Here is a 264985-nt window from a genome sequence, read left to right as displayed (position 1 = left end):
ATGGGTGCATGTCTGCACCTCCCGCATCATTCCTAACTCTAAACATAACCCTGATCCTTCCTCGCCTCCCCTTAGCTGCCCCCCACTTGAATTCAAATAGAGTATATGTAACTGGCTTGTCCAACCCTCCCTCTAATGCAGTGTTTCTCAACCTCAGCAACTTTAAGATGTGTGGACTTCAACTCTCAGATTTCCCTAGCCAGCATGGCTGGCTAGGAAATTCTGGAAGTTGAAGTCCACACATCTTAAAGTAGCTGAGGTCGAGAAACATTGCTCTGATGTTTCCAGTGCCTTCCTTTCCCTTCCTCCTCTTAGCTGCCTTTTCCAACAGCCTTTCACACTATCTCCATCCTGAAACCTGTGTTTCCAAGGATTATATGCTGCACTGGAATTCCAGGCTGCCTCGACTGAACAAATGTGTTCTGGTCTGAATGCAGGACACCCAAAAGTGCATGGAATTGTTTGTGCACACAATATTTTGAACGTTCCTAGAGAAGAATTGCTAGCAAATGCAATCTTTGAAAATATCACTGGTATTTTGAAATCTAGTAGGGTTTTTTTATACCTATTCTCAGAAAAGCAGGGAAGAGGACAGAGAATTAAGACAGAATTGTGGAGGAAGGAAATGAACCACTGAGGATTCCTGGAACAAAATGATGTTCCAGGAATCAGTCCCAGAACCTGGGAGAATTAACTCAGCAGGGTTCGAAGAACTGCCCTTCTCCCCACAGGAAGGAATTTTTTTTACATGTCAAGATCTTCGATTCCACAAATGAGGGGAAAAATGATTTTTTTGTGGCATGGAAAGAACCAGGAAAAAGATCAGTATTGAGGTTAACAGCATTTACTTGGATGATCCATTTTGTGATAGCTGGGCATTCTGGTGGCTTCAGTCCACTCATGCTGAAAAGGCCCTGTCATGATCAAACATAGGAATAGGCCTTAGACTTCCAAATTAAACTCTTATCAGCAGTGAGATAGTTCCACTGTACCTTCGGTTCTCCCAAGGCTGCTGTGATTTGGGGATCAGCAATAGAAGATAAGCATGTTTTTGGCAGAAGTATAAAGAGTAGAATCCACCTTAACTGCTTCTTTTTAACAACCCAGCTGAAGCCATTAGTGCCCAGCTGAGTAAATATTTTCTGAGAACATTCCTATTTTTTGTTTTTGGTGTGTGATAATTCCTTTGGTTTGAACATATCCCTAGGAGCTGATTTTTTTGAAATTGTTACAATTTTATTTCTCTTTGGCTAAATTTATGATTAAATTAGGTATTCCTGATTTATAATTTATGATTAAATTATGTACATTACTGTATACAATTATGTACAAAATTATTTTTGTGATACCCCTTGTCAAAATGTCACTGATGTGGACCAGTTCTAGATTATTTGGATATTGTTGCTCTGGAATAGCTATTATGAGAGAAAATGAGAAGAAAGGCATCCATTTGTTTTTGTTTTAAACCCAAGCAACCAGACCTTAAATCAAAGAGAATACAGAATGTTGGGATTTATCATTTAAGAAGCAATTATATTTATCCCTAATTGGTCTTATGTTTAGTGTGATATTTACAGTACCATATTTTCCTGTTGATAGTATTCTGTCCCAAACTCTGCATATATCTAGTGCTTTTAACCTATCTTCCCGTGCCTAGCTATTGTCCCATTCATTTTAATGGCTGCAACCATTCACAGCACAGCCACTCTAAATGCTGAAATCCTCCAGCACTGGAACCATTTGAACCCTCCATCGGAAAATGCAACCTCTGGGCATCAACCAGTTGAAAACTGATTTTTTAACCAGTCGTGATTCTCTCATCATTTATCATCATCCCTTCAATCAGTATCTGTTTTGAGCTAAAAGGATATCCATTTCTACTGTAATGCGAGTTAATCCCCTTCACCTTGTCTTTGCTATGAAATAATACACTTATTCTGGGTGAATTTTACTGAGTTAAGCTGCCTGTTAATGGGAATTCAGAAGCATTCTTATGAGAGGTGGAGCAATGGCATACTACCATACTATTTTTTAAATCAAGTTAAATCAACTGAATCACCTCTCTATTAATATATTAGTTTCCGAACTCTTTCACAAATGTTATTGTTAACCAATGCATTTGATGCCACGTCTTTGGATTGTAGTTCTCAGCAGGCCTATCCATGCTGTTTCTATGCCTAATCCATGCTCCAGGACTGGATAATATTTGGACTTGAATTGGTAGATCAAAGGTTCCTTGGATTTTCTCTGTGAGGAGTGACGATAGGACCTGGGCTTGGAGGGAGAAAAGTAAAGCCAGAGGCTCTACAGGGCATCTGTTTGTTCTGTTGGGTAAAAAAGAGAAGACAAACACTGCAGAACAAGCCAATAAGCTTTACCATGGAGCTGCTTCTGTCCCATGGAACCTGTTATGCTTTAGCCACATGCTTAGCTTCAGAATCTACACTTAAAAAAAAACAAAAAACACCAGAATTAGAATTGTATTTTCAGTGCCAAAGCTAATAGTCAGTGTTTCCATTATAAACTCAAATTTGAGGTTATATTTATGTGAAACAGTTATTTCTGAGAAGAACCACAGAATGAGTCCCAGTTCTGCATTCCCCACTCCAGTCTTTAGTAAAATGGGCTTTCACTCTCTTCAGTAATTTCTTGGATTACACCCACATATTCATACACACAGTATATGTACATACAATGCACACCAACATGGCTGCACTTAATAAAAAATATACAAGATACACATGTATGTGTGTGTGTTTGCACTTGTATATGATACTTGTCTCAAATATTACACATTTTTCAGTACTTCTTTTTACTTCATGCTGGCATCTGTCTCAGATTGCCCAGGTATTCAGATGCCCTCAGGAAAAGGATGCTGCTTTGTCTTGGCAGCCCAAACTCAGTCAAGCATTTTTCCTCCTTTGTTTGGAAACCCTACTATTGATATCTCCAAAGTTGAGTCTGGCCTGCTTAATTATTCACCTGTCTACTCTGAGCATGACATCTTTCAGGCTAAGCATAATAAATGCTGACTCTTTTCTTTCTTAGGACTATCATCTGGTATGCAGAAATCTGGAAGACCACCAGATGGCTAAAAAGATGTTGCTGTCCAGTGGAAGTCTAGCCATGGAAGCCCTATCTTTTCGAGAAAGGCTTTTTGGTCTCCATGAGAAAGATTTCTTTAGACCCAAAAGAGGTTTCCCCACCATTCCCATCTAGACCCATAACTGTTGTTTACTCCATGGACCAAATCTGGAGCTTTTTATCCTAAGAGGCACTAAGGCCACAGAGGTAAAATTCAGGGAAGACTTCTCAAAGGCTACAGTGCATAGGTATATTACATTAGTGAGCCTTCCATAGTCCCAGTCAAGGAAGGAAGGAAAAGAACTTCAGAATTGTGCATCTTGTGCTCATTTCCTTTAAAAATGTTTAATTTGCAATCCAGACAGAAGGCCCAAATGCCTACCAGTTTCTCATTCCATTGATCTCCAATTAGGACAGGTACTTTGAACATTGTCTCCCCTTTATTTCTTTAGAGGAATTGGGAGCCACTACATGTATTAACTCTAGTCCTCTTGAAATGTGTGTGTTCTTCCTATCCTCCTTCTCCTTTTAATTTGCATAGATAGAATAAAACTAGTAATTTCAACCTTTCTATTAACATCAATGAGAAGAATTCAAGACCATTGCTATTTTTAACATTTGTTTCCTTGATTGCCTCCTATGCAATATCAACATTTTATTTAGAATAGGTGTTCAAATTCACACTGAGGTATCACACTCTGCATTGAGTTACTGTTACTTTGCAATACCTAAAATAGAATCTGCTTGTGCAGGTAGTCCTCGCTTAACAACCAGAATAGGGACTGGAAAATTGGTTGTTAAGTGGGGCGGTTAAGCGAGTCACCACGTCACCGGACCCAATTTTACGACCATTTTTATAATGGTCATTAAGCAAATCCAGCTTCCCCAATGGAATTTGCTTAATAACTGCAGTGATTCATTTAATGACCTTCATAAAAAAGGTCACAAATCATGATCACATAACTCTGGGGTGGTGTGACGGTGTGCAATGGTCGGAAGTGCAAGTACAGGTCATAAAGCACTTTTTCCAAGGCCGTTGTAACTTCAAACCATCATTAAATGAATGGTTGTTAACTGAGGACTACCTGTAATTCTTTTTTTCCCATTCTCTACTTCTCTTCTTTCTTTTCCTATGACTGTTTTCCCCCATTAATGCTACCTAACAGCAGAAGGCAGCCCTTCACAATTTCCTTTTTTCATCCAACTCTTATTTAAAAACCTGTTATCCACTTTTGTCAATTCCCAAATCTCATGCTTCCCTAATTTGCCTGCTGACATTCTTTCAGAAACCAACTCTGCTTCTATTCTGGTGACTTCAGGTGGGCTAAAGTCAAGAATCATTTAAATCTATACCAGTCAAACCTCAATTTTAGAAACTCTCTTTTTCCTTTTAGAATGTTTGTATTGCTAAAGCCTCATTTAGCCAGTGCTTTGCTTTTTATTTTACATTTGTAGTTGGATTGTCAACCTCTCCAACTAAAATAATTAGAATTGTTGCAATTCCCTAAAGAAATCACTTGAATGTTTTGATATGGCATGTTTTTATCTTGTCAGTAAAAAATTCTTTAAAGATGTAACCTTATACGTTACAAGGTTAGTTTACTGTAGCACATTTACATCAGTATTTAAAGAACTCTTGTGGCTATGTATTAGGAAGGGGTTTCAGTTTCAAACTATATTTTAGAACATACATGACAACAATATGGTCACAAAAACAATTAGGTCTAGCTTACCTTTTATCATAATGCGTTTGAGATTCTGGCATTCTCTTTTTAAGAGTCCAAAAATGCATCAGCAGCAACATTTATTTCAGACTATTTCCAGTACAACATAATATAAATTATAAAAAAATATTGTATTTTTTATTTAGAGTTGGGCAGCATATGAGTTTAATAAATTACTATTTTCCTAATTTCAGAAGAAAAACATTGGATATTTGCTAAATGTTCCTCTAAATTAGGATTTGAATTTTGTTGAAATGTATTCAGTTAACAGGAAGGGACCATAACTGTTTTTTAGATTATATAGACTGAGTTTTAAAGGGAAAATGACATTTAAATTCTAATATTTTTTTTCAACCTTCTGTAAATTTGCAAGTACTATTCAAGAATAAGGATACACATCCATACCCATACAAGACTTACATGCATATTGTACATCCTTTGTTGGATTTGGAAGTGCTATATCCATAAGCTTGTCAAATGCATTGTAACAACCCTGACATTTGTATGTATTTGGGAGGAGAACTGCGGTGCTCCCTACCTGTTAGCCCCAAAAATGTCAGAAGACCTTAAACAGGAAAAATAGACTCACTACCCAGAATGTATTCCGTGGAAGATATGTTGAAATGAATGGAAATCTCAAAAGACGTATACACAATGGCAGCTAGTGCTTGGTGAACATAAATTATTACTCAGAGCTTTCTCAACAAGGATTACAGAATCCTTATCTATTTGTTGTGTGCAGTGTTGGGATTGAAGAAGAAAGAAAGTACTTAATAATGGCCAACAGATACTTTCTTCTAATAGGACATAAAGAGCTGGCCCTTAATGGTAGAGGTAGAATGGCCCTAAGCCATATTTCAGTCAACACATGTGTCTGATCCTTATTCTCATCATCTAAGTGCAAAATTAATTTTTTTCAAAACAGGAAGCACAGTATTAATAATTTGGATATACTCTATTAAAAGGGGAGAGAGTTATGGGAGTTCATTCAAACCCAATCAGTTAAGATTTTCTTAATTTCTTTAAAAAATCTGATGGCTCAAAAAATCATGCATTAAAGTATATAAAGAAGGATGGACATTCCTTACACTGAATGCAGTGGTTCTTATCCTGTGTTACCATTATGTATTTACTGAGAAAATCTTAGCAAGTAAGTCACAGCTTTCAACCCTTGAACTTTTCTAAACCAGCCAGATCCCTAAGGGAGTTCAGGAGTTTTTATAGATAGATACTTGTTTTCTCATGAGAATTTTGTTGGCGTTCAGAGACTCAGAATTGAAATCAAAAGAGATTTATGGGGCTACAGTGAAACTATCATATCTTTCCAATACTTTTATGAATTTATAGAATGAAGCATGTATCGTACTGTGGAGTCCAGCTAGAGCTTGATTTGCAAAGATTCCAGCTGCACACACAGTTCTGAGCAGCAAGTTTCAGTGAACTTAGTACAAATGATTTCTGGGTAAATTGAGACTTTTTCATGATGGTGTGTAGAGAATATATGAGAAGAAAAACATACATTAAATAGGTGGGAAAAGTTGCTCAATCTGTCAAACGTTCCTTTGTTTTCAACAGCAGGAAAAAAATGTACTTATCCCAAACACATTAATTCCTTTGGATATTAATCTGACATTCCCATTTTGCAATTCAGTTTAAATGTGGAAATCTGCTTGCATTTTGAGAGATGCTTGGTGTCTTTCCTGTCATGTAATTCAGCTGGAATTTTGCCGAAACCAAATACCATACTCCAAACTAGCAAGTTACAACGGAAGTGGTTAAAGGCAAAAACCTTCTTCTGGAGATGGTCCAACTTTCTGATTCTATTATATTCCTGAGATTATAGTAATGATCTAAATGTAGAAAGGAAAATAATTCCCATCCATTAATTTCTTACATATAATCCTTACATGTAATTTAAATTTGCCAAATCTTCCTTCCTAACATTCTAAAACTCTTACCTGTTTTAAACCAAGATCTGACTGAAAATAGCTGAAAGGATAATCAAAGAGCTTCATTTAATGACAACCTGTATCAAACTATTAACTGAACCTCCACCTGGATGTGGTGACAGTGTGTCACTTTTGAAATAGTGAAGGAAAAGTTCCCATCAGCCTAGAGCCCCTTTATTAATGCAAAATGTCTAGGATCTCTATCAGGAGAGTGATCTTCTGTCTTTCAAAATATTAACCATGTTTGTTGTGGTGGTGGGAATAAGAGCAAGCAGAATTAGGACCACAATGTGCAAGAGTTTTAACCTTTCAGATCAACTGCTGTATTCATTAATGTCAGCCAATAGCTCCCTAACTTTCCTTTTTATGCTCCTTGAGATCTCTCTGACTCTGCCCCATTATTAAAAGAGCTGCTCCCAAAGTTAGGTAATAATGGAAAATTACAGCTTTGTCCATGTGGGTGAGGTATCTTTTGCCCCCTTTACAGCATCTTGACGCATGCTAGGACTCTACAAAATATGTTATATATAATCCTTTGGTGCCCAACATTTGCCCATCCCAGCCTATGAAGACATCATTTTAATATCACCAGCAATATTCTAGAGCAGGGGTTCCTAAACACTTTGCCATTTTCCCTTTAGTGTAATCTTAATGTACACACCTCCCCTAAGAATCCAAACATCAGAATGAACAGAAATGAACAGTGAAAACAATAAAATTGGGAAAAGTGGATTTATTGTAACAATGTACAACTAAAAGGTCCTTCACACTTCCCCTGAACTCTGCTGCACCTTCCCAAGGAAAGTACACCTCACAGTTTGGAAAACCCTGGTCTAGAGTTCACAGGGATGCATCGGTTTGTTAGAAAGAGCACCTCCTCCTGAAGCTAGGTTAGTAAGCTCGACGTAATAACTTGTAGAGCCATATGTAATAATACTGGGCTCGGCTTAAATAAAAGGTGATGCCTTCTTTCAGTCAAAGGCTTAAATACTCAGCCTCAGAATACAACTATCACAATTTCAATTCTCCTCTCATCCAATCTCTTAAATTTACCAGTGTTGACTTCATTCTAATATTGCTCTGATTCATTGTTGGCTTATCCATGCTTTGTTCGATGGGCAACTATTAGATAGATTCACTGATAGTGCTAAGCCACAGGTCATGAATTACAAGCCAGGATGTCTAGGTTCACCCAACGCACAATGCCAGAACCAAGCAAACCATGCTGAGGCTCAACATGCTGTATGAACCCACTCATCTGATGTATGTCTATAAACTTTTCAGTCTATTTTTACAGCTTTTAGGAATAAGAAGTTGAGCTTGGCTCATACGAAAGCCCCTCTTGTCTGCCTCTCTGGAGAGAATTTTCAAAGATCAAAGGTGGCTGTAGGAGGGGATGGGAAATTTTTCTTCCATGAACCTCAAGTTAATCTTAACATCCAAGTGTTAGTGTTTTAATAATAACAAAGGAAGCTTATATTTGCTGGCTGCGAACTTTGTCAACTTCTACAGAACACATACAGCCCAGCAACTAAGTACCAATTTCCACTTATATTTGCTTGGACAGTGCCAGAAGAAATTGGCCCTTGGATTTTAAGCATAAAGCAAGGAACCTTTCTGCCCTCAGAAGGATTCTGTTGCAACGTTTTCCCCTGCTTTCGCCAACACTGATGCATGCATTCCTCCAGTGTCTAATCTGTGGCCATCTTTAGTGCATTGAAGAAAGGGGAGACAATAGATTCTAAAACATTAATTTTCCAACTGAATTGGTGGAAGCAGTTAAGCCTTACCACCATTTGAAGGTTATCTTCTAGCAGTTTGCGTAGAAATCCTTGTACTGGTCTAAGACTATAATAAACTGTCTGGCTGACTAGCTTAGAGATCTTTCCATTATTGACTAAACTAATTAGGGATTTGAAGCTGGGCTTTGTCCATTTAAGGGCAAACACTCAAACTATAATTATTATATTTGTTTGTATATTTTAAAACATACATTTACTAAAACTTGTGATAATGTTTTTATTTTAATAACTTTTTATCTTTTTTATATGCCTGTTTTTATTATTTTAATTGTTGTACGCTGTGTGTCAGATGGCTATATAAATGTGATAGATAGATAGATAGATAGATAGATAGATAGATAGATAGATAGATAGATAGATAGATAGATAGATAGATCAACTACCATGGATAGTTTTCATTGAATCAGTGGAGGCACTTCATACATTCTTTGGCAACCATGTATAAGATCTAGGAGGTGACACAAAGGAGGGATTTTCCAGGTTTTTCAGGGCATGGAACCTGTTAGTTAAAAAGAAAATGTCCTGGAACTCCTGCTGCCTGCCTTACAAACACACAGAGTGATGAGTCATGATGGGCACAAATGGCCCCTGGAGGAATGGGCTTTGGAATGTCCACTGGCAAGCCTGCCTGTTCCACTCCTTCTTTCTTTCCTCCTAGTGTTTTTCCCACATGTTCAGGGTCTGCTTTTTTTTTTTTTTTTTTTGATCAAATAAATGTTTATCTGTTGGTTGCGACAGGAATTGACTGACTGGCTTGTCGCCTGAGCCCGACATTGTGGGCTGAGAGAGAGTGACTGGCGCAAAGTCACCCAGCCAGCTTTCATGCCTAAGGCAGGACAAGAACTCACCGTCTCCTGGCTTCTAGCCTGAAGGCTTAACCACTAGCCCAAACTTTCCACTCTACCTTATAAAAATGGCTAGGGATTCTCCTGGCTGACTCTGAGTGAACTTTTTTACCTGCAGTCTCTCGGGGAACCCCAGGATTCTGCAGAACAGAACTTGAAAAATCTTAGCAATGCGGTGTCTGCACAACAGTATCCAGCATACCATGCAAGAATCAGTTTTAGAAGTGGAGTACGTCACTGAACTGGATGAATGTATGAGTAGGGCAAAAGGGAAAAAAAAAATAACTCTATGTTGTTTAGTTTTAACTCTTTTTGAGAGAAGATTTGCCAGGGAAATTACTCAGCATTGTGATGACTTTACTGGGTGATTTTGCCATGTATGAGATGGGATGATAATTCAAGATTTCCATTTGCATTTCTGTGCCTAGAGACCCTCATAAAACACAATCTGTATCTCAGTGAGACAGGATATCTGTAGAACACATTTTAAAACAGATAACTAGCTTCTGCTGATGGTTTGTTGATACAAACCATGTCATTTATTTACCGGAGATATCTGCTATGGCAGCCAGGGATGGGAATGATTATTTGCATTCTGGATCTGTGGCCATATTTTTCTGCAACTTGCAGGTTCTCATTAGCAAACAGCACTTGGGGAGGAGTGTGTGAGATGCTGGATGCTAAGGGCCATGCACAGGTGGGCTTTGGCCCTGCCGCATCCATTTCCTATCTTCTGTTGTTGAGTTGTTCAACTTTACTTAAGTTTCACACTACATTACAGGCTTTGCTGATCAGGGATGGAACCAACGCCTTTTGGTATCACAGTGCCTTTTGATTCTCAAATATTCTATTAGTTAAATTCATTTGTTTTACAATATAATTCCAGCATTGTTTTGAATTTAAGCCAAAGCCATATCTTTTTTTCCCCCTGAAGTGTCATGGGGCAGCGTGGATTTATCTCTAGATGGAGACAAATAGATTTGAACAATCTTCTGTACAACTGATAAACTCAGTCCATCGTATGTACCCCAGGGCTGTGACCACTTAACCTGCTTTTGCTTAGCTGCAAAGCTAAGGGCTGTATTTGCCCAACATGCTCAGCTTGATTACTTTTAACCTTGGTTAGTTTTTTGGGCTTTAACATGTTGTACAAATGCACCCTGATTAATTCATATATTACAACTCTGTTCTACAGTTCTTGCAAACAATCTACATATGTCTCAATAATATTCTTTAATTTTCTTAAATTGTATTTTTTGGTATTTTTAGAATCATCCAAAGTACATTTCAATACTGACAATAATGTAGGACTTTTGGATGCTGCTAATACATCTGGATCTACTGGTGTAATCAGCACTCCTTCAGGGTATTTAACATGTATGTGAAACCTTTGATGAACATCATCCAGCTTTTTCACCAATATCTGATTGATACACAGTGGGACTACCATATCTGAACTACAAACATCTGGGCAACCACTAGGTGGCAGCAAAGTACCATTTTCCTGGCCTCTAGTAGCCAGGTTTTTTGTAGTCTAGATACAGGAGCCCCAGTATACAGCTCCATCTCTATTTTCCACCTATTAATCCTAGCGAGGTTGAAGAAGGTCTAAATAAGCTGTTTGAGGTACCTGGGGATGGGTGAGAGCAAACAACCTGAAGTTTAATCTAAAAAGAAAGATTAAAGTATTGGAAGAGTGGAGATGTATTGACTTGGATAAGGAGTGTTAATTGGCACTTCCCTTGAAGCACCAGGAGTTCAGTTTGGAAATCAACTTGCTGTTATCTTACAATGACAAATTTGCATCCGCAAAATGTGGGAGATAGAGACTGTTAAAAGTGAGTCCAAATATAATGAAAAATCACATTAAATTATGATGGGGATGTTCTTAAATGAACTAATACAGAGTGGGAGATAAGAACCACGGAATGTCCTCAAACCCTGCTGTATGTTTGGAAAACCGAGCTAAAGTTAGGGGAGAAAGTAGGATCAGAAAAACGTATTCCTCATTCGATACTTTACCTCAATTCTCTCTAGCTTGAACAGCTGATCAAATATTGCATTGTTCAAATCTTGATATCTAATCTTGATTCTGGCATAGTACACAACACAATGATGAAAAATTTTACTTCTGTGAAATTTATAACACCTGAAATTATAAAATGTGTGAATTGCAGGAAATGGGAGAATCAACATAAGAAAAATCAACACTTCTTTTAAGTAAAAAAAAGAAAAAGATCACAGGCTTGGGAGAAATCAACTGTTCCTCTGATACTCTGCTCTCATCCAGTTAAATTGCACAGAGCAGAAATAATTTTAAGGGTACAAACATCATATGGCTACCATTATAAGCATAAATAAATTGTTTGCATCATTAAGCGCAGGGACTGTTACTTTCTATATAGTGCAGATGATGGAGGCCCTGGATTTTGCAAAAAGTAAATACAGTATATACATTTTAATATCTTTTTTGTTTGGTTCATTGCTTATATGCAGAGTAAGTTGAAAACTTGTTTGAAAGCACCTCCGTATCCCACACCTCAATGTTTGTAGGAATAATAACAGGCATGTTTACTACCTCTTTTCTGTTTCCTGCTCCTTTAGGCTGCAATTTATCAGGTACAGGTTTTATGGCATAGCTTTTCTGCAAACAAAACAAAACAAAAAAAACCCAACCTGAGCCTCCTAATCAAAATGCTCTTGATATTTCTTCAAACATTTGACACCTACCAGTTCATATTCTTACTTAAAGAACTGGTCTCCCACACTAGAATTGTTCACGTGAACATTTCCAGTTGGTTAGCTGCTGGGGGTGCGGTGGCAACTTGGAAATTTGGCAAGTGTACTAGGAAGGAAATTAAAATGTTTACCATTTTTCCTTTAATGGGCTGGCACTACCATCCTTTAATGACCAAGGGGCACTAAGTAATGTTTCTAGTAAGTAACTAAAATCTGAACAGAGATTCTAAAATGTTCATCCAACCATTTCCATCTATGGAAATGTTAACTCTTAGTAATATAAAACCCAATGATGCGTGAATAGAGTGGCTGTCAAATTATCCCAGACACAGAAGTATAAAAAGAAATAAGTAAAACACAATTATAATGCAGATGTCGTGAGAATGCAGCCTTCTTCCCACCTACCTCCACGGTTTTGGTCTGGCCAAGTCTTGAGTTCCCTGGAGCTGGACCACAACCCAATATTGGTTCAAGCCATCACAAGAAGCAGCATCTCTAGGCTCAATCCTCAGATGAAAGCCGATGCTGCAGTTTCCTTCTCGTGTGTCGCTTGAGCCCTGTGGTTTATGCTGCTCTTCCTCCCATGCGAAAGGTGGCCCAGAAGCATATTCCAATCCTTGCCTATCCTTTTAACAGGATATTGAATATCTTCCTGTTCACCTCTTGATCCAAGAACTCTTGTCTGGTTTTTAACAGACAAACAGGAAATGAGAAATAAGCCCACTTTGGAGCCATTCAAAGAGGAGAAACTGGATTTCAGCTTCATGGAAACCTGGTTCTTGTTTTGATTAGAATCTAGACATTCACCAGCTCAAACCACATTAGATTAGTACCTGCAGGAGGCAAAGCCAGCCAGATGAAATTGACCAAACATCCCAAGGTCTGACTTATTGGAACCAAAGTTCCCCTGAACTTTCCTCTGAGAAAAAACAGGGTTCTTACCACTGAGACGTGAAACTCCAGGGTAACAAACTGAGTGAGGCTTGTCCAATAAAACATGACCCAAATTCACTTGCTCCGAAATAAAATGCAAGTAGGAAGCAAGGCCAGATTGCCTATGACCCTTGAGTTCTTTTTCAGGAGCACTTTTACCAAACTGAGTTTGTATTCAGAATGTGGAAAACTTGCTGTGGTGTTTGTATCAGCTGGTAATGCTAATAAATGTAACTCCATTTTGTGCTGCTCAATTACTCCCATAATTCTGAGAGTGTAAGATATAGCTTTAGCTAACTTATTTCGATATAAATCATAAAGTAGTAAATTCATCATGAGATGTATTTGTGTATACATTTCATTTGCCTTTTGCATAGAGAACACCTAAAATATGTGCTATAGTTTCTTTTATTATGTTTCTAAAAAATGCGTTTAGATATCCATGACCATAATAATTCTCATGTTTGACAATGGTCTTTGAGTTACTATTATTTATGGAAAATTAAATTATTGCAAACCCTTGCAATATGCTATGAGTAGTCACAGCAGTTCCTAAAACATTCAGAAGACAGCAAATGGTTCCATATATCCAGATTCATAACACCCATGTTGGCTCTTCAACAAAGCTGTATTTTAGCCCCAGGGTCAAATCCCCCCTATTAGTATTTTATTGATTGATTATTGGATTTCTACTCCCCATTTCTATCCCCTTGGCAAACAAGGTGGCTTTCAACAGTAAAGAGGCAAAAACTAAACCAACATAGATACAATTAAAATTGAGATTAAAATCAAACATTAAAATAAAGTAATAAAATGAAGTACTTAACCTTAGCTGTGGATAGCATCACAATTGATACTGGTTCACACATACAGTTTCCTTGCACCTATTCATTTATTCTTAGACACAAATAATAATGCCAGTAACATATTAATATAATCCCCTATTGACATCAACTAAAGAGGGGAGGGGAGGGGTGGGGACTTCGGCAAATTTGGAATCTCATGGGAATATTACCCCAAACAGTTGCAATCCACACCAGAATATTGTCCATTTATCCTGTTGACCGTCCTGATTGCTCACTGCTATCCTGTCTGGCTAACCAAATGGGGCGGGTGGCAAATATGTGGAGGCTAATGAATAATCCCGCCTATGATCAGGCACCTTGCCCATAAAGTAAAGAGATCTTCACAAAAAAGGAGAGGAGAAAGCCTACGAAGCTTTTACTTCTGTGATGCTGCAGCAGCTCAGGAGAAAGATGGACTGTTTTCTGAGATGCCAAATGGTGGACTCACGTGATTTAAACCATGGTCTAGGGATGAGATGGGGGTCAACGGTGGACGTAAAGTTGGGCTGCCAGGGTGTTCAGGTGCTGCTGTAAATTGCCAGTGAGGAAAGGCTCTACGTCTGACCACAGTAGACATTTCAGAGCTCTTGAACTCATTCAGAGAAGTAGCACTCTCTTGAAATTAGCCAAATGAGCTGGGTGCTCAGCTCAAGTTATTTCTGGGATTATTTCACAAACATCCTTCTTAAAAAGCAATTACAAATAGAGACATTCCCCTTCCTCTTTCCCTCTTCCCTTTATGAACATTATCTGGACTGAGCTGTCAGGAAAAAGTGAGTTATGCAGCCAAATAAGTAAATATGAAATATGAAATGAAGTGTCAGAGACAAGATAAGGCAACGCAGATTAAGCAGGGGGTTGTGTTCTATTAAAGGGTACAGTAAGTACATTTATTCTTATACAAGCCATCTATTTATGGAAGGATCATCTTACTGAAGCTCTTTTCTGCAGTATAGGTCAACTGTTAAGATAGCACAGCCTTTCCCCAAACACATTTTGCTAGATTTAGCACCCAGAGGTCTGTTTCATGACAGGAATGACTCCAGAACTTCATATTACACATTTTGCTAGATTTAGCACCCAGAGGTCTGTTTCATGACAGGAATGACTCCAGAACTTCATATTCCTTTTTCTTTTGATATCAGTGTATCTGTTCCAAGCACAGTTATGACTGCAGTGCTGAGCACAAATCAAGCAGCTTCACCATGGCCATCACTAGGAGCATTTAAATCCAAAGATTTGGGAATCACATATCAATCTAAAACATGTATCACCAAAGAAAACAGGCTCACGTTCTAATCTCAGGAGGGAGGATGTTCCAGAGGGCAGGTGCCATAGCAGAAAAGGCACGTCTCTGGAGCCCATTGCAGCCCATCCAGGCCCCTAAAACCTGCAGGCACTGAGATAGGACATCCACGGCATCACTCAGACAGCCCGGGGAGGAGATATAAAGCTGGGTATCATCAGCATATTGATGATACCTCACCCCGAACTGTCGGATCACCTCACCCAGCGGCCTCATGTACATGTTAAATAAGAGGGGCGAGAGAACCGAGCCTGTGGCACCCCACACAGTAGGGGCTGTGGACTGGACCTCTCCCTTCCTACCAACACCAACTGGAACTGACCCCGGAGGAAGGAGAGAACCAGCACAACACAGTGCCACCCACCCCCAGCTCCTGAAGCTGGTCTAGAAGGATAGCATGATCGATGGTATTGAAGGCCGCCGAGAGGGCAAGAAGAGCAAGGATGGAAGCACTGCCCCATCCCGCTCCCACCAGAGGTCATCCAAAAGCACGATCAATGCCATCTCAGCCACATATCCTGGCCTGAATCCTGACTGAAAGGGGTCCAGATAATCCACTTTATCCAGAGCCCTTTGAAGCTGCTGTGTGACCACTTTCTCAACAACCTTCCCTAAAAAGGAGAGGTTGGAGACTGGACAAAAACTATCCAGATTAGTTGGGTCAAGTGATGGCCCCTTGAGGAGGGGGTACACTACTGCCTCCTTAAGAGCCGGAGGGACCACCCCCTCCCTCAAAGATGAATTAACCACCACCCAGACCCAATTACGTGTCCTCTCCCGGGCAGCCTTGACCATCCAGGAGGGGCATGGATCTAACACAGAAGTGACCAAACTAACAACTACAAGAACCCTGTCCACTTCCTCAGGTTCAACGGGCTCAAACTCCTCCCAGATAACCATCCAAGACTCAGCCCCCTCACTGGCCGTGCATCGAGGCTGGAATTCAGTGCAGAGCAGATGCAAGCGACTTTACCTGCCAGATGCTCAGTGCATTCCTCACAACGGCTCTGAAGGTAGACCCCCGAATTACTCCCTCCAAAGAGGGTCTGGGTCACCTAAAACAGGGCCGCTGGGTGGCTATCTGCAGATGCAATAAGGGCGGAGAAATAATTACCTTTTGCCATCCTTACTGCCATGAGGTAGGTTCTAATTGCGGCTCTAGCTCGTATTCGATTGTCTTTGCTTCCTGTCTTCCACCAGCACTGCTCTAGGCATCTCTTAGCCCTCTTAAGCTTCTTCAGCTCTTCCATATACCACGGAGAGCTACGGGAACCATGGGCATGGAGAGGCCACTCAGGTGCAATCCCATCCAAAGCTGTGGCTGCTCTCTTGTTCCATGCGGCCACCAAGGCTTCAGTCAGACTGTGCAGCAGACTTCCCGGAACAACCCCAAGCTCCCTCTGAAACCCAGTTAGGTCCATCAGTCGCCTGGGATGGGCTGATCTAATAGGCCCCTCCTCCCTGTGGTGGAGGGTGGTGCCAGAGAACTGGAGGCTCACCAGGCAGTGATCTGACCATAACGAGAGAAAACAATACCTCCCCCAATTTCAGAACACACTGCCACTGCTCTGACAGAAAAACCAGGTCAGGCAAATGACCACTATTATGCGTCAGGCCCTGGATGACTTGGGACAGGCCCATGGCTATCATGCTGGCCATAAACTCCCGGGCTATCTCTGACCCTGACCCCAAGGAAGGTAAGTTGAAATCCCCCAAGACCATAAGTCTGGGGAACTCCACTGCCAACCCATCTACGAAGTCAAGGAGCTCAGGCAGGGAGGTTGCTACGCAGCAGGGAGGCTGGTACAGTAGCGTCAGTCCCAACTGATCCCTCTTAGAGCCCAATTTAACAAATAGGGTCTCGCACCCAGCAATCTCAGGAGTAGCACCCCTGAATGCCTCCCAAGTATCTTGGATAACCCCACTATACCCCCCTACCCGGGGGTCTATTTATATCCTGCCTGCTGTTCAAGGGGGTATACATACATGCTCTCCTTCCCATTTTCCCCACAACAACAATGCTGTGAGGTAGACTGGGCTGAGAGTGACCAGCTTAAGTCACTCAGTGAGCTTCCATGCCCAAGAGAGGACTTCAACCTGGGTCTCTGCTCCACCAGGTCACCCTGGTTCTTCATGCATGAATAATGAGAAGGGACAATATTTAATCTGGTGACACTTGGAGCATCTCTGTGTTTTTTTAAATATTTCTCAAATTTTGTCCTGAAGAATGAGCCATTAGAGGCTTGAGAGACTGATACAAAGTGTATTCCAAATGATCTCTTTTTCTGCTGTCTTTTCGATGAAACATCTGTTAAAGAGTGGCGACAGGGGTCAATAAAACAGAAGCAAAAACAAAATCCCAAAGACCTTATTTTACTAATTTTATTATATTTCTCCTTTGCTGTGTTCATGATACTTGGTGGACTCCAAGAATATTTTTTCAGCACACCCCCAAATGGTGTAAACAGAAGAGGTCTATGGTTGGTTCACATGGCCACATTCCATTCATCTAACGAAGAACAACTAGCTATACCAGCGTAAACGCCTCCAAAATATCAAATCTGATCCTGTTTCCTCATGCTATTTTAAATTATGGTATTCCACTCTCTTCTTCATTACATCCTTTCCATCCTTCAAGCGGCTTTTTCTTAAAGTTGCTAGATTTCTATCTTATACACAGGCAGCTGTGCATATAGAGGTGAAACATTTTCTACACATTACCCTTGCTGGCTATTTGTCCCTAGGATAAAGATGCAATCATGATTTCTCCATAAGAACAGCTCAATATAAAATAAATTTCAAATACAAGATGTTCTTGTAGTTACCAAATATCCTCATGCTCAAAGGCTACTAATTATCCTATGGGAATGTATGCATGTAAAAAGACATGTGCAATTTATATGCGACTTATAAAAAGTGAAATATTTCCCAGAGCACTTTTATTTCAGGCACAACTTAGAACTGGGTTTAGATGATAAAGTTCTCAAACGTTTTTTTTGCTACACTGACTGGTTGCAAAAGTTAAAATTCACATACTCTTAACCGAGGTTAATCTCCACATTCCCAGATATCCGTGGATTGAAATAATTGTTTTTGAGGTACCTGCTTATCAAATGCTGCAAGTTACTAGTTAATGGAGTTGTTGCTATAAAATAAACCTGTTGATTTTCAAAGGCAAACATTTAACGTAGTTTGAAATACAAAAAGCCAGACTTTAATTATAAAGAATATTGCCAAGGTTGAGGAATTTAACTTGATATTGTGAACATACTGAAACTACGGTGAAGGATGTCTTTTGCCAGTGAAACAAGTGAATGTATTACATACTTCCCACATTCCATCTGTCTCACTGAAAGAGTTTCAAAGAAAGGGAGTGGGAGTATTGCCATCCCAGAAGTGAGAAACGAGGAGGAGGAGGATCTCTCGCTCTCTCTCTTTCTCTAGTAATAACCCAGAGGACTTACTCAGATAGGCATCAGGTTAGTCCCACATGTTGTAACAACTTATTGGTTCTCTTAATTTAATTGTGTAACAGCCAGCATTTAACTGCCCTGTCTTCTTTGAAGACCAAAGGAGGTCAATGAAATAAGATCACTCAAGAAGGTTAACATTTACTGCTACCTTTCTAACCTGGACACTCCACTATCTGCACAAAACTTTCTAAGAGATTTTGAAGTCATCCTCAGAGAAACCTTTTAATGCTTTTTAGAACAATTCTGAGCACATATTTTGCTACCCAAGGGTGGGCGGGGGGAACCACCCCAAAGATATTTATACTTTTGGTGGGGGGGCATCATAGCCAAAGAAATCTGGTTTAAGAACACTGCAATAAATCATGGAATCTGCCACAATGTGTTGATTTTAGTTTTAACTGATAGCTAACAAAAAAAGGGGGGGGCAATTGGCACTGAAAAGAAAAAAAAGTTTGTAAATAACATTTGAAGTGTAAATGAATATAGAGTTCATTATATATATCACACAGTTCACAGAAAATATTAGAACTCAAGCTGCATAGACTACTGGAAACTTAATTCATATCGTTAACAAGGATTTTTTGGCTTTTAGTTAGAAATGCACATTTGCAGGTAATAAAATGGGAGATCCCAAAGGTGTTTAAAGTGTTGTTTGTGTGGAGTTATTCTTTTCTTACTAGTGGGAATAAAATGATTTATTCAATTCAACACATGTCATAACATTGGCTCCAAAAATGTTCAATCCAGGATTTAAAAAAAAAATCTCTTCTCAATAGAGTTTGCTATTCACCTTAGTGCCACATAACACAACCCAGTCTTCCTCCATCCAATGCCTTCCACATGTGGTCCGGCTTCTGCTTCCAGCATCTTATCATGGTCTTGTTCTATGGTTGCTGTTTCAGCCATCATAATTTTGTATGGTTTCAATGTTTATAATTTGGGTTTTATTGTTTTATTTTATCCAATTTGGGGACTTTTAACAGAAAATAGACTAAATGTGTGTGTGCATGCACAGATGTGTAAGAAAGAGAAAACGTTTCAGTGTGCTATATAACTTTGGTTTCCTGAAAGCCAGCTGAGTAAGGGTTGTTAAATATAATTGCTATCTTTATTCCTTTTCAGTTTCTTTTCTACATTCACCTAAAATTAGAGCAACTAAGAGTTGTTTCTTTTATGTTTTATGAACACCTAAATACCTTAGCAAAAGGAGGGGGGTTTTGGCAAGTAGAATGAAGAAAAAGTTGAACAGTTCTTTCATTTTCCCTCATTACTGCAGGAATACATCAATCAAGAAAACGCATGCCTTAGAAGAACAAGTTGCTATGTCCTTCAGCTATTTCTGATAGGCAGCTATTCAGGCATTTCCAGCATGATCAGATAATACCAGATAACAACAATCTAACTAACTTTAAAAATGACAGTGCTCCAAACCCCTTGGAGGACCATTCCAGTTCCCTGGGACATAAAGGCAGGGTTCACGTATCACACTGAGCCATAATGCAATTTGGTCTCAGCTTAGTGTTGTTCTGCAAATTCAGCTGTTGTAATTTCCTGACAAAACATTTGAGCTGGATGTTTTCTTTTAGTTTAACTAAAAAAAATCCCTGTTCCCAGGGATAAAAAAAAAGAGCTCCATTTCTTTGCAACGTTATTCCACCATCTTCTGCATGCTCATCATCTCATGGTAATAAGTCTTTTTATTTACTACATTTCCTTTCCTTCTCATCTTCTTTTATTATTCTCCTCCATCATGGGTGGATATATAACATTCATTTCCTGGGATAACCATGCATGAATCTACTGAAGTGGACCGCACACCACAAAGTTTATATTGAAATAACTATATTTGTCTTTCAGATGCCCCAAGTCTTTAGAGAACATGCATTCATAATTCTTATCTTTGCTCTTTCCTCAACAATCCCCTAACTACCAAAACTCACCTGATCAGCCATTGGCATTTTCAGCATGAGCCTACTTCATAAAAATAATGTTTTTTGATCTACTGCCTCTTGCCCTTACTTATATCTGAATAAAACTTCACTTCACACAAATTACAAGTCTACAAGTTAGAAGTTATTTTGATTACGCTGAATGTATTTCTTTATTAAATTTTTCAACAGAAGATACCTGGACTGATATATTGGCTTGGCTTTATAGTTTCTGAATTTGTCTTGCTTTTGTGCCTAACTTGCCATTCATACCTCTAGGGTTAAGGAGTATGATCGTGAAGTGTTATGAGAATATGTCTCATATAGTTCTGTAGTACTGGAGCCATTCGACCAGCAAGAAACCAGATGTGACAATAAAGGGTGATGCCAAAATTATATTTTAACTGAAAAAGGGTTGTATACATGTGTAATTACTACAATACACTCCCCCCGCCCCAATATCTTTACTAGCATCTCATCAGTCATTCTAGGAATGGCTAATATGATTTTCTGTTCTGTCCCCAAACAAGTTGGCATTCAAGCTAGCACTGCACCAAACATGTCTCAATCATCATACATTTGCATACAAGAGTACAAAAGGTCAGTTATATGACCTACAGATTCTTGTCCATAAGCATGTCGACTAGAAAGAGTGCAGGGAAATTATTTGGAGGGAAGAACAATATGGGAAGACAAGGTTCTTGGAAATAAAGATTATTACATATGTATCCTAACTTTCTTCTCCTAGGCCAGTAACAGAAATGTGTCCAAATGGATAGTGTATTATACACCACTATTTTAATAATTTAACCTTATTTTGAAGCTGAAGCCTCTGTTTCCTGACATAGTAGGTCAACCAAAGACTCAACAGCCTTCTTAGGCATCAACACAGATGATTTTGCTGTACTGAACAAAAATGAAGAGATTCTAAATCACATTGGAACTCTTACCTACCTTTTATCTAATATAGGGTTCTTAGCTTTCCAAGGACTGGACACACCACAGTGTAGCAAATCTGTACACAATGCTTTGTTACAGCGCACACCTTCCCCAACAACAAACTATTGCTCTCCACCCTTCTAAGGCTTGCAAGGTGATGTTGCCATGCAAATATGTCTTTAATGCTCAGTCTTTTAATACTTAGTTCAAGCAAAAGTCTATAAAGTGTATAAAATCTATATAAATATATAAAGTCTATGAAGTCTGTAAAGTGGCATACAACCTTTTCCTCCTTCCAAGAGTTCTTACACTAGCTGAGATGAGGTGTTGCCTCAGTGTGGTGGTTTCTCTTTTAGTTGCTACTGAGTTCCCGGCAAAGCTTCAACCAGGACTCCCAGCAGGAAATGTTGCTCACCACTGCTGAGTGCTGAAGAATTGATGCCTTTGAACTGTGGTGCTGGAGAAGACTCTTAAGAGTCCCCTGGACTGCTAGGAGGTCAAACCAGTCAATCTTAAAGGAAATCAACCCTGACTGCTCATTGGAAGGATTGATAATGAAGCTTATGCTCAGATACTTTGGTCACCTAATGCGAAGAGAGGACTCTTTGGAAAAGACCCCGATGCTGGGAAAGACTGAAGGCAAAAGGAGAAGAGGACGGCAGAGGATGAGATGGTTAGATAGCATCACCGAAGCGATGAGCATGAAACTGAGCAAACTCAGGGAGGTAGTAAAGGACAGGAAGACCTGGCGCAATATGGTTCATGGGGTCACGAAGAGCCGGACACGACTTAACAACTGAACAACAACACTGCTTGGGGTCCTGCCAGTTGAATGATAGTCCTCTTGCCTGCTAGTAATAGCTGCCAATCTTCAGACGTCGCCTCTGCTTCCCTGTCTATATGCCATTTGCTTGTCACTTTTCCTCCTACACACACCTTTCCCTGCTCTGTCTTGGGTGGGGTGAGGCTGCTTCTGGACATCAGCCCATCCTTGATAACACCAGGGTGTGGCTCAATTATCACAAGCAGCTGGAATGCAGGCTTGGATACTTGTGAGTAAAGTTTGAGTTAAAGAAATGAGGGAAATGGGGTGAGAAGCGTTTCTGCCTGGCTGCAGCTACTTTCCCCAAGCACAAGCAGCAACCCCAACTTCACTCCTTACAATGACCACGGGTGAGTAAACAGCTTCAGTAATATTCTTCAGCTGTCTTCAGAAATAATAACCAAAAAAAGAAATTACAGGTGTGAATATCCAGGGCTTGCAAAAAAGCAATTCCCTTCCCCCCCTACATCAGCCTTTGCCTACCTGTGCACTCTCCAGATATGACTTCAACTCCAGAATTCTCAGCAGCAGGAATTCTGGTTTGGAACTGAAGTCTGACCATTTGGAGAGGGCACAGGTTAAAGAAGACTGAAACATTATTTGAGTCTGGTGTGTGCATGAAAGGAAAATTGTCTTCAAGGCTCAACCAGCTTCAATCATTTGAAATAATTTACACTGTTAAGCTATTTCAGTTGCCTTATACAGACTGAAATTTTTTCTTATATTTAAGTAAGTCATAATGCAGTTTATGAATTATTTGAGAAGAAAAAGCGGATTTTGTCTTGATTCACAAACATTCTAATATTCTTTAATGTATTCTGACTACATTGCAGCAGTTCAGTGTCAAACTGGTCTTAACAACTAAATTTTTATCTAGCCCACTATTAAAATCTTTTCAGTTTTACAATTTAAAGTGCTTTATTTAAGAAGCCAAAATATGAACTGCAAGGTTTCTACAGGTGCTACCAGAATGCATAAAGTCCAGGCATGTATTAAAAAGGAAAAAAAAAAATGAAGACCTTACATTCTTTGAAATTCAAGTGCCTATTAAGTGATTTGCTTTAAAGCCAAACCTCAGATTCCAACTGCTGTCTTAGAGTTTAGAATTATTTTGGAGCTGAACAATGCTACAAACTCTAGTATTATTTTTCTGTGATGAGCACTAACAATACCAAACCATATCCTGGCCAAGTACTCTATTAGAAATTTAATCCTATCTTGCTAAATTTCCCCTGCAGCCTCACTTGACTGTGCTGGAAGTTAAGTGTGCATAGCCGACTTTGTGCAAATAGCTTTAAAACTGTGAAGTCCTTGGGGTTCTCTGTGCTTGTTTTCGTGCAGACGTTTTGTTACCTGACTAGGTAACATCTCCAGTGCTAGAAGTGGGGTTTGCTCTGTTTATATACAGTATCTTGCCCTGTCAGTGTTGATGGGGGTGTTGTTTTCTCCTTAGTAGTTCCTAAATTAAGCTGTTGTTTACTGCTTGATTGAGTTGGTAGTTCCTTGATTAGGGTATTGATTGTTTACTGCTTGTTTGTCTGGTGTTAATCTTGATGTTAATCCCTCATCTGGGTGTTGATCGTTGGCGAGGTGGTGTTCTGTATTTTTGTTTCCTTTTTATTGTCTTTGAACAGTGTATAAATGTTTATTTCTATGTGCCTATTGATGACTGACTTGTCTGAATACCAAGCTTCCAGGAATTCCCTCATGTCTAAGATGCTGAGAGTTTCCCAGTTGCAACTATGGTTGAGTCTGTCCATATGTTGGAGATTAAGGAGTTTTCAGCATGTCCTCTGACTGCTAGTTGGTGTTCACAGATGCGCTCTGATAGCCTTCTGTCTACATACTGGCTGTTCTGGTCTTTTTGTTTCCTTTTTATTGTCTCTTTTGAATAGTGTGTAGATGTTGTTTATCTCCATGTGCCTGTTGATGGCTGACTTGTCTGAATACCAAGCTACTAGGTATTCATAATACAAGGTACTATGCACAGAGAGCCTGCAGAAATCTGATCGAATCCAAGGCCATGGCTGCCTTCTCATTCCAGGTGACAACCAGGGCCTCAGTCAAAACATGCATCAGAGCCTCAGGAACAACCCTGAGTTCCTTCTGAAACCAAACAGCATCCACCAGATGTCTGGGTTTCTTTCTTCATGTTGGCAGTGAGTGGCTGCTGAGAACTCCAGAGACTAATAGAGAGTGAACTGACCATGGCAGAGGACAGATGTTAATATAAGCGAGTATGTGTAGCTCAGGGTTGAACTGTGGAGTCCTTGGAGTCCTCTGAGCTTGGTTGTTTTCTTGCAAACATTTCGTTACCTGGGTGGGTAACATCTTCAGTGCTAGAATGGAATGGGGTTTGCTCTCTGTTTATATACTGTGGCATGCCCTGCCAGTGTGGGTGGGGGTGTGGGCTTTATTTCTTCCCTCTGGTAGTTCCTTTATTAGGGTATTGTTTACTGCTTGATTGTATGTCTGGTGATAATCTTGGTGTTGTTCTCTGCTTATCTGGGTGATGACTGCTAGTGAGGAGATGTTCTGGTCTTTTGTTTTCCTTTCTCCTGCCTATCTGTCCTACATAGTGGTTGTTACAGTCCTTACACTGTATGTTGTAGATGACTGGGTCTTTTGGTTTACTTAAGAAAAAGTACAATACATCACTCTAAATATTCTAAATTTCCTTCCAGAAAATTTGTTAAAATTTGTTAATAGATTTTTCCATTAACCTGAGAACAAAAAGGCAAACAATGAAGGGGATGAAAATCATTGTCTAAAGAATTATAAATACATTATATAACTTTAAGAGAAATATAAAGAAGAACCAGTTCTTATTTACATACAGAGGCAAAATATGTTTAATATTATAAAAAACCTAAACCTAGTCATTTTAGATCGTATCAGACAAAGATTTGACAAAGACATATTTTATATTTTGGCAAGAACATATGGATATTCCTCATTACCATAAAATGTAGTTTTGATTGCACAGCAGCACTGCTCACTTCAGTTCACACCCATTTCACAAATAACATTTTCCACCTCTAACTGTTGTTTCACAACAGGTATATTAGCAAGCAGGAGTGTATGTTTTTCTCCTTAACATGAAGAGATCTGTGTAGGCAGGTCATTGTACATGAAGCAGCCTGGAGCTAACCAGGAACTTGGAATATCCATGGATTTTTATGGCACCAGTTGTCTAATAGTTTAGCTGAAGTGTTCTGGAAATTTGGCAAAGGTAATTTATAACTGAATGAGCTTCAATTAGTGCATTATCTATCGATTTTGAGTATGTATTTACTCATGTACAAATACAAGATATTTTAAAAAAAGTAACAACTACACTTTATGGGTAAAATTAAAAGTTTCTACCAATAACACTGAAGTTAACTAGCCATATAACAGAATCAAAATTTCATTCATTTATTAAACTCATTTTTTCATAAAGAGTTTTTTTGCCTACATTTACAGGCTGTCCTTGAGCAACTATTTTTCAAAACTTAAAAAAAAAAATCTAGATTAAAATAGAAAAGAAAGTGTCAGTAGGAATTAGTTTGGTTTGTAGTTTATGATATAACAGCCTTTGCAATAAACTAAAAAGCAGCAAGACCTTGTCAGAAGTATATTCATCTAAAATAATACTAGAAAATCCATTCCCTGCTCCATTTAAACTAGTATAAACACATACCATTTAAGTTATATGTAGGCACATATATGTTCATGGAAGAAAAATGTGCTAAGCCTTGGTTATCTCCTGGTTGTTCTCCAAAATCAGAAATATAATTTACCTTTTTCTCATAACCACAACAAAATTAGATTACCAGACTCTGTTGATACAATATTCAATTGGTAAGACTGTAAAATTTTAATACAAATTCACGAAAGAATTTGATGAGACGGGCAAAGCAGGACAGAAATGCCACTAACTGTTAGTGCAGAGTTTTTATGCTTTAATACTGACCCACAGACAGCCTAATAAACCCCCATATATCCATGTTTTCATATAAAGTTTCCTTCCGAATTCTGTCAGTAGCATGCTGACGGTCAGGCCACTTAAAAATAATACGGATTGCAATGTTTTCTGAGGACTTAGTTTGGAATGAACACTTTTCCCAGGGAACTTGTTTCTTCTTTTAGAATCTTTTGCATCATAAAATTCTATTAGCAATCTAGGAACAAAGAAAAGATTTAAACATGAGATTTATTTATCATATACTTTTGGTTAGAAGCTTTTATAAAATTCTCTCATTTTCTCTCACAATTTATCACAAAAGCTTTCCTCCAAGAACCATGACTTTTGGCCTCAACTTCTTTCACATATTCTGGACAGAACTATTTAATTGTCTGCAAGTAGCACAAATTTCATTACAGTATGTAAGTTAGCCACACTTCTGTTCAGGGCTGTACAAAGCATTAAAGGTGTTTTACAAAGCAACTTAGCACATACGAAGCTTTCTGAAATGTTCAAGCAGTCACAACCCTTGGAAGCTTGTGTGGCTGTTTTAAGGAATATTGCCAGCTGCCTTAATAGCTGATTTTCTGGCAGTTCCAATGGAAGTCTTTTGAAGCAGCCGCATGAGTCTTGCAAAGGATGCGGCTGCTTTAATCTTCAAAGAGAGTGCTTTGTTCACACTGATGTGCTTTGTGAAGCACCAATTCTGAATGCTCTGCATAGCTTTATTTTCCCAAGTGCAAATGACTATAGCTTTAGCTAAGCTATACATTCTGGGTGCATTTCTGTAACACATAAACCCAGGTTTGTGGGATAAGCCACCACTGGCTGAATATACATAGCATTCAAAGCCAAAATCAATCAAGCTACCTTATGGCTTGCCGTGAAGGGTAAGCCTGCTATTGAATCATTATTGATATGAATACCCTTTATTCTCAGGCAAAAACAATGGGTCCAGTTTTAATCTTCTTTTATAGATGTGGATATACTGATTAAAATTGGAGCCTTGTTTTTGCCTGAGAATAAAGGATATTCATATCAATACTGATTCACAGTTATAGTCACAAGTACCACTACATTAGATTGAGTGATATTTCCCACTCTCATAGCTACTAATCTTTTTACCACCTTATTCTACTTTCCACATTAAAATCTTCCCATGCACAATATAGCATATAACTCACCATAACTCGTAAAATGTTAAGCAGGAAACATTTGATTTATTATTAGTGCAAGTAAGAAAGATAGTTGGTCTTTATTTCTTCAAAAAAATATCAAATGCTCCAGATGCAGAGCCAGGCCTTTTACAACTTACTTGTCCTTGACTTCAAAACGTTCATGAAGCCATCTTCTCAGAAACATTTGTTCTTCTGGAATGTCTTTTAGCTCAATTCGATCAATACGAATATGAATTCTTGGGCACTCCTTACAAAGAAAGTCTAAAATCCAGAAGAACATTATAAATACTCCTGTCATATGACTAATTCCAGTTATTTATAAAATAGAGGCAAACTTATTTATTTAACAATCTTTAAAAACTGATCCATGTTTCAAGTCTGGATTTTTAAACTGTGATTTTAAATTGCTTTGTAAGCCATCCTAGCAAACCTTTTGTTCCAAAAAGCTTCATATACTTGTTTCAAGATAAATTTTAAAAATTGAATAGTAAGATCTATGACTTTTTCAGAGATATGTTTAAAGATATTAATTGCTAATATTTTATGTTACACATTGAAAATATATAGGAAAATAAAACTCTTCACATCCCCATATGCCTCTTTACAATATTGCAAATGCTTTACAGGCCCGATTGAATGATAATGACAATAAAGATTCCTGCTTTAATTTAGTTTGGGTGGAGAAAAAGAACAAAAAGAATATTTCCTTCCTTTTATATGAAATATTATAGTTTTTCTTTGAAAGATACAAAAGAACATAACAACTTTTTTACAGTTTCTCTATTAAGTGGAAGTGTTACTTTCATAAGATGTGTAAGAGCTATTGAAGTATGCATGTATATTTTTCTCTTATTCTATTTTTCTGCAGCATGCTCTTACATCTCTAATCAAAAAAGCATTTCAGATACTTTAAAAGTACAAGGAACAACTTATAGTTCTGTAGAGAATTGTGGAAATGATACAGATAAGCTTAAGATTTTGGGTTCATACACACAACTCTTCTTGAACCAACTGTGAAAGTCACCATCCTGAGTGATAGGGCAGAAAGGAACTTGGTAAGTCTCATTCATTCATATTACAGTCAAAGTTACTTATTTTTAAAAGTGGGATGTAAAAAGCTTGAATACTCAGGGGCAAAATATTTCCCTTGTTTTTAAATTTGATATTCTACATACACAACTGATACAATCAATACGACAATACTTTTCTCCCATATGTTTGATAAATTATACTGTCTTCCAGTATTACTCTGAGATTTGTAGAGAATATGAATGGTTAACATACACCTAGCCGTATTTCTGCTAAATACAAGCAGGTGAGGAAACTCTAAGACTAGAAAACTCAACTCTGGCCTGCCTAAAGTATCTGGAATCATTTGACAGGTGCAAGGAACTGCTTTCGTCTGGGAATTCTGGAAAAAAAAACACATTATATTGGATTACAGCCTCAACCCTGTTTATGCCTTCATTGTAGCAAGAAAGCAAACAGGAGAGTTCGTCTCAAGAAGCCATGGCTCCTCTACTACTTTCTTTTTCACTGTGGAATCAACTATGACAGAAATCAGCACTTTCTTCTCCATGTTATGATGCTCTTGGCCTCAGCATTACTAATTAATCCAGTTCTTCAGGGTTCTTACCAGAATGGTCAACTTAAGAGTTCCAAGAAACTATTTTAATCATACAGTTCATCTCAGGGAGACCAATTCATTTTCTACAGACACAATGTCACTGTAACCACTACAGCTTACCAGTGGATAGGAACAATTTATGGCATTTGTTTTTGTGAAGAAACAGCTGGACTTTATCCTCAGAGCTACAAAGGTTGTATAGTCCCATGACCCTTAATTTCTCATTGGTTCAACTCCCCCAAGGTTTGTGCAATTATGCTACAAAACTAAACCTCACTGTAGCAATTCATTAAGTACAAATTACATCCAATTTTAGGGATAACACCTAGAAATGCCAGAATTTGATGGGTTGCTTAATTTTTCCAAATTTGCCAGAAGGCCATTCTTGGAAGCAGAAATAAAACAAAATCCTTCTCCACAAAGAACATGATAAGAACCATATACTACCTCAAACTTTTCATTAGATGCTGGCTTTCTAACTGTGAACCAGATATTGTTTGCAATGCACGAAGGGGACACTGATGGGAACAAAAATCCTGAAAGGAACTCTTTCTAGTATACTTTTCAGTCATATGAAATTTAAAAAAAAAATAGAACTCAAACATCAGCAAGCATCTGTATTTGCTTGCAGAAGCACCATAATGAGACAGGAAATGAAAAATTCAGACAATTTAAAATAAATTAAGTAACAAAGACACCGAAGTTTCTTGATTTAAGGAGAGGCATTATAGCTAGGAATTTTGGAAATGAATCTTAATTCTAAAAATGGGCTGGAGGCCTAAGGAGGAAAGCCTAGACCAAAAGCCAAGACCTCTTCAGGTTCAGGCAGAAGTAGCTGAAAACAGGATCCTGCCAGGTCCCCACCACCACCAGATGAACATACAAAATAATTCATGGAAATCACACATTTGGGTTTTTTTAATAATTACTATATTATCAAACACAATAGGAATCTACTCCCCACTTTTTCCTCTAATGTCAATGCCTGCCAGCATGCACTACAACAGTGATGTATAACATTAGGTATTTAGGGGGGACTTGTTCCAAGGTTAAAGGTTAAATACTTTGAGTAGGCATAAATATGACCTGGCTAGAATTCTGCCTGTAACAAAAATGGTATCCTGAGCACCTCGAGACAAGAGAGAACGAACTGGGAGATCTGCATAGTTATTCAGATATCCCAGATATTTAAAAGCTGGAGCTAGTAATATGTTGTCCATGGGTATCAATGGAAACCCATTACAGATTCCTTGCCTCCTGGGGAAAGGAGCACAAAGATAGGAAACAGAAGGAAGAGAGGAAAAAAAATTAGAAAAGGTCAGGAACTCTACCACAGAAAGAGCATGGAAGCATCAGCTAGGGACAGGCAAATAATAATAATGATAATGACAATTTATTAAACTTGTATGCTGCCAGACTCTCAGTGACCTTGAGTAGCTCACAACAATCAAAGAAATTACAATAATAGCAGCCAGAATAGATAGATCTTGGGGCAGGGGGTGTTTTCCCCCACCAAGATTGGAGACCTGCTGTAAATAGGACAATAACTGAAAATATGCCACTTCCAGACTGAGGTAAATAATAATCATATTAATCATAATTTATTAAATGTATTTGCCCAACCCCTAGCAACTCTGGCTAGATAGATAGATAGATAGATAGATAGATAGATAGATAGATAGGGCTCAGACGAATGCATCAGATTTTATTTTTTACCTGGATATACTGGTACGAAATGAAAGAGTTTCTGTCTTGTTTCAAATAAAATCCGTAAATTCTATTCTCAGAAAATGCACCTATTTTTACAGTTTATTTTTAAGATTAAGATTAAAAAAAAATCCAAAAAGAAACAGTAACAAATTTTCTCAACTTTAAAAAGTTAAATGCAAAGTGATCCTTGTTTCCTTAACAGTAAATCTGTGCCAAAGCCTTATTTCCTAAAAACCGTAGACATGAATACATGTTCTATTTTTTAAAAAAACCATTATTAATAAAAAGGAGAAAACAGGGTAGCAGTGCTATCCTAAGAGTGTATTTATAAGTAAACTAAATAGCATTTTTTGTGGGAAAAACTGCATGCATACATAAATAATATGCACACAACCCACTACTTCATTACACAGAAGAAAATACAGCAATTACTAGTAAAAGGGTTGGAGAGAATTCCTATGTATCTTACTTAATTCCCTATCTTGTTTAGTTACTCTTCCCGAAACAAGGGGACACTCTCTTGCAATTATCTGATATCTTTATTCTGTACAAATTTCTCCATGGTTTCGGAGCTGCCCAATTATTAAGGATAAATATGGGTGTCCTTAATGTAAGAGGCATGAACATGGAAAAGTTCAACACAGTGAAATATGACATGAATGGATTACACATTGACATCTTAGGTATCAGCAAACTGAAATGGATAGGAATTGAACACTTTCAGTCAGGAGATCATATTGTTTACTACTCAGGACATGAAAACAAAGAAAGAAGAGCAGCGCTTTCATAGGAAGGATAAAGCAAGAACAATACTTGGCTACAATGCAATCAATGATTACATCAAGTAGATTTCAATAATGAGATTATTTTGATTATTCCAGTTTATGCCCAACCACTGATTCATGAGTTTTATGGTCACATTAAAGTTGAAATTGAAAGAACATGCAAGCAAGATGTGCTGCTTATGGTTGGAGACTAGAATGCCAATGTTAGAAATATTAAGTAGGAAAATGTAGTTAGATTGTATAGGCCTAATGCCAATGTTAGAAATATTAAGTAGAAAAATGTAGTTAGACTGTATAGGAAACCAAAAAGGCTTGGAGGAAGAAACATCAATAATGTGTGCTGTGCTGATGACACTACTCTGAGTGCTGAAAATGAAAATGATCTACAAGCTCTAGTAATGAAATCAAGCAACCTAGTGACAAAATGGGAGTATGATTACATATAAAGATCAAACTAATGAAAATAGGTATAGCAATGAGGGTTGGAATTAAAAATGAAGACAGTGAATGGGGGACAGCTTTTGGCTTTTTGGATTGACTATCAATAGTAAAGGAAGCAGCAGTAAAGAAATATGCCATGGACAAGTACTTGATTAAATAGCAATGAAGGCCTTGGAAAATACATTCAGATGTCACGATATGTTTATACCCACAAAGATCAGAATTGTGCACACAATGGTTTTCTCTGTGATACTCTATGGAAGTGAAAGTTGGACTCTGAAGGAGCAGGATAGAAACAGGATTGATGCTTTTGATATTTGATGGTGGAAAAGAGTCCTGAGAATACTATGAATGGCCCAGAAAATAAACAAATGGATCACAGAACAAATCTCACTCAAGGCACAAATGACCAGGTCATTTAATAAAGAACAAAGAACTCCCCCCCACCCAGTTTAAAATCCAGTGCAGCAACAAATCATGTTAAATGCTAGCTTATCTGCACAAATGCACAAATAGAAAGACAACTGAAATGGAATCACTTACAGCAACGATGGGTGCATGGTTCAAAGACTTGGAGAATATCTACCTATGTGGTTGCTTAATGCTGACATTGACCCGTTGGCACATAATCAATCAATGTGTGTGCCTGCTCTGTGTGGGGTGAAATCTTCTATTTTCACTTTTATTTCTGTCCTTCCCCTCCTCAAATCCATTAGAAACATTTTTGGGCTCACATATGGTGATTCTTGTTATGATATAAGAGGTAAGACCTCATTCTTGCCCTTTTAGGAGAGAAAGATTATGGAACTCACAGGTTATGCCTGCCTGAACAAGCTACAAAGTAAAGTAAGTTGCTGTCCTTAATATATCTATATGTTAAAAAAATATAGATATAACCATATAATTAAAATATAAAAACATATTAAAAAAAAACCAAAGAGCTCCCCCCTAGTTTAAAGTCCAGTGTAGCAACAAATCATGTTAAATGCTAGCTTATCTACACAAATACATTTGCCGGCCAGTAGAAAGACAACCGAAATGGAAGCAAGCCATTAATTAAAAACTAAGAAGTCAAGCAAAAAGCTGTGCCCAACTGCATATCATTTGGGATCCAGAAAAAAGTTCATCTTGAATGTTTTGGAAACTCCATGAAGGATACAAATTTTTCCCAGCTTGACTCAGGTAAGAGGAGGTTTTGTAAAAGTAATTAAGTAATACCTACTCACCTGTCATGGATGGTGCTACCTTCCTTTGTCCTTTATGGTCCACAGTACCTTCATATGCCACTGTAACATCATAAATTGCATCTATGTAGCTCTTCATGGAATCAACAGCAACATGAGTGGCCTTCACCCGTGGAGTAAGAACGTGTTTTAATACTGAGAGTCCTAACCAAGAGGAAAGGTATAGGGAAAAGGATTTAGCAGGTTGCACAGGAAAAATGATAACATCTCTACATCCTTCAGGTGACAGCTGTAAAGTCAGTCATCAATTCCTGCTTTTCCCTAGACCCAAACTAATGTTTTTATTTTTCTTTTTTAACCCTGAAGGAGAATTATCACATGTCTGCCCAGCATCAATGATCAATTCGGTGAATCTTGGGGCATATTCTAAAGTGCCAGATCTGCTAAATCTCCAAGACACACATTTAATTTGCAAAGAAGACACCCAAACTTTCTCTGCTCACTGAAGAGAAAGATCTGTTGTGGCAAAAATATTCTTCAGTAACTTACTATCACATTATGGAACACAAAATATACATCCAAAGAGTCCAAATATGAACATGTTAAATAAGTGACATGTGAATGAAACGTCATTACAAATCTACATCTATATTTATATTATGTATTATTATGTATTTTGTACATATTACTAATATCTGTAAAGTGTCTAGAAATCTATTTTGGACTGAGGTAGTGGATAAATTGCATAAGCAAAAATAAATAATTTTATGTAGCCAATCCCGTAGCATCACTAACATCACATTATTAAATCTTTTCTTTGTGGGGTCCTTCAGGGCTCTACTCTCTTTCTGCTCCTTTTAATATCAACATAAAACTGCTGGATGAGGTCATCTGCTGGTCAACCAATATGCTGATAATACCCAGTTATACATCTCTTAGGCCAATCAAATGATACCAAGATTCTTCCTCAGGGTCTGAAAGCTTGCGTGTGTGTGTGGGGTATCTGGATGGGGAAGAACAGGCTTCAGATGAGCGTAAGCAAGACCAAATGGCTGTGGGCTTTAGGGTCACCTGGCTCTGGAGATTTTCCACCTTTAGTTCTGGAAGGGGTTGCACTCTCTCAGATATAAATGGTGGACAATTTGGGGGGGGGGTCTCTTGGACAGTGGGCTCCTGCTGGAAGGGCAGGTAGCAGCAGTGTCAGGGAGGGCCTTTGCACAAATCCATCTTGGGCATCAATTTTAATACTTGATACCCATGCTGGTGGATGACCTTGCTCAGCAGCTTCACATAGAGATGAAATAGGAAGGACAAGAGTGTCAAGCCCTGTAGCATCCCACAGTGAAGGGTTCAGGACATGACCATCACTGACTGGAACCTCTCCTTCATGAAGGAGGAGAAATCACTGTAAAACAGTGACTCCCAACCCTCAGAGGAGGTCCAATAAGGCGCCATGGGTCAACGGTATCAGGATCAGGATAACTGCACTACCCCTATCATAAGCTGGGGCTTTAAAAAACATCTTTGGGAAGAGTGGAGATTCTACTACCCCCAAAATCCTGGCTCTAACAGCTTAGTATTTGCCACATGACACTACATTTCAAGAAAACCACTTGTAATCTATTTCCTTCCACTTCATCTTCAGAAGTGTTTTTTAGCAGAAAAGTGGGAGAAAAATATTTTAAATAAATGGAATTCTGTCACGCTTGTCTTTTCATCTCAGTCACCTTGTTTTCCTTACTTTCCTTATCAGCATATGACTGACTATCTGCAATGACTTTTGGTAGCTCTGGATTGTAAACTGCTCCTTCTGGAAAAATCACAAGGTACATCTGTGGAATTACACACACACACACACACACACATATATATATATGTACAAACAGTTTTATTAAGTTAAACAATTTACCATTAAGACTGAGAACTGAATGACAAGTAAGTTGTAAGACTGAGCTTCCATGAGGTTGCTCCAGTCAAAAGTCTCTTTTTCTTCCAGCCCTGCATAACACAATTGTGCTCCTATCAGTTCTCACAAGTGTAATTTGTAAATAATGCAGAGCTAAGCCAGAGTTACTGCATTAAAGCAAAACTCAGTTCATTTAACATCACCTTTTCATCAATTGTGAATTATTTGGACAATAAGATCAATGTATCAAAACTCCTTTTTTCCCTTTAATTTGCATTCTTATTCTCCTTGCTGGTAAAAAAAATACAACTATGCATCAGTCATTACCTTAACTTTTCATGAATATAAACTTGCATTAATGTTTTGCCACTACTGTTGCTTAGGGTTGTTTAAAAGGGGTATATATCACCCTTAAACAGAATTCTCAAAATGTTTAAAAGAATGAGTTTCTTCAGTTTTAAATATCTTAATCAAAATGTTTCCTGTATAGTATATATAATATATACTGTAAAGTATACATTAACTCTATATGTCAGTCGCAAAGTGACATATAAAGCTGCACTGAACATTCTATGGATCATGGTAGAAACGTAAAGAAACCATTCTGAAAGAAGTCCATGCAGCGTTATCAATCCTTGTTTATTTCTACCAATAATACAGAATTAACTCCTCCAAGATCTAGATGGTCCTGACTCCATTGGCCTTTCGCAAGGCATTAAAAGACCTGGATGCTTCCACAGGTGGTTTGGATTGGAAGATTAAGTGACTCCTGCTGGCTGGTGGTTTGGTTGTTGTCTCCATGACCAAAATAGATTTTTTTTTTTTACCCCGGCACGGGGTATATATTTTCTTTTTATATTGTTTATAAATTGCGTTGCATTGCTTTGGTTTTAATTTTTTGTAAGGCACCCAGTCACTATGGGAGATGGGTAGCTATGGAAATTGTTCAAATAAATAAAAGTACATAAATAAAAGCTATTTTGGGTAGTAAAAGAAAAAGGTAGAAGATGATGTATCAAAATGTGATTTGATGCTAAAGCAATAAGTCCTATGCTTTTCTACTGCTATTTTCCCATAATCCATCTAGTTATTCTAGATTTGCATCAAGTCATAGTTCACTGTAGTTATCATAGCAGATCATCATTTAAGTTTCTTCTAAAAACCAGGATCAAACTGCAATGATATAGAAGTTACGGATGACTGCAAGCAAGCTGAGTCCAGAAGAGATGAAAATAATGGCTATTCTTGATAAGCATTTGTCAAAGCAATATTCTGTATCTTTAAAATATTCATTAAAAAGCCTTTGAACCTTACATGTGTGGCCAAAAGGACTCAGATAAATTCAGGCTTTCTCACCAATATAAAGTTTGTTTAATTTAGATTAAGAGGTGGTAGCCTAATTTTTCTATACAAACAGTTTTGTATCCTAATACCAGGACTTTTCCTGGAAGATACAGATGTTTATCCTTCTAGCAACCAACCAGAGAGATCTGCTTAGAGCAACTGCTTGACTTCTTGGAAGGAAAGTATAAACCCAGCATTCCATTCTGTAGAAAAGGGGGAAAAGGGGAATTACGCCAATGAATTCACTCGTGTAGTTTGCCATTTTCATATCAGTTTATCTCACTTTTGTGGCAGCTGATATCACAAACACACAACTATAGGCATGCATACACACACACAGAATGTACATACGAAGTGGAAATCAATAAGCTTACTGGAGTTTTTGCTGTCATCTGGCTTTGTAATTTGTTCCTCATTTTCTTTTCATTAAATTTGGCACTTCGTTTCACGTACACTCCGCCATGCTAGTACATAAATAAATTGAAAATGTTTATAACTCTAAATGATTCATAAAACAGTATTTTGATATTCTAGAATAAAAAATTTAAAGTACCAGCATTTTACCCTGCTGTAGAATAAGCAGCTTTCCATGCTCTTAAGTTTGACTTTGCAAAGATAGGAACGTGCAGATTTTTTTTTTTTTAATTTTGTAAAAAAAATTCTATTCAAAAAAATAGGAAACAGAGAAAAAATGTACTTTTTGACCCAGAGATACTTGATTCTATATGGATGCTAGTCAAGGAACATTTCTCTAAGTGTGGGAATTTTTCTTTGGAATACAAAGCACCTAATGAGATCACTTATGTTTCAGCAAACTGTTAAAATTGAATTACTACTGAATGTATCATATTTACATACATACGTCTGCTTTTAATAATGTTCATCCATTAACAATAGAATGCTCACAGAATGTATACTCCTTATTCCTGCAGGCCACCATATCTCAAAACACGCTCTATGTTGTCTCACAGCACATTTTATGAGGGTGTGAACTAGGAAGGAAAGCCCTGTTGTATAAGTCCGTTAATAATGGGTGTAGCCCAGATCTGTAAAAGACTATTGTTGATTATATATACTAAGTTTTTTAATGCTCTTATAATGAAGTATTTTGGAATGATCTCTCCAAGACGAATAAAGACAGAAGCTGGTGAGCTTTATCAACACCAAATATTTTCACTTAAAATATACAGTACTGATGATTTCATGAATGCTGCTTTACATAACAGCTAATGCAAAGATTGCTTTATTATACCAAGAGTTAACAAAATATTTTTACCACCAGGAGAAGCCAGGGTAAAAAAGGCTTCATTTCTTATTTTTTATGAACATCCCTCAGATGTTCACCCAGTCTCATTCTATTATTATGTTGCTAAGGAGCCAAGCTTATCAAGCCAGCTTATTAGAGTTGTACAAAGCTTTAAGGAAAAGCTTCACTTCAACAAATGTTTATGGGAAGTGCTCCTTGGAAGCAGCTTTCCAAAGCAATATCTCTACAAGCTTCCCTGCCCATTCTGGCTTCCAAAAAAACAAGCAAAACTGGAACATTACTTTGTGTCACTCAAACCTTTTGAATGGCAGTTGAAGTAGACAGTTGCCTTCGTTGTGGGAAACACCTCATTTTGGCAAAGATTAGCTGCCTCATACAGGTGTACACTTAAACATCAAAGAGCAAACATAAACAAAGCTTTATCTGCTGGTCCTAATAAAACTCTAAAACAAATGGAACACTTGGGAGGTCATCAGTCTCTTTTCTACCTCATTTGCAAAAAAAAAAAAAAAAAAGCAAGGCTGTCAGTTATTGTTATTTATGTTGGATCCTATAAACTTGACTCTTTCCAGAAATCAGTAAGACAACATTCAAAGGCAAGACTACTATTATTATAGTTGGTTTTAATCTAATGTAAAAGATGTGTGGCCATTCCTTCATTTGTAATATCTGGAAAATTGCACAGTAATATAATGTTCCACTCCACCGTCAATTTTTAAGCCGTGAAAGCATAAAGATAACAAAAAAGAAACCCCCAAATGAGTCAAATTGCTTCCAGGTTACCCAATCCGATTTTGTGTCTGGAACTGGTAAGTTAAGTTCGCCCATTGTCTAATAAAAGCAGAAATACTGTATAATTTTTTTTAAAAAAAAAGAGCCATCAGAAAGAAAAAAAATGAAGTTTTTAAAATGGATTAAATATGTTTCTCCTTTAAAATCAGATTTTTTAAAAAGCATCCATAATTTTGTAACATAGGGACCTCATATTAAATGTGCGAATATTCACTTATTAATCTTTGTTTTGATACTTTGACATCTTGCTATTTTGGTGGTTGTTGACCAGTAGAAGAGATGATATTTTGAAGCAAATGGTACAACTAAAGATCATGCCCCCTGTCCACAATGATCTCACACCAATCCAACGTGTTGACCTTGGGAAGATCAATGGTAATCTGATAATAAGTGCAGACTAGCCCATCACTAAATGTAATACCTCCATTTCTTCACCGGTGCTTTACTTAAATGTATTTATTCCATTCCCTCCTACTCCCACTTTTTTTGTGTTATGACTGTGGTGCCATATTCAGTATGGCAGAGCTCGAAAGGATTAAGACTGCAGTGAAAAATTCATAGAGTCCAGAATCAGAATCAAGTGCATTCAACCTATTTCTTCTGCCTCAAAAGTGAGGCTCCAGCCAAATATGATGCATTTCCCTAGAAAATCTAACTGAGGGTAACGACAAGGCCAGAAATCAAAAATGCTTGAACAGGTTTCAGAGATGAAAGTACTGTACAGTGGGGCAAAAAAGTATTTAGTCAGCCACCAATTGTGCAAGTTCTCCCACTTAAAAAGATGAGAGAGGCCTGTAATTTTCATTATAGGTATACCTCAACTATGAGAGACAAAATGGGGAAAAAAATCCAGAAAATCACATTGTCTGATTTTTAAAGAATTTATTTGCAAATCATGGTGGAAAATAAGTATTTGGTCAATATCAAAAGTTCATCTCAATACTTTGTTATATATCCTTTGTTGGCAATGACAGAGGTCAAACGTTTTCTGTAAGTCTTCACAAGGTTTTCACACACTGTTGCTGGTATTTTGGCCCATTCCTCCATGCAGATCTCCTCTAGAGCAGTGATGTTTTGGGGCTGTCGCTGGGCAACACGGACTTTCAACTCCCTCCAAAGGTTTTCCATGGGGTTGAGATCTGGAGACTGGCTAGGCCACTCCAGGACCTTGAAATGCTTCTTACGAAGCCACTCCTTCGTTGCCCGGGCGGTGTGTTTGGGATCATTGTCATGCTGAAAGACCCAGCCACGTTTCATATTCAATGCCCTTGCTGATGGAAGGAGGTGTTCACTCAAAATCTCACGATACATGGCCCCATTCATTCTTTCCTTTACACGGATCACTCGTCCTGGTCCCTTTGCAGAAAAACAGCCCCAAAGCATGATGTTTCCACCCCCATGCTTCACAGTAGGTATGGTGTTCTTTGGATGCAACTCAATATTCTCTCTCCTCCAAACACGATGAGTTGAGTTTAGACCAAAACATTCTACTTTGGTTTCATCTGACCATATGACATTCTCCCAATCCTCTTCTGGATCATCCAAATGCTCTCTAGCAAACTTCAGACGGGCCCGGACATGTACTGGCTTAAGCAGGGGGACACGTCTGGCACTGCAGGATTTGAGTCCCTGGCGGCATAGTGTGTTACTGATGGTAGCTTTTGTTACTTTGGTCCCAGCTCTCTGCAGGTCATTCACTAGGTCCCCCCGTGTGGTTCTGGGATTTTTCCTCAGTTCTTGTGATCATTTTGACCCCACGGGGTGAGATCTTGCGTGGAGCCCCAGATCGAGGGAGATTATCAGTGGTCTTGTATGTCTTCCATTTTCTAATTATTGCTCCCACAGTTGATTTCTTCACACCAAGCTGCTTGCCTATTGCAGATTCAGTCTTCCCAGCCTGGTGCAGGTCTACAATTTTGTTTCTGGTGTCCTTTGACAGCTCTTTGGTCTTGGCCATAGTGGAGTTTGGAGTGTGACTGTTTTGAGGTCGTGGACAGGTGTCTTTTATACTGATAACAAGGTCAAACAGATGCCATTACTACAGGTAACGAGTGGAGGACAGAGGAGCCTCTTAAAGAAGTAGTTACAGGTCTGTGAGAGCCAGACATCTTGCTTGTTTGTAGGTGACCAAATACTTATTTTCCACCATGATTTGCAAATAAATTCTTTAAAAATCAGACAATGTGATTTTCTGGATTTTTTCCCCCATTTTGTCTCTCATAGTTGAGGTATACCTATGATGAAAATTACAGGCCTCTCTCATCTTTTTAAGTGGGAGAACTTGCACAATTGGTGGCTGACTAAATACTTTTTTGCCCCACTGTATATGTTCATGTTATAATCTTTTATACTTCTTCTGAAGTAAATTCCAATAGAATCCATTCCATGTAAAACTTCAACTGGAATAGCACTTTCCTGATCAACTCTATTGTTATTTTCCATATGCTCTGGTTTCTCTTCACAGCATATATTTAAATATATGTATATATATTTCTACTCCAGATATACCATAATTTTATCCACTGTATTGTGTATGCAAGAATTGTTTGGAAGCGGCATGAAATTGTGTGTCAAAAAATATTTTTTAAGATCTGTTACTAATTTTTAAGCATTGTCATATTCCTCCTCCAATGATTTAAGGACCTCTTTTGTAGATCAAAACCAAACCAAAACTCAGATGGGTTTACTAGCATGCTTTCCTTGAACTAACGGTCTGTTTTCTGCATATTCGGAACATACACATATTCCACAACAGGATGTTTACTGGAGGTAGGAAACATACATTCCATCACAATTCTGTAATTAACTGTCACAGGAAAATTTTAGTTGAGTGCGAGTGACATCACTACCACAGCATCAACAGGAAGAAGAGGAAGTGTTTTCATGTTTTTGCAGATTTGGCATAGGGTTCGGGCATAAAAGTGAGAATAAAATATACGTATCACTCGGCATTGCAGATTTCTCATAATTCAGTATTATTTCTTAAATACCAGCAAGCACTGTTTCCAGCTCTGAGTTATTAATGCGGTCACTGAATTATCCTAGTTGTTGCTCTCCAAACAGCATAAAAACGTATTTTTCTCAAATCTGCACACCGTGTTTTAAAGAAAAAAATTACTTTTGTGTCATGATCATGTACTGTATTAATGGATGGTTTAGAATATTAATATTCAGAAAGATTAAACTGGAAAGATAGATAAGAACAACAAAAGATACTGTAACATCCCAGTAAATTGGATTCCTTTTAAACTGCAGATATGAGAGAATAGAAGAGAAAGAACAATCCAGATAATGTGATCTATGAATTAAATACTTCTGTGAGTTTTATAGTATATAAGACTTCTACCATTTTAAGGCATATAGGATATCAAGCTGGTCACAATCAGTGGTGAGAGGACCATCAGCTGCCTGTCAATGTAGGAAACAGGATGTTGGATTATAGAGATCTTTTGGTGGGATCAAGCAGCCGCAACATTTAATGTACTTTATCTGTTTCCCCTTCCCTTCAGGAAGAAAAAAAAAAAACTTCCATGCAACAGCTAATTCCACTGTAGCTACATAGGCAAGGGGAAAGACAGTGTGACCTCACCCATTGGCCAAATGCATGCACAGTTAAAAACTACCGTATTTTTAAAATGAATGCCAGACAGTTTTACCCTATAGCAACAGATCTAGGGTGAATTTAAAAATGCAATCCTTCTGTTCAGGGGCAAGGGAACGACTATCAGTAATGAATAGTCCAGGCAGTAGCTCGAAGGCATGCGTACACACACACACACACACACACACACACAAATTTGATAACCAGCCACTCTGTATCTAACTGAATTACAATAGGGAAACTGCATAAAAATATTAGATGAACATTGCCAAATTCTTGCCAAATAAAAGGGGGATTCATCCATTTAAATCACTGCAGTTGAATTTTGCTAAGTGTATCTGTAACTTTCAACCACTCTAAAGAAACCTTGATAGTTTACTAGGATGAAATCCACATGAAGTTCAACTAGAGGAACAAAACAGCAAAAGAACGGAAGAATGTATGCAAGTAAATAATTCATACATGAGGAAGAATGGGTTTTTTGTGATAGAGACCTAATACAGGAATAATTATCCCATTCCCTACAAGAAAGGGGACCACATAAGCTCCTCAAATTACAGATCAATTAGCCTTATTAATATTGCTGCTAAATTATAAACTAGACATCTATTACATAAACTGGGAGACTGACTCAAAGAGAATAATACGCTACTGAAAAAGACTCAGTTTCTTTCAAATCTTTTGTCAATGGTGTTGACACTTGTAGTATATCCAGTATCTGTTGAACTGCTTTGGTTCATTCTTCTGTAAGACAATTCTATTTTCCTATTATTCCATGAATATGTACGGCTTTACCTGTGTCAGACATTAACATTAATGAAATAGATGTTAACATTAAGGTAAATTTCTTACATGGGAATCCTAAATATGTTTGGTTTAGTGGCTACCTAGACTGTAAACGATACCAACTTGCCTGGTAGTGAATGAATACAATGTGGTCTCTCTGAGTAAATCTAATTAGGATTGCAATACTTAGCATTTTCTAGGGCAGTAGTCAAGTTACTCTCTTGCAGCAAAATGAAAGTAACGTAGCAACTTTTGCCATTCATTATGATTTATTATGATTAGATTTATGTTAAGGCGAGTTACAAATAAGGAGGTGAGGGTGGAGTGGCAGTAGCATTAAACCAGACTGAAAACCAAGCATACATTTCTTCTCTAGCATACAAACAAAATCAGTTACCTTGATCAGTAAAATAGTCTTTTATTTCTTTTCTTTCAAAATATGCAATAGTAATTCATTGTTAAGATAGAATTACTATATTATTTATTTATAGTTCTTATGCCCTATGCTTCAGTAACAAAAGACCTCAGAGATCGTTTACTGGGGATGATATTTTACTGAAACTAATGGGATTTACTTCTAAATAGATGCAGAATCAATTGTATCAAAAATAAGCAGTAATTGCTAGTTACTTTACAGTACTACACACTTTTCTGTGAGAGGGGCGGCTATATGATAAATAAAGAGCTGCATAACATCAATTTTTCTCAACTATCTTGCTATTAATAATATTGCTGATGTCTTTTTATTGTACTTGTTTTAATATGTTGGTTTAACAATTCTTTTTATTGTGCACCACATAGAGTCCCTTTTCTTTGCGATGGGTGGCTATAGAAATATGATAAATAAAATTACAGAAACAGAATTAAGATTTACCTGAGAAAAATACCACCCGTACAAAGGAAGCCACTTTAATCCGTCTTTCAAAACGTATCGAATATGTCCAAGAGCATTTTGCCTGATGGCCAACATGTCTGCTATAATCCAGTCAACTGCAAAGCCAAAACACAAATATTTACAAACGTAATACATCCTTGGCATATGGAATACCGATTCTCTTTCCTGAAAAACAAATGCTGCTAATGAACATGGATTGAGCTTCTTAGCTACAAAGTAAAATAAGCTCTTTCCACAATCCCATTCCTTCTCTTTTTGTCTTTTAACTTTCCATTCTCCATTTATTTCTCAGTTCTCAATAGAAAAGTTTTAAATGTATACAATTTGTTAATCTGCTGCTATTTAATCCACTTCACTAAGGCTAAGACTGCCAACTCATTTTAATATAATACAGAACATGGTAGATATAGACTGTCATTCTACAAAATGTGCTTTTAAAAGCTGAACTAGAAAAGAGAGGGTATTTTAAAAACTATCTCCAAGTATCAGACGCAAAATTATTTAACTACCTTGAATAGATTACAAAATGAATATTTAATGTTGGATCACAATAAACAGCTAATCAGTGATACAAAAGGATCTTCTGGTCCAGGAGTAGCTCATATACTCCACAACTTGTTAGTTTAGAGCTTATTTGCACCTGAGCCAATTAACACAATTACTATTTCACAAAGCTAACACTTGAGCTTGAGGGCAGGTGGTTATGAACTGGCAGAAATTCTTGCTTTTTGCACAACTTCCTGGTTCTCCCCCTCTCTGTTAAAGCAAAGTAACCACCAGAAGCTGTGATGCCTTATCACCACTTCACCCAGCTTCTCAAGACAAGAAGAAAGAACAGGCTGGGTGCCATTTTTCTGCTCCCCACTGGTTACCTGGAGACAGCAATCATTGGCTCATGGGGAAAACTCAGTGTTGTAAGAACAGCAACAGGAAGGACAGTTGTAGGCTGGTACAAGTGGCTTCTGATAGTTTGTGGGTGAAGCCAGAGGCTGAGTGGAAATGTCCTTAGACAGATCTCTTCCACAGAGGCAAAGACTTGTGTGTGTAAGGTGGTTTATCAATAAAACTAATACCAAAAAGGAAACTTGGGGGGTTGTGACAGAATCCAACTGTAGTTTTACATTTGTAGAAAGTGCTTCTACTACTAGAAGATTGCAACCAAACTTACCAATCTTATCTGACTCCTGTATCCCTTTGAACTTCTTTCCATGCTATTCTATAGAGTCCCCGAACTTTCAAAGTAACTTTTCAGTACAGACAGGCAATTACAAAGAGCAGGGAGGAACTGGAGAAAATTAGGTATCTCATCTTGCAGGAGCATCAAAGATTGTCAGGAAATGAATGAGCCTGATTTTGGTGATAAGAATCTTAAAAGCCTCACTGTATGTAGAAAACTTGCCCTTTTCAATCAGAATTCTATCATATCTTACACATACAATAAATTAGTATGTAACCCAAATATTTAATTATGGAGAGTTTAGTCTGAATATTTCTACATAGTTCTACTTCACTCCTTATATGTTTTTAATTATTTACATCACATAAAATATCTCATAGAGAAAGCAACCATATACAAACCTGTAGTTTGATGATTTGATATATATACCACATTCTCTTTACTTTTTGGCAAATCACCATATAGAATTATCTGGGGGGGAGAGAAAGTACTTAGTTAGCTTAATTATATAAACACAAATTTAAAATCAGAGGCCAAACATTCCATTTTTTGAATGTTCTTTTGAAGAGGAAGAATGTTAATTATTCTTCTGATTCCCTTTTCCGTCTCAATGCAGTGTTGGTCCGCTGCTTAAATTATGTGTTATTCTACTGATTCCACATCTACGTTTAAACACAAGAGTCTGAATCTATATAAGCGAAGGTACTAACACATATACAGGCTTAATCTATGCTTTCTAACAGTAGAGTTTAAAATGAAATCATATTTTAAAAATCATGTCTTCTCTTGCAAAAGTAATCATGTGTATGGTAATACAGTTAAGCCACGATGCACTCCTGTTATGTGTATTAATAATTCTTAGAGATAGTTTATCTTTTCTAGCTTCTCCCTCCTTACGGACACAGAGGAGTAACAAGCATAATCCAAGAGTAAAATTAAGCTTTCCACCTCTGTCAGGTTTCTGAAACTATAGGATAGTAGATGTTTCTAAATTGATAAAGAAAACCAGTATTATCAAGGTAGACATATTTTCCTTACGATACATTATTTACATAAGAGCCACTTTGGCGTACTATAGTGGTTAAGGCACCAGGCTAGAAACTGGGAGACCGTGAGCTCTAGTCCCACCTTGGCCCAAGGCCAGCTGGATGACCTTGGGCCAGTCACTCTCTGTCAGCCCTGGGAAGCAGGCACAGCAAGCCACTTCTGAAAAACCTTGCCAAGAAAACTTCAGGAACTAGCCCAGGCAGTCGACAGGAGTCAAGACAGAATCAAAGGGACAAATCTCTCTCTCTCTCATATATACACACCCACACCCACACATTTACAAATAGTATATCAATGATTTATGCTATAAGAAATTTTCATATGCAATTTTGGCTACAAGTAGAAAGCTAATGCTAAACGCAGATGGGGGAAAGGTGGAAACCGTTAGAGGAAAGGGACAAGTCTAAAATTGCACAGGACAATAGGATACACAAACCTTTGACCTTTAGATCATTAGCTTCATTCAAGCTTGTTCAGTGAAGGGACCACCTGACATCTGCCTGATGATCTTACTGAAAGGAACATCTGTCTATTGGCAACAGTTCTGAAATGAGCAGCTGATTCTAAATACTTCTGCCTAAATGAATTTACGTTACTACAGGTTTTGCTGATTTCAGTGGCACTTGTTTTGAAAGAAGCATGTTTAAACACCAGGATACCATAACAACATTTCTACCATCCTAGTTGGCAAGGAGAAAATATAGGCACAAAGGAGAAAGTTAAAAAGAAACAATAGCTTCCTTGAAGGCTGAAAATAAAGGATAAAACCTGGTATGCATGTTAACGAGAAGATACAGCATTATAAGGACCAGTACTTTTGTTTTTAAAAGTAAAATAATATTTCCCTTGAAAAATAAACATTCGAGGATCCACAATATTTGGCCTAGCTTCCAAATGAGGCTGTTTTTGACTACCATATATTCCAAACCCTTTGCATATACAAAAAGACTTCAGGATAGGCTCATTTTTTGGTTTCCAATAGCACTGTTCCATTTTTACAGGAGCATATGAGTGTGTTCACATAATATGTTATAGTTGGTGTCTCAGTATATTATGCAAATCTAATCTGCGTGATTAATTAATAGTTCAATGTGTTGTGGAAACCTGAGAAAACGAGTTCAGTAAATGATGGGTCAGCATAAATTACAAATACTGTTTGTTGCTTGGTATGAAAAAAAAACCCCAAACAAATATTTTTACTTCTATAGTTTTTGCCACTCATGAAGAATTCAGGAAGAGGAGTTTTAAAGATAAGGAGGAAATTTACCACAGGTTTCCCACTCTGGAAAAATTTGCAGCACAGGTAGTCCTTATGACTACAATAGGGACTGGAAAATTAGTCGTTAAATGGTGTGGTCGTTAAGCAAGGCATCATATGACCACGCCTGATTTTACGATATTTTTTGTGGTAGTGATTAAGCAAATCAGATGGTCATTAACAGAATCACATGGTTCCCCATTGATTTTGTTTGTCGGAAGCTGGCTAGGAAGGTCACAAATGGCGATCACGTGACCCAGGGATACTGCAACCAATGTAAATACATGCCAGTTGCCAAGCACCCAGGTTTTGATCATGTGATGGTGAGGACACTGTAACAGTCGTAAGTACAAGGACCAGTTGTAAATCACATTTTTTTGCCCAATTGTAACTTGGTCACTAAATGAATGGTCGTAAGTCGAGGACTACGTGTACCCTTAAGTAATATCTTACTTAAGCAAATTCCCTTCTTTGATAGCTATGCATTTCTGGAGGATAGAATGACTCTACAATTTGGCTATGAAAGGAGGGGAAGCTGCTTAAGATGCTCCAAATTTGTACAGAGGTGGGAAATCTGTAGCCCACCAGATGTTGCTAAACTGCATGTTTAACTAATCATATTGATTAGCTAATCAGCTCATACACTATTGCTATGAGTTGGCATGCAGCAAGATCTGGAGACCCTGGCATTTCTCACTGTTACTGCAGTAAATAACTTCACCGCATGTAATAAACTCCCAGCTTCTTTCAAGTTTACCTGAATTCTCCTGAAGATGAAAACAGCAGAATACAGTTTAGCTTATCTTTTGCATGTCTATGACAAATTAATCACTCAACCCTATGAATATTTATACAAGGCTACATCCCTCTGACAATTCACAGCTGGACTATTCCAAATGAGTGTGGGTAAAATACAGCCTATGAGATACTAAAGGAGTAGCCCAGGGATGAATGGAGAAAGTATCAAGAATATTAAAATATTAAAAACAGAACACACATCCTAGCTTCATATTATTTATGGGGAAAGAAATTCTTGCTTCCAGTTTCAGTTTACTGCTTATAGAAGGATTGCTTCTTTAATGTGGGAAATTGGTAAATCAAAAATTAAATTGTAGAGCCCACCTATATATCTCTAAAATTGCCTAAAATCATAACATTTTAAAAACATACAGTAATTTGCAAATCATTGTTGTACATTCTTGCTTACATACAGCAAGATTCTAAGGTATGTAACAGCTGATGTACAATTTCACTGCCACAGCAGTTCATTGAATAGATTTAAATATCACTTGATGCTAGAGATGCTTATACTACTTCATAATTTAGGTGGGGTTATATCATAATCAAGAAACAGTCTTCTAAACTTATGGGAAAAACGTGTACGAAATAGAAAGCCTTCCTACAGTTCATCTTCCTGATATGCTAAGTTTTTGTGTGCCCAAAAGGTTACTGTGTTTCGCTTTTTGGTAGGCAAGAGTAGTTTCAGTCATCCAATTCCCCACTTGCAATTCGAAATCAGTGCAATCCAGAAACATAGCAAACTGTCCAGAAATCAACTAAAGGCATCCACTGTGTATGTAGCTTTAAGCATCTTACACTGCATCTCTGGAACAGAAATAATTAAAAGATTATGTAAATTGATGAAATTAAAGTTATTAATTTAAACTAAAATGGAGACTGTGGGAATGGAAGAAGTGGAAAGTATGTTGTAATCAAAAGTTGCAGTTCCTGCCTATCAGTGCCTCCAACAGTATATGCAGATGTGCAGATGAGACAGTTAAAAGTGGGAGTTAAAAGCAAGTTAAACCTATTGCTGATACCATGTAACTTCTGAAAATATTTTAATTAATCATCATATACATATTAAAAAGTTTAATGCAGTTTAATTCAGGATTATTACTCACAACATATACTTGCTCTGGAAAAATGGGGAGAAACTTTTAAAATCATGTTTGTGAAAAACTACACTGAACTTCATTGAAGAAGCTCCCTGTCCCCCAAGAACCGATGCTGCTTTTAGGGACAATTCTATGTCATTTATATTTAAATGGAAGCAGAAAGAACAGTGGCCTGACTGAAGTAGCTATCTTCACAATGACACTCTGTTAATTCAGGGATCAGCTCAGCCTATCTCACAGGATTGTTGTGCAGAAAAAAATGGAGGAAGGAGTGCTGTGTTCACGGCCTTAAGTTCCTATAGGAAACATGGGGTATAAACCTCAAAAACCAACAATCAAAAAATATAGTCTGTGGTTGAACCTCCAAACTTGCATGCACACCACCTACCAGCCTCTCTTTGCAGCTGTGACTAGATCATTGTGGAGATATCCAAGGAGACAGTGAACCCATGGTGTAGTGGGGTGGGGAAAGCAAAACCAATAAAGAGGGAGGGGGTAACATTTGTATGAATGCAAAAAACCCAAGAGATAGGGATCATCTGAGTAGGATCATCACACTTTCTCTTATATGGTCAGAGAGATACACTGTAGAGAAGGGAGGAAAATAAGGAATCTTGAAATCCCCGGGAGTAAAGCTTGTCTCCATGCAGATTTTATAGCTGGACCTGCCCCCTGACGAAATACTGATTTCAACAGGAAAAAAGGGTGCCCATTCTGGACCCAAGGAAGGAGCTCAGATTCTTAGGACCACCCCCTCTGCATTTGCTCACTTCCCAAACTCTCTTGCCAGCCAACCAACCTACTCCTGGTCAGGAACAGCAATCAATCAAATGGAGGCAAGATTGTTTCTTGCCGCTCTTTCCTTCCAGTTACTGGCCTATTGTCTCTTTTCGGGGCAGTGAAGAAAGCAAGTACAGTGGTACCTGGTACCTCCACTTACGAACGCCCCTACTTACGAAATTTTCGAGATACGACCAGCTCCGGCCCCAAAAATTTACCTCAATGTGCGAACTCCACCTTGAGGTACGGCCATTTTTCCACCCCGACAAGTGGTCTGCGGCCATTTTTCCGCCCCTGACACGTGGTCCGTGGGCATTTTGCTGCAGGCGCTTTTCCGCCTGACGCGCAGCACGCGGGTGCCAAAACAGATTAACGGTAACTACATTGAACCTTATGGGAAAATTTGCTTCGGGGTGCGACCAAATTCGGAGGGTAGAAAGGATTAACCGCATTTACATTGAACCTTATGGGAAAATTTACCTCGACTTGCAACCAACTCGACTTGCGAGCAGAGTCACGGATTAAGTTCGTAAGTAGAGGCACCACTGTACAACATTCAGACTGAAAGGCAAGCCAGTCCTTCCTCAGTGGTGCATCAATGATAACTGGGCCTTACTTTTATGCTACTCAGAAGAGCGGCAGGAGGACCAAGAAAAAAGCAGCTGCTAGAAGAAGCTGCTGCTGTATTTGCTACCTCACAGGTGCACAATGCCTCCTTTCTTCTTTGGGAAGCATGGCAGTGAGAACTGTGTCCACTGCACCAGCCAGAGCTCATCGTCTAAAAATACTTTACTAGCCCTACCGCCCAAGACTCACTGACCGGTGAGGCAAACCCTTGTTCTCTCTTCCACTTTTCAACATGGGGCTTGTAATGCTCACTCAGTCTTAGCTGAACATACAGGTGGGTTGTGACTGTAGGAGTGCCCAGAGCGTTGCCTCTTCCTGACTGCTGGATGGGAGGTCACAGCCTCAGGCCAGGGCCCCAAAGCCTCCCCTGCTGGCTCATTTGCTCGGGCTGGGAAGCCTGGAGAGGCAACCACCCTCTTTGGTCCCCGGCCCCTTTCTGCTTCCTCATTCTCTGGCCAAAGCAGCTGTTGAGACGGGGCGTGCTTTAGGAGGGACGAGGAGGGGAATGGAGTCCACCAGCCCCAACCACGCCTGTAAGCCGCCCTAACCTGCACGCCGGTGTAGTTCTCGAAGAAGAAGAGGACCATGCTCTGGTAGATGGTATACAGCCGGTCATCCACCTCGTGGTAGAAGCGGGCGGGCAGCACGGCGGAGAGCAGGCGCCAGGCTCCCCAGGCCAGGATGTAGGTGGGGGCGGTGCCCAACATCACAGCGGCGGGCAGCACGTAGCGCATGGAGTAAGTGTGCAGCACCAGCGACAGCAGCATCTTCTCCGCCGGTTTGTTTTTATGGGGTTCGATTTGAGTGTAACTGGCTTGAGTCGTCGCCACCTGCTTCCCTCACCAGTCGCTGCTGGCACTTCAGGCGGGGAAGGAAGCGCCTCTCCTCATGCGCTCCGGGCTCCAACTACTGCTGAGGAAGAGGAGGAGGAGGGGGAAGAGGACGCCTTCAGCGCTCAGCCACATGGCCCTCAGCAGCCGAAGCGGAAGCAGCATGGGCGGGCACGGCGAGAGGGAGCCGGGCGGAGCTCACGCCTCACCTCCAACCCGCAGAAAGCAGGGGCGCCGCCGCCCTGGCGCAGGCACGCTCACCTCCTCCCGCCACCCGGCGCCGGGGAGGGAACGGTGGGGACGGCGCCTGAGACAAGCCAGCTCCGCCCCGCTCGTCGGCTGCGCCGAGGAGAGTTCCGGGAGTTGGCCGCGGCCGCCTCAGCCTCAGTCTGGCCGAGCGCTTACTCCGCCCCAGAGCGCGCTTTCTCCGCCTCTTTCTTTCCTCGCCGCCCGCTGGGAAGATTTTCCTGGGAAAGGCGCGAACAGCTGACGGAGCGGCGGCTGCTCGCTCGGCGGCCCGTCTTTCCGCCGTGTGGCAGGCGGGCGCTTAGCCGAAAGCCTAGGGCCACGCGGAGCAACCCCCCGATGCGCGCGCTGCGGCGTGGGGCCACCCTCACGCCTCACCGAGCTCTGCCAAAGGAGGGAGCAAAGGTTAGAGTAGAATAACGCGTGTGCAGGTACCGCATTGGTAAGAGAGGCTGGCGCAGGACAGCGGGGGGTTTCACGCAGCTGCCCCCAGGCCTGAGCGCTGCTCTCGTCGCCGCTTTTCCAAAATAATGTGCCCGTTGCCTGTTGGTTGCCCTTGCTCTCGCTGGGGAGACGGAAATGAAACAGGGAACAGATCTGTCCCTCTGCCGAATTTGAGGCCCGCACCAGGACTAAGAGAGACACTTTGATGTTGGTTAAGGCACCGGGCTAGAAACCGGCAGGCCGTGAGTTCCAGTCCCGCCTTGGGGAGGAAGGCAGCTGGGTGACCGTGGGCCAGTCCCTCTCTCTCAGCCTTGGAAGGAGTCGAGGGCAAGCCAGTTCCATAATCTTGGCAAGGAAACTGCGGGGTCTTGGCCAGGCGGTTGCCAGGAGTCAAGAGTGACTCAAAGGCACAAGGTCTGCCGGAAAACAAAAAAATGCCACCTAGGACTAAACCCTAATCTGCCTACAGGTAGTCCTCAACTTAACAACCATTTCTTCAGCAACCTTTCAAAGTTATGATGGCGGTGAACGAATGGTGGTCACAACTGGTCCTTGGAGTTATGGGCATCCCAGCAACCCCATGGTCACATGATCGCAATCTGGGTGCATGGCAACCTGTTCACAGTTCTGCCCCAGATGCACCCCCCCCGACCCCTCTGCGCTCAGACCACACCAGCCACTCACGCACCCCCAGCACGCACTTGACCTGCGCGATCTTGGATGTTGATATCTCTACTGTATAGAATTTCAGTATGCAATTTCTGCCTGTCCATTGGTGTCCTGTAGCATACCAATTTGAAGTTAGAACCTCCTTCTGAATTTGGAGACCTTTTCAAAGACTTTCCTTGTTTTTCCTTGTTTTCCATCTTTGATGTCTTTACAGATGCCATTGTAATATTCTGTTCTTGTGTTTTCCTAATTGTTTGTCAAGTTTCTTCTTAAGATCTTAGTCTTTCTTGACAATCTCCGTGGTTTGTTCTGACATCCAGTTTCTTTTCTTCTGTTTCTCAGTCTTTTCACATTCATCCTTAACAACATCTCTCATTTCATTCCATAGTTCTTCTGGTTCTCTATCGATAAGGTTCGGGATGTTCTCCTTGAAAATGGTAGGTATATGCTCAAGATGACATTGTGGAAACTGGCTGGCTTTCTTCTTCTTTAGCTTAACATGGAACTTGCACATGAGCAGTTAGTGATCTGTTCCACAGTCGCACCAGGCCATGTCTTTGATACTGTAATTGAGCTTCTCCACCTGCTTTTAGCAATAATGTAGTCAAATTGTTTTCTGTGTACTGCATCTGGTGATGTCCATGTATATAGGCATTATTTTGGTTTTGGGAAGTCTGTGTTAGCAATGAAGAAATCACTGGATTGGCAGAAATTGATAAGTTGTTCTCCTGCTTCATTTGTTTCCTAGGCCCATAAAGACCAAGTATATTTTCCTCCTTAATATTTCCAGTGTTGATATTCCAGTCTCCAAACTCTTGCTTGCATGTTATTCTGATTTTAAATTGAACCTGACATGGAACTCATCAACCTCCTCTTCCTCTGCACTTAGAGCATAAACTTGGATAATTGTCCCATTAAAGAGTTTCCAGAAAGTCTAGTTGATATTATCTGGTCACTGACTGTATTGTACCCAAGTTCTGACCTTGCTGTATCCTTCTGGGCTGAAGGAAAGAAAGCAATGCCATTTGTTCCTGTAAACAGTAGTTTATGATTTTCTGAGGGAAATATCCAATTCCAGTGTGTTTCAGATCACCAGTGCCTAAGATGTCAATCTGTACTCCAGTACTGCCATTTTATCTTCTGCTGTGTAGAGTTTTCTCATGTTCATGCTTCTTACGTTCCAAGTTTCCACTGTCTTTGCAACTTCAGATTTTCTTTTCTGCATGGCAACAACAGCAATGAAAGGCTTTAATTTAGCCATGTCATAAACACAATTAGTACTCTGAAAGAAGCCCATTATTTATTTATTTATTACACATATTTCTCTGTCACCACAATGAAAATTAGTCTTGGTGGCTACATTATCTGCATTTTGTCAATTGCTTTATACTGCCTATTCCCATTGTAACTGAAAAGATCATTTTCCTCCAGTACCTTCCTATACTGCTGCTGCCCAATGTTGTTACTTGCTTACTTTAGCTGGGCAGCTGGGATGATCTCCACGCCTTGGGTGAGCCTGCTGGGTTTATAGACTCTCAGTGTACGCCCCTGGGGTCCTTCACTCATCCAGAAACGCTCCTCACAACAAGGCAGTATTGCAGGACCTGGGAATGAAAACCTTCCAGAGCAGATTATAAATGTTGGTAGTAAGATGGCCTCTGCCCTCAAGCTTCCAACATCTTTTTAATGGATCTCGCTGTGTATGGTGTCATGTGGGTAGTTCATGGGTCTGTAGATGTATCTATATGGTAACATCGTTTTAAGTGACCTAAACACACACGACTGAGCAGGATATGATCTAGTAAATAAATGTGGACATCATATTGAATGAGGGACTTCTTTGTAGTATTCTTTATCTTATGGTGCACTACTATGGTTGTGTGCAAGCACTGAAAACACACTCCGTTTTTAAAGGCAGTGGGAGTTAAGTGGAATTATTTTTGATAAAGATTTATACAAGATTATTCCATTAGTGTCATTTTATTTCTTTTCGCTGGCAAGCTTCTTCTGCTTTTACTGACTTTGTAAAAGATGGCAAAATTAAACTTTACCTCAGCACTGAATTGAGAAAGAGAGCTGAATCTGTTGAATTTCTGTCACTAAACTCAGTAAGATGATATACTTAGGCAAGATGTAGCTGCATCCTCCTTTTTATTCAGCTACAAGATACTCTCTTACAGGTATAGTACAGAAGCCCAATAGATTTCGTTACTATCTGTCATTAAAATTTCAGTGATAAACTTGTTTCCAATGAGTTTCTTCCATTCACTGTTATTAAAAGAAAAAAAAATCCTTCAATTCTTAGCTGAAGTCTGCATCCTTTGCCCCCAAGGTGAATATCACATCAAGGAGAAGACTCTTCTGGTGTAGTAGCTATAAACAGCTTTCTTAGCTCTCCGTACCAAAAAGAACACTCATTATCCACCACCTGTTCTGTGTTGATTTTTTTATATTGTTATTATTGTTAGGTGGAAACATCTATGGAGATAACTCTATCTAAAGGTTGGATATAAAGATTCAAAACCCATCATATATAGGCTGAGGCTGTTAGCATCCCTTTCCTGGAGTTTTTTAAGAAGAAGCTGGACAATGACCTTTCAAAGATGGCTTAATTCATTTTCTTGCACATTGGACAGTGTTGGACTAGATGATCCATGCATTCATTTCTCACTCAATAATTCTGTGATTCCTTGGAGCAATCTCAGCCCTGGCATTCTGAGTTAAAAATGACTGAGATGCAGGCGATAGGAAAGAGTGGGAGAGCCTTTGGCAGTGAGAAAAAAATAAAACTGGTAGATAGACTAATATTTTGGGCATCAGTATCTTTCAGTTTATGTTGCAAGGTTGTGAGAGCAAAGCTGGGAAAACCTCAACTGCATTGCTTATGGCCCTTTGTGGAAAGGAAGGACAGGATATAAAAATGTGATGAATAATAAACTATCCATGCAAGAAAAATCTCAGGAAATGCCAGTTACATTTTTCCCTTGAACATTCTGGCTTTGATGCTGCTGAAAGCCAGTTGTGTAAATTGTTCAAGCTGTGATAGTCCCACAGTGGCCCCAACTGCTATAAGAATGGATGTGGCATCTGTATAAGCTGAAATTTCCAGAACCAAGTGGACCATGGTTGACATATCAGATATATATTAGAAAGTATATTAATATTTTTAAGATGTAATGTGGGTGTAGCTTTAATTGCCTTGCTGCAACTACTTTCTGTAAGTTCCTGTCCTCCAAATATGCAGGAACTACAACTGAAGTTCTAATTAATTTAACAGGCAATAGATTGGGGAAACAGAATTACTTTGTAGCAGTAAGGACATTAAAGCGAAGCCCCCAAGGTTTCTAGAAGGGATCTGCATGAAGTACAGCAGGGATGGGCAACCTAATGTCCAAAGATCACATATGGCCCACTAGAGCATTTTGTGGTAAAAAAGCAAAGTTGAGTTAAAATAGCTATGTTAGCCTTCTGCTGGGCTTAACAGGTATCTTGCTTTTTTAACCCCACACCTCAGATCCTGAAAAACAGGCCAAAATGTTTTACCTTCCCCCTCTGATGACATCACTTTATCATCACTACTCACTCTGCATCCTCAAAGACCAAAAAAGAAAAAAAGGAGGACCTTTGGCTGCTGATTTCCCAGCCTTTGAGAATAACATCATGACACTATTTTATCATTTCTTTTAGATTCTTCTTACATTCGTTATTATACTCGACATAAAGTTGGGGCTGTGTATGTTAAAGAAGAAATGCCAACCAAATTTTCAGTAACAGTCTTTGGAATTCATCTATTTGTTTATCACTTGGCTCTTCTAAGACTTTTGTTTATATTTTCCCATTTAGAATCAGGTCAGCTTCTTTCTGTATGTAAACAATCCTCATACCATCTCCAGCTCACTGCCAAAATATGCCTTCTCTTCTCTAAAGCCAGCCTAAAGGACTTAATGATTTACTTTTGATTGCCTGCTAATTCACTATTGAATTCTAGAGATTTCTTGAGCAGCTTGGTTGGTCACTGCAACTCTGCTAACACTCTCAGAATAAGGCTTCTACCTGAATATTTTTCCTATATATTTGCTTTCCTTCTTCAGAATGTAGTGATAGTAATGGATATTAACCACGATAAAGGAGCAGATTGTGAGAAGCTGTAAAAATACAGTAGTACCATTTTCTTTTCTGACCCAGAATTTTAAAAAATGCATTTTATTTATTACCAAAATTTATATCCACTATTTAAGTCTGATGGACCTTGGGCAGGTAACAATAAAATAAAACATTCAATATAAAAAAGAAAACATAAGTAAAAATGACATGACAGAAACAAGTCACACTCTTGGACTTAACTAACATCAAATATATTATATTGGCTTAGGGTTCACAATATTTTTCCAACAAATCTTTATTTTTCTGGCCTTACCCACTGTCATGTTTCTTTGCAGTACTCTGTAATATTAGCATTTAAAACTTTTAATACTTCAATATTAATTAACGGAGACTGCACAGAGCAGGAATAATTTTAAGAGTAATTAAATAAATTAAAATTAAATCTTAATTTAAATTTAAATTAAATCTCTGGGGGAGATAGGTAGCGTATAAATTTAATAATAAAATAAATTAAAAAATAAGAGTACAAACATTATACAGCCACCATTATAAGCATAAATAAATTGTTTGCATCGTTAAGCCCAGGGACTGTTACTTTCTGTGTACTGCAGATGATGGAGGCCCTGGATTTTGCAAAAAGTAAATATGGTATATACATTTTAATATCTTTTTTGTTTGGTTCATTGCTTATATGCAGAGTAAGTTGAAAACTTGTTTGAAAGCACCTCCGTATCCCACACCTCAATGTTTGTAGGAATAATAACAGGCATGTTTACTACCTCTTTTCTGTTTCCTGCTCCTTTAGGCTGCAATTTATCAGGTACAGGTTTTATGGCATAGCTTTTCTGCAAAAAAAACAAAACAAAAAAACAACAACCTGAGCCTCCTAATCAAAATGCTCTTGATATTTCTTCAAACATTTGACACCTACCAGTTCATATTCTTACTTAAAGAACTGGTCTCCCACACTAGAATTGTTCACGTGAACATTTCCAGTTGGTTAGCTGCTGGGGGTGCGGTGGCAACTTGGAAATTTGGCAAGTGTACTAGGAAGGAAATTAAAATGTTCACCATTTTTCCTTTAATGGGCTGGCACTACCAACCTTTAATGACCAAGGGGCACTAAGTAATGTTTCTAGTAAGTAACTAAAACCTGAACAGAGATTCTAAAATGTTCATCCAACCACTTCCATCTATGGAAATGTTAACTCTTAGTAATATAAAACCCAATGATGCGTGAATAGAGTGGCTGTCAAATTATCCCAGACACAGAAGTATAAAAAGAAATAAGTAAAACACAATTATAATGCAGATGTCGTGAGAATGCAGCCTTCTTCCCACCTACCTCCACGGTTTTGGTCTGGCCAAGTCTTGAGTTCCCTGGAGCTGGACCAAAACCCAATATTGGTTCAAGCCATCACAAGAAGCAGCATCTCTAGGCTCAATCCTCAGATGAAAGCCGATGCTGCAGTTTCCTTCTTGTGTGTCGCTTGAGCCCTGTGGTTTATGCTGCTCTTCCTCCCATGCGAAAGGTGGCCCAGAAGCATATTCCAATCCTTGCCTATCCTTTTAACAGGATATTGAATATCTTCCTGTTCACCTCTTGATCCAAGAACTCTTGTCTGGTTTTTAACAGACAAACAGGAAATGAGAAATAAGCCCACTTTGGAGCCATTCAAAGAGGAGAAACTGGATTTCAGCTTCATGGAAACCTGGTTCTTGTTTTGATTAGAATCTAGACATTCACCAGCTCAAACCACATTAGATTAGTACCTGCAGGAGGCAAAGCCAGCCAGATGAAATTGACCAAACATCCCAAGGTCTGACTTATTGGAACCAAAGTTCCCCTGAACTTTCCTCCGAGAAAAAACAGGGTTCTTACCACTGAGATGTGAAACTCCAGGGTAACAAACTGAGTGAGGCTTGTCCAATAAAACATGACCCAAATTCACTTGCTCCGAAATAAAATGCAAGTAGGAAGCAAGGCCAGATTGCCTATGACCCTTGAGTTCTTTTTCAGGAGCACTTTTACCAAACTGAGTTTGTATTCAGAATGTGGAAAACTTGCTGTGGTGTTTGTAACAGCTGGTAATGCTAATAAATGTAACTCCATTTTGTGCTGCTCAATTACTCCCATAATTCTGAGAGTGTAAGATATAGCTTTAGCTAACTTATTTCAATATAAATCATAAAGTAGTAAATTCATCATGAGATGTATTTGTGTATATATTTCATTTGCCTTTTGCATAGAGAACACCTAATATATGTGCTATAGTTTCTTTTATTATGTTTCTAAAAAATGCGTTTAGATATCCATGACTATAATAATTCTCATGTTTGACAATGGTCTTTGAGTTACTATTATTTATGGAAAATTAAATTATTGCAAACCCTTGCAATATGCTATGAGTAGTCACAGCAGTTCCTAAAACATTCAGAAGACAGCAAATGGTTCCATATATCCAGATTCATAACACCCATGTTGGCTCTTCAACAAAGCTGTATTTTAGCCCCAGGGTCAAATCCCCCCTATTAGTATTTTATTGATTGATTATTGGATTTCTACTCCCCATTTCTATCCCCTTGGCAAACAAGGTGGCTTTCAACAGTAAAGAGGCAAAAACTAAACCAACATAGATACAATTAAAATTGAGATTAAAATCAAACATTAAAATAAAGTAATAAAATGAAGTACTTAACCTTAGCTGTGGATAGCATCACAATTGATACTGGTTCACACATACAGTTTCCTTGCACCTATTCATTTATTCTTAGACACAAATAATAATGCCAGTAACATATTAATATAATCCCCTATTGACATCAACTAAAGAGGGGAGGGGAGGGGTGGGGACTTCAGCAAATTTGGAATCTCATGGGAATATTACCCCAAACAGTTGCAATCCACACCAGAATATTGTCCATTTATCCTGTTGACCGTCCTGATTGCTCACTGCTATCCTGTCTGGCTAACCAAATGGGGCGGGTGGCAAATATGTGGAGGCTAATGAATAATCCCGCCTATGATCAGGCACCTTACCCATAAAGTAAAGAGATCTTCACAAAAAAGGAGAGGAGAAAGCCTACGAAGCTTTTACTTCTGTGATGCTGCAGCAGCTCAGGAGAAAGATGGACTGTTTTCTGAGATGCCAAATGGTGGACTCACGTGATTTAAACCATGGTCTAGGGATGAGACGGGGGTCAACGGTGGACGTAAAGTTGGGCTGCCAAGGTGTTCAGGTGCTGCTGTAAATTGCCAGTGAGGAAAGGCTCTACGTCTGACCACAGTAGACATTTCAGAGCTCTTGAACTCATTCAGAGAAGTAGCACTCTCTTGAAATTAGCCAAATGAGCTGGGTGCTCAGCTCAAGTTATTTCTGGGATTATTTCACAAACATCCTTCTTAAAAAGGAATTACAAATAGAGACATTCCCCTTCCTCTTTCCCTCTTCCCTTTATGAACATTATCTGGACTGAGCTGTCAGGAAAAAGTGAGTTATGCAGCCAAATAAGTAAATATGAAATATGAAATGAAGTGTCAGAGACAAGATAAGGCAACGAAGATTAAGCAGGGGGTTGTGTTCTATTAAAGGGTACAGTAAGTACATTTATTCTTATACAAGTCATCTATTTATGGAAAGATCATCTTACTGAAGTTCTTTTCTGCAGTATAGGTCAACTGTTAAGATAGCACAGCCTTTCCCCAAACACATTTTGCTAGATTTAGCACCCAGAGGTCTGTTTCATGACAGGAATGACTCCAGAACTTCATATTACACATTTTGCTAGATTTAGCACCCAGAGGTCTGTTTCATGTCAGGAATGATTCCAGAACTTCATATTCTTTTTTCTTTTGATACCAGTGTATCTGTTCCAAGCACAGTTGTGACTGTGCAGTGCTGAGCACAAATCAAGCAGCTTCACCATGGCCATCACTAGGAGCATTTAAATCCTGGTGATAACATGAGCACATCCATATTTTTTTCTTAGTAACAGTGCAGAAGTGATTAGCCATTGCCTTCTCCCAGAATATTTTTCAATTTTCCCGTTTAGTCTAGTGGCCTCCCATCCAAATATTAACCAAGTCTGAGCCTGCTTAGCTTTTTGATATCAGGAGGTACAGGAGATAAATCACTGTTCCCTTTTTTCTGGCAAAGATTCTGGCAATTTTTTGGGCAAATTATTTGTTAGATTTATATTCTGCCTGCCATTCAGGAGTTCAAGGGGGTATAGATAGTGCTGTCCCTCCATTTGGAGCATCTCCAAGGTTTTTAAAATATTCCTCTAATTTTGTCCTGAAGAATGAGCCGTTAGAGGCTTGAGAGACTGATACAAAGTGTATTCTAAATGATCCCTTTTTCTGCTGTCTTTTTGATGAAACGTCTGTTAAAGAGTGGTGACGGGTTAATAAAACAGAAGCAAAAACAAAATCCCAAAGACCTTATTTTACTAATTTTATTATATTTCTCCTTTGCTGTGTTCATGATACGTGGTGGACTCCAAGAATATTTTTTCAGCACACCCCCAAATGGTGTAAACAGAAGAGGTCTATGGTTGGTTCACAGGGCCACATTCCATTCATCTAACGAAGAACAACTAGCTATACCAGCGTAAACGCCTCCAAAATATCAAATCTGATCCTGTTTCCTCATGCTATTTTAAATTATGGTACTCCACTTTCTTCATTACATTCTTTCCATCCTTCAAGGGGCTAAATATTTTGTATAATCTATTAAATTAACTAATCATCAAATCCATATATCATAATTTCATTTTTTTTCCTGTTTCCTGCAAAAAGTCCAAAAGGGGTTTCCAATTGGCATTAAAGTTAATCAGTGTTTTTCCTCTAACCAAAGCTGTCAATTTCGCCATCTCAGCTAACTCCATCAATTTGACCATCTATTCTTCCATTGTAGGTAATGTCAAACCTTTCCACCTTTGAGCATATAAAAGTCTAGCTGCAGTTATCATATATAGAAACAAAGGCCCATGAGCTTTTTCCAATTTTATCCATCAGTTCCAAAAGGAAAGCCTCTGTTTTTGACTGTATATTAACCTTCAAAATCTTCTGGATTAATATATGTATTTGAGCCAATTTTTTTTGCTTTATTACATGTCCACCAAAGATGGTAAAAAGTCTCTTCTTGTTGTTCACATTTCCAACATATCTGAAAACCCTTTATACATTTTAGATAATCTTTCTGGTGACAAATACCATCTATACATCATTTTACAGAAATTCTCCTTCAAATTATAACACAGTGTAAATATTAACCCTTTCATCCACATATTTTCCCATTGTTCCATTTGTATATTATATCAAAAAATTTTAGCCCATTTTATCATACAGTCTTTAACTTGTTCATGTTGTTTCAAATCTCAACAAAAGCTTATACATTTTAGTAATAAGATGTTCATCGTTAGTACACAATTCAGTTTCAAAAACAGTTTTGTTTTGTTCAAACTATATGTCTTTATCAACTTTAAATCTTTTCACAAGTATGTGAAAACCACTGACGTGGATGTACTTCTGATATCAAATTCTCTCTTGATTTTATTTTAAATTCTCCTTGGCAGAAGGAGGGTATCGTCATAAATTAACCACTTGCTAGGTTTCTAACTTATACACAGGCAGCTGTGCATATAAAGGTGAAACATTTTCCACATGCTACCCTTGCTAGCTATTTGTCCCTAGGATAAAGATGCAGTCATGAGTTATCTATAAGAACAGCTCAACAAATACAAGATCTTCTTGTAGTTACCAAATATGCTGAAAGGCTACTAATTATCCTATGCATGTGAAAATACGTGTACAATTTATATGCAACTTATAAAAAGTGAAATATTTCCCAGAGTACTTTTATTTCAGGCACAACTTAGAACTGGGTTTAGATGATAAAGTTCTCAAATGTTTTTTTTTGCTACACTGACTGGTTGCAAATGTTAAAATTCACATACTCTTAACCGAGGTTAATCTCCACATTCCCAGATATCTGTGGATTGAAATAATTGTTTTTAAGGTACCTGCATATCAAATGCTGCAAGTTACTAGTTAATGGAGTTGTTGCTATAAAATAAACCTGCTGATTTTCAAAGGCAAACATTTAACATAGTTTGAAATACAAAAAGCCAGACTTTAATTATATAAAGAATATTGCCAAGGTTGAGGAATTTAACTTGATATTGTGAACATATTGACACCACGGTGAAGGATGTCTTTTGCCAGTGAAACAAGTGAGTGTATTACATACTTCCCACATTCCATCTGTCTCACTGAATGAATTTCAAAAAAAGGGAGTGGGAGTATTGCCATCCCAGAAGTGAGAAACGAGGAGAAGTAGGAGTAGGAAGATCTCTCTCGCTCTCTCTCCAGTAATAACACAGAGGACTTACTCAGACAGGCATCAGGTTAGTCCCACATGTTGTAAACAACTTACTGGCTCTCTTTAATTTAATTGTGTAACAGCCAGCATTTAACTGCCCCATCTTCTTTGAAGACCAAAGGAGGTCAATGAAATAAGATCACTCAAGAATGTTACTGGTACTTACTGCTACCTCTCTAACCTGGACATTTCACTGTCTGCATAAAACTTTCTAAGAAATGTTGAGGTCATCCTCAGAGAAGCCTCGTATTGCTTTATGCTTTTTAGAAAAATTCCGAGTGCATATTTTGCTACCCACCCCAAAGATATTTGTTTATACTTTTGGGGGGGCACTGTTGGAAAGAAATCTTACCAAGTTCATTTCCAAGTTGGGAATAAAAATGTGCAGGCAGTTGCTTGAAACAGAGATGAAGTTTATTTCTGAGAGCATGACATACAGAATCAGTTGTTGGGTGCAGCTGCAGTGAGCTTTCCCCTTTAAGCCCTTTATATAAAGCCTTGTTGGGTGTTGTGGGTGGCAAATCCTGGGATACCTACTAAACAAATTGCAAGGGACACATACTCTGATTTATTAGGTAAAGATACATCTGAGTCACACAATCAGGGGCATCAAGGATTAAGTGTCCTTCTTTTCCCAATTATAACTATTGGGTGCAGGGGGGAGGACCATGGTCATCCTCCCCAGGGAACATGGACCTCCTGTGGAATTTGCAGGAATGTAGAAGTTAACACGCTTTCCACAAAGAAGGAACTGTCCTAAGGATATTTTGATGTGTGAAAAAGTAAAAGGTATTTCCTCAGTGTGATTGCATTGCATATAGGAGTTAGAGTTTGACAGTGGGGGACCTTAAACACAGGTTGCGTGCAATTAACCAACTTCACCCAGCTCTCTGCAGCAATGTAAAGTGAATATGGTCCTGTCACCACTTTTGATAGTTGGACCGCAACTAAACATTGTGCTGTAAGTGGTATCAAAATTCTTAAGTGTTGTATAGTTCCAGACTACACTTGGGGTTGTAGGTACTCCTACACGATGTTAACACATCCCCAACTGATTTCTCCCTCCACCCACCCCACTAAGCCGAAATCTGAGGTACTGAAAACTTCCCTGGCCAAATAGTCCCAAATATTTTCCCTTTCTGAATGAAATCCTGACCTTATTAGTCCTCTGACTCCTGAAGCCAATAGTGTGAATATGAAGCAGTTAATTCAAAAGCCCATTTTGCTGGTTTTAAAGTCCCAAATAGTTGAGAGTCCTAGAAAGCCTTTCAAGCCCCACTGGTCAATCTCTGCATCTTTCACAAGTTAGATCGGTTGTAATCCAGGGGACGTAGCAATTTTGATGCTGTGGCCCACCAATGCAGGCTTCACGTGTGACTAGTGGATCCAGGTGTTCTGCTCTGCCACTTTCACCGCTGTTTGAGTTGTCAACAGCACTTGGAATGGTCCCTTCCACCTCAGCCGTAGCAGGGAGCTCCTGGAGAAGGAGCAGGTCCACACCCAATCTCCAGGTTCAGAGGGATGCAGGATTTCCTCTAGCGGCAGGCTCTGGGTCAGGGCGCTCTGTTGCCCCAATTGCGGGAGGTGCCTGTGTAGGGAAGAGAGGTAGGAAAACAGCACAGAGTTCCCCCTTTCAAGACTCAGTGAGTGTGGATCTAGTCCCTTCATTACATCTGGTGGTCTTCCAAATAATAGTTCAGTGATAGATCAACTCCATGCCTCCAGAGTCCCACTGAAGTGATGCCTCAGATGATTCCAGCAACCAGTATGATTTCCCATAGACATCAAAGGATTCAGTCCACACCTTCTTGCAGCTTTTGGGGCCCTGTAGGTGCAGAATGGATCTCTTCTTTGGCTCTCAGGTACAATGTCCTGTCCTGGTCACTCACAAACACCACCCTTGGCTGCAAGGATCTGGTCTAAAACTAATCTATTCTGGAAACTATCTTGGTCAGTGCTAGCATTTCTGTGTGTAGGGAGCCATTTGCTTTGTAGCTGTATCATGTGCCACTTGTTCTAAAATAAATACTGAACACAAAGTTACGATGGTAATATTGCAGGCTGAGCTCATCATATAAAATTCCATGCCGTTTTGTTGGAGGCTACTTGAAGCGTGGGAACCCCTCCCCTGGCATGGATGGACAGAGCCCTGGCCCAGCACTCAGATACATTTATGTTGTCTGCAGAAGGATGTTACTATACGCCTGTGCTAGATGCCAGGTGGGGAGAGCAAAAGGAGAACCCACACCCTTCCTGTCCTCCCAGCTTCCAGTGTATTCCATCTAGGCTTGCATGCCAACCTAATGAATGAGCAGCAGGCACTTGCCCAACCTAACAACCTGGCTGGGGAAACAGGAATGACTCCTTTTCTTGGTGTTGCAATTGTTCTTGAACACTTGGGACACTGATTACAAAAATGGGAGCTCTTGCCTTCAAAGGAAAGGAAAAAAAAAAAAAGGAAACCAAATGGGACAGAGAGAGAGAGGGAGAGAGAGAGGGAGAGAAACCCCCCCCCATCTTACTTATAATTTAGCTTCTGATGCTTTAGCTGTTCCTTCTTTGATCCTTACCAGCTTTTGGGTGGGAGTGTGCCCAAAGGGACATCAGCTTTCCCCAACCCCTTTTGGTTTGCAGAGCTCTTTCCCACTTTGACTGGAGGATGTTCTTTTACTTGAAGACTTGATGTAGATCTGTTATTAGACTTGAAGTAGTTGCAAGGCTAGTCTGGAGCTGGTGTCAAGTAGCCACTCCACAGGATGGTTCATAGTGAAGTCATCTGGAGGGTGCACATCCATCTGGGAAGCCATGAGGTCAGGATGCAGGAATCTTGGTTTGCCCATCAGGATCAATCGCATGGTGTCTGGCCATTTGGACTGCTCATCCTGGAATAAAATATAAGCTTCCATCCCCCCTCTTTGCTCCCTATGCCCAAGTTTGTGGGCAAAGGAGCAAACTGTGGAAGCAGGGCCTTAGGGGCCACTGGGCATCAGAGCACCTTCCTTACAGAGGACAGAGGGATGGGGGAAAAAGGGAAAAGGTAAAGTCTCTAGAAGACCATTATTAAAGAAGCATTCCTAACAGATCACCCTGAATAGGCCAGAAAACTCAAATTCCATCCAGACTTGCAGAAGAGAGAATTAGGGGAAAGGCATGGAGGTGTTATAAAAAAGCAATGAGTGACTCAGAGATAAGCTAAAAAAGGAATGGAGTAAATGAGAAGATAAAGTGCTAACAGTTATTGGTATTTAGGAGACAAAGGACAGTTTTGTTTGCTTGATCTCTTCTTTGCACTTAACAAAGGGTTCAGAGGTGGAAAAGAGATACAAGAATTGAGATGCTGTTATCTTCAGCAGCACTGTTGTATTGAAGCACACCATCATTTGCAAGTTTAAATAAAACAGCCATGATCCTGTGGCTGCAGTAGAAGATATTTGTTTTGGGGAAATATTGGTTAAAGATTATTCAGATGTTATTGCCTATTGCTATACTTGCTGGTGCCTTTTCCTTTTGCTAGCTTAGTTCAATAGGAATTTGTGGAGCAACCAGGGACACAGCATGGGGAATGGAGATGAGCATGTGCAAAGGTGGGAAAGCTGAGAGATTTCTACTAGGAGCCTGAAGGAGCGGGAGGAGCAATTAGAAAGAAATCAACAAGGAAGACATAAGTTAAGGAGAAAGAGCAGCCTTACATTTTGAGCTATAGTATTAGCTATTTTGTTGTTTAGTCGTTAAGTCGTGTCCGACTCTTCGTGACCCCATGAACCATATTGCGCCAGGCCTTCCTGTCCTTCACTGCCTCCCTGAGTTTGGTCAGTTTCATGCTCATTGCTTCAGTGATGCTATCTAACCATCTCATCCTCTGCCGTCCTCTTCTCCTTTTGCCTTCAATCTTTCCCAGCATCAGGGTCTTCTCCAAAGAGATCTCTCTTCGCATTAGGTGGCCAAAATATCTGAGCTTGAGCTTCATTATCGATCCTTCCAATGAGCAATCAGGGTTGATTTCCTTTAAGATTGACTGGTTTGACCTCCTAGCAGTCCAGGGAACTCTTAAGAGTCTTCTCCAGCACCACAGTTCAAAGGCATCAATTCTTCGGCGCTCGGCCTTTTTTATGGTCCAGCTCTCACAGCCATACATTACTACTGGAAAAACCATAGCTTTGACTATGCGGATCTTTGTCGGCAAGGTGACGTCTCTGCTTTTTAATATGCTATCTAGGCTTGCCATAGCTTTCCTCCCAAGGAGCAAGCGTCTTTTAATTTCATGGCTGCAGTCTCCGTCTGCGGTGATCTTGGAGCCCAAATAAATGAAGTTTGTTACTGCTTCCATTTCTACCCCTTCTATTTGCCAGGAATTGATGGGTCCAGATGCCATGATCTTAGTTTTTTTAATGTTGAGTTTCAAGCCAGCTTTTGCACTCTCCTCTTTCACCCTCATCAAGAGGCTCTTTAGTTCTTCTTCACTTTCTGCCATTAGGGTGGTATCGTCTGCATATCTGAGGTTGTTGATGATTCTCCCTGCAATCTTAATTCCGGCTTGTGATTCTTCCAGCCTGGCATTTCTCATGATGTACTCTGCATATAGGTTAAATAAGCAGGGTGACAGTATACAGCCTTGTCGTACACCTTTCCCTATTTTGAACCAATCGGTTGTTCCATGACCGGTTCTAACTGTTGCTTCTTGGCCCGCATACAGATTTCTCAGGAGACAGGTAAGGTGGTCTGGTATTCCCATCTCTTTAAGAATTTGCCACAGTTTGTTGTGATCCACACAATCAAAGGCTTTTGCATAGTCAATGAAGCAGAAGTAGATATTTTTCTGGAACTCTCGTGCTTTCTCCATGATCCAGCGAATGTTGGCGATTTGATCTCTAGTTCCTCTGCCTCTTCGAAACCCAGCTTGTACATCCGGTAGTTCTCGGTTCATATATTGCTGAAGCCTAGCTTGTAGGATTTTGAGCATAACCTTGCTAGCATGTGAAATGAGTGCAATTGTGCGATAGTTTGAGCATTCTTTGGCGTTGCCCTTCTTTGGAATTGGAACGTAAACTGACCTTTTCCAATCCCGTGGCCACTGTTGCGTTTTCCAAACTTGCTGGCATATTGAGTGCAGCACTTTAACACCATCATCTTTTAGTATTTTAAATAACTCAGCTGGAATCCTGTCATCTCCACTAGCTTTGTTGTTAGCAATGCTTCCTAAGGCCCACTTGACTTCACTCTCTAGGATGTCTGGCTCAAGGTCAGTGATCACACCAGCGTGGACATCAGGGACATTAAGATCTTTCTTGTATAGTTCTTCTGTGTATTCTTGCCACCTCTTCTTAATCTCTTCTGCTTCTGTTAGGTCCCTGCCTTTTTTGTCCTTTATCATGCCCATCTTTGCACTAAACGTTCCTTTCATATCTCCAATTTTCTTGAAGAGATCTCTAGTCTTCCCCATTCTATTGTTTTCCTCAATTTCTTTGCATTGTTCATTTAAGAAGGCCTTCTTATCTCTCCTGGCTATTCTCTGGAAATCTGCATTCAGTTGCTTATATCTTTCCCTTTCACCCTTGCTTTTCGCATTCCTTCTTTCCACAGCTATTTGTAAAGCCTCATCAGACAGCCATTTTGCTTTCTTGCATTTCTTTTTCTTTGGGATGGTTTTAGTTGCTGCCTCCTGTACAATGTTACGGACCTCCGTCCATAGTTCTTCAGGCACTCTGTCTACCAAATCTAATCCTCTAAATCTATTCATCACCTTCACTGAGTACTCACAAGGAATATGATCTAAGTCATACCTGAGTGGTCTAGTGGTTTTCCCTACATTCTTCAATTTAAGCCTAAATTTTGCAGTAAGAAGCTCATGATCTGAGCCACAGTCAGCTCCTGGTCTTGTTTTTGCTGTCTGTATAGAGCTTCTCCATCTTTGGCTGCAAAGTATATAATCAATCTGGTTTCGGTATTGACCATCTGGTGATGTCCATGTGTAGAGTCGTCTCTTGTGTTGTTGGCAAAGAGTGTTTGCTATGACTAGCTTGTTCTCTTGACAGAACTCTATTAGCCTTTGCCCTGCTTCATTTTGTACTCCAAGGCCAAATTTGCCTGTTATTCCGATTACTCCTTGACTTCCTACTTTAGCATTCCAATCCCCTATGATGAAAAGGACATCTTTTTGGTGCTAGTTCTAGAAGGTGTTGTAGGTCTTCATAGAAGCGGTCAACTTCAGCTTCTTCAGCATCAGTGGTTGGGGCATAGACTTGGATGACTGTGATATTGAATGGTTTGCCTTGGATACGCACTGAGATCATTCTGTCGTTTTTGAGGTTGTACCCCATTACTGCCTTTCCCACTCTCTTATTCACTATGAGTGCAACTCCATTTCTTCTAAGGGTTTCTTGCCCACAGTAGTAGATATAATGGTCACCCGAATTAAATTCACCCATTCCCGTCCATTTCAGTTCGCTGATTCCCAAGATGTCGACGTTCAATCTTGTCATCTCATGTTTGACCACATCCAGCTTGCCTTGGTTCATAGATCTTACATTCCAGGTACCTATACAATATTGTTCTTTACAGCATCGGACCTTCTTTTCGCTTCCAGATACATCCACAGCTGAACGTCCTTTCGGCTTTGGCCCAGCCGCTTCACTCTTTCTGGAGCTACTTGGAAATGCCCTCCGCTCTTCCCCAGTAGCATATTGGACACCTTCCGACCTGAGGGGCTCATCTTCCGGCGTCATATCTTTTAGCCTTTTAACATTGTCCATGGGGTTTTCTTGGCAAGGATACTGGAGTGGGTTGCCATTTCCTTCTCCAGTGGACCACATTTTGTCAGAACTCCCTGTCATGACCTGTCCGTCTTGGGTGGCCCTGCACGGTATAGCTCATGGCTTCACTGAGTTACGCAAGCCCCTTCGCCACGACAAGGCAGTGATCCATGAAGGGGAGTATTAGCTATAGGGGCTGAAACTTAGGGAAATCCAGGATTATGGGGTGGAAGTTCCCAAAGTCTAAAAACAGCCTTGAAAAAGAAATCTCTCTACTTGTATTCTGGAGAGCTGAGGGAAAGGGGGACAGGTGCACACACACACACATGAACTTGGGAGCAGAAATTAGCAGCGAAGCACATACACAAGGAGCAGGAGGCACACACATCATGCAGGACCTTTAGGATGAGAGGATGTTCTAAAAAAGGTGTGTTAAGTCTTTAGTCCATTGGTTAGCTCTGGGGTATCTTTGAGGGTTAACTAGGTAAGCGGTTGAGCCAGCTCCCCAAAGGAGGGAATCCAGGGTCTGCAAAAGCCTAAAACTCCTAAAAGGGCTCATACCTACCATTTGGTTCGTGGGGGTGGCTTAGGATGGCTTGAATGCACTCTGGAGCCAATTTTAAACCTACTTCTGTGGAATCCCATCCCCATAGAGACAGGCAAATCCTGTAAGTTTAAAGGGAGGGAGTGCGACTCACTTGCTAAGGAGTTGTTAAGCCATGCATGTTAGTCTGGGGAATGTACAGAACCAGCCCACACAGAGTACATTTTATTGTTGCCCCAAGTTTACAGTGTAAGTTTCTATCATGAGAATGAGGCAATCATAAGGTTTTCCTCCAATAGAAGTGTTAGTAAAGGTTAGTCATTGGGAATTGGACTCCAAAGTTTCCTCTGGCAGAGCTGGACACAAGCAGGGTCTTGTGGGGACAAGCACTGTAGTCTGGGGGTGTGTTACAGGGATATCTGCTGCCGGAGGGGTAGTTGTGACTTGGAAAATGGTGCTGGTGGTGGTCTGTTGTGGTGAAATACCTGGGGCTGGCTGGAAAAGTTCTGTGTCCCCCCTCTTGAAGAGCTTCTAATAGATTTTCTTTAGCCCTGGTATATTTGTCCCAGTGAGCAGTCATTGTAGTCCCAGGTGGAGCAGCTTGCTGGCCAGTCAAAGTGGGTTGGGCCTGCTCGCCCAGGGACTGGGACTATGGGTCTTCTGGCTATTTCAGCAGTTTTCTCAACAACAAAGAGTTTAAAAATGCTGTCTCTGGTAAGGAAGATGTTCAGCAGCTGCATCATATCTCCCCAAGATGGATTATGGCCTTTAATAATCGACTGCAGGGTCCTAATGACTGTTTGCAGGTCTTTTTGAAAGACGGGGGAACTTTCTTCCAAGTTACCAGATCAAATGGGAAGAAAAGCTGTGGGTAAAAACAAAATCTGAATTGCCTAGAGCCTGGCCAGGTATAGGATTTTTTTCTTTTTTAAATAAAGGCGCCATTAATTTCCCTGCAGCATTCCCATCCAAGACATCCAACTCAGGATGAGTTGGAGGGGCACTGGGTGTGATTGAATTAGAAGTCACACTCTTGGGATTAGAAAGTTCTGCCCGACAGTACCAATTAAGGCAGATGGGAAGACTTTAATTTTGGCCTTAAAGATTTTAATATGGCATAATCGAAAGTACCCATTTCAGGCCACACTGAATTACTAGCTGCATCAGTAAGCTTAGTCCATTCCAGACATACAGTGCATTTGGAAAGTATTCAGACCCCCTTCACTTTTTTCAATTTTGTTATGTTGCAGCATGATACAATTGTTCAAATTCATTTTTTTTCTCATTAATCTACACTTAGTACCCCATAATGACAAAGTGAAAACAGAATTTTAGAAATGTCTGTAAATTTATTAAAAAGGAAAAACTGAAATATCACATTGGCATTAGTATTCAGACCCTTTGCAACAACACTTGAAATTTAGCTCAGGTGCGTCCCATTTCTCCTGATTGTTGCTGAGCTGTTTCTACATCTTGACTGGAGTCCACCTGTGGTAAATTAAATTGATTGGACATGATTTGGAAAGGCACACACCCCTCTATAGAAGGTCTCACAGCTGACAATACATACTGTACCAGAGCAAAAGCCATGAGGTCAAAGGAACTGCCTGCAGAGCTCAGAGACAGGATTATTGCAAGGCACAGGTCTGGGGAAGGCTACAAAAAGAATTCTGCTGCACTGAAGGTTCCCAGGAGCACAGTGGCCTCCATAATTCTCAAATGGAAGAAGTTTGGCACAACCAGGACTCTTCCAAGAGCTGGTCGCCCGGCCAAACTGAGCAATCGGGGGAGAAGAGCCATAGGAAGAGAGGTGACCAAGAACCCGATGGTCACTCTGACTGAGCTCCAGAGATCCTGTGTGGAGATGGGACAAAGTTCCAGAAGGACAATCATCACTGCAGCCCTCCAGCGATCTGGGCTTTCTGGCAGAGTGGCTAGACAGAAGCCACTCCTCAATGCAAAACACACGAAAGCCCACTTGGAGTTTGCAAAAAAGCACCTGAAGGAGACTCAGACTGTGAGGAACAAGATTCTCCGGTCTGATGAAACCAAGATTGAACTGTTTGGCCTCAATTCTAAACGTTATGTCTGGAGGAAACCAGGCACCGCTCATCACCTGCCCAATACCATCCCAACAGTGAAGCATGGTGGTGGCAGCATCATGCTGTGGGGGTGTTTTTCAGCAGCAGGGACTGGGAGACTGGTCAGGGTTGAGGGAAAGCTGAATGGAGCAAAGTACAGAGATATCCTCAATGAAAACCTGTTCCACAGCGCTCAGGACCTCAGACTGGGTGAAGGTTCACCTTCCAACATGACAACGATCCTAAGCACACAGCCAAGACAATGCAGGAATGGCTTAGGGACAACTCTGTGAATGTCCTAGAGTGGCCCAGCCAGAGCCCTGACTTGAACCCTATTGCACATCTCTGGAGAGACCTGAAAATGGCTGTCCACCATCTAACCTGATTGAGCTTGAGAGGATTTGCAAAGAATGGCAGACAATCCCTCAATCCAGGTGTGCAAAGCTTGTCGCATCATACTGAAAAAGACTTGAGGCTGTAATTGCTGCCAAAGGCGCTTCAACAAAGTACTGAGTAAAGGGTCTGAATACTTAAGAACATGTGATATTTCAGTTTTTTCTTTTTAATAAATTTACAGGCATTTCTAAAATTCTGTTTTCACTTTGTCATTATGGGGTACTGACTATAGATTACTGAGAAAAAAATGAATTTGAATGATTGTAGTATCAGGCTGCAACATAACAAAATTGAAAAAAGTGAAGGGGGTCTGAATACTTTCCGAATGCACTGTAAATTCCGTGCACAGCTTTTCCTCGTTCCTGCCTGTACAGGCAATAAACTTCCATCCCAGGTGAGGAGCATCCTTCCCAGAGGATTACTTCCCAAAGGGGCATCTGGGGAGACCTTTGACTTGCCATTCCCCATTTCTGTCCCGAACTATGACATGCATCTCCACCTAGGTTTGAAGTGCTCCTTTGCACCCAGAGACTCCCTAATGGAATACTGGTCCTCCCTTTTTCACAACCCTGGTTCCAGACTAAGTAAGGAGTAGAAAGCAGACTGGTATTTGCCCAGGTAAAGTAAATTGTCCAACCTTTCACTGCCTGCTGGGGCACATGAGTCTAGTCAGTTTCCCTTGCTTTCTAGGGTCTCCTGGTCATTGCCCAAAATGGACTAGGGGAAGTCTAGGGGCGGCTAAAACTGACTTTGATGCATAGTCCTGGTGTGCAGTCGGGGTACACAAAGGGGAATCTTACTCTCACATACTCACTGGGCATAAGACATAAAATTTGCCAGATACTTACCAACTATGAAGCCTTGGGTTCAAACAACTGTTTAGCTTAAAACCAAAACCCCCCTTTACTCCCAATGCTGATGCGGGCAGATTCTGGGGAAGCACCCTCCAGACAAATGGCCTGGTGCCAACCGGGTGAAGTTGCCCAGGTTCAGTCCATCAACCCAATTAGTCATAGAGTCCCTTCATGGTTGCCAAATTGTTGGAAAAAATCTTACCAAGTTTGTTTCTGAGCCGGGAATAAAAATGCACAGCTGAATATTATTCTTAGGTTTCTGGATTGTTCATTACATAAATCAAGATTTCAAAATCTTTATATTAAGGTCTAAGCATAGTCAGTGACAGTATGCATGTAGCCATTTGAAATGTGCTTGTTTTGAGATGGCACATACTTCATACATCACTCTAAATATTCTAAGCTTTCCTTCCATAAAATTTGTTAATAGATTTTTCCATTAACCCAAGAACAAAAAGTTAAACAATGAGGAGATGAAAACCATCATCTAAAGAATAATAAATACATTATATAATTTTAGGAGAAATATAAAGAAGAACCAGTTCTTCTTTACATACAGAGGCAAAATATGTTTAATATTACAAAAACCTTAAGCCCAGTCATTTTAGATCCTTTCATATCAAACACTTTGAGCTTTAGTAAAGCCAACAAAAACTGGATGTGAGAAGTTCAGAAAGGTTTTAAAAAGCCTTTCCTCTTTTTTATTCTAATATTGGAATCATGATAGTTTTTCTTTGTTGTATAAAACAAGTATAAAATAGCATCCCTTCTCCTATTAGATACAGAATAGTTAGAAATTAAATTTTATGAAATTATATACTAGTGTCTCTCCAAACAGTGACAAAAATATTTACGAACAGATAAAATATTAATAAAATATGTTTTCTACACTTCAAACCGCAGACTCTGAAATCCTAATTTTTCTGTTCATCAGAAGTGCATGCCAACTGTAAAAACTTTCAAAGTATCCAAAAGTAAGGCTGAACCTTAATAATTAGACTGCAATTGTAGGTTAATTCAGAATCATATCAGACAAAGGCACATATTTTATATTTTGGCAAGAACATATGGATATTCCTCATTACCATAAAATGTAGTTTTGATTGCACAGCAGCACTGCTCACTTCAGTTCACACCCATTTCACAAATAACATTTTCCACCTCTAACTGTTGTTTCACAACAGGTATATTAGCAAGCAGGAGTGTATGTTTTTCTCCTTAACATGAAGAGATCTGTGTAGGCAGGTCATTGTACATGAAGCAGCCTGGAGCTAACCAGGAACTTTGAATATCCATGGATTTTTATGGCACCAGTTGTCTAATAGTTTAGCTGAAGTGTTCTGGAAATTTGGCAAAGGTAATTTATAACTGAATGATCCTCAATTAGTGCATTATCTATTGATTTTGAGGTACAAATATAAGGTGTTTAAATAAAAAGTAACAACTACACTTTGTGGGTAAAATTAAAAGATTCTACCAATAAAACTGAAGTTAACTAGCCATATAACAGAAGCAAAATTTCATTTACTTATTAAACTCAAGACCTTGTCAGAAATATATTCATCTAAAATAATACTAGAAAATCCATTCACTACTCCATTTAAACTAGTATAAACACATACTGTTTATGTTATACAGTACTGTGCAAAAGTTTTCGGCAGGTGTGAAAAAATGCTGTAAAGTAATAATGCTTTCAAAAATATATATTGTAATTGTTTTTGTTTATCAATTTACAAAATGCAAAGTGAGCGAACAGAAGAAAAATCTACATCAAATCAATATTTGGTGTGACTACCCTTTGGCTTCAAACCAGCATCAATTCTTACACTTGCACTTTGTACGCTTGCACAAAGTCAGGGATCTTGTAGGATTAGAGTCAGGTGTATGATTAACCATTATAACAAGCAGGTGCTAATGATCATCAATTTCATATGTAGGTTGAAAGACAGTCATTAACTGAAACAGAAACAGCTGTGTAGGAGGCTTAAAACTGGGTGAGGAACAGCCAAACTCTGCTACTAAGGTGAGGTTGTGGAAGACAGTTTTATGTCACAGATCACACACCATGGCAAGACTAAGCACAGCAACAAGACCCAAGGTAGTTATACTGCATCAGCAAGGTTTCTCCCAGGGAAAAATTTCAAAGCAGACTGGGGTTTCAAGATGTGTTGTTCAAGCTCTTTTGAAAAAGCACAAAGAAACAGGCAATGTTGAAGACCGTAGATGCAGTGGTCAGCCAAGGAAACTTAATGCAGCAGATGGAAGACACATCATGCTTCCTTCCCTTTGACATTGGAAGATGTCCAGCAGTGCCAGATATACCCATCTACTGTCTGGAGAAGTCTGGCCAGAAGTGGTCTTCATGGAAAAACTGTGGCCAAAAAGCTATCCTTCTGATGTGGAAACAAGGCTAAGTGACTCAACTATGCATGAAAACAGGAACTGGGGTGCAGAAAAATGGCAGCAGGCGCTCTGGACTGGTGAGTCAAAATTTGAAATATTTGGCTGTAGCAGGAGGGAGTTTGTTTGTCAAAGAGCTGGAGAGTGGCACAAGAATGAGTGTCTGCAGGCAACAGTGAAGCACGGTGGAGGTTCCTTGCAAGTTTGGGGCCGCATTTCTGCAAAGGGAGTTGGAGATTTGGTCAGGATCAATGGTGTCCTCAATGCTGAGCAATACAGGCAGATACTTATCCATCATGCATTACGATCAGGGAGGTGTGTGATTGGCCCCAAATTTATTCTGCAGCAGGACAATGATCCCAAACATAAAGCCAATGTCATTAAGATCTATCTTCAGCGTAAAGAAGAACAAGGAGTCCTGGAAGTGATGGTTTGGCCCCCCCAGAGCCCTGATCTCAACATCATGGAGTCTGTCTGGGATTACATGAAGAGACAGAAGGATTTGAGGCAGCCTACATCCACAGGAGATCTGTGGTTAGTTCTCCAAGATGGTTGGAACAACCTACCTGCCAAGTTCCTTCAAAAACTGTGCAAGTGTACCTAGAAGATTGATGCTGTTTTGAAGACAAAGAGTGGTCACACCAAATATTGATTTGATTTGGGTTTTTCTTGTTTGCACACTTTGCATTTTGTAAATTGATAAACATAAACAATTACAATATATATTTTTGAAAGCATTCTTTATAGCATTTTTTCACACCTGCCTAAAACTTTTGAACAGTATTGCATATAGGCAGATATATGTTCATGGAAGAAAAATGTGCTAAGCCTTGTTATCTCCTGGTTGTTCTCCAAAATCAGAAACATAATTTACCTTTTTCTCATAACCACCACAACAAAATTAGGTTACCAGACTCTGATACAATATTCAATTGATAAGACTTTATTTAAAATTTTAATATAAATTTAGGAAAGAATGTGATGTGCAAAGCAGGACAGAAATGCCACTGTTAGTGCAGAGTTTTTATGCTTTAATACTGACCCACAGACAGCCTAATAAACTCCCATATATCCATGTTTTTGTATAAAGTTTCCTTCCAGATTCTGTCAGTAGCATGCTGATGGTCAGGCCACTTAAAAATAATAAGGATGGCAATGTTTTCTGGAGACTTAGTTTGGAATGAACACTTTTCCCAGGGAACTTGTTTCTTCTTTTAGAATCTTTTGCATCATAAAATTCTATTAACAATCTAGGAGCAAAGAAAAGATTTAAAAATGAGATTTATTTATCATATGCTTTTGGTTAGAAGCTTTTATAAAGTTCTCTCATTTTCTCTCACAATTTATCACAAAAGCTTTCCTCCAAGAACCATGACTTTTGGCCTCAACTTCTTTCATATATTCTGGACAGAACTATTTAATTGTCTGCAAGTAGCACAAATTTCATTACAGTATGTAAGTTAGCCACACTTCTGTTCAGGGCTGTACAAAGCATTAAAGGTGTTTTACAAAGCAACTTAGCACATACGAAGCTTTCTGAAATGTTCAAGCAGTCACAACCCTTGGAAGCTTGTGTGGCTGTTTCAAGGAATATTGCCAGCTGCCTTAATAGCCAATTTTCTGGCAGTTCCAATGGAAGTCTTTTGAAGCAGCCGCATGAGTCTTGCAAAGGATGCGGCTGCTTTAATCTTCAAAGAGAGTGCTTTGTTCATACTGATGTGCTTTGTGAAGCACTAATTCTGAATGCTTTGCATAGCTTTATTTTCCCAAGTGCAAATGACTATAGCTTTAGCTAAGCTATACATTCTGGGTGCATTTCTGTAACACATAAACCCAGGTTTGTGGGATAAGCCACCACTGGCTGAATATACATAGCATTCAAAGCCAAAATCAATCAAGCTACCTTATGGCTTGCCGTGAAGGGTAAGCCTGCTATTGAATCATTATTGATATGAATACCCTTTATTCTCAGGCAAAAACAATGGGTCCAGTTTTAATCTTCTTTTATAGATGTGGATATACTGATTAAAATTGGAGCCTTGTTTTTGCCTGAGAATAAAGGATATTCATATCAATACTGATTCACAGTTATAGTCACAAGTACCACTACATTAGATTGAGTGATATTTCCCACACTCATAGCTACTAATCTTTTACCACCTTATTCTACTTTCCACATTAAAATCTTCCCATGCACAATATAGCATATAACTCACCATAACTCGTAAAATGTTAAGCAGGAAACATTTGATTTATTATTAGTGCAAGTAAGAAAGATAGTTGGTCTTTATTTCTTCAAAAAAATATCAAATGCTCCAGATGCAGAGCCAGGCCTTTTACAACTTACTTGTCCTTGACTTCAAAACGTTCATGAAGCCATCTTCTCAGAAACATTTGTTCTTCTGGAATGTCTTTTAGCTCAATTCGATCAATACGAATATGAATTCTTGGGCACTCCTTACAAAGAAAGTCTAAAATCCAGAAGAACATTATAAATACTCCTGTCATATGACTAATTCCAGTTATTTATAAAATAGAGGCAAACTTATTTATTTAACAATCTTTAAAAACTGATCCATGTTTCAAGTCTGGATTTTTAAACTCTGATTTTAAATTGCTTTGTAAGCCATCCTAGCAAACCTTTTGTTCCAAAAAGCTTCATATACTTGTTTCAAGATAAATTTTAAAAATTGAATAGTAAGATCTACGACTTTTTCAGAGATATGTTTAAAGATATTAATTGCTAATATTTTATGTTACACATTGAAAATATATAGGAAAATAAAACACTTCACATCCCCATATGCCTCTTTACAATATTGCAAATGCTTTACAGGCCCGATTGAATGATAATGACAATAAAGATTCCTGCTTTAATTTAGTTTGGGTGGAGAAAAAGAACAAAAAGAATATTTCCTTCCTTTTATATGAAATATTATAGTTTTTCTTTGAAAGATACAAAAGAACATAACAACTTTTTTACAGTTTCTCTATTAAGTGGAAGTGTTACTTTCATAAGATGTGTAAGAGCTATTGAAGTATGCATGTATATTTTTCTCTTATTCTATTTTTCTGCAGCATGCTCTTACATCTCTAATCAAAAAAGCATTTCAGATACTTTAAAAGTACAAGGAACAACTTATAGTTCTGTAGAGAATTGTAGAAATGATACAGATAAGCTTAAGATTTTGGGTTCATACACACAACTCTTCTTGAACCGACTGTGAAAGTCACCATCCTGAGTGATAGGGCAGAAAGGAACTTGGTAAGTCTCATTCATTCATATTACAGTCAAAGTTACTTATTTTTAAAAGTGGGATGTAAAAAGCTTGAATACTCAGGGGCAAAATATTTCCCTTGTTTTTAAATTTGATATTCTACATACACAACTGATACAATCAATACAATACTTTTCTCCCATATGTTTGATAAATTATACTGTCTTCCAGTATTACTCTGAGATTTGTAGAGAATATGAATGGTTAACATACACCTAGCTGTATTTCTGCTAAATACAAGCAGGTGAGGAAACTCTAAGACTAGAAAACTCGACTCTGGCCTGCCTAAATATCTGGAATCATTTGACAGGTGCAAGGAACTGCTTTCGTCTGGGAATTCTGGAAAAAAACCCACATTATATTGGATTACAGCCTCAACCCTGTTTATGCCTTCATTGTAGCAAGAAAGCAAACAGAGTTCGTCTCAAGAAGCCATGCCAGATGGCTCCTCTACTACTTTCTTTTTCACTGTGGAATCAACTAGGACAGAAATCAGCACTTTCTTCTCCATGTTATGATGCTCTTGGCCTCAGCATTACTAATTAATCCAGTTCTTCAGGGTTCTTACCAGAATGGTCAACTTAAGAGTTCCAAGAAACTATTTTAATCATACAGTTCATCTCAGGGAGACCAATTCATTTTCTACAGACACAATGTCACTGTAACCACTACAGCTTACCAGTGGATAGAAACAATTTATGGCATTTGTTTTTGTGAAGAAACAGCTGGACTTTATCCTCAGAGCTACAAAGGTTGTATAGTCCCATGACCCTTAATTTCTCATTGGTTCAACTCCCCCAAGGTTTGTGCAATTATGCTACAAAACTAAACCTCACTGTAGCAATTCATTAAGTACAAATTACATCCAATTTTAGGGATAACACCTAGAAATGCCAGAATTTGATGGGTTGCTTAATTTTTCCAAATTTGCCAGAAGGCCATTCTTGGAAGCAGAAATAAAACAAAATCCTTCTCCACAAAGAACATGATAAGAACCATATACTACCTCAAACTTTTCATTAGATGCTGGCTTTCTAACTGTGAACCAGATATTGTTTGCAATGCATGAAGGGGACACTGATGGGAACAAAAATCCTGAAAGGAACTCTTTCTAGTATACTTTTCAGTCATATGAAATTAAAAAAAAAAAAATAGAACTCAAACATCAGCAAGCATCTGTATTTGCTTGCAGAAGCACCATAAAAGAAAGGAAATGAAAAATTCAGACAATTTAAAATAAATTAAGTAACAAAGACACCGAAGTTTCTTGATTTAAGGAGAGGCATTATAGCTAGGAATTTTGGAAATGAATCTTAATTCTAAAAATGGGCTGGAGGCTTAAGGAGGAAAGCCTAGACCAAAAGCCAAGACCTCTTCAGGTTCAGGCAGAAGTAGCCGAAAACAGGATCCTGCCAGGTCCCCACCACCACCAGATGAACATACAAAATAATTCATGGAAATCACACATTTGGGTTTTTTTAAATAATTACTATATTATCAAACACAATGGGAGTCTACTCCCCACTTTTTCCTCTAATGTCAATGCCTGCCAGCATGCACTACAACAGTGATGTATAACATTAGGTATTTAGGGGGGACTTGTTCCAAGGTTAAAGGTTAAATACTTTGAGTAGGCATAAATATGACCTGGCTAGAATTCTGCCTGTAACAAAAATGGTATCCTGAGCACCTCGAGACAAGAGAGAACGAACTGGGAGATCTGCATAGTTATTCAGATATCCCAGATATTTAAAAGCTGGAGCTAGTAATATGTTGTCCATGGGTATCAATGGAAACCCATTACAGATTCCTTGCCTCCTGGGGAAAGGAGCACGAAGATAGGAAACAGAAGGAAGAGAGGAAAAAATAAATAAAAAAGGTCAGGAACTCTACCACAGAAAGAACAGGGAAGCATATAACAACAACAACAACAACAAAAGATAGGTGGATAAAAATGCGAAATCCAGTCTAAACATCTGGCTGATTGTGTGACCAACAACAATAATAAACACTATGAGGCACAAATCATCCAATTTAAGCCAAATCAGCTATTCCAATCAGACCAGAAGGGATTTTACCAATATATGCATGGCAATAGAAATTCTAAAAATGGAAAACAAATTTGGCCTAGAGAAATGTGCTACATAGGAATAAATTGGGGTAAAATCACGAACAGTAATGGAATTGAAATGCTGAAATGGCCAAATGATCAGGAGCCATCAGGATGAAGCCTATAAGTATCTGGGCATTTTATGTTGGATAACACCAAGCATGGACAAGTTAAAAATGTGGTAAGTAAAGAATACATCCAAAGAGTAAGAACACTGTTAAAGACAAAACTGAATGGTGGAAACGCCATCAAAGCCATCAATGCCTGGGCCATATCTGTTATAATACACTGCTGGAATTATTAACTGGACACAAGCTGAACTGGACAGTTTGGACCGAAAAAAAAAGAGAAAGAGTATTCACTATGCATATCCCTGTAGTGATATTGCTAGATTATACCTGCCCCACAGAAATGGAGGCAGAGGTTTACCAAGTCAAACAAAGTGTCGAAGAAGAAAAGCATGCATTGGCAGACTATGTAAAAGACAGTCAAGAACAAGCACTGATGCAAGGTAAAAACTGGAACTTACTGAATGTATAGGAAACAAAATGTGCCTAATGTAATAAAAACACGAACAAAATGCTGGCAAAGAAAAGCATGACATGATCAATTTCTACAAAAGATTGAGGATAAAGCGGATAAAGATAAAACCTGCCAATGGCTTATAACTGGAATATTAAAAAAAGAAACTGAAGTCTTGATATTGGTTGCTCAAAGACAAGCTATTCGAACTAATGCAACCAAGGCCAGAATTGAAAAATCAACAAATGATTTGAAGTGCAGATTATGTAAAGAAACAGAAGAAACAGAAGAAAGTATAGATCATATACTCAGCTCATGCAAGAAGATCACACAAACTGACTATAAACAACGACATAACAGAGTTGCCAAAAGGATTCATGGAACATCTGTAAATTATCATCTGCCAGTAATGAAAAATTGGTGGGAACATATAGTTGAAAAAGTAATAAAAAATGAGGTTAGAATATGCGGGATTTCAGAAGAGAAACTGATGAAGTTTTGTGCATAACACACCAGATTTAACTGAGGTTGAAAAGAAGAAAGTATTGATGTGGCAATACCAAGGTATAGTAGAGTAGAAGACAAAGCATTGGAGAAGATCATAAAATATCAAGATCTGAAAACTGAAGTTGAAAGATTATGGCATAAACTGGCAGTGGTGGTCCCAGTGGTTATTGGCACACTGGGTGCCATACCAAAAAATCTTAGATAGGACTTAAAAAATCTGTGCATTGACAACATTTCTACCTGACAATTACAAAAGGCCACACAGCTTGGAACTGCACATATATTACACTGATATATCATGACATCCTAGGTCCTTGGGAAGAACTTGATGTGAATGAAGGCCAACACCAGCTAAAGAACTGGCAGTTGTGATTTCATATTGTTGTGTATATAATAATAATAATAATAATAATAATAATAATAATAATAATGTAATTAAACTTGTATGCTGCCCAACTCTCAACTATTGTGGGCGGCTCACAACAATCAAAGAAATTACAATAATAGCAGCCAGAATAGATAGATCTTGGCGCAGGGGGTGTTTTCCCCCACCAAGATTGGAGACCCTGCTGTAAATAAGAATAACTGAATATATGCCACTTCTAGACTGAAGTAAATAATAATCATAATTTATTAAATGTATATGCTGCCCGACTCCCAGCAACCCTGGCTGGCTGGCTGGCTGGCTGGCTGAGCTAGATGGCTCAGATGAATGCATCAGATTTTAATTTTTACCTGTATATACTGGTACAAAATGAAAGAGTCTCTGTCTTGTTTCAAATAAAATCCCTAAATTCTATTCTCAGAAAATGCACCTATTTTTACAGTTTATTCTTAAGGTTACGATTAAAAAAAAAATCCAAAGAGAAACAGTAACAAATTTTCTCAACTTTAAAAAGTTAAATGCAAAGTGATCCTTGTTTACTCAGAAGTAAGTCTGTGTCAAAGCCTTATTTCCTAAAAACTGTAGACATGAATACATATTGTTTTTAAAAACCCTATTATTAATAAAAAGAAGAAAACAGGGTAGCAGTGCTATCCTAAGAGTGTATTTAAACATAAACAAAATAGCATTTTCTGGGGGAAAAATAATATGCACACAACCTGCTACTTCATTACACAGAAGAAAATACAGCAACTACTAGTAAAGGGGTTGGAGAGAATTCCAATGTATCTTACATAATTCTCTATCTTGTTTAATTACTCTTCCTGAAACAAGGGGGCACTCTGTTGCAATTATCTGATATCTTTATTCTGTACAAATCTTCTCCATGGTTCTGAAATAATTGCTCTTTGTTTCCCTTACCTTTAGTATACATGTATTTTTTACTTAAGTTCCTAATCTTTTCCATATTAAATAAAAAATTACTTTAAACTGTCATCAGGCAAAAAGATTTAATCCACCTTTTTCTGTAGTGGACATGCATGTCTCTTAAGATCAGAAATCCCTCATCCCTATGAGCAGACATGCCTAACAATCCCAACAGGGATTGCTATTACTTGGTGTGTTGCACTGAGCACTATTCAGTCATAACAGAAGACTTCACTGTCCATTTAGTTTGTGGCTAATGATGGACAAATAGCTCAGATGGGCAGCCTACAGTCTATATGCAACTTTCCAGCTTTGTACTTGCTTGCATTCCACCACCAATGCAATCGGTGATTACATCAAGTAGATTTTGCGGAGAACTCTTTAATATGACAATGCAATTATTTTGATTATTTCAGTTTATGCTCCAACCACTGATTCATGAATTTTATAGTCACATTAAAGTTGAAATTGATAGAACATGCAAGCAAGATGCACTGCTTGTGGTTGGAGACTGGAATGCCAATGTTAGAAATATTAAGTAGGAAAATGTAATTAGATTGTATAGGCCTAGGAAACCAAAATGGCTTGGAGGAGGAAACATCAATAATGTGTGCTGTGCTGATGACACTACTCTGAGTGCTGAAAATGAAAATGATCTGCAAGCTCTAGTAATGAAATCAAGCAGCCTAGTGATAAAATGGGAGTAAGATTACATATAAAGACCAAATTAACAAAAATAGGTATAGCAACCAGGCTTAGAATTAAAAATGAAGACAGCTTTTGCTTTTTTGGATTGACTATCAATAGTAAAGGAAGTAGCAGTAAAGAAATATGCCACAGATGAGCACTTGGTTGAGTAGCAATGAAGGCCTTGGAAAATACATTCAGATGTCATGATACGTCTATACCCACAAAGATTAGAATTGTGCACACAATGGTTTTCTCTGTGACACTCTATGGAAATGAAGGTTGGACTCTGAAGAAGCAGGATAGAAACAGGATTGATGCTTTTGATATTTGATGATGGAGAAGAGTCCTGAGAATACCATGAATGGTTCAAAAATAAACAAATGGATCATAGAACAAATCTCACTCAAGGCACAAATGACTAGGTTCAAATTATCCCATTTTGGCACATTCTGTGAACACTTGGCTCTCTGGAGAAGGCTCTAATGCTGGGAAAGGAGGAAGGAAGGAGAAAAAGAGGATGAACAGCAGCAAGGAGGATGGATCACTTACAGCAACGATGGGTGCATGGTTCAAAGACTTGGAGAATATCTACCTATGTGGTTGCTTAATGCTGACATTGACCCGTTGGCACATAATCAATCAATGTGTGTGCCTGCTCTGTGTGGGGTGAAATCTTCTATTTTCACTTTTATTTCTGTCCTTCCCCTCCTCAAATCCATTAGAAACATTTTTGGGCTCACATATGGTGATTCTTGTTATGATATAAGAGGTAAGACCTCATTCTTGCCCTTTTAGGAGAGGAAGATTATGGAACTCACAGGTTATGCCTGCCTGAACAGGCTACAAAGTAAAGTAAGTTGCTGTCCTTAATATATCTATATGTTAAAAAAATATAGATATAACCATATAATTAAAATATAAAAACATATTAAAAAAACCAAAGAGCTCCCCCCTAGTTTAAAGTCCAGTGTAGCAACAAATCATGTTAAATGCTAGCTTATCTACACAAATACATTTGCCGGCCAGTAGAAAGACAACCGAAATGGAAGCAAGCCATTAATTAAAAACTAAGAAGTCAAGCAAAAAGCTGTGCCCAACTGAATATCATTTGGGATCCAGAAAAAGTTCATCTTGAATGTTTTGGAAATTCCATGAAGGATACAAATTTTTCCCAGCTTGACTCAGGTAAGAGGAGGTTTTGTAAAAGTAATTAAGTAATACCTACTCACCTGTCATGGATGGTGCTACCTTCCTTTGTCCTTTATGGTCCACAGTACCTTCATATGCCACTGTAACATCATAAATTGCATCTATGTAGCTCTTCATGGAATCAACAGCAACATGAGTGGCCTTCACCCGTGGAGTAAGAACGTGTTTTAATACTGAGAGTCCTAACCAAGAGGAAAGGTATAGGGAAAAGGATTTAGCAGGTTGCACAGGAAAAATGATAACATCTCTACATCCTTCAGGTGACAGCTGTAAAGTCAGTCATCAATTCCTGCTTTTCCCTAGACCCAAACTAATGTTTTTATTTTTCTTTTTTAACCCTGAAGGAGAATTATCACATGTCTACCCAGCATCAATGATCAATTCGGTGAATCTTGGGGCATATTCTAAAGTGCCAGATCTGCTAAATCTCCAAGACACACATTTAATTTGCAAAGAAGACACCCAAACTTTCTCTGCTCACTGAAGAGAAAGATCTGTTGTGGCAAAAATATTCTTCAGTAACTTACTATCACATTATGGAACACAAAATATACATCCAAAGAGTCCAAATATGAACATGTTAAATAAGTGACATGTGAATGAAACGTCATTACAAATCTACATCCTTCCAAAACTGTGAGGGAATATAAAACATTCCATCCAAAGAATTCCATTCTAGTGCTGAAGATGTTACCTAGCCCAGCAAGAAAACAACCAAGCTCAGAGAACCCCAAGGACTCCACAGTTCAACCCTGAGCTACACATATTCCCTTCTATTGGTACCACATATGGGTGTCAAACGCTTCAGAAAGCACGGAGATGGGAGAAATTTGCATGTGGGCAAACCTCCAAGGAACAACTATTTTTTCTATCTGAATGCCTAAGAAGCCATTCCATTCTAGCACTGAAGGTATTACTTAGCTGGGTAACGAAACCTTTGCAAGGAAACAACCAAGCTCAGAGAACCCCAAGGACTCCACAATATAAAACATTGTCAGGCGTTGCATCCATGGTACAGAAAATTAAGTTTTGAATCAACTTTATCAACTCCTTCCAAGAGATGAAAAATAACCGTATTTCCAGTTTTTCACAAAATGTTCATGTGTTCTTACAGGCTTCCTATATATCCTCTTTTATATACTTTTAGACATTTTCTATACAATCTCAACCAGTAAATTGTAACTCAACTCAGAATTTATTTCAATATTTGCTTCCAGAACCAGCTCCTCATTATTTTTGTTTATGCTCCAGAGGGCTGCTTTTAGCACTCTACCTTGCTTTGACTACTCAATCATGACACTAGTGTGGTGACTGGGTATTAGAACTATCTCTCAAAGAACAGCAATGCGGGGCACCTCCTCCCAACTGAAATTCTGGAAGGAAGGGGGACTGAGAAGAGATGGACTGGGAGGTATAAGAAGAACAGGTCTGAGAGGAGCTCTGAGTCTTAGCCCAAGGAAATCTTCCAACTGTTAGAATGACAGGTTTAGGAATACAAGTAACTCTTGATTAGTGTGGTTAATAAATCCCACAAAATTATTCAAATTCACACTATTCAAAATGATATTGCTATGGAAAATATAGTAATTGTTTCCAGCTCGACAGAAATAGGCCATGAAAATGTTTAAACATGTTTTAATATATATTAATGAAATATTACAGTAAAGGATAAAAAGAATAGAATTTAAATTTATGGTTAACAAAGTCCCAGAGTAGTTACAGAAAGCAAAATTAAAAAAAAAAAATCTGCCATAGATTAAAGCATTCCAACATTTCATCCTATTTTAGCATTGCTATGACCATGTTCATGTTGTTCGGTTACATCAAATTTTGCTCTAATGTAATAATAAACCTCTTCTTTTTCAAACTTGTACTGCTTTCCTCGGACAAATCTTCCTTTTCTCCATTTTGCACACACGAAGACTAGCAGTGTCTAAAACCCCAAGCACAACTGCACACGCACTCCCCTCACATTAACTGAATTTTGGGTCACATTAAATGCAACCTGGTATCAATTTACAAGTTGCAGTAAATCAAATATCACATTATTCAAACTTGTGCTAATCATAACCTACCTGTATGCTTATTTATAGCCAGGAAAGGCAAGCATTATCAGCCTACAAATGCTTTATAATATATAACTTACTAGAAATTATCTTGTTGAGAAAGCTAAGAAAATTCTGTTTATAACTCATGTTAAGTTACATAATAAAAGTTAATTTCTTTGTTTAAACATTAAAAAAAGTGAGTGTGCTCTTCTGCAACTTCCCCACATTATCTCATGTATCTGTATATGAAAAACAAAAGGGTTTCCACATCAGGAAATATGTGGGGGTGGCAGCAAAACTAATAGACCCCGTAGTAATCTCCCTGGGTTAATGGGACTACACTTTAATTCTGAAAAACAAGATAAAAAACGGACATCCACAACAGTTAAGAGTGTACAACAACTATGATCTTTCTTACCTAATTCAACTCCCTACCTCAGGAACAAATACCTTAAATGAGTTTTTCCTTATTTGAGGGATTATGATGAATTTGTTGGGCTCCACTGCTCAGCTTTAGTTGTATATTCTCCAAGGTTTTCTTTTAAAAAAAAACCTCTTAAGCATTAACTTCTAAATATCAGAGTATCTCTCTTATTTTCTCTCCGATTATTTAAACTATGCTAATATGAAGAACACAGGGCCTACATTCCTATATAATGATGGCCTTTTTTCTGTTGAGTTATCATTGTAAGCTCTTTTGTTAAGGATCTTACAATAAATACCACAAAGATATTATGGGACACAAAAGTTTTATAGCTAATGATAAAAGACAGAATAAAGTAATTTTTGGAAATATTAAGAGAATTCTGTTCTTGCTAAATAAACAAAGCATGAAACCTATTTAAGTCCTTCCTTTTATTTTATGTAAGACTCTGAAATGTATTTATATACTTAGTGATTTATGCCAAAGTGTTCAAGCTAGTTTATTTAAGCCCCTCCACAATAGAAAGACACTAGCTTTGAGGGAGAAGAGGGGAGGGGGTGGTAATCAGATTCTCAATATGAGTAGTGGAGCTATTCCATTTTCTGTATGAAATGAAAACACCAATTTCATCAACCAAATCATGTTATGGCTTAATATATTAATTAGTGAATTATTAATGTATTAATGTATTAATTCATTGAAAACTGAAGTATAGCTATATGGAACACTATGAATGTCTCATTATTTTAGAGATCATAAAACTGCATTTTATGTTCAATGTGCAGTTACACCTACTTTTTTTCCTTAACTCTATGTGAACAAGTTGTTTGGGATTATAGCATTCAGGAAGGTGAGATTTATTATTTTCATCCTGAAGCTACAATCTGGACAAAATTCAGCTGTTTTTGGAGTAGCTTTGACTTCATAAAGCAGGAGGAATTTCCTTTTCAACACATGAAAAGATGGAACAGCTGGAAAAGGAAGGGATGAATCTCTTCTCCTTCCATGATATTATGATCCCTAAAAATTCCTACTGTGAACACGTGTATTTAAGAAACTGTTGGTCCTTATACGTTAAGTATAAATCTGCAGTTGATCCTTAGGTTAAATCCTGAGTCTTTCCACACCCAACTATGCCTTAGAACAATGTAACAAGTTATAGATAGTTCCAATTAGCAAATTAACTGCAGCTAGGCAACCACCGTGACCATAGCTGAAGATGGTCACTCATGCTTTTGTCATCCCTCTCAGCTAGTTTACTATAATTTGCTTTGCATGGAGCTGCCTTTGAAGACCACCCAGAAACTTCAGCTAGTCCAAAGCACAAGAGCCTTCATGCTTACTAGCTTGTCGTGGTACTGCCATGTTACACTACCATTCTGGGAGCTGATCTGGTTATCAGCATATTTCTTAGTGCAATTCAAGGCACTGGTCACTGCTACCTTTAAAGTCCTACATGGCTTGTAGTCTGGGTATCCAAGGAACTGTTCCGTGAGTCTGATTCTGCCCATACAATTTGAATGGCCAGAAAGTGCCTGGTAAGCGCCCCTCCCTACCAGGCGGTGCACTAGCAGTGGGCCTGACAGTGGGCATTCCAGGCGAAAGCTCCCCTCTGATGGAACAGCCTGCCCCCATCTCATGGCCTTCTAGAGCTTGATTCAAGTTGGGCTTGTGGAGCCATTCGCATCTATGTTAATTTATTTATATTATGTATTATTATGTATTTTTTACATATTACTAATATCTGTAAACTGTCTAGAAATCTATTTTGGACTGAGCTAGTGGATAAATTGCACAAACAAAAATAACTAATTTTATGTAGCCAGTCCTGTAGCATCACTAATTGTAGCATCACATTATTAAGCAGAATATAATTTGTTTACAGCTCAGCGTGATATGTGAACCCATCAGCTATGCCCAAGCGACAAGACAGTGGCATATTCAGGGAAGGCTGGCTTGGTGCTTAATACTGGTTCTGCCTTTTAGCCCCCATGCTCAGTCCCAATGCTCACACATCAGATCTCAGCATCCTGGGGTTTTCATTGTTGCTACTGAACGCCAGATCAACCTGTAATAAAGCTTCTCTCATACATTAATAGAGGATGAGAAGGGCTGATCTGGCCTGTATTCCCTCTCAGAAATGTGTTCACCTTGGTTTCAAGTGTGGCACCAGCCTTGAGGCCAGGGTATGGGCAATGGAGTGGCTGTACAGTTAGGGTTATAGACCCCTGCAGCTTTTGAGGCCCAAATTGGCAAATAGCCAGTTGTGAGACAGCTGGTGAGACTGGGCTCTAGGGATCAGATGAGACTGCTATTATACCAACCTTTCTGCTGCAGTGTGCCCTATCTGATCTGTTTAAGCCTGTGGCTGGGTTAATGGTGGAGTTTCCCAGTGGTACTGGGGGGCTATAATCTGCCCTCCCTGCGGGGTGGTGGTGTCCATCATGCCATCCATGGACCTGACCCAAGCTGCTATGGGCCGACTCACTTGCTAGATAACATCTTCAGTGCTAGAATAGAATGGGGTTTGATCTCTGTTTATATACTGTGGCATGCCCTGCCAGTGTTGGTGGGGGTATGGGTTTTATTTCTTCCCTCTGGTAGCTTCTTGATTAGGGTATTGTTTACTGCTTGATTGTATGTCTGGTGATAATCTTGGTGTTGTTCTCTGCTTATCTGGGTGATGACTGCTAGTGAGGAGATGTTCTGGTCCTTTGTTTTCCTTTCTATTGTCTTTTGAATAGTGTGTAGATGTTATTTATCTCTATGTGCCTGTTGATGGCTGCCTTGTTTGATACCAAGCCTCCAAGAACTCCCTCACATTTTTGGATTTAGCTTGGTCTAAGATGCTGACAGTTTCCCAGTTGAAATTATGGTTAAGTCTGTCCATGAGTTGTGAGATTAAGGAGTTTTCATTGTGTCTTCTGACTGCTAGTTGGTGTTCATGGATGCGCTCTGCTAGCCTTCTGCCTATCTGTCCTACATAGTGGTTGTTACAGTCCTTACACTGTATGTTGTAGATGACTCCTGTTTTTTATTCTTGGGCTATTGGGTCTTTTGGTTACCTAGCCGGGTAACGAAACGTTTGCAAGAAAACAACCAAGCTCAGAGAACTCCAAGGACTCCACAGTTCAACCCTGAGCTACACATATTCGCTTATATTAACATCTGTCCTCTGCCATGGTCAGTTCACTCTCTATTAGTCTCTGGAGTTCTCGGCAGCCACTCATTGCCAACATGAAGAAAGAAACCCAGACATCTGATGGATGCTGTTTGGTTTCAGAAGGAACTCAGGGTTGTTCCTGAGGCTTCGATGTATGTTTTGACTGAGGCCCTGATTGTCGCCTGGAATGAGAAGGCAGCCATGGCCTTGGATTCGATCAGATTTCTGCAGGCTCTGTCCATAGTACCCAGAGAACTCAAATGTTTTCTGAGGAACTCCAGGAGAAGAAGCCACAAAAGAAGTATCTAAAGTCACTGGAAGAAGACAAAGAGTGAATCTGATTTAGCACAGGTAACAGCCTTTCTTAAAGATTATCTTTTGATGATAAGGAGTGGCAAAAAACATAGCTATTTTTCTGCTCTTATCACATTCATAGTTAGCTGTCCAGTAAGCTAGAGTAACACATTTTTTCCTTGGTAAGTAAAGAAGAGCATCTACAAAGGTGCTATGAAGACTACTCTAGACATCTGTCATACATAGTTGCCGCAAAATACTCTGAATTAGATTCTGACTGTGCAAGTCCCTTGGAATTGACTAAGGCACAGTCCAGCATAGTTATCTGGAAGGATTTTGAACCTGTTGGTTCTGAGGAAGTGGACAGGGTCCTTAGTGCTGTGAATATGGCCACCTGTGTATTAGATCCTCATTCTTCCTGGTTAAGACTTTCTAGGAGACAAAATAATAAATGCATTCTTGAGGGAAGGGATGATTCCTCTGGCTCTTAAAGTGGTAGAAGTCTCTTCCCTACTCAAGAAGCCATCTCTGAATCCAATTTTGTCTAGTCTCCAACTGCTGTTAGTTTGTACCTCCAGAAGGCCCTGGACTCCTTTTAGTCAGGTTTCAGACCAGGGTATCTCACTGAAACAGCATTGATTACAGTAGTAGACTACCTTTGATGGGACTGGAATTGGTTGGTACATCCACACTAGGCCGTTTTGACCTTTCAGCAGCTTTTGATACCATCAAACATGGTAGCCTTCTGGACCAGCTTTAAGATTTAGGAGTGGGAGGTATGGTGTTGCAACGGTTCTTGTCAGCCTCACAATGGAGATTCCAGGGAAGTCTAAAACTACTTTTATTAAGATGGACTATTATAACAGAATCTTGCAAGTTTGACTATGCTTTACTTCCCCTTCCCCCTATCCTCCTGTAAAACTAAGGAGTGTCTGAATAGTTTCCTTCTCCTCTCAGATTGTTTTGCACTTGAGTCATGCTTTCCCTTCGTTGCTCTGAGAATGGATCTGTCTTATCTCTGTCAAGGTAATATTTAATTTCTACAGTTCTTCTCCTTCTTCCAGAGTGAGTTCCAGTTAGCATTGATAGGGAAGGGGAGACTTAGCCTGAGACCTCTTCTCTGTGGGGTGCTTCAGGGGTCTACTTTTTTCTGCTCCTTTTGGTATCAACATAAAACTGCTAGATGAGGTCATCTGTTGGTATGGGGTCAGTCAATATGCTGATAAAACCCAGTTGTACATCTCAATCAAAGGGTGCCAAGGTTCTTTCCCAGTGTCTGGAAGCCTGTGGGTGGGGGGAAGTCTGGATGGGGAAAAACAGCTTCAGGTGAACTCAAGCAAGACCAAGTGGCTATGGGCTTTGGGGTCACCTAGTTCAGATTTTCCACATTTAGTTTTGTAAGGGGTTGCACTCTCAGACGTAACTGGTGCACAATATGGGGGTTCTCTTGGCTCCTGCTGAAAGGGCAGGTAGCAGCAGGGAGGGCCTTTGCACAATTCATCTTGAGCATTAATTTTAATACTTGATCCCCATGCTGGTGGATGACCTGCCTCAACAGATTCCTATAGAGGTAAAACAGGAATGACAAGAGTGTCAAGCCCTGTAGTACCCCAAAGTGATGGGTTTTAGGACATGACCTCCCCGCTCCCACTATCACTGACTGGAACCTCTCCTTCATGAAGGAGGAGAAATCACTGTAAAACAGTGACTCCCAGAGCTCAGAGGAGGTCCAGTAAGGTGTCATGGATCAATGGTATCAGGATCAGGAGAACTGCACTACCCCTATCATAAGCTGGGGCTTTAAAAAACATCTTTGGGAAGAGTGGAGATTCTACTACCCCCAAAATCCTGGCTCTAACAGCTTGCTATTTGCCACATGACACTACATTTCAAGAAAACCACTTGTAATCTATTTCCTTCCACTTCATCTTCAGAAGTGTTTTTAGTAGAAAAGTGGGAGAAAAATATTTTAAATAAATGGAATTCTGTCACGCTTGTCTTTTCATCTCAAATTCACCTTGTTTTCCTTACCTTCCTTATCAGCATATGACTGACTATCTGCAATGACTTTTGGTAGCTCTGGATTGTAACGTGTTCCTTCTGGAAAAATCACAAGGTACATCTGTGGAATTAAACACACACACACACACACATATATATATATATGTACAAACAGTTTTATTAAGTTAAACAATTTACCATTAAGACTGAGAACTGAATGACAAGTAAGTTGTAAAGCTGAGCTTCCATGAGGTTGCTCCAGTCAAAAGTCTCTTTTTCTTCCAGCCCTGCATAACACAATTGTGCTCCTATCAGTTCTCACAAGTGTAATTTGTAAATAATGCAGAGCTAAGCCAGAGTTACTGCATTAAAGCAAAACTCAGTTCATTTAACATCACCTTTTCATCAATTGTGAATTATTTGGACAATAATACTGTATTGAAATTCCTTTTTTCCTTTAATTTGCATTCTTATTCTCCTTGCTAGTGAAAAAATACAACTATGCACCAGTCATTACCTGAACTTTTCATGAATATAAACTTGCATTAATGTTTTGCCACTACTGTTGCTTAGGGTTGTTTAAAAGGGGTATATATGACCCTTAAATCAGAATTCTCAAAATGTTTAAAAGAATGAGTTTCTTCAGTTTTAAATATCTTAATCAAAATGTTTCCTGTATAGTATATATACTGTATTTTTCCGACTATAAGACGATACTTTTTTCTAAAATCCTTACGCTAAAAATTGAAGGGCGTCTTATTCAAGGAAGTCAGCCGAGGAGAGAACTGCGCGGTTCCAAAACTGCCCATACTTTGTCTCTGCAGACAGGCTTCCTCCTATTGCTAGCCTCCAATCACGAGTGAATTAGCTTGTCTCCCAAACAGACTTCCTCCAATCACGAGCCTGATGTAACTGACATCAGCTGATGCTGAACAAACCAATTAGAGGAAGTCTGTTTGCAGAGACAAGCTATCAGCAGTTTCACTCGTGATTGAATGTAATCAGTTATGCAAAAGAGCATGGAAATAGAGCTGCAGAGAGACGGTTTGGACCTCCTCCCACCGAGTGTATCAGGTAAATGTTAACTAATTACTAAATAAAAATGTGTTCTGCACTATCTTTAAAATATTGATTTCTTAATTTTGGGTTGGAAAAGTGGGGGTTGTCTTGTACATGGGGGCGTCTTATTGACGGAAAAATACGGTAATATATACTGTAAAGTATACATTAACTCTATATGTCAGTCACAAAGTGACATATAAAGCTGCACTGAACATTCTATAGATCATGGTAGAAACGTAAAGAAACCATTCTGAAAGAAGTCCATGCAGCGTTATCAATCCTTGTTTATTTCTGCCAATAATACAGAATTAACTCCTCCAAGATCTAGATGGCCCTGACTCCATTGGCCTTTCGCAAGGCATTAAAAGACCTGGATGCTTCCACAGGTGGTTTGGATTGGAAGATTAAGTGACTCCTGCTGGCTGGTGGTTTGGTTGTTGTCTCCATGACCAAAATAGATTTTTTTTTTAACCCCGGCACGGGGTATATATTTTCTTTGTATATTGTTTATAAATTGCGTTGCATTGCTTTGGTTTTAATTTTTTGTAAGGCACCCAGTCGCTATGGGAGATGGGTAGCTATGTAAATTGTTCAAATAAATAAAAGTACATAAATAAAAGCTATTTTGGGTAGTAAAAGAAAAAGGTAGAAGATGATGTATCAAAATGTGATTTGATGCTAAAGCAATAAGTCCTATGCTTTTCTACTGCTATTTTCCCATATCCCATCTAGTTATTCTAGATTTGCATCAAATCATAGTTCACTGTAGTTATCATAGCAGATCATCATTTAAGTTTCTTCTAAAAACCAGGATCAAACTGCAATGAAATAGAAGTTATGGATGACTGCAAGCAAGCTGAGTCCAGAAGAGATGTAAATAACGGCTATCCTTGATAAGCATTTGTCAAAGCTGTATCTTTAAAATATTCATTAAAAAGCCTTTGAACCTTACTTGTGTTGCCAAAAGGACTCAGATAAATTCAGGCTTTCTCACCAATATAAAGTTTGCTTAATTTAGATTAAGAGGTGGTAGCCTAATTTTTCTATACAAACAGTTTTGCATCCTAATACCAGGACTTTTCCTGGAAGATACAGATGTTTATCCTTCTAGCAACCAACCAGAGAGATCTGCTTAGAGCAACTGCTTGACTTCTTGGAAGGAAAGTATAAACCCAGCATTCCATTCTGTAGAAAAGGGGGAAAAGGGGAATTACGCCAATGAATTCACTCGTGTAGTTTGCCATTTTCATATCAGTTTATCTCACTTTTGTGGCAGCTGATATCACAAACACACAACTATAGGCATGCATACACACACACAGAATGTACATACAAAGTGGAAATCAATAAGCTTACTGGAGTTTTAGCTGTCATCTGGGTTTGTAATTTGTTCCTCATTTTCTTTTCATTAAATTTGGCACTTCGTTTCACGTACACTCCGCCATGCTAGTACATAAATAAATTGAATATGTTTATAACTCTTAATGATTCATAAAACAGTATTTTGATATTCTAGAATAAAAAATTTAAAGTACCAGCATTTTACCCTGCTGTACAGTAAGCAGCTTTCCAAGCTCTTAAGTTTGACTTTGCAAAGATAGGAATATGCAGGGGTTTTTTGTTTTTAATTTTGTAAAAAAAATTCTATTCAAAAAAATAGGAAACAGAGAAAAAATGTACTTTTTGACCCAGAGATACTTGATTCTATATGGATGCTAGTCAAGGAACATTTCTCTAAGTGTGGGAATTTTTCTTTGGAATACAAAGCACCTAATGAGATCACTTATGTTTCAGCAAACTGTTAAAATTGAATTACTACTGAACGTATTATATTTACATACATACAATAGTCTGCTTTTAATAATGTTCATCCACTAACAATAGAATGCTCACAGAATGTATACTCCTTATTCCTGCAGGCCACCATATCTCAAAACACGCTCTATGTTGTCTCACAGCACATTTTATGAGGGTGTGAACTAGGAAGGAAAGCCCTGTTGTATGAGTCCGTTAATAATGGGTGTAGCCCAGATCTGTAAAAGACTATTGTTGATTATATATACTAAGTTTTTTAATGCTCTTATAATGAAGTATTTTGGAATGATCTCTCCAAGACGAATAAAGACAGAAGCTGGTGAGCTTTATCAACACCAAATATTTTCACTTAAAATATACAGTACTGATGATTTCATGAATGCTGCTTTACATAACAGCTAATGCAAAGATTGCTTTATTATACCAAGAGTTAACAAAATATTTTTACCACCAGGAGAAGCCAGGGTAAAAAAGGCTTCATTTCTTATTTTTTATGAACATCCCTCAGATGTTCACCCAGTCTCATTCTATTATTATGTTGCTAAGGAGCCAAGCTTATCAAGCCAGCTTATTAGAGTTGTACAAAGCTTTAAGGAAAAGCTTCACTTGTGATGGAATGGAATTATGAAGGCCAGGCTCAGGGAAATAAACATTTTCTTAGCTCGCCGGAGGAGCGTGGGCGCTACAAGAGGATGAGACTGGCACCTCCCTGAGGAATTCACTCTGTTGTGGCTGGCTGGCTTGGGAGCTGGGGTTTCAGTCTGGGAAGATTCTTGGTAGAGGTTGTAGCTAATAAACATAGCTGAACTGAATTTTCATTGTCTCTTGGAGTTCCCTGGGCTAGGCCTGACACACTTCAACAAATGTTTATCGAAAGTGCTCCTTGGAAGCAGCGTTCCAAAGCAATATCTCTACAAGCTTCCCTGCCCATTCTGGCTTCCAAAAAACCAAGCAAAACTGGAACATTACTTTGTGTCACTCAAACCTTTTGAATGGCAGTTGAAGTAGACAGTTGCCTTCGTTGTGGGAAACACCTCATTTTGGCAAAGATTAGCTGCCTCATACAGGTGTACACTTAAACATCAAAGAGCAAACATAAACAAAGCTTTATCTGCTGGTCCAAATAAAACTCTAAAACAAATGGAACACTTGGGAGGTCATCAGTCTCTTTTCTACCTCATTTTAAAAAAAAAAAAAAAAAAAGAAAAAAGCAAAAAGCAAGGCTGTCAGTTATTGTTATTTTTTTGGATCCTATAAACTTGACTCTTTCCAGAAATCAGTAAGACAACATTCAAAGGCAAGACTACTATTATTATAGTTGGTTTTAATATAATGTAAAGATGTGTGGCCATTCCTTCATTTGTAGTATCTGGAAAATTGCACAGTAATATGTTCCACTCAGAGAATTCCTACCCACTGCACCCTCAATTTTTAAGCCATGAAAGCATAAAGATAACAAAAAAGAAACCCCCAAATGAGTCAAATTGCTTCCAGGTTACCCAATCCGATTTTGTGTCTGGAACTGGTAAGTTAAGTTCGCCCATTGTCTAATAAAAGCAGAAATACTGTATAATTTTTTTTAAAGAAAAAGAGCCATCAGAAAGAAAAAAAATGAAGTTTTTTAAACGGATTAAATGTGTTTCTCCTTTAAAATCAGATTTTTTAAAACGCATCCATAATTTTGTAACATAGGGACCTCATATTAAATGTGCGAATATTCACTTATTAATCTTTGTTTTGATACTTTGACACCTTGCTACTTTGGTGGTTGTTGGCCAGTAGAAGAGATGATATTTTGAAGCAAATGGTACAACTAAAGATCATGCCCCCTGTCCACAATGATCTCACACCAATCCAACGTGTTGACCTTGGGAAGATCAATGGTAATCTGATAATAAGTGCAGACTAGCCCATCACTAAATGTAATACCTCCATTTCTTCACCGGTGCCTTACTTAAATGTATTTATTCCATTCCCTCCTACTCCCACTTTTTTTGTGTTATGACTGTGGTGCCATATTCAGTATGGCAGAGCTCGAAAGGATTAAGACTGCAGTGAAAAATTCATAGAGTCCAGAATCAGAATCAAGTGCATTTCAACCTATTTCTTCTGCCTCTAAAGTGAGGCTCCAGCCAAATATGATGTATTTCCCTAGAAAATCTAACTGAGGGTAACGACAAGGCCAGAAATCAAAAATGCTTGAACAGGTTTCACAGATGAAAGTACTGTATATGTTCATGTTATAATCTTTTATACTTCTTCTGAAGTAAATTCCAATAGAATCCATTCCATATAAAACTTCAACTGGAATAGCACTTTCCTGATCAACTCTATTGTTATTTTCCATATGCTCTGGTTTCTCTTCACAGCATATATTTAAATATATGTATATATATTTCTGCTCCAGATATACCATAATTTTATCCACTGTATTGTGTATGCAAGAATTGTTTGGAAGCGGCATGAAATTGTGTGTCAAAAAATATTTTTTAAGATCTGTTACTAATTTTTAAGCATTGTCATATTCCTCCTCCAATGATTTAAGGACCTCTTTTGTAGATCAAAACCAAACCAAAACTCAGATGGGTTTACTAGCATGCTTTCCTTGAACTAACGGTCTGTTTTCTGCATATTCGGAACATACACATATTCCACAACAGGATGTTTACTGGAGGTAGGAAACATACATTCCATCACAATTCTGTAATTAACTGTCACAGGAAAATTTTAGTTGAGTGCGAGTGACATCACTACCACAGCATCAACAGGAAGAAGAGGAAGTGTTTTCATGTTTTTGCAGATTTGGCATAGGGTTTGGGCATAAAAGTGAGAATAAAATATACGTATCACTCGGCATTGAAGATTTCTCATAATCCAGTATTATTTCTTAAATACCAGCAAGCACTGTTTCCAGCTCTGAGTTATTAATGCGGTCACTGAATTATCCTAGTTGTTGCTCTCCAAACAGCATAAAAACGTATTTTTCTCAAATCTGCACACCGTGTTTTAAAGAAAAAAATTACTTTTGTGTCATGATCATGTACTGTATTAATGGATGATTTAGAATATTAATATTCAGAAAGATTAAACTGGAAAGATAGATAAGAAGAACAAAAGATAAGGTAACATCCCAGTAAATTGGATTCCTTTTAAACTGCAGATATGAGAGAATAGAAGAGAAAGAACAATCCAGATAATGTGATCTATGAATTAAATACTTCTGTGAGTTTTATAGTATATAAGACTTCTACCATTTTAAGGCATATAGGATATCAAGCTGGTCACAATCAGTGGTGAGAGGACCATCAGCTGCCTGTCAATGTAGGAAACAGGATGTTGGATTATAGAGATCTTTTGGTGGGATCAAGCAGCCGCAACATTTAATGTACTTTATCTGTTTCCCCTTCCCTTCAGTAATAAAAAAAAAAAACTTCCATGCAACAGCTAATTCCACTGTAGCTACATAGGCAAGGGGAAAGACAGTGTGACCTCACCCATTGGCCAAATGCATGCACAGTTAAAAACTACCGTATTTTTAAAATGAATGCCAGACAGTTTTACCCTATAGCAACAGATCTAGGGTGAATTTAAAAATGCAATCCTTCTGTTCAGGGGCAAGGGAACGACTATCAGTAATGAATAGTCCAGGCAGTAGCTCGAAGGCATGCGTACACACACACACACACACACACACACACAAATTTGATAACCAGCCACTCTGTATCTAACTGAATTACAATAGGGAAACTGCATAAAAATATTAGATGAACATTGCCAAATTCTTGCCAAATAAAAGGGGGATTCATCCATTTAAATCACTGCAGTTGAATTTTGCTAAGTGTATCTGTAACTTTCAACCACTCTAAAGAAACCTTGATAGTTTACTAGGATGAAATCCACATGAAGTTCAACTAGAGGAACAAAACAGCAAAAGAACGGAAGAATGTATGCAAGTAAATAATTCATACATGAGGAAGAATGGGTTTTTTGTGATAGAGACCTAATACAGGAATAATTATCCCATTCCCTACAAGAAAGGGGACCACATAAGCTCCTCAAATTACAGATCAATTAGCCTTATTAATATTGCTGCTAAATTATAAACTAGACATCTATTACATAAACTGGGAGACTGACTCAAAGAGAATAATACGCTACTGAAAAAAGACTCAGTTTCTTTCAAATCTTTTGTCAATGGTGTTGACACTTGTAGTATATCCAGTATCTGTTGAACTGCTTTGGTTCATTCTTCTGTAAGACAATTCTATTTTCCTATTATTCCATGAATATGTACGGCTTTACCTGTGTCAGACATTAACATTAATGAAATAGATGTTAACATTAAGGTAAATTTCTTACATGGGAATCCTAAATATGTTTGGTTTAGTGGCTACCTAGACTGTAAACGATACCAACTTGCCTGGTAGTGAATGAATACAATGTGGTCTCTCTGAGTAAATCTAATTAGGATTGCAATACTTAGCATTTTCTAGGGCAGTAGTCAAGTTACTCTCTTGCAGCAAAATGAAAGTAACGTAGCAACTTTTGCCATTCATTATGATTTATTATGATTAGATTTATGTTAAGGCGAGTTACAAATAAGGAGGTGAGGGTGGAGTGGCAGTAGCATTAAACCAGACTGAAAACCAAGCATACATTTCTTCTCTAGCATACAAACAAAATCAGTTACCTTGATCAGTAAAATAGTCTTTTATTTCTTTTCTTTCAAAATATGCAATAGTAATTCATTGTTAAGATAGAATTACTATATTATTTATTTATAGTTCTTATGCCCTATGCTTCAGTAACAAAAGACCTCAGAGATCGTTTACTGGGGATGATATTTTACTGAAACTAATGGGATTTACTTCTAAATAGATGCAGAATCAATTGTATCAAAAATAAGCAGTAATTGCTAGTTACTTTACAGTACTACACACTTTTCTGTGAGAGGGGCGGCTATATGATAAATAAAGAGCTGCATAACATCAATTTTTCTCAACTATCTTGCTATTAATAATATTGCTGATGTCTTTTTATTGTACTTGTTTTAATATGTTGGTTTAACAATTCTTTTTATTGTGCACCACATAGAGTCCCTTTTCTTTGCGATGGGTGGCTATAGAAATATGATAAATAAAATTACAGAAACAGAATTAAGATTTACCTGAGAAAAATACCACCCGTACAAAGGAAGCCACTTTAATCCGTCTTTCAAAACGTATCGAATATGTCCAAGAGCATTTTGCCTGATGGCCAACATGTCTGCTATAATCCAGTCAACTGCAAAGCCAAAACACAAATATTTACAAACGTAATACATCCTTGGCATATGGAATACCGATTCTCTTTCCTGAAAAACAAATGCTGCTAATGAACATGGATTGAGCTTCTTAGCTACAAAGTAAAATAAGCTCTTTCCACAATCCCATTCCTTCTCTTTTTGTCTTTTAACTTTCCATTCTCCATTTATTTCTCAGTTCTCAATAGAAAAGTTTTAAATGTATACAATTTGTTAATCTGCTGCTATTTAATCCACTTCACTAAGGCTAAGACTGCCAACTCATTTTAATATAATACAGAACATGGTAGATATAGACTGTCATTCTACAAAATGTGCTTTTAAAAGCTGAACTAGAAAAGAGAGGGTATTTTAAAAACTATCTCCAAGTATCAGACGCAAAATTATTTAACTACCTTGAATAGATTACAAAATGAATATTTAATGTTGGATCACAATAAACAGCTAATCAGTGATACAAAAGGATCTTCTGGTCCAGGAGTAGCTCATATACTCCACAACTTGTTAGTTTAGAGCTTATTTGCACCTGAGCCAATTAACACAATTACTATTTCACAAAGCTAACACTTGAGCTTGAGGGCAGGTGGTTATGAACTGGCAGAAATTCTTGCTTTTTGCACAACTTCCTGGTTCTCCCCCTCTCTGTTAAAGCAAAGTAACCACCAGAAGCTGTGATGCCTTATCACCACTTCACCCAGCTTCTCAAGACAAGAAGAAAGAACAGGCTGGGTGCCATTTTTTTCTGCTCCCCACTGGTTACCTGGAGACAGCAATCATTGGCTCATGGGGAAAACTCAGTGTTGTAAGAACAGCAACAGGAAGGACAGTTGTAGGCTGGTACAAGTGGCTTCTGATAGTTTGTGGGTGAAGCCAGAGGCTGAGTGGAAATGTCCTTAGACAGATCTCTTCCACAGAGGCAAAGACTTGTGTGTGTAAGGTGGTTTATCAATAAAACTAATACCAAAAAGGAAACTTGGGGGGTTGTGACAGAATCCAACTGTAGTTTTACATTTGTAGAAAGTGCTTCTACTACTAGAAGATTGCAACCAAACTTACCAATCTTATCTGACTCCTGTATCCCTTTGAACTTTTTTCCATGCTATTCTATAGAGTCCCCGAACTTTCAAAGTAACTTTTCAGTACAGACAGGCAATTACAAAGAGCAGGGAGGAACTGGAGAAAATTAGGTATCTCATCTTGCAGGAGCATCAAAGATTGTCAGGAAATGAATGAGCCTGATTTTGGTGATAAGAATCTTAAAAGCCTCACTGTATGTAGAAAACTTGCCCTTTTCAATCAGAATTCTATCATATCTTACACATACAATAAATTAGTATGTAACCCAAATATTTAATTATGGAGAGTTTAGTCTGAATATTTCTACATAGTTCTACTTCACTCCTTATATGTTTTTAATTATTTACATCACATAAAATATCTCATAGAGAAAGCAACCATATACAAACCTGTAGTTTGATGATTTGATATATATACCACATTCTCTTTACTTTTTGGCAAATCACCATATAGAATTATCTGGGGGGGAGAGAAAGTACTTAGTTAGCTTAATTATATAAACACAAATTTAAAATCAGAGGCCAAACATTCCATTTTTTGAATGTTCTTTTGAAGAGGAAGAATGTTAATTATTCTTCTGATTCCCTTTTCCGTCTCAATGCAGTGTTGGTCCGCTGCTTAAATTATGTGTTATTCTACTGATTCCACATCTACGTTTAAACACAAGAGTCTGAATCTATATAAGCGAAGGTACTAACACATATACAGGCTTAATCTATGCTTTCTAACAGTAGAGTTTAAAATGAAATCATATTTTAAAAATCATGTCTTCTCTTGCAAAAGTAATCATGTGTATGGTAATACAGTTAAGCCACGATGCACTCCTGTTATGTGTATTAATAATTCTTAGAGATAGTTTATCTTTTCTAGCTTCTCCCTCCTTACGGACACAGAGGAGTAACAAGCATAATCCAAGAGTAAAATTAAGCTTTCCACCTCTGTCAGGTTTCTGAAACTATAGGATAGTAGATGTTTCTAAATTGATAAAGAAAACCAGTATTATCAAGGTAGACATATTTTCCTTACGATACATTATTTACATAAGAGCCACTTTGGCGTACTATAGTGGTTAAGGCCCCAGGCTAGAAACTGGGAGACCGTGAGCTCTAGTCCCACCTTGGCCCAAGGCCAGCTGGATGACCTTGGGCCAGTCACTCTCTGTCAGCCCTGGGAAGCAGGCACAGCAAGCCACTTCTGAAAAACCTTGCCAAGAAAACTTCAGGAACTAGCCCAGGCAGTCGACAGGAGTCAAGACAGAATCAAAGGGACAAATCTCTCTCTCTCTCATATATACACACCCACACCCACACATTTACAAATAGTATATCAATGATTTATGCTATAAGAAATTTTCATATGCAATTTTGGCTACAAGTAGAAAGCTAATGCTAAACGCAGATGGGGGAAAGGTGGAAACCGTTAGAGGAAAGGGACAAGTCTAAAATTGCACAGGACAATAGGATACACAAACCTTTGACCTTTAGATCATTAGCTTCATTCAAGCTTGTTCAGTGAAGGGACCACCTGACATCTGCCTGATGATCTTACTGAAAGGAACATCTGTCTATTGGCAACAGTTCTGAAATGAGCAGCTGATTCTAAATACTTCTGCCTAAATGAATTTACGTTACTACAGGTTTTGCTGATTTCAGTGGCACTTGTTTTGAAAGAAGCATGTTTAAACACCAGGATACCATAACAACATTTCTACCATCCTAGTTGGCAAGGAGAAAATATAGGCACAAAGGAGAAAGTTAAAAAGAAACAATAGCTTCCTTGAAGGCTGAAAATAAAGGATAAAACCTGGTATGCATGTTAACGAGAAGATACAGCATTATAAGGACCAGTACTTTTGTTTTTAAAAGTAAAATAATATTTCCCTTGAAAAATAAACATTCGAGGATCCACAATATTTGGCCTAGCTTCCAAATGAGGCTGTTTTTGACTACCATATATTCCAAACCCTTTGCATATACAAAAAGACTTCAGGATAGGCTCATTTTTTGGTTTCCAATAGCACTGTTCCATTTTTACAGGAGCATATGAGTGTGTTCACATAATATGTTATAGTTGGTGTCTCAGTATATTATGCAAATCTAATCTGCGTGATTAATTAATAGTTCAATGTGTTGTGGAAACCTGAGAAAACGAGTTCAGTAAATGATGGGTCAGCATAAATTACAAATACTGTTTGTTGCTTGGTATGAAAAAAAAACCCCAAACAAATATTTTTACTTCTATAGTTTTTGCCACTCATGAAGAATTCAGGAAGAGGAGTTTTAAAGATAAGGAGGAAATTTACCACAGGTTTCCCACTCTGGAAAAATTTGCAGCACAGGTAGTCCTTATGACTACAATAGGGACTGGAAAATTAGTCGTTAAATGGTGTGGTCGTTAAGCAAGGCATCATATGACCACGCCTGATTTTACGATATTTTTTGTGGTAGTGATTAAGCAAATCAGATGGTCATTAACAGAATCACATGGTTCCCCATTGATTTTGTTTGTCGGAAGCTGGCTAGGAAGGTCACAAATGGCGATCACGTGACCCAGGGATACTGCAACCAATGTAAATACATGCCAGTTGCCAAGCACCCAGGTTTTGATCATGTGATGGTGAGGACACTGTAACAGTCGTAAGTACAAGGACCAGTTGTAAATCACATTTTTTTGCCCAATTGTAACTTGGTCACTAAATGAATGGTCGTAAGTCGAGGACTACGTGTACCCTTAAGTAATATCTTACTTAAGCAAATTCCCTTCTTTGATAGCTATGCATTTCTGGAGGATAGAATGACTCTACAATTTGGCTATGAAAGGAGGGGAAGCTGCTTAAGATGCTCCAAATTTGTACAGAGGTGGGAAATCTGTAGCCCACCAGATGTTGCTAAACTGCATGTTTAACTAATCATATTGATTAGCTAATCAGCTCATACACTATTGCTATGAGTTGGCATGCAGCAAGATCTGGAGACCCTGGCATTTCTCACTGTTACTGCAGTAAATAACTTCACCGCATGTAATAAACTCCCAGCTTCTTTCAAGTTTATCTGAATTCTCCTGAAGATGAAAACAGCAGAATACAGTTTAGCTTATCTTTTGCATGTCTATGACAAATTAATCACTCAACCCTATGAATATTTATACAAGGCTACATCCCTCTGACAATTCACAGCTGGACTATTCCAAATGAGTGTGGGTAAAATACAGCCTATGAGATACTAAAGGAGTAGCCCAGGGATGAATGGAGAAAGTATCAAGAATATTAAAATATTAAAAACAGAACACACATCCTAGCTTCATATTATTTATGGGGAAAGAAATTCTTGCTTCCAGTTTCAGTTTACTGCTTATAGAAGGATTGCTTCTTTAATGTGGGAAATTGGTAAATCAAAAATTAAATTGTAGAGCCCACCTATATATCTCTAAAATTGCCTAAAATCATAACATTTTAAAAACATACAGTAATTTGCAAATCATTGTTGTACATTCTTGCTTACATACAGCAAGATTCTAAGGTATGTAACAGCTGATGTACAATTTCACTGCCACAGCAGTTCATTGAATAGATTTAAATATCACTTGATGCTAGAGATGCTTATACTACTTCATAATTTAGGTGGGGTTATATCATAATCAAGAAACAGTCTTCTAAACTTATGGGAAAAACGTGTACGAAATAGAAAGCCTTCCTACAGTTCATCTTCCTGATATGCTAAGTTTTTGTGTGCCCAAAAGGTTACTGTGTTTCGCTTTTTGGTAGGCAAGAGTAGTTTCAGTCATCCAATTCCCCACTTGCAATTCGAAATCAGTGCAATCCAGAAACATAGCAAACTGTCCAGAAATCAACTAAAGGCATCCACTGTGTATGTAGCTTTAAGCATCTTACACTGCATCTCTGGAACAGAAATAATTAAAAGATTATGTAAATTGATGAAATTAAAGTTATTAATTTAAACTAAAATGGAGACTGTGGGAATGGAAGAAGTGGAAAGTATGTTGTAATCAAAAGTTGCAGTTCCTGCCTATCAGTGCCTCCAACAGTATATGCAGATGTGCAGATGAGACAGTTAAAAGTGGGAGTTAAAAGCAAGTTAAACCTATTGCTGATACCATGTAACTTCTGAAAATATTTTAATTAATCATCATATACATATTAAAAAGTTTAATGCAGTTTAATTCAGGATTATTACTCACAACATATACTTGCTCTGGAAAAATGGGGAGAAACTTTTAAAATCATGTTTGTGAAAAACTACACTGAACTTCATTGAAGAAGCTCCCTGTCCCCCAAGAACCGATGCTGCTTTTAGGGACAATTCTATGTCATTTATATTTAAATGGAAGCAGAAAGAACAGTGGCCTGACTGAAGTAGCTATCTTCACAATGACACTCTGTTAATTCAGGGATCAGCTCAGCCTATCTCACAGGATTGTTGTGCAGAAAAAAATGGAGGAAGGAGTGCTGTGTTCACGGCCTTAAGTTCCTATAGGAAACATGGGGTATAAACCTCAAAAACCAACAATCAAAAAATATAGTCTGTGGTTGAACCTCCAAACTTGCATGCACACCACCTACCAGCCTCTCTTTGCAGCTGTGACTAGATCATTGTGGAGATATCCAAGGAGACAGTGAACCCATGGTGTAGTGGGGTGGGGAAAGCAAAACCAATAAAGAGGGAGGGGGTAACATTTGTATGAATGCAAAAAACCCAAGAGATAGGGATCATCTGAGTAGGATCATCACACTTTCTCTTATATGGTCAGAGAGATACACTGTAGAGAAGGGAGGAAAATAAGGAATCTTGAAATCCCCGGGAGTAAAGCTTGTCTCCATGCAGATTTTATAGCTGGACCTGCCCCCTGACGAAATACTGATTTCAACAGGAAAAAAGGGTGCCCATTCTGGACCCAAGGAAGGAGCTCAGATTCTTAGGACCACCCCCTCTGCATTTGCTCACTTCCCAAACTCTCTTGCCAGCCAACCAACCTACTCCTGGTCAGGAACAGCAATCAATCAAATGGAGGCAAGATTGTTTCTTGCCGCTCTTTCCTTCCAATTACTGGCCTATTGTCTCTTTTCGGGGCAGTGAAGAAAGCAAGTACAACATTCAGACTGAAAGGCAAGCCAGTCCTTCCTCAGTGGTGCATCAATGATAACTGGGCCTTACTTTTATGCTACTCAGAAGAGCGGCAGGAGGACCAAGAAAAAAGCAGCTGCTAGAAGAAGCTGCTGCTGTATTTGCTACCTCACAGGTGCACAATGCCTCCTTTCTTCTTTGGGAAGCATGGCAGTGAGAACTGTGTCCACTGCACCAGCCAGAGCTCATCGTCTAAAAATACTTTACTAGCCCTACCGCCCAAGACTCACTGACCGGTGAGGCAAACCCTTGTTCTCTCTTCCACTTTTCAACATGGGGCTTGTAATGCTCACTCAGTCTTAGCTGAACATACAGGTGGGTTGTGACTGTAGGAGTGCCCAGAGCGTTGCCTCTTCCTGACTGCTGGATGGGAGGTCACAGCCTCAGGCCAGGGCCCCAAAGCCTCCCCTGCTGGCTCATTTGCTCGGGCTGGGAAGCCTGGAGAGGCAACCACCCTCTTTGGTCCCCGGCCCCTTTCTGCTTCCTCATTCTCTGGCCAAAGCAGCTGTTGAGACGGGGCGTGCTTTAGGAGGGACGAGGAGGGGAATGGAGTCCACCAGCCCCAACCACGCCTGTAAGCCGCCCTAACCTGCACGCCGGTGTAGTTCTCGAAGAAGAAGAGGACCATGCTCTGGTAGATGGTATACAGCCGGTCATCCACCTCGTGGTAGAAGCGGGCGGGCAGCACGGCGGAGAGCAGGCGCCAGGCTCCCCAGGCCAGGATGTAGGTGGGGGCGGTGCCCAACATCACAGCGGCGGGCAGCACGTAGCGCATGGAGTAAGTGTGCAGCACCAGCGACAGCAGCATCTTCTCCGCCGGTTTGTTTTTATGGGGTTCGATTTGAGTGTAACTGGCTTGAGTCGTCGCCACCTGCTTCCCTCACCAGTCGCTGCTGGCACTTCAGGCGGGGAAGGAAGCGCCTCTCCTCATGCGCTCCGGGCTCCAACTACTGCTGAGGAAGAGGAGGAGGAGGGGGAAGAGGACGCCTTCAGCGCTCAGCCACATGGCCCTCAGCAGCCGAAGCGGAAGCAGCATGGGCGGGCACGGCGAGAGGGAGCCGGGCGGAGCTCACGCCTCACCTCCAACCCGCAGAAAGCAGGGGCGCCGCCGCCCTGGCGCAGGCACGCTCACCTCCTCCCGCCACCCGGCGCCGGGGAGGGAACGGTGGGGACGGCGCCTGCGACAAGCCAGCTCCGCCCCGCTCGTCGGCTGCGCCGAGGAGACTTCCGGGAGTTGGCCGCGGCCGCCTCAGCCTCAGTCTGGCCGAGCGCTTACTCCGCCCCAGAGCGCGCTTTCTCCGCCTCTTTCTTTCCTCGCCGCCCGCTGGGAAGATTTTCCTGGGAAAGGCGCGAACAGCTGACGGAGCGGCGGCTGCTCGCTCGGCGGCCCGTCTTTCCGCCGTGTGGCAGGCGGGCGCTTAGCCGAAAGCCTAGGGCCACGCGGAGCAACCCCCCGATGCGCGCGCTGCGGCGTGGGGCCACCCTCACGCCTCACCGAGCTCTGCCAAAGGAGGGAGCAAAGGTTAGAGTAGAATAACGCGTGTGCAGGTACCGCATTGGTAAGAGAGGCTGGCGCAGGACAGCGGGGGGTTTCACGCAGCTGCCCCCAGGCCTGAGCGCTGCTCTCGTCGCCGCTTTTCCAAAATAATGTGCCCGTTGCCTGTTGGTTGCCCTTGCTCTCGCTGGGGAGACGGAAATGAAACAGGGAACAGATCTGTCCCTCTGCCGAATTTGAGGCCCGCACCAGGACTAAGAGAGACACTTTGATGTTGGTTAAGGCACCGGGCTAGAAACCGGCAGGCCGTGAGTTCCAGTCCCGCCTTGGGGAGGAAGGCAGCTGGGTGACCGTGGGCCAGTCCCTCTCTCTCAGCCTTGGAAGGAGTCGAGGGCAAGCCAGTTCCATAATCTTGGCAAGGAAACTGCGGGGTCTTGGCCAGGCGGTTGCCAGGAGTCAAGAGTGACTCAAAGGCACAAGGTCTGCCGGAAAACAAAAAAATGCCACCTAGGACTAAACCCTAATCTGCCTACAGGTAGTCCTCAACTTAACAACCATTTCTTCAGCAACCTTTCAAAGTTATGATGGCGGTGAACGAATGGTGGTCACAACTGGTCCTTGGAGTTATGGGCATCCCAGCAACCCCATGGTCACATGATCGCAATCTGGGTGCATGGCAACCTGTTCACAGTTCTGCCCCAGATGCACCCCCGACCCCTCTGCGCTCAGACCACACCAGCCACTCACGCACCCCCAGCACGCACTTGACCTGCGCGATCTTGGATGTTGATATCTCTACTGTATAGAATTTCAGTATGCAATTTCTGCCTGTCCATTGGTGTCCTGTAGCATACCAATTTGAAGTTAGAACCTCCTTCTGAATTTGGAGACCTTTTCAAAGACTTTCCTTGTTTTTCCTTGTTTTCCATCTTTGATGTCTTTACAGATGCCATTGTAATATTCTGTTCTTGTGTTTTCCTAATTGTTTGTCAAGTTTCTTCTTAAGATCTTAGTCTTTCTTGACAATCTCCGTGGTTTGTTCTGACATCCAGTTTCTTTTCTTCTGTTTCTCAGTCTTTTCACATTCATCCTTAACAACATCTCTCATTTCATTCCATAGTTCTTCTGGTTCTCTATCGATAAGGTTCGGGATGTTCTCCTTGAAAATGGTAGGTATATGCTCAAGATGACATTGTGGAAACTGGCTGGTTTCTTCTTCTTTAGCTTAACTTGGAATTTGCACATGAGCAGTTAGTGATCTGTTCCACAGTCAGCACCAGGCCATGTCTTTGATTCTGTAATTGAGCTTCTCCACCTGCTTTTAGCAATAATGTAGTCAAATTGTTTTCTGTGCACTGCATCTGGTGATGTCCATGTATATAGGCATTATTTTGGTTTTGGGAAGTCTATGTTAGCAATGAAGAAATCACTGGATTGGCAGAAATTGATAAGTTGTTCTCCTGCTTCATTTGTTTCCTAGGCCTATAAAGACCAAGTATATTTTCCTCCTTAATATTTCCAGTGTTGATATTCCAGTCTCCAAACTCTTGCTTGCATGTTATTCTGATTTTAAATTGAACCTGACATGGAACTCATCAACCTCCTCTTCCTCTGCACTTAGAGCATAAACTTGCATAATTGTCCCATTAAAGAGTTTTGTACAAAGTCTAGTTGATATTATCTGGTCACTGACTGTATTGTACCCAAGTTCTGACCTTGCTGTATCCTTCTGGGCTGAAGGAAGGAAAGCAATGCCATTTATTCTTGTAAACAGTAGTTTATGATTTTCTGAGGGAAATATCCAATTCCAGTCTGTTTCAGATCACCAGTGCCTAAGATGTCAATCTGTACTCCAGTATTGTCGTTTTATCTTCTGCTGTGTAGAGCTTTCCCACGTTCATGCTTCTTAAGTTCCAAGTTTCCACTGTCTTTGCAACTTCAGATTTTCTTTCCCTGCATGGCAACATCAGCAATGAAAGGCTTTAATTTAGCCATGTCATAAACACAATTAGTACTCTGAAAGAAGCCCATTATTTATTTATTAAACATATATCTATGCCACCACAATCAAAATTACTCTTGGTGGTGTACATCATTGACATTATTTTGTCAATCACTGTATATTGCCTACCTGTGTGGTTTTCTTGGCAAAATACAGGAGTGGTTTACTATTGTCTCCCTACCACCAGCACGACCACAGTATGAAATTATCCTTTTCCTATTGTCACTGAAGTGATCATTTTCCTCCAGTATCTTCCTATACTGCTGATGATCTCCACGCCTTGGGTGAGCCTGCTGGGTTTATACACTCTCAGCATAGACCCCTGGTGTCCTTCAGTCATGCATCCCAGAAACACTCTTCACAACAAGGCAGCATTGCAGGACCTGGGAATGAAAACCTTCCAGAGCAGATTATAAATGTTGATAGTAAGATGGCCTCTGCCCTCAAGCTTCCAAAATATTTTTAATGGATCTGGCTGTGTATGGCGTCATGTGGGTAGTTCATGTGTCTATAGATGTATCTATATGGTAACATCGTATTAAGTGCCCCAAACACATAGGACTGAGCAGGATATGATCCAGTAAATAAATGTGGACATCATCTATAGATATAATCCTATCTAAAGGTTGGATAGAAAGGTTCATAATGCATCATATATAGGCTGAGGCTATTGGCATCCATTTCCTGGAGTTTTTTAAGAAGAGGCTGGACAATGACCTTTCAAAGATGGCTTAATTCATTTTCTTGCACATTGGACAGGGTTGGACTAGATGATCCAGATGGTCTTTTCTAACTCAATAATTCTATGATTCCTGGCATTCTGAGTTAAAAATGTAGTAGGAAAGAGTGGGAGAGGCATTGGCAGTGAGAAAAAAATAAAACTCTGCTAGATAGACTAATATTTTGGGCATCAGTATCAGTTGCAAGGTTGTGAGAGTAAAGCTGGGAAAACCTCAACTACATTGCTTATGGCCCTTCATGGAAAGGAAGGACAGGATATAAAAATGTGATGAATAATAAACTATCCATGCAAGAAAAATCTCAGGAAATGCCAGTTACATTTTTCCCTTGAACATTCTGGCTTCGATGCTGCTGAAAGCCAGTTGTGTAAATTGTTCAAGCTGTGATAGTCCCACAGTGGCCGCAACTGCTATAAGAATGGATGGGGCATCTGTATAAGCTGAAATTTCCAGAACCAAGCAGACCATGATTGACATATCAGATGTATATTAGAAAGTATATTAATATCATTTTTAAGATGTAATGTGGATATAGCTTTAATTGCTTTGCTGCAACTGCCTTCTGTAAGTTTTTGTCCTCCAAATATGCAGGATCAGCAACTGAAGTCCTAATTAATCTGATAGGCACTAGATTGGGGAAAGCAGAATTACTTTGTAGCAGTAAGGAAATTATGGGGAATTCCCCATATAACGATTCTCCTCAAATCTCATAGGGAAGAAGATGGTACCTTCCCCCTTGCCTCTCCATAAAAATCTCAATTGCTTTGACCTTATGTTTTCCATGCTTTGGAGGGACAAAGTGTGAAATGGAGTCTATTCAGAATCTCTCTCTCTGCTTTTTAGATACTAATTGTGAAAGGCTCTACAACTGAAACCATACTGATGTAGACAACATTTTATACCTTCTACTGCCAGTACATTGAAAGCAATGGAACCAAGGGACAGGGATGTGATATAATGGTTTGTCACCAATGAGCACAGTCCCACTCTCCATTCACATAATTCAAATTGCAACTTAATTTTTTTTGTTTTTTGCTATAAACATTTCATAATTTTTAAAACAGTTATCAACATATAAGGTATTATACAAACCTTTTATGGATTTTTTGGGGTGGGGCTAGGATGTGTAGTCTTGGTGCTCTATGGATTCAGGTAACAATGTTTGTACAGAGAGAATATGTTCAGGATTGTCCTTATTTTCAAGGATATCTATCTTACCTCCAAGTTCCTCTCATGATGCTTTCATAATTGAATTAGTTTAAACAGTGTGCAGTTGCTTGTTCATTCCAAGGTATCTCTTCTGAATTCAGAATTCTATTATTGTATTATTACAATATTATTATTACTCTATTATGAACCCTTTTCATGAAATAGGAAAAAAAATCCTCTAATGTATTTTAGATGGACCCAGTATAGCACTGGGTCTTAAACTGAGAGTAATTACCCCAAGGGGGTAATTTCATCATATCCCAGGGGTAAAGGAGCAATATGTAACTGCTAGTTTATGAGTCGAGGATCTAGTCTGGGACTACCACTGCTGAGATTTTTGTGTAAAATTACAGAGCGTGGGGGTTCCTTTTGTGGGAGTGATAACATTCGGGATCGGGAAAAGAAGTAATTGGGTCAAGCAGTTTAACACCCACTTATATACAGTGGGGCAAAATATTTAGTCAGCCACCAATTGTGCATGTTCTCCCACTTAAAAAGATGAGAGAGGCCTGTAATTTTCATCATAGGTATACCTCAACTATGAGAGACAAAATGGGGGAAAAAATCCAGAAAATCACATTGTCTGATTTTTAAAGAATTTATTTGCAAATCATGGTGGAAAATAAGTATTTGGTCAATATCAAAAGTTCATCTCAATACTTTGTTATATATCCTTTGTTGGCAATGACAGAGGTCAAACGTTTTCTGTAAGTCTTCACAAGGTTTTTACACACTGTTGCTGGTATTTTGGCCCATTCCTCCATGCAGATCTCCTCTAGAGCAGTGATGTTTTGGGGCTGTCGCTGGGCAACACGGACTTTCAACTCCCTCCAAAGGTTTTCCATGGGGTTGAGATCTGGAGACTGGCTAGGCCACTCCAGGACCTTGAAATGCTTCTTACGAAGCCACTCCTTCATTGCCCAGGCAGTGTGTTTGGGATCATTGTCATGCTGAAAGACCCAGCCACGTTTCATCTTCAATGCCCTTGCTGATGGAAGGAGGTGTTCACTCAAAATCTCACGATACATGGCCCCATTCATTCTTTCCTTTACACAGATCAGTCGTCCTGGTCCCTTTGCAGAAAAACAGCCCCAAAGCATGATGTTTCCACCCCCATGCTTCACAGTAGGTATGGTGTTCTTTGGATGCAACTCAGCATTCTCTCTCCTCCAAACACGACGAGTTGAGTTTAGACCAAAACGTTCTACTTTGGTTTCATCTGACCATATGACATTCTCCCAGTCCTCTTCTGGATCATCCAAATGCTCTCTAGCAAACTTCAGATGGGCCCGGACATGTACTGGCTTAAGCAGGGGGACACATCTGGTACTGCAGGATTTGAGTCCCTGGCAGCGTAGTGTGTTACTGATGGTAGCCTTTGTTACTTTGGTCCCAGCTCTCTGCAGGTCATTCACTAGGTCCCCCCGTGTGGTTCTGGGATTTTTGCTCACCATTCTTGTGATCATGTTGACCCCACGGGGTGAGATCTTGCATGGAGCCCCAGATCAAGGGAGATTATCAGTGGTCTTGTATGTCTTCCATTTTCTAATTATTGCTCCCACAGTTGATTTCTTCACACCAAGCTGCTTGCCTATTGCAGATTCAGTCTTCCCAGCCTGGTGCAGGTCTACAATTTTGTTTCTGGTGTCCTTCAACAGCTCTTTGATCTTAGCCATAGTGGAGTTTGGAGTGTGACTGTTTGAGGTTGTGGACAGGTGTCTTTTATACTGATAACAAGGTCAAACAGGTGCCATTACTACAGGTAACGAGTGGAGGACAGAGGAGCCTCTTAAAGAAGTAGTTACAGGTCTGTGAGAGCCAGATATCTTGCTTGTTTGTAGGTGACTAAATACTTATTTTCCATCATGATTTGCAAATAAATTCTTTAAAAATCAGACAATGTGATTTTCTGGATTTTTTTTCTCATTTTGTCTCTCATAGTTGAGGTATACCTATGATGAAAATTACAGGCTTCTCTCATCTTTTTAAGTGGGAGAACTTGCACAATTGGTGGCTGACTAAATACTTTTTTGCCCCACTGTAGAAAGAAGGAAGAAAAGTATATTTCCTGGTTTATGTTTGTTAATGATGTAAATTGCCTCAATTATTTAAATTGAGGCAGGATGAATTTTATATATAAAATTTATAACACACGCAGACACACACATGTAAATATAATCTTTCTGGTTGGATGAATGGATAAATAGTTTCTGAGCCAGTTTGTAGGGTTTTATTTAGCAGTAGATGTATATTCACTCTGCGCTCCACAGACATATAGTGTTTGTAGTTGGTACCATGCATTCCAAAGAAATCTTTTGTTCTCCCAAGCCATGTCTATCAATTGCCGCCAGACATGATTTATCTGTTTTCTTCCTCCCCCAAGAAAATCATGTTCACAGCAATATTGTGCAGTGCTAGAGTGGGTTTGTCTTTTTTTTTACTTTGAGAAACAGCTGTTGTATAACTATGAGGCACTCTATTATTTTTAGTCTTTAGAGTAAGGAGAATTGGAAGCCTCTTTTCAGTTTGCCACAATATAATTGCTGAGTCAGAAATGTTTTTATTCTGGTGATACAGGCCTTGCTCAGTAATCCAAGTGTTGTGCTAAGCATGCTGGATATCAGAAGGCATGGATTAGATGTTTATTCTCAGGTTGGCATTTAAGATTCTGGAACTTTGGGGTTACTTCCAGAGAAGTGAGTATAATGTGGGGCTACTAAATCTGGGCTGCAAAAATCCAGATGGCCACTAGATGGCAGCAAAGAGAGATTTCTTATTGCTTTGTTGCGATTTAATGATTACCCAGATTTTCGCAACCCAGATATGATAGCCCTGGTTCTTTAGACAAGTCATATATATGTCCATTACGAATCTGAGAAACGGGTATTCTCCTAATTTGTATTCTGGTGTTGTCCTATCTATCAGGGCATTTTTGTGTACTGTAAACTATAAAGTTGCAATGAACTTTTCTCAGATTACTTTTTCCATCTGACATAATAACTGTACAATTGTTTGGGCTTGCTAAAATAATGTTAGAAATTGTAAGTATCTTAAAACTAATGTTGTATCTTAAAACAAGTGTTCTTTGGAATAATTATTTCCATGCATTTTATGGTTAACACAATATACTTTTTAAGAAGTTTTGTTTACTAAATAGGTCAAATAATTTCACTCAGACTCTGATTTCCTATGTGCTCCAGTATGCCAATCTTTAGAAGGCACCAAGCATCTAGATTGCATCTTATTCAGTTCATGACAGTGAACAAGTCCAGGGAGTGGTAAACACATGATTGAGGGGTGGTCTCCCCAGCCTCAAAGAGATAGTGCAAGCACACCTGAAAAAATCCACCTTGGACCTGAAAGATTATAATTGATGCCCATTCCCCCCCTCCCTTGTTCAAGAAGACAGTCAAGAGGGGAGTTGCAGTTGTACTGTAAGTATTCTTGGGGGATATTGCCAGTTTATGATACAGAATTAACCTCACTAGCCCTGATAGCTTACCCTGCATAAGGAGAACAGAGCAAGTGAAATTCTGTTACTTGTGCTTTTCACACAATTGGCCACAATATCCTTCTTGACCAGCTGCATGGATTAGGGACTGGAGAATGTAGTTCTCTTCCTCTCTGTGGGGCAGATCCCAGAGAATAGCACCGGAATTTTGTAAGTCAGCTCCCTGAAGTCAGCTGTGGAGTACATAAAGTCTGTTTTGCTCCCAGTGCTAATTAATGATGAAGTGATATTGCTGGAAATTTCATTAGGTAGTGTAAGGTGAGGTGTCTAGTTTTTTATAACAGAATTAGAAGTTGTGCATGATCTAAACCAGTGATTCTCAATCTTTTTGAAGTTGCTGCCCCCCTAAGGAGCGGAAAATTTTTCAACGCCACCCTTTGTGAAAATCCTGTAATTTAGGGTATGGGGAGAGGGGGGAGTTACTGAATTATAAAAGGCAAAAATTTTAAGTAATTTTTTTCAGTAGACTTACACACCAAATTTATTCGATTTAACTCGATACTTTTGCCCTGGAAGGTAATTGCATTCCTTTTATTAAAATTAAAATGACTAATGCAAAAAAAAATGCTTAAATGCTCTTTTATGTAAATACGTTTATTTCAAAATGGGGTAAATACGTTTGTTTATTTTTTGATGCTCATTTTTAAAAATTTTTTAATTTTTTAAATTTTTAAAAAATTTTTTGCAAATGCTTTTTTAATGTTTAAAAATTCTTTATTCTTAATTAGATAATAAAAACAGCAAAAATACGCTAAAAGAGTAATATCAATGAAACATGCTTAATTATGTCAGTGGGACGGTTGTGCTTGATGGTTCAGAGCCATTTTCTGAACGTTCAGTTCAATAATGTTAGAGAGATGAAGGCGCAAGTCCCCTCTTTCCACGATTTGGAGTTGACTTCTCTTTTTTGTAATTAGATCAGTCACAGCACCGAATCCTCGCTCGACAAGGTAGGAAGAAGGGAAGGCAATTAAAATTTTTTTGATGATAGTCCACAGTTCCGGGTAGAGGCGATTGATGTTACTTTGAAGCCAAAATTCTGTGAGACGATCACCATTCTGGATTCTGGCTTTCAAAGTTTCATTAGTTGAAAGTTCGGCCAATTCCTCCTGAATCTGAACCACGATAAAGAACTAATAAGCGCACTTACCTAGCCGACTGGCCAAATAAACAATGAAAATAAATCGAAACTGAGGGGAAAAAACAGAAATGAAGCGAACGAAAAGCAACTCAAGAAACACGGGTCAAATCAAACATTCATATTGAAAGGACGCTCAATGCACGCACTGCGATTAATCGCGCGGGAAAACAGCTGATGCATGCGCTGTGCTGGTTGGGATCGGAGAAGAATCGTAGTGTCGAGTTCTTCAAGGTCAGCCTACCTAGAATACACATTCGTCTCACCATTCTTAGAAGTGCGTGAGGGCAGCCGTCGCGTAAGTTCATTTTATTGCTGATACAAATGGTGTAAACCGGATAATCGATTTAATAAATTTTTTTGGGAGTTTTAAAATTAAGTTCGAATGCCAAAACATGCTCATCGGCCCTCTACCACCCAAAACATGCCCACCGCCCACCTACCGCCCAAAACAAGTTCACCGCCCCTCAGCATCCTCCCACCGCCCCCCGGGGGGCAGTACCGCCCCCGTTGAGAACCAGTGATCTAAACCAATGCTTAAATGCAATGGTGAATGCAGGGAGCAATTAAATTGAACCTGAATCCTGATAAGGCAGAAGCATTGTGGATGCTTCCAGATCCAGAATGAGAGAATTGCTTGCTCTGCACAAGATTGCATTCCCTCTAGGAACAAGTCTGCAGTTGGGGCACTTCTGGAGCCATTATTATTATTAGAAGCCAGTTGGCTCAGGGTGCTGATTACTGTATATTATTAGCTGAGGCTGGTACATCAATTGCACCCACTCCTGGAGAAGGACAGCTTGATCATGGTGCTTCATGCAATGTCAGTCTGAAGGTTGGATAACAGTAATGTACTTTATCTGGGGGTGCCTTCAAGAATGGGTCTGGAAGTAGCAGCTAGAACAGGATACTGTAGTACTGAATGGGATGCCTTATTGCACACATATTGCATCTGCGCTAAAGGATTTGCAGTGGTTGCCAATCTACTACCAACAAGTTTGAATGTGTTGATGTTAGTATGTAAAGCCCTACATGCACCCCCGGAGCACCTGAAGGAAAGGATATAAATCTAACTGGCAAATAATAAAACAAACCTTTAATTATACCCACCTCTAAAACACCTGTACTCTTCTGGGAAAATTTTGTTCTCTGCACTGTAATTTGTATATTGCTATTTCGTGGTGGCATGGAGACAGGCTTTCTTTATGTAGCATTACCCAATCTGAGCTATAAAAAACTTGACGGCCACAGCTAGCAGAAAAGAGATACAAAATATGGTAATGTTTTGCTACTGTAGAGTCTGGATTTCTGCAGCCCACATGTGCTAGCCCTGCTGTAGGTCTACGGTATATTAGACCTGTGGAATGACCTTCCCTTTGTGGGAAGTAATATGTCTCTTACCTTAATGTCCCTTTAGGTACTCTCTCCCCCCTCCCTATTTGTTTTTTTTCCCCTGCATTGTTTTTATTATATTTTTACTCTGTTTTTATCTGGTTTTTATTTTATGCTTTTGTAATTGAACTGTTAAAATTTTGCAATGTTATGCTTTTGTAAACTGCTTTGGAAATATTTTAATAAGTAAATAAGAGGAGACCGAATCATTAAAACTTGACATCCAGTTTTTCTTCTTTGGAAGTTGACACAAGTCAAGGAAGAAGTGCTAAAGTTTTTATGTTTTCAAATATGCTTTGAAACAAAATGACATTTTAATTATTCATTTGGATAATAGCATAATGCAGTTATTTTATCTGCTGTTTTCATCAAGTAACCAAATGATAAGGATTTGTAATAATGCTGTCTTTAAGAGAGAAGGACACTAGTTCCTACTTTTCATAGACTACTCTATTGAAAAGAAAGCCACTAATAGAGAGGCTGTCCATGCTATTTGGGCATTGTTTGAGCAGACAAATAGTGATCAGTTTCAGAATTCCAGAAAGTAATTTTATTTATAAAATGTATTACTTTGGTAGTTTCTAGAAGGGATCTGCATGAAATACAGCAGGGATGGGGGCAACCTGGTATCCAAGGATCACATATGGCCAACTAGAGTATTTTATGGTAAAATAGGAATTTTGAGTTAAAATATCTATGTTAGCCTTCTGCTGGGCTTAACAGGTATCTTGCTTTTTTAACCCCCCACCCCAGATCCTGAAAAACAGCCCAAAATGTTTTACCTTCCCCCTCTGATGACATCACTTTATCATCACTACTTACTCTGCATCCTCAAAGACCAAAAAAGAAAAAAAGGAGGACCTTTGGCTGCTGATTTCCCAGCCTTTGAGAATAACATCATGACACTATTTTATCATTTCTTTTCGATTCTTCTTACATTCGTTATTATACTCGACATAAAGTTGGGGCTGTGTGTGTTAAAGAAGTAATGCCAACCAAATTTTCAGTAACAGTCTTTGGAATTCATCTATTTGTTTATCACTTGGCTCTTCTAAGACTTTTATTTGTTTATATTTTCCCATTTAGAATCAGGTCAGCTTCTTTCTGTATGTAAACAATCCTCATACCATCTCCAGCTCACTGCCAAAATATGCCTTCTCTTCTCTAAAGCCAGCCTAAAGGACTTAATGATTTACTTTTGATTGCCTGCTAATTCACTATTGAATTCTAGAGATTTCTTGAGCAGCTTGGTTGGTCACTGCAACTCTGCTAACACTCAGAATAAGGCTGGGAGCCACCTTCTACCTATATTTGCTTCCCTTCAGAATGTAGTGATAATAATGGATATTAACCACTATATAGGAGCAGATTGTGAGAAGCTTTAAAAATACAGTAGTACCATTTTCTTTTCTGACACAGAATTTTTAAAAAAGCATTTTATTTATTACCAAGATTTATATCCACTATTTATGTGTGATGGACCTTGGCAGGTAACAAGAAGATATAAAAAAGAAAACTATAAAATAGAAATGACATGATAGAAACTAGTCACACTCTTGTACTTAACTAACACTCACGTATAATATTATATTGGCTTATGTGCCAGGTTTTATGACAAAAAGTCCGGGGGATCTAGTTCAGGAAGGTGTTGAGCATGGTTAGAGAATGTTAGCCCTCTCACTTGCCAGCTTTGACCATGACTGAGTTCACTTGTCCTATATAACTTAGTAATATTAATTGCTTAATAAGAATTTGCTGAATAAACCACAATGCCCTGTCTCACACAAGACATTAAATCAAAAGCACGCAGGCTGTATTATGACTTTGTACATTTGTGTGAACCCAGCAAATGAATATTGTTGATTTCCCTAAGTTGATATGCTTCTTTGAGTAAACCACAGCTACATAATACATTTTAGTTACCACTGTTTCTTGAATCTCCATTTTAAATCTTGGCTTTTCTTTACCCAGATTATTTCAGATATGTAAATGCATGCTATATTTTGCCAGATAACAAAGTAAGCATTTTATAAATGTTCATTTATTAAGCCATTCCAAGTAACTTTCCAAGTCACTGACACAGGACAAGTTGCACTGTAGTGTCTTATAGGATGAGCTTGAAGTGAATAGGCCTAAACTTCAGGGCGGGGGGGGAATCAACTATGTTCTATAGAATTTACTGCAGCTTATTTATTTATTTTTTTAAAAGCAGTTCAATGCAAACAAGTGAACCCACAATAAAAGTTAAAAGGTGAAATCTTGGCATTTTTTGTTTAAATGCGGGACTGCAATATAACTGGAACATTTGAAATAAAAAGGATTTCTGTGAAAAGTAAAGGGTCAGTTGTTTAGTTTATACTGCTTTGGATATAAAGTTTGATTTCTGTCTTAAGTAGGGTTACCAGATATTGAACAGGCAAAGGAGGTCATGGACAATTGGAAAGGAGGACAAATGTGAGAGGAAAGGAGGATACCCTGTTTAACTTTATTGGCATCCAGGATAAAAATTACAGCAAAAGATTGCAAAAATATGTACTTAGGTCTTCATGTATATGAAATTACTTTTTCCAGCATCAGAAAGACTAGTTTTTCAATCACAATATTTTTCCCACAAATCTTTATTTTCAAGAACATACACTAGCAATAATGTAGAATTGATGATATGCTTTTAAAATTTCACAACACAAAAGTATGATGAGTCTTGTGATTTACAGACTACAGTGATCATAGATTTAAAGAGGCTGGATTGAAGCCAGTTGCTGAAATCAGGAAATAAATAATGTAAATCCAGGCTGTCGAGTCTGTTGACGAATGAGGGAAAGAAAGAAGCAGATGATTTACAAGGTCACAATGCACAAAAATCTGAATGATTACTGTTGTGAAAACAGTCCAAAATACCCAGGACACTCAAAAAGTGGGAGAATATTTAATTTTAAGGTTGTGCCTGCCAGATGGAGGACATGAGGACATATCTTCGTTTGCTGGATATTTGGTAACCCTAGTCTTAAGGCAAGAGATTTTCTGAGGAAAGGGAATTTTCAATAATATCCCTACCCCATTTTAAAAATGAAAATGGCCAACAAAATAGCTTGCCTACGTTTGCATTTTGTATTGAGAAAAAAATCTATAAATCTTGCCATGGTATATTGATTTTCAGTTTTCCTTAGTTTAGGGCTCTTCCCATGACTCAATAAAAATGCCATCTACCTCTCCTTGAGCTGGAGAAAATGATACCAGCACAAGGAACGGCAGCTGTTCCTACATCTGTTTTCTATCCTGCCTGTTTTGTGTAGCCACCAAAGAGTGTCTTCATGGATGATAAACAGGCCAAGTTAAAGAAAGGAACCAGTAAATTCTCCTGGCTATGTTTGCTTTCCCTTCCACCAAGCATCAACAGCTTGCAGGAAAACACCGACCAATCACTTTCTTTCACATGGAGCTGAGGAATTTTTATCAGATGGCTAGAGAGCCAGTTTGGTGTAGTGGTTAAGGCATCCAGCTGGAAGCCAAGAGACCATAAGTCCTTAGCCACAAAGCCAGCTGGGTGACCTTGGACCAGTCACTCTCTCTCAACCCTGGACAGAGGGCAAGGGCAACCCGCTCCTGAAAATGTTGCCAAGGAAACTGCAGGGACTTGTCCAGGAGTCCATTGTCAGGAGTCAACACTGACTTGAAGGCACACACAGACCAACCGCAGTCCATCTTGCTCTAGCTTCGTGCATTTTGCATGGGTGCATTCAAATGGAGTCTGACTAACAGCTGACTGCTGGGGGGAAGGCTGATCAGTGCAGCAGCAGAAAGATGTTGCTCTGAGCAATCCCTCCCCTCCCCAGCTGCTATTAATGGGACTCCTTTTGAGCCCTCAGCTCTAAATTTCAACCAGAGCCCAATTAACATGTGACAGGTGCAAGGGTTTCCTATGAAGTGGGAAGGAAAAAAAAGCCATCTCTCTTCATTTTCACTCTCCAACCGCCTCCAGTGGCCTCTTAGCTGCCAGCTGGGCTGATCCCTCTTTCAAAGCCAAGCCTCTGGGCATCAGCTCAGAAACTTAGCAGGCTTGGGGAGCACCCAGTTTGAAAGAACTGACTCTTGCTGCCCAGAACATTCCTGGAGGACCTGGAAGGGAGGGAGAGTGCTCTCCCCAGTCTAGAGCAGCCAATAGGAGTTCAGCTCTTTTCACCCCCAGGGGAGTCACCTAATGATGAGGTCAGAATAAGCAGGGAAACCCTACCTTAACACTGGAACTGCTCAAGGGCCTTAAGGCTGTCTCAGATGAAGGCAACATCATAAGGACTTGGCCAAAAGAAGAAGCTGCTGGGTGTGCCTGGGCTGTGCTTATAGGCATGTGAACACTTCCCTTCCGAAGAGGTTGCCCTGGAAACCAAGGGGCTACTTCAAATTTGCCATTCTTTCCTGCTTCTTTCCATGTCTACTTCCAGGGGCACTAATGCAAGGGACATTGCTGCTGGAAATCCTGTTATTCCAATAAATCAGGAGTGGGGAATCATGAAGATAATATGAAATAATGATTCAGCATCCCTCAATGTAGATCGTGCTAAGTTGGAGGAGGAAAATCTAGTTAGTACTGGAATGAAAGCCTTAGGCACATCTGGTCCTTTTCATGTGGTATGTCAGGAACTTAGCCTCTGCCCCCGACCAATGATTTGTGTGCAAATGTTACTGTACTTCATAACATTTGTTCTTATCACAACCTCGACTGAGTCAGCAGGGTGTGCTAGAAGTTAGTTCTTTAACACACACCTTTGGAAATCATGGACAAAGCATTTTAGATTCTATTCTAGCTAAGGGAGCCTTGCTCAGGCTCTAGGGGTTTCCAATTAGGTCTACAGTTCCCAGAATTCTTCAGTCAAAATGGAAAACATGCTGGCTAAGAACTGTGGGAATTGTAGTTCCAATACATCTGGAGCACACTAGGCCAAGAAAGGCTGCCTTAATAAATCTGTTCACAGGGTGTGTGTGTATGTGTATTTATAGAGAGAGAGAGGGATAAATATTCTGTTCTTTGGGTGATGCAACTGAAATTTATTTGCTGCTAAAATCCAACCAGTTCCCTGGGAAGTCTGTAATCTGCATTTTGTGAAGAGTTACTTTTTAGTATTTCAGTTAGTTTTTGCTTGTAAAAGACCTCAAAAGGTTTCCATTTTTTTCTATCTCTGAAATTCCTAAATAGAATAAGAAGTTAGAAAATGAAATTATATTCCAAATAACTGAAGCGTTTGGGTTAGAATGTAAATATGTGCAGTGACTTTGAATGTGTGACTGAATGCACTTAATCGCTTCCAATGGATTCTGCATGAATTTAGCCATGCATTTTTGTTACTCGCCTGACATATATTTTAGTAATACTGCTCTCATGTAACTCCCAAGAGTTTTGTATGAAAGGAAGTGGAGAATGTTCTTTCTGAAAGCATGAAGTGGGAAAATATTAACTACTATTTATAGCAACATTTAGACTGTGGAGATCCCAGACGTTATCTGCCTATTTATAGTGATCTTTTTCAGTTGAAAACATGTTGTCACAGACATGTACTGTACTTTTATCAGTCATTTAAAATTGATAACCTTTATGTTTGAAAAATAGTAAAGTAAATTCAATGGAAAGAAAGAATAACATATTGTAATATATGTTGCTATTTCGTACAAATAAGTGGCAATACGGCACACATTGAAGACCCAGTTTCAGAAGTATGAAGTTGGTGATTCTGGACTTAAGGAGGGACAGGAGACATGTGGATATGCTAGCTGTATACCATCTGAGATTTGGGATATTCATTTATATACTGATTCCAGGGAGTCCTGCCACTTTGAAATAGTACCGGAAGAATCATGGGAAAGGCATGAACTTTTATCAAGTAACCTTTAAATGTTACAACCATCATGTGGGAGCTGCTCTTCAAACGTTTCTATCCCTCCCAGGCAGCTGTAATTTCTCATTTCATGGCAATTCCCTCAAGCAACTCTGTTTTTTAGGATCCAAGCAATAGACAGGTAAGAAAATATGGATGGTTGGCTTTGCTGTTTCAACATTTCAGTAGAAGAGAAAGGGAGTCAGTGCTGATGCTGTAACTTCTGAACTGATTAAGATTCCAGAAGAGAACAGAGCTTGCTTCCCACTCAAGTCATGAAACTCATCCAAAACTGACCTCGGCCAGACACTATTTTACAGTTAACTTACTTCATGGAGTGGCTGTGAGCATAAAATGGGACAGGAAGAATACTATTTCGAGTATTCTTATACTTAAGAATACCTAAGAACTATTCTTAGAAGAGGGGTAAATAAGAAAATAGTAAAGGTGCAAACTGATGCAGTTAGTACATGATTGGCTGTACTGCCCTACCTCTTATTCCAAGCATTAAACAGGCCCCATAGTTAGTCATTACTAGACAACTCATGATCCATTGGGTCATTGTTTCAGAGATATTTCCTAGACATTTCCTAGACACAGAAAAGAATGACCAAGGGCAAAAGAGCAGTGGGAGGGTGAGCAACTTGTGACTTGCTGCTGGCTTTCCCAATGACTTTGCTTGTGGGAAGCTGGCAGAGAGCATCAGAACTAACTTACTTCCTTCCTTCCTTCCTTCCTTCCTTCCTTCCTTCCTTCCTTCCTTCCTTCCTTCCTTCCTTCCTTCCTTCCTTCCTTCCTTCCTTCCTTGGATCATGAGGAAAACTGCACCCCCAGTCCCCATTCTGGGGTTTCCCCAAGGGCCCCCTCCCTTGGGGGAGGAAGAAGGCTCACCCGTCGACGATCACATGACCTGGGCTGATCATGGTGGCACAGCCATATAGCAGTGCTGAAGCAGCCACAACTTTCCCAAATTTCAATCCCATGGGAGTAATGGGTCTCAAATTTTGGATGCATTCTCTAAGTTAGCCCATTTGAGGTACCTTGGTTCAAAAATTGTTGCCCACACCGTTTTGCCCACTTGAAGATTACAGACACAAGAGTTTTAGTAGTATATAAATGATGCTTTGACAGGGAACTTGGTCAGAGGTATATCATCTGAAGTCTGGACACATTGCCTCCCAAAACCTGAGAGTACTTCCAGAGTTCCCAGCGTATATGAAAGAAGGGGGAAATTATTAAATGGGATTACCATATAAAGTGCATTTAATGTAATTTTAATTACAAGTTTTCATCTTGGCCCCTCCAGCTTCTTTGGCAAGGCTCTGCATTCTTTTTTGGAATGTATCCAAAGACCAAATAAAGCCCTTGGCACCAAACTTGTTTTATACCCATAATATAAATAATTGCATGAATAGTACAACAACAGTATGGTTATTTTAAAAAAAATATTGCTTGAAAATAACTTTGCCTATTTTATACTGCTGTTGTATTTATGTATTGAATATTGTTTTTATAGTTTATTATTATTTTATACTTTAAAGTAATGTGCTTGCTAGGCTTTTTTTAACCTTAGAAAGTGAACAAGAAAACAAGTAAATAAAATCTATTTTATAAAATATATATGGGTGAAGATAATGACATTCTAAATGGCAATTCATACTCATCGAATTTTTACTTTTCTCTTTTTATTTTCAATTTAGTACTTTTTAAATATAATGTTAGTACTTTTCAATCATATTATATAAAACAGGTTACCTGAGGAACCATCTTGTCCCCATTATATTGGCCTGTTGCACCTGGTCTGGCAGGAAGGGTACGTTACAGACCCCGTGGCCCAGAGAATTCTGACTGACGGGGTCCAAGAGGAGAGCTTTTTCTACCATGGCTTCCACCCTCTGGAACATCTTGCCCCCTGAGGTGAGATTGGCCCCCACTTGGTTGGCCTTCCAAAAGGGCATCAAGACCTGGCTCTGCCAACTTGGAGACCTAACGGGGCTTCGCAGCACTGGGGGTGGTTGGTAGCATGAGGATGCTGTCTCTGCCTTTTTAGTTTGTACAGTAGTTTTAACTTCTAGTTTTAATTTTAACGTTTTGTAGTTTTTAGCTTGTATATTTGTTCTAAAATTTTATAGTTTTTTACTTGTAACACTGCCTAGACTCACTTGTACAGTGAGATGGGCGGCATATATAAATTTCATGAATAAATAAATAAACATTACCGCATTGAAATCTGCATTGAAATAATACAATGTATAATGATTCACAACATGACAATAAAAAAAACTTTTAAAAAAAGATAGGAATTATACCACATCGTATCTGGAGGGCACAAGGTTGTAGGAGGTGACCAGTTCTGACTAATCTATCTTTTGAAAAGACTTAGGACTGAGCCCTTTAATTTGAGATTCCAGAAACTAAGCCTCAGCCACTGGGCTATGGTATATATTAGAACTCCAATTATCAGCCATGCACGGAAACAGTATTAATTACACATCCAGTATTATAATTCTGTTGGCGTTAATTAAAGGAAAGGATTGTGTCCATAGTCAATCTCACAGTTGACAGCTGCTGATGATTGTGGAATCAAATGATGCCTTCTATGTAACATCATCTGCCAAATGTTATCTTATCCAAAATGAAAACAAGTGATATATGCCAATACGAGTAAACTTCGCCTGTGGATAAGATAGAATTCATCTACTTGCTGTAGTTTTCTACTGTATATGTATACTTCGCAATTGTTCAGCCAATATTCCCTGTGAAACATAGCTACCTTGGCTTTACATTAGTATTCAGGTCCATACTCCGCGTTGCATCATACAATCAGTCTAACATTAGCTGCCAATCATTCAGGTTTTCAATCAACATCATGGCATTATCTAAAGTAACACACATTCACATCCTTGACCAACACACGTCTCTTGTCACCACAAATATTCCTTATACGTTTATCCATAAATACATTAAACAATTAGGGAACCATCATGCATTCTTGTCTTACTCCCTACTCAGTGATGAATAATTTGCTATGCATTCTATTTATTCTCATGCATGCTATATTTCCATCATATATCATTCCTACTGTTTTCTACAACAAACCTTCAACTTCTGTTTGCTACAAATGTTACATATAACTCAATATCTTCTTTTTCTAAATCATCAAATACACAATAAGCTTTCTCCCATCCATACATTTCTCAGTGATCAAGAACAAAAATCTAGGCTGCAGAAATGTGCAGAAATAAATAATGCAGAAAATAGAAGCCAATGACCTCACTTGTTATGGGGCAATTTAGGAAAGATCAGCGTCTACAGACTTTGCAAATATGATCTAATGTCTGCATTATAATACAGGACATAGGATATTTATGTCTAAATATCAAATGAACAAGTGTACTATAAACGGAGGAAACAGCCTGGACAAAGGTAAGAAAACTTCCTTCTTAGAGATATGTCAAAGATTCTCCTAGCACCAGAATTTCTGAATGCACACATTCATGTTAATTCAGATTCTCAAACAGCGCCTGGTGTCCAGCAGATTTTGCCCATCCCCTGGGGATGATGGGAATAGTATTCAAACATATCTGGAGAATATCAGCTTAAGGAAAGCAGAACTAGTGTCTGGTTCATTGCTTTTTTCACCTGAAAACTTTAAAAGTGCTCTTCTATTTTCAGCATGTACCTATGAAGTTATCTCAATACTCACTACACAGTTCAGGCACCATTCGGTTTGTGCTTGGTCTAGATTTCCACTTCTAACGCAGTGAAAACAGAAGGCTTGCAACTGTGGCTGAAGCAAGAGGTCAAACACCGCATCTGTTTAAAATTTCCAGGCTTTATTCTGATAAGCATTTCCTGATTCATTGTCAATCTAAGCTAAATTGGCACTGGAAACTATCATAAAGACAAATAACTTCCATCCGGTGTAGTTCACGTGAACGTGGCTGAAACATCCTATTCCTTCTAGGCCTTTGACATTTTTAGGCAGGTACAGGGAACTTGAAGGTAATGGAGATTTACTGCAAAAAGATATACTGTAGTATTATTGGAAATAGGCTAGAGGGGGAGACCCCTTGAAGGAATTTTCTGAATGGTTATCTCTCACTCAGAGAAAAAATACTGCCTATGTAATGTTTGTAATTAGAGAAGCATTGCCAAATAAAATGGGTTCTGAATTTTCCATAACAATGCTTACATATTCCCAGAGAAACTACTGTTAAATTCAGTGGTTTCCTACTACCCCTCCTCCCCCCATAGTATTATTTGATCAGAGGATTTAGGGAATCTATAATGATGCTACACATGGTTAAAATTTTGGTCGTTTCCATTAGCATTCACATAAAGCAAGAGCTTCCAATTTTTTTCCTAGCAAAAAAAGGCTAAAAACCTCCCATGCTTTAAGAAACCTGCTGGAGACACTGCCTAGATTGGCACTAGCACGTAAGTTTACTAGTTTGTTATCCTGCCTGGAGGCCTCTGTAATGAAAAGCCATATATAATACGTGGGATGTCAGCTTTACCCCTTATCATTAGTTTTGCCTTCAACTACCTCCTGGCTACTCATTTTTATTAGTAGCCACTCTGGTTATTTAGTTGGCTTTAAAGACCCATTTTACAATGAAACAGACTTCAGTATAATACTGAACTGGCATATTAAGAATACAGTCTTCTAATACAGTCAGTTCAAATAAAAAATCCGCAGTTGAAAAAATTAGTACAAACGCCTTCAGCTTTTATGATTTTTTGTGGCAAATTATTGGGAAGCACTGAAATATTTACTACAGTCACAATATTGTACTTCATGTAAAACCAGAAGGTCAGAGAACATTTCTATTTAAGCAAAAACACCAACAGACTCCCAATAGGAAGCTTCCTATTGGTTGGAACTATATAGATCAGGAATTTAAATGGGGATACCTGGCTTGGCGATAATATGTGTGAAAAAGATCTTGTCACAGTAGCTGATTATAAACTGAATGATAATCAGCAGTGTGATGTGACTGCAAAAAAGGCAAATGCAATTTAGGCTGAATCAGCAAGGTATAATTTCCAAATCAGAGGAGCCAATAGTTCTATTTTATCCTGGTCACCCTTCACCTTAAATTTTGTGTCCAGTTCTGGGCTCCATACATTAAGAAGAATTCAGATGAACTGAAACAGGTTGCAAGAAGAGCAACGAGGATAATCGGGACTAGAAAGAACCCGTCATCTGAAGAGAGACGGATTCTTGTACTCATGGAAGGTTGGACTCAAATGGCCCCTTCCAATTTTACAATTTCATGGAACCAAAAATGTTCTAAAAATCTCCTTTCTTCAAGGAAATCTCATATGACTTAAGTGAGACCCAAGGCTCTGCTCAAGCAGGTAAAATATAATTAGCTGAATTAGATTTATTTTACTGCAGGCCGATAGGGATGACTTGGTACCTTCTCATTCTTTCCCCGCTTTTCCAAAATTAATTTCTTTTTGCCCATCAGGCTATAATGCTTTTAAAGGATACTTCTTTTTAATTAAACCTTTCCCATATGTTAAGCTTTGTCCAATTTGACTTAGCGGATATCCAGTCCACTACTTAATAAAATAATCCACTGGCTTAAAGTTTTGCCAGCACTTGGGAAACAAGAATGCCCTGCAGTTCATGGTACCTGGCTAATATTTTCTAGGTTTGGAAGCAAAGTAGGATCAGGCCTACAGAGTACAGTGGTACCTCTAGTTACGAACACCCCTCCTTACGAATTTTTCGAGATACGACCAGCTCCGGCCCCAAAAATTTACCTCGTGTTGCGAACCACCTCGAGTTACGAACCGGATCTGCGGCCATTTTCCACCCATTCCACGTGGTCCGTGGCCATTTTCCGCCCATTTCACGTGGTCTGCGGCCATTTTCCCACCCATTCCATGTGATCTGCGGCCATTTTTCCGCCCTGCTGCGTGGTCCGTGGCCGGTTTTTCACCCGACTCGTCCGCGGCTGGTTTTTCGCCCCTGACACGTGGTCCGCAGGCCATTTTTCCGCCCCTGACACGTGGTCTGCGGCCATTTTTCCGCCCCTGACTCTCCCTCCAAGTAATAGCCGCCTCCCTGTCCTCCATGTCAGAACGGATTAACAGTAATTACATTGAACCTTATGGGAAAATTTGCCTCGTGTTGCGACCAATTCGAGTTGCAACCAGAGTCACGGAATGGATTAAATTTGTAACTCGAGGTTCCACTGTATTTGGACGAGACCTTCAGGGAATATTGGAGGCTAGACTAAGAAATCAGAAAAATACCCTGAAAGAAGGCAGTATCAAGCCATTTTTGCATGCTGTCAGGAAAATTACATGAATATATGCCTAGAGTCACCAGGACCTGAGACTTTCCTTTCTCCTGGCCAGTAGCTCTGCGTCCCTTTCCAGAGATCTTTTGTCCATACTCCCACTACTGACACTGCTTTCAGATCCCACTGCTTTCCAGTGAAGCAAAACATTTGAGCGGTAAGTGAGCAATGTTAGGGCCCAATGCCATTGCGTATTCCTCTATGGTAGAGATGAAAGTGCCTTTTCATATGTTGCAGTTTAACATCTAAAAAATTCAAATGGATTATACCCCTGGATTGTACAAATACAACTTCCTGTTATGTGTAGGGAGGAGATTTTCTTTTGTGAAGGACTATTGTAGAAACAAACAACAGAAAAATACTTCTCTAATAACTTCTGATCATCCTCTCTGGCATGGGCTCTTGTTGGAAGCTAAAATCAGAGGCAGCTTTATGCATAAAACCTAAATTCACAAAAGTTTCCTCGGCTGAAAGCAACAATGATCAGACATTAGCCTTTAAAATACCTTGTTGTAAATATCTTTATTAGTCTCTCACTGTAAAATGTGTTACATATGTGCTTAATAAAAATGAAGAGTTTTCCCCAGAGATTCCTTTATTTACAATTTGAAATTCATTTCAAGAGAATTTATGAGAAAACTATTTTGGAATGTTTGGTTACATAAATTAGTGATGACAGGTTTGTGTGTGTAAAACATTTATGAGGGCTAAAAGATCGTGATAGAAAAACTTTTAAGCATAATTTTAAAAACGATATTTTGCTGTTTACTGGAAACCATGTGTTCACATGTCACTTTTTATTAAAATATTTCTATTTCAGACCATGATATATTGCTGCCTTGGCAGCAAGTTACTTAATAAAGGGGTTCATAAGTTTGTTGTCTGTGAAGGATGGTTCCTTGTTTGTAAAGTAACCCCCAGTTGGCATTTTGGTGAAAAGTTCATATAAAGCAGCAGACAAGGTTTTCTGTTTATAAAGAATTAAAAAAAAATAGTCTGTTTCATCTATTATGTCTTCATAGTTTATCGGCTTTGACTTAATATACACCAGAAAGATTTATTTACAGCCTAGTGTAACATCCAGTGAGATAAAATATTGTAGTTTTTTAGGTCAAGTATAATGGATGAAATCAAACATTGCACGAGTAGATTTCTATCCACGTGACATGCTTTCTGCTCTGGAGGTTAAGCGATTACAGGAGGAATGGGAATTGTCTCTTGCTCTAGCTCAGCTGACAGATTTTTATTAAATGTACTGCTCAGTGCCTGTTGACACAGTATTTTTTGCCTAGACCGTGCCCTGGGTAAGACTGAGTGCGGATTTTAGAACTGTTGCTCCTTTCCCCATTTCAACATTATCCTTTTTTTTTTTTTTTTTTGGTTTGTTCTATTTGGCTTTCAACTTGTTCAACATTTACAAACTGAAGCACAGTGGTGTTAATTGTTCCATTTCCTAGATGAAGCCCAAAAATTGTGGTATTAATTGGTAACCCATCCTTGATGCAGACTAAACCTTCTTCTGCAACAAGTAGTTTTCAAGAGGGCAGATCCTGTACTGGGTGATTGAATCTGGGGAGAGAAATGAACAACCTGATTTAGAATGAGCACTGAATGGGCACCAGATTCATATCTTTTACAAGATAGCAGTTGCCCTAATATTTAAAGTCTTACTATTTAGTAACTTCATATTTGAAGCATTGATTCCTGCATTATTCAATTGAGACTAGGTTAGATATTCTCAAATATTAATAAAGTAACATGTCCTTGTAAGTCTTCCTTCTGTTAAACCTGCTGGTTGAGCTTTCAACAGAACAGAAGACAAACAGTGTATTCCTTGATTTTAAATGTCTAGATGTTTGAATTTTAGCAGTAAGCTGAGAAAAAAAAATATCATGCTCCAAACTGTTAACACAGGAATGTCACCAGTCCAAGGCAGTTTTATCTGGAGATCTTTTCATTCAAAAGGTGCTGTAATTTATCCTCTTAAGGCTAAGAGACAACACATTTGCCTCACTGAGGTACTTCATGTCAGCTCGCAGCCTTCTCTTAACCTTCTCAAGCACTTGTAAAAGCCAGAAGAAGTGACACTTCCGTCCCTCCCAAATCTGCACTGTCTTAGTAACTAATACTGCTTACACATGGTTTTGCCTTTCATTTGTAGATAAGGCAAAATTTGGCATGGACACTCTTCTTATGCACTGCCTGCTTGCCCCTGCTTAAAACCAAAATATCAGACTAGGAGATCCATTGGTAAACTGAATGTAAGGTTCTGTTCATCTTGTATGCTACAGAGTTTGGCTTACATGTCAAAGGAGACCCCACATTCAAATAACTGCAAATACCTCAGTTTGAACATTCACTTTTATACATTGAGAGGAAAAGGTGCAAAAATTCATCATCTACTCATGAATTCCATGTACACAAAAGAGTAAGTGGGCAGAATAAGTAGCAGACAACCATAAGGAAAGACTGCCAGTTCAGACACAATAATCAGGTCATATAGGCAGTTTCCTGTAAAAGCAACTCAGGGCTTTTCTTTGCCATGTGTATAAACAGTGCAGAACTTCAGTGGGGCATTTCACTTTGACCAGCCTTATTGAAATGCCCCTCTGGAGCAACACTTTCTTTTCAAGAGCCATTTTAGAGCAGCCATACCACCTGGATGCTAAAAGGGACTTCTGTGTACATGCAGAATGTCAGACTTTCCTCTAAGACAGTATCTCCCTTGTGACTTGGACAAACATGACTGGAAACTAAACCTTCACTGTAACTCAGGAATGGAAATCATTACAATCACTTGATAGTCAGTGACAGTGGAAGAGATGGCACAGAATTTATATCTACTTCTGCTTCAAATCCTTTGTGCTCTCTTTCTTTCCTTTTCCCTGCGTAGAGAAGTTTTTGGCATCTGTTTCTCATGCTTCCTTGAACCATAAGTTGAAGGCAGTGAAATGTTTACATTCTCTACATTCCTGCTCCGAGAATCTCCCTGGGAATCTCCTGCCACTAATGGAACCTTGACACAGAAGCCCTTTTCTATCTCAGTGAAGTGGCCACTCAAATCAGCTTTGCTTCACTTGGACACTTTGCTTCAAGGCACTGAGATGGACCAATTTTCAAAGTCAAGGCAATGCCTTAAATTTGAAGCATGGGAACACCTTGAACTGGAACAGTCTTACTTGTATAGACCTAAAATGCATGGATGACATGGGAAATTCTAGAGTAAGTTGAAGTTGTACAAGGATACAGACTGTAATTTGTCTGATTATAGAAACAGGGAAAAATCCTATAATAAAAAAACTTTGTTACCTATTTCTACATACAACCTAATTGTACATACATATAATAAATGGCCACAGATATATACTCAGTACTGTACATCCAATGCTTCCGTTCTTTTTTTGCTAAGACATCCTTGATATCTGCTGTAGGGATACATGGGAAAGATGTAAGGGAGAGGAGGGTATGTGAAGTTCAGGTAAAAAACAAAGGGGAAGCTACACTGCACAATGACAGATTTGCTTGTGCAGCATTGGAAGCCATGACACTGGAGAAACTAGGCTGAGAACAGCAACCAGTTCTGGATGCTACTGTTAATGTTGGTTAATGCTATAGAGGGCCATACATTGATTTGTAGAAAAACAATCCTGAGGTTAAGATCATTCCCACCCCTAGACAAAAAACATCTCCCCCCGCCAAAGAAACCTCCCTAGTTGTTTGCTGCTAATCTTAGGAAATCTAAGATGACCTATTTTAAAGGTCAATTATTTTGGGGAAAAAAACAGTCTTCCTTTCAGATGTAAGGGTAAACACAGAGTTATATTTTAGATAGTAAAAATTTGATCTCTTACCTGTAATCCATTTTTCTGATAAACATTGCATATCCACATACTTTCCAACTTTGCACGGTCCAATACAAATTTTAGCTTGACGGAGGGTTTTACATACTTTTCCTCCACAAAGCTGCACCAACTCACAGAGCTTCTGATAGGGTGGCTGACTTGTATGAGATACAAACATTATAGGTTGATTGGCAAAGAGTTTCTGATAATCTTTTTCTTTTGGAAGGTCACGCTGAAATCGGGAAATCTGTTTGAAAAAAGGAAAATAAATAAGTAAATAAATAAATAAATACAATGTCACTCCAGTATGAAGTATTTGCCTTTGGGAACTTATTGCTGCACTTGGTAATTTGCTTACATACAAGTTTTTTTATTGCAATGCCTGCTGTTTAAAATTTAGGGTACAATTATAATAAAGTCTCAGATTTTACATAAAAAGAGATCAATAATATAGACTCTGTAATGTTAAAAAATAATATTGGAATGTTCTTGATATTCAGAAAATATTACTTCTATATTTGTTTTATTATTCATCTATTATATCAGCAATACAGCCAGATATGAATTCCACTGTAATAAGAGTTTAAATTAAGCCTATTCTTTTCATTTTTTTATTTCTTTGATTTTTGTATGAACATAAACATATGGAAAGAAGAAATCCAGTTTCATGATGAAACATTGTAGAAACAACATCCTTAATCCGAATCAAACTGTTACTGCATCAAACCATTTTCTGGGGTTGAAAAATATATTGAGTCATAAACTAGCCAAACAGGCTGGGTTCACACAGAGTTCTAAACCACAAATAAATAACCAAGATTCAAAACAACCATGTTTCACAGTCTTGAAATAGTCAGCTGAGCATGTTTAGGCAACAAGTACATCCATTTCCTGGATTCTTTTATCTATGAAATAATTTGTACTCAGTTACTGCCATTTTTTTGCTATTTGGGGAATTTTTAACCTGAAAGCAGGATTATGTATTTCTTAACGAATAATAATGAAATGCAGTTGAATTCCAGAAGGGCAGCCATCTCACAGGGCAAACCTCTGTTATTCAGAAGAAAGCCCCTTCTATTCAGTATGGTTTATATTCAGGTAAATGAGCAATCTGACAGATATAGATATGCAAGAAATAAAATAAAAACGTGATGATTGCTAAGATCAAGCAATTTATTGTGATAGGAATGTTTGTAGTTGCAAGCTTAAGCGATCAGATGTGTGGACTTAATACACCACATGAAGGAGGCTTTTATTACAAACAGCATATTTGGTGCCCATGATAATTAAGCGGAAGTGAGACTGTATAAGAATACGACGGCAAGGTCAATGATATCTCCCGAAAAGAAATGGCAGCTTGCCCAGAAAGGATGGCATAATGCCATTATAAAGGCATTAGTTCTGCACTGATTACTTTCCCTCATTACTCTCACTTATCCCTCATTAACATCAAGAGAGTGGTCTGCATTAAATCCACTAATTATTATACAGGTAGTCCCCAGTTTTAGAATGAGTTCCGTTCCCAAGGTCTGTCCTTAAGTTGAATTTGTATGTAAGCTGGAACAGCATTATTGTATAACACTGTATAACTAATATTGTGTAATGAGCTCAAACCATTGTGTATTTAACTTGAATCTTTGTGCATTTAACTCGAATTTTGCTACAATAGGCTCCGTTCTTAACTATGAGTTGTCCACAAACCAGGTGTTCTTAACCCAGGGACTATATGTAATGGGCTGGACAGAGCCATAGGCAAATTTAAGAGTAGACCAATTAAAATCAAGGGGACTAATAAATGCATTGATTACAAGTGGGTTAATCTGAGGAGATGAGTAAGGCTGGTTTCCACCCAATTATAAAAATTCCCTCCATACAGGCAACTATGTGTTAAATGCAAATGTTTGCCATGGTATACCTATTTTCCCTAAGAATTTTGTTTTTTTCAGACAGAAATGGGAATTATGTGAGTCCTACTCCAATCCTAGCTCTCTAAAAGGGTACAAGTTTATAGCATCATTGAATAGATCATGGCCCACAAATTTGTCTCTTCATATTTCAAGGAAAAAAAATAATGGCATCAATGTTTAAAGGATCTGGTGACCTGGACAAAGCAGCCTTCCAGAAGCTAAGCAGGTCTGGCCTCTAGTTGGGTGACATATGGGAGCCCTATGTGACATGGCCTTATGCTCTTGGATGGAAGAAAGGCAGGATATGAACCAGCAAAATGCCATCAGAATTCACAAAACAGGAAGTGAGTCAATTTTTTTCTGGAATCACAAGACTTTTGTTTACATTCAGATTTTGTTCAACAAAGTAAAATAAGTTGGAATTTTATATACACTGAATTATATAATAAGAAATGCTCTATTTCTTTTCCAGAAAAGCAATTCATAAATCTTTATAGCTTTATCTTGGCATTCTATCTATCTAGCATATTGGTTAAAGTATCCAATAGGGGAGAAACCCGGGTTCACATCAGCATTTTTCTGTTGAACTCAGTGGGTGATTTTGACTTAGTCACTGCCTCTTAACCTAACACAGGGTTGTAGTGTTGGTTGCCGTGCACACTAATTTGTGATCTTGGTGAAAGGACAAGATACCAATGCAATAATAAAAAATGAATAAATCTGAAAAATAAAACGTGAAGCAGACTTACATATCTATGAGGACCATTTAAATTAGTGATTCAGTTCTGCTCATACTGATTTTGCTAATTAGGACACAATGCATTTCCACCAGGGCCCATATAAACAAACGTCATGGTTCAGGCTGGAAACAGAATGAGGACATTCATGCAAAATACAAGAGGAAGAAATGAACATGCCATCCACTTCAGATCATGCAGGTATAGTGAACAGATTGCCAGTTTAAATTTGCAGCTGTTGTTTGGACCTAAGAGTTTCCTTTCCCCCAAGACAGCTGTGGAGGGGGGAGGGGAAAAGAAAAGTCTCTGAGTCTGGAAAAAAAGGAGGACCTTGGGAAAGAGTGGAAGGTCCCTGTAGAAGACTTGCAAGTCAAAAGAGAAACTTCTGTGGCCAATTAAGCCCACAGGCTGCTTCTTCCCCATGCTGAGTCAAATATTCTAGTTAACATATACTTTTTTTTTAATGTTAGAAGTACTTCATGATAAATATGAGACAAGCTTTTCCTACAACCCAAAATAGTGTATTTATTTTGTTTTATTTTTACTAATCTCTCATACCACCCAGTTAGGTTAACAAGTAAAATCCAAAAGAAGAATAAGAATCTCCATGGGACATGGAATCTAGCCTTACTTTATCTAAAATTAATAATCAAACCCAATTTTAAAAGACCTTGTGCTAAAATTGGCCTGTCGTCGTTGCTAGCCTGGAGCTCTAAAGTTTCCAATCTGAAGCTGATTAGAACTGACAAACTCTGTTTATGTTCAAATCCAGCAGAGTCTGCGTTTGTTAGAAAGAGCATGCATTAAAGATTTAACTTGATTGTAATCCTGCTGTTTTACACATTTTTGGGAGACATGATTTAAAGAATTTATTGTACTCCTGTTTGTTCAACATTGTTCTTTGAAGCTTATAAATGTTGAGGCCATAATGAAAAGCCATTCTATTTTCACTGTGGTCCCTATTATTTTAGAAATGAGCCTAAGTTGACAAGAAAACTGTATGAAAAAAAAAAAAGGCTGCTATTTTACAGTTCTATAATAATCTAAAATCAGCCATGTCAGAACTGAAAAGTTCAAACCATGGAGGCTGTGTGTTATACTTTCAAATGCTTTATTTTATCTTATTATAACAAATAAAATTTGGATTATGAATAGAAAATCTGAGGATTTGGCTGCCAATATCTCCTTGCAAAAGGACTTCTCTTTAAAATGCTCTCTAAAGTCAAGGATTGATTTTGTATCTTTTTTCAGTTCGTACAGAAATAGTTCAAGTATAAGCATATACTATGTGCTTGATTTTAGAAAATGCCGTATTGTAAAATCAAATGGGATGAGATCTGAATAATATATTTGAATTTAGGATTGGCTATTTCATTATTGGCAATTGCTCCATTGCAGATACATGTAGAGAACTCTGCATCTTAATGAAAATCTGCAGTTGGAAAAGGAAGCTACCTTCTGTCCTTTCCATGTCCTTCATTGTGTTTACTTTGCACCTCCAAAGGGAGTTCCTAAAATCCACAGAAGTGTTTTTTTGGAGGCCCTGCCCCCACCTATTTAAGCGTACTTAAAAATAAGGCTTGCAAATATCCATAGAAATTCCTTGATAAGTAATGAAAGGTGGCATCTTCATAATTTTATTAATATGTCCTTTTCCACAAAATTTCATATAATTTGGCATTCTTTCACACATACATACTGGCTTTAGGAGGTTCACTCCCATTCTGCTTGAACAAGAAACCAGAGCTCTCAAAGCTGATTGTACTGATAATATGTGATCCAAAACAGAGGATCGATACTTTCTTGCATTTATAGTTGCCCCCATATTCTGCACAGTAGCTGGAGTAGTTGGATATCCCCACCTCCACCACTGTATCTTTAAGACAGCAAGGTACCTGGCAGGTTTTTGGATTCTTTCTTTCCAGCTCTATTTATGCTTGCTTGTTTGCTACCCCCCTTTCCTGTTTTCACTTCCCCTCTCTTTTATGAAAGAGACAAAGAATGTGGAGGCACATCCAACGTTTTATAACTAACATCCTAACCCACATCACCTTGTGGCTTGCCCTGTCCCCTTTGAAGACGTTTTGTGTGGGACATATTTTAAATGTGTCCATGGGTACCAAAGAGTTTGGATTAAGCCTTACTGTACACTTTGGGATTTACATCTGAGTAGAGAGATACAGGATTTGATAGAAGATTATGTGCCATCAAGTCATTTTTGATTTCTAGTGACCACATAGCTAGATTTTCTCCATGACAATCTATCCCTAACCTGGTTATTTAGATCTTAGTGTATTTCTCTCCTCTCTCTTTCTCAACTGATTATTTGTTTATGTATTTATTTGTTAGAGTTTTATTCTACCTTTTACTCAGGAGTGCAAGGTGACATACAAAGCATCCCCTTTCTTCCAGTTTTCCTCCATCTTGTTAGGTTAGTTGGGCTGGGGCAGAGAGGCTGGCCAAAGTCACCCAGTGAACTTCTATGGCTGAGGATGGACTTGACCCTGGCTCTTCCCACTCCTAGTCCAATACTTCAACTATATTACACTGACCCTATATGCCACCATTGCCTCTAACAAATTTTAATACCATGTGATTCCCAGCTCAGTCAATTTGCAGTGGGTTACTACAAGTATCGTTTTTTATCTTTCGTGTTATACTAGTAAATGTATGTGCCATGCCCAACAACAGAGAGGAAAACAAACCTAAAATGCCGACAATGTGACTAAAACACAGCTTTACAGATAAACCCTACTTTTCTCACGCACTGATAAGAAAAGTTAATTTCTGCAATTGTCTGAAATGCTGTGTTCCATGGGAATTCTGTGAAAATGTTTGGCAGATGAATCTATTGTCTGGCAGATGTTCAAATTTATACTTGAGAACCACTTTTTCCTGCATGGCAAACACAGTATCCACCAGAAATAACACTGTGCACCTATATTCAAAACATGATAAGACAGAGAACAGATTTGAGATTTACATTAAAACAGCAAAAATGCATTCATTAATTCTCAATTAATAGTTAACTCTTTTCCCCAATATGAAAGTTGTTGTTTTGGTTTTTATTATTGTTGTTGTTGTTATTTTACTATTATTTTTAAAAGAGCAGATATTAATAAAAAAAATGGTCACACATCCAGTGACTTGAAAATTGGGAAGCCACTTTTGAAAACATGCCAAGAAAACCACAGGGACTAATCCAGACGGTCACCCGGAGTCAACACTGACTTGAAGGTGCGCGCACATGCGCGCACACAGACACACACACACAAAAGCCATTGGCCACAGGCTGCTCTGTAAAGATCAAGACTAAACAAAAGGTTAAATGTATATTTACTGAATTAATGGGCCAGGGATTAAAATTAAGTATATCTATCTGACCTTGGCTCATCTGAAAAAGTTAAACAAGGTCATCCCAATTAGTACTTGGACAGGAGACTATGAGAAAATCCCAGGGCTGTAGGCTAGACTGGGAAGTTGAAAAGCATTCCAAAGGAAGTCACTTGCAATCCATTTCCATATTATAGCTAAAAAACCTACATGGACATGTCCATGGAATATGTTATGATTATGCTTGTTTTTCAATTATGATTCTGACTATATTATTACAGTGTGAGTTGCAGAAAGTCATGAGTGAAGTAGCATAAAAGCATTTGGAATCAATGTATAAAAAAATTGAGATTTTACTTTTACCATAAGAGTAAGTGCTCTATTTATAAAATTGATCTGCATAAACACAGACATAACATTGTATCACATAGAAACTACTCTCTTGCACATAAAAATGCATGCAAAGAGGGACTGTGCAAATCTGGGTTTGGAAAACATAAACCCATGTATGCTTACTCTATAATCAAACTCCATTAGCTGAATTGCTCTTGTTCCAAAATATGTAAGCATAAGCTGGGGATGGCTGTGTTTAGCCCAGGTTACTCTATGTAAGCTAAAGAGTAGATGGGGGAAAGATCGTTAGGACATTGACTCATTCCTTTTTAAAACAGGTAGTTAGGGCCTTTGTGCTTCTCAGGAAAATCAAATGCATGCTTATTCTGTAGTAATTCCCACTGAGTTCAGTGGCTCTTAGTCTCAGGTAAGTATAATAGTCCTGTTCAGTCAGCATTCAAGCTTCATTCTCCTCTCTTTCCATGTGTAGAGAAGGAGGGTCTACATTGGAGACCCTCTTTATCCTTGGAGACTTTCCACAGACAAAAGATTTTGATTATCCTAGTTCTTTTGCGTAGAGAACCTTCACAGGCAGAGGTTCTCCACTGTAGATATTCAGTCTCTGCACACAGAAGGTAAGTGGAATAGGACAGGACTACAATTCCTCCTGAAGCAAATAGTTTCTCTCCATCTGCTTCTGTTTTAGCCACTGGCTTTCCTACTTTGGGTCCTCTGCCATTAACTTTCAATCATGTCTTTTTGATTTCTAGAGGTAGCTGTTCAATTTAGAGTCCTGTTGGTTATATAGTGATATATACGTTATATAAATAAAAACAATTCTCTTCTAGTTGTTGAGAGTCAATATGCCCAAAGCCTTTAAATTGCATAGGAAACTGTCCCATATAATGGATAACCTTCAGTCTCAGGTGGGTTGGAAAGTACTCTTAAAAATATAATATTTTTTGCCCTAAGACTCTTTCCAAGGTAGAAACCCAGTAATTCTTTTCCTATCTCTCTTCTTTAAGTCCTCATTTCTAACCTACCAACTTCAATAATAAGGGGCATGATATAATAATAGAATCTGATTGTAAATAATAGTTTGTGGCAGATGACTTTGTGGTAAGATACTTTGGTCATTCCAAAGAGCTCCTAAAAATCCTGTTATGGAGTTATTTGGCTCCTTTCTCTTTCAGTGAGTGATCATTGTAGACTATTACTGAAACTCTTCTTGGAGCACAGAAATATATCTTATTAGAGATAATCTAGGCCACTGTTGTATGTTTTGATTGATAATAGCTCTCAGAAATCAAACATTGGTTTGCCTGTGTGCAAAATGCATGCTCTGTATAATCCTTCTCCTTTGTTTTATAGGTAGGTTGTAGCAGACAGAGTTCCTATTTTAAATAAAAAAAAAAAAAGACAAATCACCCTCAAATTCGTGGAACTAGTTTCATAGTTCTTTGGAGCACAGTAATATTTATTCTGGGTCAGGATCTAATGTAACTTTTGCCTTTGCTATATTGAACAATATTTGTATGTTTATTACTCAGATGCACTGAAAGAACTTCTATTCCAGGAATAACAGTATCAGAAAGATTTCTGAACCAAAAGCCTGGCAAACATGTTCCCTAAGGATTTCTTTCCCAAACAATGCTGCTAGTTCATCATAAATGGAATATAACATTAAGAGTCATTCTTTGTTTTATTAACCAAAAATATGTATTATGTTAGACCTTCTGTTCTATCTAAAACAAACTACAATTATTAAAAGCACAGGCAGAATACATTCTTTATTTTTTAATTTTAGATGAGATGCTGTTAAGATATTTGACAGCACCTCTAAGTGTGCCAAACATTTTTTTTTTAAGCATCGTTTGTGTTCCAGCTGCTAGAATAATTGATAGGATCTACAAATAACTTTTTAGAAAACACTTGAACTTTTTAATGCTTTGCAGCTTTATTCAATATGTTTAAGATGAAATACAACAGGCTTATCTATCTTCACATTTCAGGTTTAAGGCTTAAGGATGAAGCCATTCAGGTTCTTCCCCAAATAAAGATGTTCTTCTTAAATGGATATTAAATGGAATATGATTGATGAGAAGAATCTTCATTATCAAGTATTCTGTTGCTTCAAAGGCACTGAAGGCTATAAGAGCAGCTTCAAATAGCAAGTTCAAACTCTGTTAAGCTAACCTTGCATCTGTTGTAGATATTCAGATGATCCTAGAACCTGTAGAATGCTGGCATATTTTAGAACATAACATCTGCCCAAATTCCACATAACGAGGCTTTCAGTGCTGAATGACCGCAGCAGGTTACTCCTGGTTAAAATGTACATTGGTGCATAATTTCCTCCCCCCCCCCCCGCAAACTAAGCTACACTTTTTAAAAAATGGAGAGAACACGATTACATTCAACAGTGGTGACTCAACCCCTTATAGATTTTTTGCATAACCCTGATGGACTTTTTGCATAAAACAGAAAAAAAAGAATTTATGATTTATGGTTTTGATGATTACACAGGATAGATTATAGAATGAAGAAAGTTATGTTGCAACCATAGAGTAAGAGCTAAATTTACAATTGTGCTTATAACTGCTGTAAAGAAGATAGGAAGCTACTTCTTTGTGTCTTTACTCTTTCTTTTCTGTTTTTTTTTACTCCCCCCTTTCTTTTACTTTTAGCTTTCTCTGTGATTTCTTTCTCTTTTCTTTTTCTTCCTTTATATTAGTCTGTATTAGGATTTCTTACTTTCTATTAGTTTGATATATATATATATATATATATATATATATATATATATAGTGGGTGACTCAACTAGCACCTGAGAATTTTTTGTTACTGTTATTAATGGATTGCTGAACTTCCTGTTTCAGTAAAATACCAAACATGTTGGGTTTCCTTTACAAAGCAGCTATTACATCAAGCCCTGTTCCTACCATTTCAATTTTGTCTGGAGTCCAACATTTTCTTTGGCAAATGTAAAAACGTTCTAATTAAAGTGCTCACAAAAACAAGCATCATTCATCACATACATAGCAAACATCTGAAGAACATTGCACTGACTGATTCTTTTACTGGATTCAAAGAGAACTACAAGGCTATTGTCATGTGCCTGCTCTAGAGGGAGAAGGTTGCTCCAAGAACAAATGATTTGCAGTATGATTAATTTTTTACCACTATCCTAATTTACAGAGCTGAATAAGAGGCCATTGAAAGGCCTCTGCTCTAAGATGGGAAATAACAGAGTGAGGCAAGAAGGCAAAAAGGAATAGGCCACGTGGCATAGCCCTTTATTGTATTATTTTGTTGCAACCTCCAGAGATGATGCCATCTCCACTGTTTTGTAGGCAATAATCTCTCCCTCAAAAGTTTTCAACAGGGTCTCCTGCACTTTTTGTCTAAAGCTATATTTTGTACATGGTTAGTGTAAAAACATGCTATCTTGGTTACATCATGTGCACATGGAGCAATAGCATCCTGAACGTATAGATGGACTCAGAAATAGGCTGGATGATGTCTAGTAAATTGAGGTTCAATCCAAAAAAGGCAGAGGATCTTTTAGAAAGTGGTTCAACTACTTGGTTAAGTGCAAGGTCCACAAGGACCTTCCCTACATGGGGTCACTGTTCCCAGCAATTCACCACTTGAATATGCAGATGGATTCAGTTTTGTTAGGAGACTTAAGTGGCCTCAGTAGCAAACAGTAACTTCTACCAGTTTCAGTAGAGACAGTGACTGTATATTATTTCCTAGAGGGAAAAATAAAAAAAAAATGTAATGAAGTCCATACAATGTATTTTCTAAGCACGCTTTCCATTTTGTCTTATGGTTGAAGCAAACACAAAGATAATAAACAACACAAAAGAGGGCGGAGGTGGAGCGAGATGCAAAAGGCAGAAGGGATCGACACTAGCAACCCGTACTGAATCGTTTTTAGGAAGGGGGCACAAAACAGAAAAGGTCTTTTGTTTTGAGCTTGGAACAAAACGCCCCCCCTTGATCATTAGTCAAGAAATGTCAAGGTGACTGAGTTCTGTGAAAACAAAACTCAAAACTGCTGATGTGTTTAGTGTTCCATCAGAACAAGCTCAAAACTTTTGAGGTGTTTTATAAGCAACACAAATTATTACGTTGTTTCAAAAGGTCCCCCTACTATGCGTCCTTCAGATTTTTTTCTTTCTTTTTTTTATACATCTCTTTGTTATTTTCTGACATTTTTAAACTAGATTGGTTATGTTTTCCCTTCTAGTGGGCATTTTCCCAGATTCTCTTAAGCATCCCTCCTACCTTTGGCCTCTTCTAAAAACAAACAAAAACCCTTCATTGAATATTTTAGTTTATTCTAATTTTTGATCAGTGCCTTTTTCTTTTGTTTTGGCCAAGATGAGTGAGGTGTCCTCTCTCAATTTCTTCCTTATGTTTCAACAACCAACCTCAATGCCCCATTTCAGTCAGGCTTCCATATGGATCATTTAACAGAGATGGTACTGGTTTGAGTTGTTAACAATTTGCTGAGCATTAAAGCTAGCAATTTTTCATCAGTATTGGCATTGTTGGACTTAGCTGTAGCTTTTGACACCTTCAATCTTCAAATTCTACAGCCATTCTTGAACTCTTTAGGTGTTGCTGATTGCTTTTTTCCCCATTAATTTCACTCCCAATGGCCTCTCATTGCATTTTTTGGTTACGTGGAAGGATTTCTGTTCTCATACTTTTCCATTATTTGTGTGTGCACTTCAGGGCTTAGTCTTAGGCTCACCTCTGTTTATTCAATACTTTGCCTTTGGGTTATGTGATTTCTTTCTTTCTTTCTTTCTTTCTTTCTTTCTTTCTTTCTTTCTTTCTTTCTTTCTTTCTTTCTTTCTTTCTTTCTTTCTTTCTTTCTTTCTCTATCATATTTATGGCAACAATATTCTTCTGCTCCTGTCATAATAAAATACAGTATAATAGCCACAACAACAACATCAGTGGTGTAGATCTTACTACAGTGTAATCATACTTTCATCATATGTTAGTGTTGTCTCGCCTGGATTATTATAATAGCTTGCTGGTGGGGTTTCCTGAGCTTGTGCTCCATACTTTGATTCAGGTTCAAAATTGCAGAGTTCGTGTGGTTCTGGACCTCTCCCGACTGATCCATATGCCTTCTCTTCTCCAGTCTTTATACTGGTTGGATCTTTGGGAATATAATTTTAAACTACTGGTGTTGACTTTCTGGACACTGTGCATAGGAAGACCTAGCTCTCTGAATAATTTGATCCTGCTTCATGTTCTGGTCCGTATGGTTTGACTGTGTAATCAGGGTTGGTGAATTTTTCTACATGTTAGAATGACTACTTCATGTTGGCTCTTTTTTTGTCTATCAACTATTATTTGGAACAGATTCTTCTTGGAATTGTAACTGGAGTTTGATCTCCTGAAGTTTAAAAAACTGCATAAAACACTCTTTTTCTTATCAGCTTTATGAGAGTGGAAAAATAATATTGCTTAAACTATGGCTGAGTGTGGATAGATAATGGTTGCAGTAATTGATCATTGTATACCTTTGTTTATATTGTATTGTGATTTGTACTGTTGTTGCACTGCATTCATTGCACACTAAGTTACTACTACTACTAAAGTAATAGATTTGTAGTCCATACCAAAGGGTGCCTACCAACCAAATTCCATAAATTTGACTAAGGGCATGATATTTGAAACATTTTTTTTTAAAATCCACATAGGAAACTATGGGAAAACAACTCTACTCTCACCAAATGAGATGTCTGTCTGTGTTAACATCTGTTATCAAAAAACCCTCCACAACAGAAAGGACAAAGGTGTTTTCAATGTTTTTAAGTAGAATTTTTGGGTCACCCAACCAAGAGATTACAGGACAAATAAAGCAACTAAATGTTTTGACATTCCTTTCCATTAACACAGTGTTTCTCAACCTTAGCAACTTTAAGATGCGTGGACTTCAACATACTGGCTGGGGAATTCTGGGAGTTGAAGTCCATGCATCTTAAAGTTGCTAAGGTTGAGAAACACTGCATTAGCACATCTCTCCCCTTGAGAAATTTCCTTAAGGTTTTGCATTTTCAGCTTGAGTTTTATGGAGTTTCTCTCTCTTTTTCTTTCTGCAGTCTGCTTGCCAGGTGCAAACTCAGCAAAAGCAACTCGTGTTCTTTCATGACATTTTTGCATGCACATGGGGTACCTGCTGGCTGTCAAAATGGGAGAGAGACTGTTGAGTTTCTTCATTGTATGAGTCATGTTAATACTACAACAAGACATGAGAGTGTTCACTTCAAAGTTCAACCAGCCAACCATCCCAAGACTGTACTAGCCGTCTTTACATTTATACAATACCTGGGTGTGATGCAAACTAGCACGCATGCATTCCTTTGAATTAGTGCTTTCAAAATAAAACAAGACAGTATTCCTGGAACCCACCCATCCACCCACATGAACTCATAGCAAAGTTTTTCAAAATACAGTGGTACCTTGGGTTACGAACGCCTCTGCTAACGAACTTTTCGGGTTGCGACCAGCTCCGGCTGCAAAATTTACCTTGGGTTACGAACCACCTCGAGTTACAAACAGGATCCGTGGCCATTTTCCGCCTGTTCCACGTGGTCCGCGGCCATTTTCCCACCCGTGCCACGTGGTCCGCGGCCATTTTCCACCCGTTCCACATGGTCCGCGGCCACTTTTCCGCCCGTTCCATGTGGTCCGCAGCCATTTTTCCGTCCCTGCCGCGTGGTCCGCGGACGCCAGAATGGATTAACAGTAATTACATTGAACCTTATGGGAAAATTTGCTTCGGGTTGCGACCAAATTGGGTTGTGACCAGAGTCACGGAACGGATTAAAATCGTAACCCTAGGTACCACTGTACAGCAACTTACCAGGCAAACAGCTGCAAGCCATCTTCTGTGTAGGCATGTGCTTCCACTTAATACTCCATTCCCACATCATCCCATCCAGTCTAAAACAATGGACCTAACTGGCCTCTACTGCAGTACTGAGGCAGATGGCAAAAGTTTGGAAAGAAAAACCCATATGCAAGTCACAGAACAATGGCCCAACTCTGGTGTTTGAACGATGCCTCTCAAAACAGCCACGTTTCGTTTCACGTTTGGAATAAAGCAATGTGTTCTATTGCACCCTCAGAAGAAACCTCCCAAACACACATTTTGCTGTATGTTCAGAACACTCAAAATCGAGGCTGAGGCATCTGAAGAGCAAAATGTTTTGTATGTTCCTCATATTTTTAACCAAATGTTAGTGCTAATATTATAAGAGAAAGTATGTAGGGAAATTAAAAAAGAAAAAAAAAGTTTCGACATTCTTCCAGATCAGTAGGGACTTCTATTTGGGTTAATGTGTTTTGTTTTGAGAATAAAATGTAAATAAATAGCAGACATTAACCATTAATTACAGTAGTATAGTCTGTGGAGAATACAATGCAAAGCCTCTGAATCTTTTTCTTTTCTTTTCTTTTCTTTTTTGTCATTCTTTAATGGTAACAAGCTAGAGGTTTTAGGGATCACACACTCTTTATCTTAGTAAAAACTTTATCATACTGTTTATAACATCCAGTAATGTAAGTCCCTCTCTCATCTAACTTTTTGAACAGCTGCACCTGAAAACATAAAAGCAGGATTCATGGGCAAATGTCTTTGTTTTTGTTTTGAAATGTATAAAGCTATAACAATGTATTATACTAAGGAACCAAACTGTTAGTTTAAGTAGGATGATTTTTCTGGAGCAAAATGATAAAGCTGAAAAATAAACTCCAATGGTTAGTGGCTACACAAATAATCACTGGGTGATGATCCTGCATGTTTATTTGGAAATAAATTCCATGGTATTCAACAGGTTGATTTTCAAAGTAGTGTGCAGAGGATGGACCTTTAGATTATTTGTGGATGTATTAATGATAGATTCAATACCTGGTGAGTACCAATCACAGAGGAATACATAGATAACCTTGAAGAAGCTATGCAGAAACAGTTAAGAAAAGACACAGCTCAGTTGTGGGAAAGGAAGAAGCTTGAGAAAGAGACTCAATATAGCTCCCCACCCCACCCCCAAGACTAGGTATAAGATGAAGCAGAGGGAAATTCTGGCAGGCTTTCAAGATTCTCTTATTATGCCCTTCACAAGAAAGTAGCATTCCTATGTTCCTTGCACTATTGCCTGACCTGGCCTACCTCAAAGGACTGGCACTAATGTATTTTTACCTAATTTTATTATCTGCACCAAGTTCCACTGCTTGATGTACAAATAGAAATTTTTGGCTGGCAGAGGCTTCCTATTTGTTTGTTTATTTATTTATTGAACAAATTTATATAGCTGCCGATCTAGCCAAGGAACTCTGAGCAATGAACAGAAGTAAAATATATCCTAACTGTATAAATCCAGTTCAAAAGAAACTGGTTGAGGTCCTTAGAAGATGACTATTATACATGAATAATACATGAACTATCTTGATAGCTTAAGTATTAGTATTATGGTGGTTAAAAGATGGTAAATGATCTATATTGATAGATGAGCTGGTAGGATTATTAATTATAAAAGCATTACTAGACTATATTAATTTTATTATTATTGTTATGAGTTGATCAATGATTAATACGAAGAACTACTTTGACACTTTAAATATTGTAAGTAAAAGATGAACTGTTATGATGTGAAATAAATCAATGTTTGGAGTAATACTCTGACATATTATTATTATTATTGTTAAAACAGGGTGAATGATTTATGTACCTGAGAAGGGAACCAGTTGACACGATGTTTTTCTGAGTATCGATATATAATTAAAAAAAAAAATTATCTCCCTCCTTCCGTGTGTGTGTGTGTGTGTGTGTGTGCACGCGTTTGTGTGTCTATGTATGTGTATTTATTTCTTCAATTTGTATACCCACCCATCTAACATATGAGACTCTGGACGGCTCAGTTAAAAGTCCCCCCAGATACAAATAAATCAAACAATAACAACAAAAACACATTAAAACCATTAAAACCCTAAAAAACATCTGCAGGAGAGTGGCATCCAGCTTATGAACAGTGTAACCATTTCACATACTGTATATATAAAAACCATAGCCATGCCAGAGCTCCATCAAGATCCCAACCCCAGTGACTGGGGAAAAGCCAAATCTTCACAGCCTTCCAAAAGGCTAATAGGGTCAGGCCCATCCATATCTCAGGGTGGAGGCTGTTCCACAAGACGGGTGCCATGACAGAGAAGGTATGTTTCCTGGGGTCCATCAGGTAACCCTGCTTCAGCCAGAGCTTGCCCACTCTGCCAGATCTAGTGGGACTGGAAGAAACCATTAGGAATAGATGGTCCCGCAGTGACCAGGCCCATACCATTTAAGGCTTTAAAGGGGACAATCAACACCTTGAATTGCACCCAGAAGCCCATTGGGAGCCAGTGCTGTTCACACAGAGTGGTTTTACACGGGCATATCATGGTGGGTCTGATACTGCATGTGCCATTGCATTTTGGAGCAGCTTCTGAGTGCTCTTCAAGGGCACCCCAAATAGAGTGCGTTGCAATAGTCCGTGTCACAATTGCCAATAAGCCAGTACACTGGAAAGCCAAATAACAATTGGAAAAACACCCACAGTTGCAATCAGAAAGCCACCACCTAATTATTTCAGGCTGTGGTTTATGCCCTAAAACAAGTCACTGTTTATTTAATTACTCTTTGTAATTAAAGCTAGTAACACTAAGCCAGTAACAAGCCACATGGTAACAGTACAATGTGGGAACCTTGGCACAATCCTAATTAAAAAAATATGCCTACTGGAAGAGATTAGTATGAGGGATATGTCACTTCTGCCTTCTGGCACCTGACTCCAAAATATTCCAACAGGACAGAGATATACTGAAACAAGAGGGAAAGAGAGAGAAAAGAAAAAGGTCAGGCAAGGGATAAACCAAATTATCATCATCAAATTATCATCACGAATCCAAACATAGCCAAAATGGGGAGGCACTCACAAATCCTGTGCAGAGTTACACTAGGCATAGAGTACTGTATTCCTCAGGACTACAGTAACTTCAGTTTCAGTACATTGCATCCAGTGGGAATTCCAAGAGCCATTCCTCTGCCTTCAAGGCTGGCTGAAGGTCAGGATGAGTTTAGCAGTGGAAGATTCAAGGAGGGGTCTCAGACAGATCAGCTCCGTGTACTGCAGATGCAAAAGAAGCTCTTAGAACAACAAACATCAACGCTACTGTTGGAATCTAACCATATTTATAATATATGTTGGCCCTGGGGTTTTATCCTACATCTCTTTTTCTGTGATCACAGACTTTCTGCCACCCATTTCTCAGCCTTGGATGTTGAAGGCACCTGCACCGTGTGCGGTTAATGGTTTGCCTGGCCCCAGACTCTTTTATTTCTGCCTTTGCCAGCTTTAGCCCTCACAGGATTCAGCATAGCAAATAAAATCAAATAAGCTTGGTTAGGCCTTGACCATTTTGGCTTCTTAGGATTAAATCTGACAGCTACTTTAGGATCTCAAAGTTTAGAATAAAGTTCCTGAAAATTATTTCTCTCAAGCCAAAGAGCTTCAATTTTCTATCTACAAGACTTAGGAAGCTGGATCTGCTAACGAAAGGAGCTGCTTTCTAGTCAAAACAATCCTTCCTCCCAGATAAATAAGATCACATTTAAAAATTACTTCTGTTCACATAGTATGCAAAGCTGAAATATTATCATTTTTATTGCTGAACACAGTATACCAAATGAGTGTTGCAGGAGCCAATAAAGATTCCTAAAAAGCTGCCAGTGTCTAACATTGACAAAATATGATTTTTCTCTTCTAAGATACAAGGGAACTATAAATAGTACATTCCACAGATCTGTTTCTCTAAGTGTTTCTGTCTACAGTGACTACAAGCTACAGTGAATTGTGTGGAAAACACTATTAACAGAACTAAGAAACCAGCATTTGACGTGAAATTTAGAAAGGCCCAATCTTCACATTTTTTTGAGTCAGAATCTCTTAAATATAATAATGTTGACATTGCTAGCTAACTTAATTTCATTTCATTTATGTCGACCTTAGAAAATAATGACTTATCTGTAAATAATGTGACTATACTAGATAAGTGTGGAATTGCTGTTCGTATAATTACAGCTCTATTATTTATTTTATTGCTTATTTATCAAATTAATAAGGCTGCCCGACTCCACAGAGACTCTGGGTGGCACACCACACTAAAAATAGCACAAAAATGTAAGAAAGAGGAAAGAACAATGATGTCTGGACAGTGCAATAAAACATACAATTTAACATGCATATTCCCATAAGAGGCCTGCCATCTACCTTAGCCTAAGACTTGTGGAAAAAGCCATGCATTTAAGGACTGTTTGAACAAGAGCAGAGTAGAGGCCATAAAATCTCTGTGGGGATGCTGTTCCAGAGACACATGCTGCAACGGAGAAGGCCCGGTTCTTGCCAACTCTCTCTGATTGTACAGGATGGGCAGAAACCACCAGGGACAAATGGTCATTTAGGGCAAAGATGAAAATTTGTCATGACCTGGTGGCCCAAATATCCACAGCCTCTTGGTTCTTTTGGTCCTGAGCTTGAGTCTGTTCCTCTCACAGCTTTCAGACACTGGGACAAGACCGTGATAACATCATTTGGTTAGCCCAGGGTCAACACATACAACTGGGTATCATCAGCAAACTGATAATCCTTAAGCCCAAACTAATGGATAACCTCACCCAATAGCCTCACACAGGTATTGAACAGGAGGAGTGAGAGTATCAAGTCCTATGGCACCCCACATGTCAGATGTTTGGGGCTTGATCTCCCCCTCCCCCTTCCTGACAACAGGGAAAGGAGGAGAACCACCACAACAAAGTGCCCCCCCCCACTCCTAATCTTGTAGGTGGTCCAGAAGAATACCATAACTGATACTGAAAGCCCCTGAGAGATCAAGGAGAGCCAGGACAGGTATACCACCCCCATTCCTGCTCCACCAGAGATCATCAACAAGTGCAGTGAATGCTCTCTCAAAATTATGCCCTGGCCTGAATGTCCTCCACTACTAGATCAATCACTACTGCCTTGAAACAAAACATAGATCTAATGTGCAACCCCTGTGCTCTTGATGACTTGGATCAAGTCCATGAACTCCTGAGCTGACCCAGACTCCACACTATCCAGGGGTAACTTAAAGTCCCCCTTGGGGAGTCAACTGCCCACCCAGCGTCAGAATCTAGCAGTTCAGGTAGGGTGTTGCTGTACAGCAGGGAGGCCAGTAAGCATCAACAAATCCAATGGCTCCCTAGTGCCCAACTTCAGCAAAAGTGTCTCATGCCTGGTTATCAGCAGAGCTGAGCCTCTGAAAGTCACCAAAGCCTCCCACATGATGATTGCCCCTCCCCACTTCCAATCCTGGGCTTACAGTTGGTGCCATACTCAAACTTGCATCTTCAAGAGGAAACTCCCCTCTCTGGGCCCATCCGTGTCTTGATTATACATGCTAGTGCGGCTGTCTCATCCACAATCAAGTCATAAATGAGGATGGACTTATACCAGCCTGCTGTTCAATAGCAGCAGCTGGAGCCCAGAGCTACTTAGAATCTGGTGATCTAGGGATGAATACCAAGAGCTGGAAGTGGTGCTGCTTGAAACCATCTTGCCCCACCAGTCTCATGCACAGCCTGCTGTCAGATTCCCAGCATATCTTCCTGTGCCCCTCAGGACTTTGATGATAAAAGTGTAACAATCCATATGATAAAAACAAATATTTTAATAATGCACATAAATAACCAGTTGATATATTACATATATGTCTTTATTTCTTCAACAAGCCAATATTCCTGCTATGAAATATGGCTATTTGATCATAAAGGTTAATCTCATGTATTAACTGGACAGATAGTGTACCAATTCTCTGTATTCAGTACATTAATAATCAATTAATATTTATAGCCCTTACATGGATAATATTAAAGTTTATTTTCTAAACTCACATAAGAAAACTGTAATATGATACAGACTACCTTTTGCTCTATAGTTTTTTTAAGCTTTCAGTTCCAATATATATATAAAAGTATGCCAAGTCCCTTCATCACCTTTTTAGATTTCTAAATTAATAATTATTTCTAAATCATACTGAACTGCATTTGTAAAGATCAAGACACCAGGCCATTTCTTGCCATTGCTTTTTTGGTACTTTCCCATTATCATGGAAAGCCTACCACAATGTTTTCTGACTACATTGTTTGTTGCTACCAGTAGGTGATTTGGAATTAAATAAATTAGTGGCTTGAAATGTTGCCACTGACTTCAATATCAGATGAGGATTTGCATTTGTAAACCAACTAAACTAGCTTATGTTTTCATAAAATATCGGTCTTAAATTGTATTGTTTCTCTGCATTAAATAGCATGCCAGCAACTAGTATTTCCATGTCTCCTGATTTTCTACATAAATCTAAAAAAATTGAATGAGTTTGAGAAGCACAGTACAGTGTGTCACTTTGGAAAGATTGTTTTTGGTAACTTTTCCTTCCAATATATAAAAGACCCATTGCACTATTATTCTTTCTTAATGAGGGAGGAAAGGAGGGAAGGAGAGAAGGAAGGAATGGAGGAAGAAAAGAAAGACAGACAGACAGACAGACTGACCAGGATTCACACACATATCCCTGAAACAGCTGCATTTGCACTGGGTCAAATTCCATGACATTCCCCACTGTGACCTCTTTGGTCTTTTCCAGCTTCCCTGCAGTGTTCACCCAAACTGTTCCTTACAAACTATAGTTTATTTTTATCAGATTGTGGTTTTTAACAGAGTTTTGCACAGACTCCAACAGGATTAACAGCTGAGACTCTGTACTGAGGTATGAATCCCAACCTTCTGGGGTGGAAAATATTATGTAAAAAAACAATGACACCCTCTCTCACACAAGAAGAGCCAGTAATTCAGTCCTTCCTCGTTTGCTTCTTCTCTACAGCAAGCTTTGGGAAAACCCTCACTTCAACCTAACATTACTCTGCCCTTGATAAAGCCCAAATGCTCAGAAGCTCCCTGTCAGCCTCCCCCATGTAGGCTGATGCAGAGATCAGACATAATTTCTGCTTTATTCCCTCCTCTCCCCCTCCCCAACTTGTGTGATGAAGAGTTCTTGAAACCTGCAAGCTTGCACTGATTTGAAATTCCTTCAGTTTACCTAAAATGGTCTTTGCTCTGTGGATGTTGGCGCTTGGCTCTTCTTTTCTTAACACTGGACCATATTCATTCTTTTGTTTTTAAACCAAGATATTAAAGCAGAGTTTGCCAGTGTCTGCTGTTAGGGGCCTCTAGGCTTCTGGCATTTGTCAGCTATAACCTGTAGCAGCACCACACCTGATTCTGAGGACTCTCTGCTGATCAGAGATCTTTTTCTAGGTCACATCCCTCAAGTACTTGGTGGCAGTGCTCCAACTCTAGCATGCTCTCCCCAGAACTGCTTCTCTGGCATCTAGTTTAAGGAATTTCAAGCGTCAGGTTTTTTTTAATTGCAAGCTCTTCATTCAGAGCAAGCTCAGTGCTACAGAATTTGATTTCGTCTGATTTTTTAAATTACTGTTTTGCAAAAAGAAGCACTGTAGATATTATTTGAGATATTATTTACAAATTAGTTGATTATTTTGATCAGTGCTTGTGACTAAGTATTCAATAAAGGACAGGTATAATTATGAAGAAGAAGTGAACTAGATATCTGTAGGTGGAAAGGGAAAAGATTTTCGTGCCTTTGGGGTGGGGCACACTGCCTCCTTGGAATCTCCTCCCTGTGATTCTAGATCTGCATGTCCCTTTTAGCCACAGCTGAGTGTGGGAAAATTCTCCATCATCATTACTAATGAGATCCTAAGATCTTCCCATTCAGTGCTATTAAATACAACAGGTTTGTAGTCATTCAACAATTCAGTTTGGCCAACCAGCTGGGATGATGGATCTAGGTTATAGGAAATGTATTCATTGTGAACAATACACTAATATATATCATAAACTACATCAACATTCCCTACAAACATTTGGCTTTCATTTATAAAGGGGTTAACATATGACTGCCCTTTTTTTGTGCGAGGGAAACAGATGTCAGGAACTAATTACTTTACTGTTGCCATAAGCATCCTTTTGCTCTAGAACTGTTGTTTATTCCTTTCATACAAGTTCTCACTTCCTTTTCTTTTTCTCTGACATCACTTTTTAGTGAGCTGTATGACTCCAAAGTTGAGGTAACATGTATTTATATCCACTGATGAATGAATATCAGCTTAAAACAGATAGAAAGTATGAAGTTTGTACGTATGTGTGTGGGAGGGAGGCTTCAAAGTCAAAACTAATCGTAAAGATAGTTTTTTTTAAAAAAAATTACTATATATGTCTATGAAAAATAATGCATACTTTTTCTTTTAAAAAGTCAATCTAACAATTAGTAGAGAAAACATGGTATGTATATAATACTTCTAGATTAAATCATATTAACATGATTAAAATGTCTATGTAAGATGCACATCAGATACCACTCTGGGCAAAACCACTATATTAGTAATAGTAGTAATCATTATCATGGCAAATCTGAAATTATTATATGTGATAAGTCCTGTGAATATGTTATATGGTTATATAAAAAAATATGCCTAAGCTGTGACATGGCCATAACTAGGGCTATCAGATCTGGCCTGCAAAGATTTGAGCAACCACTAGAGGGCAGTAAAGAGATACAGACATTATAACTCATTGCTGCCATCTAAGGGTCATCTGGGTTTTTTGCAGTCAGGATCTAATAGCCCTACTTTAACCTCAATAGAAAAAAGTAAAAGTGTAAAACACTGGAGTCAACAGATATGTTAACTGAAGCATTTGCTATTATCAAAAACAAAACAGTTACTTAAAGACAGGAAAACTATTTCAAGGAAATAAACATTTTCATTGTGCTCTTCTTACTTTTTTGAGGTATTGTTAATGCAACCAAAATGAAGTATTCCAAAAAGCCTCACTGATTTCAACAGGAGGAGGTTCAGTGTCCTCCTCTGAAACCAACGGGATCCTTACAAGCGCCCAATCTTGGATGGATAACTTTCAGATTTAATATTTGAGTAAATATTTTGAGCACAGAAATGTACAAGCACATTCCTCTGTCTGTTTTAAATGTAAAATATGTCCCCAAAACTGAGCTGTTAGGGTTTTTTTCCTGTGCTATATGTGGTCTTAAATTATCTTTTCTTTAACTTAGAAATAAAATCCCAGTGCTGATCTGTCAGGAAAGAGGGTCATAGGAGGAAGTTAAAAAAAGTTGCTTGAGATTTTCTGCCTTGCTTTGGTTTCATATGTTTTGACTTGACTTAAATACTGTAATAGATATATCTACTTCTTAATCTAGTTGCTAATGTTATAATTTCTTTTTTAATGTCTGAATTCATTTAGATTGATTGAGTGAAAATATAAATATGTCATTAGTAAAAAAGAATCAACCCCCACTCCGTTAATCTGGAAGATGTAGAGGTAAGGCAAGAGAATGAAAAGGGCAAGGAAACCCTACACACAAAGAAAGGGGTTAAAATACTGTCTTTGGAACAGTCAGCCAGCTATTATGAGATTTCTGTATGAGAGGAAGAGACTGAATTTTCAATGGTCAGAAATGAACCTGGAAATACCTCAAATCAATGTATAGGAGGAAAAAAATGTCCTTCTTGTAAAGCCTGCAAGGATTGCTTACCAAAAAAAAAAAAAAAAAAAATTGAAGAAGATTTCTAGGACAATCAGAGTGAAAGAAGGTCTAATTTAGCCCATCCGAACCATTTGCAGAATAAATGAACGCTGACTGGCAAACCTCAGGATTATATTTTAACTGTCAAAACCCTGGTTTGAAGACCACCAATCAAGGGACATGAAAGGGAAATGAGCGATTGCTTTGCTCTGGCAAAGGAACGTGCTGCTATTGAGAGAAGATGGGGAAAAGGAAGCATCTAAAAATAAAGAGTGAACAGAGATTACATAGGAGGAAAACTAACTGTTCCTTTTCTTTTTCTCTTTTCTTTTGCATATTTACTTGGAAGTAAATCTCCCTGTGCATAGGATAGCAGTCCACTGTTTTTAGTGGGTTAAAAATCAGATTGTAATATTTCACAATCAGGAAACACTATTATTATGCAGACAGTTACAAGCAAATGACCAAGGACAAGAAGAGGAGCCTAAGCATAAATTCAGGTAGTGTTAAAAACTTTTCTCCAGGCTTATCACTGAATATATGAAAACAGAAAGCAAAAACAAACAAAAATTCTTTGGGAAGGAATTTCTGTACCAGCTGCAAAAACCTTCTCATGAGTATCAGCGAGGACTATGAAATATTTTGGACCTTAATTTCAGGAATCCCTGACAACTGGTTATGCCACATTGTTTTATATTTCTTTCACTACATTTATGCTTCCTCCTTGGGAGCCAGACATGTCGCAAAAATGTTTTCTACCTGCCCATCAAACAGGCTAAACAGTGGGAAATTAAAAGCGCTAGTAGACTGTATAGCTTTCATTTTATTTTTAAACTTTATTTTAAACAGAGCTACTTAAGGAATGACTTGTTCTCCCACTTTACTTTCACTGTATCCCTTTATCATTGTATAATATCCAAAACAACAACTTCAGATACTTATATTTCATTCAGTATTTCATATGGTGTTCTAGTTAGGATGGAGATCTTTTTGTAGCCCTTCTTTCCATGTTGTAACAGGTCGTCTAAGTGGGGGGGTGTAATTGTAAGACTAATACTCCCAGGAAAGAATATTGCTTGTAACACATCTGGAAAACCGGATCTTTCATCTCATTTATTTAGTTATTCAATTTACATGGCTGCCCACTCACTATGCAACTCTGGGCATCTAACCAAGGGCATCCACAGTGATGGTCACTGGCTTCAAAATGGCATGCATGACACTTGCATACACCTAAAAAGGGATAGGAATTTACTTGGTTGCACTTGCCTTTTAAAGCTAGTGACTATCACTGTAGATGCTAACATAGGCTTCAAAATAGACAAATCAATAAAACACATTGAGCTAGAAGCAACTCACATCCTACACATTAAAAACGGCTCGTATACCATGCTGGTCCAGTGCCAGGAGGAAGAGCCAGGTTTTCAAGGCCTTTCTGAAGGCTGGCAGGGTCGGGGCCATCTGAATTTTGTAAAAGAGTCATGTTGAGTAAATACTCCCTTTTCTTTTTCCGAAAAAGGAATAAGTTCTAATTTGTACTTTAAATACAAAATTTGCTATCTTAAATTGGTCCCTGGGGAGAAGATTCCATCTCTTAGTACGCAGAATGTCTGTGGGTCCTGGCTCTTTCCTGTGGCACTGGTGTCTGGCTAAGATAATGGGGAAATGATGTTGACAGTCTAGTCTTCTGATGTAAGATGTTACTATTGCTGCTCCAAACGTTATATGCTGGCTAATTTTAAAATTAGCAATGAAGTTCCAGACTTCAGAGGAAAGACTATTTTGTTTCAACACCTTACAATCAGTGGCCTTTCAGCAGATTCTTTCAATGCAGCGTATTTAAATGTTTTATTCAGAATGTCTGCATGGCTTGTAATTTCTGAGGATCAGATTGTCCTTTAAATAAGGATATATTTAATTAAGACTCATCAGAATCTGCATATATTTGGGAAACCTCTCCAGTGCCTATGCATGAATATTTTTGTTACTACTTTGTAATGTGAGGACGATGGCATGAAATCATGTTCAGGCACTAATCAGTTTCTATGCATATATGGGCGTCGAATGTGTGCTAGTTCTTCCATAAGCATTCAAAGGTTAATGTTTTTTCCTGCATTCTCCATCTGCAGCCCTACTCATGGGATCTGATGAGCACAGAACAATCAGAAGAAAAACCAGAATTCCATATCCACTCCAGTCATGCTACAAATAGTATTCTCTGTGCAAATGACCCATATATTGGCCATTCATATCTCTCATTCTCGTGAATTGAGGGAAACAAGAAAAGTGGTAACCTCTTTATTAGGACATGCCTGCTTCAAAAATGATTTGGATGAAGTGCTACAGTAATTCCCTGCTATTCCTTAAAAGTTGCATTAACTTTAATGAGTCGGCTCCTTCAAATAGCTGCAACTTCAGCCCTAAAATGTTATATTATTTTAATGAAGAGTGGAGAAGTGCTGTGCTTGTGTGAGGTCCAAGTCACTTCTTTTCAACTTTGAAAAATGTGCGAAGCCCTAGTCTTTCTATAAAAATAAATTCTAAATACATGACGATACCACCAGCATTCCTGAAGTCTGCTACTCATTTACTTTATGAGTTTTCAGAGACAAGATATATTAGAAAAGGAGCAAGTGACAGCTATGTATGCATATAATATTGTAGATGAATAAGAAAGCTTCCATACAAATAATGATTATTGTGAGTAATTTAGATAATGAACTTTTCTTGGACGATGATTTCTGTTGATGAAGTTTCTTCACAGAGGAATAAGGAGGGGGGTGCTTGTGGAGATTCCAATCCTGCCTCACAATTGCAAATAATACTTATTTTATTAATTTAAAAGATTTGTAAAGTGCCCACCTTACGTATCATAACCTTGGGTGGCTTTCAGCAATAAAGCAATAAAAAGTATAAAAACCAGCATAAAAACTCCCTCCATCCCCAAAAGTAACACACCCCTCATGTCCAACAAACAACTTCCCTGGGCTTCAGCCACATATTACCTCAAAAGGTAAACTACCTTTCCCTTGTGGAAAAACCAGGTCTTCAGCGCTTTTCAAAAGGCCACAAGGGTAGGGGCCTGCCAGATCTCAGGGGAAGGGTGTTTCATAATGAAATTATGGATAATGACATTTTTTAAAAAGTACTTTAGGCATGCATAAAAGTCCTTCCTCCATTTTGCCCATGCTTAGGTAACAAAAACCAAGGTTAAAAACTGTAGATATGCAAAAACCATTATTGTATATTTTTAGGACCAGTCTCTTTATAGCAACTGCAAGCATGTGAACCCATGAATAACAAGGACTACTTGTAGTTTTACTGGAGTAATAAGTAGTCATACTTATTCTGGATGTTAAGCAAAACAACAGGGTCAATTATTGGGTGATTATGCGAACACTGCAGAAATCAAAATTATTTCCATGATACAAAGATAATTATGTGGGTTTATCAGTGGCATACTGACTCATAATAGTTTGGGAGGTTGAATCATAGGAGACTTCATAGCAATGTGGGAGAGGGAGAACATTTTACATGGAGACTATAGCAAAGAATTTATCTTTTGACCATACCATTCTCACCACATCAGCCTCCTGTGGTTAAACTAGCACAATCTATTCCAGGGTTATGTGGGAGATTTCAACCATTTTCCTTCCTTCAATCATTTAACAATGACACCAGTGAGAAAGGAGTATCTTCTGGACACTAAGAGGCCAACATTCAATTAGCCTAACACATTCACAGAGTATAGTTATTACCAGAAAAGTCAATATACTTGGCCAAGCAAAACATGGCAAACTATGCTTAATGTAGTATGTTGTCTAATTTAACATTCTTCTTTTTGGAAAAGAATTCTTATGATAAAATGATTAGGATATTTTTATGGAGAATAATGCTTCTTATACTAGAAAATAACTAAGAGTTGGCAATCTCTGGTCCATGATTCACATGTAGACCCTTAAAAACATCTGTGATGCCTCTGGAATCCCTCCCAATTGCAACCAATTGGCAGAAGAATCAATCAGTCACTGACTTTCAGCATTATGGACTATTAGAAAGCTTCTCTGACCCACCACAGGGCTCCCTGTAATTTTTAGAACAGGGGAATAGTAGGGAAGAGATGACATTTTCTGCTTGCTGCCTTGGTTTGGCTTCTTGCTTTGCTTGTCATGGGGTCTGATGTCCTTAGCAGTTTGGTGACTAATGTAGGCAGTGGCAGCACAAGATCTCTCTTAAAATCAGATCTCTCTAATTCTCTGAGAAATGTGAAAAAGTCTGGCATTTTAAGAAACTCCACTAGTTTCCACTAGCTCTAAAATTTGTGGACTTTTATTATGTCCTCCTTCCCTCACTGATGCACCCTACAGGCAATGGTATTGTGAGAGAGATGCAACTATGAGGGAGAGGGAGAGAGAGATATGCATAAGGCTTCAACACATATTATTCATCTTGATGTTGACTGGAATGTAATGAGAAATAACGCAATGCACAGTTCAGTGTGCTTTTGGTCAACTTTCTAGGAACATGCTTTACATACATATCCATCATCGTACTCCTTTTTGAGGTAAGCAGCAATGTGCAAAGTGCAGAAAAGGTGTCAGCAATATTCAACTGAAGAAATTAAATAAAAGAAAATGAAATCTAGCTAATTCTAGCTCAGCCAGCACCATTCAGTATACCTCACCATCCCTGTCTACCTTGCAGACCACCCTTGCTTCCATCACATTCATACACTGCTTCATGAATTGCCTCTTTGTTCTTTAAACTTTTCACCTTTCTTCTTATAAGCATCGCATCAATTCCTATCTTTCTTGGTCTTTCTGATCCTCTCAACCCATTTTCTTTCCTCATCACATATTTGCTTTGTGATTCAATCCTTATTAATTCTCTTTATATGACACATCACCTCAACGTATTTCTTTCCTACTGGTCATTCACTTTTGAATTCAATCCACATTCATTCAGTACTCCTTCATTACTGACCTTCTCTGTTCTTGTTTTACTACACACTTCTGAAGTATCTCTGCAATCAACTTAATTGTATGTTTCTCCTGCCATACCCAATTCTTACTTCCATATAACAAAATGGGCAGAAGCAAGTTCTTATAATCAGCCATTTTTTGCTTATTTGGAGAAACATTCATTCCATGCTGCAGACCACATAACACCCATTACCTTTTTACCAGCATTTGCACATCTAGCATTTGTACCTCCATTTCCCCATCATTAGTAAACATTCCACCAAGAAATATATCTATTTGCTCTAGTTTTCCCATCATTTATGTATAACTTATAATTGTTCACTCTATTTTCCTTTTAAAAAATACCTTGGTCTTTAATACATTAATTTGCAGATTCATACTCTTAATTGTATCATACAATCTATTTAATATTCACTGCAAATCATTCAGCTTCTAGGCCAACCATACAACTTAGTTTTGCATATGAAAGTACATGCACATTCACATCCCCAATGAACATACCTCTAATATTACAAGCATTCATTATGCATTTATCTATAAATACATGAAATAATTAAGGGATAGCACATATATTTTCCTTACTCCCTACTCAATTTTGAATCATTCATTAAGCATCCTATTTATTTTCATGCATGCTTTAATTCCATCCTATACCACACTTATTGTATTCAGCAACTAACCTTCATATTTGCACAAATGTTTCCATAATTCAAGCCTATTTACTTCATCATATGCTTTCTCAAGATCAAAAAAACAGGCAACATTTTTTTTCCCTTTCATTTATGCATGTCTCAATGACTTCTGAAGAGCAAAAAACTTTGTCTGCACACCCTGCTCTCTATAAAGATGCAGTGTGTGGCCCAGATTTTGCTCATTCATTCATTCATTCATTCATTCATTCATTCATTCATTCATTCATTCATTCATTCATTCATTCATTCATTCAATTTATATGCCACCCATCTCCCCCAGAGGGTGACTCTGGGTGGCTCACAAATAAAACCCCAAAACAGTTAAAAATATAAATGTCCACATTAATTTAGTTAAAATGTCGAAATTGTGATGGAATGGATTTATGAAGGCCAGGCTCAGGGAGATAAGCATTTTCTTAGCTCGCCGATGGAGCGTGGGAACTACAAGAGGATGAGACTGGCACCTCCCTGAGGAATTCACACTGTTGTGGCTGGCTGACTTGGGAGATGGGGTTTCAGTCTGGGAAGATTCTTGCTAGAGGTTGTAGCTAATAAACATAGCTGAACTGATTTTGCATTGTCTCTTGGAGATCCTTGGGCTAGGCCTGACATCAATCAATCACTGCTTGCAACAGCTACTTTTTGTGTGGTGGTTATAAATATAAAACAAAAAACAGTGTGAATTCCTCAGGGAGGTGCCAGCCTCATCCTCTTATAGTTCCCACACTCCATCAGCGAGCTAAGAAAATGCTTATCTCCCTGAGCCTGGCCTTCATAATTCCATTCCATCACAGAAATATATAAAAAGACCATATACATAAAAAAGACTAAAAACATTCAAGATGATGGGGTGTGTGTGTAGAATCAACTACCCCATGAGCCAATTCCAATGGTGCGAGCCCCCATCCGGCCCCCAGGCCATCTGACATAGCCAAGATTTCACACTGTTCCTGAAGGCCATGAGAGTGGGGGCACACCACACCTCAGGTGGTAAGTTGTTCCACAGAGCAGGGGCCACAGCAGAAAAGGCCCTCTTCCTAGACCCCACCAGTCAAAATTCCTTGACTGGTAGGGTCCGCAACATGCCCCTTCTGCTGGACCGAATGGGGCCGGCTGATATAATGGGGGTGAGACGGCTTCTCAGATAACCTGGTCCTGTGTCATGAAGGGCTTTAAAGAAAATAACCAACACCTTGAATTGGACCCGGAAGCAAACTGGCAACTAGTGCAGCTTGCATAACAGAGGTGTTATAATGTCACGGGGGCATTCAGAACTGTCCGCGCCACTGCATTTTCCACCAGCTGTAGCTTTCAGATACTTTCCAAAGGTAGCCCCATGTAGACCCCATTGCAGTAATCCAACCGGGAGGTGACCAGGGCATGAGCAAGCGTGCGGAGAGCCTCCTAATCCAGGAAGGGGTGTAACTGATGTACAACATGAAGTTGTGCAAAGGCCCTCCTAGCCACAACTGCCACCTGCTCTTTGAGCAGGAGTCGTGAGTCTAGGAGGACTCTCAGATTATGCACTGAGTCTGTCTGGGATAGTGCAACCCCGTCAAGAACCAAAGATGATAAACTCCTAGATCTTGAGGCTCCCTGTACCCACAGCCACTCCATCTTACCAGGGTTCAATTGAAGCCTGTTGTCCCCCATCCAGGCCCCTACAGCCTCCAGGCACTGTGAAAGGGTAGCCACTGCATCACTTAGGTCACCAGGGATGGAGATATATAGTTGAGTATCATCAGCATACTGATGATACCTCATCCCATGGTGCCAGATGATCTCACCCAATGGTTTCATGTAGATGTTAAATAGGAGTGGCAAGAGCACTGAACCCTGAGGCACCCCACAAAGTAGGGGCCGTGGGTTGGACCTCTCGCTCCCTATCAACACTGATTGGGTTCGGCCTTGGAGAAAGGAGCTGAACCAGCACAGAACTGTGCCACCCAGCCCCAGCTCCTGCAGCCAACCCAAAAGGATACCATGGTTGATGGTATCGAAAGCCGCCGAGAGGTCAAGAAGAGCAAGGATGTGTGCAGTACTCTCATCCTGGTTTTGCCAGATATCATCTAAAAGTGCGACCAATGCTGTTTCTGTCCCATTACCGGGCCTGAAATCTGACTGCTGGGATCCAGATAATCTGTTTCCTTCAGGATCTTCTGAAGCTGTCACACGACCACCTTTTCCACCACCTTTCCTAAAAAGGAAAGATGGGAAACTGGATGAAAATTGTCCAGAAGGGTGGCATCTAGCTATGGTTTCTTGAGGAGGGGGCGGACTAGGGCCTCCTTAAAAGGCTTTGGGAACACCCCCTCCTGCAAGCATGAATTGAACACTGCTAGTACCCACCCTAATGTCACCTCCCTGGTGGCTTTAACCAACCAGGACAGACAAGGATCTAAAATACAGGTAGCCGCACTAACAGCCCCGAGGACCCTCTCCACTTCCTCAGGCCCAACAGGATCAAATCGTTCCCAGATAACTGGGTAAGTCCACTTCCCAGGCATCTCCACTGGACCCGCTTCACAGTTGGTCTCCAACTGAGAACAGATTTGAGCGATTTTATCCGTCAAGTGTTCAGCAAATTCTTCTGCACGGTCCTGTAGGTAGTCCTCCGAGCTCTCCCTACCCAGGAGGGACCAGGTGACCCTAAACAGGGCTGCCGGGTGACACTCTGCAGATGCAATAAGAGCGGCGAAATAAAGACATTTCGCTGCCCTTATCACCATGAGGTAGGCTGTAATAGCGGTTCTAACCTGTGTTCAGTCAGACTCATCCTTAGTTTTCTGCCAGTGGTGCTCTAGACATCTCTTAGCCCTTTTCAGCACCCTTAACTCCTCCATAAACCACGGGGAGTGCTGGGGGCAATGAGCCAAGAATGGCCACACAGGCGCAATCCTGTCCAAGGCCCTGGCCACCTCCTTATTCCAGGCTGGTACAGAAGCAAAACTCCCAAATGATCCCGTGAGCCCATCCTCAGGAACAGGTTCTCACATACAGCAATTTGTGGAGCAGAGCCCCTGAAGGCCAACAGAGATTCCCGGATGACCACTGCCACACCCCCTACCCTACCCTGGGGTCTTGGCTGGTGCCAAACCCTAAACCTGGCTGGACACATTTCCGAAAGGGCAACACCCCCTTCTGGTGTCAGCCAGGTCTCGGTAATGCATGCCAGGTCAGCCTGCTCCTCCCCAATAAGGTCATGAATAAGGGTGGCCTTATTATTGACTAACTTGGCATTCATCGGCAGCAGCCGAAAGCCTGGGCCTCTGTAGGTCTGCTGACCAGGGTCTGGGCTTGAGCATAGAGGGCTGGAACATGCCACCGGTATAACACATCAGGGGCGTCTTCACCTGAAACGGTCTGCCCTCTGGCTCCCATCATAACATCCCATGCCTGCCATGCCATAAACCATTCAGACCAAGGGGGAGTATGGGGGGGGGGGAATGGGCCCCTGTGACACTTCAGCTATCTGCTGTCAGCGCCAATAGGGGCTTAGTCACCTCAACTTCCCCTTCCCTAACACACACCCTCTCTCAACTGGCCTCTCTCACTAGCTGGTGAGAAGAGGGCCACATCCACTCCTACCCTCTTGCCGCCTCACACCCAGGAAGAGGGTAGCACATTCATCAAGCATCCACACACCAACTCACCCGTGCACCCCACAACCACTCCAGTCCCCCCAGCCTCTTCTCTGGGGGTAAGGGGTAGCCCCGTTGCCACATTAGGGGGCTAGAGCCCAGACCCCCCAAGGTTCTAGTGTCTCTATGGGCTTCGGGTGTTGTGGTCCCTCAGGCTCTGGCTTCCAGCTCCACCGTTGCAATTGGATCTGCCTTGGCCTCGCCCCTGGTGCTCTCACTGCCACCGTGCTGCTGCGCCGCTCGTGCTTTCACCACCGGTGCTGCCACTGAAACTCACAGCATTGGGTGTGGGCCTTGGCTCCACAGCCATTCCCAGCCCAGCTGGACCAACTCTTGCCACCATTGTCGCCACTCTTGGGCCTGGGCATCGCTCCCGGCCTAGACGGTACAGACTCAGCAGCCACCACCAGCACTCTCCTGCCGCCAGTGCAGCTGTTGTCGTCCCTCTGGGTCCAAGTGCCGCCCACTGTACTTGTATTTCCATACTTCATCTATACTTCCGAGCACTTTCCTAGGCAGACTTAGTAAACTCTTACTAACCTAACAGTCTTGCTAACTTTCTGTTTTGCATGGAGAACAGTGATGACATTGTTTCAATTATACGGCATATGTGGTCTTCATATACATTAAACAAATCATAAAGCCACTGCATAAAGAAAACCACATCAAATCTTTTTACATTTCTCCAATTCATTTTTCAGGCATTCCCTCACTTAAGTTTTATCTCAAATCATTTCATCACTTTGATTTTTAATGCCATTCACTATGATGTAGCTCCTAAGTATCTACTCTGGTCTAGATAAAGCATCTGATATATCAGTATGGGAGAAGAAAAATGTCATTGAAAATTCAAAAGTACAGAGCATGGCACTGAGAAGGAACCATGCTGCTTTACAAGAGAAGGACCCCAAACAACGGGAAAGCAAAGATTTTTGTAGAAGTTGAGGACTACAAGGCAGGAAATCCTAGGGATCTGATTTGCTGGCCAGTTTTGGGGAACCTAAGCAGGTCCTTGTCCATGTACCTGGGTTATTTCTATTGTTAGGCAAAGAGGTGTGGAAGTCCCTTGTTAAGGAGATGGAATGTTGAGGTCATCAGGCTGTTTGAGGATGGAAGGTTGGGCTTTCTCTATGTTGCAATTCCCTTGTTAGGGGTGCACTGTGGGATGGTAAGTGAGGATTCTATTCTTTGGTTTAGATGGGATTGCAGGGGGCTTTGTCTGGGGGCAGGGAGGGTCAATTTACTGGAAAAATATGACACAATGCACAAGGATGGAAGTTAAAGCATAAATTCTAGATAATGTGAGAAAAACAAAGCCCACCCTTTTTAAAATCAATAATATCTTTGCTTTTGTCTATGTTTGCTTGCTTGATTATATTAAGACTTTTGAATATGTAGACCTTAACAAATTATGAATATAAATTGTGGATTTAAGTTTAGCCCTTAAAACCCCACTTACTGGACCACCTCATCTGCCTATTGAAGAATTGAAGAATTTGTATGATAACCAGGAAGAAACAGAACACTATATGGAACAACTAAATAGTTCAAAGTTGGGAAAAGTGTACCACTGTTGTATACAGGTAGTCCTCATTTAGTGACCACAATTGGGACTGTCAACTCGGTTGTTAAGCGAAGTGGTCACTAAGTGAAACTGTGACTATGCTTATGATCTTACTTCAGCTTTCCTTTGCTTCAGAAACCTGCAAAGGTCATAAATGCGAGGATTGGTCATAAAGTTACTTTTTAATCACTGTCATAACTGCAAACAGTCACTAACTCAGGCAGTCACTAAACGAGGTCTACCTGTATTGTCATCTTATTCATTTAACTTATACACAAAGTATTTTGTGAGAAATTCTGGATTAGAAGAAAAATAAATTGCAATTGACATTGCTGCGAGAAACATCCACAATCTCCACTACACTGATGATACTGCTTGGATAGTTGGAAGTCAGAAAGATAAAAAGAATCTCTTGCTGAAGATGAAAGAAGAGAGCAGAAATCCTACTGTTAATTATTTTAAAAATTTAGATTACATCAATAGGCAACACCAACCCAATATTTCAAGAAACTGAAGTAGTAACAAACTTTACCTTCCTAGGCTCAAAATTTAACAGCAATGCTGAATATAGCAATGAAACAAAGAGATATCTGCTACTTGAGAGAAAGACTATGACAGATCTAGCCAAAATAATAAAGTGCACATCACACTGACAACAAAGATGTGTCTTGTTGATGCCATGACTTTTCCTGGTGTAACATAGTTCATCAGAAAGACTGGTTAAAATTAATGCCTTTGAACTGTGGCACTGGAGAAACTTGTTGAGAATACATTGGAACACCAGAAGAGCAAATCATTCAATATTAGATAAAGTAAAACCAAACTGCTCACCAGAATGACTAAAAATGAAGCTAAATCTTAAATATTTTGGACATAATGCAAAGGCAAGATTCACTGTAGAAGAGCCTGGTGCTTAGAAAAATCAAAGGCAATAGAAACAGGTGGCTAGAGACTACCACTGATGACACAAGCATGAGTTTACAGGAACCCAAAGAAGCAGTTACTGACAGATTGCAAAATGGTGTCCATCATGTCATGAAAAGTAGAAGTGATTGAATAACTGAACAACAATGAATATAGTTAAATTTATGACTAGTAAAACAATGTTTTTAAAATATATTTCCCTGTAGTTTTCCACTGCAATTCAACTATTGGTTAAAAGAGAAGATAGCTTCAAACAACCCTTTATCAAATTGCGCAATTTTCTTGTATTTAGAACTTAAGTTGCTAACAAATATAGGAAGTGCTTATTTACAAGCATACCCAGCAATATGCTCAACAGTGGGCATCACTGAAAAAGAATTTGGTGCACGTGTGGAGAAGATGCCTGCATCTCTTCAGATTCAAAGGCATGGAAATATTGCTTCTCCCCTTCCTCCCATACCTATACCACAACCCTATCTTATTAACACTACAAATAGAAAATAGAAACTTTTGAACATTTCTGAAAGTATGTCATGGGCCACACCGGGGCTATATAACCCTCTCCCTCTCCCCATTCCAGATTGTGTTATTTTTGTTCAGGCTGAGAAAGAGTCCTAGAAATGTCTTTTATTATTTTTTGATTAGATGTTGTATGTTCAACGCTAACTCTAAGTATTATGATGTATGAAGTCAAGAGATATTGAAGTCTAAGGTGGAATACCTAATACTCTGAGGCATCCTTCCCCAACCTTGGTATCTTCAAAATATATTGATTTCAACTCCCAGAATTTTCAGCAATGATCATGCTGTCTGAGGAATTCTGGAAGTTAAAGCCTATACGTCTGAAGAGTAATCAAGATTTGGAAAGCCTGCCCTAAGACATTAGAGGTCATTGAAGATGACAATGGCAATGCTGGCAAAGAATTCTGGAAATTGTGCCCCAACACAGCTGGAGGACATCAAAGTGGGGAAGATGGTAAAGAAAAGGAAGTCTGGCTTTTATCTATATTTCTTTCACAACTTTTTACTAAAATTTGCAAACATGGGCGTGGAGGAAGCCAACCAATTATAATAGCTTCTACATAATTTTAATCCTTTTAGGGAGAAGTTTAGATGAAAATGAAATCTCTGTGTTTGTACATGCTGTCACACATAGAGACAGACATATGGCATGTTATAAATAATGTAATTTGTAATCCTTATGCAAATCTTTCCCTTCAGTTTTCTCTTTAGGGCAAAGAAAGAAGGGAGAAGAAAGGGGCAGAGGGGATGGGGGGATGAGGAAAGAAATCCTAAAGTGGCTCTTAGGTATCTGGGATATTTGGAGTGTAAGGTTTCTACATAAATAGGCTTTCATGAGTTGCCCTTTGGAGTAAAAAAAAAAAAAAAATACTTAGGCTGGGTGACTTTCTTTCCTCATGTCCTACAGAGGTGAAGGTGGAAAAAGGCAGCTGCCAGTTCAGGTATAATGGACTTTATTCTCTCCTTTCTCTTGCACACAGTGAGTGCATTCACACAAGACACATAGCTTGGTTACTAAATTCATCCATTTTTGAGGTTCATATTACATGCTAGGCTACAACAAAACTATCTCATACTAAACAAGCTTAGCATGTTGTATGAATGCTACTAATACATTTTTACCTAACCTAATTAAGTTTATTGTGTGAATATAGCCTCTGTGTCATTCTCCCATGTCTCTTGCAAATTTTAGTTTGCCAGAATATTGGAACTGGGCAAATAATAGTTTGCACCAAATCAGAATCAGGGATCCACTTCCAGTTACAAATGTCTCATTTGTGCAAACCATCATCTGCTGAATACAGAGGCCATGGCAAACTATGGTTTGTGCTAGCCAGAAAGTAAGGGTAGGAGGGATTGGAGGACACAGAGGGATAGACATATGAGTAGGTTTTAAATGTGATGTCTAAACAGGGCAAATGCATCTTAAGCATATGGTTTCTTTCTCCTCAAATTAATTCTCAGCATTCTACATACTGACCTCCTCAAAGCAGTAAGTGGTTTCCTAATATGTTAGGTTAAATATTCATTTAGTTCTCTCCCACAGCTAAAGCGAAGTCTGCTTTTGTTTGAAAGAAAGATTCCATTTACACAAAATGTTAAGGAAATCACACAGTGTGGATATGATGAAACTGAAAGGGATTGTTCCCATCTTCCCAACAAGAAAAGAATGTACTGTATGCGACTGCTTTTAAAGTATTAAAAACAATGGCTGCATTCTTACTGTAAAACACACACTACATAATAGAAGGTTATATTATGTCGCAGGGTCTATGAAAGATGTCACAGACCCTTAACTTAGGAAGTTTACACTGCTCTCGTAGCTGATCCCCTTTTCGCCCTAGACAGATTTCCTGCCACTCAGGACAGGAATAAAACAGCATGCTCTGAACCGTCATGCTGCCTTGCAAAGCAGTCCTCACCAGAAAGATAACGGATACACGCAGAGAGAGGAGTGTTTCTCGCTGCACATGCCTCCTGGGTTGTGCTATCAACCCATCTGAAGACAAGAACAGCTTGTGTATCTGTCTGTCTGAATGAAAAATGAAAACCCAACACCTGAAAATGGAGCACAGATCAAGCAGCAGCTGAGAAAAATCTGCCTGTGACAGTTTGTTTTCAGCCACGCTTGGGACACAGGAAGAAACTCTTTCGTCTGACTTGCACATGTCACTGCGGCACTGATCTGACTGTTCAAAGAGACTCTCAGCACCATCTGAAGCTTTGACAAAGTTCAGCTGGCTGATCTACAAAGGAGAAAATGAGGCTGCCTCTTTGTTATTTCTTGAGCTGCAATCTTGTTCTAATAGCAGGCTACAATTCCTTTCGGAAAAGCATTGAGACTCTAGGCAAGAAGCAATACCAAGTCCAGCACGGATTGTGCAGCTATACTTTCCTTCTGCCTGAGATGGACAATTGCCGGTCTTCCTCTACTACCTCCTACGTTTCTAATGCTGTGCAAAGAGATGCCCCGTTAGATTATGACGATTCCATTCAGAGGCTTCAGCTGCTTGAAAATATCCTCGAAAACAACACTCAATGGCTAATGAAGGTAAAACAAAAAAGTATCCTTTCTACTCTGTGCAGAGGCTCATGCTTAATAACACAGTCATGTGCTCTTCTTTTTATAGTTGAGTAGATTATATTTCAGGGCAAAGTATTCAGATATTCTTAGTAAACAATTTAGCTGCCAACCGTTAATAAAATTGCATGTTATTCACAGCCATCAGGAAAAAAAAGTAGAGCGAGGAGGCTTATTTCCAGAACCAGAGTCATTCATCAATAATATATTTTCAAATGTTATACTTTGCTTTTTAAAGAAAGCCCGCAAAGAAGCCATTTATGAATGAGGGGCCCTTTGTTTCTACTCATATTTTCAGGAGACTGTCTGCTGCACGTGTGGGCTTTGCAGACATTCATGCCTCTGAATTCTATCTGGCATCACACTTCCAGATACTCCGTTCCAGCAGAATTTAGTCCCAGTTAAATGAGATTAGGATTATATGCAGGTTACAGATGGAAAACCTACTAAGAGCTGTTTCATGCACTGAAAAATCAGCAAGCAACTCACACTCTGCAAATTACACTTACTGAAAGCACAGTACCTATACCTGTGTACCAGTTGTAAGGAACGAAAGCCAACTGGGTATATATGGCTAAACAGCAAGACATGTAACCTCTCTGTGACAAATTCTAAGCCTGTTTGTCATGGTCATAAAGATATGAATAGGTCTTCATTGACTATGTTGTGGAATAACAGGTCTATGAACTACAGAATATCTCTACCAACAAAGTTTTAATTCTTTTCCATGATTGACCAGTAACTTAAGTCTAGAGGAAAACACGTCCCTTTTCAAGGGATAATACTTGCTAAACGTTGGACTATATTCTTCTTCTTTGTAAAATAACATTGCAAAGAGAGAAATGATATCTGTTTTCTCAGACTGTTTTTTTTTTAATGCATAACTGGGTGAATGCAGGGAAACGTGAAGTATGCACAATAAAATAAATGTGAGAACAAGCTTCCTGCACAGAAGGAAACCTAACAAAAGCATGACTCTAATACTGATAACGTTTAAGTTTTACAGTGAGCTTTACATTAGGTAAGCACTAATGTCAACCTAAATAAAAACGTGTGGTCACATGATGCACCATGTGCTCTAAAAAAAATATGTCAGATTTATTCAGAACTAGATCCCAGTTAAGTGACATTCATTCTGCAGGAAGTTTGCTAAGAATTCTAGCTTTTACTAATTTACTATGTTCTTTTGTATGTTAAATAGAAATCCGTAGCTACATCATACAATACTGTAAAAGCATTGTGCAACATTTAATTTAATGTATTAATGTGTCTGTTTGAACTGCTCTTACACTGTGAGTAGCAATTCATAACTGCTGTAGTCAAGATGTATACACGAAGAGGTTTCTTATCAAAACAGCTGACTACTTCACATATAAAACCTGTGTGATTTGAAAATATAATTGAATGGTAACACTGATATTTAATATTTATTGTGTAATAATTAAACATTAGAGTGATTTGGAGTGTTTATCTAATAGAACCATTCTATATATATTTACTCAGGAGAAATCCCATTGAAATGAATAAGTTATATTCCAAGCAAGTGTGTATATAAATTGTATCCTAAGCTTAGGCATTTAGTGGAAATGGCAGACATCAGCACTGTTTAAGAATGCAGGCTAATGGACATTATTTTTATACTTAATTTTTAAATGCCAATGTTATTTTCAAAAAGAAAATGTGGGCTAACAACATAAATCCTGAAATATCTAGGAAATTCTGGATTACATTCAACATTCTCACAATATATTTCTCAGTTGAATAAAAATGGGATTAAAACTATTTGGATTTAACATTCATTATCTTTATTTTCTGCTTGTAAATCTCTCTGAAATTATTTATGGCCAGTAAACTTAGCAAAGTCATGAGAACTAGAGTCCTCTATTTGGAGAGCCACTTTTCCATTTTTGACATTCTGTTCTCACATTTCTTTAACATTGCCTTTCCCAATCTTCTAATCTCCAGGATGTTCATTTAAAATCAGCATTCCTATCCTGGAAAACCTGATGAATGTAGATTTGTTTCTGCTTTTATAAATATTAGTTTTGTGTTGGGAAAACAAACACTTTATATTACTGTCTACATTAAATTCTTTCTAGCATCAGTTATCTATAATGGTTTTGCTCATAATGTTGCCTGAATCATCAAATAACAGTGCACTTCCCATCTTGAATCAATCATCAAAAGGAAATGCTATGTTTCTGAATGGACAGTGAATTATCTGAATGGAAGAAATTGAATTCACTGTGCTTGCATTACAATAGAAAGCTGGACGATGTCAAAGTTACATCCTGGATACTAACAGAAAATTAACATTTCACAAGTTCCTAGAAAACTACAATTGGGTACTGATGTCCTTACAGTTAAAATGAGATTACTCTTTTAAACTCTTGCCTAAAAATACTAATATTTCTGATATTAAAACTACAAAACAACTCACAATGTACAGCAACATATTTCAACAAATCAGACTTTGGGAGAAAGATAAAATATATGGGGTTTCTAATCCTTTGTACCATATTGTTTCTTTTAAGCGTGCACAAATCCTGAAATCTCTGTATTAACTTCACCAATTTTATCAAAGAATATTAATGAACCTTTTAGACTTAACTGTATCTAGATTAATATTTAATTTTAAAATTAAATGGTATCCAGTATTTAGTTCTTTCCCAACTCTAACCCCAGTTAAATCATCAGTGGGGCCACCCAAAATTCATTTTTCATTTTAGGGGCCGTGGTAGTGCAAAGTTTGAGAATCTCTGCTGTAGACTAAATAACAAACGACTGATTAACTAATTTCTAAAGGAGTTAACCAGATAATACAATTCTATTTCTGAACTCAGTTGCAAGCTATATTAGGTTTAAGAAATAAAAGGCTAGGGTATCTTTCATATTTAATCAATATTCTGTCAGACTACAGGCAGGTACCAGATCCAATTCTGCAGAAACCCATTAGATGGGGAGTATATAGGTCCAATGACTTTGTAGCAAATTTGTTCCACTGTAGCATTTTGGAGTTGTCATAAATGGAATTTGTTATGCTTCCAAGAATCATGAAAAAAAACCCAAGATTATGTCCAGGGATAAGAGACATACAATGTATTTATTCATTTTCTATCAGTTTTCTTTCTTAATAGGACATTATAGATCAACAGAGAGAGGTTCAACAAAGACTATGAACCTATATGAACCGAGGTTTAAAAATGAGCAAATCTTTGTGCATCACATATACACGCTGTAATATGAATATTTGGACAAGCTTTACAGAATGTCCTTTAGAGAATGTCACTGCTTCCTCAATGTTTACGTAGGGGACAAATGGACTTTGTAGGTCAATTTTATTCCTGGCCATTTACATGTCATATAACAAAGCTATTGTTAAATGTTGCCACAGTCTGACCTAGCAGGCATCTTTTTCTTTCAGTATTTCTCCAGCATCTCAGCTTATTAAAATTGTCTAATTTAACCACAAGTTCATTTTTAATGCTGTTGTTATATATTCTCTATTAAACACTAGTGATATAGGACATGTAATTCCTTGTGTATTGCGAAACTGGCCATTGTAGATGTGTGTAGTTTCAAATTTAATAAGGGAGTTGTTAGGTAAGATTTACAAGCTTGCAGTATATAGGATCTGCTTGTCTCAGTAATGAAGGCTATACATATATATGGGATTGTTATAACATTGCTGATGATGGAAAAGCAATGAAACCTGAAGAAGAAGTATCTTATATTTTTTCTTCTGTAGTTTCAGGGAAGTCGAATAATGTTTTGAAGATCTCTCACATAGATTAAGCTTACTCATATTCCATGCTGTACCTCTCCTGATTGAACAGAGTAGCATTTTATTTATCAAATGAATGGTTTAATGTATTAATTTCAAACATCAGTCAGATATTTAACCCGTTCATTGTTAGATTAAAATAGTAACAAAGTATATGGAAACTTTTCATACTGCCTATCTCCACTGCTGATTTTACATATGCCTTGTCTCTGATGTTTGTATATGCAGTGAACCAGTACTTAATCATGCTACTTCACATACCTAGTTTTCCTCACTGCAAATGTCTATACTGAATGTCTGAATATTGGCAGATAGGACTAGCAGCAGGTATGATATCAGGGATTCAGTTTAGCTAGCGTTGAAATGTAGATTCAACCGCTGAGCATTACTACTGTTAGTGGGTCAACAGAATTCTTCTGACTGTAGTAGATTCCAGACGTTTTAAAGTTCAGTTTCTCTCCATAATAAACACAATTGACCTGGCAGTAATCCTAGGAACTTGTGAGCTATACCAGTTTTTATTTATGATTATTCTGCCAACTACAATAAAGAATGTGTAAGAATGTTCAAAAGATCTTTCTCACAGAGAAACAGCATCTAAGGAAACATGCTATTGAACATGAGCGATAGAGACTGTAGGATCTGCTGTAACTTTCATTCATAGCTTGTATATGAAGAATAGGTATGTGCTGTTTAAAAAGTGGCTGGGGTGAGATTAATTACAGTATTTGATTATCAAGATTAGCCCTCTGGGAGATCAACACATACATCAGAAAACACAGGCTGAAAAACTGCTAGCTTGTAATACTGTTGGGATGCAACTGTATGAAGCTGCATACGCAACCTTCTTTCTAGGACTAGTTGGCAATTTTGTCTAGATGTTGTCAATAGTTCAATAGCATCTTTTTTTTTCTTGTGGGCTCCTGAATCCTAAAGCCTTGTTCTGATTTAGAAGTGTTTTCAGTTGAATGGTAGTTGGATTTACTGCAAAGTGGCCTTCGGGTCACTAGACAATGAACCTGCCAGGACAGGAGAAGGTAGGGCCAAAGCAGAATTTCCTTCCTGTCCTTTAGGTAACCTCCACTTCAGCTGTAAGATTTGTGTGTTATTTTCACTGTTACTGCTCAGAAAATACATAACAGAACTAAAAAACCTATACAACCAGAAAACTTACAATTCTATGTAGAGACACATCTCAACAGATACCACAGTATTGACCTAACAGAATGGAACTTCTGCTGTTCTGGCCTGGTACATTTCCTTCCAACATCCTTGGAAGTTCTATTAGGTCATCTTTGACATGGCTGGGTATCTAGAAATGAGAATCAATTTGAACTCTAATTTGAACTCAGATGGGATTTGTTGACAAATTAGATTTGGTAAGCGCAGTTGTCTGCCTTGCGGGCTTCATTCCTAACACTAGTGTTCAATAGCAGGTGACAAGGATGAATTAGGCCCTCACCCACTGACCCTTGCATGTCATTTTGGCTGATATCAGAACTGGAGGAAAAGTGATGATAGGGCTTCCATTCACCATTGATATGCTGAAACTAGCTGGATTTACTGGTGTTCCTCACTTCTCTGCAATCTCCTGGAATACTTTTGGATATAGTCTGCACTGTCCCTGAAACAAATTCTGATGACTCACCAGTCCACTGTGGCACTTGCTGACTCCTTTATGTATTCTGCAACTATTGTTGGGAGATCTCTACAGAGGTCTCAGTCGAGTTGCTTCCCACTGTAGCATCTTGGACCTCAAGCAGCCAAGACCCAGCATACTGTTCTGAGCACCAACCAGTTGATGGAGTAAGGTGGCTTCACCACTGGCCCTGGATTAGTTCCCTAGGCAAGTTCCTCAGAACAACAGGCTGGAGCTAAATATGACCTGCACCTTGGTTGGTCCTCCGAGAGAAAAAGATTAACTGTGCTCAGCCACCAATAGGAAGACTGGGCCATTTCCTGAAGGTATACTCTGGTGGCAATTTGAATCTAGGAGAGCAGCAAGAAACACTGTCAGCTTTGAGAATATATACATGCCCATGAACCAAATTTATGGAAGCTATCATAATTTCCTGCAAGCATGCCAGCTTCATAATTGTTGAACACAGTTATTTGAGGGCCATTTTTATTACCCTCTGATTTTTTTATGCGTGCTCTGCAAAAAAAGGCCATTTTTTTCTTTCTTATGTTTATCAGGACATGTGTATTAGTATTTAGTATAAATCTTTGATCTTCCAGGCAACTCTGATGTGGGTGCTGGATCTGGCACTATCTCTGGATTGCACATCCTGAGTCCTCAGATTGTCTATTAATGCAGCTATCACTTTGGTAAACACCCTAGAGATTAATACCAGAACAATGTGAAGGGCTCTGAACTGAAACTGATTGCTATTATAAAAGATACTGAAGAAACCCTATAGGAATATGGAGATATGTTTCTGCCATGGTCTGCCGATATCACAAAATTGTTCCATTGTTGCTCTCAGTCTCCATTCTGAAAGTTCTCTGTTTGATGAGCCTGCTGAAGAGCTTGAGATTCCTCTCTCGTCCCTGCTCTTTTTGGGAATGATTAAAAAATGGAGAACACTCCTGAGAAAATTTCTCCAGGAAGTACACTGTCTATGATTCCCATTACTAATTTGTGTGTGATTGCTTGCTTAATCCTTTGATGTTTAGTTCTTAGAGAATGGTGAGTGAAAAAAACTGTCCCGTGGTTTCTTTTGGAAATCCCAGGCATATGCAAACCTCAATTACTTGTTTGAATGAGGAACTTGCTTTCCAGGTATGCCAAAATTTCTGCAAGTGGCCACCTACTTGAATGGTTGGAATGCCATGCCAATGAGAGTCTCCCTTGTCCTTTTCTCCCTCTGCTCAGTTTGGGAATTGGTGGTCTTGAGGGCTGGTTTGGCCCAGTGATATCTACAATGTCTGATCTCTAAACAAGAAGAGGAGGGAATCCTGTTTCAGCTCCAAAAGGAGGTTGAGGGCTACTTCATGCTCCTGAAGTCATCTTTCTTATATGTCATAAGCAAGCCCTTCTTGTTGTGCTTGTTCTGTATCAGCACTGGGTGTGGTACCTCACTGAATAGTTAACCAAGGTTAGCTTTGGACTTGTGGCCTACTTTCTGGCATTTGTGCCACAATCCCTGACAGACTGTATGAATCTGGCTGAGAATTGGATGGTATCCATGAATGAGACACCCATGAGCTGACTCATTCGTTTTTTCAGCCCTTATGTGCATTGCCTTCTCTAGAATGACTGGAACATGGGGTAGTATATCTGTATTATTGAAGCTTTTTCCATAATCGAAGCCCTTGTTGCTGCCCTAATTACGAGATATGCTATGCTGTGTCAATATCTTTGTTAGCTCTTGGCTATCCTCTCACTTTGGTCTGTGAAGAATGATTCTCTTCTTTTGGCATTATGCTTATGGAGGATGGTGCTACAATATTTTCTGTTCATTCCTCCTCCAACTGGGGGAGTCATCTGGTATTGCCTCTGTTTTCTTAGTGTATGTAGCTGACATGTGCATGATCATGCATAGCCTTTTTCAAAGGAGCTTCTTATCAGCTCTGGAAACTGGAACTTACAGGATGCTGCTGCATTTCTTTAGAAGGCAGAGCCAAGCGTGAAAGGGTTTTTTCCTGAGGGCAGCACATTTTCATCTTGGCCATTCCTTCTTGCTAGTATAAAAGTTAAGAGTTATCTTATTGGCTCCATTGAGTCAGTAACCAAGAATGGCCAGTTGGAAGCTCTACCATATTATTGTACTGGACAGGTGGTAGAAATAAACTCTTGGATAATTTATGAATGACCACTCTAAAATCAGGATAATTTTGTGACTTTGGAGTATACAAGACCCTTTGCTCCTAGAATTGCTGCCAGAAGGTATCAAACCTTAGCACCCTTATTACACCTAGTAGCAGAAAATATTTTGCCAAGAACAGGCAATAGGCAAGTATTAAGTAATAAGTTGGGAGGAAATTCAGTATAGTGGTAGAACACATGCCTCATCCACCCTTTGCTGTATTTTAAACCCAGATTTCCTTCTAAAGGATCTAGGAACTAGGAAAGATCTTGGAAAGCCACTGCAAATCAAAGCAGACATTACCAGGCTTGGTCTGCCTTACTCATCTATGTTCAGAATGGCATACTTTTTTCTACAAGATCAGAAGATTTAAATGGAGCCTGTCCCTTTCGAAATATGAATAAATAACTAGGAATCATGTGGTTCTCTTCCAATAGATCATAGTATGATTTTACTAGAATTCCAGAGGGGTAGCTATGTTTGCTTGTTGCAGCAAAAAGGCCAGACTTGTGGCACTCTAAAAACAAGCATACGCACTATGGTAGCAGCTCTCATGGATTACAATTTACTTGCTTTGATAAGTGGAATACCATATTCCTAATGGCCTTCTAGAGACTGGTAAAATTCTAGCTTTTCCCAAAGGACTTTGGGGGCTGGCTGTGGAGCCACAGGTACCTATAAATTTACTATTTTAGCTTTGATTTAATGTAATATATTTTTATAGTTATTTTAATATCTGTAAAATTGCTCAGAGCCCATTAGGACTGAGGTGGTGAATGAATAAATGAATATGTGTGTGTGTGTGGGGGGGGGGCGTGCATTAAAGAGCAATAGTAAACAGTAGGGTCAGAAGGAAGTGAAATATGGAAGATGTAGCCTGCACTGTGGAAAAGTACCATTAATAAACATTTTTGTTATGACTTGCAGTAGGATTTGTTAAATTTAATTTAGTGGAATAGACAGAAATGTTAAATAAAGGATGTGTACAGCATAAGTGTATTTTTTTAGAAAAGGTGTACAGACAGAATATTTATTTTTATTTAAAACACTGGCCCATTACCAAAAGTAATTTTGGAATATGCTTATTTTTACATTCTGTGGTTTGGAAACTGATGTAAATCAAGCAAAGGAAAAAAAGCACTGAGCCTTTCAAATCCTTTAATATTGTAATTAATCGAATATATATCATACATACGATACAGTTATTACAGCTATTACTGTAACTCTTAACAGAAACTGTAGACCTTTTTGAGACATGGACACTACCAGCTACTTTATTTTGTGTTGAGTTCTATGTTAACAAATATATCTTAACCTGAAAGCAACCCAATCTAACTTATTTTATTCAAATGTATCATTACCTGAAGAATTACAAGGAGAAGAGATGCAGCAAGCAATGGGAATTAGCCAAGCAATGGATATTAGCCAAGAGAGGATGGGAATCGGTATCTGAATGATGGAGCAAGAACGGAGTTAGTCTAAATAGAGGTGGGTGTAGGGAGGCACCATTTGAACCTTTTCTCACTACTAATCCTTGGTAAGATTTAATTCCTATGGTATTAATATGTCTTGCCAGGATAGCAATATGTTTTTCTTTTTGTGTAATAAAATGTGGCATCATCACTGGTGGTAGTGAGAATCTTTTGACGATGCTGATGAGCCAAAAAATAGACAATGGCAAATATTTATCATCCTCTTAAGGGTGGGATGATCAGATATATTTATTTAGACTACATTTTATATTAATGAACCATGCTATGCTAACCTGACTATTTACCATTTTGTGTAAGTAGCTTATAACTAACAGATCGCATAATAGACACGAGTGCAGATATATCCAGTTTTCAGTCTTAGATTGTTTGGGCAGTGAATCTAGTCCAGCATATAGGTATGTTTCAATGCATCAGCCTCTGTCTTCGCAACATTCAACAGGCAGCTTTATTCAAAGCATTATTTGTCTTGTTAGATCTTGGCTTCTGTCCAAAAGAATGATTAATAGTAGTTATTCATCTAATCTATATATCTATATCTATATGAACAATTATGTGATATTTATATTCTGAAGTAAACCCAGTGATTTTTTTCTTAGCCTGTTCAAGGGTTTGATGGACTAATTTCAAGTCTCTAACAAAACAGAAGGGCAGGTGCACTTATCACAAGCAGGCTGCTTCAACTGTCTCTAGCATGAAAGCTTCATATTTGAAAACAGGTGGATATCCTTAGCATCAACCACTGTAGACAGAGATATTTCTCATCAGCTCATGTGGAACCTTGTCATACCATTAGGTACCATTTAAAACTGTTTCGAACAGGAGCTTAGCAGCTTCTGAGGTTTTGTGCATGGGCAGCAAGCTGGGGTATTCTTTCAAAGTACACTATTTTTCAGATCAATTTCCTTCAAAGTACTGTTTTATTTTGTTGGGTCTGGCAACTAGCAGAGAGGTACTTTTTGGAAACTAAAACTTAAGCAGTGTGCTTGCAAAATCAAAAATACGAGTTTTATTGCTAGAAACGAAGCCAGTTCAGTTGCTTTCAACACTAGAATGTGAGACTCTTCAGAGTTGAGACCTGGAGGATATAACTGATCTCTAAAGGCAATTTATACCCTTGTATACCTAGATATATGAGGGCTTGTGCTCCCAGTTGGACACTAGAGCTTGTGTACAAAGCTGCCATGCATGAGCTGAAAGCTTCTCTGTGTACTCATGGTTGTGAGATTTCTGGCCAGTTTCTGCTGAGCTGCCACCACCCATGTTCCCACAAAGCCATTCCAGAGGGCCAGAGGATTTTCTAGAAAATGTGTTCCACAGATTATATGTTGTAATATTATAATGTTGCTATAATATAATAAATACAATATAATATAATATAATATAATATAATATTATATAATATAATATAATATAATATAATATAATATAATATAATATAATATAATATAATATAATATAATATGTCTTTCATTGGTATTAAACAACCCAACTGAACAAACTGCCAATTTAGAAACATAATCCAAATCACTATGCCAAGCTGTATTTTGAAAGGCATTAAGAAAACTTAAGCTGAATTACTGTAACACAATTTTCATGATAGAATATCCATACATTCTTATATACATCTTACGACTGACGCAAGTTTATCTCAGATTTCTAAAATGCTTGAATTATGGGATTGTTTTCTTTGCAGTTTGATATAACTATTATTTGAACTGCATTTTCTTTTCTTGCCTTTCTTGCATTAAAGCAGAAAGCAGAACAAAATGCTGAGACAAAAGAGAGAAACTTCCATTAAATTAAAAGACTTACAGAAAGCTAAAGAAGGTCTGTACATGTCATGATTCTCTGTGAACCTTCTGAGACACAGTCTGTTCCACAAGCTGCATTCGTCTGCTTAACAGTATGCATGTATGTCTTGTGATTAAAAATAAGAACCAGAAATAGTCTTTGACTTGTTTTCTATCAAATCTATCAGAAGTAAAAGGCTAAAGACAGACCAGAAGGCAGCAACTGACAGGTAGTCTGGGCTACCTAGGGGATGCTACTAGTGACTGAATGTAGAATACTAGCTGACGGGAAAACAAATATAATAAAGAACGTATTACTCCTTATTCTGAATTCTATCCCAACAAGACCGCCTGGCAGTGTTAATGAAGAGGAAGCAAAAGGTATAATGGAAAGTTGACAAGGAAGAGGTCGAGAGAAAGAGACTAGTGAAGAGGGAAGGGAAAACTGAAATAAGTGAAGAGGGGATGGCGCATGGGCAAACAAGGGACAGTGGCAGGGCCACCTGTAGAACAGAGAAGAGAAAGAAGACATGGGAGGTAGCAAGAAAGGAACCACAGAGTGACTGGGGGTGGGGTGGGGGTTGAGGAAGGAAGGAAGGAAGGAAGGACGGACCGACCGACCGACCGGACTCCCTCTGTCATATGAGGGGCCATTTCCAGCACTTGCTCTATGCAAAGGACCACTGAAGAGAGAGGGAGCATGTCAGGTGAGGCTTATCCCAAAAGCCTGCTCAGCTGGGCAGGGCCCCTTGCTACCAACAACCTCCTTGAAGAGTACTGTAGAACATAAACCTAAATAAAATATCCATATTCCACCTTTATATTTAATTGCTGCATATTTTAATTGTCTCTCTTTGCCTAGGCCTTCCCTTGAGAATGTTATGGAAGATTGCCTTTCTTTTTCCTTTTCCCCCCGTCCTTTTTAATCAATGTTTTTATACTGTGTCTGTAATCAAATACACTGAATATTGCCATTCTTCTCGGTAATATTTTACTTTTTATTTGTAAAGCACCTTCAGATGACTAAATGGGAAGCAGTTAAAACACTTTAAATAACAGAACTGTAGGGCACTAAAATCTGTCATGAATCTAAGGAACACTTTGGGAACAGCCGAGAAATTGCTATATGGAAGGAATAACATGGAATCACTAAAGACATTTAAAAACTTTAAATTGGAAACTTCCGTGCAGATTGTAATATCTGATCATTGTACATCCATTTTTTAAAACATATGTTGTATCAAGTTATTCTAGCATACAGAGAAATTCATTAGACTGAATTACGATCTCTGAATGCCTCCCTGAATTTATATTACACTTAAAGTTAGGTGACACTAAAATATTTCTGATTGACCCCTATAGCTTTGTTCAGTGTGGATGTCTGCAAGTTCTGGCCGCTTTTGTCAGAATGATGAAAGCAGTGTGGCCCTGTGCTTCCACCACAATGTTGCTTTTGCCATTCTTGCTTGCACCCTCTCCCCCCGATGCCACTGCTGTCCAGTATTCTAAAACCTGTTTCTTGACACACATCATTTTTTCTCCAATAGAGAAAAATAATAAGTTTTTACATGGCCAGTTCCTGTTCAAGAAATATGTAGAAGTTCACTGATTTCTTCTTTATTTCTTAACAGCTGATCAATTTCTTATGAATATTGAAAAGAAGCTAAATAATATAGTAGAATGGCATGGAGATTCAAAATTTGAGATTATTTGACACTAATAATTCTTTGATGAATAATCTTTTTTAAAAGATTTCCTCCCCTTCTGGATTCTTGATAAAGTAAATATCTGATGCTTGAGTTGTGTCCCATCATGGGGAGGGGAGAAGAGAATACTACTGGAATTTAACTGTAAGTTTCTTGGGCTTCGTTTTTAAAATCTGGTTTATTGAGGTATGGGGACTAAGAAATCAATCCCTGAATGACACAGTGGACCATACTCCCTTAGATTATGGAGAAAGACATCACTATTGAACAGTCTATGTTAAAAAAAAACAACAAACCAAACAAACCAAAAACCAATTAGCTAATGAAATAAAACATCAAAGAGAAAGATTATAGCCCAGTCAACTCTTTATCTGAAGCAGGGAGGAAGGGTATTTTTATGATAGGGACCACTGTAGAATTGGCTTTCCCACTTAAAAAATGCATTCTGCTAAATGTATACAACATGCCTAGTACCAAATCCAGGAATCAGTGTTACATGCTGTATAGAGAAAGCTGTGCTGCAACTAGTTTGGTACAAAACCTTTGCTAATGAAATCCAATTCTGTTTTAAGGAAAGGCCATTTCGCTTTCAATACATGGCAGGTAAAAATATTATGCAATAAAGATGGCATACTGTCTGTCAGGAACTGTTTGAATCTCACAGTATTCTGTTTGAAGGGAGAATTTAAAAGAAATATTCTAAATATTTGGAATGCTGTGGAAATACTATAAGATCATGATTTTTCACACGGGTCCTGCGTTAGAAGGCATTTTCTTTCCAGTTCTACCCCCTGGACACAATCACAGTGGGTAGAAACTGTCAGCAGAATTGGGGTGAGGGATTCCTTTTTCTTCCTTGATGGCTGTGCAAAATCTGCTCTAGAGTGCTGGTTAATCCTCCAGGCAGAAATGGGTTGGGAAGCTACTGCCTGTAGCAGAAAAGAAATAGGGAATCACATTACACACATGGGTTTCCACTTGTGCAATATTGGATTCTGACACATAGGTCAATGTTCCTGTATAAAATTGCTTCCTATTAAAATTTGTGGAGGCTACATTATTAAACTATTTCCCATGGGCTGTTGAAGTTAATTTGGCTTGGTTCTCAAGATAATTTTTGCTTTAAGTCTGCCTATCTTTTTTTTTTAATTTTCTTTTATTTTAAATATTGATTCCTATTGAAGACATTGACCTTTTTGCATGACTATTCTTTTGATTTCAGGGTTCGCCTCTATGAAGAGGTAACATCTGTTTATTCTGAAGAAATGCATAGCCGATGTAGATTTCAGTAAAATACAACTGATTTCTTAAATTTGTTGGATGCTACCTTGGTTCAGTTACATTCCCTTGCTTTGGAAGGATTATGACAACTCCTGTTTTTTTTTTTTTTTTTTTACTATTGCTGGGGATTATAACCCTGATGACCAAGAACACTTAGAAAATGAACACACTTCCAAAAACTTAATCAGTGAAAGCAATAATAGCATTGTATATACACCTTCTCTGCATAGCAGGGATAAAGTATGCGAAATGGACAGAAGTCATATTTAGCATAATAGATTATAATGAATATTAGTGAGTAAGGAAAGAAGATGATTCATTCTGGATCAAAACAAAAACCCACTTAGGCCATCCTAGACTTACTTAGTTGTCTAGCATCCTTTAGGGAATACACATATCTTTAAATATCTTTAAGATCTTTTAAACAGTTTTGTATCCTGACATTTATTGCATTTTGATTGTCATTGTAAACTGCCCAGGGGATGATTGTGTTGAAAGACAAGTATAAACAGAACAAGCGGACATATCTCTAAGCATAGAAGTTCAAAAATTCTGATGGTAGCTTTTGATCTCTGTTGCGAATAATTGTTTGAATGCAACCACCATTTTCTGATGCATGCAAATATTGCCAACAATATTGCAAAACCTAATGGCTTTGCACTCACCAATAGTATCCTTATCAATCAGCCCCAAGACGGAATTGTACCTTTCCAATTATCTACAGCCAGGAAAACCAGGATAATCTTTAAAAAACCAAAGAGAAATATTTTGTTATGTTTGACTTCAAAGACAGTAGCATTCCTCTTCATTGTGCACACAAATGGTTTTCATTAAAGGGGATCTCTTGCCCAGCAATGTTGGTTCCCACTTATACTTTCAGGGCGGTTTATGGGCTAGGCTTCTTGCTCTGAGGATTTTCTAATCTCTCTCAATTTAACTGGGCTTCATTTAGCTACTTTCACCTTTTTTAAAAAAAAAAATTGTTGACAGGAAAAGGAGATAAGAGAAGCAAGCTTAGCTGGAGGTCTGGACTGACAGAGTAGCTCACAGCAGGCTGTATATAAAACTAATACTGTAGGCTTCCCAAGCATTCCCATCTGCATTCTCAAGAGGATTGTTTTTTCTTGACAAACAACTTAAGTCTACGGGGACTTCCTGCCTGAAATATAAAAGGCAGCAAACCACTTTTGACTCTTTTCCAGCCTCCAGTTATGTACTTGGTATAACGCCTTTTCATTTTTCTACATATTCAAAATATTTAAATCCCTTTTACTGGCATAATGTTTTAAAAGAAGTTGTATACGGGAATAAATTCTAACATTAAAAGAGTATAAGACAGAAGGTGGGGAAAAAAAAATACTAGCTTTTCTAATCAAAGCATTTTGAACATATAGTCCTTTTAAAGTCTATGTAGAAGAGAAGCTCCATGAGTACTGCTGAGTTTTGTAATTATGTTACATTGAATGTAATGATTTTTCATTCAGTGTTCAATTATGGGAAAAAAGATGATGTAAGGCATTATGAAGTTCACAAACTCTGCTCCCTGGCTTCAATCAATTTTAGCTCAGTGATGTGCCCTGCTCTTCTGAAACAGCATAGCTAAGGGGACCATTACGAACACCTCTTTATGGCTGGAATCAAATGTGGGCATTTCATAATTTGAAAATACCATACTGATCTTCAGTGATTAATTTGAAAACATGTCAAGAAAATATATTGAGGATGATTATTATTGTGGAATAATATGTGACACCTGAAACTTTTTCTTCATAGCAGATTTTTGTTTATTGCATACACAGAAAAGTTATTTCTGAAGTATGGTGTTTCCATTCAAAGTATGTAATTCACAAAGTACTGAAGCAAGATTTTTTGTCAGCTTAAGAACATGTTGAGATGAGATGGCTGATATATTACATTTGTCACAACAGTGCAGACGTGCTGGAATCAGTGCCATAGAGCAACTGGGAAAGGCAGAAACAGCCATGATCTAAAGCTATGGGCATCTGACACAATTTTCCCCGTCTTCTCTTTTTTGTTAATCTTTCACAATAGAAGTTGATTCACATTTCATATCTCAAATTCACATCTCAAAAATTTTCTAGCCAATACACCTCTTCAAGATAGGCTGAATCAGGTTTCTCTGGTTTTCAGCAGGATTTTTTTGCCTATGTGAATTGATTCACGGTGGCAATACACTCCAGGCTCTTTTTTACATTTCCACAACATTGCTGCTAATTCCCACGGTATCTTGGGTATCAGAAGCCTAGAGGAGGAGTCCAGATCATAGATTTTCCCTTAGAAGCCTAACACTAGTATAAAAGAATGGTATGCTATGTGCAACCCATGTGTCTGCTACTACTCTGTAACAATCTTATAAGGTAAATTAGGCTGAAAGATCACAACTTATCTCAGGCCATCCAGAGACTTTACAGGTAACTGGGGATTTGAACTTAGATCTTCCTCCTCCTAATCCAACACATTAATTGCTCTACCCAGTGGGACATCAGGAATGTTGAACTTAATCTTGTCAATTGTAAGCTGACTGTTTGAATTCTTAACTGGACAAGAGGGTATGTGGAAAACAATCATGCTACTTCTGGAATGAGACCAAGGAATAGGCTCACAAATGAAGAAGCATGGGAGAGGGTTTGGGTAGGAACGATCAGGGAAAATGGGAAAAGGAGTATGGTAAAGGCTCTCAATTCTGTAAACTTTCCTAATTTTGACTTCTGATTCTGCTGCATATGTTTACATTTACAGTTGCTCTCTCTGGGATTTGCATACTTAAAAAAAAATTTAAAAAATAAGACAAAGATTGAAACATTTAAATAAGACCAACAAGATTCAAATTCTAGCTAGAAGAGATTACAAATATTACTGACTACTTACTTACAACTTTACCATAATATAATCCTGAGAGTTTATATATACTGACTTGAAGTTGTGATTGACACCAGGCTGGAAATGTGGGAATTCTCAGGCTTTCTCATTTGTGGGACAGCTGAGTCCAATAAAAACATTTCTTGGGGAGCAGGAAGCCAAGTGCCTCCATTTGTTAGGGGAGGGAGGGAGATGCCAAGTGCCTCCATTTGTTATCTGCTATTTATGAATAACAGAACCTGAATATGAAAGTCCTTTCATTCTCTTTTAGCTGCAACTATCACATTTGGCTTTTGTGAGAATATAGGGAGCAGGACCATGTATTGGATAAAGATATAATTCATAAAACTACCAAATAATACAAGTTTAAAGTGCATTAATTATAGACTATCACTAGAAATAGACAAACATCTGACTGTTAGCTCAGAACAATTTCCAAACAGTTCATTCGCTTTGCTTGGAGCACCGTGACCAACAAATGATTTGGCAAATGAAAGCTAAAAAAGAGGGGAAGAACAACCAAATATGGATGCCTGGCAGACTATGACATGTTCACAGAAGAGTTAAACTACAAGAGTCCATCACGTTTTGGACTAGACAGTTCTACTTGAGGAGAATCATCTGGAAAAATGATAAAATTCTTTTAAAAATATTATTTCTGAGAAATATATGCCAGTCTATCAGATTAACTATTCATAGCCATTCTTACTCTAAAACAAATCCCGTTATGATACTATAGATGCATAATCTTGTTTAAAAATGCAATTCTCCTAGAGTTGGATTTTTAACTTTTTGTAGTTATCTATTGTACACCTATAACACCCAGCCTTGCATGAGAAAAAAGAAGGCAGCAAAAAATGCTTTGAGCTTACATTAATATTGTGCTTTCTTTTACAAAAATGAAAACAGATCAAAACCTCAAGGGATTGTAAATCAGTGACAGAACATATTTTTTACATTATTATTTTCTAAATCAAGATTTTATAAGGCAGTCAACTTGTTTATATCCAGTAAATCCATATTCAGCTTACTGTACCAAACCTATTGCTGTGGCATACTCTCACTATACATAACTCATCATAATAATCTATAGAACAGTATAACTCATTCATATTTTGCTAAGTCCTTTATCCAAGTGCTCTAAAAGTCTATCCAAGGGGAGACCAGAATATATGCTCTAGTTCTCTTTTTCTTTTAACTTAGTTTCTTAGATAACTCTTGATTGGGAAGGTACTAGGGGCAGTCCAAACCTCTTGCCACAAAAACAACTATGATTGTTAAGTATTTCTAATGAAAAAGCCTTCATCCAAAGAAACATCCCTCTAATTCCACTGAGGGTGCTTTGGGCAACTACAGCCTCTTTTGGCATATATAAGATATTTTAATTTGGAAAAGACCCTGATGCTGGGAAAGATTGAAGGCAAAAGGAGAAGAGGACGGCAGAGGATGAGATGGTTAGATAGCATCACTGAAACAATGAGCATGAAACTGAGCAAACTCAGGGAGGCAGTGAAGGACAGGAAGGCCTGGCGCGATACGGTTCATGGGGTCACGAAGAGTCGGACACGACTTAACGACTGAACAACAACAACAAAGATATTTTAAAGTTCCTAAGATTTTTGAAGTAGGTCTTTTTATTTATCTATGTACTTTATATAGCTGCCCATATTATGACAGTTACTGGGCAGTGCAGAGATAATTAAAACCAACAAAATGCAATATAATAATGATAATGATAATAATAAGTAACATATGCTCAGGCCTAAAAATTCAGTATTGATCCACACAAATCAAACAACAAATCCACTAACAGGCCTGGTAATATTGTCGCTATCAGCAGAGGCCATTCAAAGTGAAAAGTCTCACTGAGCCTAGAGTTTGCATTTACAGGTAATCCTCACTTAACAGCCATTTATTTAGTGACTGTTCAAAGATATGACAGAGCTGAAAAAAGTGGCATATCACCAGTCCTCACATTTATGACCGTCGCAGCATCCCCACAGTCACGTAATTGCAATTTGGGCACTTGGCAACCATTGCACATTTACAATGGTTGCAATGTCCCATGGTCATGTGATCACCGTTTGCAACCTTCCCAGCTGGCTTCCAACAAGCAAAGTCAATGGGGAAGCTGGCAGGAGGTCGCAAGTTGTGGTCACGTGATGTTTCGTTTAATAACCATGGGTGATTCTCTTAACAACCACAACCGGGACTGCTGGAACTGCCATCATAAGTTGGCACAGTCACATTATGTTTTGCTTAATGACCGTTTGACTTAGCGACAGAGTTGCCGATCCCAATTAGGGTAATTGAGAATTACTTGTATTTATTTTTCACCTGGGCAATGACAGATTGAAGATGAAGTTTACATTTACACAACTCTCTACCACTACTAATCCACAGAAAAAACTTCAGTTAAGTACATCAGCAATTAGCAAATGCCTTTTCTTTTTAGCATTATCTACTTCTAGTCATATGTTCATGCTTGACTTTCTCCTTTCTATATATTAATTCAGTCTCCATATAGTCTCTACAGAAGAGCACACACATGCTGTTTGAATACATGTTCATGTCTTTCTAAACTTGCAATCCAAGACAAACAGGAACCCCAACTCTTCAAAGTAGATTTCTCAGTCTTGGCCTCAGGCTGGAAATTGTACAACTGATTTCATGTGAAGGAGTGAAATTTCAAACATGATTCTGAAAAGCCATATGACAGCAGGAGATCTACTGTTCAAAGAAAATGCAAGCTTTGCAATTTCAAACTCTTTAGATTTTCTCTAGTTCATTGCCTCCAGGCCACAAACTATTTTCAGTGTTACTTTTTATTAATATTCTGGCTAGATATTTCTTCTGCAAAATGATCTGCATCATGTATTGTAATATTTACATATGTCCTTCATAAAGGGTAGCATTTAGCAGGCAAAAATGAAGAGTTCCATATACAGTTATTACTGCCAAGAAAACAAATGCCTGGTGACATTAATGAAAGGAACACTAAGTCTTATTAAGGAGAGGGTTTAGTTATTTTTCATTGATGTGGAATTATAAATCACATAGATGAAGAATAAGTAAAATATATCTGGGAAAGTACAGCCAATTTGTTAGTCTAGCGTTTGACTTTTTCTACAAAATAGATATAAACAAGAATCAGGGACAGTTTTCATTTTAAAGAGGAATTGGCAAATCCTTCCTTCCTTTTCAAATGATGAATAATGTCATTCAAAGTGGTGCTCAGGGAATGGTAAGTGTTAAATTGAAGAAGTAAGTTTCTTTTTATGTCTTTATAAATTATATGCACTCTTTTCCCACAACCTTTAAAGCATAGGCAGACAACCCTTTTCTGACTCAGGGCTACATTTTACAAATATATATTTCACCTTTGAAAAGTGGGGGGGGGGGCAGGGGGATGCTATTGTAAGACCATCAGAGGGTGTGGGGATAAAACGTTAAGCCTAGAAGAAGCAGGCTGGGGAGTAGTGGTTAATATAAAAGCAAAACAGGTGTTTTAAGCTTAGTGGACCCCTTTTTTTAATCAGAAAAAATGTATTGTTAACTATTGGCATTTGTCATCAAACTTCGTTGGTGTGATTGTTGTGGGCCCACAGGCTACGAACTGTTCACTCCTACCTTAAATAGAGAATGAGTATACCACTAACCTTCTTCCAAAGAGAAGCAATCAGGTCAGACAGTCTGAGTCTATTCTGTCAGGCAAGGTCCAAAGGAAGAATTGATGAATCTTTAAAATGATGCTGAGTTATCCCACTTATTAGATGCATTTGGATGCTGCACTAAATGGTGATGAAAATGAGTCCCAGCAAGCGATGGATTTATGCTGGATTTCTTCAAGCAAATTATAGATAACATTAACTCGTTTCTTTGTTTCAACAATGCAAGAAAGTTTCCAGCTCCTTAAAGCCACTAGGTTTGGGGCTAGGATGAGGGAAATTCAGATTCAGTCACTGAAGCTCACAGGGTGACTCACTCACTCATTCTAATCCCAACCCAACCCCCAGAATTCTTAAGAGAAAAAAATAGAGGAAAGAGGTGGTACTATGTATGCAATCTTGAGCTTCCAGAAGATGAGATGTAAATATAAATAAATAAATTTGCCTCATAGGAACTTCAAAAGAAAAATAATCTGTATATTTATTATCAAATAAAAATACATATGTGCTATTGTACTGGAATAAATACAACTTCCAATTTGGAGAATTCTTGAGGTTAATACATCTAGAGGGCATCAAGTTGGGAAGGCTGTTTTGAGGAAATGAAGTCAGGAAAAATTCTATATTGGAAGAGTTTAAAGTAGCAAGAGTTGAATATTGTATGGGGAGGAAAAGGGAAGGGGCATAATCCACAAATATTCAAGAATTATTTCCTATTATGAATGAGATTTGAACTACCTTTAGGTGAAGGGAGTTTAATGATGAAAGGTGAGAAGACATCCAGCAACTGAGATACTGAGGACAATAAAGTTTAAGGACAAGTATTAGAAATAAGAAAAAGAGACTGTGAGAAAATTAATGTTCAAAGAAGTCAGGATCTATGAAAAAATACCCCACTGAGCAATTTTTAATATAAACAGCACCTTTCAAAAAACATTAAATCTTGGAATATGATGTTGGTTACACATGCTGAAACACTTATGAGAACGTGACCCAAGATAATTTTGAAACAGTTGTTATTCTGGCATTCCTTGAAAAAAGATATTGTTTTGCACCCTTTTTATGTTTTGTTTGTCTGAAAGTTGAGTAACAATGTACAAATAACATACCAGACTTCTTGTCTAATCTCAGCAACATGGATTTGAGATATTCTTACATATTTGAACTCTTGATTCAACTGTTGAGCCTTTGGCTGAACTACTTGCATCTTAAACAAAGTGTGCAGTAATCCAATGCCACCAGAGGTGACAATAGTGGGAAGCTTCCATGTAACCACGTTTAGTCACTCAACTTTCCACGTTAATAGCACATCCAGAGAAGACCCAAAATCATGTACTCTTCAACATTACATTGACAAAAAAGGGATAAACTTGTATCACAAAAATGTTTAGCCCCATCATGCTCCATATCTAAACTCTCTTCATCAGCAGTTTAAATTTCTTTACACAATCTGTCTGCAGGTTTCTTAAGCAAGAAATAGCGGCCAGAAGGACTATAAAGAGTTTCCTTAAATAAGACCACAATAACAATGATTAAAGTTCAATATTAGAGCCAGCCATATTTATTTCAAATTTATCTCCTGTCTTTTTCTACATTGGCTACTAAAAAATAAGTTGGATACCACTGAGGCACCAGATCTGGCTCAGGCAGATTTTGGGTGAAAGCCAGTCTGTGACTTACAACAGACCCCCCCCCCTTTTGTCTTACCTATTAAACATTAAACAAAAACTAAACAGAAACAAAATCAGTAGAAAACGAAATAGCGCCTGGAATTTAAGGTAACAAATCTTCTTTCTTCTGTCATGCAGATTGAGAATTATATCCAAGATAATATGAAAAAAGAAATGGTTGAGATTCAGCAGAATGCAGTTCAGAACCAGACAGCAGTGATGATTGAAATAGGCACAAACCTATTAAATCAAACAGCAGAACAGACCCGCAAATTAACAGATGTTGAAGCACATGTAAGTAACAAGAGCACGACACTTTGCCTGCTACAGTAATATTTTTGCACTAGAAAAGCATTGAACCTGCAGTTTCATGAGAAACATTTGGCTAATAAAAACGAAAAACTCATCTTGAAAAATAAAACTGATGTATCTAAGAAGACTGCAATTAAATAATTATTTCAAAATGCATCTGTGAGGAAAAAGACCACCTCTCTTCTTGCTCTGAACTGTATGCATTCCAGCATTGGAAATATTAGATTGAGCATCTGCTGGATGCATGGATAAACCCTTCATGTTCCTCCTTTCCCTCTAATTCTACATACCTATATATAGAGAGATAATATACTGTATAACTAAACTCAACACAAATGTTCTTCTTTCTATAATCACTCATTCCCTTGTTCTCGTGTTATGGGCAGACAGCCCAAACTGGGTTTGTATGAACATACACTTGCTCTATTTGCCACTGAGGTGAAGAGAGGTATATAGACCTTGGCAAATCAGGGATTGTCTTTAATAGCTACAGTGTTAGCAGTGGCTGGATTACGAGCAAAGACAACCGGGAGTTAGCAAGAAGGACCGGACTTAATGTTAAGCAATGTCTTGGCATTGTACGTTATTGGAAAAGATTACTGTATTCCATTCTTACTCCAGTGCAGTTTTTAAGATTTTAACCCTGGAAAATATGTCTTTCTGTTTATAGAGCACTTTTGAAAATGTTTCTTGTAGGTTAGGTTTTATTCCCGTTTTTCTTAACATAGAAAGGAACAGAAACCAAAGAGGCATTGACTTGAACCCAGATCAAAACCCAGAATTCACATCTGCTACAGCCCATCAAGCAGTGCTCAAGCAGATCTTAGAGAGGCACAAATTATGTGCCCTTATGTAAGGCACAGTCTGTGAGGAAATTGGATAAGCATTAGTATTTCAATGGTTATGACTTAACGGAATGATAAATGAAAAGATTGAACTGAGTGGGAGAAAGGTTAGGGGACAACAGGAAGTGCCAAGGAAAAATAAATGGTCACATTTTTTCAAGTTGATGTCCAAGTCCCAAATCAATTGTGGTTCCTTAAGGTTCCCATACTCAAACTCTCTCTCTCTCTCTCTTTGTATCCCCTCATAATAGATCTCAGGTCAAATTTCATCCAAAACTGTGGTTATTATGGAATAACCACAAATGATTACATTTACAGAACAAACAATATAGAATTCTTGAAATAATAAATTCATTTAAAAACTTCTTACATACCTTACAATAAATGAAAAATGTTCACAAAGTATTTCCATGCAGTTTCAATTGTTTCTGAAGCGTTTATGTTGAAGAGTGAACCAAGCTGTTTTGTTTGCATATTTAAAACAGCAAAACTTAAATGCTTTGGAAAGTTTTTGTATAATTTACGAAGCTTAAAACAGAAATCATCCTAAACATGATGCATGATGCAAAAGAAAATGACAAAACACTATAATTTAAACTTCAGATTGTAGATTGAGGGGGGGGGGTTCATATTTTTACAGGTCCTTTTTATAGACAACCCCCCCATCCCTTGTTACACAAGGGAGTGGGTAAAACTAAAAAAAAATATTACATTACACAAGTTATAACAATGGGCATACTAAAAACTCCTTTTGAACAATACAAGACAAAAAGTTTGGTTTATAGAACTGTGTATGTTTACTCCAAGTACAAAAATGTGCAAATTCAGAAACAGCAAGGAAAATGGAATGTTTGTCTGCTTGTGCTAACATGCATGTGAAATATGTTAACATATTAGTAATATACATTTATCTGTTTGAAGGATAAAGAACCAGTTTCTTCATGAAAACAGAAGATTCATATTACCAATCAACTTTGAACAGGATTTAATTAACACAGTACATTAGTTAACTAAACCAGGAGTCTTCAAACTTTTTCAGCCTGCAAAACCTGTTAGCTGAAAAATAAAATTCCCAGAACCCCAGATCAAAAGGCAAAGCTCTAGTGATAGAAAACTGGCTGCATTTGAGTGATTTTATTAGTTACTCCAATACCTTTCGGATATGACTAACTTCAAAGATAGTTCAGAAACTTCAATGAATAAAGACCAGTTTTTGAAATCTTTCATTAGTTGTCTGTTTTGTTCTGAGCACAGTGTAGGCTATTGATTCCTGCTAAAATGGCTTGGGCCCCAAATACCTTAAAATTTACTGCCTTCAGTATGTTGGCTTCAGAATAAGATCTTAAAAAATGAGCCTCCATATCAATCTGCTCTCTCTTATACTGCAGCCATTCTCAATGGACTTCTTGCAGAAGAAGCTTTTTCTCTTACAGGAGAGAGTTTCACCCCTTTATGTAATGCCCTCACTAGAGATGATTGCCTGATACTACAACAGCTATCAATTAAGTGCATCACATGATTTACTAACTTTCATGTAAGGCTTTAGTCTACGTTAAAAGTTTAGCCTATTGCTTCCTTGTATTTGTTTTATGCTGTACACCACCTTGAAATCTGATATCAGAACAGGCAACCATAAGAATCTTCAAAATAAATAAATAAATCTCAGCCAACAATTTGGAAATACACTTAAGTGTGAAATCATGTCCTGAATGGATTGTTCAACATGAAGGATGTGAGTAATAAATTCATCCTGCCAACTGAAGCCAAATCTTGATGAATTAAAACTTAAAAAAAAAAAAAACAGTGAGGAACACAATAATGACCTAAAGAACATGTAGCAGAATGGAACGGAAAGCAAGGCTCCACATGACAGCTCTGTTTCCTCATTCTTAAAAACAGATGTCATTCTTGAGACTTAAAGGGAATGTAAGAAACAGTTATTAAAGTAGCATCGTATGAAAACTGAAACCATGGTGTCATTTTGTCAGAAAGGAACATGGATACTCACCACATACACTCATAAAATTCTCTGTGATTACACAGGAAAAAACATTCCCAATATTTTTTTTTATAATAAAGATGAATGATTTGAATGATGAAGTATTTGATGGAGTAGATAGGTTGACTTTTAACCACTTATTCCCCACTGTTCCTTCTTTTTATCTCATTTAAAATACTTTAGTAAGAATTACTCTGCAGAAGAGACAAGTTTGACATCATCATCAGGATAGCACTGACCTTTTATTGATAGAACAGTGCAAGCACAGCTGAGTTCAGCTACAGCCTGGGCAAGTGCTTAGTCTCAATCCATAATTTGGAATTCATTTTAATCATACAAAGATGTGATGAAGATGGATATTGGCAATCACAGAAACAACTGGAAAGAGAGTACAGAATCATTCTGTTCTGTTCTGTTCCAGTCTAGTCTAGTCTAGTCTAGTCTAGTCTAGTCTAGTCTAGTCTATTATTACACAATCAACAGGCATGCAATACAATCATATTGTTCTGGTTGTTGCTTTTATATCCCACCTTTTCTCACCTTTCCATGTAAGGTACTTTATGGAAGGGTTTCCATTCATTTTGTCTCTAGTGAGGTAGGCTGGATTGAGAGAGAAAGACTGGCCCCAAATCACTCAGTGTGCTGTCTAGAGATTGGACCTCCATTCTGGGAACCACAAATAGGCAACTTGATGTCTTCTAGATGTTTGAGACTGCTACTCCCATAATCACTGATCATGGATGATGCTGACTGAAACTTATGGACATAATAGCTAAAAATATCTAAAGAGCATCAGGTTGCTTGACCTTGAAGTAGAGATGATTTGAGGCCCAGTATGTGCATTGGTACAGCCTCAATGACCTAAAATCAGTTAATATCAGAATTATCTTATTCTTGCCTCTATGGACATGAGACCCTTCCCAGAACAAACGTCATTACAGGTGGAACATAGGTTGACTGCATAAATTCCATGCAGTTTATGACTGTATAGCAATACACGTTTCAAAAAGTGTTTATTTTCTACTAATTCAGGTACATTGGATAATTATTTTTACAATATTGATAGTAATTTATTTCAAATGTTCAGATGTGATTCATATTTTTCCTTCTCCAAATGTAGGTATTAAATCAGACAATGCGACTGGAGCTTCAACTGCTGGCACATTCTATCTCAACTAACAAACTAGAAATACAGATTTCAGATCAGACCAATGAGATAGGTAAACTGCAAGAAAAAAACAGGTAACAGCTTTCTATCGAGTCATGCATGTTGAAATCAATTATCTTTTTTCCTATAGGGAAGCACATAGTTATAGTATCCTCTAACATACTTTCAAAAAGAAAATTAAACAAAAATACCAGTGTCTATAGCTCAATGAACAAAAATAGGCAAAAACTAAAATTGCTGATTAACACCAAAATACATTATTTGTATTCACTGAATTTGTGTAAGTGCCAAAACTTGAGGGACTTTTTCTTCATTACCAAGCAAACTATTCTATATACCATAGGGAAAACAATTCACATGTCCATAGGATTTTTCATGCTTGCTTAAACAGTATAACAGAAAGGATAAATGGATTTCAATTTATTTTACAATGTTTTTTCAGTTACTAAGGGAGATTTTTTTTTTAATTCTGTGAAATTAGCAGAGTGATTTGTTTCTTAGCTTAGAAAATAATAATAATAATAATAAATAAAACTATTATAATAAATAATTAATAAGACTGCAATGAACTAGTCAACATCTGACAAAGAAGAAACAGTCCAGTTCTGGGTGCAGCTGTGGGACAAACCAAAGAAATACAACAAGAATGCAGCTTGGATAAAGGCGGTGGATAAGAATAAAAAAGAAGCTGAAATGAAAGAACTTGTAATAACAGCAGAAATGGTGGAGAAAAGGACAAGGAAGATCAAGAACTGGTCAGTACCAGGTGAAGATGAACTGCACGGTTTTTGGTTGAAACATCTGACTGGTCCACACCCACTCATTGCCAAGCAATTTAAGAACCTACTGCAAGGAGGTGAAATTGAAGATTGGTTAACATCTGGCAAAACCTACCTGATAATGAAAGATCCAACAAAATGGGCAGCACCATGCAACTACAGGCCAAATACCTGCTTACCAACAACTTTCAGATTGCTAACTAGTGTTGTAGCTGATGCAATCCAACAGCACCTAGATGAAAATAAGCTCTTTCCATCTGAGCAGAAAGGAAACTGCCCAAACAGCAGAGGAACAAAAGATCAGCTCCTAATTGACCAGATGAATTTTGAAAACTGTAAGAGAAAGAAGACCAACTTGAATGTAGCTTGAATTGATTACAAGAAGGCATTCAACTCCCTGCCACATGACTGGATAATCAAGTGCCTAGAAATAACAGGAGTCAGTAGGAACATCAGAAGCTTTGTGCAAAGATCAATGGCACAATGGAAGACACAGTTGCTAGTCAATAATGATAGACTGGGAGAGGTTAATATCAAGAGAGGAATCTTTCAAGGAGATTCAGTATCACCACTACTGTTTGTCATTGCACTGATTCCTCTGTCAACAATACTGAACAAGTCAGGCCATGGCTATCAAACATCAAAAACATCTGCCAGGCTATCCTACCTCCTTTACATGGACAATCTGAAGCTGTATGGAAAAACATAATCTGAAATGGAATTGCTGCTCAACATCGTCTGAATATAAAGCCAGATACTGCAGTGGAGTTTGGACTGGACAAATGTGCCATCCTGACCATCAGCGGGGAAAAATAGTGAAAACTGAAGGAATCAAGATGTCCTATGGAAATAACATAAAGAATCTGGATGAAGAAGATCACTATAAATACCTGGGCAACCTTCAAGCTGACAGCGTCAAGCACACTGAAGTCAAGAAGAAGGTTAATAGTGAATACATCGTGAGAGTGAAGAAGATCTTAGTCCAAACTCAGTGGAGGAAATACCATCAAGGCAATTAATACCTGGGCAATTCTAGTCATTAGATACACAGCTGGAATAGTGGAGTGGACTCAAACAGAAGCCCTGGATAGGAAGACCAGAAAAATAATGACAATGAATCATACCCTTCATCCACACAGCGTTGACAGACACTACTTACCAAGAAGCATAGGTGGGCATGGAATGTTGCAAGTATACCAGATAGTTGAAGAAGAAAAAAGGGCATTGGAAGAATATGTGAAGGACAGTGAAGAAGATGTACTGAAGCTAGTACACCCTGAAGGCTTACTTAATTCCAAAGAGACCAAACTGGCCTACAAGAAAGACCAAATGAAGAATAGAAAAGAGACATGGCAAGGCAAAGTATCACATGGCCAGTACACACATGCAGACACACACACACACAACCTAGCAGGCAAAGCAGATAACAACAAGACCTAGCAATGGCTAAGAGCAAGAAAGTTGAAGAAAGAGACAGAGGGGCTAATTCTGGCTGCACAAGACCAAGCTTTAAGAACAAATGTATACAAAGCCAGAATTGAGAAGACAGCAACAGATAGCAAATGCCATCTCTGCAAAGAAGCTGAAGAAACAGTGGACCACCTAAAGGGACGCACAGACTGACTACAAACAACTGCGTGAAAAAGCCGTTAGCAACAATGGTGCATTGGAATATCTGCAAGAAATACCATTTGCCTGCAACCAAGAACTGGTGGGACCACAAAACAGACCAAGTAATGGAAAATGAAGAAGCTAAAGTGTTCTGGGACTTTAGAAGACAAGCACCTGCACATAACACCCCAGACTTAACTATTGATAAGACAAAAAAGTCTGGATAGTGATACCTGGAGATAGCAGAATAGAAGAGAAAGAACTGGAGAAAATCACAAAATACAAAGACCTGCAAATAGAAGTAGAACAACTATGGCAAAAGAAAGCAAATATAGTACCAATAGTAATTGGTGCCTTGGGTGCAATCCCAAAACATCTGGAGCACCACTTGAACACCATCAGCATTGACAAAATCAACATCAGTCAATTGCAAAAGGCAGCTTTACTTGGAACGCTTATATCCTGCGATGATACCTTTAGCATCATCAAACAACATCTGCCTATCCCAGGTCCTTGGGAAGGACTCAATAGGTAGATAAAAATGCCAAATCCAGTTTAACCATCTGGCTGTTTGTGCAACCAACATCAATAATAATAATAATAATAATAATAATAATAATAATAATAATAATAATAATAATAATAATTTGGAGGTGAAAGATTTACCATATACTTTGGGTAATACTGAAAGTCATAATTACAAGGGAGTTGCTTCCTGACAGCAAATAGCCCCATCTCTTTTTCATTCGCTTCTCTACAGTAGCCTTTCCCCACTTTAGATCCCCAGATATTGTTGAACAACAATACCTGATTCTCAACCACAAGACCAGGGGTCAGCAATAATGGGAGTTATAGTCCAAAAGTAAGTAGGAATTCAGGGTTGAATATTTTCCACTACAGCCTTTTAGAGAGCCATTTGGTGTAGTGGTTAAAGTACCAGGCTAGAAACCAGGAGGATATGAGTTCCAGTCCTGCCTTAGGCATGAAGCAAGCTGGGTGATCTTGGGCCAGTCACTCTCTCTCAGGAAGAAGACAATGGCAAACCACTTCCGTAATCTTGCCAGGAAAACTTCAGGGATTAATCCAGGCAGTCACCAGGAGTCAATGCTGACTTCAAGGCACAAGAACAAACAAACAAACAAAAAAAAAAAACCAGCCACATTATGAACTCTTACCCAATCTGATGGGATTTAACAAGATGGTTGGTTTGAAATCCCCCTGTTTACCATACTTCCAGATATAGCAAGCCATCCATCTTAAAATGCAACCATCCAGATTCATAACAATGTTTAAACCACTGAGTTAAAACAATGAGTCCAATCTTGGGGAATACTTCCTTTTATATCCACTAGAAGTGAGACATATTGATTTTTGCCTGCATGAATACTTGGTGTATAACATCAAAGAATCTTGAGTCTCTTTTTATTTACATAAAATATTTGAATGACAACTAGTCAACAGAACTATTAACATTTCTTGCTGAGCTGGGATCATATTAGACCAGCTGGAGAAGTTCAGGGAACTGTGACCTTCACTTACTCCATGAACCTTGTGTGTGACCTGCTGTTGGCTGGTTATGCAGTTGGCTAGATCCATGTGTTGAGAAGCCAACCTTGCTGTTTGCTGAATTGGACTGCAAGCACATTCATTCATCTGAATAGTTCTTGCCTTTATAGTGAGTTGTTGACATATTTGTGGAAAGATAATGGAGATAAACAAGCTGCTTTCCAAAATTAAGAACAAGGACTTGCCAAATCATAGAACCTTATAGCATAAGGTAGGGTTGAACTTACAATGAGCCCAACTATTATTCACTAGGAATCCCGATGCTGAAAGAACTTTTCAGTTCTAGTAAACATTAACACTGAGGGGAAAGGGCATGTTTTCACATTTGTCTTCACTCCCCTGCTATATTTGTGTATGCTCCTGCAAGGTTTGTTTTATGCAAACAAGATACTTTACCCGGGAGGAGCTAAGTAAACATGGGTTCATTATTCAAATGCCATTTAATGTGGTAAGGAAAGTAATAGATTTGGATCATACCATATGTCATTTGCTACCTATTAACAAGTAACAAATATTTGTAGAACAAGAATATTTTGGAACTGGCACAATAAAATCTGTTTCCACTCTTACTGAGGTAAGAGCAAATAATATCTAGACAGCTAACTCAGAACAGGAGTCAATTCAAAGACACCACTAACTTGTGTATTTTTCACTGGAACTAGAAGGCTTGACAGCCATGTCAGTTAGATATTAAGAGAGTAATTGTCTAGGTAGTGTTCTAGCAAGGGAGGGATAACCATTTGGCACCTGGAGACAGGACCTTTGGGTGGGCATATTTTTGGCAAGTAGGCAGGGCAGAGAAGGCTGATGTCATGTAACTGGGCAGGGCTGGGATTTTAGCATGATGCATCTCTTGGACGGTGGTGGAGGGTTTTAAATTCTGTTGGGTTATGTTCATCTTATGCACCTTAAAAACAAAAACATCTACCTGAATCATGCTGATTCAAAGTGTTCAGTAAAGTGCAAAAAAGGAAATCAGGGTTTCGTGTGATCTCCATGACTGTTCTAGAGGTGCCCATAATGCTAAAACAGAGGTCAGCACACTGAAAAGATCCTTAATAGGTACCAGTATTGACCCAAGCTCAATTGTAGTTATCTGAAAGTGGTATAGACAGGGGTGTGATCATATAACAGTTATAAAGTCCCAGAACTAAAAGAGACCATTTTCGCCACCGAATGCAATCCTACATTCAGTACTCTAAAGCATTCCCAGATTGTGTGTCCTGCAGGAATACAAAACTTGGAATTAAATGCAGAATTCAGTGTCTTGAAAACTTCACTGTTCATTTTCTAAAATAGCCAGTGAAGCAGTCTTTAGGGACAGTAGTATCAGCATATATTCCAACTGTTTTTTTTATATCTATCAAAATCAGAATAAATTATGCACAACAAAAACTGTTGTAGATTTATAGTAAATAAAATAATGCATATTGCCTGAATTTTACATAGGCTATAAAGTTTGGACATAGCATTTTATTTTTCTCCAAAATAAAACACAGACAGCATTTGGGATCACCCTGCTGTTGTAATGATGAACTCTTGCTATCTGAGGGGAAGTGAGAAGAACCAGGAAATTAAAGAGACACTGAATTCAAATAGTCTTGGTGTAACTAGGATCTGAGGTTACTTTGCCCCTACTAATAAAGAGGAGAGGTTATTTATGGTGTTGAATAGGATGCGATGTTTGTAAGTTCTGATCAGACTCTACATTAGACCATCATGGCACTTTCACTAGCTCAGATCCATTTATTTATTTGCTTTAATTTGCACAGAAATGTTGCAATAATCAAAGCTGGACTTTTTTCCCCTCTTTGCTAGCCTTTTAGAAAAAAAAGTCCTCGAAATGGAAAGCAAACACATATCCCAACTACAGTCAATGAAAGAAGAGAAAGATAAGCTTCAGTCACTTGTTTCCAGACAGAACTCCATAATAGAAGAACTGGAGAAACAGCTAGTCAATGCTACTGCTAACAACTCATTCCTGCAAAAGCAGCAACATGACCTGAGGGAAACTGTGCAAAACTTGTTTGCTATGATTTCTACGCCACAACGTAAGTAAAGTAGAAGACACAGTCACTGTTATCCTGGTGATGTAAAAGACATGGACACCATTCTTGGAATGCTAGACAAATGCTTCTGGTTAACATTTTCTTTTCTCTGCAGTTTCCCTTAGCGTCAAAATCCTCCCTTCCCACAATCATCCTCAGCTTCTTTCTTAATATAAAGCCTAATTATAACAGGTTTTTATTGATTTAGGAAAGTTTTATTCCGTACCTATTCCCTAGCCACATATTGGGAATAAAGAAAGGATTAAGAGTGGCCAAACCACCCTGAGTTTGGCGCCGATGTTAAATCTTGGGAGTCCACTTCTATGTGTGGGTGTTAAACCTCATACCGTACTAATATGGAAAATAGTAAACCAGTGGGTCATTCAGAGAGACAGAACAAACTCTGACACTGTGAGAATGTAACCATGGAGGACTGAATTCTGCCAAATACAATTCTGTGTGTTCTCCAGTATCAGAATTAAAATAATTGTTTGAAGAGTCAAAGCTGATTCTTTCTAGCTTTGTGAATTTTGCTGTTTCAGCACCTCTTCGAAATAAAATATTTCCTCACCAAAAAGAAATGCTATTTGAGGGCAATTAATTTACTGCTGAGCTAATTAAATACTAATCGGTGTAGACACTGCATGTGGGTCCAAAATTGAATAAGAGGGAGTTATCAACAGATGTAGGGCATCTGTAAGTCTGCTCCATTATAGAAACCTTAAAAAATGAAATCCAAATAGCCAGCTGGGACTAAGCATGTTCATTAGTGGCAGGGATATCTTCAGAATATAGTAAAAATAGACATAACAAACAGGCAGAACAGTGTGATCAAAGTTCTGTCTGTTTTTTACATGTGTCACGCATATGACATGCATAACAAGCAGGCAGAGCTTTGATTATACTGTCATGGTTACCATCTTGACTTTTTTTAACCCTACCCTGTGGACACTCCTGCTTAGTAGGCAAGGAATGGTGGAGAGCTGATTTGGGGCAGGGGAGATGGGGAACAGGGGAGCAGAATAGAATGAAATATTCTGAAAGAAGGTAGGTCTGATTAAATGACAATCTGAACAAGAACTTTCCACACTTTACCACTTAGTTGAGGGTCTGACTTGTGTTTACAAGTATTCCACAATCAATTCATAAGATATTTGTTTTCTTTAAGGAAGTTGATTCTGCCCTATTAGTCTTACAGCTTAAAAATAGTCTTAGAGAACTTCTGAAACTAATGTTTTTGCTGATGTTATCTCTTAAGTAGTGCACAAACAAGTAAACAAACCATGTTGGCTTCAGCGCCAATGTGGAAAAAAAATATCCTGAACATTTGCCAGTGTCAAGAGGGCTAAGTTCTAACTATCAAAGAAGTATGGAAAAACAATTAAATGACTGGAAGCAACCTTGTATTGTAAGGAAACTAGATTTATGGATCTTACTTAAACAGTAAACAGTTTGAAAAGGCTGGAATAAATGGTGTGCAATGGTGGAAAGGGGGCAGGTGGAAAAAATGGTATATAGATCAGATCTACAACATGACTAAATGTAAGAGATTTTTTACGACAGCTCTGTTAATATGTTTTTGAATTTTGCTTTTTAGCATCCAAGAATGCCTTGGTCACTGGAAAAGAACAGATCAGTTTCAAAGACTGCTCAGAAGCATTCAAAATGGGGTTTACAGCAAGTGGTATTTACACATTAATTATATCTAATACAGGAGAAGAAAAAAAGGTATTATATTCTCTTGGTTGCATTTATCAGAATGGGGAACTCTTTCAGTATCAGAAATATTTTTATATAAGTTAAAAAACTTAACCACTCAACTTTCAAGGTTAGAAAAAGGAAGCAATAGCTTTCTATCTTCATGGGAAAGCTATGCAGAATCTTACTCTCAGGTTAACAGAAGATATTGCAAACTAGCTTAAGTCCAGTTCTGATCAGAGATGCTATCTTTAGTATATACTAGAATATGTCAACCGTATGCATTTCAAAGTATAATTGGGTTTCTATATTAGTACTAGGCTTCTATATATTTTTAAAAAACTGTCTCAAAGTGGGGTCAGTGTTAGGCCAACAATTAGGCAGGATGATTGATGGTACAATTTTTATTCCCAGACCTGCTACACGGAGTACAATGATTATAGTGTTTAGACTGCCACCACTCTCTGTCTTATTTGCAGAAGTTTAATGGATTATCCCAGCCTAGGAGTGTAATCCATCAATTACTATTACCGCTTAGCCTTCATTAATTTTGATGCAACTTGCCTGGAGTCCCACATAATACTCCTGGAAAACTGAAGTTCTGCAGAAACAGTCCTAGTGGATTTCATTCTGCCTATGGAAACACCAGAATTACTGTCATTACCTTTTTAGGGAAAATATTGATGACCTTTTTGTGAGACCGGGATTTACAGTGCTATTGATGTTGTTTTATATTATATTTTGGGCAGAGAAACAAAATTGCCTTTTATTTGCCAGACTGTGGCTGTTTATGTTTTGATCTTTTCCTGTCAATGCACACTCTGGCCTCTCAAGGGACTTATAAACACTGCAGCACAATGTACGTTACTAATCTTGTTTTCTTCCCCCTGCAAGCTTTCGTTAGGAAGCGCAATGCAAAGCTGACATTCTTACTTTCTTATTGAAGATATACTACTGTGCTATTGTTAGCATCATCTTGCTTTTCCTATTTCTTAAATTACAAAATAATGGCTAAATACCTGGTCTTTTTGTATGAAACTCAGGAAGAAATATATATGGTGTAACATGAGTTTGTTCTTGAAATAGTTGGCCTGCATGCCCTTCATAAATACCTCAAGATGCAGAAGCTGTTAGCTCTGTGGGGTGGAGGATTATTGTTGAGAGACACAACCCAAGATCTCATTGGTCATTCCCCCCCCCCCCCCAGTTCAGGCTTCTTTCTCATGTTTAGTGGACCACATTTATACATTATATTAAAGTGCTACTCTGAGCAGTTTGATATCTTAGTGAATGTAATAGCTGTTTCAGATCATTTACAGTAAATACAGGAGACCCTCTTGCACTTTTCAGTTCTCAGTTAAGCCCTTTCATAGTCAAACAATTCAGTCTTCTTTAGATAACCAAAGAACCTTATTAAGCATAACCCCTTAAACATTTTGTTAGAATTTCTAAAGACAGTGCTATGCTTTATATGCCATTATATTTCTAATGGAAACCTTAATTATACAGGTTTTTGCCAACGAATGCTGTTTTTTAGTTTTCGGCTCGTAGGTATCCCCCAAAGCAACCAGAAAAAGATTTCAAAAACAAAAACAGAAGTGTTTTGGAAACCAAACTTGGCAGTGAAATACAGGATCTGCTTGATGGAGAGCTAGACAGCACTCACAGTCACTTCAGGAACATGTTTTCATTATATGTGCTCATATAAACAGACATAATACTACAGATCCTGACACAAAGCTAGAGATAATGCTTAGAAAGTTTCCTAATACTGCTCAAAGCGAACACAGAGGGAAACCTGATTGCTTGTTTACATGCGAGTAGTGGTGGAATACACAGCCATACTTCTCCATGTCAGTGCTGTTTCTCTGCACAATGCATTATACTCTTTAGTACATACTCATTATCACCTCTTACATGACGATGGGACCTGTATTTTTATATCACATAGGAAATAAAAAAATATATGAGCAAGCAAATTTTGCCTCCCATAAATAGGCAGAGTTTTGTAAACTCTTTAATCTTAAATGGGAGAAAATGAATTAAGTAATAATTTCTATACCTGTTTGTACTGACAGACATACTGTGATATGGAGACAGCTGGAGGAGGCTGGACGATTATTCAGCAACGTTTAGATGGCAGTGTAGATTTTGACCGAACATGGGCCGAATATAAAATGGTAAGCAAAACAACATGATGAACTCAGTGAACTCTGAATACACTTCTGAGCATTCTTGATTAGACTCTTAATATAGAGTCTAATCAAGCTCTTGTTGTTCTAAATGACATAGTCTCACTCTGATCAATTTGTAATTTTAAATATTTTCCGGCATTAATATCCAAGAACCTTTTCACTGAAGAAGTCAGAAAATTAAACCTACAGCCTTTTGCTTGTTCGGCCGTGGCCTGTACTGTTGAGCTAGAATGTGAAAGATAAACAGTGCTTCATAGAGATAAATATTGTGTTCACCCATTATTCTGGGCTGTGAATCTCAGAATTCTGGCATTTACCCTAGGATGGGTTTTCTTTGAATGAGGTCACAGAGATCTAGCAGCATTTTACAGTATTTGCATTTATTTACAAATATATATTTGAGAAATATGTACATGGAGCCCAATCTACCTCATATACCAATGCCCAACAGATGTTGCTTCCCTTTCAGATTTGTAGAGGAATCATTAATGCTATAGGATTCATACACTGATATCCTCAGTGCTTCTTCTCTTGCTTCCATGGTTGTCCGCAATGGACTGTCTGTTTGTTTGTTTGTTTTTAATTTGAATATAGGCCTGACTTCCCCTCCTGCTTCTACCTACTTGGATAAACATGGCTGAGTTTACCTACCCATGCTCTGGGCTTTCTTTGTTATTGGACATCCCTTGATTACTATCACCTGATTTTTACAGGCTATTAATAATCTTTTGTCAAGATGTATTGTCTCAAAGAATGTCATCTGATGATACAGCAAGCTTAAAACTTTGCAGTAACAAAATTGGAAGAATCCAAAGAATCATCTCAACCATCTCCTTCCTACTTACAACTCTGCTTTCTTTCCCTAAAACTTGAGTAGTATTACCTGTTAATGGAGGAAAATACACAAGGCAATTGTGTTCTAAAAGGAAGTATATAACTTGTATATAGATTGTCTATTAACACAGCAATGTTTAATTTACAATTATTTTTTTAAAACATGGATGATCTTTTTTTATGGCAATTTCCCCCCAGAGCTAACAAATAAATGGTTCCACTTGGTTTTCCCATTTCTAAATCTGTGCTTGTTCAAGTCCACTTTTCCAAAATGGAGAAATTCAGAAGGCTTCATGCAATTATGATGACTTATTATTTTTTTTCAAAGGTGTGAAGTGCTGACCTCAAAATGAAACAAAACTAATATATTTAATTATCTAATCTGAATTACAGGGATTTGGAAACCCTTCTGGAGAATACTGGCTAGGAAATGAATTGGTTTTTCAGCTAACCAACCAGAAGCAGTATGTTCTGAAAATACAATTAAAAGACTGGGAAGGAAATGAGGCATATTCCTTATATGAGCATTTTTCCTTAGCAAGTGAAGAACTAAAATACAGGTAAGTCAACACAGAAAAGAATGCAAAGTTGTTCTTCCATGACATTAATTACTTAATGCATTAATGCCATTTGCATGCCATACTTGTGCACATAGAACTGGGAAGGAAGGTCAGCTGTTTTTTGAAAAATGTATTAAACAGACCTATCTCCTATCCCATTCCTCTACTCAGGGCCTGGCACGATTATTTGTTTTAAGAAAAGTTGGAGTAGAGTATGCATTTTATCTGGTCCTCAGTCACTGGCGCATAATTTTCCAAACAATACTGATCAGTGATCACTATTCTGAAAAGCGCTTTAAGAAATTAACTTTTGCATTTATATCAACCAATGATTTAGAATATTATAATAATGTTAGTAGGTGTGCTGTGAATCTCAGCTATCATGAATAAATATAGCTATAATTCTTGTGTATTTACATACTAAATTAGCACAGTTTCAGGAAGATTAGACTGGAAACAAGAACACAGCTACCCATCATCACTAATGAGCAATTCCCTTTGCACCCCCCCCAAGAAATAGTATGTATTCTCCTTATTACGTTTTATGCTGTCAATTTTTTTAAAAAAATCTTACTACCTGCTTTCTGTCCTCAGACAGAATTTAGGGGGAGGGGAGGAGAATCCATGAAATCTCAGAAAAAAAACTATTTACTTCCTCTTTCTGAAAACACTGAAAGACACATAAACAAATATATTAGCAGACATACAGGTAGTCCTCGCTTAATGAGCACAACTGGGACTGGAATCTCAACAGTTGAGTGAAGCGGTCATTAAGTGAGATGCCCATGTGACTGCTTCGCTCAACGACTGCAATCCGGGCACTCCCATTTGCGGTTGTTAAGCAGACAGAGCAAAAGAGCTGCCTGCTGAAGGATATCAGCTCCTCACAAAGCTAAAATCCTCATGGTAGGCAGCCCTTTTGCTCTCAAATGTTCCTACAACCCATCAAAGGGTTTCCCCTCCCCTTCATGCATGGGGCTGGAGGAACAGAGCTCAGATCTCAGGATTTGAGTCCCGTTCCTGAAGACCAGATAAGGATTTCAGCTCCTCTCTGTGCATGGAAGGAAAATCCTTTGTGGGCTGGAGGGATGGAGCTCAAAGCTTCAGGATTTGAGCTCTGTTCCTGAATACTGCAGAAGGATTTCAGCTCCCCTCCTCCTCATTGACTTTCTGGGAAGCCAGCAGAGAAGATTGCAAATGGTGATCACATGATTGTGGGGTGCTTGCCAAGCGCCCGAAATGCAGCCACGTGGCCATGTGGGGGGAAGTTTTATGACGGCTAGAAGTTGTAAACACCCTTTCTGAGGCCGTCATAACTTCAAACCATCATTATACGAATGGTCATTAAGCAAGGGCTACTTGTACTCTATGTTAAATCAGTTTATTTTTAAAAAGCAGTTTATTAGTTTTGCATCATTAAAAATTACCAAAATCTACTTACAAAATCATCTAGGAAGAGAGCAGCTAACTTACAAGCAGTCCTGAGCTCCTTGAATGCCAACCAAAGGGAATGAGAATAATTTGGGAGCACAATGAGCAAGAAGAGTCCTATTGGCAGAAGCTAGTTCACAAATGAGTCTCCAAAGGGGACTGCCTCAAAGCTGGTGCAAGAAAGAAATAGACCCAAGATCCCTTTTCTTCACCGAGGAAGGCCTAAAGATTTGATTTGATCAGAATTCCCCTCTGTTGGCGCTAGAAGTGGAATATGTAATTCCCACTTTCCCCAGTGGAACTAATGGGGTGAGAATAGCATCAATAAAGGAAAAGAAAATATTGTCATTACAGAAACCTTTTGTCCTGCAAAGAATCTTTATCTTTAATTCCCCCCTCCCCTGCCTCCAACTCCAAGCAAGTTTAGGGTTAGGATTACTCTATTAAGCTTTTAACTGCAATACCATACAGACGTTGGAGGTCCTTTATGACTGGGAAGCAAAATCATTTTTACTGCAACCCAACTATTTCCTCATTTGGAAATAGTTGAGTTATATAACAGAGTTTATGTTGACAAAGACAACCATTACAAAAGAGGTTATTATCCCAATCCCTTTATAATATTAAAAATAATTTCTATGCATGCATATGTAAATATACTTCCTTCTGAAATGCATCCAAGTCTCCCTGCTCCTAGTCCAGCACCTTAACACTCCATTCCACTTGTTGTCATATGTGTGTGCGCGCGCACCCACATACACCCCCCCCTTCCCAAGTATATATTGAACCCAAGTGGCCCTAAGTGGAAAAACCAAAAAACATGGGTCACTGATTCAACCCACTCTTCTTTGCTTTCACCTCTGTATGAATTCTAAAATGATAAAGGATTGGTATCATTATATAAAGAGGAGCAAACCAGAATGAATAATAAAAGTCTTTATCAGTAATTTCTTATATAAAGATTTCAAAGTATTTTCATGTATAGTACATGCCACTTCTCACATACAGATTTCTGGAGTATAAGCAACTGATTAAGACTTACTACCTCTATTTATTATTTTTGTTATTTTAAAGCTAATTCAACAATTCAGCAGCAAACATATTAATCTTTTTCAGAACAACATATGCTGTTGACAAAAAGTCCCTGGCATACTCTCCAAAAGGCAAATCGTAGGTTGTTAACCGGAGAAGGGAACAGGATACTTCTTGGAAAATATTTCCTCTCTACTGAAAATCCATTGCAACTACTTCAGCCTGTAAAAATTTGTTTCCCAATTTGCTTTTCTACAGAATCAACCTTAAAGGACTTACAGGTACAGCCGGCAAAATAAGCAGCATCAGTCAACCAGGAAATGGGTTTAGCACAAAGGATGTAGACAACGACAAATGCATCTGCAAATGTTCACAAATGTTAACAGGAGGTAAGAGCAGCATTTTCTGTTCTCTTCCTATTCTCACACTCTTCCTATTTCTATTGGCACTTTATCTATCCATAAAGTAAAAAACAGATAAATTTGTTTATGCCAGCTGTTATAATAAAGTTGAAAAATCACAATGAGTTGTATAAATAAACCAAAGCAAGTCTAGCAGGATATTATACTAGCAAGTTGCAGGGACAGGCCTGGTTAGTACTTAGATGGGAGGCTACCAGGGAATACCAGGACTTTAGGATAGACTGGGAAGCTGAAAAACTTCCTAGAAGAAGCAGTTGCAAACCACTTCTGTACCATGCAAAGAAAACTACACAGATGTGACCATGAAGACACCAGGAGTTGAGCTCAACCTGGAGACTTTATGTTTGGACCAGCTCCAAACATTGTAACTGTAAAAGTCTCTTTTCAGTATCTTCTCTGGAACAGCAGAGAAAATCTAAAAGGAAGAAGATAGAGGAGGAGGCAAGCATAGTCCAGTCAGTGCTTTTTTCACCTTTTGTACCAGTGGAAGACTATAATCACAGCATGAGACCATGAACTGGAAACTCAGGATGGCAAAGTGCCCACGTCCATCACTCACACCATTCTGAGAATGCCATCTAAATTACAGAGATGGTTCAGGAAATTGGTGAGAATTTAATCAGGCTTGGAAGATTTCAGAATTAACACACTGGCCCTGGCTCCATGAGTTAACCCCCTTAATGAGATCCATTAAAGCCCACAAAGGCATTATTTCATTAGCATTAACATCAACATCAGCCACTGAACGAAATGCAATGAAAAATTAAACAGATTTGCTTGGGAAAAGTGAGAATAACAATGTAATCCAGGAAAGTACAGAAGTTGTAGGGTGCCCTCTATCCATGTTTACTCCACAGAATTTCTATTGAAGAGTTACAGCCAAATATATTTACTGATGGGTATGTAGTACCTCAAAGATTAGTAGCAGTATACCTCTGAATAGTAGTTGCTGGAGAACCACAATAGTTATACTGTTTTTCCTCTGTGAGGCTTTCATTTTGGAATAGGTTGCTGTTGGAATTGAGGGATGTCCCCTTCTTATTAGTTTAAAAGGACTCTGAAGAGCTATCTATTCACCCAAGGCATTTAGTTTTTAGTTTGGGTGGTTATTTAAAAAAAAATTGCACACATACTTTCTAATGTTTGTGTGTTTATACTGTGAATCCTTACAGAATAATTTGGGAGTGGGTGGCATATAGCTTTGTAAAAATGAAAATAAAAAAATTTGGCCGGTGAGCTTCCCATAGCAGTTTGGATGACTGCAATGGGAAACAGGATGCTGGGGTAGATAGGCATTTGATCTAATCTAGAAGATTGCATTTTATATTTTAACAAGGAACTAAGCTATATTTATAAAACTGTAGAGGGTGCTATTATGGATAACAACAACAACAACAACAACAGACTATAACTCTAATATGACAGAGCATTTTTTTCTTCTAATAATTTTTAATGTAGATTTTTTATATTATCCAGGAATTACTGTATACAAATCAACTATCTAGTTTGGTGTAGTGGTTAAGGTACCAGGCTAGAAACTGGGAGACCATGAGTTCTAGTCCTGTCTTAGGCACAAAGCCAGCTGGGTGACCTTGGGGCAATCACTCTCAGCCCTGGGAAGGAGGCCATGGCAAACCACTTCTGAAAAAACCTTGGCAAGAAAACTGCAGGGACTCGTCCAGGCAGTTGCCAGGAGTCAACACTGACTCAAAGGCACCAAAAAAGAAAAAGAGAAAAACGACAGACTGAATTACCACCATTCCTCATTATGAAGGATATATGCAACTCTGAGAACTTTGTGTCAGTTGCAGGCTTCCAGGTTGCCCAAACAAATAGGTAAAGCAATATGATCCACTGACATTTCATAAGGGGTGTCTAAGTATCTGTCATCTTCTGGTTGTCCCTTCTTGACTGAGGGAAACAATCCTTAATGGGTTGTGGGAATGGCACCCAATTCTAGAACACCTTCCTATAGGAGGGTTTTTTTTATTGCCCTCCACTTTGAAACTTTAATGAAATGTTTCATTTTTCTTTAAATGTTCATGATATTTATAGAGATAACATTGCTTTTTTCCTGAGCTTTGAAAGTATTTTTTTACATTTTATTATAAGCTTCTTTGAAAAAAAATTCAAGAGAGTAATATTTATATATATATACACTCACACACATATTTATAAAAGAAAGAAACTAGTGATAATTGATTTGTCCTAATGATTTTCACAGAACTGTCTTTCTCTGGGATTTAGGCCATAGATGGAATCACTGCAGATTTAATTTGGACCCCTACTAATGATAGACATATTATGTTTTAAAGAATGTTCAACTTTGGGGGCCTGTAAACATCCACTCTGCTGAATCAGCTCAGTGCTCACACACAATGGGGCATTGTGCCCATCCAATGTAGCTCATTTGAGGCATAAGTGGTAAACAAGGATCAAGGTGGCTTCCAGAATACCAAACACTGGCTTTGAGAGTTGCCTCTTTCATGAGGGATTTCCTGTTTAGCGCTCTAAAGGAGTTACTGTCAGAAGGGTGCTCTGAATTAGCATTTGGAAGTTGAACCTTAGGTTGAAGCGTGAGGTGAAAATATTGAAAATATGTCGATTATGTGTGAATATTCTAATTAACTGCTTTAAAAACGAAGTTGTATGTCTAATTTACGATATAAAAATAGAGTGAATCTATTCCCCTTTCATGGTTCCTTTTATTTTTATACAGGATGGTGGTTTGATGCATGCGGGCCTTCCAATCTAAATGGTCTATACTATCCACTGCGACAGAACACAAACAAATTTAAAGGCATTAAATGGTACTACTGGAAAGGAGCAGGCTATTCTCTCAAAGCCACAACTATGATGATCCGTCCATCAGATTTCTAAAAAAGTTCATACTTTTATGTTGGAAAATTATGTTGAAATAATTTTAACATACTTTATTTGAGAAGTATGTAAAACCATGGATGCTCCATGACCAATTTTCCTGTCTGGACAATTTACATATGCATCCTACAGGAATCAGTGTTTCTAGTCCTGATTTCAGCATTGCTGAATTTCATCACAGTTCAGAGTCATGCAAGAAGAAATAACTAATGCAATAATGATTTTAAAAAGAGAATATTAGAAGGATTCTGCAGAAGCTTAAGAACTTTGTTTTCATGAACATTTATGAAGTTTGTGCATAACTGGAACTGTGAAATATATCTAGATTATCTAAAATTTCTTCAGCCTTAAATGTTACTTTATATCTTAACATTGAACTCCAATGGCTACCTTAAAAAGAGCACTGCTTTGTAAACTATACCGTATCTTATTCTTATTTCATGCTGTTCCTTGTAATTATGTAAATAATATTTTGTAATTAATGCCTATATCCAGATTCTTGCCTTTAGTAATCACACATTCAAGGATATTTGGTAACACATATCAGTATATTTAATAAGGCTGTATAAAAATATTTCTATATTTTCATGACTTTTTAAAAATCCAATACTGAGTATATAACAGACCACTATTTTTATACCTTACATATCAGATGTTTGTATCAGTATTTTAAAGCTCAAAATATTCTTGCAATTTACAGAACTCTGTATGTGAACTCAGTATAATGTATAAGAAAATTGGACTATTGTTCTTTATTGTTCCTTTCTGTTAAAACAATACCTGTTAATTACAGTTTCTCAGTATTTTGGACACCTTAGGAAGATCTGCTTCTGTTTACTCTAGTTGAAAGAGAAGCTACTGATTAAAAGATTGAAAGGGTGCACATCTTTTGAGGAACATTCATCTGGGACCGGTTGAGGGAGATACAGTTCCCTATCAATATTCTCCATTGCATATACTTTGATGTATGACAGCCAGATCATTAACATATTCTATGATAAAGTTAAAAGCAAAATCTTTATTACTTACAGGAGCTGCAGGGAAATCCACTGACAGTTCAAAGGGTTCTTCAGAAATCCAGTAGCCATGTTCCAGAGACCACAAAACCTAGGCAGTAACGGAAACGAGCTAAAATTAATAGCTACATTAAAAATGTGTAAAGCAGCCACTGTAAATAGATCATTAACAGCTGAATTGTTAGCATATTCAGGCTTTGTTTCATAAATCCCACATAGCTATGTTTTAGATATGCCATGGCAAAAAAAACATTGCACACAATATATTTTAGTTTATTGAAACTTTTCTGAAGTTTACCCCATAATAGAAACAGGCTTCTAAATTTGTGGACTATGCTCAGGCTGAAAAGAGATGTTTAAGGGCAAGATCAATGGTGTGTGGAATTTGAATCTTTTTGTATGTTTGTTTCAATCAACAAACCCTAATCACAAAGTTTTTCAGAAGCAAATTTGCTGTGTGAAGAAACAGGAAATGTCTGTTCAAAGAAGAGCAGCCCCAATGTCCTTTGAACCACTTGAAGCAGCTGTCCATTTTCTTCTTCATTAAAATATTTCTTGCCATAGCAACTTCATCAGTCTCAGTGCAGGGTTCAGTCAATAAAACAACAGCTTTTAAAATATATATAGAACCAAGCCAGGCATCTTGGCCCCAGGGACTGTGCAACAGAAGACCAAGCTATTTGACAGTTTTGACTAGATGAACTGAAAATATTTGAGGAAACTGAAAATCTTAACTTGCTGGTTGGTAGATCTACATACATTAAACCACTGTCCCTGTGTCTCAGAGAAATTGATAAAAACCAGGGTCATGTATCCAGCAGCAAGACTGTGAATGCATTTTTTTTCCTTACATAGCCCACTATTCCTTATGAATGAATCAGAGGACTTTCCAATTCTTTAATCACAATGGCTATATCTAGGGAGGAGATGCAATGAAAACCAGAAAATTCTCAATGCATAGGCTGAAGTGCCACCCACTTTTCTCAAGATTTCTTTAGACACTACCCAACATTTATCACTGCTTGTCCTAAGATTTATTAGTCCCAAAAATTGCTAATTTGCTATAAAATAGCTTCTTCACAAAGCACACGCACACACAAAATATGTCTCAAGATCAATATTTTTTGTGCAAACCTCTGTTAAAAAGTGAGATGGGTGGTGACAAATCTGAAATATAATTTTTTTTAAAAAAAGTTCCAAACTCTCTACCCCCAAATCCATTTCTCACTGCAAAACTGTACATGTGCATAATAAAAAGATAAACTGCAACAATTAATGCCATTCATTATTAGATCAGTGGTAACAGCTGACATGTTCAGAACAGTGATTTAACATGCCCAGTCCCGGAAGGAACATTACAAAGAGACTATAACAAAAGATCAAAACAAATGCAGTTTAAAACCAGTCAATGACTTTTTCCACAGGAACAAAATGACATCCTCTGCAGTTACCTACTTAAATGTGCCATTTCCTCTACTGGTCCCTCTTTAAAAATTATAGTTTAAAAAACGAGTGTCCTCTTTCATTTTCTTAACTGTAAAAATATTCAGTACCCTTATTATCTAAGGCAAGAGCATTATTAACAATGCCAAACACTTGCTGAATCTCCCTATACTCATATTTCCCATCAAATCAGACTAGAATGAATAGCCCAGAAGCATTAATGACTGGATAAGAAACTGAAATACACTTATTCCTTAATTGCAATACGTCAGACAAAGTGGTATTTCTAGCATCTTAACAGGATTCCAAGCAGATCACTTAAAAAAATCAGTCTTGAGTTCTTTCCTCTATCATATATTTTGGAGCCAGCTGCCCGGAAAGAACAAGGCAATGCAGTTTGCTCGTCATCTTAGCTCTAATGTTTAATATATCACTTATTGGAATAGATGGCTTTTTTCCTGGGTTTCATCACCAAATCTCTGGGACCTCCCTCCATTCAACCTTTTACCCTTACATCCCTAGAATCTTGTAGCAGGACCTGTCTAAATATTAAACATTGTTTCAAAAGTTGTCAGCTCTATATCTTGACCATGGGTCATATGCCTCTGTGCATTCAAGTCAGTCTGGATATTGGTAATAGGAAGCCAATCAGTGAGAAAAATATTCAGTTTACAGGTGATACAAAGTCATCCTGTTTAATCAAATAGCCAAGCCAGTACTGAATAGGTTAAACATGAGAAAATAAACATCACGCTATATACAGTGGGGCAAAAAAGTATTTAGTCAGCCACCAATTGTGCAAGTTCTCCCACTTAAAAAGATGAGAGAGGCCTGTAATTTTCATCATAGGTATACCTCAACTATGAGAGACAAAATGGGGGAAAAAATCCAGAAAATCACATTGTCTGATTTTTAAAGAATTTATTTGCAAATCATGGTGGAAAATAAGTATTTGGTCACCTACAAACAAGCAAGATGTCTGGCTCTCACAGACCTGTAACTACTTCTTTAAGAGGCTCCTCTGTCCTCCACTCGTTACCTGTAGTAATGGCACCTGTTTGACCTTGTTATCAGTATAAAAGACCCCTGTTCACAACCTCAAACAGTCACACTCCAAACTCCACTATGGCCAAGACCAAAGAGCTGTTGAAGGACACCAGAAACAAAATTGTAGACCTGCACCAGGCTGGGAAGACTGAATCTGCAATAGGCAAGCAGCTTGGTGTGAAGACATCAACTGTGGGAGCAATAATTAGACAATGGAAGACATACAAGACCACTGATAATCTCCCTAGATCTGGGGCTCCATGCAAGATCTCACCCCGTGGGGTCAAAATGATCACAAGAATGGTGAGCAAAAATCCCAGAACCACAGGGGGGGACCTAGTGAATGACCTACAGAGAGCTGGGACCAAAGTAACAAAGGCTACCATCAGTAACACACTACGCCGCCAGGGACTCAAATCCTGCAGTGCCAGGCGTGTCCCCCTGCTTAAGCCAGTACATGTCTGGGCCCGTCTGAAGTTTGCTAGAGAGCATTTGGATGATCCAGAAGAGGATTGGGAGAATGTCATATGGTCAGATGAAACCAAAGTAGAATGTTTTGGTCTAAACTCAACTCGTTGTGTTTGGAGGAGAGAGAATGCTGAGTTGCATCCAAAGAACACCATCCCTACTGTGAAGCATGGGGGTGGAAACATCATGCTTTGGGGCTGTTTTTCTGCAAAGGGACCAGGACGACTGATCCGTGTAAAGGAAAGAATGAATGGGGCCATGTATCGTGAGATTTTGAGTGAACATCTCCTTCCATCAGCAAGGGCATTGAAGATGAAACGTGGCTGGGTCTTTCAGCATGACAATGATCCCAAACACACCGCCCGGGCAACGAAGGAGTGGCTTCGTAAGAAGCATTTCAAGGTCCTGGAGTGGCCTAGCCAGTCTCCAGATCTCAACCCCATGGAAAACCTTTGGAGGGAGTTGAAAGTCCATGTTGCCCAGCGACAGCCCCAAAACATCACTGCTCTAGAGGAGATCTGCATGGAGGAATGGGCCAAAATACCAGCAACAGTGTGTGAAAACCTTGTGAAGACTTACAGAAAACGTTTGACCTCTGTCATTGCCAACAAAGGATATATAACAAAGTATTGAGATGAACTTTTGATATTGACCAAATACTTATTTTCCACCATGATTTGCAAATAAATTCTTTACAAATCAGACAATGTGATTTTCTGGATTTTTTCCCCCATTTTGTCTCTCATAGTTGAGGTATACCTATGATGAAAATTACAGGCCTCTCTCATCTTTTTAAGTGGGAGAACTTGCACAATTGGTGGCTGACTAAATACTTTTTTGCTCCACTGTAGTCCACCTCTTTAAAAAATCAGCTACAGAAAAGTTGCAGTTTAAAAAATATTTAATATACAATAATGGGCAGTGTAATCAGCTGTATTTACAATCCTGATTCAGAAGCCTCTGAATGGAGATAATTTCTTTGAATATGATTACAGAAAATATGATCCATCTGTGACACAAATCCCTTGGCATTAAAGGCCTTCCTGTTTCTGCAGCTGCACCTTTCCAGTCTGGGAAAGTGGGATATTAGAGCCTTCTGCTTCTTTGACTTTGAAAATCAGTACGCATAGTAGGAATACAAGCTTATCGTTAATTTGAGGGCCTGTGTTGTTACTGTCTTGTTTCACTAGATATTTTGTAACAATAGCAGGAAGGCCAAATCTCATCAATACTTTTTTTTACACTCAGAAGAGGCATCTTCAATGATCATACAGTGAGTTGAAAATATAAACAAATAAGGCACCCAGCTGTACATGTTAATATTCCATTTTGGAGCCTCCAATTTATCTGAATCAGTAGATGGACATTAATAATCCAAGGAACAGGTAAGGTCCAGGAAAGTGCAAGCCAAGCTTTATTTTTGTAGAGAGGTTTTCTTATTTCCTTGTATTGCTTGTCCTTCCAGTATAACTTGGCCTGGCAGGGGGAGAATAGAAGAGCTTAAAGGATCTGTTTAGAAAAAAATCTGGATTTTAGCATTTTTAACTGCAAAACTATTCCAGTGTAGAGTTTTCTCTAACACTGTTCATAGATTTCCAAACTTCAGAATTTTTATAAAAATTGCATTGGGCAACCTGCAGTCCCAAGTTTAGAACTGGCACCAAAAACTCTTTTGAGACCTTGGAGCCTCTTCTCACCATGACTGCTGAAAATTATAGCATTGTTTTCCACTCTTATGAGTCATGGATGTGAGCTCTGAAACCTCAGCCCCACCTACAAGTGTGATATGGCCTATTCACTTTGCAATCCTCCACCATCCACATAATGTGAAGTGTGACCCTTGACCACCAAAACATTTCACACTCCTGGTTTATAGGAAATATTCATCCTCAATTTTAAAAAAAAACATGGTAATAATGTAATGTTATATATGTTTACATGCTTCTTTTGCTTTAAACAGTAATAGTTAATAAACTTAAGCAACCTTGATTAACAGCAACCTTTATCTCATACACTGCATCTCATGTTCATTTACCATCAGTTAATGTTACTAAATAAATGATCATATTTTTAATGCAAAAAGAAATAGTGTATTGATAGTCATCTGTATTACTTACCCAATCATAACAGACAATCCAGCAGCCTCGAGCAATTCCCATCAGTATGTTTAAAGTCCGGCGGGGGCTCCCTGCAATTACATGACTTGTATTTTTGCATACTTCATCAGAAGATAGAAATCCTCCCAGCTTCTTCACTACCTGTACAATTACATCCTGCTTCCTTTAAGAAGAAACAGAGAGTAGACTTTAATAACTTAATTCACTTCTACAGAAATGATTAATTTACAGTTACAATATAAACATTATTGCAAGAGGTGTGTAAAATACACAAGATTAAAATGGCCAAAAGGTGTGTTTACTTTGGGCTGTTCCAGCTCCACTGGAAGCACTCTGACTTCAGCTAATGAGCTATTCTGGCTGCATAGTGAAGGTTGGGACAGGCCCATTCTGATGTTAAAATATTTCCAATGAGGTTTCAGGGGTCAGAATGTTTCTACCTTTGAATGTTTTGCACACATCTACTTACATAGTGGCAAAATAAAACAACATGGTAACTCATCACTTTCATCACCTCCAAGCTAAACTTACATGCCTTTACATGATGAATCAAATCTGTAATTGTTACAGAATATAGCAGCCTACCAATTAGCAGATAAGAGCTACTACAGTCAGATAACATCAGCTTTCTGAGTGCTACATTGTTTTCCAATAAGCTTCTGGGTCAAATTCAAAGTGTTGGTTTTAATCTATGAAACACTGTGTGGCTTGGCTCCCATGTATCTTCAAGACCACCTTCTCCTAGTAGAAACATCCCATCCTGTACATTCATCTCAGAAAAGGATGTTTAAGATACCCACTTTCATGAGGTTTATTGAGGGGTGGTGGTCTCTGTGGTAACTCGTTCCCTCTGGAATAGCATCCTCTGGTGGTTCATTTGGCCCCCATTTTGCTCCCATAGGAAAGCCATAAAAATGGTGTTTGAGAGAGCATGAGGGACTTGATGGTGACCACTGAGCTAGGGCAGCAGGATGGTAGGTGCTGTTATTAATTTGATATTGTGAGAGCTGGACCATAAAGAAGGCTGAGCAACGAAGAATTGATGCCTTTGAACCGTGGTGCTGGAGAAGACTCTTAAGAGTCCCCTGGACTGCTAGGAGGTCAAACCAGTCAATCTTAAAGGAAATCAACCCTGACTGCTCATTGGAAGGATAATGAAGCTCGAGCTCAGATAGTTTGGTCACCTAATGTGAAGAGAGGACTCTTTGGAAAAGATCCTGATGCTGGGAAAGATTGAAGGCAAAAGGAGAAGGGGATGGCAGAGGATGAGATGGTTAGATAGTATCACTGAAGCAATGAGCATGAAACTGAGCAAACTCAGGGAGGCAGTGAAAAACAGGAAGGCCTGGCGTGATATGGTTCATGGGGTCACAAAGAGCGGACACGACTTAACGACTGAACAACAACACAAAATTTTTTAGATCACTGTTGTAAACTGGGAGTCATTTTGGAATGCTGCATATAGAAGTAATTGCAACAAATAATAAACAAATACTGAATTGCTTTTTTAAAAATCTCTGAATTTGATCTATACAGATAACCTGGTCTTATTCCATACTGCAATTTGAAGCACAATTAATAGGGAGTAATACCCACTGAACACTATTCCCTGTTGATTGTGGGTGCTATTCCCTATTATAGATAAGTAATGCTGGGACTTATTTCTGAATAAGCACGCATTCTTTCATAATACAACAAATAGATTGTAAGAAACTTGTTTTGTGTTTATCTCTATGCTAACATAGTCCATAAATATTTAACAGTATCATTCTTTTGCTAAATGTACCATCCCATTTAAAGTAACTTAACCATTCTTCTTATATAAAAGTAAATGATTTTAAGTAATTAAACTGTATTAGCTACGTGTTTTTAAGACATTTAGAAAGTATATACTGTATAACCAAAGCTAGCTTTGAACTCTAGGGTTTGAAATCAGTATATGTCTACATTTTTCTAATTGTAGCATACAAATATAAGCTATTAATGGAAGTGTTGTTTCTCAAATGTTGCCATAGGCCTGCATTACTGAGGCCATATTGGCTCAGATTTCAGGAAGTTGAAATCCAAACACTGGAGGATACTAGACAATGAAGACAGTTTTGTGATCTACAAAGATATGAAGATATGTATGCACAGAAACATAATCACAATACCTGGTACTTACTCAGAGGACATGCTTGTCATGACTAATGTTCTCAAAGGCTAAATATTTAGGGAAAGAAGGAAAAATAATAGATCAACAAATGTGATATTTGTTTGCTCCAACGGTGTCCAATTCTGACGAACATCTAAATCATATAAAGGTTAATTTTTTTCATAATTTCAACATTTGGGTAGCAAGCTGTAGCTTCTTTTCATAAACACACCTGCATGAAAGAGCCCTGTGTTCACATGTAGAGAATGCTGTGAAAACAATGCATTATAGAGGTGCAGAGCAAGTTATAGGTCACAAGATGATTCCTAGAAAATAGCTTTGATGGTCTAGTGCTTTTAATCTATAGCTACCAAAGATAGTTCAACATGAGGTTGCTGGTACTGTACTTTAACTGTAAATATTTGTCTCCATGATTTATGGAAATGATCCACCCATTCCCCAAATTGATTCTTAATGAATCAAATGGAATTGGCTTTCTGAAATTTGTAAAGATCTTCCTCCATATGTGCAGTTCATTTAATTATTTATTACTGTAAAACTATGTGTTACATTTTCAGTATCTAGCCTGCTGCAAAACTTTACTGAACTTAGCAAATACAAAAGAAATTAAAGACATGACACCTCTTTAATGGTAATAGCAGTTCTTCTAACAATAATACAATGTTCTACCATAATGTTAGCCCACTAGAAAAAGAGGAAAATGTTTTAACAGTTCTTCAGAACTCAGTAACTCACGCTGAAGTAAAGAGGAATAAAGACTTTTGTGTCTGTTTCTAAACTTATAGAATTATGATGCATAGTAGAGTATGGGACAAGTTAAAATGTTTTTTGTCAGAATTCTACTTCTCTGACAAACAAATACAGGTCAGACCAAAGTGGCACAAGCGAAGTATCTTGCTGGCGGACATGGTACTATCTAATTATGCTATTGCTTTCAACCTATCGTGCCCATGAAAAGTTCTCCAGAAAATAGAGTTTCTCCTAAAATGCATGGGCTCCACTATCAAGAGGATAATGGTTTGGTGGTCAGAATGTCCCAATGTTTATATCAAAAATTTTTAAATTAAGTTGCATTATGGATTTTTATTTACTTTATTTATATTTCAAATTTGTCACCGGCCATCTCACTGCAGAGCAACTTTTTATTTATTTTTTACTTATTTTTATGTATTTGTCAATTTGTATTTTTTAAAATTTGGTCCACTCTTAAGTTTTGACTGTGTGGAAAGGTCTGTATGTTAAAAAAACAGACTGATCAACTGCTATTAGGAAGAATAAATCCAAATACTAGAAGCTGAAATGTCTTGTAACAGATGCTTCTTAAAAGCTTGTTGCTGCTCATAAGAGAGTTAACAAATTTTTGTTCCTATGTAGATGAATTAGAAAGGGGAAGGGGGTGGGAAGCCTATCTTAGCTTGGCTGAAAATCTTCCTGTTATTAAAACCAGGTGGCTGATAATGGCTCTGAACACCCCAATACTCAAGTTAAAGAAAAATAAAATGATTAGAGAGTACAGGATCCATTTCATGGCTCCATTTCATGATGCGCTGTGTCCTGCCAAATCAAAAGCTTGTTTTACAAATATATTTATCTGGAAAACTTCCATTCAAAGAATATATAACAAAATGCTGCAGAGTACAGTGCTCCTTGTCCAGCCAATCATATTTTCCTTCTGGGTACATAAGCTATTCAGTAGGTTGCTACCCTTCTGTGTCCACTTCTCCCCTTAGGATTTACTCCCCATCTACTGCAGATTACAAGATTCCCCAGACCTGCTGATGCAAGAAGACATCTGAGCCTGGGAAAAAGAAGGAACGATTGGCACTTCCTTCTACTGCCCTTACAGCCATGATATACTGACTCACCTTTTTGATTCTCCCAGTAATCTTTAATTTCCTATTAGGCTTATTCATATGGTCCCCCAAAAGTTCACAAGCAACATCTCTGGCATCACTCATCGAAAATTTGGCATTATCTGGAAACCAAATCCATTCAGAGTTAATCCTAAGCCATACTATGATAAAGTGGCTATTAATGTATTGGCACAAATGTAGCTTTGCATTCTTCCTGTATAAATATTTTTCATAATGAGGTACATATCCTTGGCCTGTACAAAGATGTCTTTATGCAAAGAGATCTTTGTGTTCTCTCTACATTATGATTTTCCTAAAAAAGAGTAATTGCGGTTCTAAATAAAGTAAACATTAAAAAAAATATTTTTAGGTATGTGGTCTTTCAAAAACTCACCTTTCATACTGGCTTCTTGCAGCTCCTAATCTGAATATTTGCTTTTATTTATGTTTACGGCAGGCAGACCAACAGAGTTTCCCACAGATCGCACCAAGGTTACTCTCACAACCCATTACAGGTACTAATCCACCTTAAATCTTCTAACTTTTCATGGCAGAATTTTATTTGTTAGATTTTCATCATGCAATTTTATATTACTAGAGGCAAACTCTCTTTAAAATTAAAACAGCAGCGGTGGGCAAAATATTTCAAATTTGAAATGTTTACAGTTCAAAACAGCTATTCAGATCTTCCTGGAAATGTTTCTATTCAGCTCAAACTCAAATCTAATTCAAAACAAACTTTTTGAGTTCAGAACATTTCCAGAATTGTTGGAATAGCTTCAGAACCCAAGACTGAAATAGCTACACACCTCTATAAAAAGCACTCCAATACCTTGCATGTATTATTTCAATTCTAAGAGTAGGATGTCCGCCTTTAAATTTAGCCTTAGTTATGCACAGCTACATTCATACTTAGTTGCTCACTATCTTCAGGTAATATTCAATCTTAGTTCCAGCAACTAATGGGTAAGACATGTGGTCTTCCGTAGGTTCAAGACAATAAGACAACATGAAACATGACACTAGCCTGAGCTTTATCGAATACATAATGAAGTCTAGGGCTGGATGGGAAAGGTTGCTATGAATACCCAATTTCTTGATATAAGATCCCTTGGCACACACAAAAGGGGGGGGGGTGCGCTTATAGACCATGAAGTAAGAAAGCCCATCCTATTCTAGCTACACTGTAGATATACAAAAGGTTCCCTACATACGAACTTTCAAGTTGTAAACTTTGGCTGATATGAACAAGATGGAACTGGAAGTTGGAACCGGTAGTTGAGCCAGAAGATGGGAGAAAGCACGCCAAAAACCTTTCCCCACCATCTCCTAACTTCCGGTGCCAACTTCCGGTCCTGACTTCTCACATGGTTGGTTGTGTTTGGTGTGTGGCAACTACAGTGGTACCTCGGGATACGAACTTAATGCGTTCCGTGACTCTGGGCGTATCCCGAGTTGGTCGTAACCCGACACAAATTTCCCCATAGGGTTCAATGTAAATCCGGTTAATCCGTTCCGCCCTCCAAATTTGGTCGCACCCCGAAGCAAATTTTCCCATAAAGTTCAAAGTAATTACCATTAATCCGTACTGGCGTCCGCGGACCATGCGTCAGGGGCGGGAGAACAGCCGGGCGCCGCGCGGCAGGAAAAAGGCTGGGCGCTGCGCAGCGCGGCGGGAGAAAGGCCGGATGTGCCGTGGCACGGTGCGGGGGGAGAACGGCCGGGCGCAGCGCGGCACGGCGGGAGAACGGCCGGGCGCGGCACGGCGGGAGAACGGCCGCGGACCACGTGTCAGGGACAGAAAAATGGCTGCGGGCCACGTGTCAGGGCGGAAAAATGACCGTACCCCAAGGTGGAGTTCACACATCGAGGTAAATTTTTGCGGCCAGAGCTGGTCGTAACCCGAAAAGTTCGTTAGTAGAGGCGTTCGTATCCCGAGGTACCACTGTACAAATTGCTTAACTGCAAATGTCTGCAATTAAGCGCAAGAGTCCTGAAGGGGAGGGGGGTAGCGCAAAGAAGTGGCAATCCATTACGATGCTCATAAAGATGGAGATATTGAAGAGGCGTTTGCTGCAAGCCATGGGTGGTTCCACCGCTTTAAGGCTTGTATGAATCTTCATAACATGAAAGTCAGTGGTGAGGCAGCAAGTGCAGATGGGGCTGCAGCCAAGGAGTTCCCGGAAACCCCTCAAGGAGATCATCAAGGAAGATGGTTATTTGCCTCAGGAAATATTCAGTGTGGATGAAACAAGGCTTTAAGAAGAAAATGCCAGACAGAATGTACATCAACAAGGAGGAGGAGATCATGCCAGGCTTCAAAGCTACGAAGGATAGGCTAACTGTGCTGCTAGATGGCAATGCTTCTGGTGACATGAGCCTAAAACTGCTGCTAGTCTACCACTCTGAGAACTCACGAGCTCTCAAGAACATCTCAAAAAGCTCACTTCCTGTTATGTGGAAGGCTAACAAGAAAGCTTGGGTCACCCTTGTCATATTCGAGGACTGGTTTTTCCATCATTTCATCCTGGAAGTGGAGAGGTACTGCCACGCGAAAAATATCGAGTTCAAGATTCTGCTGATATTGGATAATGCCCCGGGTCATCCTCCTTACTTGGACAATTTCCATCCAAATGTGAAGGTTACGTATCTGCCTCCCAACATCACCTCCCTCTTGCAGCCGATGGACCAGGGAGCGATAGCAACCTTCAAAAAATACTATCATCGGCGCACTTTTAGGCAGGCAGTCCAGGCAACCGAAGTGGACTCACAGATGATCTTGCGCCAGTTTTGGAAGTCCTACAATATCTACAAGCCCATCAAGAACTTCAGTGCAGCCTGGTGTGAGGCTACCCCTGCAAACATGAACGGGGTGTGGAAATATCTATGCCCTCAGTTCATTCAAGGCTGTTGTGGGCTTGAGACGGCAAAAAGGGAGTCGCAGACTGTTATTGGCAACTTGGTTGCTCTCAGCAAGGAGCTTCAGCTCAACCTGGAGGAGGGGGACTTCGTGAACTGCTAACTACACAGAGGACCTCTCTAATGAAGACCTCATGGAGTTGGACGAGCAGCGAAAACAAGAGGAAGAGATCGAACCACTGAGGCAGTTCCAGACCAAGTTGGCGGCGGAGCAGTTCAGCTTGACTGAGAAAGCACTATCACTGTTTGAGATGCAGGACCCTAATGTGGCGTGCTTCACCAAGGTGTGTGCAGCTGTCCATGATGCAATCCAGTACTACAGCATCATTTATGAGAAGAGGAAGACCACCACCTAAAGTTCACTGGACCACTTCTTCAGGAAGGTGGAAAAAAGTAGAGGACGAGACTATACCATCTCCACAAACGCCTATGCCATCGCTGCAAGCGCCTACATCAACGCTGCTGCTTATGTAAGGTGCGAATGGTGCATGGTTTTTTTTGCTTGTTGGACTTACGAACAGCCTCTCAGGACATAACCCGTTCGTAAGTAGGGGACTGTCTGTATTATGAATGTATCTGTAGTATTGTAAATACATTATTAATACTTGTGCATACTATTCTCTGAGCAACTTTTCTACCCAAAATGTATTAAGCTTTTCTAGAACAACCCTTTTAGGTTTGAAAAAAATGGGAGAGAAAAAGTTTAAAAAAATTAAATTGTGTATTGGTGCTCTAAGACTGGGATGGTATAAATGAAGGGATCATTAGTCAGTGAAAACAGTATGAGGAGTATGGCATTTTCTCGGCATGATTTGGCCACTTTAGCATTTATGAGTCTATTTCAGAATTGTTTCCCCAAACTCTAAGTAAGCGCATAGTGACTTTGAACACAAATATAAGCAAGCTTCAAACATTGAAATATACCTCATCTCTACAAGAAACCATGGTTATTCATAAAGTACTAAGCTGTATCTGGGCACTGGGATTATTAAAATCTTAGCCAGTATTTGACATATAGCACTGTGCCAAAATGGAAATGTATTATTAATCTTTCCATCAGACTTAGGCTTTTGCATTATGAGCATGGGAAAACATGGCTCCAATGCTGAACAATGTAAAATAGACATGTAGATCTGTTACAATCAATCCTGGTAATGGACAGCTATAGCTAAAAAGGACATTTATTTTTCACATAATCTTAAGTAACTGCTACCAGTGCAATGATGACAAATGAATGGATTAAGTGACTTAGTATTGCTATTCAAAAAGACAAGGATTAGATTAGAAATGAACCCAGATTCCAACAGGTCCACAAATCTTGTATAAATATACATATTCAGTTCTAATTTATTGAATTTGATGTCATATTGCCTAAAAAGTACATGTTCGAGAAAGATAATGCTACATGTAAAATGGCAGTACCTCTCTGCCAATGACATGATACATTTTTTTTTTAATATTGAAAGCTATTAAGTAAACAGGACATACATATATACAACATAATTGGAACTGTTATGGCTTCAGTGATTATATTATGTCCCATTACGCCCTGGATTTGCAGGTAGAAAAAACAGCATGCACACACTATAATACAATAATGCACAATTCAGATAAACAAAGTCCTCAACTATATTTTTATTAATCCAAAGTATTTATGTAGCAAAACATTATATAGAAAATATATCACATTTTATATCCAAGCAGATATATACAAAATATTTAAATGAGATTTATAAATAGTTAAAATATTAATACTCCTGCTGAGGTAAGGAAGGAATCTGTGTTTTGTGTGAGATCGAATATTAACACATTAACCATTATATAACAGTGGTTCAGAAGAACTGCTTAACAATTTGCACAAGACAGCGCCTCTCTGCTACTTATTACAGCAACTATAGTAAGTCTTTTTCCCTCCAGGTTACTATACTAGCCTAAAAAAACAGATGTGGCTGCTCTAACAAGTAGGATAGAGATACTGTGTTTGTGAGAGGCCTGATCTTCTTCTTCCAAATTTTGTTTGAAACATGCACAGCAGTAATCTATCCTATATGTGAAAGATTCAATGCAGCCATAATGCGTACATTAGATCAAGTATTTAATACACAGAATGGAGTTCCTTATGATAATTAGTGCTGCTGGACTATGCCACTCCTGGTTCTGTGTATATAGTCTAAGATAAAAAGTTGAGTGGCCACAATCCCTCTAGAATCCTGTGTGAGGAGAGGCTGAGGTCAGTGTTCGTTACATATTCCATTTAAGTATATTAAACTAAGGACATTCATCTAAAAGAAACACTGCAGTTCTGAATGATTACTATTTGTTACCTCCACTGACCAGAATAAATGTATTATTTTCATAACTGAAGGCTACAGTCAGTTTAGTTTTTAAGGCAAGATTGCTATTAATACACGAAACAACCAAGTTTTAATTTCCAGTGGTAAATCAGATTTGAATTCCGACTGATCCTTGATTTGAGATGAAATAGAACCTAGCTGATTGAAGACTCATATAAGACTCATATATAATCAGATCCTTGATTTGAGATGAAATAGAACCTAGCTGATTGAAGACTCATATAAGCCAGTCTGTATTTATTAACTCATCCACATCAAGATCCTGAGTTTAACTCTGAATAAACATGCACAGAAATATATAATATTACAAACTACTGTAGTCCTTGGCTTAGTTATCTGGAAATGCATTACACTGAATTTCACAGCCTGTGGAATGCTGAGCAATCAAGTATATAAGCACAGTGAATAGCTTTCTCTTTTAAAGAAATATCACCAAGTAGATATATATATGCCAACAATTTCAGCTGAAATTTCACCAGGTTCCAAAAAGTCCACCTGAAAGCTGATGTCACAAATGTAATTTTTAAAAGTTTCATATTTTCTAGGCAAAGGTTGTATATGAAATGAATTCTCAAAAAGCCATGAATGCTACAGAATAAAGCTATCATTTTATAACAGAGAACCTACTTTACCAATCAGTTAATTCATGGAGAGAACCTCAAAGAACATTCAAGATGTAACTACATTTTTAAACTGAGTCAAAAGTAATTCTTTTCAGTGGACAGAGCCTTAATATATTTTTATTGAAAAACATTTAAAATGTAAAGTCTATTTTACTTTCTGAAGATTAAATAACACTTCCCCCATGGGTCATGCTTTATACATGTATGCACACACAGTATTTTTCTTGAAATTAAGGCACTGTATTCACCTTACGAAGTACAGATCACTATTTCAGATGCATCAGCAAAAGCATGTTCAGTTATATTTAGGAAGCCAGATACTGTAGTTATTCTCATAATTGATTTAACAGCTGTTAAAGATACTTATTGACACTAAATTTATAATTCTTATACATAATAACCTATTCCTAGGACTTTCTTCATAAATAGATTTTATAGAATCAATCTTCATTTTTTTCTAAACTATGAAAACTTATTTTAAAATGTAGAAATAATTTTTTCTAGACAGCAGCATTTCTATTGTACAAAGTCACATCGAGTATGTTTTCTAGTAATAAAAACCTCATTGAGTCTGTATTGCCCTTGCCTCAGTGGTTATCAGCAGTAAAATAACAATGTATACAAATTTCCAGTGTACTCATTTTTGAGACTCTTAAATAGGATTTTAAGAATTTAAAATGAAAATGTATAGGTTTTATTCTTCCAGCAAAATGTCCAGAAAACTTAAATATAGTCTTTTTTATACAAACTGTCCTTCCTTTACAGCTGCAAATTTTCAAATTGTATAATTATTTGGAATTTCCACTGTTAATAACTTCCTAGTTTCATTGAAATAATTTTGTTATACTGCATTTTAAAGAGGCACTTCAAAATTCTTATTAACACTGCAAAAAACTGTTGATACTCAGGGAACCAACATAAGATTACATTTATGGAGTGCTAAGTACTGAATAATTTTCTATCATCAGTCATGTGTGACAGATATTTTACTCCATTTTCCTTCCATATATTAATCTCTTTGTGTGTTTTTTTAAATATCCTAATATTTTTAAACAATATTCCATGCATAGAATATTTTCTCTTTCTAAATGTGATTCTAAAAATATCTCTGCGCTCAATTATATTTTAGAGTGAAGGTTTTCAAACACTTTAAAATAGTTCTTGGTGTTATTTTGCTGGACGATTATCTTTCAATAACAACTTACCAGCTGTAGGAGAACTGGCTGTGAAGATCTGTTCCTCAATGTTGAAATTTAAAAAACGGTCTGATGTTTCTACTATGTTTCCATTTTCACTGTTTGATATACAGTTTACATCTGTTTTTTTCCTTTGAAGAGGTGTAGATAGCATGAACTCAGTAACCGCATCCTTAGTAATCTCAGTCATTCTTTTCCTCTTTCTGCTGTAACTTGCACTTGTTTGACTAGAACACTGCAACGTATTATCTGATTTACTTCTGCGAGAGTTATACTTGATTTCCTTATTCTGTAACTTCTGCTGACATGGAAAAGGAAGGCTGGCTCTTATTTTATTTTTAGTACAGTTAGAAGGTGAAAAATAATCTTCAAAAGAAGAATCTTGATCTTTAGTAGAATCTTTAATCGGAGTGAGCACTGCATGCAAGAAGTCATTCTGAGGTTCTTTATCATGTAATGTGGAGGCCTTCAGTCCAAGGCTTGATTTCCTTCTATGATATTTTTGTTGTTTGCAAATAGGAGAACATCTAGTTGTTAGATTAACTGAAGGAAAGTCATTCTCAGAATTACTGTTGTTGGTATTTTCAGTAAGTTCATAATGGATCAGATTTTCTGCAGAAACTCTATAGTCCAAGTTGTTCACCTGAGGAAGGGGATTATCAGCTATGGCTGAAAGCCAGTTAATACTCTCTTTGCGCTTTGGGGTGGAAGGCATATCAATTATTGACTTTTTGACAAGGAAATCACATCCTTTGTTATCAGGCAGGATTAATTCTTTCTTTAAATGTTTACCACTCAATCGCTTTACACTTGCATGTTTAGAGTCACTTGTGGATTCTGAAGAGCTACATAATTCAGCTCTGGAAACATCCATCACATTTTCAGTATTACCCAAATAGTCATCTGATTTCTTTCCGAGGTTCTCGGTTTCAGGATTTCCGATCATATTAACAAAACTTGAATTTAAAAGGTGACTAGTCTCAAGTTCTGCAATCAGAAAACAGATTATTAAAAAGCGCACTTTATATTTAAAGACAAAATGAATATGATTTTTTTAAAAAAAACAACAACACTAGAGCTAGGGAAAACCTTTGAAATGGACTTCCAGCAAAGTGAAGGGAAGTGGCTGTGCACGGGAACACCATATCCCTGAAGCAGCTCTACAAGCTTCCCAAAGGACACAACTGCTACACTGGTTTGAAGAGGGGTTCTTTAGTCATTCTAGCATACTTTGGGAAATGCCACTTACAACTAATTTGTACAGTCAGTAATAACAAGATTGTCATATTTGGTGCCACTTGTCCAAAGATCAAATTAGCTCTTACACAATATTTTTGCTACTCACAAGTGGAAATTCAGGGATTTATAGTTATAGCCCCACCAATTTTGGGGAGCATCAGTGGGTGAATGTTACATTATCCATACATTCATTATTTTTCTACAGAAAAAAAATGATTTCTTGTAGCACTACATCTTTCTTTGAAATAAGCCTAATTAGGTCTGACTTATTTTTATGTGCATATCAAACATATCTCATTATATTTAATTAAAGACATGGGATGATGTCAAGGAGTTCTGGCATACTGAATTCAATCATTTATGTAATTAAGTATCAAGGTTTTTAAAAGAACAGGTCAGTTCCACCAAAGTTTTCTAGTTTATACTCACATCATTCTAAATTAACTAATACTAAGTTTCATTATCTGGATCAGAGTAATCTTCCATTTAATCAAGTAATCTTGGGTTCTGGCTGCCTCTAATTACATAATGTTAACAACGTTTTACTGAACCAAGAAGATTAAGCAGTTTGAAACTGCCTTATCCATACACCATAACCAGTTTGTTTAGGTTCATGCGTATGGACAAACAGTGGTGACTTCAAAACAGAAAGTTCCAATTTCCTTCTTGCAACCATCTTGAAGACAGGAGAGAAGGAGCCTGAAAAGCCAAATAATTACTTGCCAAACACTAAACTATGCAAATTGTACAGAAAAGAAGAATGTCAGCTCAGTTACTACATTGCTGTAGATTGTTCTTTTATTAAGTTTGGATGTTTCCTTCGGTATTTCAATGTTTAAAAATCATTCTGTTTTAAAATGTCTTAAAATGTTTGTAAATAGCACATTTAAATATGTTTTTATATATTTGCAGATTGCCCTGGGGAAGGAACTTAGTTCCAAAACTCATTGGGCAGAAATAAAACAGATATCCAATAAATCTTCTTGACAGTTCATGAGAACTGCTCTCTTTTGTCTGATCCTGCCGTCAATATCTTCCATCTTTTTTTGGTGTTCCTCCAAACTGGGCAATCAGTTTCCATGTTTGGACAAAACAGGAAGCTTTAGTTAACTGAAGAATTTGGGTTTAATCACTCTGCGCCATGAAGAGAAATAGGGAGGGGTTCTGTCCATATATATAAGGCTAAATTATATCATGATTTAAGCGAAAACATTATTGCCAAGACATCAATTCTAGATCAGCAATAAAAGGCAGGTGATTCCGACAGTTCAAACACAGAACTAAAAATACATGTTCATACACTAATAATTACTATATCAGCAGAGCTATTTCTAATAACAGTACTAGGAACATCAAAACAATAAAGCATACTAGGAGCACTAACATTGTCTACAGCAGCATCTTTCTGTAATAAAATATTCCATAGACTCCTTACCTGTATATATAATTTATTTATTTTATTTTTATTTATATATCAAATTTGCCACCGCCCATCTCGTTAAAAAGGATTTTTTATACCATTGTTATTATTTGCAATGGCCAGATATTTCTGATGTGAAAATTTAGAATACATACATTTATTATGCATACTGGATTTTATTTACAAGGCTTTTCTTTTCTTTTCTTTTACCTAAAGTCAATGCTGAAGTTGAGTTTGTAGACACAACAGCAGGGCCAAAGTCAGACATCTGAGATAACTGTGAAGCTAAAATGTGAGTAATTAGATTTTTGTTGACTAGGAATTCACAAAAACATTTAAAGCCAATACTAATATGTAGTTCCATACTCAATACATGTATGCTCTTACATCATTTGATTACAGTGCTTTTAATATTTTGGATGCTTTGGTATTAAAAATTTTAAAATTCTGGTTTTTTAGAAGATGCTGAAAGTATTTTATGTCCTCAGTGAAAAGACAGGAGAATACAAAGAAATTTTTAAAATTGGATTTGGCTGGCACAGATTGCATTAAGCTATCACACTAGGCCATGGTAAGAGCTCAGCAGGCAACAGCTAGGAAACTACCACACAAAAGACACAGTATATCTTCAGCTTAATATGTCAGTTGAGTGATATATTTTCATCTAACCGATGATCTCATGGGTTTTTAAAGATTTATTTACAACTACATTCATTTGTTAGCTTGATAAATTCCAATTTCAGGCCAATAAAATCAAATCTGTCCAATATCCTGAAAAAAGCTTTCCATCCCTAAGAATATATTATGCAAGTTATCACAGAAATAAATAGAAATAATTTTTCAGAGAGGAACAGTCTTGAGGTAAGGCTAATAAAGCATTTCTATTTTCAAACCTATTCCAAAAATCTTAAGATTATTAACAATATGAACATATTTTAATGTAATACAATATATTGCATTTCCTTTGAAGACATTCTCACAGATCAAAGTGCTGCCACCTTCTCCAACTTATAGTAAATATACATATATACATACGTATGCATCACACAGAAAGTGAATAACAGATAATAAGGCAAAGAGATTAAAGGCACAAGACACATAGATAAAACTGTTTTATACCAAAACTATTCACTATACCACTCCATAGCTTTCCATCCTATCTGGATGCAAATTATCTTTCCTACTGTGTCTATATTCTCCTTTGTACATAACCTCGTCTGCATACAAAATTACATGCAGTTTCACATCTCCAACCAACACACTTCTAACTCTGCCACAATCATTTATTGTACATGTATTGATAAATACAAAAAAAAAATTAAAAAAAAACCCCAAGGGACAGCACATATCCATATCTTACTCATCACTCAATACTGAATCATTCATTAAACATTCTATTTATTTTCAATCCAGTTATACCGCACTTACCACATTCAGCAACACACTTTCAGTTCTATATATTGAAGCAAACCATTCCATAATCCAAGCCTATTCACTTTAGCATATGCTTTCTCTAACTCAAGAAACATACAATAAGCTTATTCTCTCAAGTTTATACATTTCTCAGTGACAGGAGGAAGCACAAAAATGTGGGCTGCACATACCCTGCCCTGCATAAAGCACTTCACTTCCCAAATTTGGCTCATTCATCTCTTGTACCCTTTCAGTCAGAACTCTGCTAAACACCTTACCAGACACATAACAAACTGATTCCCCCCTGTAGTTTTCACATTCACCCTTGCTGCCTTTTCCTTTGGCTAAGGGAGGGATTTTCAAATTTTACAGTACTGTGACCCCTAAAAGGATAAATGAATTTGTATGATGCTTCATGAAGAAAATTAATAATTATAGTGGGATTAGAATTGGGCAAGAAATGAATATACCACATACTTTTAATAATTAATCACAGCATCACAGAAGTTCTGCGACTACTTACTGGGCTTATGCAGGGAAAGCAAGGAGGAAACCAAGAACGTTCTGACCAAACACTACCTGTGCCAATGCTCATCAGGCTTTTGTTTTTTAAAAAAGATCCTCCAAGTTGCACATGATACCTCCTGGTATAAGGGAACAGTAATAGAATTCTCCTAATTGTTAGGTACCGAATTCAGCCTTTCTGCACATTACAGATAGTCTTCGCTTAAGGACAACAGGGACTGGAAAATGGTCAAGTGGGGAGATCATTAAGTGAATCACCACATGACTGTACCTGATTTTAAGACCATTTTTACGATGTTCATTAAGCAAATTGCGTGGCTGTTAAGCAAATCACGTGGCCGTTAAGTTAATGTAGCTTCCCCATGGATGATTTTTGTCAGAATTTGCTTAACGACCATGGTGATTCACTTAACTACCATCATAAAAAAGATTGCAAATCGTGATCACATGATCACAGGGGGTGGTGCAATGGTTTGCGATGATCATGTGAATACAGGTCATAAAGCACTTCAAACTGTCATTAAACGTGCAGTTGTTAAGCGAGGACTACCTGTATTTTTTTAAAAAATCACACAATTACTCCATAAGCAAACTGCACCCATATTTTAACATTTCTCTAGGTACACTATTTTCTCCTCAGTGTTACCATTTTGTAATGTTTTCACAGCATTTATGTCCTTTTTCATAATGTCTGCTTGAATACAACATTTATAGCGTTCATTTAAATTCCATTCTTCTACATATCAGTATCATTCCCATTTAAATTTCTAAAATACTCCTTCCAGCATTCCCTTACTTCAGTTTTATCTAAAAGCTTTTCATCAGTTTTATTTCTACTTCCATTTCTTCTGCTGAGCATTTCTATTTTTTCATTCTGCTATGGCAGTGGCAGCCACAACTGAAGAAACCTTTATTTATGTAATCAATTTATACAACCGCCCATCTCAACAATGACTCTGGGCAGTGAACAGTAATAAAATCTTACCCCCATGCCCTACTCTAAAATATATGCTTGATTATAAAAATCAGTAACATTAATTAATTGGGTCTAGAGAAAAAAGCACATTCCAGCATATGCTTATCCTGCTGTTTCAGAGATTCTATTTATAATTGTTCAAATTATGAGTGAAATGAAACAGGCTAGAATAAGTCTGAGGGCATAAAACAGATGCATTTATCTACAGTATTAAAAGAATATATAGATTCAATTTCAATTTAACAGCCAGTTCTCTAGCAAGGTTGTGGGGAGGGGGAGAGGAAATATTGGCAAAATGGAAGCAATACTGAGAAAAACTCAGCAATAAAAAAAGAACATATTTCTGTCTCCTACAAATAAAAAACAGCATTTATCATCATACCAGTAGGAGAAACATTTTCTCTTTTCTCCTTCATGTCCTTTATTCTTCTCTCCATTGCACTGCATTGATACTTTATTTTACTTGCTGGGCTGTATGCCAGTGAACCATCATCTTCAAATAATAAAACTGGCATGTCTGTTTCTAAAAATGGCAAATCATCAATGGGATTTTACATTTAAGCAGAAATAAACAAAGCAAAACAACATTTTGAAAAGGTAACATTTGGCACTTGGATATTTTTGTAACATTCTGAAAGTTTAAAAATAATCTAAACAAGAGAGATCTACAATAAATTGCTGCAATATATTAGGACCTTCCAGTGATAAAGCTTTTGGCCAGTTCCAACCAACTAGGCAGAATAGTCTGTTCCTTTCCCTGCAGTGGATAATTATAAATACCTAATTTATTGCAGTTCAACAATCCATTACAAAGGCATGTTCAACAACATTGAGATACTCTTATTTTTTAAAAGATACTCCTGTTTTTTTTTTAAAAAAAACTGGTTAGTAATTCTGTAAGCATGGTCTTATTTTTTCTTTTTTCTCAGTAGCCAAGTGGGGCTATATAAGATTGAGATACTCTTATTTTTTGAGATACTCTTATTTTTTAAAAGATACTCCTGTTTTTTTTTTTTAAAAAAAACTGGTTAGTAATTCTGTAAGCATGGTCTTATTTTTTATTTTTTCTTAGTAGTCAAGTGGGGCTATATAATTATTGACATTGGTTGCCTAATTTTGGAATCAGAGGGAACGATATGAATATGATCTACAGAATTTGGAGAATGAAAACTTACTTTATATATAGATTGCTTCTAGATTAGCATAACATTTAAAAAAAACTACTAAGAAACTATAAGAAAAAATATTTCAAATATGTTATTTGATTTGCAATACCCTATAGCAATCCACAGTACGAAAGGGTCTAGAGGCTAAATTGTGGGCTTTGTATGTTCCCCTTAACTTTCCAGGACAATTCTGGAGAATGGGTTAAAAATCACCTTTTTTTCATTCAAAGCGAATGTTCTTCATGGATGGTATGTGTGACTTTTCTTCTGTCTCCAGCAAGTACCAAAGATTAGTGTGCAAGATGCCATCTAGGTTCTTATCATATATGTGTACAGCTGAACTCTTTCTTCCCCAAAGAAACATGGAAAGACTCAGCACATTGCCTGGCCCTAATCTTTCCTTTAGGGCAGAGGTGAGATAATGAGAAGAGAGATTTGGGAACTGGTGAGGGAAAAAGGTGCAATGTGCTTTATTTCTTTGTGTCCATCTTTCTCTCCCCTTCCCCCAAATATTTCAGTAGATGCAGGTAAGAAAGAGGGCTTACCCCCTCCTTCTTTATATTTCTGTATATATTTCAGCGGGGCCCTCCACTTTTTAACATTAGCTCAAAGAGCTATTATGAAAACTATGCTCAAGTTTCACAACATGTTAGCATTATTTTTCAGTGAAAAGGCTGAAGAGATTTCACATTGTAAACGGATCATATACTTGCCTGTTACTGCTCTTTGCATTTCTAACTCTTTAGCCATAATTTCCATTCTCTTTTGTAATTTCCGATTTTTCTCTGGAGTTTTTCCAAAAAAATCTTTGGGCTGCATGCATTTGTGCTACAAAATAAAGAATCATTACATTGATTTGAAAGCCTTGAAATAATACTTCTTTAACATGAAACACCAGAATTCTCCTTAGTGTACCAGTTCTAAGGAAATAAAAGGTAATTTTCACACATCACTCTAATACATGTGCTGAAGCATCTCCACATGACGCACTACATTTTCAAATGAAAAACTGAGGCCAAAAGAAAGGCTGAGTGGGGTTATGGCAACCAGTAGCTCCTAACAGATTTTATCAAATTAAATTTTTACCAAAAAATCTTCTCAGGCTACCAGACTACAGTAATTTACTCTTTTTGAATTCCATGTCTCACATAGGTACATTGGGACCTGGGATAGTTCTTAGTCAGTTTTAAACCTTCACTCACCTAAGGTTTTTAAGATCAATCTGAAATAAAATTAAGGACAGCCCTTAAAATAATTAGGAAGTCACTACATATAAACAGACCTTTTTAATAAACTGAGGCAACCCTTCGTTAGTATTCATTGCAGGATATAATGACTCATCAACACGTGTTCCAGCTTCTCGGCATCTGAGAAAGCATTAAAATATACATTTGGTTTAGAATTAAACAGATTTACTATTATTAACAATGAATGACTGAAAACTTTAATATTCCAACAAATCATACTCAATTTCATAGCATGGCTACTTATCTTTAGACTACTTCTGATCTATTTCTTCTACCACATCCAAGACCCCAAAGAGGCACAGCTTGCCCAGAAAATCCAGGTCAACAAATAAACCACTTGTTTGCTTGTAAAAGTCAAATTAGAAATAACATGCTATATTCATATTCAGTTGAGTGAAGATAGAGTACACAACTAAAAAAGTTAGTAGGCTACAAACTAGATAGAAAATCTGTAAGGATATGGATCATACTCCTTAGTATTGCTGGCAGCCGGAGCCCAAGACCAAGCCTTTTTAGTGTGACTTAAATGTCAGTCAGGTCAGTGACTCTGCTTTACATTCTAAGAAATGAAGGCCTTTGCTTCCCCACCATCCCACCCATGGATGTATCAAAATTTCAGTTACAGACAACATAGAACAAAGCATTCCTTGATTTGACATTTTTCTGGCTCACTACCTCAATTCTGAAAACTCAAGAAATCACCCAGTTGCCTACAGCAACTCTTTCTGCCATACATAACTGTTAATTTCATATTTATAAGCATGCCAAGAAGTTCCAATCCTCTGTCATGCTTGATCTAACCAAATCAACCAGGGCAAACTTGAAAACTGAACATTGTTGTCAGTAACAGGGAACAAGGCAAAATAATTGCAAAAGAGATTATATCTTCCCTCTCTATTTGTCTTTCCCAAGGATTCACAGTCTGGTTATAGCACTTAACATAATCTATGGATGCCTTATAGGAAATCTAGTCACAGACTATGAATTATACAAGTGTAAAACTTCCAAACATAAGTGCATGAAGAGACCCTTAAAAGCAATTCTGTAGAACTCATCTGGATATAAATTGCTTTGTGTGAAGACTGATAATTAAATACTTCACAAAGCATTTGAATACTTGTTGAAATATTGACTTTCACTGGGTTACTGTACAACAGTATTTTTCAGGAAAACTGTAGAGTATAACTCAACTATCTTTTCAGATGTAAAGATATCAAATTTCCAGAAATCTGAAGCAATACAGGTAGTCCTCACTTACCCACCATTCATTCAGTGACTGTTCAAAGTTACGACGGTGTTGAAAAAATTAATGTACGGCCCATTTACAACCTTTGCAGCATCCCTCAGTCATGTGATCACTATTACAATCAGGACATGTTGTCCTGTGCCTGACCTGTGTTTTTTTCTTTTTACCCCCCTTGCAGAGCAGAGAGTTTGAGAGAAAGGGATTGTAAGAGAGTAAGCTGTTTGCTGTTCTACACATCGAAAATTATGCGATCGCACTGGCAGTCCAGGGCTGGGAGCCACGGATGTGCTACACAAACAGCTTACAGTACTCTCTTGAAATGTCGTCTTCTCCAATTTCTCTGATCTGTGATGGGGGGGGGGTGAGGTGGAAGAAAAAAGCAAGCAATTTCTGTAGGCAATCTGTCCTTTGCCTGACACTTTCCTGATGCTGGTGTGATTGCATTGCTCTTGATGTGTAGAACAGCAAACAGCTTACTCTCTTGAAATCTCTTCCTCTCCAATCGCTCCGCTCTGCTGGGGGAGGGAAAGGTCAGGCAAAGGAGAGATTGCCAACAGAAATCACTTGCTTTTTTTCTCTCCCTCTCTCACAGAGCAGAGAGATTGGAGAGGAAGAGATTTCAAGGAGTACTGTAAGCTGTTTGTGCCCATAGTTCCTAGCCCTGGGCTGCTGGCATAATCACATTGCTTTCAGTGTGTACAAGACAGTAAGTAATTCCAAAGGGTGGGGGGGGGGTGGTTAGGAGGCAATCAAAAGCTGAAGGTGTGAAACTGAGTAGTCTTCTCTTTCCAGCCACAAAGCACAGTCATGGTCACACGATTTCCCACTTAGTGACTGCTTCGCTTAGTGGCAGAGTTACTGGTCCCAATTAGGGTCCTTAAGTGAGGACTAGGTGTATAAGTATTTTTAGGGGAGTGGACCAGTAAAAAAAAAAAAAAAGTAAAATTTAATTTTTAATACTGTTTACAGATATAAAGACATTTGTTATTTTGTAAAATGTATGACATATAATTTGGATTGCTTACCAAAATACCACTTATTCAGACAATAAAGATAAATTTATTTTAAAATGTTTCTCATTTTATTATAAATTATTATTATAAATTAAAATTGTTTTAAACTTTGTTTTTAATATTTGCTACAAGCTGCTCAAACTCTAAGGAATATTACATCTATTTTGTCTATTTAAGAGAAGTGGGGAGGCAAAGAGTGAATACTGAAGCTGAAGAAACCATCAGCGTAGTAGTAAAACAAAGAAAGGTATAAAGTTATCCTCCATCGTATCAAGCAGAGAGAGAACGCACTAATTTAAAAAATGAAAAAAGGTTCAGAATACAAATACAAAATTTTGTCTATATTTTAATATGCTTTTCCACCTTTTAATGTGTTATTTCTTGATCTGGTGTATTTCTAAATACAGACTTATTTCACACCAAAATAGTTTAATTCAAAATTAGAATAATGGGAAATATTTCATAATTTTATTTCCAATTATTCCAGTTTTCTAGATAAAAAGAACAGGAAAATATTTTTTGTCCAATTTTGTCAGGATCTTCACATCTCTATTTAGGCAGCAGTCAGTAACCCAGAATTTTACATAATGTTCCAGGTACCAACAGATAAGATTTGGTAGTCATGGCAGATTCCAGTTTTTTTAAAAAATGGGGAGCCAGTGGATGCCATTTAGTGCTATTCACTATCATTACAAGGTTTTTCGGAAGTCCATATATGAAAAGATTGGTAATAGTGGTCAAGCTTTAAAAAAAAAATGCTCATCACCTATAGCATGCAGTACTTGACAACATTTATTGTAATTTCCAGATGGTAGACTGGGGGAGCATCTATACCAAAAGTACGTTTTTTTATTACAATTTTTTTTGTAGCTGAAATGGCACCATCCTCAAACAAGAGAGTATCAGTGTAATTTGGAAAACTGAAATTTGCAAAAGTACTTCCAGCTCCCCAAGAAAAAAGAGGAACAAAAGTAAATACAATGGAGGAAGAGACACTGGCAATATAGTATCCCAAACAAGATCATTCGACAGATTCCAATTGTAGAAACTAATATAGTACTCAAGTGTTAGATTAAGATGTATATAGTGTTCTAGAAAACAAAGGAACACCAAGACCTTCAGAAGTTTAAAAAAAAAAGCTATCCTCAAAATTATAAAGAGAACCCTCCCCAGTTAACCAATAAGGACTATATATTTGAACACTGATGGAAAATGAAATAGCAGGGGGAATGAAATAGCACATTGTAACAGAAAATGTGCTTAAATGGCCAGATTTGTTCCCTGCTTTGCATGTAAGTTTATTTTAGTAACCTTCAGAAACACCTTCTGCATTCTAGATGTTCTGAATTCACAGAAAACACTAGAAAGCAGAAAAAAATGGTGTTGCTCTGTGGAAACTGAGCCTGCATCTTCCTATACCTCAGAACATTCTGCAACAAGGAGTTCCACAAAAAAAGAAGTGCTTCTTTCAGGCATAAATTTGACAATATCTAATTTGCAAGCTTTTAGTATATAATTACAGGTAATCCGCCTTTAACATCCCCTGGTTCAGCAACTGTTCAAAGTTACAATGGCTTACAATGGGTCCTCGTAGTTGCAGTTGTTACAGGATCCTTGTAGTCATGTGATCGCTATTCAGGCGCTTGGTGACTGGCTTGCAATTATGTTGCAGCATCCCACTGTCACATGATCACCATTTGCGACCTTCACTGCTGGCTTCTGACAAGTTAATGGGGAAGCTGGCAGGCAATGATGATCATGTAACCCTGGGATGCTGCAACCATGTGAGATTCGCCTAACAATGGCAACTGGGACTGCTGTAACTGCCGTTGTAAGCCGGTGCAGTCATGTGATGTCACACTTTTTAACTGTGTGGCTTAGCCATGGAGTTTCCAGTCCCAATTACTGTCTATAAATGAGGACTACCTGTAAGGCTATGAAAACATGAAATTGCAACAAAAAAATTCAAAGACACTAGTAATGGGATTTTAGTGACATCTAGTGACATACTACACAAGAGATCTGGCATAGTTTACTAGTGAAGATGAAAACTTACATGCCACAACGAGTCCCAGGATTTCAGATACAATAAAAGTTCAAATCATAATTCTAAACTGAATTTGTGGTAATTCTAAACTGAATTTGGTTTTCTTTCTTGTATTTTTTGTAGTAAGCTTCAGTTTAGGTATTCTTATAAAGTTTTTATGAATAGGATGTATGATGCATAAAACAAATCAGTCACTGCACTGTGTAACTACTATAGGGCTTGCTCACTAATCAAGCAGCAATGGAGAGTTAAGCTAACTTCTGGATTAATGTAATGCAATTTAAGAACTTTAAGAAATACATTATTATGGAAATTCATCTTTTTAACTAAGCCTATAATAGCCTAGTATTTTCTTAGAAGATTAGAAATCTAAATGCTGTATTTCAAACATATCTGTAGTTAAGATACTTAATTCTACCACACAACTTCTCAATTGGCAAGATATATTTATCAAAGTTCCTAGAGTGATTCAGACCATTGCTTTACCTTGTCTGTATTATTAGCACTGCCTAGTAATTTATTGATTGCGAGCAATTCTTCAAGGTTTCTGACAGCTTTTTACCCACAATGTTTCAAAGTGGTTGAGGCTCAAGAATGAATTTAGAAACTTCCAACAACAAGCATATGCACTGAGCTAATGTGCCCTCTACAATATAAGTCCCTTTTGAGCAACTCAATGTTGTAGCCAATAGTTTATTCCTTGCATTCCATTCAAATATAAAACTATTATACACTGGGGATATTTGAAATCCACATTGATTGTACTAATATTATTCTTGTAATATTTTCTCCTTTGGTATATTTCTAAGCATTAATACTTACTTTTCTACCCAAAGCACTGACACTAGTTTAATTCCAGCCTTTTGAGCTCTATTCCATGTAGACAGGAGTCCATCTTTAAAGACCACATGAGTAACTTGCTTATTCAAAGTCTTAGAAATCTACAAAAGAAAAGAACAAAGCACTTTATAATGTTACTGTAGAAATGCTTCCTGAAAATATTTTAAATTCTTCATTTCTATTGAAAAATGACAAGTTCTTATGTGCTATTTTACTAGGTAAAGGGAATTTGCAGTTTTTAAAACAAACTGACAATTGTTAACTCCTTCAGTAGTTTGTATCCAATAAAGAGAAAAAAGGTTTATTATTTTTCAGAAGGCTTACTATACAGAATCATTGAGATTAGAAGGGATCATAAAGGTCATCTTGCCTTAGGTTTCCAGATCTGTGACAAAACCTTGCTCTAGTTAACCAATTAGGAGGGGATGTTTGTTACTCCTGAATATTCACTAAATTGCAAATTACATTCTTCATGGCAAGTTGCATCATTTGTGTAATGGCAACTTCACACTAATGGCATACATTGTCACAGATGAACTAAAATTAATTTAAACATATCTGCCTCAAACCACTTCAGATGCAATGAACTTGTCCAGTATTTTAGAGGATGCCAGGACAGAAATGTGGTCCATTGCATCCCGTATGTACAATGGGAGACACTTAAATCATGATTTCACTGTATTTAAATTTTACCAACAGTCCTCAACTAGTGTGACTTATCATTTGCAGCAACACAATTCACTTCTGCTCCACCTTCTGCATAACAATTTTCCATCATCAGGCTAGAAACTGGGAGACTGTGAGTTCTGGTCCCACCTTAGGCATGAAAGCCAGCTGGGTGACTTTGAGCCAGTCACTCTCTCTCAGCCCAACTCACCTCACAGGGTTGTTGTTGTGGGGAAAATAGAAGGAGGAAGGGGTATTAGGTATATTTGCCACCTTGAGTTATTTATAAAAATAATAAAGGTGGGATAAAAAAATCTAAAAAAAACACATATAGATGAATTTGTTTTTTGTTACTCTCACTTAAGAACATAAAAATGATCAGGTCTCTTATTAATTTTCTATTTACATTATCATATATTTTAAAAATATGCTTCAAATGCTAGGGTTCTGGATGCCCACATCCTTCATGTAGTTACCTATATTCAATATTTTGGATTTTATTAGGCACAAATTTATGAGAACATGTGAATTACAGGATATGGCCCCCTGGAGAAAGAGTAAGAAACACGTGAGCTATTTTAACATTCAATAGGTATTACTCACAAGTTCACCAACTGTATCTGAGTCCCTATCTTTGGGACAGCAGATTACTGGGAAAAGACCACAGACCACCTAAGTGCCAACAGCAGCAACTGATACAGCTGAAAGTATTGAAATGACCAGAGCAATCTGTTGGGTTAATATGGGGAAAGGTCACATTACCTAGCAGCAGTACATGCCAAATTCTTATTGCTAAGGCAGCTGTTCCTAATATAAAACCTTGGAAAAGTTTACATTGTCCTCTGTTCCACATGATGGATGATCCTGAAATGAGGCCTTTGAGGGCAGTATGCAATAGACCATCACTGCACAGCTGTGATAGGATGGTTGAACTGCATAGGAACATTGGGAAAATGGGTGTATGGAACCAACTGAATTATCTGTGAGAATGGCACATACATTTCCAGTGCTTTCCATCTGGATTTGAGTCCCAGTTGCTATATTATGGTAATTATGCTGCTGCTATTAACAAACATAGTATTTTATAAAGAATTAGAAAACAAATGTTACAAATCTATTAAAGAAGAGTGAATAGGCTAAGAGGAAGAAGAAGACTGAGAAAATAAAGGGTGGATTGAGTTGACATTCCCTCAAAGAGAGGGAAGTATTAAATTTAAAGAACAAAAGATGATGCATGAATTAGTATATGTACATGGTGGACACAATGATAATTTGCAAGAACAGGATAGTATGGAAAGATATGGTGAATAGTATTGGCATGAACTAATTTTAATTAGATTTCCTTTTCTATTACCTCCTACTTTTTTTTTTTTTACTACTTCTTATTCTTTTGAGTTTTGTATGCGCTTACCCTGATAAAGAATAGCCATGGTGGATGTATATACCTTATACAGAGTAACTGGAAAGAAAAGGAAAGAAATGGATGATATATAAAAGAGGAATATGAAATTACTTAGCCTTAGTTGCAGTCCAGTGTTTGGAGTACAGTGTTGTTCGAAGACTTCATGGAGGCATTATCAAATCAAAGATTAGGCTATCTCAGGTCACAAAATAGCATGCAGCTTTTGAATTTCAAGAACTTTTATCGAGCAAGGTGTTATAAATCAACAGCAACAAAAATAAGGAAACTATTTGCTTTCTGGCATCTCCAATATCCAGAAGAGGTGTGGAACAACATGAAAGCAAGCAACATGATAGTTTTGCTCTGTAAAACAAGTGGCTGAGTTGCTTCACAAAGTAGTTTTGAAGGGTGCTTTACTTGAAGTATTACTGAAGTGAAATATCACTTTAAAACTTTCTAAAGTTACTCGATTTGGCTTCCATTTCTTTTAAATTATCCCCATCTCTGTTAATGTAGAAATTGCCTACTGAAAGATTTTGCCTGTTGGTGAGCAACTATTTTGGTTCCTTCATCTCAGCAGAGATTGGGGAAGGTACTGGTGATACCTGAAATCATTTCAGTATCTGCCTATTTATATATATCCCCCATATGATTAGAACTGAATTAAATTTGAAAAGCAATAATTCCTTTCCCATTTTTGTTGTTTTAGGTACCATATCCGCAGAAGAAAATTGTAAGTAAGCTGCAGATAAGCAACTTTTATGTTTCCCTTCAAAAAGAGTGGCCTATTTACTCACATATTCAGCTACAACATAGTTTGCTTGGATTAAATTTAGAGTACATATGAATGTGATCTCTGCAGTTTCTAAATCATGCCTTATATTTATGCATGTTGTACTTTATTCAAAACAAGGTTAAATAAAACTATGGACTAGCATGTATCAACCAGCTTAGTTACTTACTTTTGCTCCCATATCAAGAAGCTGTTGAATAAAGACTTTTGAGTAGTTTTCTGTTCTGCTGGATGACCATACTTCAACATATGCTACAACACCTAAAAAGCAATTATAAGAGAAATCTTAACAGGAGATCCATATTTTCTTGGGACTAGCACTTTCTACAAAAATAAAAATAAGGAAACTATTTGCTTTCTAGCATATGCAAATATTTAATTATTTGAATAGCATACTTTGCTTTCTCATAAGCAGCCAAGACCAAAGTTGAGGCATGTTAAATTCAATGTAATTTTAACCTAAGTAGATTACATACTTATCTTCTACTATCATGTCATGTAGTTATTCCAAAACCATTTTCAGAAAGACAAAATTGGATTGCAGAAAATAATATACTGTTTTCAAAGCCTTTATCATTAAAGTGTACTTCCACTTTTGTTTGTTAAAATAATTTTTAAGAAACAACCTCCACATTTTTGACATTTAAAGAGTTAAGAGTTTCTTGCATTTGGATGTTAAATGGATTGGCTGCAGATGAGGCTTACTTAGTGGCATACAGTGTCATTTCTGCCCTACCCATGTCAAGGAAAAATAATGAAATTGGTGGACACCAGCATAGTTGCAACTCAGTAATTTGATCAAAGAGAAGAACTGCCAAGGAAATGGCACATTACTGCAACTGTAAGCACTACATTTCTTCACTAGACAATGACTACAATCTTCAACATCAATTTGTAGTTTTTACAATGCATAGATTTTTTTTAATGATTAATGGTTTATGAGAGATAAAGAAAAAGAACCATTTTTAAAATGTACATACACCTCCATGTGCATTATTTTTTCCAACAGAAAACCTAAACACATTCTTTTCCAGAGAGAAAACCTCACTAGCCTGTTGCAGCATGTGACCCTAGGGAAGCAAGGAGGCGTCTTACAATACAGCTAACATAGGTATCTCTATATATTTCCTGGCAGGATGAAGTCCGTGTGCATTTAGAAAGGCTGGAAAGAGCGCCTACTTGTGCCACAGTAGCTTACTTCACACAGACTTAGGATGTCGGAAAGGAAGAACGCAATCATCCTGTGTAACAGGTTTCCCCTATAAGTGCTATTTCCTAGTCAACGTGGCCCAGAGCCACGTCGGAGATTCTGGGAAATGCGGTCTCAACACACGTGAAGAACAGACTGGGGAAAGATGAACGTGCGCACGGCTACTTCCAACTTAGTTATAAACTACCAACTCTTCATACATCAGGCTCCCCTTTCACCTCTTCGACACCCAAAAAAGGTTGTTACAATCGCGCACAGCTAACGTGAGAAAGAAATGGTTAACAACAGCCGCATTTATTTCCGACCCACATCCCTCCTTTTTTTTCAGCGTCGGGAAAGCTGGCAAAGACCGCGCTCGCTTCATGTCTGTACCTGTTAAAACAGGCCGGCCGTTGTTAAGCTCCATTCTAACTAAACGGTATTAACGAACTCCGCGCCACCGTTTAAACGTCCCTCTGCTACGGGCGCATGCGCATTGCGAAGCAAGGCCTTCTCTTTCATCCGGTCTGCGGTCGCCTGGTGAGAGCCATAGAGATAATAACAGTGATCGAAAGAAGATCTTTCCTATCTCTATGGTGAGAGATACGTTGCCCCACCCACCCTCCATATTCTGAAGCGACGCATGCGTTCAACTTAAGAATTGAGTCGGGGTGGGTACAACATTGATTGCTCAGCTGGGTTAGCCTCGAGTTAGTCCCGCGCGTGGAAGAGAGGTCATCAGAATTGAGCTCCCGGAGCTGTTTGAATGATAAAGCATCATTTACAAATCCCAGTGATTAGATTCATCCTCACAGTCAAAACAAACCTTAGTTCGGCTCCTGTAGGGCTTTCCGATCTGAGCTGCAAAACTGGCAGAGTACTAGCTCCTAATTTGACCGATTCACGCAGATTTTTGCAACTCAGATACAGTATACCTAGTTCCGTAGTACCTTTATTACAAATTGACTAGCATGAGTTTGCTTTTGGGGGGTGCAGATGACTTCTTTCTTATACGTCTAAATAAAGTAAGCAATGTGTCCCTATGTATAGTTTATGGGTATGCTTCAAAGTTAGAGTCCTTTTAGATTTAACCTGGAAGTAACCAATGGGACATTTCTTTGAATAAACACAGAGGTGTGTTTGAAGGTGGCAGGTACAAGTACATTTACTTCAGGGTAAACTAAATCTGTCGTCTAATTCATGACTATTCCTTTATACCGAAGTTTTGAGTACTTCTCATTTATAGTTTCATTTGAACAACTTGGTTTAAGAACAAATATTGCCGTGTTTCCTCAAATTTCAGAGCATAAGTTCCCGCTCTGAGCCAGAGCCCAATTCAAAATTGCTGCTGATGTTTACAGCTCTCTGTTCACAATCCCCCAGTATCAACCTGCCCTTATTTCATGCTGCAACCTGGCTTGCTCCTTATGTTGCTCTTCTTGTTTCCTGTTCCAGGGCAAGAGAGACTGTCCTGGGATTCTGGACTCAGCTGCCTCCTTCCCTTCATCTCTCTGAAAATTTGAGGGGCTTTAAAAGGTATCTGAGGATCTTTTCATTTGGATAATAATAATAATAATAATAATAATAATAATAATAATAATAATAAGGATGTGGTGGCGCGGCGGCTTAATGATGCTGAAAGTTGCCGGCCAGAAATGGTCGATGCTTCAGCGGTTCGAGTCCAGCCTTCGCGTTAACAGGGTGAGCTCCTGTTTCCTCCCCAGTTCCTGTCAACCCAACAGTTTGAAAACTCATGTGAGTAGATAAATGGGGACTCTCACTCCGGTGGGAGGAAAAATGCTGGCGGCGCCTTGCAAAAGGAGTCAGAAGCAGTTGCCAGTAAGCGCGAAACCGCGCTCGCCCGAAAAGGGTGCAAAGCAACGGAAACCCCGCCTCCTGCGCTCGCCAGCTGGGCTCTGCTCTAGGAAGGAGGCTCTGGCAAACCACTTCCGAAACAATTGCCTTGAAAACTGCAAGGACTCGTCCAAGCAGTCACTGCAGAGTCGGTAACGACTGAGCGCAGATTAAAAAAAAAAAAAGTGGGTTAATGTGGGGCCTGATTATTTGAACCTTCCATTGAAATTGGTAGCGTCCAGGTTGTATTACTTTTACAGTAATCGTGGATGTGTAATATGCTTTTCAGTAATAGAGGACATTCCTTTAAATATACATATGGTGGTTGTGTTAGATTTGTTTTAGTTACAAATATTAGTTTATCTCAGTTGGTGTTAAATTGTGAACTAATTTTATTGCATGGAATTTTATAACTTGTGTTTTTTTCTTTTGATTTATACTGCGCCTTGGCAAAAGTGTGCCATCACCACCTCCTTTTCTTTTTTTTTCCTGGAATGTTTTTCTTTATTGCAAGAATAATTTCGGGCCACTTTAAAATGTGCATCTGTACAGTAGATGGCACTATGGTACAATATATTTACAAGCATATTATTCTGAGATGAAAAGGATCTAGGATCCATTTCTGAAGATATTTTTTCCATCTAGTTTGGAGTTGAGTGTTTGTAACATATCCGTAAATGCAATATTTCCTTCCTTCTAAAGTCTAACTTGCAAAACAATAAAAATGAGATTGAAGACTGACATTTTCTTTTCCTATACAGTTGGACTGAAAAGTTTTTAAAATAACATTTCACTATTTTAGTGAGTCCACAAAAAGATCCTATAAGAACTTCTGAAGTGCATGTGCACCTATTGTGATCCCAGATGGGCACAGTTCATCTTAAAAAGTTGAAAACAGCTTCATTCCCAGAGAGTTTCCTCTTGCTTCAGGTGTGCCAGTTGCACATTTTGTGTTCCGATCATTCTAATGTGATTTTACAGAAGAGTAAATAATGAGCCATAGAGGAATAAGGACAGTTTAAAAGTATCAACAATAGTTTAAATTAGGGCATTTCTAACTTGTAAAAATGCAGCTGGACTGTGCTTAGGCGGTGAGACTTTTTTTATGACAGTAGCTGCAGAAAAAAGCAGGACACATGGTATTTATACTTCTCCTGATTCAGAGCCTCCAATTTTATTCTCTCTTGCTGTCCTATAATTTAAAAAATCACCCCTTCTGGATTTGACTCAGCAGCAGGTTTATTTTTGAGTATTTGGAAGGCTGATAATAGGATCATGTCACAGCCTTTTCACCATTAGGTCACACTGTAAAAATACACCCATTTGGCATTGCGTTCTGCAAAGAGTCAAAATGACCAGTTGTTGAGGAGTGGGAGGAAAACGTTATTTGGAAAGTGAGAGCTCTAATGTTTCTGAAATGAATGTCACAATAAGTGTTAAGAGCAGCACTACATTCCAGATTAAAGTATTTGTGTGTGTTACTGAGCTGCAAATTAATCCAAATGGTTTCACACAGTGATCCTGTTAGGATACAGTATATTTAAGCCTCCAGTGAAACAGTTTTGCTAAAACAACTTTTCAGTATTCCTGGTGTAATAGAAACTGATTACACAACAGCCATTTTCCTAAGTGTCAGTAAATATATATATATATCTAACACGAAAAAGACTAGCATTGTTCCATAATGAATTAATTTATTTAGCCCATCTTTTGTTGCATCAAACTGTATAAGAACTCACTCTCATTTAGCTCCTCCTGCCAGCAGGAGTGACTGCGCGATGCAAGGCAGGGGCCTCCTAAGATCTGTTGACTGTGACCAAAAACTCTGTTCATCCTTCTCAGCCAAGAATCTGAAATTAAGAGCAAACTGTAGCTCCTTTCTCTTGCTTGTTTGGAAGAGAACAACCAAGAGAAAGGAGCAAGACTTCCTAATCTGACATTAGGAATGACATTAGCAGTTGCCTTTCTTCACTGCTTTTACTGAGAGGAAGAACTCAATGGAATAGTTCAACAGTTGCATCTTATACATGTGATCAAATGCCATGTGACATGATCCTGTTATCAGCCCTCCAAATATCTTGGAGTTTACATTATTATTTAATCATTCATAGGCCTCTTTTCTAGCAGTGAACAATATAATTCCAGACTATTTTCCAGGAATGGATTGGGAAGGCCTTCCAGATGTATTGGACTTTAACTGACACCTTTCAATATGACCAGTTGGAATGACAGAAATTGTATCCTAACATACCAAGAAGGCCCAGCTTGGTGAAGTTTCTTTACTCAGCCAACTAACAGAATTTCCCATCCTTTCAGTAAATAAATTTAAGGGTTAGATTATTACCAAAACCAGATTTTTTTTTTTACATAGAGAGTATCAATTAAATAAAGGTTAAAACAAGATAAATATTTATAGTTATTTTATAACTGGCTGCAAGTATTCATTTCTTTTTAAAAATATTGTAGTTTAGAAATAAAGCATCAACCCTTCACATCTCAGAGATGTCACTGAGTTTAATAGAGGTTATTGTTAAGTAAAGAGACAGTAGTTAGAACTATGATTGATGATGATACGGTGAATATTAAAGAGGACTTTAGATTTAGATTTTTAATATTGCTGCTGTAACAAACCTTTGTGCAACCAGGGGGTCTTTCTATTTCTGAATTGCTCACATACACCATTTCTTCTTCCCAATTCCACATAAAACAGTTGAAAACCAACTTGCAATCATCTTCAGGTTGTCTTTGTAGGTATCTTTGTAGGTATCTACACTTGCAAATCTAGTGCTTACAGAGAATAGCATGAGCCAATTAGTGCTCATCTTGTGTCTCTTTGGCCAGTCAGTAAGTTACTGCAACCACCCCCTTCCCCCTTCATGTTTTTATGTATTTCTCTACTAGTTTGTGAAAAAATAATCTGAGAGATAGCTGTATGGGAAAGCTATGCAAGGTAGATTTTAAAAATATAGATAAACCCACTGAAATCTGCCAAAATATCTTGCTTCCCTGGCACCAATTCACCTTTGCTTTTTTATTTTTTTTAAAAAATGGAATAATAGTATGTTGCAATTTTGCTTTGTGTGTGGGTTTTTTTTTTTTTTCTCAGTACTTCTGAGGATAGTTGCATATATGAATGAAGGGCAAATAGATGTGGGGAGTAGAAAAGTAAAGAAAGCTCCAATCTAAATAATGCTTATGCCAAGCAAGCAGAGGGAACAGGAAGCTGAACCGTCGGGTGAGGAGAGAGGATGAAGCTTCACTGTAGGCTGCTGAGATATGGCTGACTTGAGTTTCAGAGCAGAGAATTTCCTCCTATGGCAGAAAGGATTGCTGAAACATAGCAGGAGCTTCCTGGAAAAGTAAGCTCAAAACTGGCTTTGCTTCATTTTCCAATAAATTGGAAATAAATCAGTCAGAAATAAATTGCTTCACCTCCACAAAATTGTAAGAACAACTGGGTCCACTACTAATACCAGCGGTGCAAAACATTTGCCTGGAGGTGCCTAAAATTAGCTATAATGATCTTAAAGTTACATAAGCAGTGTTAATATTGTACGTAGGTCAGTGTTTCTTAAACTTCTTTCTCTTTCCCACTTTTAAAAATTATGGAGGACCCCAAAAGAGCTTTTGTTGGTATTTTTATATTTATTGATATTTACCATATTAAAAATTAAAATTGATGCATTTGCTGCTGCTACCACTTCTCGTGATTGTTTGATTTTGTATTCTTTTTCAACATAGTCTGGCAAATAATTTTGATTTCATGGGCCCCTGAAAGGGTCTTGGGGGACCTCCAGGGATCCTCGGGCCACCCTTTAAGAAACACTGCTATAGGTAATGCCTTTCAGAGACATACTTTGTTAAATATGCATATCATATAGCATGAATAGAGCATGGTTTTTTATTTTTCCTCATTCATGGTCATTTTAAAATGCCCCTATTCCAAAGGAAGGAGTGAATGAAAATATTGTCATATTTTTATAAGTTGCTTCTTAATGTGTTTATATCTTTTCTCAGAATTCAAAGGTAAGTGAGATGGGCGGTGACAAATTTGAAATATAAATAAATAAAATAAATAAAAGTGTGCTGTCCTAAGTCTGTTTCCCATTGCAGGAATTTTCAGAGACAGATACTTGCCCTTTCTTGCCTTTCTGCAGTATCATGACAGCTAGAGAGACAGAACGAGTGCAAATAATTTGGGACACTTTTTGAAAAACCATTAAAATACAGTAATGATCTGGTTGATTATGGTCCACATACTAGAACTTAAAAGACTCACCTCTTAAGTTAAGATCTTACAGTAAACCTAAATTCAACAACTTAAATCTAAAGAAGTGTGAGCAATGTTCTACAAGTGCAGCAGAGTTTTTCAGCCCCTTTCTTCTGGATATCACCCAGTGCATCCTGTCCAAATTGCCACTCTTGGAGGGTTAGTGCATCTTTTGAATCACTATGGTTTGGGATCCACAGAACAGGATTAGGAGGCAAATTAGCATGAGTTGGGGATTTCTCTTGACAAGTTGATATGCAGTTTGTTTTGCACAAAGCATCATCTGGATCCTGTCAAATGAGCTTTATGTCAGAACTCACATTTTAGTACCAGGGCTCAGGCTCAGGCATATAAATTCACACTTGAATATATTTCTCTGATCAAACAAGAATCTAAACATCTAGAAATAAAGGGAAGGATATCTAAACCACAAGGCATACCTTATAGCCGTATTTGAATAGGAAATTGCTCCCTAATTTCCCACAGGCTATATACTATACATCAAAAACTGAGCACTATTTTTTAATTTTTGAAACAACAAAGAAATCTCCTTCTGCACATATTTTTCACCCCAACTTTTCTTACATAGCTTTCGGGTCTAGGCTGAGTTTGGAAAGTCACCTACAATCTTAAAAAGCAACACAGCTAGCATTTGTTCCAATCATCTTTTCTTACAGTGTAGGCACATTACTTTTGCCTTTTCCCCTTAGAAAGTGGGTTATCTGGCCAACAGAGATAAAGATCTTGTCTAGTAAATACAAGGGTAACCAAAGTGAGTGACTCATAAAGATTAAATGCTTTCATTCCTGAATATAAAGAGGCAAAACAACAATGGGTGAAGATACTTGTCAGGTTTTGTGACGTTGTTTTCAAATTATATTGAAAAGTTATGGTAAGGTGACATAATTTTATGATCTAACTATTTTAAATCTGCTTTCTCAGAACTACTTCTCCTCCTTTGTGTGTTCTGTTTTATTTTAGACTTTTGCTTGCTAATAATTTTACATATTTTCCCCAAAGTAGCTCTACGTTTACAATATGTAAAATAAATCCACATTTTGAAAAATCTGCAATTGCAGTTAGTAGCTTAGGTTTTTCTACATTCATCCTTTTTGTCTTGGGAACCTAACTAATCAGAATTTGTTGTTTTAAATGTGTTGCAGATACAGGTTTAAGCATGAAGTCTAAAACACACAGTCTCCTGTGACTAAGAGATGTAGTCCCTGTGCAACAGAGATTGAATATGATATATTTAAGTTTTTAATACAAGATCTATGGATCTTGCATCATCTTTTAATTCAGGCTCAAGGACAAGCTGGAAATAAAGGTATCCTTCCAGCCATAGAAAGAATCTTCCATTCAAGAGAGAATTGATTTACATTTTTTCCAAAGATAACTCTAGATATTTAGAGAAATTATGAGTTTTTCCATGCTTCAGCCTTAAACTGCCTAACTACTGTGTGTAAACCAGCTGAAAATAATGCTGGCTTAAGAAATTCCTTTCCTCCGCTTTCCTATTTAGTTGTGCCCCAATGCATTTACCATGGCCCCAAAGTGGTGGGTTCCCCTGTTTCCTTACCCCTTCTATCTGAATTGGGAAATCAAGTACCAATCACTTTCTTTTCCTTGGATGGGTTTTTGAGGATGGATGCTTTCTATGAATAGTCCTTTTATGAGTCTCCCTCCACTGATTCCCCTATGTACTTGACATCTTCCCATCTGATGCACCTCTGGCACAGTGGACCAGCAGAGGAAAGAAAGAAAGAGAGAGAGAGAGAATCGCTCTTTTTTCATGGCCAAGTTAAATGCTATCCATCAGCCATTGAGCCAGAAAAAACAGTATTGGCAAAAAATAGTCTGTCCCTCCTGGCAACTCCTATTCTGCCCCAGGCACAAGGCCAGTAAATGATGCTATCCTTTTCACAGTGTACTGGGCATACTAAGGCCAAGCCTACTGGATTCTCTTGGCTTTGCTTTTCTCCCCTCCCACTGAACATCTTCTGCCAATGAGATAACATCATGAATCACTTTCCTTAATATGGGATGAGGCTGGGGCTGGGGAGCAAGTAGATTTTAACAGATGGCTAGGCAAACAAGTTTAAGCATTTGTCAAAACTTGCTCTGTTTTATTGTATGTGTGTTCAAAAGATGCCCAGCCTTCAGCTGCTAGCCTTTGGATCTGGGTTTAGCACTATTTCAGAAGAGATCTAAATCCAAGCAGCCCAAGCTTAGGGAACAGGTATGAAGCAGCAGAAAGAGTTGGCTGTCTTCTGCTGCTTCATTATGAACTGCTCCACCTTTGCTATTCTAGTCAGCTGCTGTTCAGGCTAATCCACATTTGGCTCAGAGGTATGGCTGGGAGAGTATAGTTTGAAAGAATAAGAACACTTTATTCACACAGCCTGCAGACATCTTGTCTTGCCATCCTTCCCCAATCTTTTCCATGTCACCTTTGCATTCCAGAGACTGATGAAACGCTGAATTACAGAGTCCAGGGAGAAAATAATTTATAGTTTGACCAGAAAATTATCTGACCATGGCAAAGGACAGATATTAATGTCCTTTATATCAGGTTCATATCTCATCTACCCCAAAGTTAAAACCAAGTAATTGCTTGCCTATATGTGACACAGCAGTTACTTGTGACAAGCCTATGATCACCGTGGAAGTTCTGAACTCCCATGCCACTTGTGGGCATAGCTACCTACCCCTTTCCTCCCATGACTTGGATAGGCAAATTTCTGACATGTTCCTATCACTGCCCGGCCAGTAATACACACCAGGTCTGCACACTCAACTACCACCATGTCATAAGTGGATGTGATCTTGTTGCTGTACAGACCTGGCATTACCAGAGCAGTTGGAGACCAAGTCATCTAACAAAACAGCCACCCAAAACTGGGGTAGAGGCAACTATATTAGAAGAACGGACCAGCGCTAACATGCAGATTTCCCTTGTCCTGGAATGGCCTAGCCAGTGTCCTTTGCTGCACCCTCCATTGCCCACCATAGTCCATAGAAGTCCCCAACATCTTGCACTGATCCTTCTTTCCCCCCAGGTCCTGACCAACAGATATCCTGTGAACACATAGCTTTGCATTTTTGCTATATACTAATGTTCTCAACAGTTACTCCATTTTACATGTTTGTTCCCAGGCTTCAATTTGGTTTCCTAGAAAAAAAAAATCCTTGTATTTAACTAGAGAAGTATAACATCCGTATGTCTCTTAAAGCCAGTTGTGGGCACACATCAATGATAAAGCAATGGTAGGGCTGCCTGCTAATAGGCAATTTGGCTGGCTGTCCCTAATTCCTGACACAGTTTATTTATTAATTGCTCCGTTGGTGTAAATGTCTTTCAAAGCTCTAACTGCTGTTGCTAATGCACAGGGGACTAATGACTGTCTCCTTCCTATCACCACACAAGTTGAAAACAACCTACCCAGAAAGCCAGTGCTGTGCAGCTTTATCAGGAACCCAGCCTCTGTAAGAGAGCTCTTTGTGCTCAAATGAATGTAAGTGGAACTCTTCTTCAAGTTTCCTTCTCCATTTGTGAAGAGGTTGGGGACCTGAAGAGATGGGTGAGGGCCAACATGTGGAACCCTATACCTTGTCTTTCTCCAGAACACCTGAAGAGTTGTATGCAGAAGGAAACACTCACAGTGGCCAGCAGTATTTCTATGACTTATCAGCTCGCTCTGTGTGGAAAGCAATACATATTTGCCTCTTTGCCCAAATATTAAAGAGATTAAATTCTAAACATATTCCTTTTGAAGGGCTTTGCAACAATTACTGCTTAAAAAAAACCCAGCATTTTCTCAACAAAAGAATAAAGTACAGCAAACTCAGCTTTTTAAACAAATAATGTTGGCTAGAATCCTAGCTACTAAAGTCACTGGAAGCATACTAACTTGAAATATATTCCACTCTGCAAAGAGTTCTTGTGAAGGGGCAGTCAGTGCTGCCAATTCTTACACTGTTCATTAGTTATTTGAAAGCAAAGAAAAACTGGATTCAGATGCTCCAAACAGGTGAGTAGTGCTCTAAGTGCTACTCCACTGGTGATAATATCTAGAAAACACTGAAGATAGGCTATTCCTTTGCACATACCATATAAGACCTAGGGGCCCTGTTTCCACTACATTCTTAAGGGGTCAGTGGTGGGGGCTAGCGTTTTATCTATTTATATTAAATTTCTAGGCTATCCAAATTACTCTGAGTAGCTTCACAGAGTTAAAAGAATAATTACATAAACACCACATACACAAACAGCAATTGTCCAAAAGAACAGAACTATCCTTCCACATCTCCTTCCAGTTTAAAGGGACCAACCGAACCATTCTAACCCAAGGCCTGGGGATCGGCCAGGGTTTTACAGAATGTTTGAAAGTGGAGGCCATATAAATCTTTGTGGGGATGCTGTTCCAAAGGTCACATGCAGTGGCAAAGAAGGCCCACTTCCTGGGATGTGTTACATATTGACCTAGCATTTAATTGCAGCAGCCAAAGACTGAGCCACCAAGGAGCCAATGACCTAGGCTTGGAGGTGAACACTGAGGGCTGGTTGGCAGGAACAGTCTTAGCTATTGAACTTACTGACTCCAAGAACAGCCCACCCTCAGGTTTCTACCATATCTCCCTCTACTCATCCCTACACTGATGGTTGCACCTATTACCTTCTCCACAAACTTGACCTCCCCCACCAACTCTTGTCCATCCTCCCAGGCCATGGAACCCATCTGACCTACTTCTATACCCCCTTCCAACCCACTGAAACACAATAAAGCAAGGTTCTTCATTACAGAATCACTGCAAAGGCCTGACAGCACAGAATATACTTTCCAAACATGAATTGGCAGCTGCCTCCCTGGCCAATGGGAAGGACTAGTAACATCATGAAGCCAGTGCTTCCCATTGGAAAATGGCTAGGAATTTGGTATTCCCAAAATGGTGATTTTTAATTCACTTAGTATGTTTATTAACTGTCAGAACCACTGGTAAGGACATTTAATTGCAACCAGGCCCAAAGCGTGACAGATTATTTCATGTGAGTTATTCTTCCTGGATTTACAGAGTGCAAGCTTCCCTAATAGGTGTCCTGCATCCATGTTGGACAACAAATCACAGATTTCCCAAATAATTCTAGTTGGGAATTATTGGAGTTGTAATGCAAATCATCAGGGAGACTACTTTGGGTGAAACTAAGAGTCATCTGTGTACCAAAGCAGACATGATATTAAACGTATGTTTGCATTTCACATGTACATTCTTTCAAACTTCAGATAGAGGAGTTCAAGCATTGATACCGGTACACATTAAAATTCTTACAAACCCATTCCAATCATGCATGAAATTGTGGGGGGTGCATAGCAAAATGTGGGGCTAGGCTATATAGCTGTACAGGTCCCCTTGGATTCTTCTTTGTTGCAGGGAAGGGGTTGAATGAGCCTTCCTTAACAAGTGAATTACAAGTAACACTTAGCAGCTTTAGCATATAAATATGGAATTTGAATGCATATAATATGTTTATAAAGGAGAAAGACAGAAAAGCAAATGGTACAATTAGAGTATTCAACCAGTACTTTCGCCTCAAGCTTGAAGGCTTCAGTATTTGTGAGCCTGCTGGCCCACTGGCTGTGCACTAGCTGTTCTGCTCCATGAATTCAAGATGTGATCCAGTAGGGCCAAATTGCTAATCAGTATTTGTCCAGCAGTGGTTATAGGTGGAGTGGGGTGCCTTGTCTTTGCTGACACAGACCATGAAACAAAGAGCAGAAAAGTTCCATGTTGCTTAATTTGCATTTAGAGTGCAACGACTAGCAGTTTGTTAAACAAGGGAAAGAGATGTTTCATGTTGTTTAATGTCAAAACCCAACTATCATTGCATTAGATTTTCACCTGATTAGGCTGTTGCCTCAGATGAAGTATTTAATTTCAGTGTTGCATGGCTAAAGGATCAATATTTTATTTATGACAGATTCTTCAAATATTAATTGATACACGGACACTGTTTCTATTGTTATAAAATGGTGAGAGGGCTGGAGCTGGGTGATATCCTGGGGTGTCTTCCAGTCCATGCTTCTGCAGCTGAAAAGAGCAAATGCTAAGGGGATCAAAAGCAGATGAACGGGGATTACATGAAAACCTCATTTGGCAGAGCTATTCTATGGAGATCAGCTGATGACTTTTAAAAACTGGCCTTAACTATGGTCACGGGAGAAAATGATCAGAGCCTTTTCTGAAAAGATTGAACTATTTTCATCCAAAACAGTTGTGGATATCATTATTACTGAACAAGCCAGAATTTGCTAGATTCACCCAGTAGCTAAGCCATAAACTGGGGTTCTCAAACTCATGGGCACACGTAGCCCTCCAAGTCATTTTCTGCAGCCTACAACAATACATTCCAGGGCAGTGGACTAAAACTTGCAGCCTATGAGCCTCCAAATAATTTTCTGCAGACTACAGCAATACTTCGTAGGTACTGAATTCGCTACTCAGCAAGGCCAGGGAGCTGAGACAAGACTCCAGGCAGTCTGGCAATAGCAGCAACCTCACCACTTGCATCAACCCAACCTGGCAGTTCTTCTGGCAACGGTGGCTCCTGGTTGGCTGGGTGGCACATCTTATATCCAAAAGTCTCTCATGCCAAACATGGCCCCCAAGGCATTGTCCAGGTGGGGGCAGTAGGGAGGCAAGGGTTGGCCAGAGAAGACAGGGTGGCAGATTTAGGATGCCCAAAGGAGGGATGGAAGTGGCCAGAGATGAGGGCCAAATCTGTTGTGGGAGATTTTCCCACTCCCTGTTGTGAGGGTCTCTCTGCAGGGCAGGGAGTGGGAAAATCTGCTGGGCAACCAAAGGAAGAAAGTCCTCTGCCAGGTAAGGAAAGAGAAGAAAAGGGAAAGCTAATGAGAAAAAGACCAGAAGAAAGATGGCTCTCTTTGCTCAGCTAAAAGAAGAAAAGGAAAAATATTCTACATGGCTACAACATTTATTTACTGTACTTGCTGTAATTTTTCACCACTTTTGTATAATTTGCAGTTGTTCACTCCATTATCCCCATCAAACACAAGCCTCTTGGCCAGTTTACAGATTCTTATTCTTTGTTGCATTATATGGTCTAACACTCTCAGCAAATCTTCATTCTCAGCCAACAACATGGCATCATCTCGTACCAAAGTGAGTTCTTATCCCAACCAACATGCCTCTACTTGATCATGAACATTCCTTTTAACTTTATTGTTGAACACATTAAACAACCAAAGGGACATCACAC

General features: G+C 38.4%; 5 protein-coding genes across 6 annotated transcripts; 2 read left to right on the top strand and 3 right to left on the bottom strand.

Moving 5' to 3' along the window:
• Positions 1 to 23242: 23242 nt before the first annotated feature.
• On the bottom strand, positions 23243 to 51758 carry LOC103050683 (1-acyl-sn-glycerol-3-phosphate acyltransferase epsilon). Its single transcript, XM_088136871.1, has 8 exons — positions 51188 to 51758; positions 45431 to 45500; positions 43832 to 43947; positions 36886 to 36975; positions 35003 to 35093; positions 33304 to 33465; positions 27652 to 27775; positions 23243 to 26553 (listed from the first exon to the last, which is right to left on the bottom strand). The coding sequence occupies exons 1-8, from the start codon at positions 51404 to 51406 to the stop codon at positions 26328 to 26330; spliced, it is 1098 nt and encodes a 365-aa protein (XP_087992997.1). The 5' UTR covers positions 51407 to 51758; the 3' UTR covers positions 23243 to 26327.
• LOC112542952 (uncharacterized) lies at positions 51428 to 65651 on the top strand. The gene is made up of 2 exons (XM_025176975.2): positions 51428 to 52120; positions 53217 to 65651. Exons 1-2 carry the CDS (start codon positions 51428 to 51430, stop codon positions 53319 to 53321), a joined length of 798 nt encoding a protein of 265 aa, XP_025032743.2. The 3' UTR covers positions 53322 to 65651.
• Positions 65652 to 77266: 11615 nt separating this feature from the next.
• AGPAT5 (1-acylglycerol-3-phosphate O-acyltransferase 5) lies at positions 77267 to 109144 on the bottom strand. The gene is made up of 8 exons (XM_088136850.1): positions 108884 to 109144; positions 103543 to 103612; positions 101942 to 102057; positions 96316 to 96405; positions 93928 to 94018; positions 85988 to 86149; positions 78687 to 78810; positions 77267 to 77589 (listed from the first exon to the last, which is right to left on the bottom strand). The coding sequence occupies exons 1-8, from the start codon at positions 109100 to 109102 to the stop codon at positions 77364 to 77366; spliced, it is 1098 nt and encodes a 365-aa protein (XP_087992976.1). The 5' UTR covers positions 109103 to 109144; the 3' UTR covers positions 77267 to 77363.
• A 547-nt stretch (positions 109145 to 109691) lies between these two features.
• ANGPT2 (angiopoietin 2) lies at positions 109692 to 218108 on the top strand. Of its 2 annotated transcripts, none has more exons than XM_088136844.1 (9): positions 109692 to 109816; positions 195971 to 196126; positions 200109 to 200230; positions 205931 to 206163; positions 207758 to 207888; positions 209937 to 210038; positions 211281 to 211447; positions 214169 to 214299; positions 217052 to 218108. In XM_088136844.1, the coding sequence occupies exons 1-9, from the start codon at positions 109751 to 109753 to the stop codon at positions 217210 to 217212; spliced, it is 1269 nt and encodes a 422-aa protein (XP_087992970.1). In that variant the 5' UTR covers positions 109692 to 109750; the 3' UTR covers positions 217213 to 218108. The 2 variants fall into 2 exon arrangements, with proteins under 2 accessions (XP_087992970.1, XP_007434022.1); XM_007433960.4 differs by lacking the exon at positions 109692 to 109816 and adding an exon at positions 173040 to 173721.
• Positions 129043 to 252027, bottom strand: MCPH1 (microcephalin 1). Its single transcript, XM_007433959.3, has 14 exons — positions 251979 to 252027; positions 250566 to 250657; positions 247518 to 247636; positions 242425 to 242509; positions 241856 to 241970; positions 240359 to 240499; positions 237273 to 237347; positions 234413 to 235390; positions 227324 to 227433; positions 225468 to 225505; positions 223304 to 223466; positions 218242 to 218319; positions 135817 to 136054; positions 129043 to 133534 (listed from the first exon to the last, which is right to left on the bottom strand). The coding sequence occupies exons 1-14, from the start codon at positions 252010 to 252012 to the stop codon at positions 133473 to 133475; spliced, it is 2328 nt and encodes a 775-aa protein (XP_007434021.2). The 5' UTR covers positions 252013 to 252027; the 3' UTR covers positions 129043 to 133472.
• Positions 252028 to 264985: the final 12958 nt, after the last annotated feature.

Source organism: Python bivittatus, unplaced genomic scaffold (assembly GCF_059951505.1).
Source record: "Python bivittatus isolate LINGU-HERP-01145 unplaced genomic scaffold, Pbiv_v1 ctg000020_np1212, whole genome shotgun sequence".
Taxonomy (NCBI): Eukaryota; Metazoa; Chordata; class Lepidosauria; order Squamata; family Pythonidae; genus Python; species Python bivittatus.
This window is presented reverse-complemented; position numbering and strand designations above follow the sequence as displayed.

Excerpts from the sequence above, each read along its gene's own strand:
- LOC103050683 (XM_088136871.1), bottom strand. The coding sequence starts at position 51,406 with ATGCTGCTGTCGCTGGTGCTGCACACTTACTCCATGCGCTACGTGCTG. Across the intron at positions 35,094-36,885 it reads AGATGACAGCAAAAACTCCA|ATGTACCTTGTGATTTTTCC; the intron begins GTAAGCTTATTG and ends GTAATTCCACAG. Across the intron at positions 33,466-35,002 it reads GTCATATGCTGATAAGGAAA|GACTCTCAGTATTAAAACAC; the intron begins GTAAGGAAAACA and ends CCTCTTGGTTAG.
- LOC112542952 (XM_025176975.2), top strand. The coding sequence starts at position 51,428 with ATGGGGTTCGATTTGAGTGTAACTGGCTTGAGTCGTCGCCACCTGCTT. Across the intron at positions 52,121-53,216 it reads TGCCAAAGGAGGGAGCAAAG|TTCTTCTGGTTCTCTATCGA; the intron begins GTTAGAGTAGAA and ends TTCATTCCATAG.
- AGPAT5 (XM_088136850.1), bottom strand. The coding sequence starts at position 109,102 with ATGCTGCTGTCGCTGGTGCTGCACACTTACTCCATGCGCTACGTGCTG. Across the intron at positions 96,406-101,941 it reads ACGGGTGGTATTTTTCTCAG|CATGGCGGAGTGTACGTGAA; the intron begins GTAAATCTTAAT and ends TTTATGTACTAG. Across the intron at positions 86,150-93,927 it reads GTCATATGCTGATAAGGAAG|GACTCTCAGTATTAAAACAC; the intron begins GTAAGGAAAACA and ends CCTCTTGGTTAG.
- ANGPT2 (XM_007433960.4), top strand. The coding sequence starts at position 173,431 with ATGAGGCTGCCTCTTTGTTATTTCTTGAGCTGCAATCTTGTTCTAATA. Across the intron at positions 207,889-209,936 it reads ATACAGGAGAAGAAAAAAAG|ACATACTGTGATATGGAGAC; the intron begins GTATTATATTCT and ends TTGTACTGACAG. Across the intron at positions 210,039-211,280 it reads CATGGGCCGAATATAAAATG|GGATTTGGAAACCCTTCTGG; the intron begins GTAAGCAAAACA and ends TCTGAATTACAG.
- MCPH1 (XM_007433959.3), bottom strand. The coding sequence starts at position 252,012 with ATGGAGCTTAACAACGGCCGGCCTGTTTTAACAG. Across the intron at positions 247,637-250,565 it reads TTCTTGATATGGGAGCAAAA|ATTTCTAAGACTTTGAATAA; the intron begins GTAAGTAACTAA and ends TTTCTTTTGTAG. Across the intron at positions 237,348-240,358 it reads AGAAAATGTTTCTCCTACTG|CTTCACAGTTATCTCAGATG; the intron begins GTATGATGATAA and ends CTCACATTTTAG.